Source organism: Rhinatrema bivittatum, chromosome 14 (assembly GCF_901001135.1).
Source record: "Rhinatrema bivittatum chromosome 14, aRhiBiv1.1, whole genome shotgun sequence".
In the NCBI taxonomy this organism is placed as follows: domain Eukaryota; kingdom Metazoa; phylum Chordata; class Amphibia; order Gymnophiona; family Rhinatrematidae; genus Rhinatrema; species Rhinatrema bivittatum.
In genome coordinates this window covers 14,450,238-14,699,637 of record NC_042628.1, presented here as the reverse complement: position 1 = coordinate 14,699,637, position 249,400 = coordinate 14,450,238, and the positions used below count along the sequence as shown (strand labels likewise).

General features: G+C 44.1%; 4 protein-coding genes across 9 annotated transcripts in view; 1 reads left to right on the top strand and 3 right to left on the bottom strand.

Moving 5' to 3' along the window:
• The window catches only part of PDGFA (platelet derived growth factor subunit A), a 31,394-nt gene extending 30,973 nt beyond the window's left edge, over nt 1-421 (bottom strand). The window contains exon 1 of one of the 5 annotated variants that reach the window (XM_029576776.1): nt 1-421. This exon is cut by the window's left edge and continues 479 nt beyond it. The gene's annotated coding sequence lies outside the window, so the exon portion shown is untranslated. The other 4 variants (XM_029576777.1, XM_029576773.1, XM_029576774.1 and 1 more) reach the window with 4 other exon arrangements.
• Nucleotides 422-36,687: 36,266 nt separating this feature from the next.
• On the bottom strand, nt 36,688-158,178 carry PRKAR1B (protein kinase cAMP-dependent type I regulatory subunit beta). 2 transcript variants are annotated; one of them, XM_029576724.1, is made up of 11 exons: nt 157,954-158,178; nt 156,694-156,968; nt 137,806-137,976; nt 136,663-136,754; nt 93,326-93,387; nt 86,679-86,725; nt 78,750-78,908; nt 76,420-76,480; nt 68,409-68,530; nt 39,416-39,497; nt 36,688-38,656 (listed from the first exon to the last, which is right to left on the bottom strand). In XM_029576724.1, exons 2-11 carry the CDS (start codon nt 156,877-156,879, stop codon nt 38,484-38,486), a joined length of 1,155 nt encoding a protein of 384 aa, XP_029432584.1. In that variant the 5' UTR covers nt 156,880-156,968; nt 157,954-158,178; the 3' UTR covers nt 36,688-38,483. The 2 variants fall into 2 exon arrangements, with proteins under 2 accessions (XP_029432584.1, XP_029432585.1); XM_029576725.1 differs by lacking the exon at nt 157,954-158,178 and adding an exon at nt 157,335-157,743.
• A 2,509-nt stretch (nt 158,179-160,687) lies between these two features.
• Nucleotides 160,688-166,218, bottom strand: OST4 (oligosaccharyltransferase complex subunit 4, non-catalytic). The gene is made up of 3 exons (XM_029576726.1): nt 166,214-166,218; nt 162,667-162,802; nt 160,688-160,892 (listed from the first exon to the last, which is right to left on the bottom strand). Exon 2 carries the CDS (start codon nt 162,799-162,801, stop codon nt 162,688-162,690), a length of 114 nt encoding a protein of 37 aa, XP_029432586.1. The 5' UTR covers nt 162,802; nt 166,214-166,218; the 3' UTR covers nt 160,688-160,892; nt 162,667-162,687.
• Nucleotides 166,219-166,622: 404 nt separating this feature from the next.
• DNAAF5 (dynein axonemal assembly factor 5) lies at nt 166,623-241,140 on the top strand. Its single transcript, XM_029576723.1, has 13 exons — nt 166,623-167,211; nt 167,625-167,809; nt 172,076-172,200; nt 174,037-174,155; nt 198,765-198,997; nt 201,566-201,778; nt 208,696-208,839; nt 213,642-213,810; nt 219,007-219,154; nt 227,297-227,447; nt 228,837-228,993; nt 230,114-230,305; nt 239,173-241,140. Exons 1-13 carry the CDS (start codon nt 166,674-166,676, stop codon nt 239,358-239,360), a joined length of 2,562 nt encoding a protein of 853 aa, XP_029432583.1. The 5' UTR covers nt 166,623-166,673; the 3' UTR covers nt 239,361-241,140.
• The last annotated feature ends 8,260 nt before the right edge of the window (nt 241,141-249,400 follow it).

The window sequence follows — 249,400 nt, the reverse complement described above, 5'->3', positions numbered from 1 at the left end:
CTCGCCCCCCTCCAAACATGCGGAAAACACGGCAGCTTCATTTCCAAAATAAAACCATCAGAACCCGGCAAGCTCGTCCTTGCACTGTGCTACGTTGAAAGGAAGTTTTTCCCCCACTTAAAAAAAATGTATATATAGAATATATGTGTGTGTGTGTTTGCAAATCGCCTTAATCAGAGCCAGGGGGGGGGGGGGAAAACTGCAGTGGAAGAATGCAGGTTAGCTCCCGAGTTCCTCCTGCATGTGAACGACTGAATCCCAGGGCTGGATCGGCTCGGAATAGGAAGCGTCAGAAAGAGAAGGGGAAAAAAAAAATAAAATCGCCCCCGTCCTGGGATCCCGGCAGCTTCCGAGCCTGTGGCGTGCAGAGAGTGCACTGAGAATCGCCGGCAGGAGATTATACCCCGGGCCGCCCTCCTCCTCCTCCCCCCCGCCCCGCCAGGCGCCTCCCTTCTCCGCGTGCTAAGCAACAAAACCGCGGAACAACAAAGTAGCGGGGGCCGGATCTGCTCCTGCAGTGACTCCCGTGCCCCAGCCCAGCGCTGCAAAAAAAAGAAAAAAAAAGAGGGACCGGAGTGCCGGGCAAGGTAGGCAGGGCGCGCGGAGGGAAAGGGGCGGGGAAAAGGGGGAGCTTCACGCGCCCCTCCCTCCTCCTCCTCCTCCCCGTGCCCTGCAGAAGAGCGGCAGATCCGTCACCTCTGCCGCACTGGGTGGGTTCCGTTTCCTTCTCCTCCTCCTCCTCACTTATTTCATTGCAGGGCTGAAGAGATGACAAGGCTTCTGCGCAAAAAAAAAAAAAAAAAAAGGGAAGAGAAAAAAAATAATAAAATCCCTAACCTTGCAGACTCTTCTTACCTTGCCTTGAGCTTTAAAAAGTGTCTGCTCGCCATCCTTAAAAGGAACGGTAGGGTTTGGGATGCTTCAGCGAGAAGGGAGCTTTTGCTTTTATTGGTGCAAAGGACCTGTTTGCCTGGCGAGGAGGTGGCTGCTGGGAGGGAGGGTACTTTTAAGTGGAGGGAGAGACAGAGACGGAGAGAGATGGTTCATTTAGTTTTTGGAGTCCCTCATGTGCCGGGGGAGCCCGGCCAGAGCGGCTTCGGGAAAACCGCAGGCCTGCGATCTGCCACTTTCTACCGAATTTGCCCAAGGTCGGAAAGAAGAGGAAACACTGCACCTTCGATTTTTGGATAAAATGGCAATCGCCGTGGGCTTTTCTATTTATTATTTATTTATGTATGTATGTATTTTTCACTCGAGGGATGCGCGTTGGTGTTTCTGGCCCGCCGCGGCTGATTTATTTCCTAGCAGTGGTCCCCGGGTTTCGTGCCGGCTGCTTGCGCATTCATCCCGGGGGCAAGTAGGTGGTCGAGGGCTGAAATGCAATCCAGGCGGGCGTCTTATTTTCATGCCCGCGCAGTTGTGTGCGCGTGCTGTGAAGAAGCCCGAACTCGTGTCAGAAATGACCCGCAAAGCCTACCGCAGCCCGACAGGCCCGGATTCAGTCGGCGGGAGCCGGGCACCGGCAGCGGGCACCGCCTGCCCACGTCTACCGATTAAGCCAAGGTTCCTTAAACTGGACACAGAGCGGCAGCCGGTCGCTTTGGAATCACAGGGCCACGCCCCCTTGCCGTCGAGACACGCCCATCGTTCGCATGGCCACGCCCCTTTCAGAAAGATTGGTATTTTTTTCCCCCCACGTGGTTTGGCCCTATGCCCAGATGGCCACGCCCTTGTCAAGAGGGTTTCTCTGTAATTTTTTTTTTTCCCCAGTGGGCTTGAGAGTGGGATCCCCTAGTTTCGGCTGTGCCTTTTATTTCAGGAAGGAGATCGATGGGATTCTGGGTCGGCCCTAGGGCTATCTACTGGTTCGATTGCTTTGGGGTCCGGTTCTGGTCTGTTTCTTGGACATGGTTCTAAGTCCTCCTACATACAGTAGGCTAAAATCAGGATGAGATCCACCTGTACATAAAAAGATGATGGCGCTGGCTTGCAGCCGTAACCTGTGCGCCAGTATCACATGATTGTGCCTTTATTAGGGTGAGGTTGGACACTCGAGTCCCTACTGGATGCAGTGTTCAGAGTTCAAAATCACCCCTTGCAACTGTATTGCCCTGGTAGGCTCTTCATTATTAAAGGAGTCAGGCTGTTACATATTAATAGGTGCACACTGTTAATTCTGAGTTTGAGCATAGTTTTAATGGGAGCAAACTGTATTACTTTTTGGTTAACAGGCCTTCTTCTTTTCCATGCCAGGGCTTAGTGTTAGGCAAAGTGTGGAAAAAAAAGTGTTTATTATATATAAATACTCTCTTATCCCTCTTAAGACAATACAAATCTTTTCAGGCTGTAAATGGCCACGAGGTGTATTCTGCTGACTTGTAAATGAACTCATTCTGATTTAAATAGCAGTCCTTTCCAATCTAAACAAAGCAGGTTAATCATAGGAGCAAGGAAGCTAGCTCAGATGCAAAACTCCAAGATAATTTAAGTGGATTAAGTGAAAAACAGCACGGTGGAGTGATAGCCATCATTCACTGCAGAGACAATGGACTGTAGCTGCACAGCCAAGAAGCCCTCTCCTTTCATCTCAGCTTTCCTTGTTCCATTCCGAAGCAGCATTTCAGAGGAGAAAAAAAAAAAAAGAAAGTGCCTTTCTATAAGCCCTAGAGCAGTTGTATACAGCCAGCTAGGGCAGGTCCTAGGAAACAACCCTGTGCGTTTAATGTGCACTTTGCAACTGTATACAAGTTCCCACTAAAACAGAAATTGCTTTTGAAGGGCTTCTGATGCTCTCCTGATGTCACATTGACTTACTGTGTGTGGTCTCGGGGAAAAGTACTGAAAAGATTTGGAAGCACTTAACAGGAAGGGTTGGGAATTTTTTTTTTTTTTTGGAGAGGAGGGAAGCATTCTCTCAGTGTGCTACCATTTGCAAATATTTTATTATAAGGGTCGATTCAGGATTCCAGAGAGTGCTCACATACTCCTATGAGCAGAATGTCCAGTTGGAGTCTAACGCCTAAACACAATTTCAGATCCTATCAGAAACCCCAGCAACTCTTGCAGCATTTGTAAAATAAAATGTAAAAAAAAAAAAAAAATATATATATATATATATATATATATATATATATATATATATATATATATATATACTAAATAGAGGATACTTTAGGTAAGCAAAATAAATGATTATGTATTTGTTGTTCTGCATTAGCTTTCAGGACCCCCTAGGTCATGTGAAATATACAACAAAATGTTTACCTGCCACAGAAAAGTAATAATTTGAATAAAGAGGAGCCCATTAGTACATTGGATATGCTTCAGGGAAAATCCCACATCCAGGAGCCACCTCTGCCCCTCATTGGCTGTATGACCTATGGCAGGGCCATCATGGGGTGCAATTTTCAGACTGGATGTACAAACGCTGGAAAAGAAAGTGCGCACAGCCTTTCATGCGAGGCCCGCGGCAGGGACAAAGAATCTGCACCTCCTCTATGTGCAAGTACTGTAGCCATTCAGAGTAAAAGCAGGGTTTAAAATGCAATCTGTGCCCATTCCTTTCCGTCACCTCCCTTTTAAACGCGGTTCAAAGTCCGCAGCGTGGAAGAACAAGCACGTGTTTAGCCGTATCGAGGGAGGGTTATCTTCGGACAGCCAGTTTAAGCGGACTTCAAAAAAATTGGCCTCTGTACACCTTTGGAACCCAACTGAAAGCAAGACAAAATCCGGTTTGCTTGGCTAATGATTCAGTTTAAAGCAACTGATGAGCGATGCTCTTAAGAGAAAGTCATAGTGGATGTGTGCATCGGCCTCTCGATGGAGGAGGAGGAGGGGCAAAGTGGTGTTCGAATTCAAGGAAGCTTGAGACAAGCACGGGGGAGAGTAGCTGTGAGAAAGCTTGAGGTCAAGGTAGGAAGGGAAACCGGACAGGTGAGAGGGGCCTTGCAGTCTGAGGCACAGGTAGTAAAGTTTCAGGTTATGCAAAGGAGCCCGAAGGAAAACCTGTGCCCAGAACTTTTCTACAGCTTCCCCCTGCTCCCGTGGACATCCTGCTCAACTGGAGCTGGGGCAGGGATCTGGTGCCATAAGCACAAGTACCCAGGGAGCTTTTAAATATTTTTCTAAGTTTAATTCAGTCATTGCAGTGACAGCCCTGGGCCGGGGCCATGCGGCAAGGTTCCTTCTGAAACCCTACAAAAATGAGCCCTGAATCCAGCCACTAGGTGTCTCCTTAGGCAATGACCCTGACACCCTTCCCTCCGGGGAGAGGAGGGGGAAGGGCGGTGCTATGAACGCTGCCTCTACTGCATTCTCGGTCTCAGCCAACCCAGGAAACTGTCATTTTCATTTATTCGCCGAAGCTCGCAAACGATAAATGTCACACAATAAGACGGTAACTATCAAACCTGCAGGAGTGCACACGTGTGCACCTTTGTTGGCCCACACCCTGGGACACCACTTTTTTTAAATAATTTGCACACACACATGTACAACGAATTTTAAGTAGGAGCACGCAACTCTGCGTAAGCTTCTGCACAAATCGAAAGATTTTAAAAGAGGCGCACACCATTATTCCTAGTTTACCAATTCGTCCCCAGTTCAGAGAGAGATCTTCCAGCCACCCCGGATTTAAGAAGCCTTCACTCCCCCTGTGATCCCTGAACCTTAAAACCCCACTGATCTGCCGATTTATCTTACTAACACGGCATCCATAGGAGAAGTAAAGTTACGTGGCGGGAGGCATTGGTGCATGCTGGGTCACCTATTTGCACGCACATCTCAGCTTCACGCCCTGAAATGCCCCCTCCCCGCCCCTTTTTTGAAAACTTCCGAGAAATTGCATTTACGCGCTTCTCCAGTCAGCTTTTAAAATCCACCTGGCGGGCACGAGTCCGACATATTTCCCGCATCCGCTAATTAATGCGCATGTCGGGCTTTTAAAATGCACCTTTAAAAGAGCCGTTCCCCGCAAAAAAACAAGAAACCGTACGCGTTAACCAAGTTTGTATCGCGCACGATCCCATTTGCAAAATCCAAAACGTCCGGCCCACCTTTATCTGCCGTCGGCGGCTTTTTCTAACCGGTTTGAGAAAAATGGTGGCTTGACACTGCTGTTTTTTTTGCTCGTTGCTGTTTTCTGACGTTGTTGCACTGCTTCCTTCTTTTTTGTTGGCAGATATATTTGTGCTCTAGAAATGCTGCTAGAATTGATGGTGCGCTCCTGGAAATGTGAACCCTGATAAAAATGAGCTGTGGAAAGAGGAAGGGGGTGGGGATAGCATGAACTTTTACTTTCTGCCATCCAATCCTTCCCTTTGTGCATTAGACTGAGAAATCTACGGTGACAGCCTTACCTATTATATCTCGGTAAGTTGCTCTCTGCTCAGATTTCAGATTTTAAGCTAAATCCAGCTTTGTGTTACCGCAGCCTGCCTGAATGGAGCCTTCACAGTTAGTGTATTTGATAACAAGACTAAAGAGTAGATTTTCAAAACCCACATGGAAGCGCTGATTTTATAACATGCACGCACACTAATGGTGCTGACCCGGCCCGCACCCCCACCTAGACCACACACCCCCAGGCTGCTCCTTTACCCTCGGCTGGCACTTCTGCGCATACCGAGGTTTATGCGCAGCACGCGCAAGACCCAGCCATGCGTATAAACCCCGAAATTTACACACGTAGCCCTTTTAAAATCCAGGCTGAAATGCACAAGGCATGAGTAGCAGTGAACATTTGGCCTAGAATTAAATTAAAAAACAAAACAAAACTAGGAAATGCTGTTTTGTGGTGCTCTACAAATCCCAAATTAAATTGCATGCTATAGCAATTTACCGCCACTGCTGTACATTTCCCGAGACTGCATAGAAGATATTGGGGAGCATGCTGAATACCCTGTGCTGTTTGCAGTGTATACAGGCAATTTTAGGCCCCATAAATTGCATTTGATTTTGAAAGGGAAGCTACCCTGCTGGGCAGACTGGATGGATCAGTCAGGTTTTCATCTGCTGTCATTTGCTATGCAAGGTTTCCCTTTGGAAATCTGCAGTTGCAAAGTACACAAGTGAAAAGCATCCCCATGCTTGGCACCTGCTGTTTGCACAGGCAGCTGAGCCGGGACAAAATGATGCCCATGCTTTTGAAAATCCTCTGTACATGTGCTGTTATATTCCCATTGACCTAAACCCTCCGGGAATGCCTGTTTTTTAACACTGCTGAAAATATGTACATTTTAACCCAAGCAGAAGAGGACCATTTGTAGCCAAGGCCATTTTATCCATGGCAGCTCAAGGTGTTGTCCAGAATGCGACACAAACTCCGCCCCCATCAGTGAGATCATAGTCCCGCCCACCCAGATCCACTCACTTTCTTCCTCTGGATTTTAAAGTCAGGGATTGCCGCTAGGTGGCTCGCCCAAGGCAGGTGACAAAGGCGAGCAGCTCTTAGTGGGCTTCCTGGAGGGCTGAGGAGGCCGAGGAAGTCCAAGTCTTTACTATAATGGTGATACGATGACTGCAGGAGAAAAGAGGGAGGGAGATTCTCTTGAGATCATGGCGGGTGGGGGAAGGCATTCGTCTGATTTTGTGGGATCACGATTCGGATACAAGAGGAGAGCTATGTTGGGTTGTGGGTTAAAGAGGGTGTCTAGTTTACTTTTTAATGCTTGCTCTCTAGAAAATAAGACAACGGGAATTCATGATTTAATAGTAGATGAGCGTCCGGATGGCTACAGATAGAGGAAGGAGCAGGTGCGTCCTACGGGATATCAGATGTATTTTCAGTTGCGGGTGGGTAATAGGGGAGGGAGGGTAGCAGTTATTTTTTGGGAGCATTTAAGTGTGGTTCAGCTTAAGTGTGAGTCATGGGATGACCGTGAATGCCTGTTGATTCAGCTGATAGGGAATATCAGAGTGGGTTTTTTTTTTGCTGATTTATCAGCCACCTGTTGTAACCCAAGAGAAAGTGAATCTGTTGTTGGATTATGTTTCACAAGTGGTTTTAACTTGTCCGCGTTTGATAACATTGGGTGATTTTAATCTCCACTGTGATGACAGCTCCTACTCAATGGCTCAGGGTGGTTTTTTTTTTTATTGCATGCGTGACATTGAATTTCGGCAGTTAGTGAAGTGTTCTACTCATAAGGGGTGCATTTGTTAGATCTCATGTTTGTCTCCAGCGCAGTGATGGATTTATGTCATGTTGAGTTAGTGGAAGTAAGACAGGTGTTATGGGCAGACCATAAGGTGCTGTGCTATGCTTTGTGTGTGTGCACCTGAGAAGGTTGGACAAGGGAGGAAGCTGGGTTTTACAATTGTGAGGAGTAAGGTTGAGCAGGATCTGTTTAATGAGAATGAGAGGATATGGAGGATGGATGGTTGAGAAACGGAATCAGGCTGTATCAGCTACCTTGGAGCAAATCCCTTCCTTATGGTTAAAGAAAGTAAGGAAGACGAAGGATAGGAGGTGGTTTACTGATAAAAAGAAAGGTACAGGCGTTAGAGCAAAGATGGGTTAAGAAGAAGGATGATGTTAGGAGGAAAATGTGGTAAGCTATGGCTAATTAAAGAAAGAAATAATTGTTGTTATAAGGAAGCAGTTAAGGCTAAAAAGCAGTATTATGGTGGGGTGATTGCCAAAGCAGGAAATGGACTGTATGATATGTTTGGGATTGTAAGGAAGAAGTTATTAGGGGAGAGTGTTGTAAAGAATGATGTGTTTTCATGCATGCCGGATTGTGAATCGTTTGCTAAATATTTGTTGCTGAAGATCGTGGATTTACCTGCAAACATGGCAAAACAGATTGGGTCTGGATATTTAGTGGGATTGGGAAGATAGTTGATGATGATAGGGATTTGGTGAAAGTTTCTATTTGAATGGTTTTAGAGCTCTCTCTTTTTTTCAAATTTAGAAAACTTGTGGCTATGGTAAGGCCCACGTTTTGTGGGTTTAATCTCTGCCCAGCAAAACTGGTGAAGGGTTGTCAGGGGATAGTTTACAGGTTTTCCTGAGAATTATGAACGAGTCTTGTTGTGAAGATAGAGTACCATTGCTATTAAGGTCTTCTATTATCAATCCAATTTTGAAAAAGCCTTCTGTGGATGATCTGGATCGTGCTAGTTGTTGGCCAGTTGTGAATATTCCGTTTGTGGCTAAATTATTGGAAAAGGCAGTGACAGTGCAGTTAAGTGCTTTTTAAATAGAGATAGCAGGGTGGCATCCATTTCAGTAGGGTTCTGGTCTTATCATAGTATGGAGACAGTTTTAATTTCGCTTGGTGATGATGGTGGATAGATAAAGGGGAGCAGGTAGCATTATTGTTATTATTATTAGATTTATCTGCAGCATTCGGTTTGGTAGATCATCAGACACTGTTACGACATTGTGAGATGGCTTTACTGGAATTCAGTCTTTTCTATCAAACAGGTCAGCTAAAGTGTTTATTAATGGGGAAGTTATTCAATGTTCACTTCTATCACGTTATGGTGTAAAGTTGTTTAAAAAAAAACAAGGACCGATGATTAAATGATACCCCCGTTAGTCTATTGATGGAACATAGTTCATGTTCAAAAAGACAAAAGGAGGGGCGGTTTGATGGTCCCAAATATATAAGTCTATAAGTTTGGCAATATGTATTGAGCTATATTGAGATTACTTTGTTTTGCTAAGTATAAGGCTTTTCTTTGTGTGATTAATTTAGATTGTTCAGTACTGCAGGGCTCACCTTTATCCCCATTATTATTTAATATTTTGTATGCCCCTTGGGGAAGTTGTTAGATGAATTGGAACTGAGGAGATATTTATATGCAGATAACATGCAAATTGTGGTGCCAGTGAGGAGGAATAGGATGAAGGCTGTGACGTATTTGACTATAGCCTTGACTAAGATTTCTGACTGGTTTATGGAGAATAAATTGATATTGAATTTGAAAAAGATGGAGTTGTTAATAGTAGGTGGAGTGATGTCTGAGATCCTGCATGTATCTGTGAGGGTGTGCTGTAAGGTTGTGGAGATGGTGGAGCTGGTGCAGGAATTAGGGGCATTTTTAGACACTCGTTTTAGTTTAGATCATCTTGTCCCAAATTGTTCATAAAGCATTTAAAAATCTGAAGCTGGTCAAGAAGTTACAGCCATATTTGATGAATAAAGATTATAGGACTGTTATCCATGCTATGGTCACATTTCATCTGAATTATTGCAATAGTCTCTACCTGGGCCTTGCTGAGATTCTTACTCATAGACTGGGAGTGGTCCAGAATGGGACAGCTAGGGTGGTTTCTCGACGTTTGAGGAGAACTTCCGTTTCTCCAGTACTTCGAGATTTGCATTGGTTTCCAGTAAGGGCACAAGTTTATTTTAAGATATTGATGTTAACTTTTCATGTGGTAAAGGGAGAGGGACCCAGGTATTTGAAAGACAAATTGAGTTGGTATATGCCAAGACGGTAATTGAGATTGAGCCAAGGTCAATTGTTGATAATTCCATCATTTTGGGAGGTGGGTAAGGTTTGTGTATGAGAGCTTTCTCTGTAATGGCTCCTACAACTTTGGAATTTACTATCATTGGAAATCAGAAGAGAAGAAGAACTATTTAGCCTCCCACAAGAAAGTTAAATCTTGTCTGTTTACTAAAGACTGAGAAGATTTGTATTGTTAAGGCATGATGGGTTGTGTCAGGCGATTTATGGGACATGTTGGGTACGTGGCATGTGCCTGTAACTTTGGTTGTTCTGTGAGGGGGAAATGATAATGGTAATAAGGTTGGTGGATAGGTAACTTTGGGTAGTTGAGGTATTGGGTTTGTATGAGGTTGGGTATATTGATGCAATTTTTACTGTTTGTTTGTGCTTTTAAGTTGTGTATGATTTTACCGTGTATGTTTATTCTGTAAATCGCATTGGGCAATCCTGTTGGGTTGTGAATTAATTTTTAATAAATAAATAAACTGAGATTTATCCAGGTAAAGTGACTTCAATAATTGTCTTCCCCATGGGCAGTAAAAATGGGAACTGGTAGAAGTGCCACATTGCTTTATGATTACTGTGGAAATTACAGCATGTTTGACTCATTTCTGCTACCCCAAAACCAGGAGGAGGAGCAAAGGTATTTAGTGACAAATGGTTGACACGGACCTGCCCAATTATGTGTGGCTAAACTATAAATATACTGCCTCTTCTTCATAATGAAGTGGCCTACAGGGGCTGTGCATGGAGACTCAGATGGTGTTCAGCGCACCATGCACCTTTCTGCACTGCTGGTTCAAGCCACTGTGAAAAATCCACTTAAATCTCATGAAATTGCTGCACTGTTTCAAGCAAGCAAAGGAGACATGATTTACAGAATCAAAGACAACCTATTAGCAGAGTGACCACAGAGGTATCTGCAGCAGAATCCACCAGCGTTATTATTATTATCGTGATTTGTATACCGCACAGCAGATGTGCGCAGCGCACAATCTAGTCAAGAATGACAGACAAAACACAAAACAATAACAACAGCAAAATAAATAAATAAATCAATAAATAAATAAATAAGAGCTTACTACATATATTTTTCTGCTATCTGGAAAGGAAACCCCCATATACGTTTTGGATATTTGGCACTAGCCAAGAAACCTCCCATTGCACAAACCCAATAAAGCCATGCTGGGAGAGTCAACCAATCTGAGTATGCCAAGGCTCCTAGTTTTCATCAGAGAACACCTTGCAGAGAGGAGAAGCCCCTCAACAATGGCGACCTTCCACTGCAACCTGTCTGCCTTATCATATCAGAAGGTGTATTTTGTGTTTGATAGTCATGGTGGCAATTAGTTAGAAAGGTGTGGATGTTTACACTAAGTGCTTCTCATGCACTCACTGCCCTCCGAATAATGTTACACGCTGGCTGAGATGCAGCGAGGCTGCGATTAGAAGCATCTGGTTACCGAGGACCAGGAGCCTTGCTTTCAAAACGTTTGCTCCCGTTCTGTACTGAGGGGAAACCATCATAAAACAACATTCTGTGGCTGCCTCTAGCATTTAACCCATCGTTTTTTGTCTTGTTGGGGGGTTTAAGTTGAACATACAATAGAATATGCTTTTTTAAAGAATGCCTCCTCCTGCTACCCACAAAATCAAGGAACAGAAAGGTGTGTCATACTGGGTCAGACCAAAGGTGCATCAAGGCCAGCATCCAGTCTCCCACAGCCAACCAATCCAAGTCACAAGTATCCAGCAGGATCTCAAAGAATTGATTTTTAGCTTGCAGAAACATTGTTTTTCAAAAGTAGCTAGTTGCAGACTTAACAGCTTCTAAACGTTTCCTGTTGTCTCTGGCAAACAATAACAAGTACTGGTTACTGTAGGTTCACTTTAAAAAAAGGTTAGCAACTCAGCAAGCTTCTGTAAAGGCTGCATACCTTTAAATAATACAAATAAAGTAGTTTGGGTGGCTTTTGTTTAATATGAAACACATAATGTTTACCCCAAGTCTTCGGTCCATCAGCCTCTTCTGTTGTGAATACCCAGCAATCCCCGATAGAGCACAATTTTCACTGAGAACCCTAGACAATAAAATAATGAATTATGCTACATATTCATTCTAAAATTGCAAGTAACCAGTTTCTTTACAACTCTTGTTTCTTTAATAGAATGCATCTTTCACAGCACTTACTAATTTATAATAATGCTGCTTTCTGCAGAAAGCTATTTCTGGTCAGATGAGGACCTCCTCATATGCTTAGTCTGCACTTCACAGTCTTACTGATAAGGACTGATCATGATATAAATTTACAGTATTGTAAAATAGCATAAGAGCTTATGCTTAGCTCTGTGCTTACACCTGGGAGGAGGGGGCAGGGGTTAAGTATCAGTGCTTCACCTGCCAAGAACGAAGCAGGAGATCTCAGCTTGTGAAAATTAAGCAAGACTGGGTAGTGCCAGATTTAAAGGTGATTTTTAAAAGCCCAGTGCATGCATCAACTGAGGGGATGCATCAACTGGGGGGATGCATGCAAACGTCGGGCTTGCGCACACAGACCGAATTTTAAAAGCCACCCTGATGCGCGCAGATCTCCCACTGCGCGCACATCTGCAAAGTTTTTAAAAAAAAGAGGCAAGGAATGGGCGCGGCCAAGAGATGTGCACGTGCCCAGGTCTCCTGCCTGCTAGGGACAAGGTGTAAGTTTGAAAAGAATGAAAAACATTCCATACCTGAGGGGTTTTACGGGTCTGGGGTAACTGAGGCCACTGTGAGCTATTCAGCCAGGGGGGGGGGGGTTTGGAGGACCTAGCTGTTAACTTTGCGAACTGGTGAAACAGGCATTGCCGTGGACGCACCCCCACCCCCTTTTCAAATTCCCCGTCTTACGCAGCAGAAGCGGGATTTGCATGCCTAGTTAAAATTAGGAGCGCGTGCCCGGGCTATGTTATAACTTGCATGCATATACGCGTGCAAGTTATAAAACGACCCCCTTCCCTGGGTGCACGGATGCCAGTGTGCGCCTGCGCGCCGGAATGAAAGGTTTTTGCCACCCTTAGGCACTGTCGGGGGCAGCTGTCGTCCCCCCCTCCCCTCCCCCCTTCTGAGAAAGATCAGGCATGGCCCAGGGCGGGAAACCTTTGGGAAGCGTCTCGATGGCCCGGTTCTTATGTTGCAGCCTCCAGCTCGCAATGAAAGAGGCAGCGGGCTGATGGCGCTGATAATAACCTCCCTGGCTGCGCATGGAGGCTGCAGAGCTCTGCTTCCCTACAGTACCGTCCCGTGGAGCGGGCGATGCCAGCCACCCTCGGAATATTGCTCTCCCACTGCATTTTGCTGCCCTAAGTTATCAATGCCGTGGCGGAGATGATAAGATCAGGAAGCTGCGCCGATCCCCGGGGCAGGTCTGTGCCAGCTCATTGGGACTATTACAAATCCCCAGACTTGGCATTTTAATTTTGCACTTTTAATTGCATGTGGCGCGGCGTTAGCAAGGAGCAGCACTGGCAGGCGCAGACTTTACAGGGACCTGTGACGCTGAAGCTGGCAACTTTCTCTACGTGAAGCTTCCCCATTCTTTCCATTTGGTGGCGTTTTTTGCTTGCAGGATTTAAGCAGGCCCAGGTACAGACACAGGCGATTGCCTAGGGTGCAAAATAGAAGCCTGCCACAGCTTGAAAGGGGCACCGTGGTGGCACCGAAATCTTAAATCTGGCTCTGCATTTAAGGCATTTTTTCTTTAAAAAAGGATTAGAGAGTATATTTTTGTGCAGAGGCCTTCGGGTGCAAATCCCAGGTCTATACCTGCTGCCATGCAAACACCTTTTTTTTTTTTTTTTTAATTTAAAACTACAAATAAGCCCCAAGCCCCTTTTCTGTATTGGGAGCTGGAGCTACTGTGAGGGGTGTGCATGGCTCTCTGACAGGCCCTTCTGCACGTCTCCCTCATTAACACCTCAGGATTAAGCTGGTTATCTTCAGGACCCCCATCCCGCTCTCCTGGGATTCCTTTTCCCACCTGCCTTTTTGCCTCTCACTTTTGCTCTCTCTGTTGCCTCAGTTTTGGATTCTTCCTTTTGCATTTACCCTCCCGCTCCCTTCTTGGCTACATTCTCCTCACCCCCCCCCCCCCTTTTTAATGCTGCCTACACGGCCCCCGGGCTCCCCCTGTTGCACTTGCCAAGTTTCTGGGTTCTTGTAATCCCATCAGTTGACCAGGGTAATCTGCAACCCCCCTCCTCGCCCTCTGCCTGCCTGGGCAGCTCCTATTTCACTCCTGGGGGAAAGGCCAGCTCTGTAAATAAACTTTCACTGTAAACTGGTCCAGCAGTGGAAAAACGGCCAAGCTCAGGTTTACGCCGAACCCATAGAAGCAGTTTCACAAAGCACCTGCGCTGTTTGGGTTCTGCCTTTTCCAGACGCGCTAGAGTTCTTTAGATATGTTATTTCTGTATTGCACCCCCGTGTGTTTATATATATATATATATATATATATATATATATATATATAAAAAATACATTTTGGATGCTCACTAAACTCAAAAAGTAACAGTTTTAAAACATCTAAACCTAAAAAGGAGAAAAATCTGCCTTTTGCCGGTAAAACCGAGTTAAAGTATTAACTGTACTGTCTCTGTGGCCGAGGAGAGCACCCTAAAACCACAAGCACATGTTTGGCAGCAGTTAAAACAGATTTTGCAATGTCTAGGGCCGTGCATGGGGATAGGCAGCGTGCAGCAATGGAAACCATTCTGGAAGCACGGAGGCCTGTGCAGTTCAGGTCAGTGCACGGTGCAAAATGCCTTGCAGATACTGGAAAAACACAGCTGAGGAGAACCAAAATAATTCAGGGATTTAGTCGTTTGACTTATGAGGAAGGAACTGGCCACAGATAGCTGGGGGGGAGGGGGGGGGGGGGGGGAAATCTACCAGACATGGTGTAGTAAAAGCATACTGTGAAAATAAATCCTGGAGGCATCGCCAGCTATTAGTAATGGCCTCGCTGCCTTCCAATTCCCTCCAATGGGTGCTGTCTTGGGACGGCTACTGAGGGCCCCGGGACTGGAATAGGAGAGTCCAAACTGAGGGGCCTTGGCAGAGCTGTGCTGGGGGGGGGGGGAGGGGGGCGGAGTTGGCACGGGTCCTGCTGGCGCTTCGTGGGCCTCCAGTCCCTCGCATCGCTATCCCATTTCTCACTTTTTATAAGCCTTGCGCTGCGGCCAAGCTGGCTCAGATGGGGAAAGCAGAAGCTGAAAATGAATCTGGTGCAGGGGAGCTGACAGCAGTCATACAAGGCAGAACTTATTTACTTCAGACAAGTCAGTGATGCGCCATCTGATCCTGCTCAAACACATCGCCATCCCCCTCCCCATTCTCCTTCCTCCAGGAACATTATCCAAGCTTCAAAACATTAGCTGGCCTGCTGCACAGTTCTGCTGCTTGCTCATTTCATTTTACTCCTAACTCGTGCACCTTTTCTTAAAGGCCTGGTCTTGTTTTTAAAGTCTCTAACCCCCCCCCCCCAATCTACTTGGCAGCTGTTTATTATTTATTTATTTATTTAAAGGCTTTTATATACCGATGTTCATGTACTGGTACTTATCACGTCGGTTTACATGGAACCAAAGTTGGAAATTACATCGAACAGGAAGGTATAATTAACAGGGCTAACTTCGTAAGAACTTATAGATAAAGCTAAGAATGACTTAAAATTAAAATTAACATTATTACTAATAACTTATAACTTATTACAGATAACAGCTAACAAATAACAGTCAACAAACTCGGATTTACGACATAGTTAATAAGCATGGGTGCATATTAAAGTACAACTAATGGTTACGGCATCAGACATCTAGCGTATTGGAGTATGAGATGCGTATTATCTCGCTTCGCTGCCTAAAATGCACCATTGTGAAGTCTCACATAGCTTTCTGGGAACGGGGGGGGGGGGGGGGGGGGAGATCCACACAACAGCACCCCCCTTGCTTTTGATTCCTAAAGGGTAGGACTCGCTTTCCACATTAACAGCGCCTGAGACATTAAACCAACATGACCTCAAAATGTACCTGCTATTCTCAGGAGCATCGGAAAAGCATCGTAACGTTCCCCCTGCTGGTTATGGAAGAGGCTTCAGTATTACAAAAAGAAGAAAAAGAAAACCCAAAAGGTTTGTTTGTAATACAGTAAATCGGTTTCTAAGTCCATCGTATCCGAATTTAGGAGGGTCAATTAAAGCAATCCGTCCCAAACTAATTATGCACCCATTCTGCGGAGATCTGCGTGGAGCAGGAGGTGGTTTGGCCACAGTCTTTTTATCCAGTCATTAAAGACTTCCGTACAACAGTAGCATCACAATGTAGCATTTCCAAATAAATACTGTATGAAAACAATGGTTTTACAAGAATCAAAACGAAAAGAAAATACAGAAAGAAAAAGAAAATTTTTCGGCAAACCTGTGGGCGAAGATGTAGCCTAATGGTTAAAGTGATGGGTGGGAAGTCAGAGTTCAAGTCTTTATGTCCCCCACACCGACACTTCTTGTGACCTTGGGTAAATCACCTCATCTTCCCTTGCCTCAGGTCTATACTTAGATGCAAGGTTTTTTGGGGTAGGGACTTATTGTACCTGAATTCTAATAATGCTGTAAGCTGTCTTGAGTATTCTTTGAAAACACAGGCTAAAAATCCAAAAATTATTATTAGTGTGCAGTGCTAAAATTGTGAGTGTATTTGTGCTTGTTTGTTTTGGGGATCCATCTACTGCCCCATGTCTATAGCAGTCCTCTGTGATGCACGCTGCAGCTCTGCCACTAGCACCAGAGGAATAAGATGTCTGAGATTTCTCAAAAGACCAGCAACTTATTTATTTATCAAATTTATATACCACATATCAACACTGCTATGCGGTTTACAAAGCAAAAACATACACAATCATTATCAATAAACAGTAAACCATTAAAAACTTAATTACATCAAATACAATAAAACATATAAATAACAATAACATAAAATAAAAGATAAAAATCATGTAACATACCGACTCATACATAAAACAATAAAACATTCATAATCATACTGCTCTCTGCTTAAACACCATAATCACTTCATTGCTATAAAAAATATCAGACCTTCTGCTTACAAACTAAAAGGCAAAGTAAAAAAAACCAGGAACACTGTTTTCCTCTAATCACAGTTAAAAGCACAGAAGTTGCTTTTAACAACTTCTGAAAATCTTAATAATTCACTTCCATCCTTGATGACATTTGCAAGTGCATTCTATACAAGAGGCACATAGAAAATTCTCTCATGCAATTCATCCAACCTGATTTGTTTAAAAGTCAGAACTGACAATAAACCCCGGGAAGCTGATTGTAGATTCTGTATAGGTTGATACAATTTAAGGATTGCATTAAAAGTTGAGGATACTAAACCGTTAAGTCCTTTAAAAACAAGTACTAAAATTTTAAACATGATTCACCATTGTAGCTGATATCCAAAGTTGTTAATACTTGACAGATTGGGGAAATACAAATATTAAACAAAGGGCAGAGAGAGCTGACCCTTGTGGAACTCCTGTTTTTAATGGAAAAATAGAAAATGAATTACCATGTAAAAGGACTATTCTCTGTGATCACTGGTCCAGAAAGAATAAAAAACATTTATGAGGAATCTTACCTATGCCTATCCTTATTTGTAAGGGTGCTTTCAAAAGGTTTTCATATGAAGCCAGAATAGTTTGGTGGCAGTAAAGAAATAAAATATAATTACAGCAATGAGATTGCACTGATCAGACTTTTAAAACTATCCGAGGCTGCTTAAATGCTAAAAAGTATGTAAAGGGTCAGCATTGAGCTTCATTTTTGCCTTCTGGCTCAATTTACAAGAAATCACATAACTTACAAGAATTCTATTTCATTAGCATATATATGCCAACTAATTAGGAAAATGTTATTTTAACTAGCTAACTTATTGTGTGCAAATTAGAGGTGTGACCTATTTAACCTATTGTATCACTCACATTCTCTGAGATTGCTCCTGACTTGCCTTGTTGGTAATTGCACTCTCCTGTGATATCTCAATAAAGATCTCTTTTAGCTGCCAGTGTTAAGCATTTATTTAGCCTGAACAGTGCACTTTCTTTGCTGTAATTATCTTTATTTCTTCATTGGCACCAAACTAGTCAAACTTCATACAAAAACCTTTTCAAAGCACCCTTACACAAATAATAATGCAAATCCATACCTGAGAAGTCTAATCAGGCTTTGAATTATTAATATTATTAAAAGAACAAATACAATTTTTAAAAAATGCCCTGCCATGAAAAAATCATCCTAGTATGCTCCCGAACCCCAAAACCTCCTCTACAGCCTCTCACCCCCCAGTTTTTCAACCTTCATGAACAGTTGCTTCTGCCCTTCTGCTGTAGGAGCAGACAATGGCATTGGTCAACCTGAGGCTGGCAGATTTTTACAATGGTGCTGAAGACTGAAGAAGTGGGGTAACAGGTTGTAGGTTGAGAATTTGGGGGTGGAGTGGGAGAATGCTGGCACATTTTTTGTTTTTTGCATCAGGGGCAATGATTTTAAAAGAAAATGAATGAAAATTAATTAAAGTTTCTTTTTTTCTTTCATTTTCCTTTATTTATTTAATTTATTTAAAAATATTATATCCTGCTTAAATTAGCCTTAGCTGTCATGGAGGTTTATAATAATACAACATATTAATGTGTGGCAAACAATGTACAGTGGTCAATCCTTATTAGCAGCAGGCTTTTTAATTGTGTGTGTATTCACAATTAAAAAGCCTGCTGCTAATAAGGATTGACCTGTGTACATTGTTTGCCACACATTATTTATGTTGTGTTTCCTCTATATGTGTGAGCCGCTCACTCTGCCCTCCCCGTGTGGTTTATAATAACAAACATACAGGCCTATCCAGTACCGAGTGGTAGGAAGAGCTGCGTTAGTGCCTACGGCACCCGCGGTTACCGCCCGCACAGTGCAGCTCACCTACCGCTCGATCCTGAAGCCTAATTATATGTAAATGTAAGCCGCGTCCGAAAAGCCTTAGGCCCGCTCAACCCAGGATACTGGATAGAGCGCCTATACAGGATCCTGGGTGCGCGGGCCTAAGGCTTCACGCCACGCTGGTATCTGTCATTTCAAATGTCATTTGAAATGACAGATACCAGGAAGCAACGGCGGCGACAGCGCAGAAACAACGGCGAAATGACTTGTCAGTGTCCCCCCTCCTCTCGGAGCAGGGCGCGAAAAGCCGCCTTGCTCCGGGAGGAGGGGGGACACTGACAGCGGCGAAGACAGCGGCGAAGCAACGGCGAAGCGACGGCGAAGACAGCAGCGAAACGACTTTTCAGTGTCCCCCCTCCTCTCGGAGCAGGGCGGAAAAGCCGCCTTGCTCCGGGAGGAGGGGGGACACTAGCAACGGTGAAGCTTTCCCCCAGCCCAGACGCCGGCAAAAATCTTACTTTTTTGCAGCCAGCCATGAGCAGGAACACGATCTGGCCTGCCTTAGCTCCTCCCGACAAGATGGCCGCCTGCACGGGGAAAGCGTGCAATTGGCCGCTCAAGACGTGATGTCGTGACGTCACGTCTTCAGCGGCCAATTGCACGCTTTCCCCGTGCAGGCGGCCATCTTGTCGGGAGGAGCTAAGGCAGGCCAGATCGTGTTCCTGCTCAGGGCTGATGGCTGCAAAAAAGTAAGATTTTTGCCGGCGTCCGGGCTGGGGGAAAGCTTCGCCGCTGTCATCTCTCTCCCCCCCTCCCGGAGCAAGGCTGCTTTTCGCGCCCTGCTCCGGGAGGGGGGGAGAAGAGATGACAGTGGCGAAGCAACTTACTTTTAGCTTTTAAGTTTTTTTCGCTTATTTTTTGGATTCGCCGCTGTCATCTCTCCCCCCCCCCTCCCGGAGCAAGGCTGCTTTTCGCGCCCTGCTCCGGGAGGGGGGGAGAAGAGATGACAGTGGCGAAGCAACTTACTTTTAGCTTTTAAGTTTTTTTCGCTTATTTTTTGGATTCGCCGCTGTCATCTCTCCCCCCCCCCTCCCTCTCGGAGCAAGGCAGCTTTTCGCGCCCTGCTCCGGGAGGGGGGGGAGAAGAGATGACAGTGGCGAAGCAACTTACTTTTAGCTTTTAAGTTTTTTTCGCTTATTTTTTGGATTCGCCGCTGTCATCTCTCCCCCCCCCCTCCCGGAGCAAGGCAGCTTTTCGCCCCTTCCCCGGGAGGGGGGAGAAGAGACAAGCGGCGAAACAACTTACTTGTACGGGGGAAAGCGGTCTCCGTGGCAGCCCCAGTCCTCTCCCCTCCTCCCGAAGCCAAAAAAAAAAAAAAGCTTTTTTTTTTTTGGCTTCGGGAGGAGGGGAGAGGACTGGGGCTGCCACGGAGACCGGCACCCATGATCGCGGCCGGGGCAGGTGAGCGGGGGCTGGGGGGAAAGCTTGCCACCTACCCTTACCCATGCCTCTACCGCCTGGGTCAGGGTAGGCGGTAAGTTTGCAGGTTAAACGCGCGACAAAACGGCAGGGAAAGGTAGCGTTAGACGGGGCGCGGGTTACGGGATGCTAGGGGAATAGCTAATTGGCTCGTTTGCATGCAATATCGAGCTAATTCGCTCGTTTGCATGCAATATACATGCCGCGGGCGGAAGGGGTTACCCGGGGAATTTAGGACGCGGTAGGAGTAGGTTAAAGGGGATTCGGGATCGCAGGAAGGGCTAACGCGGCCGGAACGTGAGTTAAAAGCAGCTTAGGAGCAGGGTAAACGCAGCCGCACTTTACAGGATAGGCCTGATACATAGTAAAAGCATTAAAAACAACATCACACAAATATTGTCAGCTTCATGCTACCACATCCACATCATATATATGTATCATTGTCTTACCCTGCCACATCAATTACCTCACCCATCAAATAAAATAGAGGTTAAGATAAAACAATGCCAAAAAGATAGATCATCATTATACTTCATTACCAGGCCAACCTTTCAGCCACTGAGTGGTAATTTTATTGCAATTTCCTGTTTCGTTTTTAACTAAAATACGTCCCTTTTGTATGCTGTTCTACCCAAGATGGTGGAGTAGAACAGAGGGAGGGAAAAAAGGAGAGTTCACACTCTGTGCCTGGCAGCTAGCATGTATCCTTGGCACTGAGGACAGAATAACCGGGCAGAGGCAGACTGCAGGGGCCAGATGGTTTTTTTCCTGCCATCATTTACTGTGCTACTGTGTTTGGTAATTTTCAGTCTGTCCTGAGTCATTTTTTGTTGTTATTGAAAGCGTCATTAATTTCAGCAGCTGTGTTGCTTCCACAAGACAGCGGTTCCAAGGCAGCTAATGGCAGAGTGACCCAACTCATCCTACCGTTCAGCCTGGTTCGTTTGCATAGGCATAGCGTCGCTGGATGGATGGCCTTAACTAAAGGTAAAAATGTTGCAGGATGAACAAACTCACCGCAAGCTCATTCAGCCCTTTATAAATGTAGCTATTCATGGTATAGGATTAGGTAGTTTGGGAACACCGGCCGCTGCTTCCGCACTGCGGAAAATAAACAGATGGGTAGGACATGGATGCCAGCGATGCAGAGACTGACTCTAAACCAGCAGAAGAAGAAGCTGAACAAACGTTTAGTTACACTGGCGTCAAAATCCCAGCTACATTTTGTCCTCTATATTCCTATTATCCCCCAGTCATAGGTTGGTTCGTGCTAGTTAGTGCTATCGGAGCAGACCTTGAGGAACTGAAGCAGCAGAGTTTTTTTTTCTACTCTGCCAACATGGAAAAAATAAAACAACCTCATTGTGGAGTAAATAATGTCAATCGTGTAACTTTATCACTGGGCAGTTTTCTTCATTTGAGTTTGTATACATGTTTGACATGTTTTCTTGACTCAAGATCTCTTGATTGTATAATTTTTAAACTTAATAAACAGATAATTATAAAAACAATTAAACAAAAATATAATGGACCACCAGTAAGCACATTTAATTAGAATAGTTAGGGAGACACCTTTACAGCTATTAAATATTTTATGCAAGGATAAAACATTGTTAAATAAATTCTAAGTGTTTTTGCCCTTAGAGACAAACCAGTATTAACTGACTTAAATTTCATATTTAAATATCTGATAAAATGTATTAATAACATAAGCATCTACAATTTACACATAGAAACTTGTAATTTCCATCACTTTAGAGGGCCATTCTTTGCTAAAACTGCAACTATCCTATGGATAAATGGAAACTGTTGAAACTTCTGAACTTTTACTCAACAGATGACTAAAGCAAAGTTATAAAACTGAAAAAGAAAGATGTCAAGTACATGCCCCAAACTAAATGCAATGATCTGCCTATGCTAAAAGGGACAGGCTGGGTCAGTTCTGGTTTACAGTCCTTCTGGAGTAAAGAGAATGGACTCAGTGGTAAACAGGGTGGGTGGTGGATGCATGGTTGGCGATGGAGGCCAAAATAGCAATAAAATTCCTGGGGCAAACACAGAGAATCCCTAGTTGCAGAGAGGTGAAAGGAAAGGCAGAGATCAACTGGAGTCTTTGGAAAATCCCAACGGGGGAACTGATCCAAATGAGCAAATTTTTATTCGTTTTGGGGGTCATCCAAATCAAAAATTGTCCCCTTCCAAAGATTTTCAGATTTTTCATTTTGACAATTAGGGAGCACTATTTTCTGAAAGAAATAACCTGAAAAAAACCAAAAACCAAAAATGAAATGTCGTCAGAAAATGGGATGAAAAAGAATGACCTGAACTGAAGCAAAAAAAAAAGAAGGCTGCACATCCTTAGTCTGTGGCATTGCAACAGGAAGTAATTACGAGGAGATTGGTTGGGGCTCACAGTCCTCATCAGCCACTGGATTCTCTGTTTCTGTTTCCGTTCTTGGTGAAATTGGAATTACGACTACATAGATCATGCAATAAGGTACAGTCAAGACTGGCTAAGGATGTCCTTTATGACATGGCATCGCTATACAGTCATTTTGGGGTTAATTTTCAGAAGGGTCCAGCAGACTGAGTCAAAATTTCCCTATGCGGGGAAATAAGCTAAATGCCTATTTTTGCTAGGAGGCAATATTTAGCTACTTTAAAAGTGGGCAATCCAGGGGTTGGGGTGAGGGATGTTTAGGCACAGGGAGAAACTTAGCCATCTAATTTGAATTTTCCGTATTAGTTGGCCAAGTTTTAATGGGCTATCTCAAAGCACACAAAGAGCAGGCAAAACTTCAGCTGCCTACATTCTACCTGGCTAAGGGGGTCATTTTAGCTAAATTGACATTAGCTAAACATTTAAAGCTAAATTGGGGCGGAGTCGGGACGGAGTCTGCACCGGAAGGGGAGGAGTCGGGGTGCCACCTTTCATGGTGGCACTATTGGGTGCGAAAGCCGGCAACGATAACACCGTGGAGGTGTGATCGCTGCCGGCTTTCGCAGGCCCATCCCCCGCTTCTCCCCCCCACCGCCCCCCCGTTACTGCGGGATTCTCTAAGGTCTGCGACCTTGGAAAATCCAGGCCTAAGTTAGGGATAATTTTCAAACTGCAACCTAACCTGCTAGGGTCACAGCTGAAAATTCACTTACATCTAGCCGGCTATCTTATTACTGAGCAGCTTACGGAAAGTTCAGCCCTTTATGCTAAATGAACCGTTTGGTCTTTAGGGTTGCCAATAGGGTCCGTTTCTACAGGTCAGGCTGAGCCACTCCTGGGTTTACCTCATTGCATGTTGACTATTAAATTAGGTCTGATATCCCTATAAAAGTCGGAACTGCGGTCCACAAGTCCATCCATGCAATGAGGTAAAAAAAAAACAACCAAAAACCACAAACAAACCAGGACTGGATCAAGTCGACTAGCAAAAATGGACCAGATGGCAACTCTCCTGAGAATGCAGGTGTCGGGTCAGGCTGAAAGGCTCCTTCCTGTCATCGTACAGTGTGCACGGCATATGGCGTTTTGCCCATGTCTAACCTGCGCGTTTTCTTTCCCAGCGCTAGGGCCCTTCCCAAGCCAGGAATCTCCAGCCATCCAATGTGTTTTATGTGAAGTGGAAATATATGAGCGGAACAACCTAGGAAGTCTGCATCGCAGCTCGGATAAATAGAGGGCTTCCTTCTGTAGCACAGCTGTTGGGAACTTTCACAATTTCACGGTTAAGCTCAAGCACTGAAAGACACCTTATGAGAAGCAAATGTGCCACGCAGAGTAGCATGACCTTACAAAATCAGTAGCTCAAGGCTCATCCCGAGTCAGATGATAATTAACCCCCATTTAATAGGTTTGCTGCTAAGAGCCTTAACTTGAAGGATGGTTGCTCATTTCTTCCAATCAGAGGAGGATATTGGGATGTAACAGCCACAGAGGTTTCGAAGGGGTCTGATATGTTAGATGACCCACACCCAGGCTGCCACTAAGATGAGCGACTGTGTAGCTCGGTGGAATCTACACCAGGGTACACAACTGTGGTCCATGTGTGCAGCAAGCCAGTTGGGTCTTCAGGATATCCGCAATGAATGTGCATGAGATGCATGTGCATGCAATGGAAATGGTGCATATTCATTGTGGATATCCTGTAAACCCGAGCGGCTTGTGGCACCTGAGGACCGGAGCTTCCTACCCCTGGCCCTTTGCCGTGATCTAACAAACCTTTTTTTCAATGGTAGTTTCTAGAACAAGGTTACTAGTTCAGGACCAGCACCAGCCTCCACCTTCCACTCCAGCTGCAGGGAGGAAAAGGAAGCAAGGTCAAAAAGACTAGGTCCGTGACCCGGCACAAAATCACCACGCCTCATTTTCACTTGGAATTCAACAAGGAAACAGGACGTGGGCAGATCCGGTCTGTCATCTCCACAGCCAGCCACAAACCGATGAAGGTGCAACCTCTCCCGGTTCAACCCAGACTGACTAATCCAGTCCTGGCTTTGCCGCATGGCATGACTGGAGTCTGTAGATCTGATTTTCTCTCAGGAAAGTAGGAATTACAACTTCATGCTTGCCAGGGGGCAAAATTCGGACTGTATCAGCCCCTCAAGGTTGACCTGGATGAGGCGGCAACTCTGAAGCAGTCGACAACAAAGCACGAGGGTGATAGCAATTGAGGAACCACTCCTGGCACCCCAGCGCTTCAATCTTGCACAAACTGGCCTAAAGATGCTTTTTTTTCCTGCACAAGAGTCTGCAACTAGGGTCACCAACTGGCTCCATTTTTTTCAGAGAGCTGATTTATTCCTGGTTTCTGTATCTGGCATTTATAGACTTGTAATACTAAAGTCCCTTAAAATGATAATAGTAAAAAAAAAGCCAATCTACAACTCTGTGCATGCAATAGATGTTGTGGGGAGTCAGAGGGGGAGGAACAGACTCAGGAATTTAGCAATTGGGGCCAGCTATCCACTCTTAACAGCACCAGGTTATAGTGACAAGCACCTTCTTCTCATAAAACATACCAGGATATAGAATAGGACACAGGAACCTACTAGATGACAGCAGAAAAAGACCAGCTGGTCCACCCAATCTGGCCACTGCTAGTGATACGTTCCAGTGAGCGTGACCGCTTGTAAGAAATCATTTCTTCTCCTAGACAGTTTTTGTCATTTTTCTCCTTTGTATCTCTGCCATCTTAGGCCTGGATTTTCTAAAATCGCAGGCCTTAGTGAATCGCACGGTCCCGGGGGTAGGGGGTGGGGGCCTGCGAAAGCCGGCGTCGCGTGTATAGCCTGGTTTTAGTGCGCATAGCGCTTTGAAAATGTGGGCGTTTATTTGCGCTAAGGACCCTCCACCACCTCTAGGAGAGTGTTCTGTCCATCCACCACCCTTTCAGTGAAAAAACATTTCCTGAAAAAGGCTTACCTCCTGGGCATCATTAATACCTTTTGGGTTTTTGTTTTTTTTTTTGTGTAACAATTTTTATTGCTTTTCCAAATATAACATCAAAATACAAATCAGCAAGTTGAATGCCTTGTTCCTCACCTCTCCAGTAGGATATACATATTTAGGTCCTCTTGGTCTCATCTCATATGGCTTGTAGTACAACATTTTGGTAGCCCTTCTCTGGACATCCCCCACTCTATGCTCTTTTGGAGGTACAGCCACCAGAGTTGCACAGAAGACTCCAGGTGTGGCCTCCTCAACAACCTGTACAATGGCATTATCATTTCCTTTTTCTACTAGTTTTGCCTCTCCCTGTGCACCAGGTCTGACCACTGCCTTTAAATCATTGGATATAAGCACCTCGGGTTACCTTTTCTGCTATATGGATATCTGTATCTCACCCTGCCATATTATATTATTGGGTCATATGTATTTTATATTGAAATATTGCTTTTATTTTTCCCCACTGAGGGCAATGTAAGGAAATAAGGTTCCCTCCCATAGCCCTTCTGAATCCATTTAATTTCAAGGGCACACAAATATGACTGCAACATTGATACTATTGCATTTCCTGCCCACTGTTTTGTGGCAGCAGATAGCAGTCCGCGCTGTACGTTAGCAATATTTGTGACATCTTGTTAGCTGAAAAATGATCTCAGCCACTATTTTTAGGAATCTGGTTTCGGAAATGCAAACAAGTAACAAAAGAATTCCTGAGCCATTTGTTTCATGCATTAAAAATAAAATAGAATAATAAATTAAAAAAAAAAAAAAACCAAACCCCAACATAGGAAGCTTTGTGTGTGATGCTGCATGACCCCGAGTCATTTCTGTCATGTTCATCCCGGCACGGAGAGAGATGATATTTAGAGGAAGTCATTAGCGGTACTGCATGGTGTCCTAATCTATTTTCCCTTAGACCCTTTCATGTGGTTTTGTTGCTTATAAAAGATTCCTGCGGAAGGCAGATTCTCCTTATAAAATAAATCACTCTGATTTCTCAGTTTGGGGTTAGAATGTGCACATGGTGGGTGGGGGAACGCCACATGAACCACATCTAAGAATCTGCAGATCAGTAGCTTTCTTGTAGGGCCAACCCCCCCTCCTAGCCAGCCTGCCAAGAAGACTTTTTAAAGGCTTCTCTTCCTCCCTTGTGTTTGATGTTGAGCCCTCAGGATGCAGGGAGCGTTTCTGAATGCCTCAAGTCTGATTTCTTAGGTATTCCTCCCACCAACCTTATGTGATGAGAGAAACCCCCTCAGTGAATATAATGAGCAAGCCAAGCGCCATAAGAGTGGCGCCCTTGGAGCCTGGGGCTGCTTCACAGATTTGGCTATGACTGCGGGGACCTTGTACGGCAGGCTCTGGTTTTGCCCAATCGTATTTATAGACTGCTACATTTCATTTCTCTAAAAGTGGGTCTAGAAGGCCATCAACCCAAGTGGGCAGAACCAAGAACCGGGCTGAGCCAGTCCTTGGTTTACCTAGTTGCACTTAAAGACTGGTTAGGGTGGCCACCACATGCCAGATCAATTGGACAGGCTGCTCAGTCCTGATCTGGCCCCCAAAGCATATTTATTGGTACTTTTCATTCTTCCATTGATTTCAATAGGAAAATGACCTGTAGCAGGGGCTGCCTATGGAGCTCTTTGCTACATTTACATTCAAGTTACACCCAAGGCAGGGGTTGCCAAAGGCAGCTCCTTGCCACATGTATCCAATGATCTTGAAATAGATCCACAGGAAAATGAGGACTACAAATCCATGCATGCAGTGGTTTAAGGCAACACTAAGACTGGCACTTCTAATTTCTCAGAGAAAAATAGGCCTACTAGGGTTTCCAGTCCATCCCAGGTCAACTGAACAGGCTGAACCAATCTTCATTTTGTCCCCATGGCCATGCATGGATTTGTAGTTCTTATCGATTCTAAGGGACCTATTTCAAGGCGTCGGTGAACGTAGTGTGTAGCAACCCCTGCCATGGCTTTTTGCTTTGAGGTTTATTTAAAAATATAGGACCCCCCCCCCAAGTGTTAACATAGCAGGGAAAGACAGCCCCTATCATCGAGAGTTGAGCCCCGTATCCAGCGGGGTAACCACAAAAAGACTCCAAACTGGAAATAATTACCATCTGGTCATTCCCCACCTGACAAACTCTGTGAAGTCCAGCGAGGTCTAAGACCAAGAAAAGAAGTACTTGACATGGGGAAACACCCCCCCCCCCCATGTCTGCCACTCCTACCTCCTCTCTAAGAAATAATAAGAATAATCCACTTCTAGGATGGTACTCCCTTCACCACAAGGGCAAACCTCCAAGGTATCCCTACATAATTAGTGGTGGACAAGAATCACCACTCCTGCCCCTGCCCTCAGCTTCTTGCAATCAGTTTCCTGGTTCGATTCCCCACCATCTCTCTTAAGTGTGCACCAGGCAATCCCTGACACTTAGGGGGTAAAGCCTTGAAGTCTACCCAATGCTGGGTTTCTTTTTTCACTCTCTACTGCTTTTGCTTGCTCCAGGTGACTAGCTGGTCTTGTAGTTAGAAGTCTGGCCCTCAACTCCTGGGCTACCCGTAGTTCAAGCCCTTGTCATGGTCTTGCCCGGACGGGGCAATTTTCAGGCAGCCAATTTAACCCGGGTAAAACTCCCCGTGTGGTACTTGTTGGAGGGCCAACAGATGTAAGGCCATCCTCCAGCTGAGATATTAAGTGGCTAACATTCCCTGGCCGTGTCACTTGTCCTTGAAATGGGAAGGGGTGGGATACAAGGGTATCTGGATAGGATGTAACTTGTACCCATGAGCTGAGTCTCCATCTTCTTTCCTGACTATTGTTCTGGTCAAACCTGTTCAGACCCATGCCACTGTGTATTTAGAGGTCAATTTTAAAACGAGCGCACGTGCGCGCCCATTCACATGCGAATCAGTGCGCGAGCAAGAATGCGCTGGAACTTTTAATCATGCAGGCACTTATGCGTGTATGTTTTAAAGTGCGCCAACTGCCTTCGTATGCTCCTAATTTTAAGAGGTTACTCGAGCACAGCCAGCACGCGCGCCTTCCATGGGACTTTGTCGGCTTTTACGGGCGCATGTGAGCAAATTTCAAAGCCTGCTCACGCGAGACGACATTCCCGGCTTTTCAGTTAATAACGATGTCTTTCAGATCCCTCTGGTTCTTCATCCTGCACGCCCCCCCCCCCCCCCCAGTTGGCCCAGGCCACTCGCCCTGAACTATAAGCCCTAAAACTTGATATCTACAGACTTGCTCATCAGGAGCAGCAGTAAAGTTACGCGGATACCTGGCGCACATGCGCTGCAGTTTTCATTTTTAAAATTTGGAGTTACGCGTGTAAGTCTTGGCCCCCACCTTAGAATGCCCATGCGACGTCCCCTTTTTTTTTTTTTTTTGGCACCCTTATTCCTCATGTGCACAGAGGTACATACCTGCGTATTTTGCAGATTTTTAAAAAAACTTTTACTGAATTTTCTAACGTGTACAAATATTGCATCATTCAGAAACCAGAAATACTGCATGAGCCAGCTGAAATATTCGAAAATAAAAAAGAAATAAATAACTTCAGTGTGTTGGCAGAATACATGGTTAATAATACAACTAAGAGGGAGGCATACACTCTGAGGAGAGAATATAAAAAGGAAACATATTCATGAACAGGCTTAACCCGTGTGGAACTGCAGTCTAGTTAACTACTAGACACAGTGAACCGATAGTAGTTGCTATAACTGGGTTCTAGAATCTGAAAAAGCTCTTAGTTGTTCTGGAATAAAAAAAAATATAACAATCTTTTTTTTTTTTTTATAATACATTTGCAGGGGTATCTTAAAAGAAATGTTGCTCCAAAGGAAATTGTTTCCTGTCTCATTGAAAGAAACCCTTTTCTTCTTTCCTGAGTTATCTTGGAAATATCAGGGAACATTCTTACAGCAGACCCATGAAAAGAGGAATTTAAATGTCGGAAACAGTGAGACATTAATTTGCCAATATCTTGCTCAGTTATCAAGGAAACAAGTAGGGTAGGATGATCTATAACTTCTGGACAAAGATTGTTTAAGAAAATTGGTTAAATTTTGCACTTCCAAGGGACCTTTGTTAAAATCCAAAGGGAGACACCTTTCACCTGAAGCACAAGGCAAGAAGTAGACCTTATTGATAGAAGGAAACTCGCTTCAGGTAAAAGAACTTCATGCAGATATCTTTTGAAAGTAAACATAAGAACATAAGAAATTGCCATGCTGGGTCAGACCAAGGGTCCATCAAGCCCAGCATCCTGTTTCCAACAGAGGCCAAACCAGGCCACAAGAACCAGGCAATTACCCAAACACTAAGATCCCATGCTACTGATGCAATTAATAGCAGTGGCTATTCCCTAAGTAAACTTGATTAATAGCCATTAATGGACTTCTCCTCCAAGAACTTATCCAAACCTTTTTCGAACCCAGCTACTCTAACTGCACTAACCACATCCTCTGGCAACAAATTCCAGAGCTTTATTGTGCGTTGAGTGAAAAAGAATTTTCTCCGATTAGTCTTAAATGTGCTACTTGCTAACTTCATGTAATGCCCCTAGTCCTTCTATTATTCGAAAGTGTAAATAACCAATTCACATCTACTCGTTCAAGACTTCTCATGATCTTAAAGACCTCTATCATATCCCCCCCTCAGCTGTCTCTTCTCCAAGCTGAACAGCCCTAACCTCTTCAGCCTTTCCTCATAGGGGAGCTGTTCCTTCCCCTTTATCATTTTGGTTGCCCTTCTCTGTACCTCGCAACTATATCTTTTTTGAGATGCGGCGACCAGAATTGTACACAGTATTCAAGGTGTGGTCTCACCATGGAGCGATACAGAGGCATTATGACATTTTCCGTTGTATTAACCATTCTCTTCCTAATAATTCCTAACATTCTGTTTGCTTTTTTGACTGCTGCAGCACACTGAGTTGACGATTGTAAAGTATTATCCACTATGATACCTAGATCTTTTTCCTGGGTGGTAGCTCCTATTATGGAACCTAACATCATGTAACTACAGCAAGAGTTATTTTTCCCTATATGCAACACCTAGGATGTTGCATAGGATGTTCCCCCATAATTCCAGGAAAATTGATAAGTCTAAGATTTAGACAACGATTCCAATTTTTCAAAAGCTCAACCCTTCTGGATCATGCAGTTCTATCTTTAATAGTTGCCTCTGAACTTTAGTATTTCCTGTATGTCTCCTTCCAATTTTCTGACTGAAAATTGTAAATTTTTCAGAGAATCCCCATGGGCCTTAACCTTAGAGTCCAAAAAGTTGGCAAGCACATCAGTTTTGGTATTGCAGCTTTTTAAAGCCTGTGCGAGCCCAACAGTTAGCTCCCATAGGGTACCAAGAGTTACTACCGGGGGCTTAATGGGAGAGATGGTAAACTCACCAGTTATTGTAGGGACTCTTTCGGGAAGGGAAGACATCGGGGGACCTCCGCCAGCTGCAAGACCATGACTTGGCATTCCTCCTTCCTTCCCAGACTGAATAGGTGAAAAAACAGCTTCCTCCCTCTCGGCTCCCTGCGCTCCCTCCTGTGGCTGTTGAAACGCTGACATCATCGGCCAGCGACACCAACAACACGCTTGGAGCACCGAGTCCCTCCGAGCCGACGGCAGTCTAGTATCGGGGGGGGGGGGGGGGGGGGCTGAGAGAAACCTCATCCCCTGGTGAAAGCAATGCTCCTCCATCGAGATTCACAATGGGGTTAGTCCCCCTCCCGGATTTTTCAGCTCCCGGAGTCGGAAAGGTGTAGGTATTGAAGGAAACACACTCACTTTGCCCTTACGCATGGGAGGCATTACCGATGAGGAACTCAAACCAACCAGTGCTGGATCATGGCTCTCTTCAGGATGCCATCTTGCCTCACTCTGCAGATTTTTTTAAATGTGTTGCTCGTGCGTGGCCCACATACGTGTGTATGTGGGCATTTTTTGCATGAGCAACGTTTTTAAAATTGACCTGATCATGTTTATTGTTTTTTTTCTATTTCAGATTTCCAAATAAAGACTCCTTGCAGACTGCCACAGAAGATATCTGAATCCTGTCTGCTTCACAATAAGTGTTTCTCCTGGAGGATTGGGGGCCCATGCAGCACCCACCTAACTCTGACCCTGAACAAGCAGATTGGGTCAGACGGTACTGGAGAAGGAGAAAAATTCCACCGTGTGTAGACTCTTGCGTTTGAATCAAGATGTCTAACACCCTACACGTATATGGTACCAAGTAGAATAGTTTAGGTGCAAACAAACAAAAGTTGATCTTGACCTAATCCATATTTAATTTTTATACACAGAAGCACAATGGCTGGATTGGTTTATATCTTAAATCAAGGGAGATGGGATTCCATGCAGATTACTTACCTAATCTGATGTAATCTGTTTTAGCTCAACTGAAAGTGAATTCTTTTTTACTGTATCTTTGTGTGCTTGCCCATTTAAATATTTAAGCCAGGAAAGAGGACACGGGCAAGCAGTGATGCGCTGGAGAGAGCTTTTGGGGGATCTTGGGAGCCCCTTGCTAAATTATTTTATGACAACAAAGACTGTCTCACCAAGAGGAGCACAACTGGCAAAAGCCCTTTCCCCCAAAAAAACAAAAACTGGCAGCACATCGCTGCTGTTGGAGAGAGCAGGGTGGGGTGGGGGAATAGGTGGGCTATAAAATCACCTTGTAGCACTATATAAGTGTGCAGGAGAAGGTGTAATGTAATGAGAATAGCTGACAATTGTTTACTCCCCTGGTGCAAGATTAAAACATTTTTTTTTATTTTTTATTTAACAGTTTTTTTATACCGACCTTCATAGTAAATTACCATATCGGATCGGTTTACAGTTTAACAAAGGGAAAATAACTAGAGTAACAAATTCACGTAAACGAAAGATAACAATAAGTAAGAATAAGTCAAAGTTACAATCAACAGGGGGAGAGAACTTGGAAGCTTGCAACAAGCTGGAAAGAAGAAAGGCCGATAAAAGTATTTTTACCATAGAATTAAAAACTTAAGAACGGTGCTTTAACCTGAAAGTCTCAGAGTCCATTTATTTTTTCTTTGAGAAATGGAGTGCCAGACTGGGTAGGAATGAAGGTCAACTAGTAATTGTCTGGTGGTTCAGGGAATGCTTTTGCTCATGCAAAATGCGAAGCAAAAGAGATTCAATGCCTGCTCACCTGGAACCGACCCGGCAGGATGGGCCAAGCCTGTTCCTTTAATTTGCATGTAGCTGCTGCTGCTCCACAAAACAGGCATCAAGCAGATGCTTCAAGTAGTGGAATAAAACAGCGAAAACTCCTCCCTTCCCCCTCCAAAGCACATCTACTAAACCGTAATTGGCCAAGGCATGCCAAGTGAAAGCAAAGGGTAAAGCTCTCTAGGGTGTGAACCTACACTCAAGTGCGGTCAACTCCAATAGTTGTACTTGCCCATTCTAGAGAGTTTACCCTTTGCTTTCACTTGGCGTGCCTTGCCCAAATGGCCCTGCATGCGAGACTGTGCCCAAGTTGGGATGCACAGTGCCAGTTTTGTATGCAAGGCCATTTGGGTCACACTCCTTCCAATTTCAAGCACCTACTCCCCCTGTCGGGATTCTCGCACCCTCCAGCATTCTTATCCGGTTCACATCCCTGTCATTCTGCTCCTCTGTGAGGCTCCCTGCTTACGGCGCCATTCAAAACTCAAAATACAGAAATGAATATTGCCCATAGAGATAATCATCCTATAGTCATGAAGTTGTGATGAATTCCTCGCATTCTCTTGACCCACAGAGTCATGATATGTAATGTATCTAAACCTACACATAAAAAAAAAAATCCCGATTTCTCATGTGCATTTTACTTCAGTCCTGAGAGATTAGTTTTGATTTGAAGTTATAATACACTGTGACTTTGTTCTCAGCCTTCAAAAGAGCTTTGCCTTCCTTGCAAGCAGCAACTGCGTTCCAGCAGCCACCACTGTTGTAGGCTGCATTTGTTCGGCCTGGAGATAAAATAACAAACTCGCTCCCCCCATTTATATGTGGTGCAGGATGTCCTTAAGGGGTTTTCTTTCAGACGAAGAAAGCTGATTTTCATGGTTCCATTAATGGAGTACTTCTCATCCAGTCACCAAGCCCACTGAATTTCTTTCGGCTTTCCCGACGCATTCTCTTTCATGTCTGCTCCAGCAGCCTCCTCGTCTTCACTCTGGGTGGCTGTACCTAGTTTGAAGTTGCAGGTGAGGAATTCCTCCTTATTCAGGCAGGACGCTTGCAATAGATGGGAACACGGGAGGCAAGCCTGCACTCACTGGGCCCTTACGAGATAAGGCACAACGCTAATATAAACAGTCAAATCCATCAAGTGGACATACAGTAGTAGTCATTTAAGACCACCCAGGTAAAGTCTGGACCTGAACCATGGCCAAACATTGCTTGGTGAAATCTACTTATGGAACAAATATGTGCAGATGCCTTAGTCTTTGCTGGTTTTTGGGTTGTTTTTTTTTAAAGCAGCAGACATGAGCTATTGAAGATTATTGTTATGCTTAGGGAGACTGATGTATTGGGTTCTGCAGAAAATAAAGATACTTGCTGGCTAATAAACCTATACAAATGGTGGGATTTGTTGTGTGTTTTATTTAACTTTGTTTTTGCACGTTTGGTTTTAATTTTTACATTGGTATTTTTATTTTTTTTATGTAATGCAATTTTACTAGTTTTGTAATATTTTGATTTACATTTGCATTTTATGTACACTTGTAATTCATGCTGAGCTATTTTTTAAACAAATATAATCAAATAAATAAAACTAGGGGAGGAGAGCATTGCGCTGGACACATTTTATTATAAAAAAAAAGGTTTTCTGGGCTCTTGTGCTCTAATGCGTTGGTAGTGTAGACCAGTGGTCCCCAACCCTGTCTTGGGAGCCCACCAGCCAGTCGGGTTTTCAGGATATCCACAATGAATATGCATGAGAGAAAATTTGCATACTAGATTTAAATTTGATTTAAATACATATATATATATATATTAATTACTGTGATTAAAATTTGTGCACTGAAAAAGCATTCTACACATTTTAAATGGTCTAGGCCAATGACAAGTACTGGCATCTCGACCGTGGAAAAACAATGGCAGCAAATCATAACATATAGAAAAAGAAAAATTAAGAAACGCAAGCAGAAAGACAAAATTGTGTCAGCGATGGGGTGTAACTGTTTTCACTCCTTCCTTTCACAGTTCTGTGCTCTGCTGCTAAATAAACTTGTAAGAAAATACTTACAGGAACTAATTACTGGAAAGCTCCGAGCACTCTGAGGCAGTGGCTCCTGACTTTTTCAGGATATCTGTATGGAACGTGCATGCATTGGAGACCCCACGTTTGCAAATCTGCCTCATGCATATTAATTGTGCATATCCAGGACTGAGTTGGGAACCACTGCCCTGGAAGCAGGCTGTGAACTGGCTTTGCTGCCTGACCTTGCTTTGCACAGTGGGTGATTTATCAGACAAAATGACTTCAGTTTGTTACAAATTCAGCAATCATCGTTTGTCGCATACAAGGAACTTTATTCAGACCTCGAGCATGTGCCATCATGCCGATCAAATATTACAGCTGTCACTTAAAAAATCCAGTCGTACATCGAAGAATTACAATTCTGGTGTTCAGCAGTTGCACTTAAATTTCAAATTGTGTACTGTACAGCAATAATTCACATCAGTTTTAGCAATACAAATTTCCAAACATGTTTCAGTAAAGTTAAACCCTTTCTTGCATATAAGCCAAACACAATGTTTTATTTTTATCAAAAAAATGCAGTAGCAGCCACGGGAGAAAAGCACTATGCAAAACACTGGACATGACTCAAGGTTAAATGTAATGGCCTACGTTTATAAAAAAAAACCCCCAACCCAACTGCTGAATATGCAAAATCTAGGGAACACATTTCTGGGTTTGCTCAGTGTCTGTTTTCCTTGTGAATGCTTATTAACCAGAGCCAAAAATGCATGGCATCTTGTGCCATTAGGTACATTTATTCTACCTCTCTAAGGGGAGTCAGTGTCAGTAGATGTAGCAACACCGATCCTCATGGCCACAATGACACCCAGTCTATGATGCCTTTTAATGGTATTTTCCCACAGTGTCCATGGGTCCAAACTTGGCTCGGTGGTGGTACAGTGCACGGCCACGCGGGGGGACCCGGCTCATAGCTTCTGCTCTCTAGGTCTGCCAGTGCTGGGGATGCTGCAGAGGCGACACTCGCAGCCCTTGCTGGGTTAGGGAAGGAACCACGGTCATTGCACAATGGGGACACCGCAAGGAGCCGGGCCCCGGCCCGGAGGAGAGGGGGATATAAAGCAGATGAGACTATTCCAGCCCTGGTTCTGACTGAACTGGAAGTGCCAAGGAGCAGGAGGAAAATATCATGCTGTAAGAAGAATTTTTCAGTGTCCTTTCTGGTACGGACTCTCCGTAATGTTCATTGGTTAAAGTCAGGTATGTATGCAGTCCTTCCTGAGCTGAGGCCAGACACTTACGCGATGGCGGTGCTTGACGAGATCAGCTCCAGGAAGACCGTATTTCATTCTTCCAGCAAGGAGTTTAAAATCAAATACAGCCAATATCCCGAAGCAGCCCACAGGAGCGTTCTGCCGAAGCTGTTTCCTGTGGCCTTGCTTGCAACTGCATTTCGGTTTACAAACAGGTTAAGAATTTCCACACTAATGGGGCAATTTTAAAAAAATTATCAAATCTGTGGCCGGCCAGTGCAACAGGGGCTTTGCGCTGGCTAAGTCCGTGCCACAAAGCACACGCTGGGATGGTAAAATGCAATTCCCCGCGTGTTCTTTGCCAGCTCTGCCTGTTTTGTTCTTTGTTCTGCCTGTTTTGTTCTTTGCCAGCTCTGCCTGTTTTGCCTGTTTGCGGCAACTTGTGAAACAGCTACTTAGACTGGCAGAAGGGGGGGGCAGACAGATTTCTGACCCCTGATTTTACCCGGCTAACTGGTTAGTTGCCCAGATAAAATCTTCTGCAAACTGCCCTCCCTCTATGCATACAGTCAACCTGATAAAAACAGGTCTGTCTTATGTCTAATGAATGTTTCCTGGTTTCCGAAAGGAGTTAACAGCAAACATGAAACTGGATGGGTAACTTGTTCTCATGCCTGAGGAATACTCACTGTGGATATTCTGAAACCCGGGCCTGTCCGTGTGTCTCAGGCACTGGCGAGGCCTCCTCCTGGATCACTTAAAGCGTGCAGGGGTAAACTATGCACTTTACCGAAAAAGTGAATTGTACTATAGAGTAAAGGGGAAGACAATGAGATTTTTTTTTTTTTTTAAACAACGTTTGGACATGAAGCGCTCATCTTACGGGTTCTAGAGTGGGGAAAAAAAATAAGCAAGAAAAAGGCTGCCCAATTTCAACAAACCGTGAATTGAGGATAATCCCTTCTGGCTGAGAATCTTCAGCATATGGTGTGGGTGTGGGGGGAGGGGGAAGGTTTAATGCCCTGCCACCTGACCCCCCAAAAATATGGACCCTGGCCAAACTGGAAGAATTCAATCTCCTGTTAAAAAAAAAGAGAGAGGCTGCCAAAGTGAAACGAGCTCATTTACACCTTTCATCGTGAACAAAATCATATTCCCCACAACAGAACTAAGAGCGCGGAACAAAACCTTCCCTGAAACGGTTCCTGCAGTTAAACCCTGCCACAATAACCGCACAGAGCAGGTTTAAGAAACTGCACTGAAAGCCTTTAAGATCATCTTTGTTTTCGTCATTAAAAGGTTACAGGGGTGTGCAGTCTGGTCCGAGTGGCAGCTTTTATTTCCGCTGCTGACAATGCTGTGCTTTACCTCTCACCATCTGTGTCCGGTTCCCGCTCAGGTCTGCTCTCAGACATGCACCATTCTCCGCCAGTTTCTGTGGTTCGGCCTCTTCACCTGCCGAACTCCTTGCGCCAGAGAAGATAAGACACGGCTCCTCCTCACAGGTAACTCTCATCCTGCACCTAGGCTGGCCGGCTGACTGTTACCAGAAAAAGCAACGCCTGGCTCTTCCGTGTTGAATCTGCAGCCTCCTCCCAGCCCCCCAGCCCCTTCCACGGAGCTGAGAAGGAATCCCCTGGGCTAAACTCGCTGGTCACAAGTGTGGGAGAAAAGCAATGAACAGTCCTGCAGGCCCCCCTACCGTATGCACCCTTCTCCATGAAGAGCAAAAGCACCGTGGGTATTAATGACTTCATTTTGACATGTCGCAACAGATGCTAACTTTTCAGATATTTAAATACCTGCACGGCCAGCGAAAGCAGGGGTGTTTTATTTAGCTGCACTCATTGGTCCGTTTTTAAATACTTCACTGGGGTATAATGTGGCAACCTCTGATATCAAATGTCCACTGCATGCTGGACACGTTTTTAGGTCACTCTTTCAAGCCTGATTTTGTTGGCGAGTACAAACCATATATAAACCGTAGCAGCAGCAGATCTGCTCTAGACATACAGATGCTGGAGTAAGGACCACCCGTCACAGGCAAGTAATTACTCCTAAGTGCGCAAATAAAGAAAAATGATCAGAGCTACGAGTTCTCTTTTTTTTTTTTTAAAACTGGGCCCTCGGACATGCAGACCGCTGTCACCTTTAATAAATCGAGAGCACGACAACAGGTTGGGAAAAAGTATAGGGAAGGGTTTTCAAATTCATTTGAAAAGTCTGACAAAGGTGCGGGGGGGGGGGGGGGGGGGGGGAGACCAGCTTTTATAGTACAGATCACATCCGATAAATAAAACATGCGCCGCGGAGCATTTAAAGAAAAAAAACAAAACTGTCCTTTCCTTCTTTTTCCTCGCCGGCTGGGCACGACGGGTCTTCTACCTCCCTGGCGAACCACGGCAACCCCGACGCTGTCAGAGGGAGCCTACGCCAATACATGTCTTCCTGTTTTAGCTGGGCACGAAAAAAAAAATGTAAAATTTCCTATCCAGCGCACGAGACGGAAACGTAAAAATTCACATAAAACGTGTGGTGTTTTTTTTTTTTTTACAAAGCTCTGGACTCGCGCGGGTCCAGTTTTGGCTGCACAGAGTGACAAGAAAGCACTTGCATTCCTGCGGGAACGCCTCAGACGGTGAGAGAAATAAAACTGTTGTATCTCTGAATGTTCCTCTTGAGGATTTCGGAACAGGGCCCCAGGACCCGTTCAAAACGAGGACGGTCCAGCTTTACGCACTTCAGCGGCCCCCGGGCTACCACTGTTGCCGCCCTGGGCCTGTTCAAGAGCAGCGCTATCTCACCTAAAAAGCAAAAAAAAAAAAGAAAAGAAAAGAAAGCAGGTAATGCTGTTTGCTTCACTCCTCTTCCTGATATAAACCACACCGACTGTGAGCTCCCCCGGGGAAGCGCGCTGACAGCTAGCTGCGTTTCTTGCGGGTAAATTTGCTTGGGCGCATTACTAACGCCTCTAATCCTGGGGACTGCATTTACTGTCAGGTCAGCTCAGAAACGTTAGCAGGGCCCGTCAGGCTCCTCCTTCTTCTCCTGGGTAACATTTATTGATGCAGGTGCCCAACGCCTCAAAGCAGCGAAGCTCGATTGCCGCAGGTTTATACGGCCACAAGGAAGTGTGCAAAAAAACCCCCAAGAGGAAGAGAAAAATCGCAGAAGTTACCGTAACTCCTCACTCTTGCTCCCTTCTTTGACCCCCTTCCAGGGAGCAATCATCAGGAGCTGCTGCTGAGGCTTCTGGCTGACCCGGCAGAGGGTCTGAGGTCAGGCGGGAGCACACAATTTACCTAGTTCTGAAATGTGGCTTCCCCCGCTGAGGGGATAAGGCACTCGGGGCGGGACTGTTGTAGGTTTATGGGAATCTTATCTGCTCCTCTACCCAAACAGGTACAGAACCAGAGAGGAAGGCACCAGGGCCGTGTGGATGGGCCCAATCGGTCTTTATCTGCTGTCCTTTAACTAAGTTTTACCTGCCGGCTGGCGCCCGTTTCTTTCTCAGCTGGGCTAAACCTCTTTTATGTTGCCAAAATTGCAAGGCAAGTTCTTACCGAAATAATCCGATGGGCCAAGTCGTCCGACTTCTACGTACTCCTCGTTGTCAGACCTGCGCTGAAGGACAGAAGCCGTACCCTACATGAGAAAGATGACAAGACAAGCAGTCGGTATCCCTGTGCTGTGCTATCAGAAACAGTTGCAACCTTCCCTCTGGCAATGCTTCTAATGCCTTTTTTCTTTGAATAAGTCTAGGTAGAAAAGAGGAGTAAAAATGCTATTGCAGTTTATATTCTTCATAGCTTAACAATGACAAAAGCTATGACTTAGTGGTGTTTAAACTGAAAACTGGTGTGCTGTTTGAATCAAAGTACAAAACCCAGTACAAGATAACATTTTGCCACATCACCATTCCCCTATTTATTTATTTAAAAACATATAGACCACAAATCAAAACTACTAAGTGGTTTACAAAAGCCATTCATAAAACATAAATAATAAAACATAAACAAGACGCATGCAAAAAAATAAAATACCTTATCTCTAACTGACTACATTCATAGTCAGGTTTGATCTATAATCAGTACTGGCCTTCTGTTCCTAAACGTCGGTGCACATCATAAATCTGCTCCCTACTGGGTTCACATTAAGCATGAGCCTGAGAAAATAGAAAGGTCTTTAAGAGTTTCCTAAATTTTAGCAGAGTGGACTCTTCCCTTTAGACTTCGAGGGAGAGAGTTTCACAAAACAGGGCCCTGGACATAAAAAAAAGTCTCTCCCGAGATTCATCAAGGCGAACGATCCTAGGAGAAGGAACATTCAAAAGCGTCTGGCTAGAGGATCTTAATGTTCAAAATGGGCAGCATAATTTCAGGGCCGCATTAAAACTCAGGGGGAACGCCACCATTCAAACCTTTAAAACCTTAACATCAGTCTATTGAAAGAGATCCTCCATTTAACAGGGAGCCAATGTAAGCTCTTCAAAACAGGTGAGATAGCTCGCGCATCGGCGTCCCAGTAATTATCCTGCCAGCAGAATTTTGAGCATACTGCAATGCCTTCTGGAATTTTTGGGGAAGACCCAAAGAACAAGGCATTACAGTAGTCCAAAGAAGAAAGGGCAAGAGAATGGGTAACAGTTCTTAAATCTGACTCGCTTAAGAATGGCTGTAACCTACGGAGCATTTGAAGTTTAAAAATCACCCCTTTCACAACTCTTGAAATTTGAGGCCTTAGTGATAAGGTGGAATCCATAATGAAACCGAGATTCCTTGCCTCGGCCACTATTGGGATTTCAACCAGTGGCGTAGCCACGGGTGAGCCTGGGTGGGCAGGTGCCCACCCAACTTAGACCCAGGCCCACCCAACTGGCACCGGAACTGCAAGGCTGTCGCGGGATCCCATCCCCGCGAGAGCGAACAAGAGAACCCACGCCTCGCGCGCCATCACGGCACACATGGGGAAGCGCTGCTGCGGCCGTATGGCCAACCGGTCTTCCTGTTCGGGGGGGGGGGGAGCGGAAGCGCGCGCGCAGCTTCCGCTTCCTCCCCCCCAATGCAGGAAGATCAGCTGCCTCTCCTGCTGCCACCCGTTCTCCTGCTATCTTCGGGTCAAACGGCCCGCCGAACTTCCTGTTTGGGGGAGCAGAAGCGCCGCGCACAGCTTCCGCTTTCTCCCCCAAAGCAGGAAGATCAGCTGCCTCTCCTGCTGCCACCGGCCTCCTGCTATCTTCGGGCGTCGGGCCGTACTGCCCGCCGATCTTCCTGCTTTGGGGGGGGGAGGAAGCGGACGTTGTGCGCTGCGCTTCCGCTTCCCCCCCCCCCCCCGACAGGAGGTTCGGCGGGCCATACCGCCCGACGCCCGAAGATAGCAGGAGGCCGGTGGCAGCAGGAGAGGCAGCTGATCTTCCTGCTCTGGGGGAGAAAGCGGAAGCTGTGCACGTGCTTGAATGTGTATGTGTGGATGAGAATGGGAGTGTGTGTGGGTGAAAACTGGAGCCTGGGTGTGTATATGGGTGAGAATGGAAGCTTGAATATGTGGGTGAATGGGAGCTCGAATGTGTGTATGTGTGGTTGAGAATGGGAGCCTGGGTTTGTGGGTGGGTGAGAATGGGAGCTTGAATGTGTGTATATATGGGTGAGAATGAGAGCCTGGGTTTGTGTGGGTGGATGAGAATGGAAGCTTGAATATGTGGATAAGAATGGGTGCTTGAATGTGTGTATGTGTGGGTGAGAATAGTACCTTAAATGTGTATATGTATGGATGAGAATGGGAGCTTGAATATGTGTGGGTGAGACTGGGAGTCTGGGTTTATGTGTGTGGGTGAGAATGGGAGTCTGGGTTTATGTGTGTGGGTGAGAATGGGTGCCTGGATGTGCGTCTGTGTGTGCATAAGAATATAAGCCTGGGGAGGGGTGAGAAAGTGAGAACTTGAATGTGAGCTTGTGGGGGGGGGGGGGGGGGAGAGCATAGGAGAGTGACAGCTTGAGTGTGTGAGAGGGAGTCTGTGAGAGAAAGCGTGTATGTGTGTGTGTGTGTGTGTGTGTGTGGAAGGGAAGAAGACAGTAATAGAAGAAAGACACTGAAAAGGAATTAGGAAATGAGCTGTAAGGGAAAAAAGAGACCAGGACCAACTGATTAGAAAAATACAAAGATCAGACAACAAAGGTAAAAATATATATCTATATTTTGAGATGTTAGCAATTTAAATATAAGCAACACAACCGCTCTCTCAAAATTTATGGACAGGTAGGAGCCGTGTATAAAATCGTAATAATAAGAAGGCTAAAGTACCACAAATCACCGTGAATTATGTTTGTATCATTAAGTAAACCTCATACTTAGGCGTAGATGTGAATGCTATGCTGCATAATTTGGCATTATTTATCAGTAACAAAACAACTAGTAGACCTGCATGCCTACAGCCCACCCATGTTAACCTTGTGCCCACCCAAAAAATCAATTCTGGCTACGCCACTGATTTCAACCCCATCCAAAATCGAAGATTTTGGTAACCTCATATCAGGGTATCTTGCCAGATATAAAATTTCCATTTTAGACATGTTTAAAAGGAGTTTATTATTTGAAAACCAATCCTCAAGAGATTTTAAACAGTAGGAAATCTTCTTGAGCGAACAATCAATCGATTCAGAAATGGGCACAAGGACTGGATATTATCGGCAGAAAGACGATAGCCAACGTCAAGTTGTGTTAAAACTTGACAAATTGGGGCAATATTTTATTTATTTATTTAAATTCTTTTAATATACCGATGCTCAAGACCAGGTCTTATCGTACCGGTTTACAGTAACCAGTTAACAGAGCAAACAACAACAAAAGTTACATTATAACAGGGAATGTAGAACTAGGCTGTTAGAGAGAAAATAGGTTAAACAAATTCTAACAAATTTAAAAGTTAAGTTAAACAAATTCTAACTGGAGGGAACAAATTCTAACTGGAGGGAAGGGCAAAAGGAGGAGAGGGTGCTTACAGGATAAGAATTATGTACAATTTTATCTAGTATATATGCAAAATTAAAATATAAAATATTTTAAAATATAAAATTTATATATAAATATATATATAATAAATATAATATATATAAATATATATATATATATATATATTTATATATATATATATATATAAAATATATATATATTTTATATTATATATATATTATATATAAAATATATTATATATAAAATATATAAATAAATAAATATAATAAATATAATATAAATAAATATAAAATATTTTAAAATATAAAATTTAAAATATAAAATAAAAATATACACATTAAACAGTACTGCTGAAACGGCTGACCCCTAAGGAACCCCAGGGTCCAAAGCAAATTCTTCAGACCAATGACCAGAGACATATACCGATTGGGAACGATTAGCCAAAAAAGAAGAAAACTATTTTAAAACAGTGTTTCCTATCCCTATAGTTGATATAAACTCATATGTGCGTATTCATTAAGGCCATGCAATATCATTTATATCAAATATTTCTCAGGCATATTCATTAGGCATATCCTGAAAACCCAACTGGCTGCGGGGGATGTTGAGGATCAGTTTGCGTTCCTCTGTAATAAGGTCCTCTTGGTAGTGCGCACATTTTAACCCACAGTTGTGCACACATTTTTTTGTGTGCCAACGCTACTTCCAAAGCAGCAAGAAGTTTTGCGCACAAAAATGTGCATACTGTTTAGCACCCTCCCCCGCAAAACTAATATAACATAGTAATGACGGCAGAAAAAGACCAAAATAGTCCATCTAGTCTGCCCAGCAAGCTTCCCAAGGTAGTAACTGCCGCTCCGTGCAGGTTACCCCCATGTTTCTCTTAAGGGTAGAAACTGCCGCTCCATGCAGGTTACCCCCATGTTTCTCTCAAGGGTAGTAACTGCCGCTCCATGCAGGTTACCCCCATGTTTCTCTCAAGGGTAGTAACTGCCGCTCCATGCAGGTTACCCCCATGTTTCTCTTAAGGGTAGTAACTGCCGCTCCATGTAGGTTACCCCCATGTTTCTCTTAAGGGTAGTAACTGCCACTCTGAGCCGGTTTAGCTTTTCTATTTATTCCCATCCTCTAGCCTTTTAGGGATCCACAGTGTTTATCCCATGCCGCTTTGAAATCCTTCACAGTTTTAGTCTTCACCACTTCCTCCGGAAGGGCATTCCAGGCATCCACCACCCTTCTCAGTGAAGAAATAATGGTAATGAGGGCATTAGCTAGGATGCCCCCAGTACAGAAAGGTGCGCTGGCGTGACTCTTATTTTCTTAGAACTGGAAAGTTAATTCCTGGTCAGAAGTCAAGTGAAGTTTGCAGGCAGTGTTCTCTCTGGCTTAAGAAACAAGCTGATTCTGTAATTAATAATATACTATAATAATAATTATAATAATTAATTCTTCCAATTAATAACATACCTTTCCCTGGCTGCTACCTTGATCCTATTTATTTCTCTGTAATGGATCTCCAAGCTAAATTTCCTAGCAGCCTTGTGCTTCCTGTTCCTTCCAGCTTTACAACCCCCTAGGCAATGCTTGTTTGCTTTTTCCTTCTGTTTGGTTTTAAGGTGAGGGTATCTCCACCTATCCTTTCTCCTTTGCAACACGGTATTTTATCTACTGTCCAGCTCCTGCCACACAGTTTATAAAACACTAGCATAAATCTCTGCAGCCCCACTTATGTGCGCAGGGATGGCAACTTTCAACCGAGGCAGCCACACACGCACATACGGGCACACGAGCGAACATACACCGGAATTCTAAATCACGTGCGCATTTACACGCATGTGATTTTAAAAAAGACACCTTAATGCGCATATATGCGTGCTCCTAATTTTAAACCATTATTCGAGAAAACGTACTTTGCTTATCTTCCTAAGGACTTTAACGCACGCAGGTAAGCGGATTTTAAAACATGCTGCCGAGAAGGACATTCACAGTTTTCCCAGGCTGAAGAACTAGACCCCTCTGTTTCTTCAGCCTGCACCCCGCCCCAATTAACCCAGACCTGCTCACCCTGGCGCGTTAGGCCTAAACAGTGATTTCTGCAGACTTAAACCTCATCAGGAGAAGCAGGAAATAAACGTGGCTAAGAAGCCGCCACGCACTGTGCCCGCCAGATTTAAAAGATGGATTTACGCGTGTAACTGTTGGGCCTGCCCAGAAATGTCCCCTACACACCCTAGCTCCGCCCCCCCCCTTTTTTTTTTTTTTTTTTTTATTCGTGCACAGTTTATACACGCGTAATTTCTGGCTTTTAGAATACGCGTTGCTCGAGCATGGCCCAGGTAGCATTTTTTATGCACATTTTTGGGTTAGAGTGTTTTTTTTTTTAAACTCCCAGTGCTTCAGCATACTCATAGCATACTGCATCAGAACTTAAATTATGTTTAAGCATGTGCACTAATCAGTCCACCGTTTTAATGCACGGTATTACATCAGTCCCTAAAATTGAAGAGTCTGGTACAGCCCAAATCTGCTTTTTAAGAAACACATGTTTAGCAAATTATGTGCTGTATCTAGTCATGAGAAGAAATAAAAAAGGAAACATTTTTTGGACAGCAGCAAATGGAATGTGGCCTGATGAAAAATATTGAATTATTTTTCTCTGATTACATGAGAAATTGACTAGAGAAATTGCAAAACAGCCCATCAAGATGTATGGATGGTGTGCAAGATTTATCTTCCTATTTACACTGTGCTATGCTTCAGTGTGGTGCATGGAGGCAGAGAAATGTCTTGATGGTTTAAGGCTGATGTGCTCCGACAGTACCAGACACCTCAATGTTAACACATCCTCCAACTATGGAAAGAAAAAAAAATCCCACTGCCCTCTGTTTACCTTAAAAGTTACAATATGCCATAAAAATGTCAAAAGTCAACAGCATCTGGATTTTTTCCACTGAGGTATTTGTTTTGCCTGCTCAGTGAGATGCCCAAGACTACTGCCATCGAAGATGGGGTATGGGCATTCGTTCTGAGGGGAAATGTACTGCAGGGGCATGCTTTACTCATGGCGGCGCTTGTAAAACTCTGCACGTCACCTGCCACAGGATGTACGAAACCCTGCTATAGGCCTCCCTCCCCTATAATGATCCGCATTCCGGCTGCGTCCACGCAGGCAGCCACAGCTGGGTTCTCAGTCCTTGGCAAATTCTTCCAGGCATCTACCAAAGGCCTTCCGTCAGTCTAAAATCACACCATTACGCTTTGCAGGGAATGCCTAAAGCTTCCACAGAGATAAGAAAATACTATCCTTTTTGGTCTTGATAATCTGGTCAGCTGTCCCAGATGTTTCACCCCACTGAAAGGGCCCACTGGGGAAATCTCGTCTTCTCCTTCAGTGGTAGACAATGGGTCACCCAAAAAAAAAAAAAAAAGCAGATGATGCAACACTGCACAACTGGCGTGGTATCTCACGGGATCCAACTGGCCTCTGTTGGTCGACATCGCACCCACCGCATGAACCGAGCAAGCAGCTGAGATGTTATCCACGAGGACCTGCCCTCTCCTGCAGATGTCATCAGCAGACGTAAAGAAGTAGAAGGCTGCTGAAGGTGGCAGAGACATCAGCAAAGGGGAATCGCCCTCCCCCTCCCCCTCAACAGAAGCCTTAAGGTCACATTGTGAACAGAGACTAGGCCGCATATACACGAATAACTGATGCAGGATTTAAACCTTGCCACGACGTGAGAGCATGCTTCACTTTTGTGCACGGATCTCAGGCATTACTGTGGGCTAATACTTAAGTCGAATCTGCCTTTCCCTACCCCCAAAGCAACACCAAACCAAAATATGTCGTTATGACAAGCATAAGCTTCCTGCAACCTAGCACTGTTTTATAACAGGAGCTTTTAAAGAAATGCCAGCCTGATTACCAGACGAGTTTACAATCTTAACCTTTGAGCCATATTACGACTCTGAGGAATCTGTTCCCCGTAATGCTAGGAAGCAGCCGGTAAATTATTAAATGGGGCTCTGGCAGAATTTCACAGGGCTAAAAGTAAAACTCCATCATCTGCAGTTGTTTATACGCAGCATGTCAAGTTTATCAAATTAATCTAAGTGACTGATTACAAGTTAGGAGTTCTCCTGGTACCTCCTGAGCAAGTAACCAGCACACAGGATAAACCACTGGAAGAGGTCGTTGGAAAACAAATAGTAGAGAAGGGTGAATGGTAAATTCTAATGGGCAAAAAAAATAACATCAGACCGGATCTGCCAGACAGGATAAACTCAGCTGATGCTATGCAGGAAACCTTTACAGCAGTGTTGATTCTTTATGTGTCAAGCTCATGGTCCTTAAAGGATGACCTCATCCCACTCTCTCGTGTACACTGGGGAGGGATGGTTTCTGCCGTGGCACAAGACATGGACTGCGACCTGGGATCGCGGATTGAAACATAGGAAGAAGCACGTCCCCTGGCTGAACTCCCGGGATATCCCCCCCTAGCTTGGCTGGCGGCCACTGCCCACCTGTCACACAATCTGTAATGAAAACACCTTCTGGTATCCGAGACTAGCATGGAGGGTAAACAATGCAAAGACATAAAAAATCCAAACAATCAACATTCACACAGGCTCACAAGATTGCCGGCAGAAAGACCAACCACAGGAACAAATTAAACTCCCAAGAGAATTCACAGAACAAAAGCCTTCTTCGAGAGATGCAATACATTTTCGAGTCAAAGCCAGATAAATTTGCACAGACTGGAGGCAGTGCGCATGCAAATCTCTCTGCCGCACATTCACTGCGGATATCCTGATAACCCGACTGGCTGGGGATCCCCCCCAGGACAGGGCTGGAAACCACTGCCCTAGAGAAAAGGGCAGGATAAGGGAGATACGATAGAGACATTTAAATCCCTCCAAGGTATCCATGCCCAGGAGACGAGGCTCTTTCAAGGAAAAGGAGTCTCTGAGTGAGGGTGAAAACGGGTAGGCTCAGGAATAATTAATCTAAGGAAGGAGTGGCAGATGCATGCATCCACCTCCCCTTGGAGGTGGGGGGAGACCAGGACAGCATCTGATTTCAAGAAAGATGGGACAAGCTCGGGGGATGTGTGAGGGCATGGCAGAGACTGTGCAGCTGAATGGTTGGTGTGAATGGGCAGACCAGATAGACCATAGGCACTTTTTCTGCCATCACGTTTCTATGCTTCTATAATGAAATTTATGAAGTAATTAATTTTTTTTTAGAAACTGAAAATTTTCCATGGAAAAATAAAGTGTAACCCTGGGGCTAGTGTCCCATCGCAGGGCCCCAGGGACCACACTTCCACTAAAGGTTAGGTTGGAAAAGTCCTCTCCTGATGTTAATATAATCTGAGTGTCCAGCGTTCCCTGTCAGGGGAAAGATTCTCTTCTCGGCCTTGTAAACAGCACTAAAAAGCACACTGGTTTCCAACTTTTTACTGATTTAACGAAGGAAAATTGAATGCACAAGTTCCTTAAAACTCTTGATATTTGCAAAGTCATTTTACAGCTTCTTAAAATGATGTTCTTTGTGTGGTTCCCTCCAGACAGGAGGGTAGAAAGATGGCTTATAGGAAGAGGATATTTGTAACATGGGGGCCAGAGTTGTGAAACTCAGTAGCACAGAAAATAAGATTGGAAATGCATTATTTATCTTTTAGAAAGAAAATAAAAGCTTGGTTAATTTAACCCATGAGATGTATAGCTCTGGGGATTATTTTTATGTTTATCAGTGAGCTATGCTATTTTGGATTGGTTTTATGCAATTTTATGTTGATGCATTTTAAACGTTCTTGCATTTTGTTATGTCGTTTTATTTTTTTTTTTAGATCGTTGCATACCGCTCTGACCAGATCTGTTCTGAATTAGCAGTCTAAAAGAAGCGACAAATAAATAAATAAATACAACTTCCCATCTCCAAAAAATGTGTGACCTAGTCATTTTATTCAGTGGTTAGTGTCAAATTCCAATGACTTATCTTAATCCCCGTCTTTTTCAAACTCTGGGCTAGTTTTTTACGCTTCCTCCACAATTGCGGGCAGACAGGATGGTAACCCACTTCAGTCCCATCTCTCACACCTTTACTGTAGGCCTTCAACATTCTCCTCCTCCTCCCCTTCTTTCGTAACTGGGTGCTACCTTCATGCTTCTTTCGTCTTCTTCTAACTTCCTCCACAAGCACATCGATGGTCCTTTGGCGCTCTCTCTCTGTGATGCTATGGAAACTGAGTCCCTGGGCCCCAGGATACTCAGACAACTTAACAAGAATAAGAAAAAGGAAACCAAAACCTAACACAAGGTTTCCAATAAACACGGCAAAAATAGGGAAAGTCACTCTGTCTTCTTTACTTCACCATGCTGCCCCTGAGAGGGGCTTTTATAAGCTAGGAGCTCACCATCTCACTTGGGGCAGCTAAAACCCATCCAGTTCCCCCTCTTTTTAGCAGGGGTTCCCTACAAAAGCATGGGGAAATTTTCCACCCCACGTGTCACTACTGTTTACCCTTTCTACAACGCTAGTAGATATACCCACCCACTGAACAGAACTCCTGCTTTGAACAGATGATACTTTTCGGAGCAGAGTGTCATCACAGAACACCAGAAATCTGCAGGCCAAGTTACTTCCTGGTATCAGCTCCACAAAGCCCCACCAGTTGCAATCTCACTGGTAAACAAATACAAAACAGACCCATGGAATTATTTTCAAAAACATTTTGCTTACTGACTTTTTCTGATTGGTCTGTCTAGTCCATTTCCCGTCTTCCGACTGTAAGGCTGTGCTTTGACCTAAGAGAGGAAGGTCGGAGGATTCATGCATATTTAAGTCACGTGCCCCGCAAGTATTTTCCATAACTTTCGTGAAATTTATCTCTGTGCATTAACTCTATGGCCGGTGGCTGGGATAAATCCATGGCAGTGTGGACAGGAATATCTGAGCAGACTGGATGAACCTAATGGTTTCTTTTTCTGACAGCCATCTACTATGTTATTATATCATTCCTGAACGCAGGATACTGCAGATGACCTTCCTCTAATATTCTGTTTATTGTGACAGCATGAAAAGCAGCATTACAGCTGCTACGCAATAAATGGGCATATCTTTTCTAAATACGTTTTGCTTGCCCCGCCATTTGCTCTGCGTTGAGGTTTAGACTAATACTGGTGCTAACCATGCTTACTGTTGAAATCTGCTAAGGAAACAACAGCATTATCCAACTTCTCAGAAGCCTCTCCCCATCTCCCTACCCCTTCCATAGCCAACACTAGGATTTTGCGTGCTAAATGAAGCACTCCTGGCACAAAGACAGTATAATAACAAGTGCGGCAGCGCAGGGAGAAATACTTTCAAGGAAAGTTTTCCTGTTAAGTTACTGACGACTGGTGTATATCCACAACACTTTCAGCTGCAGTCAATGAACTGTTCTTTCCGCTCCGCCCAAAGAATTTAGTCATCTGTTTAACGTACGCTAAATCATACACAAAAGAGAGTTAACTCGTTAGCAGACTCTAAAGCTGATACGTAGCTGGATCACCTCCCGGCCTCTTATGGCTACGATCCAAGCGGGCAGTCTAAGCTGTAAGCCAAGGATAGTCCCTTCTTGGCTCTGAATGAGAGTGAGACTCTGTATAGTATGGGGGCCGAGCCTACTGGGAACCCCATTACACTATAATCACGGCCAAAGCAGGAGGCTTAAATCTCCTGTTAAACAAAAAAAAGCTAAGTATGGGACCTCTCTCGTGAGAGCCCTTCTACCCTACGCCTACTTCCCTCTACCACATCTCGTAGATCTCATGCCTGCAGAGGGAAAAACTAGGGAGAGTAAGGGAAAGCACTGAGTTAGCTTGAGTACATGTACAATATAACTCAGGAGTGGCTCTGCGTTTTGGCCCAGTCCACAAGGAGGCCATGAGAGTCTGAGGGGAACTCTGAGGGGCGGGGGTAGGGGGGTGAGTGTTGCCCTGGAGGTCCAACTGGGCCAACTTGGTCACTTCCGGCCATGCACTTCCTGCTCTCACTGCCATAGGCCAGAGCTTGACCTACCCCTGTGGGCCATATGCATGAAACCTGCATATATAATTATTTACGGATACACAGCAAATGAGCACATGGAAACGCTAGGAAGACCCCCTGGGGCAGGAAGCAACTGACAAATTCTGAAACAGCAGCCATGTTGGAGAGATACCAGCTGTATAAGCATTGGTTCTAAGCTAAGTTTCATTTTTTTGTCTGAATGTCTCTACATGCAAATGAAAACAATTATGCATATTTTGCATATGCAAAAAAGACATTTGCGACCAAAGTTGTGAGGCTAGGCGCAAAGCCCGTGGTTATGAAGGTCCTTTAGTCACACTACGCAAGTGTTTGATGTCTTAGCTTTTCCTTTAATTCATTAATATATAATTTAAGAGAGAGAGGAAAGCATTTCTTTTGGCACCTTTAAATCATAAAGCCTTCAACATCCAAGCAGCGGACTGTGACCTCAGACAATAACGTGACCACCTGACCCACACTGCGCGTTTAAATGCGATCTTGCAGTAAGCATCCAACACCTTGAGATTTCCTTGGTAATGTCTGTTCTGCAACTCCAGGTTTCTTTGCCAGAATGAGAAATCTCCTAAAATAAGTGACCTGAAGGGTCTGCCTCTGATGCCCGCTTATAACAATGAATCATCTTAAAGATAGTTGGCCTGGGCTAAGGAACTACTCAGTGGCTTCTGTGGGAAAAATAACTGAATTAACATCCTATTCTGACGCCAGATTTTTAAAGACCGCCTGTGCCAAACATGGTGGATCAGTGCCAACAATTCACTGTTTTCCTCGCTTGGATGTATCAATGTGCAAGGCAATAAAAGTCACGGAGGAGGGGTGGGCTGGGAAAAGGGTTGCATTTTCAGGATTCTTTCTCCCCACAAAGCGAGCCATTATCTCGGTTCCCTCTGAAGTCATGAAACGTCCACTGAGTCAACATAAAAGTGACAATAATGGATTATTCATCAACTCTTCGGCTTGGTGGCTGCCCCTCAATGCTTAGCATGGTCTTGGGAGGGGACGGCGCAGAATAACAGCCACTGCAGAATGCACATTGTCAAAAACCAAGAGCAAAACACTGGAATACCGCACGGCCAAGAGCTCCTGGGGACTTATTTATTTTAATTTTGTAGGCCGAATTCTCCAGCGTCCCAAAAAGCGGCTTCCAAAAGACCGTTCAGAAAATACCGACACAACTGAGACAATGCAAGTAAAAACCAGCACTGTTTCCTACCTTTTCATTCGTTAGATATTCCAAGTACCACTTACTGGCTCACGAGGTTGATACTGACGAAGCCAGGTAAAGCTCAGGTCTAAGACAGGCGTCATAATTAAAACCTTCGTAGCTAATGCTGTGACCGAGGTGGGGAGAAGGCTAAAATTAGCACTACCTGTTTAAGCATGTTGAGGAAGGTAACGGAACTTGCTGACTAATTAAGGGAGGAAACATGTTTTGGAAAAACCAAGCAACCCCAGCAAATATCTTTAAAAAGGAACTGTGAAAAGTACAAGTGGACAAGGCCAGCCTGATGGTTCTGTGGTAGAACTATGTCCTGCCAGGCAGGAGATCCAGAAATGATTTCTGAGCCTGTTCGCTGGCCTGCCAGGGCTTGGGAATGCTGCGGAGGTGCTGCTCACAATCTCCATTCCCATCCTTCACCAGATGGAGGAAAGGAGACTTGGCCCTGCACAATAGTGACACCTCGTGGCCAGAGGTTGCAGAGCGAGCCCTGGAGAAGGACTGGGGGTCACTCTGGGACTGGGTTGCCCAGTTGGGGAGACTGAAGAGCCAAGGTAGTTGCAAATGAAGGCTCGTAGCCCCGTGGTCTTCGTACAGGTCGGCTCTGATAGAGCTGGAAGCCCAAAGGAGTAAGAGGAAACAACTGAGCCCCCCCCCCAAAAAACATACATAGCTATATAAAAAAGATCATTTAGGGCCCGAATTCCTAAGGCCTTTTTTTCCATTCTACGTCTGAAAAGCTTAGTCAATCAGGCCTTTAATCTTGAATATAATTACAAAGCTTTCCTCTGAATGTCGGTTACTGAAAGTGAAGCACGCTGTCGCATACTGATGACATCATTCTTTCGGTGCAGAAAAAAACAGCCTATGATGTCACAAGCTGCCAGATACTTTGTTGCAAGGGCGGCAGCTTTATGTGGCCAGTCCTCCGGTCTCTGGACGGGGGGGGGGGGGGGGGGGGGGGGGGGGGAGGGGAGTATGCATGCAACTCGTATCCCTCTGTGAGGCTACGCCTGGATATTAAGGAGTATGGCGTCGCCATGCGAGACGGACAGCCGTAATTAAAGCTGCGCTGGCGTCTGTTTCCACCGATTTTTTTTGCTTTTTCCACCTCCCAGGCCTCGCTGCACTCCCATCTCTAACTGCAGTCGTGCCAAGAACAGATTTCCAGCTAAACGCAGCCTCGGCGGCGAGGACCACAAGCCTTTGAAAGCAGCGATTGAAAGTTCTCCTTTTCTGGACCACGTTTATCCGGCTAATTAATAATTAATCGCGCTGTGTTTTCAGAGAGATTATTAGTGCGATAGCAGAGTGTGCCGAAGGCAGTGGCTTCATTAATCTGTACAGGAAAGGGCTTCTTTGTAGTCCCCCCCCGTCCCGTCGCGGGAGAGACGAAGCCCCGGGGGTGGCCCCTCTTCCTCAGGTTAGAAAGGCAGAATTGCCACGGCATCAGGGCAGGGGAAACAATTACGCAAGGTATTTTATACGATAAAGCTTTCCAGCAGGGAGGAGGAGGAGGAGGAGGAGAGGCCTGCTAGTCGGAGCACTGGGCTGAAAACCAGGGAGAGCAGGGTTCAAATCCCCACTCGTGCTCTCTGTGACCTTGGACACGTCACCCTTGCCCTCAGGCAGCCGTCTGGACTGTCCGCTCTTTGGGGCCGAAAGCCATCTTCGGTGTCATTTGAAAGGCAGGATAAAAATCCAAATCGTCGTCGTCTTTTTTCACGGGGCAAGTTCTGCCCTGATACCTAGGGCTTGCGCAGCAGGGCCCAGCCTCTTCCGGCCCAGAGGAGCACAAGGCCCTCTGAGGGGGAGGCAACGGTTGTAATTATGCTTGCGCCATTGGTTTTCAACAAAAACTTGCACTATAATAACAGTTATTTAACAATTTTGCATTCCACAGTTCACACCCAGGTCTACGACAATCACTGCAATACCTCAACAAGTCTTGTGGGAGGGAAGATCAGTGGAAAGAGAAAATAATCACGCTGGGCACATCACCATCCTCTCATTTCTTTTTTTTTTTTTTTTTCATTCGCATCGAAAACCGTGGCATAAATTGAAAGACATCATTTCTTTTGACTGCTAGCTAGGAGCTACCTGGCAATTATGTGATCCTGTGTCTGACTGCTTTTAACTCAAAGGCCTTTATAGTGTCTTTCGTGCAAACACACGCGCACTGCTCTCCAACACCAGTAAAGGATGCGCTAGAACAAGACCCGATACAATAAAGGTGCGCGAGGCAGAGAGCGCAGTTTAACCCGCTGCTGTGTGCACATTTCTTATGTGCAAACTTTACTGCACATGCAGCAGTTTTGCACGCACACACACACCACACACACACAAAAAAAAAAGGTGCGTACAAATTAGCGCCCTCTCATGCAAATCTCATGCTAATGAAGGCATTAGCCATTACCCCCCATTGCAGAGAAGTGCGCTGGCTTAACTCGTATTTTCTTGTGCTGGAAACTTAACTCCTCGTCTCAGGAGGAGTAAAGTTTCCAGGGATAATTGTCAGTCTAGGAGCGGAAGCTGGATTTCTGGTGCTGGGGGACCTGTGGTCGAAATTTTATGCACAGAAAGCATGCTTGGTGCACGCAAATCTTGTTTTCATGCGCGCTGAGCATGTCCTCTGCACACGTTTCTCTGGTCTGTGTGCATTCTTTAACTCCCGATGCATTAGCATGCCATTAGCTCACTGCATTGGGAGTTAACATTTTTTTTTAGCCTGTGTGTTAAAGAAAATGTGTGCTCAATTTCAGAGCACAGTTTTGCCACTCAGCTTATTAGCATGTAGCTCGAATAACCGAAGGGTGCAGAACCAAGCTTGGGTTTACGTTTTCCGCAAGAGTCTCTATGACCTACGAGACAAAGAGCCTTAGAAAATGTGCAGGGGGAAACAGATCAAACAAAAGTGAGGACAGAGACCCCCCTGAACAGCAGATTCTGATCTTGCATGCCTCTCTCATTTTATCTGTTTTTTTTTTTTTTAATTCCCCTGCCCAGACACCGGTGACACACATTCCCTTGCTGGCCTTGTAATGACTGTTTTACACCAGAAAAGAAGGAAGTCATTTACAGTACTGTGTACACACACCTGAGGGACACGGGAGAGATGCACAGCTGGTTCTCTACTTGCACAAAAACAACCCAAGATTATGGCCTGCAGGTCAGCTTTATTTGGCAGCCGCTGAATTCTGTCATTCATCGTACGTCTGGGAGTCCTGACTTATGAATACTCAGACTAGGAGTGGGTAACACATTCACCGCTTCTCCTGCCACGCCATGAACGGGCAGCTCCGGGTCCTGGGGATGCCCCAGAACAGGCCCGGTTTTCAGGATACCCACAATGAAGACGCAGGAGGCCGATCTGCCTGCATTGCCTCCGCTGTACGCAGGTTCACTGCGGGTGTCCTAAAAACCAGACCTGCCTGCGGCACACTCCAGCACTGGAGGTGCCTGCCCCCGCGAGCAGGGAACGTACGGCAGTCAGCGGAAGGCAAGCGGGATGGCGCAGGGCTGAGAAACAGTTTTGTTGCACTTCACATGAAAAAACTGTGCTGTGACATTCTGAGGGGGATTATTTCCATTTAAGCCGGCCAGTGGCAGAAAAATCGGGGTTATTTTTTTTTTTTGCACCCGTGTGATCTGCAGCGAATTTTCAAAGGGAAACAAACCAGGTGATTTCCCTTTGAGAATTCGCTCTCACGCAGGCACAACAGTACCTGCATGCTGCTTTGCTCCTGCTTTGCTTGCAGGTGGGGGTTATTTTATTTATTTATTTAAAATCTTTTCCATACCGTCGCTAAACGGGTGTCATCACAACGGTTCACAATAGGGCACATAACTATATGTTGTACAGAGTGTCTAGAGTTCTAACAATTAAACAGGTGCCATCAAAAATACTGGAACATAGTTTCATAACAAATATTATTTGGTGGGTGTTATAAGTCATGTCCGGTTTTCTCTGTCTCAGCTATAAGATAAAAGTATTGCTTGACTAGTTCTTTGCTGTTTAAAGATAAAAGAGAATTTACAGTATAAAAATGAGAAGCACACGCGTTAAGAAAAAAGGTGTGTGCGCCCGTGGGAGTTTGACTGACCGCAACCAACATGTCCCTGGGTTCTCCTCTCACTTCTCTTTGTGGTACGCTTGCTTAAATAGCCAGGCTTTTAAACTTTTCCTGAAGGTTTTGATGTCTCTCTGCACATTGTTCCGTACCGGGGGTCCTGCTAGGGATAGGGCCCTATCCCATACTTGAGTTAGTCTGGCCGTCTTAACGGAGGGAATAGTTAGTTGGGAGGAAATACCATGCGCATACATTTGAAACATCGATAAGGTGGTTATAAACATCCCAGGCTTGCCGTCCAGGCAACACTGAAACTGTCGGGGATCGTTGCAGGAGTTACCGCGATCCTTCAAGGGTTCCACGTAGGGTGAGAGGGTTGGGGGGGGGGGGGGGAAGAGGAGCTGGCTATTGCTGAACCAGGGTGGGGGAACGATCCGGCTCTTTAAAAAACAAAACAAAAAAACCCACCTTTTATCATGTTTGTGGGGTACTGGGGGGAAGGGAGGAGGCAGGTGACTGGGATTCTGCTTTACTCGGTTTGGCATTTAACCGGCTTTATTCTTTGCTCTCGGCCACGTCTTGAGTTATACGAATAACTAATTCGGATAACACCAAGCATCACAGCTAGCCAGATAAGTTATTCAGCCCCAGAATGCCCCTTACTTATTCAGCTAAAGTTTAGGAGGATAATGACTTATGCGGCTAAAAGTTAGCTGCATAATCTGGGAACTACTCAACATGCACCATTCAGCCAGATAACTTCTGAGTTATGCTGCTAAATGGTTTTGAATATTGGCTTCATGATAACCTTAGTGCAAGCATTCATTTTAACAAGGTAAGATTACAGTCATTTTTTATTTGCAGAATTACCTGTTAATCAATTGTCTCGAGTTCGATTAATTCAGATTGCAGCTGCTTGACTACTTTTAGGCCTTAAGCGCTATGATCCTATAACACCAGTCTGAAAGTCTTCACATTGGCTCCCGGTAATTTTTCCTATTAGGTTTAAAATTCTTCTCTTGGTTTTTAAATCTTTGAATGACTTAGCTCTGGATCATTTGAGTTGTTGCCTTAAATTGTATAGTTCTATGAGACAATTATGTTCTTCAGAGAGAAAGCTAAAACTGAGACTATGAAGAAGTCATTTTTTTGCTGTGGTCCTTTGCTTTGGACCTTAGAGAGTCCAATGTAATGATTCACGTGCAAGGCCTGCTTGTTTGGTCAGGTTTTTGTCTGGGAATATTCTGGATATAGTGTGTGAAATATTAATTTCTGATGATGTCCTAGTATCTGTTTTTGCTCTATTATGTTAATTGTTTTTTATGTTAATGATTTTTTGTTAATTTTTTTGATTATTGTCTATTAGTTGTTAGATTATGATGTGTCTATGTTTTATGACATTTCCTCTTTTGAATATGTACATTGCTCAGAGTTGGGGGTGAATTTTCTAAACATTTATGTGCTTGCACAGGTAAGTAGCTTATGCTCATGTTTATACTATTTTATAAACCTCAAAAGTCTGGGCATATTTCTGGCCTCGCACCTGGATTTAGGGGTGATCTATAGATGTTCCGGCACAGGGCCAGGAGTTACGAGCATAAGTTGCTAATTTATAAGAGACTTGCATGTGCGCATTTGGCAGCTTATTCACGTGACTTTACAGCTGCTAAATTATCTTGAGCAATTGATATCAGACTTTTCTATTGTTCACTCTTGGGAGGCCTGGATGAACTGGGGAAGGTTTTTCAGGGTGAAAAACTAGGAGGGTCTCGATGACTCTGGGAAAGACTGGATAAAATGGTGGAGGTTTTGGCAAACTGGTGATTTCAATTACATGTGCATGTTGTAAAATAGACAGACTTCTGCGTGTAAATAAGGTAAAACAAGGTTTCAGGTGAGCAAGTCACAATTTTTTTTCATGTGTAAAATATGCACACACATGGTTTTAAAACTGATAGGAAAAGTCTGCACTTTGAGTGCACTGCAGATATTCGCAGGTAAGGAAACATTTTCATGTATGCTAGGGCATAGGCATACATGTATTTTAAAACCTGCACGTTCCTGAGATGCACAGATTATAATATATTGCAGCAGATCTCTGCGTGGCCATATATGCGCGTATGGCCACATATATGCTGTGTTTAGTTGTCTGAAAGTTGCCCTTTTAGGAACTGGGTGTTTAATAAATGTAATAAATATATATATGCACAGAGGTGACTCATCCAACCCTAACCTGCCTAGCAAAATGCTCATTTATTTTTGTAGCTGCTACATATAACTGTCATAGAACTAGGAAGCTGTATTTAGCTTCTAACCAACTAGCTCCTTAAGTTTGAATATTGCTCTCTCAGAAAAATGCCAGCCACCAGTTTAATCTGGTAACCTTAAAATAATTACATTACCTAACACAAAACTCCCTGCTATTCTGTACTGGGTAGAGCAGGGAGTGATAACAATTACTGATTTACTTGTAATAAACTGTGCATCTGTTATGCTTTTTTCTTGCCAAAACATCATTCTTAAGGGCAACAATCATTGCATGGTGCTTAAATATTTTTCACCCCAGTGCCAGGAGCCTCCTCTGGGATAATTCCATGACCTTGTGAGCCGGCACATACATTCCACATCTGTCTCAGCTGGGAACGACCGCTGTGTGAAAAGCAGAGTGGGAACCAGGACCTGGAAAGGCTGAAAATGTTAAAACAAGCAAACAAAAAAAAAAAGAACCCTTCCCCGTTTTCCTTTCTTGTGAGCACCAGCAACTTTACAGTGAATAAAGCAGGGACTCGTTACAGTAGCTTAAGCTAAGCGCAGCCATGTGCTGAGGTTTTACTTCAGTCTTAAAGTCATTAAAGATGAACAACAAAAAGGAAAACTGCAGCTGAGGTTAAAAAGAAATAAAAATGAAAACGTGGTCTTGCAAAAAAAAAAAAAAAAAAAAAAATCTTTCAGCTAAATCCTCAGACGTGTTGGGGGCTGCCATAGGAAAGCTTATGGGAACGGAGGAATCTCCGACACTGAAGGCGGCTAGGGTGATCCTAGCTCCTGTGCTCTTTACACTGGGATGGGGCAAGACGAGAGGAACGTTACATCTCCTCCTTTTCTGAAATCACAAACCGATCACACTTCTTGCCAGGCTGTCCCTTCCTGAACGCGCGTGAGATATCATCTGCGGGCGTGAAGATCCATAATACAGGGGGGGGGGGGGGGGGGGGGCTGTGGATTCTTATCACCGTCGTCTTTTTTTTTTTTTTTTTTACTCGCTGCTGAATCTGAGAATAGGTTATTACGTTTGGTTTTCATCTGCATTGCTCTTGTTGTGCTGTCCCTTATTGCTTTTTGTTACTATTTGTATTTAGTGCTGCATGTTGTAGCCTGTACTTTGCCCAGAGCTGTGTTTGGATGGGTGGACGGTAATGATGGAAATACATTTCATGTCACTATGCCGCACTGTATTCAGTTAGCTAGTACTGAACTGTTTGGAGCCACCACAGTTGCCATCTCGCTCTATATGGAGTGAATTTCAAAGGGGGTTTGCACGTAAAAATAGCATATATGCAAGTAAGTAGAATGTACATGCATAAATGCTATTTAAATGTGAAGAATACGCGTGCATTTCTGGTTCTGTGCATACATTTTACTGGGGGGAATAAAAGGGATGGTGTAGAGGAGATACGGAGCGGTAGCTTTTATTTTGTAAGAGAGATGCTTGTATGCATTACCAAATTTATTTGTACATTTTTATACCTGCTAACAGATTTGCCCAAGTGAACTTGTTTGTTAGCTGCAAGTTTTGCATGGGAGATGTGGGTGAACTGGTGGGGGTTCAGAGTGCAGTGCTAGGGGGGGGCCGAGGTGAACTGGAGAGGGACTGGTGATTCCAAGTATGCGGACAGGTGAGAATTTTCCAAACTGCATACGCGCCTTCACGTTTAATTCTGGGGGTTTATTCGTGCAGTGTCACAATTATTTCATGTGTAAAATATATGTGCATGTGCTTATAAAATGGGAGGAGAAGGTATGCACTGGAAATATACAAGGTATACCGAAAGACAGGCCCTGCTGCTCAGTTTATAAAATTCTAATTTCCGTGCGTCGGCTGCACCATGGATAGCTTTGAGAGTGGGGCTGCCTATGCACTCACCTGCTGCCCATTTCTTTGACAGCAGAGTTTGCTTGCTGCTTGCAAGCTCTGTTTTACCTTGTTAATAAAAGTAGTGCTATAATTGCTGCTCTTGCAAAGATGATGCTCCCTGGCTTGCTGTTTTTCTTTAGAAGGTATGCTCCCATCTAAACTACCTCTGCTATGCCAGAAAGCTCTAACAGATAAATGCAGTATAATTAGTAAATATCCAGAAAACCCAAAATGGCTCCAGAAGGTCCTGAGGTACTGGCCAGAGAACCCAACTAGCTTTGGAGCATCTAGTGAATTTTAGATCAGGCTACATCCATAAATTAGGAATACCGGCAAACCAAGCATACCAAAACCAGATCACTGGCGGATGGGAAGTGAAGAGACACCACTATAATAGGGGAGGACACTTCAAAGGATGTTAATATATTGGAAAAAACCTTCACTGGACAGAACGTACCAGTCCTCAAGAACGAACTTAACTTCTGATCTCTGGCCCCAGCCCTACACTTTAACTAAACCCAAGTGCAATCAATTGTCACAAAAAAACAAACTTTCCCTGAGGAAGTTTCACCAACCAAAATAGCAAAAACTATTTTAGCAGTAAAAATAAACAGTTCCACAGAATCTCAATGTGTTTCTCTTTAGCAGGGGGAGGGTCATTTTCAGAAGGGAAGTCCCATGGGTGCTCACCGGTGGAAAAATCCCCTTTGAAAATTGCCAAACCTTCATGGGGGGGAAAATGTGAGCTGTCTCGCCGCGCACAGAGAACAGGAATGATGCCAGGGATGGGGGTCACGGCGAGGCCAGGGAAGCACGCACAGGCTTCTGAATCTTAAATCCCAGCGCATTCCTTCACCCGCATGCTTTGCCCCGGCAAGGTTCGTGGGAGCAAAGAATCCCCACCACGCCAGGCATGCAGAGCCCTGGAGAGGGGAGATCCCCTTTGCAAACTGGCTTGCAGGCCCGTGGATACGGGGTGCAATAATTACCTGTGGGCTTGCAAGCTCTCTGCGGGGTTTGAGAATGACCTCCCCCCCCCCCACCCAAAGCGGTCAGAGAGTCAGGCTTGCCTTCTGCCTAATAGCGCTACATCACGACGGCGTGGAGCACAGTTCCCCAAACCATGGCCCGCTAAGCAACTGGATCTGGTCTGCGGTCTTTTTTCCCAACCTCGCCACTGCCAACTCCCACCCTCCACCCCCCCCTGCATAGACTCCGGCCCCATAAAGCAGATACGCCACGATACGGGGCACGTGCAGTAAAGCAGCGGGAAAACGTGGGCGACGCGTACGCTGAAGGGGCTTCATCGGTGAGCTGAGGAAAGAAAGAGAGGCCAGCGTGGGGGGAGATAGGCTCAGACTCAAACATCGCTGGGAGCCTGGGTGAGCAGGGCCCACGCATCACTGGCACCGTGGGAACAGAGAGGCGCAGACTGCCACGCCGTCGGCAGACTGAGGAGGAAGCGACGTGACAAAGCCACCATGGTAGAGCGAGGAAGGAGAGACAAAGCAGGGCACGGGTAAAGGGAGACCGGGAACCGAAGCCTAGGGGGAAAGAGGGGGAGAAGGGAGCCAAAGAGGTGAGAGGGAAGAGATATCGGGGGTGGGAGGGAGGCAGGAATTAGAAGGAGAGATGCTGGGTGATGAGGGGGTAAGAGAGATAGGAGAGGAGAGGGGAGAGAAAAAGAGAGAAGGGGAGACAATGGGAGAAGGGGGGTGAGAGACAAGGAGAGAGAATGGAAATAGTGCGGGGAAAGGAGGAGAGAGGCGATGCTGGCGGAATGAGGAAGGGGATGGAAGAATAAGACAAGAATGAGAGGTGAAAGGGGACAGAGAGGAAGGAGAATTGTGAAGAGGTAGTGATGTACAGAACAGAGTGGCAAAGTATAGAAAAACATGGCAGAAAATATCATGAGAGAGAGGTGTCAAGTAGAGGAAGAGAAAGGAGAAAAGGAGAAGCACATAGAAGGAAGAGGAAATCCAGGAAAGGAATCAGGAGGTGAAATCAGAGGACATGCTGAATCAAAAAGGATTTCTAGGGTTTGTATACTGAAAAATTACCATATTAATTCCATTTATAATCACAGACGAGCACCTCTTACTGCCACGCTCCTCACTGCCTCTCTGTGCTTTGAAACGTTCTACGTGGCCCTTCCCATACAACTTTTTGGGACTCCAGGAGATGACACAGCAGTCAGAGCACAGAAAACCTGAAGTCTTTGCTTCTGTTTCCTTATCCATCAGTGAACGGACAACCTAGAGCAAGTCAGCTCGTTCCATTCTCCAGTGTGCAAACTCAGTGCTTCTGGCATTCGACGACTCTGGCAAAGAAAATTAATTGCATCCTGTGTGTGTAAAAGATGAGGCTCTGAGGACCTGCACATCTCACAGAAACTGAACATAGGACTGAAGGTGAACCTCTGCTCAGAATCATATAATCCGTTATCAGTTTCCTTACAACACGTATGGCCCTCATTATCGCTCCATGGCGAGTAATGGCAGCTGCAGACCCACCTGGATTTACATTCGCCTTGGGCAGGAGCAAATACATTCAGGTCTTGAGGGCTTCCAGGGACGCATATAAAATGTCCATTTGTATTTGGGCGAATTAGGTCTTTGTAGACAGGTCTGTGGACAGAGTGGGGAGCCTTCCCTGGATTGTCCATAAGGGCTTCTCTTCCAGCACGCTCTGGATATCTTTTTTCAGAACATGATGATTTTTTTTTATTTTTGGTCAAATATCTCCTTAATATCTGCTTTCACCACAGGGTTTTATCTTATTTCACTATTCAACCCCAGAGGCCAAAAACAAAACTGGGTGAATGGAGCCCTGGGACTGCAAAGAGTGCTGTGTGCATTGATGGTTCTTAATGATGCTTATTACTTACCTATCAGAGCATTGTCCATCAGGTTAAAGTCATTCTACCTGCAGGTGACTGGTGAGCGTTTGACATGCCCTGCTCCTCAGCTTTACAATCTGGTGGAAACTATCTCCCTTTTGCTTTTAATAGTATTTCTGCAGATAAACTTGATCGACATGTGCTGCAGCCCAAAATTGTGCACAGCCTCTGTTAGGTGCGTCCGGTTCTTCCATTCCAGATGAGACCAAATGTTGAGAAGCCAGGGATCCTGATCTTAGCTCACGCTGTTCAACAGCTTAATTTATTGACCGTCTCAATACGTTTCCTCCTCTCACCTCCACTCCCCACCCTCGTCAATGGGACGCGCGCCAATGGTCTTGCAAGGAAAATAAAAGCCTCACTGGCGTCCACCAGTGTGAAGATTCAGAGTGGCTTAAATCTTTCAAATCCCTTCATAATAACTAAAACCATCTTCCTGAACCCCGCGAGCAACTGTGAGAAGAGCTGAATTCCAAGGGCCAGGGGCTGCACGAATGGAAATCCCAACCCAAGGGAAATTCGATTTGCAAACAACAAAGCCTGATTTTGAGAAGCCTAAAACTTCTATTGCTTTACAACGCATTTTCCATGCAGTGCTCTGGACGCCACTAATACGATACACAGAGAACTGGCATATTTGCAAAGGTTTTGAAATCCGAGATGTGGTATTACTGCTCAGAGGTTTCCAACTAGTCCATCTGCTGGCCAAGTTTCTCTACACTTTCCAATACGTTCTTGTAAATAATTATCGGAAACCCCCACCCAACCCCCTCCAGCTGATCAGCCTCACGTTTTCACCCAGCCTGTGTTTTCTTTTGCCTCTGGGGTGACACCGCTATACCAGTTGTGTGTTAAAGGCCCCACGCAAGTACAATAAAGAAGGTAAAACAACAGAACCGTTCTATACGTCCCGCCAGCAAGTGCGACAGAAAGGTGTCACAGAAGTGTAACTGCAGCTGGGAAGCAGCGGCTGAGGCTTTAGAGTGGTCCTCTTGAAACACAGAGCTACGCTGGGTACGTTTTTGGGTTGGGAGTCAGGTTTATCGTGCTACTATGTGAGAGCCTACTCCCGAGGTCCCAGTGCTCTTCAATCCCCTTCGTACATCAGCCTGGGTCGCGGACCCAACGTAGGCAGATGGATCTCCCTGAAAAGCAGCCTAAGCTGGCAGATTCCAGAATCAGGTTCAGCTCCGTGAAAGGATTTGGTGGTCTTCCCCACACAGCGGCACTTAAAGCGCTGGGACGGTATCACCTTTCTTCTCCGTGGCGACCTTCATTAATCCACTTACCATCACACTTAGCGCATGTGGGAATGAAGAAAAGTGGATCTATATACAGACAACAACCAACAGGTCTGAATTATTTAGTCTGGGTAAACAAATAAGCATGGGTATAGCTTGCTTACTGTGGTGGTTACTACCCCTAACTAATTAAGCTAGATATTTCACTTAGAGGCAGTTCCAACACTGCTCTCTACATCAATGGTGGGGGTGGAAGGGAAATAGAACCAAAAGGTTACTAAGAGCCAAGAGTAACAGATAAGTATGAGATAGGCACAGGGAAACTTGCTGGGCAGACTGGATGGGCCATTTGATCTTCTTCTGCCGTCATTTCTATGTTTCTATGTTCCTGTTCTTGTATTTTATGCAGCCGTGATGTAAATGCACCTCCCTGCTTTTAGGGCAAATAAGCTTAACAAGCCTACATAAAACTATTACTATCGTCTATGTTCTTTTAAGCAAACGCTACGCCAAAGATTCCTCTCTTCCCTGTGCCTATCTCTGTTTTAGGTATTCAACAACGGATTACTCCTCCCCAGCTTGAGGCTTGGAACAGACCCCGCGATCCTCCAGCTCCTGTCCAAAAAGAGCTCCGTTTGTAGCCCCTGCTTCGGGACCGCCCGGGTCCCCCTTGCCAGGAAGCCGGTGGCAGCGGCAGGCCACGCTGGCGCCACCGCCACACTCACTACACCTCTCTTTCTTCTAGCTCATCACCGACACCCCCCCCCCCTTCCACGCATCCTAGCCAGAGGGGGTTAAAATGCACCAAAACCATTTGCCCTGGGATGTGGGGTCCCAGGGAAGGCTTCTGAGAGCACTTTCCCCGCAAACCGCGCATTCGTACCTGAAGTCACCATTCTCTGGGAGTTGGGGGGGGGGGGCTAACGTCCGCTGGCAGAAATCCTGGCCTGTACGCGTCCAACGGCAAAGGGGGAAGTCTGAGCACGGAACTGGAGGCTCTCCAAGAAAGCCAGTTAAAAGAAGAAAGCCGCGGATCCGTCTAGATTAAGGCCCGGGCTTGACTCTTTTGATGAATTTTACTCAGGAACAAAATAACCTGCTTTTTTCCGTCATTATGCAATTTACTCCATTATATAATTGTCCAATTGTTCGCCCGTCACTGCAGAAACGGCAGGCGCCTCATAAACAGATAGACCAGATTTTTTTTTTTGTAGCCATCAAAATCCAGGGTGAAAAACTGGCAACGTGCATAAGTAGTCACTAAAGTTTTTTTTTACTTTTTTTTTTTTTTTTTTACTTTGTCTGAACAGCTGTTGGGACTTGGATCGACGCCCCGGCGGCATTGGCACCGCCCCCGCACGCACCTCTTCTGCCTCTCCAGAAAGCCATGGAAATTTTACAGACGCTCAGACTGTTCCATAACAGCTTCTTTCTTATTAAATCATGGCCTTTTTTTTTTTTTTCCCCCCCCAAACGTGGTACTTGTTTTCAAGAAATTTCAGAATCCTCGAGGATGACAGGGCCGATCCGAGGGAAACGTCTTCCAAATCACTTCAGCAGACGACGGTTCTCTCTCAAAAATGAAAGCGGAGAGAGAGAGGGGGGGAAAAGCGAAGCCGCCCCTGACTTCGCGTGCCTCGGGCCCCTGCTGCCCCCCCCCCCCCCCAAAGGGGGGTTTTCTCTCATTCTGTGTTTACGGCACAACCCTTACGATCTCACGAAACCGCAGGACAGGGCTCCCGAGATTTTTGAAGGAAAGGCCCGCATAAGACATTTCAAATCACTAAGAGATCCGATGCAATAACCTGTGCGTTGAGGCGTACGATCGCTTGTTATTCTAGTTTACTCTTGATGTTGATGGATTAGTTATCTGCGTTTGGAGTATGGTTTTTGGGGGTTTTTTTATTGCATTTTTTGCTTTAATGAACATCGCTTAGGCTACAATTCTAAGAAAGGCGATCAATCAAGTGTGTATCAATAAATAAGAACTTACCTGGCTGTATGGCTTGCAGCTTTGCCACTGCCATTTAGCCCGATGACCTTAAGCGGCTAGCTGGCCAAAGATTACTGGTATTACTACCGCTGCTAGTAATAGCAGTGGCTATTTTCTAAGTCAAATTAATTAATAGCAGGTGATGGACTTCTCCTTCAAGAACTTATCCAAACCTTTTTTGAACCCAGCTACACTAACTCCACTAACCACATCCTCTGGCAACAAATTCCAGAGCTTTATTGTGCGTTGAGTGAAAAAGAATTTTCTGTTTAGTTTTAAATGTGCTACTTGCTAACTTCATGATGTGCCCCCTAGTCCTTCTATTATCCGAAAGAGTAAATAACCGATTCACATCCACCCGTTCTAGACCTCTCATGATTTTAAGCACCTCTATCATATCCCCCCTCATCCGTCTCTTCTCCAAGCTGAACAGCCCTAACCTCTTCAGCCTTTCCTCATAGGGGAGTTGTTCCATCCCCTTATCATTTTGGTTGCACTTCTCTGTACCTTCTCCAGTGCAATTATATATTTTTTGAGATGCGGTGACCAGAATTGTACACAGTATTCAAGGTGTGGTCTCACCATGGAGCGATACAGAGGCATTATGACATTTTCCGTTTTAGTCACCATTCCCTTCCTAATAATTCCTAGCATTCTGCTTGCTTTTTTGACTGCCGCAGCACAGATCATGACGCCTGGATCATTTTCCTGGGTGGTAGCTCCTAATATGGAACCTAACATTGTGTAACTATAGCATGGGTTATTTTTCCCTATACGCATCACCTTGCACGTGTCCACATTGAATTTCATCTGCCATTTGGATGCCCAATTTTCCAGTCTTGCCAGATCCTCCTGCAATTTATCACAGTCCGCTTGTGATTTAACTACTCCGAATAATTTTGTATCATCCGCAAATTCGATGACCTCACTCGTCGTATTCCTTTCCAGATCATCCGATACATGGAATCGGAACGGGGGCGCAGAGGGGTAGCACAGTAAAGCAGCACCTTCCCTCCCTCTCACTCCCCTCTCTCTCTCATCCCTTTCCTTCCCCTACTCTCTCACAGGAGCCCCTATCAACAGAAGTGGCATCCCCCCCCCCTTTTCACCCTACCCCCAATAACCTGATTTTTGCCCTCTTCCTATCTGCGGTGGCTCTGCTGCAACTTCTCCCCTCCCCTTCTGCGTTGCTCTTACTCTTGGTGGCAGTGGGTCCTTCTCGGCACTGCCTGGGTGCTGGTCACCCCGCAGGCTGCATGTTCTCCCCTGCTCCCCTCCTCTCGGCGGCGGGGGTGCAATGCCGCTCGCGGGGGTGGGGGGGGAGGGGCTGTGGCAGCTCTCGGGGGTGGCGGGGGTAATGCTGGCAGTGGTGGCTCCTCTCGGGAGCTCCTTTCAGCCATAGCTGCCAGCTCCGTGGGTGCAGTGGAGCAGCCCCCGTCATCGAGCAAAGTCCTTCAGTTTGCACAGTTTAGCGCTCCGGCTCGTTTTGAGAGAAGCCGGCCGGGGCGCTTTCAGCCTCTTCTCACCCAGCGCCAGTACATATCCTCTCCTTCCGGCCAGGAGGGGGAGAAAGGAAGACCCTTGTGCCTGGCATGGAAGGTGCCAGAAACAAACAGACTCTGGTGCATGGTCGGAGACGCGTTAGGGGCTTCGGGTAATTTGGATTCTGGATGGACTTAGCAGGCTGGTTAAAATGCGTCCTGTGGGCTGGATGTGATCCACGGGCCATAGTCCATCCCGTTCACTGCATTATAACAGCTTCTCTGCTTTTTTTAACCATTTCAGCCCAACCCCCCCCCCCCCCCCCAACACACTAAAGTGGACACGTCAATTTATTTTTATGGGGGGGGGGGGGAGAAGCCTAACTTTTGACTCTGGTTCCAGATATTCTTGTCAATATCCCCTCCCCGAGGCCCCCACGTTGAGCAACAGAGCCTCCCGGGGTGAAGGACTTACCTCTGTGATGATGAAGAAATCATCACCTGCTTCCCCCTGGACCACGATTTTTTCTCCGTCTTCAAACTGGACTGGCTCTAGAGCATCGGCCACCGTCAGACGCTCCCATTTGTCCAAGGATTCTAAAATATTAAAGATCACAAAGCTTTAGTGCAGCACAATCCAGCTCCGGGAAGGAGCCTGCACGGCTGGCCAGGACAGAACAATAGCGCCTTTTTAATGCGATTGAAGTTAAATATGTCAGACAAGCCCTTGGGCCAGCAGCCATCCTAAAACCGGGGGGGGGGGGGGGGGAGGGGGGGGGCTGGCTGGAGCTGGCACTCACAGTCTGACAGGCTGGAAGCCCCCGCAGTACAAGACCCCGCTGGGACTGGTGTCTCAACGCTAGTTCATTAATATATAAGGTAATAGCATAAACCATTCCAAGGCTGGTAATCAAAGGCTTTTATCCAGATAACTTCTGAATTATCCAGATAAATGCTCGTTCCGACTATCTTCACCCCTTATCCGGATAAAATTTCTCCAGATAACTTATAGGCATTTCGGGGGGGGGGGGGTATTCCTGAGAGGAGCTGACCAAGCTGAATTATTTATTTGGCTAACTCTGATATTTAGAATAGATTATTCAGATACGTCTAGACATGGCCAAGGGCAGGGTTAAAGTTATCCAGAGATGTGTTCATGGATAATTTTAACCTTAACTGGCTACGGTCAAAGAATATAGCGGCTTAAGCAGTGATCCAAAATTTTTTTTTTAGAAATGTAGCAGTCCAGCTGGCCTGATCCCTCAACCCTCCATGCCAATGAAATAAATATTGCCCATGTCAGCTGATCCCCCATGGCCCCCAAAATATGCCTTTCGGCGCAAAGGATCTCCCCCCATACATTCAGAAAATATAATTTTAAGGTAGGCCCCCTTTAGAAGCCCACCTTCCCCTCAAACCCCTTACCACCGGTCAGTGTTACTTTCACGGCGTAAGCTGGTAGCTTACTGACGGCCATGCTGGTAGCTTCTGCTGCGAAAGCAACGCTGGACGTGCTGGGAACTGGACGACTGTACCAAGCTGCTGGTGATGGTAAGTGGGCTTGTGGAGGGGGGGGGGGAGGGGTCTTATCTTAAAATGATATTTTTTGAATTTGGGGTAGGGGGTGCGGGGATGGGAGACTCTCCCAGCTTCCAGGCCCACTACATTTCTGGCATATTTTGGGAGGCTCGCGGGGAAAGGAAGATCCTTGTTTCACTAGGATGGCAGTGTGGGGGATTGGGCCGGTAGGCCCGCAAAGTCTTTTTAAACATTTGTTTTTAAATTTTGGGATGGCTACTTAACCGGGTGTTTAAATCTAGCCGCTTAGGTTTCTATGTGATATGCAAATGAATGTCGGTATATAAAAGTGCTAAATAAATAAATAAATAAATAAATAGATAGATAAATAAATAAATAAAGAATCCAGATTGGTTTACCCAGATAACTTTATTGGAGGACATTCAGCGGAATATCCCTGATAACTTATACTTTTGCCAGCTAAGATACCATTTTCCTTAAATATTTGACCTCTCCATGACTTATGATATACTGCAGGTATGAACAAGCAAACAGGAATCTTCAATCAAGGCTGCAGTCACTTACAACTAGGGCAAAGCTTAAATCCACTCTACTCATTCACTACTGGTCAGTTTCCACAGCAATTCCTCTTCACAGACAAACACAGTCAGTACCTGAGACACAGCTTCCTCTTTCAAGACGAACACGGAGCTTCAAGACTTTTACATCACATAACATCATTTTACACAGAGAGGACAGCTCGAGGGTCTACTACCAGGATCCCACGCTATCACTTGGCCTCCTCGCCATCTAAATGCCGGGAACACCCTCCAGGTGTCCTAACATACCTTCTGAATTCCCTGAAGACCAATCTGGATCCTCAGGGGTGGGGCCATATACCTGGCTAACAGTAACCTTAGCCTGGATTCCTCAGAGCTGTTCTGTGGCTCTATACCCAGCCCTGCACTGAACAGACTCAGTAACACGTTTTGCCCTAGCGCAGCCCTAGGGGTGTAGGTGATGGGGAATTTAAATTCTTGCCTCACTCCCAGCAGTAGCTGGTGAAAGAGTAGCACTGGAAATAGCTCTAAAGGGGAGTGCATTACAACAGGAGAGGATAAACAGAACAAAAGTTCTCTTGTGCTGATGCACAACAAAGATAAAATAAGGCCATGCCTGCATATTACTTTACCTACTGTATTTTACAATTACACATGTGTGAAAGAGGAATTCTTTAACAAACAAAATAAAAATTTCCTGCAATCTTAAGTTTCGCTGCTTTATATAAATTATAGTGCTTGAAATGAGGACTTAATCAGAGCGATTACTTTTCCTTATTAAGACAATCGCATAACAAGATATATCATTACAAAAGAATTTGCCAGTGAAATATTTAGAAAGCTCATCTACGTTCTATTACGAGGACAATTTAACAACAGGGCAATCGTTGAGAAGGAATAGCAGCCCTAAATTGCCCTGTTTGAAAATGGCACCGCCTCGATGCAGGTTTCACTACATGAGAACTCTTAGCCGCTTTTAGGGGAGGTGTTCCCCAGGGGCGTGTTTTAGGTGGGGTTGGATTTTCCAACCATTAAGGGTGAATTTTCAAAACATTCCACATGTAAACATTAACATATACACACATAAGTAGCAACTACTCGAATGTAGACGAAAATACGCATTTATTTTCATTTTCGTGTGTGTAAAAAAAATGGATGGTCTAAGGACGTTTCTGAGCACAGCCAACCCTTACTCGAAACAAGTTTCAATTTCAAAAGAGATACGTACGTATATTTGACTCCTTACGTATTTTTTCACCTGCTAATTATCTGGCATTAATGATAGCAAAAGTAGTACTGACCGGGTGGGAGGTCTGGGTGAACTGGAGGGAGTTCAGGCTGAAGAACCAGGAAGGCCTCATTGACGTGGAGAAGGACTGGGTGAACTGGTGGACTAGTTGGTAAACTGGCTAATTTAATTTGTGTGTGCATGTTTTAAAATTGGCCATCCTTCGCACGTAAATCAGGACTTAAGCGTGCAAGTCCTGTTTTACTTTCATGCATAAACTATACGCGGGCATATTTATTTATTTAAAAAATTTAGATTCCACAACGCCCAATAAATTACTCTTCAGTGTGAACTACAAATCAACAATCATAAAAGCTGAGACTCCCAAAACAACATTACATATAAAACAACTAATCATCAGCATCTACGTTCAAAAGCCTGATTAAACAACAGAGCTTTAAGCTGTTTCCCAAATTTTTACAATAGGTAGGAAAAATACGCCCATTCAATGCATTTACATACGGGGTTTAAATGCACTGCATGTATTCGCGGGGTGGAGATACGCATATTTTATAAAACATGTATATACGGGGGTTATAAAATATTTGCGTAGATCTCCTCACAGCCATATACGCGCATATACTATATGGCACCATGCGCATTTGTTTGAAATTTATCCTCTAAGCATGTTATCTCCCGACCAAAATCTGCCCGTGGAAGGTGCAGGTGCAAATTCCATGGGGGTCCTTTGTACCTGTGGCCAATTTCCAGAGATAAAGTACGCGTGCCCTTTCCCTGTCAAAATTTGGAACAAGATCCACACAGACCTTGCACCTGGGCGGGGAGTCTGAAAGTTGCCTCCTCATATTTATAATCAGTTGAAAAGGCTCCCCAAAAATTGACGGGCAGACACAGCCTCCCCACATATGCACAGAGGCTTTTGCCTCTCACCCGCCCACCACTGCCACTTCGGCTGTCCGGTCACTCCCCTGCAGCGGTTTTATTCACCCTGCAAGGCTGCTCCCTGTCTCCAGCTTCCAAGCCCACTGACGGGACGAGCAGTGCCCTCTGGCTCGGCAGGCCAGCACTGTGCAAGATCCACAGGCCCACTCATCATGGCCAGATGGTAGATGCACGCAAACCCGGGGCCAGTGAAACAAAAACGGCACGAACAAACCAACTGCCTGTTATATATAGTGCATGATATTTATCTACAGCTATCTACATATCATGATAAATATATTCAATTCTTTATGCACAGTAGCAAACTATAAACAAAGTTTAACCTTTAAAAGCATAACAGAGAAATAGTGTAAGCTAACTATTGTTTTCTGAAATCTATGCAGGTATTGTTCAAACGTTTCATGGATTTCGCCCTGCACCACACCAAGAACACAGACAATTTATAAAACTGTAAAACCGTTCATTTGACGTTATTTAGGCTGCCAAGGTGACTAGGCAGCAAAGTTTCTCCAGCGTCCATGTCACTCCTGCAGAATACAGGCTGCTATACAAATAACTCCACATCATCTAATTCTGAACAGAACCAAAATACCATCCAGGAATTTCTAAAGCTTTTTCCATTTAGTGTTTCGACACAAATTAATCTCCGGCTGGTATAACAGCCTATTACACTAACAGTTATTGCAGCGCTAATAAAATTCTATGTGAATCCGTAAGGCTGATTCATTCTGGGCAATCCACAGCTTCCGGCTGCACAATATTTGCATTATATAAATGTGAGGCTATTACTTTTAACCATTTTCACATTTTTCTTCCGTTCTTCACTTATCAGCAGGCTTCCGCCAAGACAAACATTGACACAGTCTTCACTTTATTAACCTTTACGTTTAAATTAAGAAAAATAAATTCCTTCCCGCGTTTGTTTAAAATGTACGGCAAAGTTTTTCTCTTCCTGATTAAATATTTAAATGCAACAGATCTGTTGAGATGAAAAGGAGCAGCCCTCCGACAATTTCTGATCCTGGAAGGAAAAGGGAGCCTCATGAGAAGAGAGGCCTGGATGACTGGCTACTGCCCTAAGCTTACGGGGCAAACTGCAGCTCACACGTGAAGGGATCTATGCAGCCTCAAAGGCTAACGTATTACATCAGCTCTGGATTATTCTCACACTGCTCTAATAAAAGTATCACAGTCAGGCTGCAGAGATAATTGTAGCTCTGCTGTGAATTCTCTGCTAAAACTCGAGCCACTGGCATAAGTTCAAAATTTTGGTCCCCAAGCACAAATCTGCAGAGGGTCTACAGAGCACAGGAGACGGGATCTCCCTGTGAACTTTCCCTCACTCACTTTCACACACACATTCCCTCTGTCTCTCTCTCTCACACAAACACACACTCCTCCCAACTCTCTCTCTTACACACACACACTCTCAAATGCCTCTTTTTCACACACTCTCACACACACATAAACAATCTCTTTCACACACATACTCACATACACTCCTCCCAACTCACACAAATACACACTCACATGACTTTTTCACACGCTCTCACACACATAAATATATATAAGTGCACATACACACTTTCTCCTTCTGACTCACTCGCACATACTCTCTCTCTCCCCCCAAAGACAGAATGCCAGCCCCGCTCCCTTTCCTCTTGCCTGACACCAATATTCTGACTGTTCTTTCCCCGCTTTACTTCTGAAGCTGTGGCCCGGGTGTGCTGACTTTGGCACTGCCGCCGCTTCCTCCTCTCTTGGGGCCACGTGGTCTGATACATCTGTTTGCACGCTCTGCACTCCCCTCCTTAAAATTTGGGGGGGGGGGGGGGGGGGGGAGGAACTGGGCAAGAAGGAAAGCCAGACTATCTATGTGGTCTTTTCCACCCCAAGCAATCACAACTCTACCAAATCTACTCAGTGTGTAGTGCTAAACTGTAGTGCTACCATGTCAATGACAGTAATGACTTTTAACTGAAAAATAATCTCGTTAAGGTGGAAAGCTACTTTAAAGGAACTATTTTAGGTATGACAAGAGGAACAGAATGCCTGAGAACTTCATCAACAAAAGATCTGTGAGACTGGTGCAAGTTTCTGGCAGAAATTCTTCTGTGACGTTCAAGTGCTCGTTTGTTCACATTCGCCATTTGGCGTCTTTGAGCGTTATCTGCCCTGGTAAATAGCCCAATATCTTATAGCAGCGAAGCAGGCTTAATTAACCCGTCTCAGGATGCCACCTGTGTTCTGCTTCACTTACTTAATAAAACAAAGCAACTTCTTAGAAAGGGGGGGCAGCCTTCAGGAATAGCAGGAGAAGATCCTTCCCCCGACAGAATCAACATTTCATTTTGTAATGGTGAATGCTGGGAGGTTTTTGTTCGCTTAATGGTGATCGATCAGTGGGGAACTACGGTCTTGTTGTTTTTCCTACTAAAAAGCCATGAAGAACATGTCCGAATTTTGCAGCCATCACATTAATCAAAGGAAAACAAAACCCAAGAACAAGAAACTAAACAGATGGTTAAAGAATGCCTGAAAGGGCTATAAAAGCTGTTGTGGGTAAAAAAAAAATCCCACCCTACTCATCTCTATAGTGTTAAGTTTGTTTAGAGCCTAGAGGTGCACAGGAGAGGCTGCCTCATGGCTTTAGATTCCCTTCCCAGTCCAAATGATTTCACAAATGCGATATACCATGTATCATACGCTAACCATACTGCCATGTGATATACCATGTATCGTATGCTGTACATATTGCCATGGACGTCATGCGATATACCATGTATTTTATGTTGTACATATTGCCAAGGACGTCATGTGATATACCATGTATCATACACTAACCATACTGTCATGGACATCATGTGATATACCATGTATCGTATGCTGTACATATTGCCATGGATGTCATGTGATATACCATGGATCATAGGCTAACCATACTGCCATGTGATATACCATGTATCGTATGCTGTACATATTGCCATGGACGTCATGCGATATACCATGTATCATACACTAACCATACTGCCATGGACATCATGTGATATACCATGTATCATACACTAACCATACTGCCATGGACATCATGTAATATACCATATATCTTATGTTGTACATACTGCCATGGACGTCATGTGATATACCATGTATCGTATGCTGTACATATTGCCATGGATGTCATGTGATATACCATGTATCATACACTAACCATACTGCCATGGACATCATGTAATATACCATATATCTTATGTTGTACATACTGCCATGGACGTCATGTGATATACCATGTATCGTATGCTTTACATATTGCCATGGACATCATGTAATATACCATGTATATTACGCTGTACATATTGCCAAGGACGTCATGTGATATACCATGATTCATATGCTGTACAAATTGCCTTGGACGTCATGACATAACTAACTATTGTTTCAAGAGCAGAAACATCAGTCTATTACATCCAATACCCAGAATGCTTTTAAGCTCACCGCCCCTGCTGGGTGTGTGCGAAAAGTGAAATCACCCATCTCTGATCTCCCTTCTCAGATGACAGCAGCTCAATGAAGTCACACATGGTGGGAAGGGGAGGGGGGGGGGGGTGTCACATGATCTGTGCTATGCACATCACCGGAAGGAAATAAGAGGAGTAATCCAGGGCTCAAATCCTGCTTCTCCCACTGATGCTCTTTGTGACATTGTTCAAGTCCTGTCACTCTCTCCACTGCTTCAACTACAAACCCAGATCATGAGCCCTCTGGCACAAGGAGATACCTGCTGTATCCAAATTTCAACCCACCTCGAGCCAGGGTTTGGAAAAGATGAGTAATTAAATCTAAAGCCCAAATCCAAAAGAAGCTTCAGAGCACGTGAGGAAGGGATCCGCACCCACGCCAGGCCATGTGACCTAGGAGCAGGCTGAAAAAGCCTGCGTGTGGTGAGCACATGCACGCTGCGCTGTTCTACGCTATCTGCATCTCATTAGACTGCCCCCAGCACCATCTGATGAATAAATCTGCCAGGGGGATAACCTCATGCAGGAGGACCTCGGAAGTTCAATGCGCCACAGGCGCCCCCACTTCACAGTCCTGTTATTTTAACCTCCCTCTCATTACTGACGCCACCGGCCTGATCATCTGCGGGCCTGCAGAGCGATTCATCCGTGGCTCAGAAAACATGTGAACAGCGTCAAGGTAAGAAAGGGCAAACTGACCCAAAATGGAGACCTTGCTCAAGAATTCTTCATACATCTTCCGCTTTCTCAGAGTGCTCCCCTGTTAAGAAGAAAGAAACATTTTGTGAGGTGCTTTGTTTGCAGCAGCTGGGTCTAGCTAGATGGCTCAAAATAGCTTACTGCTGGCTTGTTTGCTACCTCTTTTGCTCTTATTCCTGGGTCTCCTTTCTTTTTTATTCTTTTATATTTCTGTATTTTAAACTCATTTTCAACAAATATACTGTAGGAACATTTTCTCGCGACTTTGCTTTTTCTTACCTTACAGGGAAAGTGTGGTCTTATTTTAGTTACGTTTTTGGCAGTCTCCCCCGCCTTCTTTGGGGTTCCAACTCAATCAAAACGGACCCTTACCCGGGCTACTGTGCCACAAAAGCCTGTGATTCTAACGTTCCAGAGGATTTCTGTCCTATTTTGAATCCCCGCTCAACTCAACCTAGCCGTCGCAATGCCGGTCTTTGGCCGGGGGAGGGGGGGGGGGGGGGGAAGACGGATGCGACCCAAACTGTGGCTCCTTTCAGAACCGGCAAAATAACACGGGGGGTGGGGGGGGGTGAAATCCTCAATCGGTTGCAACTGAGAGCTCCTGGCACCAGATCCCGGGCCCTGGTACTGACTATTCTGGAAGCCCAACGGAGCCAGGAGGAGGAAACCACCGGGCCAAGCAAACAGCAAAAAAAAAAAAAAAATGTCCGCGCATAATCAACGCACGCACTTTCCGCTACAGGTACGTAGGGGCCTTCCCATCTAGATGACCGCCCAGCCTTCGAACGCAAGCCGCGCAGTTACCGTGCGTCTGAAGATCGGGTTGGTTGGGGCGGGCTGAGAGACGCGCGTACGCGTGCTTCGTCAGTCCGTCCCCGTTTACCGTCAGAGCGCTCCCGCAGCCACGGCGCTCTCCGACGATCGGACCGAGGCACGGCCGCTCCCGGCCTGCCGCCGCCGCGCCCCCTGCGGAAAGGGAAAGTCGCTGCACCCAGGAGGCACGAGCATCATAATCCGGTACCCGGCAGGCTGGCAGCCCGACCCACAGGGACCGCAAATCACCTAAGACTTTTGTGCCAAAAACCCTGTGATCCGGAGAGATGCCCGCAGGTGGATACAGAAGGCAGATGGATGGGTTTTCATTATTCTGGAAGCACAGTGGCCAATTGTTCCCCAGACAGTCGCCCTTCCCAGTGCATTTTATATCTTGAAAGCTGCGCTTCAGCCTCAGCCGACATCAAAGCCGAGTGCTCTGAAACACTTCAAGGGCACAGCGCTGAAACGGCAGGCCTGGCACCCTCCAGTGCCCTGCTAAGCCCTAGATACGCCCTCAGAGAACTGGAAGGCAGCTGCACAGCACCAAACGTGCTGGGTTTTACCCCTGGTAATAGAATAACGAAAACGTACTCATCTGTGTTTATTCATCAGGGCAGTGCTCGGTCACCGATTTCTGGTATAAAAGCGTAGGTGACCTGAAATTATTTTGGCTAGCAGCGTTTCGTCGCGTCCACTAGAAAGGCTTCAAATTTACTGAGAAAATAACTCGGCTTTAAAGTTACTTTCTCCTTCAGTCCTGCCACTTTACGTACGAACTGAAACGGCATCCTGGGAACAGCGTCGCGCACCAGGTTTAATGACCCAGGACTGGCGGCGGTGCCATGAGAACTCAGTGCCCAAGGAGTTATGGGAAGGACGAGCTTTTCTCTTAAAATATAAAATGCACCTGCCTGTTGAATCAAGCACTGCATTCTCGAGGGGGAACTCGTGGAACGGGAGAGTCGCTTGCAACCCCGATCAGGATGAATTTCCAAGGCTTTAAGGGAAGCAATGAAAACGGGCAATTTGCGGGCCAGCAGTTTGCCTTCCATAAGGATGGTTTCAAACTTTACTCCAAAAGTACTGTATGCGAGCTTCCTATCGACAAAATAGGGGGTTCTGAGGAGCATCCATTAAACCACCCGGCCAGACGTTTTCCCTTCTGTATGCCGTTCACCCTCAGCTTTTACAGCTGAAAGAGCTAGGAACAGTGCTCATTGATATAAAGGGCTTCACAAACCTTCCCCTTAAAGACATTTAGGCGTTCATCCCCTACCAAAGGATGGTCTTTTAAATTTTGGGAGGCCTCCTCTTCTTGAAGCATGAAACATTTATAATGGCAGCAAACACGGCATGAAAGTCCACTGCTTTGATCCGGTAATGCTAAACCTCTGAAACATTAGGACTTCACATGCTGATGCTGTTGCGAATTGTGAAAGAGGAACTTCCCAAGCTGTTATAAACTGTAAAAAAAAAAAAAAAAAAAAAAAAAGATGAAATTTAAGACTCACCATAAGAATGCGCCTGTAGCTGTCCCTGTCTATACCCCAGAGTTTGAGGTCTGTCTTGGCCTTGACGGTCGCGGCTCTCGGTGTGCCATAGATCAAGGCAAGCTCGCCAAAGCTCCCCCCTTCTCCAATACTGGTAACCCATTCTCCATTGACGTAGACCTGCACAGAACGAGGAAGAGAGAGTTCACTTGGAGAAGTTATGTTTGCTTTTCCTTCTTCAAGCAGTCATCTAAAAACCCATTAACAAATCTCTCTTCTTAATCGTCTGAGCAGAGAGGAATAGAAAAAAAAACAAAAAAACCAAGCAATAATCCACCAGTTCTCTCCCTCCGTCACAAAGGCTGACAACCTGCCCCGGTGGATTGAGTTTCAGGTCTGTTGTTTCAGCAGAGGGACTGTATTTACTCTGTGCATTTTCAGCTCCCTCTGCTTTACCGGGCCCCCGTTTTTGTATTTTTTTTTTGTGTGTGTGTGTCATGCTAGCCAGCAACATTAACCCGACCAACAAGCAGAACTGTCACAGCTTTGACCTTTCATTAGAACCGTCGCACTGGAAAGAGAGGGAGATTCGTGGAAAACTGAAAGAAGATCGGGAGGGTAAGGAAAACAGTACAGCTGTGAACCAAATCTTTTTTTTTTTTTTAAAAGCGAGGCAGACCTGGCCCTTTGATGCGTGCACGAGATGCAGGGCGTCCGATTCTATCCGACCTGCCGTCATCGATCATTTTATTATTGCTTGGGCCGAGGAAGGCAGTGCCTAACAATCTGCTTGGTGCACCCAACTTGTCAACAATGTGGTGATTTCCCCCCCCCCCCCCCTCTTATAGTAAAAACACAAGCCCAAAAAAAGGAAAAGTAAGCTGTCTTTTCTGAAGCGCACAAAAAGAGCAGATTTCCAAATTGTTAGGCCTCGTTGCTGGGACCTTTTCAAGCTTCTCTAGCCCAAGGGCTTAGGTGAGAGGGACAAACGGTTTGGCCTGGACGGTGGAGCAAACCAGAAGGAAGGAAGAAGCCACAAACAAGACAGAGGAATCCGGAAAGGTGGCGCTCTCGAGACCATAAACGAGGCGGTTATTTAGCAAACGGGCTTCTACTGCAAAAAGTGCATGAACGTTTTTTTTGCTCAAAGCTTAAATTTGGCACAAACCCAAAATTTACTGTCCATGCAATACAAGCTTGCAGGAGCTTTCTGCGACTTCTCCGGCCCAGTCCCTAATGCAGTATTTAGTGCCTTCCTCCCTACGCTGAATTTTCTTTTCTTGTTAACTCCGTGCCCAGTCTAAGCTGCTGGCCCATTACCTTCTTTCTGTGCCTGTTATCTGGGTTATTAAACTGCTCTGAGTTTGTCCGGTTTTACCTTGGCCGAGGAACAGAGAAGGACCATATGGCCCATCTTTTTTAGTATCTGTGCTAGTTCGTTTTGGGGTTTGTTTTTTTCCCCCATTGATCGTTTGTGTCCCTGCTGTCAAGTCGGGGGAGGAGCGGGTGGCGGGTTTCTGGAAGCTGGTCAGGTGTAAGGTGCATCAGTAAAAAAGAATATCTGCAGGTCAACCCCGTGCTGGAAAAAACACACGTGGATTTGAAAATGAAATATATTGCTACAAACATAAAAGTGTAAGCCCTCTGGGGACAGGGAAATACTTACTGAACCTGCATATAACTCACTTTGGGGGTGGAGGAGTCGTCTTAGTGGTGAGAGCAGTGGGCAGGAAAACCACAGTTCAAATCCCACTACAATCCTTGCAAGCTTGGGCAATTCACTTTACCCTCTACTGCCTCCGGGCCTGCTTCACACCAAGGTCTTTTCCCATAGACTCAGCACAGGGAAAAAGCCTTAGTGATTCTGCCCCTAGATTGTAAGCCCTCTGGAGATAAGAGAAATACCCACCCTACCTGAATGAAAGTGCCAAAAAGCAGAATACCACTGAAGTAGATAAATAAATACATTTTCCTTCCCCTGGCCTAATCTTGCCTCCCAGCACGTCCATTTTTTCAGAGGCTGAAGGTGGCCAGAAGGCGGCTCGTTGGTCTGGTAAGAATCAAAGTCCAAGGCGGCCAGGTCTGAGGTAGCTGGCGGCAGGGTTGCCGGCTGGCTGTATAGTTTCAGGACAGGGTGATTTGGTTTTGCTTTTACCCCACTGCTTGTAGCTAGGATTTCTTTATGGCACTCCCTAAGGCAAGCAAAGACTGCAAAGTTCCTGCAAGCAGTGGGGTACAGTGGAGACTGCATCAGCCTGCCTTGAAAATCTGGAGCCAGCTGGAAATATCTGAGCATTCTTGGGACTGGCATGGATGGCAGAGGTAGAAAAGGGATTGTGAAACTGGGTAGATGGCATAGAGGAGAGGGAGTTGGTGTTGGGTTGTGCGTCTACCCAAAGTGGGTGAGTCTCTCATCCGAGCAGACTCGGATGGGGCCATTTTGGTCTTTATCTGCTGCTGTTTACTACGTTACTATGTAATAACTTTCTTCAGCCAACGTAAGAATTATGCAAAGAATAATGCTATCGATGAGCTTTCCAGACACCATGGGTCCCTGCTTCAGGCGTGAAGCGCATCATCTTCAATTCAAGCTACCTGAAGCTTTAGCACCAAGCCCAAAGGAAAGAAAAAAAAGAGCACAATGCTTAATACTGTTCACTGTAACTAAGCTTAGCAAGACATACATCAGTGCCTGTGATTGTTAGTTCCCACTCTCAGTAGCAGAATTGTCAGGATCACGAAAAGTCGCAACAAATAACGAAAAAGAAAGACACAATGCTTCCCAGAAGAATGCCGCATGCTTGCTGAAAAATCAGAGGAAAAAAAAAAAAAAAATCAAGCTGCACCATCTGAAAGCCAGACACAGGTGTGCAGATGGCACCAGAACTATTGAGAATCTGCTTTCAGGCCTCTACAGCAAACGAGCCCAATCTTTCCAAGCGCTACAGAACCGGGGCAGGACTCCATTCTTGGGACACTGCAGAACGAATAGGGAAATGGTTATGAGCCCTAGTGTATTATAGAAGATCAGTCTCACAGGGCAGTGCAATGTCAGGCAGGTTTCAGTGCGACATCTCTTCTCTCCCTCTGACTTGGTATTAGAGAGAAAACACAATTATGTAAAGCAATATTTTATTGTTTTTATTTTAATGTGGTCTTCCTTGGGCAATTCTTTGTAAGAATGTTGATGTAGATCATTCTTTGCCAAAAAAAAAAAAGTGCAAGAATTGCAATCTACTTCTTTGTGCTATCTGCTGAAATAGCCCAAGCCGCACCCATGTCTGGAATTCATAGCCAAGCAACCAATGATTCAGACATCCTGTAAATCAGCTCTTACAGATAACCCACACTATTGCAGACATGATTTAGGGATGCAAATAGTTTTAAAATGGATGTGAATCCCAAAATTTGCTTTGATTTACATAGTTAGGGTTTCTAGTCTAAGAACTTGAGAGATTCACAAACTAGGAAGCACAGGGGTATCTCCATGGGGCAGCTGAATGTCCCCCTGTGCTGGCTAGAATATCTGTTTTGCAGCTTTTGAAAAACCCCCAGAGGCCAAACATTTCCAGCTGTACAAGCCCTAGGTGTTTACTGCTGTACCTGCCATTCCTGGTACTTGCTTTCAGCACCAATACAAAATTGCAGAATATTCTTCTCTTTTCATCGGACGATAGCCACAAAACGACATTTGCTTTACACAACCGTGGCCAGAGCTGGAAGTGGGGCGGCGCCTGCAGGCATACGGTACCAGGCCTTTCTGCCTCTCTATCCACCCCTCCCTCCCACATCAGGCAGCGTTACTTAAACGCTCGGCTCTCCTCTGTGGCACGGCTGACCATCTCAAGTCTCACCCGAGCAGCGGCAGCAGGTCTCGCGGTGTTATTGTGAGACCGGCCGGCACCATGCAGCTCGCAGTGAAGTAACGGAACTGCAAGGCCCGGAAGAGGCTTTCGTTTAAAGCAAATGCTCTTTTTCTGCCGCTGCAGGGGATGGGGGGGAGTGGTTGCAGCCAACAGAAGGAGGAGGAGAGATGAGGATGGCGGAAAGGAAATGGAAGAGTGATGGGGAATAGAGACATGTCGGGCTGGGGAGGGAGGGAAAGGCAGGCCGGAGGGGCAGGTGCAGAATTTCAGGGTAAGATGGGAAGATGCCAGCGGCCACAGGCATTGACGACCCTGCACGTCGCCACCCTGGACTGCAAGCTCCAAGGAATCAGCATGTGCCACCCTCACGGGGCCTAAGCAGCCTCACTGCGTCTCGCTGGGAGTTACACGTCCCTTCCTCCTTCCTCCCCCCTCCACCAGCAGCCGCCGCAACCGCAGAGGGAGGAATGCAGCCAGGCCCTGACCCAACCACCAACCCCGCAGCCGGCGCAGAAGATGCAGCCCGTTTAACTTTTGGAAAGGCGCGCCTGTGGGTAAAATGGCGCTTTAAAAATGCCTGCCCAATATGGGGGGGGGGGGGGGGGAGCGAAGGCCTTCCCAGGGTCGGAGCTGGGAAAGGGGTGGGGACTTAGCTGCAGACCTTTGCATTTTTCAGAAGCGCGCGCGTAAAATCCGCTCCAACGATTTCTGTGCACAAACTGGCAGGTGCAATCGTGCGGGGGTAGTTTTGGTGGAGCGATTCATGCACGCGGCACGTTCGTTGTGAAAGCTGGCGTAACCTGCACGTGTTTTTTGCTGACTCTTAGGCAGGCCGTTTAGGCAGAGGATTTAAACCTTCCCTCGGGCCTTGGAGACGGTGGCCATGCTGTGCGGCCTCCAGCAAGGAACTCGGGCAAGGCCGCCTGCGCGCGGGAGGCTCCGAGCGCTGCCCGCAGCCGCAGCTTTCTGAGGGGGGGGGGGGTGTGCCTCGAGGGGACCGCTTCTGGGCTATCCCCCTGGGTGGGTGGGGGAAGGGTGGAGATTTCAAAGCCATTTTTACCTGGGGAAGTCACGATTTACGCCAGTGACCCGCGCGCTAGGCCGACTGCTGCCGGGGCATTTCCGGAGGCGGGTTTACATCGGGGCCGGGAAAAAAACTGTAGTTCCAAATCTACACACGTGTGGGGGTTTTTTCCGCTAAAATTTTACCTGCACAAAAAGCAGGAGCGAAATCCATGGGTTCTCTGAACCTGTGGACAATTTTCAAAGGGAGAGTTAAGCAGATATTTACCCTTTGAAAATTGCGTGCAGTATCCAGGGCGACTTCACATCCCCCGCGCCCCCCTCCCCCCCCGGGTATGCTGCTTTACTCTGCAATTTGTGAGCCGCTTTGAACTTTTCTGGACAGCGCGGGTTATAAATTAGTAACTCGAGGGGGGTCTATTTGTCAAAGGCCCGCATAAATTTAAGGGCAAACGTGCACATAAGTTGCACCAATTCTCAAGGCAAAGGTACACGGGGAAGTTGGCTTTTAAAAATATCCTGCCCCAAACGACTCGCACACAGCGACACCCGCTGATCTGCGCGCATTGGAAAAGTCTGTGCCCAGAACACCTCCAGTGCGATCACATGCGTGCCACACACGTGTAAGTCTGCCCACGTTTGTAAAAGGTCATTTCTGCGAGTAGAACGCTGTTCTACTCGCAGAAATGCCTTTCAAAATGGCTTCTCTAAATTTAAATGAAATTGGATTTATTTGACACGATAAGAATGAAAAGAGCTTAATGGATTAAAAGCCATACACGGGCACATACACCTATCAAGGCACTGCACAATCTTCTGGGTGTTGCTCTCTGCTTACTGGAAAGCTTGCTAGCTTTGCTTCCCTTGCGCCGCTCCAGTCAGGTAAGATAAACGTTGCCCCAGGCTGTCTCTGGCAGACATTAGCCGAGGAGCGGCATTAAAAGCAAGCAGTTTGCTTATTGCACTTATTGAGCCCCTCGGGTAGCGTCTGCCATGGTGGCCTGCTCTGTGGAGGATCAGGATCCCTCAAGGCTAGTGCTTCCCATTCAGCCTTGGAAGGACATCTAACTGGTCGGCTTCGCTGGACAGCCACAACGAGTAAGCATGAGATGGATTTGCACACGCCGGCTCTGTGACGTATGCATACTTCTTAGGAGTATCCTGAAAACCAGTCCGGTTGTGCGTGCCTCCAGGGCAGGGCCGAGAAGCAGCTCACAAGAATAGAAATGTTATATGCTTGCTGTGGCATATTTAAAAACCAAAGTCAGTACGGCTTAAACAACGGGGTCAATGTTCAAAAGATTTGTCCGGTTAACTCTGGGAGTTAGCCAGACAAATCTGCTGGGTTGAAAGTAGCCCCCCCTTCTGAAAAAAATGTACCCAGATAAAATGAGACGGAATTGGACAGTACTGATCCCCCCACCCCCTTCCTGTGAATACAATGAAGCGGGGGCTGAGAAGCAGCCTGATCCCCACCCCCACTAAGGCAATTAATACAGCAGCCCAGGAGCATCCCTATGGTCTCAAAGTTAGCTGCACCTTTAAGGTTGCAGCTAATTCTAGATCAAATTACACAGCTTGTGAACTTTAAGGTAAGCCACGTTATTTGATTAGCATATACTTTTGCTTTTAATGAGCTGATTTGTATGCAAATCAGCTCATTTGCAAATCAGCTCATATGCAAATCAGCTCATTTTAATGCCTAGGATGTACCTGGTTTTTTTTTTTGGCCGGGGAAGATAATGGATGATATTGAAAACACTGCGCTCTATCTGCGTGTTCAGCAGCTGAGTACGTTTGAAAATCTCACCGGCCGAATTTTGACCGATTAGATTTCGGTGAATTTTCAGTTAAATTCAGCTGAAAGTTTCCCTAAAGATAAGTGGCTAAACGTCCAACCACTTGTCAGAGTCTCTGGAAATGGATTTCATAGGTTAGAGTAGGCATGGCTCTTTTTTTTTTTTTTTTTAATGCTTTCCAATAGACGGATTGTTGGACAGATTGATTCGTTTGGAACAGTCTCCACCACAGAGGTGGAGCTGGCAAAATAATTTCAGAATTTAAGAGAGCATGAGAGAGGCAGAGAGAAACTTCAGCGGTAAGAACGCAAAGAGCAAAACCTAGAGTCACTGCATCGGGACGTAACATGGGAAGACTGGATGGACCCCTTGCAGTCATCGTCTGTTGCCGTATTCTACCTTTCATAGCCCCCCCTTCTCCTCTCTAGCATCATTCTTCGACCATCTCGGTTTCTCACATCGCTGCCGCAGTGCGGACACAGCAGACAAGGTTGCCGTCTTCCCTGCGTGATGCTGCCTTCACGGGACCCCCCCAATGGCATTCGGCAGAAGCTGGCCCCACCTGCAGAGATGCTGGCAGCTTTGCTTTTCCTTCTCAGAAAAAGGAAAAAAAAAAAAAAAAAGAGGCCAGGCCCAGGATCGCTCCTCTACCGGAAAGTATTTGAGCAATCAGCACACAGTTTCCCAGGGAATGCTAAGCCCTTCCTGACGTGCAGCTAGACTGAGGTTTCAGAAAATGCGCTGTGCGCAGGTCCCTGCATTGTGATTTGCTACTCACCTGCCACGTTATCTCAACACATGAGCAAGAAAAAAGTTCTGTTGTGAATTTTCAAAGTAATTTCTGGATTTTGTACTTACACTGCAGGCGCCAGTTATACTACACCCTTGCTTACATTGATAATTATTGCGAGGTCAAGATGGCTAACATAGCGGAATAACTTTAGGCAGCCAAAGAACTGTGCTAAAGTTAGCTGGATAAACTTATCCGGCTGTCTTAAAGATAGCCAGGGACATTCAGCGGCACGTTCCTGCTGCTGAATATTTCTGCAAAGTTAGCCATATACGTTTATTCGGCTAACCTTGCTAGCTGGATAGCGGCTGAAAATGGATCCCTATATATATTTTTAAAATAAGTGTTGGCTATTGACTTCCTTTAAAGACTGCACACATTTAATAAAAAAAAAAAGGAAGGAGTTGGCAGCCACAGTGACTTAAAACACAAAGTCCACTACAGGCAATGCTATGGAAGAGTAAATGCTTACGTCAACCTCTCCTTGATCAATCACATAGAAGTTATCCCCCTCGTCCCCTGAAAGAAAACAAAATAATGGTTAATTAGATCATGCAAATCGCACTCAGATACTCAATTATTGGCTCAGCCCCGGTGGCTGAGTGGCAGTACTGTGGGCTGGCACGCAGAGGAACCCCGGGGTCAACTCCCACCTCAGATTTTCCACTCACTGGACCTGCCGGGAATGGGGGATGCTGCAGACGCTGAACTCACAGCTCCTCGAACCCACACCTCCCCATCCCGGGGAGAGGAAATCCCAGTTGACCATGCAACAGCGACACCTCATGGCCAGACTTAGGACGCATGACTGTAGGTTTCTGCAAGGAGCCCTGGGGCGCGACCTTTGGCCAAGGACTAGCATCGTGATGGCTAGGCTGAGTCGGGAGGGAGATACAAATAAAGAGAGTCGGGGTGCCACAGCCCGACAGATCAGAGGCGGCTTCTAATTAAACTGGAAGACCAATGGAGCAGGAGGAAACTTCTGGGCCATAAAATAAATAACACAATAATTTTAAATATTTTTTTGTAGTGTCAGTTCTAACACAATAATCCTTTTTTCTCTCCTATTCTTTTTACTATACCTTAGTCTTTGAAAACAGGAACTATAATCAGTTTTGTGGTCTAAGACAACTGATCCTTTCAGATCAGGTTTATGATGCACGACAAAGTGATGTTAGTTTCTTCCAGAATAATATTTTCCAATTAAAAAAAATAAAAACACCACCACACATTTTTTTTAAACCCGCTTCTGTTTGAAAGCTGAGAAATCTCTGTTTCATAAAATGATGAGAAGGGCATGAAAGCTTTCAGAGGCTGAAATGTGGAATGTCCTTTTGTTCCAATCCTAGACAGATTATTACACATTCTCTGGTTATCTATTCAAACTACTCAGCAAGGAACTGAATCATCACGAGCTTTCTCCCACTCTGTGACTGTGGGAAAAAGATGTGTTGGAGTAGTTCTCTGGTTTGCAATATTCTTAAAATAACTCAGTGAGAGGCCCGGTGGGGGTGGGGAGAGAGTCATGGTCATCGCTCAAGGGCGACACCTAGGGGCCGGGATTCATGCAACACGACTGCATGGCCTCCATCTCACGGTCGTCGTTGCGACGACCAAGCTAGGCGCATGGGTGGGCGATGACGGGCTTCCACCTCTAATTAAAAAAGTAACCGAGTTCATGAGAATCTCTCGTACTGACAAACGTATTAAATGGAATACAGAAACTGAAACACTAGATCATCAGTTTTGACCGTATTACCCTTATCAAGCATTTCTGGGAGAAGGTGCTAAATTATGTTAATAATGTCAATGGGAGCAAGTTGACATGAAAAGCGGAAATACTGTTTTTTGATGACTTCTCAGGAATAATCTATAGAGACAAATATGACATATTCTGGTTAAGAAAGGCTTTCCTGTTAAGCAAATAAATCAATTTTTTTAAATAGGAGGCCCATGCAACCCCTTACAATTAATCAATGGAGGAATGCTTTCACCACCTCTGCATTATGGAAAAATGTGCTGGCAAACTAAGTATTCCAAAGAAGAAGGTTTTTTTCCCCCAACATTTGGGATATATATCATCAATCCCTGACACATAGAACAAGTATAGCACTAAATGGCTGATGCTCATTAATGTATGAGATACTTGATAAGTAACTGGATAACATGTTGTCATTTTGTGAATTACCTTTAAGGGTTGAGGGGGATGGTTAATGGGAAGGGGAGGGAATTATAAATAAAAGACAAGGTTGTTATTCTTTTGAGTTGATGACAGACACAATGCATAGCAGAGTTAACATGTATTGTGTTGTATGTTGTTAATTATGCTGTCAATAAAAAAAAAAAATTAAACATAAAGTAACTGAGTTAAGTTGGTTGGTTTGGGGGTAATTTATGACAAACCCTGGCAACCCTGCATGGATTCGTTCACTCCGCAACGCGCACGGATTCATTCACTCCTGCCTCGACTAGCCAGCCGCAAGAGCAGGGAAACACATAAATCCCCAGTCTGCAAGGAAATGCTGTGATGACCACTAGATATTTCATGAATACACACAGGGCTGATGTCAGGCCGAAAAGCAGCTGCAGTTACTGGAACTGATGATTCCCTACTGCAACTCTGAGATACTTCCTGTGACTAAGATGCATCCTTGAGAACCAGAGCCAGTCTCCTTTGACGTCCATATTCAGCAGTGCAGGGAGTAGGTAAGTTATCTGGGTGAAGCTGCCCAGATCGCTTTGCTTGTATATTCAGTGAAACACATGCATTCCGCTGAATATACCTGGATAAAATTAACCTGATAACCTTAGGACTGGCTCTCTAGCATGACCAGACTGATGCCTTTGCAGGGCGATTTAGTGGGATCCTCAATAAATGTAATGTGTAGCCTTCCTTCATAAAATGGAGAACAAAACTGAGGTTACTAGGGACCAATGGTTTAAATCCTGATACGGCCTGGAATTCTGGCCATGTGCTCTGGAACCATTCCAAAATCTGTCACTGGTTTTGACTGGGTCGCCATGTTAGGTTTTGAGTTTGTGGTTGCGTGGGTGAAGCTTCCACCTCTGTTGCTGATGGGAGCAAGTGTATGGAGGATAATGTCTTCTCAGAGGAAAAAAGTCTATCTCCTAATGGGGAGGGTGAATCTGAGGTGGCAGCAGAAGTGTTGAACAGAGTGGTCTATAATTAGATCCACAACCTCTTTAGTTTCATCTCCGAAAAATTCTCTCCACTGCATGGTACATCCTACACGTCTTCAGCAAGGCCTGAGGCCCACTGTCATGAGAGTCTGCAGGTTTCAAGGGATTTCAATGCCATCTCAAAAGCATCATAGGTCAAAGACATCACCTGCTTTCCACAACTCCTCTTCTTGGTTAAGTAAATGAACAAACTCCTCCTGTTTCTCTGGAGAGAGAATATAAGAAAACTTCTAAAGCCCTTCCAGGATAGAATACAAAACTTGGCCATAAAGATGTGGTAGAATACTATGCAAGAGCTAAGCATAGCGTTTTAAAGGAATTTTTCTTTTAAAGAACCAAGGTCTTTAATTCTTCAGAAGAAAGAGCCAAGTAGCTCTTAGCCCATAAGAACATAAGAAATTGCCATACTGGGTCAGACCAAGAGTCCATCAAGCCCAGCATCCTGTTTCCAACAGTGGCCAATCCAGGCTTCAAGTACCTGGCAAGTACCCAAAAACTAAATCTATCCCACGCTACTGATGCTAGTAATAGCAGTGGCTATTTTCTAAGTCAACTTGATTAATAGCAGGTAATGGACTTCTCCTCCAAGAACTTACCCAAACTTTTTTAAACCTAGCTACACTAACTCCACTAATCACATCCCTTGGCAACAAATTCCAGCGTTTAATTGTGCATTGAGTGAAAAAGAATTTTCTCCGATTAGTTTTAAATGTGCTACATGCTAACTTCATGGAGTGCCCCCCCTAGTCCTTCTATTATCCGAAAGGGTAAATAACCAATTCACATTTACCCATTCTAGACCTCTCATGATTTTAAAGACCTCTATCATATCCCCCCTCAGCCGTCTCTTCTCCAAGCTGAACAGCCTTAACCTCTTCTTTCCTCACAGGGGATCTGTTCCATCCCCTTTATCATTTTGGTTGCCCTTCTCTGAACCTTCTCCATCTCAACTATATCTTTCTTGAGATGCAGTGACCAGAATACTGTATACAGTATTCAAGGTGCGGTCTCATCAGGGTGGATTCAAAAATCACTGACTGATGTGGCAACTGGACCTTTCTGATTCCTGCAGCTTCTTGGACACAGTATTTGGTGTCTGCCTTCTTTCCAATAGGATGTTTTGAGAGTAGGGTAACCAATTTGTATTTTCTGCAGATCCTTAAGAAGTTAGTGGACAAACACTGCCACTAGCTTCCTTAGGGGCATTGAGGTATTTGAGGAAGCCAAAAAGAGATGCCCTGGGATCATCTGCTTCAGCAGCAACAGAAACAGCACGGTAGGGCTGGTTTATCATCCCGCAGCCTCCTCCGCGTACCTCCAGGATCTAGACACTAGGCTCGCCCACGGTGACTTCAGTGCAAGTAATGATCCCCAAGAGCAGCAGAAGAAATAGCACGGAGGGGCTGATTTACCATTCTGTGATCCCTTCCTTTTAGAGCCAGATGCTTGGCCCTGCTCCAGGTGACTTCAGTGCTGATGGCAAGGTTGAAGAGCCAGCCCTGTTCCAAGCCAAAGAGGCTCACCCCTTCACATGCACAGAGACTAACTTTGTTGGGAATCTCTTAGTGACCTGAACTGTTTGAGAAAGTTACTCCTATAGAGGTATTACTGTGTTAGCTTGAGTTGATGTTATGGTGGCTATTAACAATTTTACTGATGCTTTTTAGATGAATTACTTATTTATTGATTGTTTATCTTTACTGTTTTGTATATGTATTGAATTGATTGATTTTTTATTGTTAGTTTTTGATATTGCTATTACGTATTCAATTTTAAATGGTTTAATTTGGATGTGTTGTTAGTTGCTTTGAGCAGATTGGAAAGGTAGAATACAAAACCAAAACAGAAAGAGAATATAATCCACTATCTTAAATTAAAGGGAATGATCTCAGCAATTCTCTATACAAAACTGGAAAGGATAGATCCTTAGGGTGATGTGGAAAAGAGGGTTCTGATGGGAGATCTGGTAAATATTCCTCTTCACAACCAGAGCACTCTAGGAAATGCATTTCCAATAGATGCATAATATTTTCCCGGGGTTTTCTCTCTGCTCTCTACTATCCTCTAGGGATCCATAGGAGTATCTGAACCATTTTGTCTCATGCTATTTTTATTTGCACCATTTTATGTTTGTTTGTCAGGTTGATGATATCTTTTAAATAAATAAATACTTTGGATGATGTCACTCACTTGTGTGGCTCATTAATCCTGCCTGTTACTGGAGATTCAGGCACCTTGGATGCAACATTCATTTTACTTAATTTCTTTTTGTTGCTGTTTAATTTACACCTTACAGGTGTCAATGGCCTCCTGGTTGAATCACAAACACCAAATATAACTTTCAGACCATGGATTTCTCCTCACACAAAATGTTCTATTTAGGTGGTATTAATGTCAGTGGTTTGATCAAGAACCCACAGTAAACAACTACACAGCTGACATGGAAAAAATAAAAAATTCAAACTAAATCAATGCATGTATCTGAGACACCTGCTCCACAGTCAGCCGCAAGATAGAAAGAGAACTTAGAGGTCGATTTTCAAAGAACTGATTGGGCAAAAAGGACCACATACATGTGGGAATAACGCGGGTTTTAAAAACCTACCATTCATGTGCGTATATACCCGTGGAAAAGGGGCGGGTCATGGGCGGGGCCAACTGTTACATGCGTAACTCCTGATTTTAAAACCAGCGGCCACAGCGCACATCAGCTTGTTATCTGCTCATGAGGAGGAGCGTTTTAGGGCTTATAGGGTAGGGTGAGGGGTCCGGGTCAACTGGGGGGGCAGGATGAAGACCTTGATATTGACTAGGCAAACTGAAGAACTACCTGGAAAAACTGGGAATGTCCCGCGCACGAGCGTGTTTTAAAAATCCGCTGGCAATCGCACCTTAAAGCTGGCAAAGTCCTATGGGAGATACGCGAAGTAGGTTTGCTTGAGTAACCTCTTAAAATTAGGAGCATACTTGCAGGCGGTAGGCTTATTTTAAGTTGTGTGCACACGATTTAAAGATCCCAGTGTATCTCCTCTCACGCGCGATGCATGCGTGCGTGCAGGGGCGCACGTCAGCTCGTTTTAAAACTAGCCCATTAATGTTCATCTTTAAAATACAAAATAAACAGCAGCATCTACCAGAGAAACCGTGGCAGTGCCCCTTCAGGACTGGACATAACGGAATAATCTCGTAAAACTGTACAAACACACCATGCACTGACTCACAATTACTGTTTCTTGTGTTTACTCCAGGGCCGGATGAAGGCGCGTGCCTGGTGCACCAAATTCTGAAGGCAACCAAAATGGCGACTCCCCCTGCACTGGTTTTCTGATTTCCAGGGGGACGGGAAGGAGGTCACCTCTTGACCCAGGCCCTCTGCCTATGGATGTCATCATCTTAAATCTGGTCCCGGTTTACTCTTAATTTGGTTCTCGAGGTGCCGAGGGCCAGGCTCGGGATGAAGCCGCACTTCCTGGCATGAATTAAACCGTTTCTGTATTTACAGTGATGGAGCCCTTCCTTGAATTATGCTTCTCAAACCTTATACCAATAAAACAATGTTAGAGGCTGCAATACCTTTGGGTTGGACCAGCGAATAATTATTGATTTTGTCCATATACTGTTGCGCTCTGTACTGGAAGTGGATTTTATTTCACTGGCATTCTGAATACTACTACTAACTTAGCATTTCTATATCGCCTCACGACATACACAGCGTTGTACAAAAAGAGAGCCCCTGCTCAATAGAGCTTACAATCTAATAAGACAAACATACAAGACAAGAGACTTGGGGTATTTCATAAAGCAATACAATGGTTAAAAAAATAAAATAAAATAAGTTAGTTAATAAGACGACAGACTTTGAGATGCAGTATGGTTATTTTGGAAGAGGGAAGGTAAATTATCTCAGGAAAAGTTTACCTTGCTGTATGACCGTTTCTCCAGCTATGTGTGTAACAGGAAACATGGCATCAAAGATGTCACTGCAAAGGCAAAAAAACCCCACATTTTATTAAGTGAATGGACTTCTGTAAGTGCAATTTTAAGCAACAAAGGTTTGATGAAATTACTGCCTTAAACATAATCCCTTCTTTTTTTAATGCAATAATCCCATACTATCAGCCTAACAGTTCCATCCACTGATGACCACAGAGTTCAACTCAGGGAGCCTGTGACTGGCTATGACGAAATTCTGGTTTAACCACCTTCGTCCAAGAGCTGAGGTACTAACGGAGTACTGTACGCAGCAGCTCCACTAAGTACCCCCCCCCCCCCCCAGACCTTACCAAAGAAGGCAAAATCTCTCAACCCACAAAAGCAGCAGCACTGCCCAGTTTCAGAAGACCATCGGGGTTCCCTTCAAAAGCCACAGTTACTGAAGCAATGCCCAGCTCTGGAGCCGAACTCACTGTTTCTGGCAGACAATCAGACTCGGGCAGTTCCTGTACGTGAAGGACCCGGAGCCCTCCAGCAGAAAAACAATCTTATCTCTTTGTGGCAGATGACGACTCTGTGAGGGTAGACGCCAGGTAATAAGGATACACCTTAGGCACCCTTTCGATGGCAAGGTTTAGAAAAATATAAGAAGTAAAAATTATTTGGGGGAATATTTAAGGTTTGTTGTTTATGTGGCAACCCCCTCCCCCTGTGGTTTGGCCACTAGATGTCACTACTCTAACATGAGCCCTCCTTCCCCCATCAGCTCCTCCCACATGGAGGGCTGTGATTGGATGCCTCAATTCTATTTAGCCCAGCCATTTTAGAACTCTTTGGGATCAGTTTGAGGAAGCCTTTGAACAGTAAGGATGTTTAGGTTTTACACTCAGGCGAGGCCTCCCAGCTTCAATCAGATAGAGTTTCTTTTAGAAGTGATACTTCGTCGTGCACTCCCTGCCAGAGGGTCCTCCTCTTACTAATTTACAGAAGAAAGAGATTTTTACACCTGATACCCTTTTGAGGCGAAAGGGCCACTCTAAACCCTAGAGGACCAAGCACCAGTGATGGGTCCTGCTGCGAAAGACAGTGAGGGCAAAAGATGTATCTAAGTATTTTTGGATCTGAACAGCATGGGGAGATTTTTGGATCCCTCCTTCCCACTGGGAGGCGGAGCTCAGGTAGTTTGATCCCATTTGACTTTTCCCCCCCCAAGAAGTCCCCCCAGAAAAATGATGAAAGGGTGAAGGAACAAGATCAGGAGACCCCAACCACATCTCCAACTATGGGACCAGGACGGGCTGGGTGGCTGAGGAGAAGATGACCTAAGGTAGGATTTTTGCTGTGAAGTTGGGGACCCTCCACTAGGATTCCTGGATAGCTGCTGGGTGAGCTTTGTGCATTAAATATCACCATGGGGCTCTACCCAGATGCCTGAATAAAAGGACACCTACCTACCTACAGGCCGATACAGTAAGGAGCGGTAGGAAGAGCTGCATTAGTGCCGGGCGCACCCGCGGTTGCCACACGCACAATCCAGCTCACCTACCGCTCGATCCTGTATGTAAATAGCTTGCAAATGCAAGCTGCGTCTAAGAAGCGTCTGTGAAGCGTTAGGCCTGCGCAACCCATTTTACTGTATAGAGCGCTATACAGTATCCTGGGTGCGCTGGCCTAACGCTTCACGGACACGCTGGTATCTGTCATTTCAAATGACATTTTCCTTGCTGTGATTTCTATAAGTTTGGACTTACAAATCTAGTCTTAGAGGGCTCCACAATAAATATGCATGACATCTATTTGCATACACTGCCTCCCTTATACACAAATAGACTTCATGCATGTTCATTGTGAAAATCCAAGAAAAACGATCTGGATTGCAGCTTTCAAGAACTGGATTTGGGAACTCCTGATTTAGATTATACAAACATGTATATTTTCTTTTTCTTGAATGATTGCATTTTTGTTTTCTAACCATGGTGGAGCTAGCCTATGCATGCAAAGAAATATTTTATTCTTTGTTTTATTGATAAGAAATAATATATACTGTAGAAAAGAAAAGTTGACCTTTAAACCAGCGTGTCCCAGTTCAGTCCTGGAGGCAAACCTAGCTGGTCTGATTTTTTAGGATAATTATAATTAACATTCATGGGATATGTTTGCATATATTGGAAGTCCAATGTATGCAAATTAGTTTTACACATATTCATTGTCGCTATTCTGAAAACCAGACTGGTTAGGCATGCCTCCAGGACTGGGTTGGGAAACTTCTCTAATCCACATCATTCACCTCCATGGACTTCAATTTCATGATCTCCATAAATCTCAATAGCAACACCCTCTTAAATGCCAGAATTTCACCATAATGATACCCGAAAGTTACAAAATTCTCACTCAGTGACTCTACAGATTGAATGCTATACCATAAGGCCAGTCATTAGTAAATTCCCAAAAATTAAATAAAGATATGTTAGCTTTAAGGCACTGCAGGAGCATGCTTTGCTGAAAAAAAAATGTAGTCATGTAAGATTTTCTATTTAGAAATACAAAACAGATGCCCAGAATGACTCAATGCACTTAAAACCCCAGTAAAAGAAGCACCTGATTAGTACAGGTACATAAACACACAACTAAACCAAATCAATACATTATCCAATAAATTCACTTTATTACTGACTGAATAAAAACAGCCAGCATGCATGCATGCTCTAAAATGTAGACACTTCAAAATGTAATCTCAAGGATAACACGAGAGTGCACCATTGCAAGGACCTTCTGGACTCTCCTCCTTCTCTACTTAGGCGATCTATCCCACGCATTGTTTAACAAGGCAGAAGCTCTTCAGCAGGTGCAGATAACATGGGGTGCAGCAGGACAAGATTATGCCGGCATTCTGCTCGACAATAAATAACAACATTAAAGACTGTCAAGAGGTAAGCCACGGGCGTGGATGACATTTCAGATGGGAGATGCGTACTTTTTTTTTTTTTACTAAGCATGAGGCTCCTGGGCACGATTCTTGTAGCATGTTTTGAAAGCCCAACCTACAAACTGCAGTGAAAAGTTCTGATGCTTTGAGGTCCACGTCTTCACAGCGATCATACAGTTGCAAGCCAAAAGGGCAATGATGCGAACAGACTTTCTGTGCCAATAACCCAAAGTGAAGAGTGAAATGTTATGCCTGGGCCAAGAAGCTTTGAAACAAAGGTTGGAATGAATCTTTTTTTTTTCTTTGAGAGGCATGAATCCAAGGCAATGGCAGAGAAGTCTTGCTCTGGGCTGTCTCAATGTAAGGTATTCTGTCTCTGAACAGCAGCCTCAAACCCCATTTGTCTCCGCTGCCTGCTATCTAGAGGCGCTCACAAGCAACTCAAGCACTGCAGTGTCCAGTTCTCATGGCGCTGACGTCTACAAAGTCACGATTGCCACTTTTAGCCAAGGCCTTCATCCTCATTTCTACCAAACGCACACAGTGCCACACAGATGCATAAGGAAAATCTCCTGCTGCGCAATCAGCCTCCAGCACCGTGGATAGTGAGGCCTAGAAAACAGACTTATGGGACCTATGCAATCTTCCAAAGCCAAGCAAAAAGTGAAAGGCTACACTTACAAAGAAGTAATAAAATCATTCCCAAGGCAACAATGGGCCACTTGCTGTTCTTTCACACATTAATTATCTCTTGATTAGAGTTTGCGCAAAGTGATTCTCCTGCTATATTCTATCATTAGCTTGACAAAATATTTGCACTATAAAGTTTGCTGTAAAATGCATAGGACACGGATATGATTTCATCCCTTTTTTTTTGCAGGAAATACGCAGTTTGAGATTTCATTTTTAAGGAAGCACCCTCTACCCAGTCAACAGAACACGCTGGCTGTGCTGAAATATTCCCTGCAGGCCTGTGTAGCTAAAACTCGGAAACAGAACGCCACGTACCCTTAAAAAGAAGAACGCTGACTGGCGTCTGTTCAGTCTACCGGGGACGTGCCAAGCCACTGGCTTAGGAGGGAATCACCGGGTAGCTGGATGTTGAACACCTAGCAGAAAGCTTCCAAAACGATTCAACCACTATTCTCTTCTTCCACTTATATTTCAGCACCAGATACCAAAGGAGGGTGCCTGAATCTAAAATATTCTTAATACTGCATGTTTTGCATCCCCCCCCCACCCCAACAATAAAAAATACACTTTCTTAAAAATTATTGGATCAGAATTTGTAACTCAAGGCAGCAGAATGAACTTAAATAATCTATGCTAGCTAACTACTGCACACAGGGGATGCCTCAAGATTAACTTGCTTAGCCAGGAGAAGGTGTGCATGTGCTGAGACATGACAAGAGCTACAGTCTCTGTTTATCTCCTCCATCTTAAAAATACCATCTGTCTTCTGAAAGGATATAAAAATTGCACGATGCTCAGGGTCGGAGATATCAAAGCCTCAGAACAGGCGCTAACATGCACAGGTTTTTCTTCAGTGCAGAAGAGGCCAGCCCCCGACTGAGGTCAGATCTGAAAGAAAAAGGGGTCATCTTTGCAATCAGGGGGCAAAGTGATTGAAAAAGAAACCTTCCCTGGCATAGGAACTCATTAATTGATGAAGACATGTGAAGGACAATCTTCAAAGTCATTTACCCGGCTAAGTAGTGACTAAGCTAAATAAGAAGCACGTGCATCCCAAGTCAGGTTAAAATGTGGCACTCCCATGGGTGTCTTTAGGTCGGGGGAGTAAAACAGCAAGCATGATTCTTAACTTCATAAACTAAATTTGCTGCCCGCACCAAACAGCAGGTGCAACAGTACCTGGGCACTTTTAGCTCTCCCACTGTGAAAGAACCTGCGTGGGTTCTCTTTGTAAATCAGCAGCGAGCTCGCACAGTAAAAGTGCCCGGGGGCTGTTTGAAGACCGTCCCCCGAGCACCAGATGCGAGCCTTGGGTGGAACCTTCGCACTGCCAGCCGCACCTGTAGGCAGGCAGCAGTCAGGCGTATCCAAGGTCCAGGCACATCCAAGGTCCTACACCTGCAGTAGGCAGTGGTCAGGCTAATCCAAGTTCCAGGCAACGGTTTGGTTTGGTGCAATTTACGGACCGCTTTCTTTCAGTGCTGAAAACATAAGCTGCGGGCAAAGCTCGTAAGATGTTTCAAAATCGTGCAAGCAAATGAACTTGAGTTTTAGGGGTGCAAGGGGGGGGGGAAGAGAGAGAGGGTTGCGAGAATAGGAATTTGTTTTAACAGAGATCTGGCTAACTGATATGCTCTTTTTAAAAAGAGGTTGTTCTCTCAAAATCTGACCCGAAGAGATAACTGAAACGAATTTATCCTTGGCACAATCTAGTGAGCAATTGTGAGTCTGCACGCTGTGCAAGCAAACCTCAGATATTCTGATATGGTAAAAGACATGTTTATCCAAGAAAAAAATGTGATTTAAAAATTTCCTTCTCATGCCACCGTTTCCAAGCCTCCCAGAGCACATAAACGAATGCGTGCCGTCCACGGCGCATGGACTTATACCCTGGGATAAAAGGGACGAGTTAGGTTGGGGGGATGGGAAAGCGCATGCGGGAATTTCGTTCTGAAATCCCTATGTAATCTTTTCCCCCCAGTGTACATGGTACCTGCAATCCCCCCACCAGCCCGAATTTTCAAAACGGAAGTTTCCGGTCCATTCCACTTTGGATGAGGCTGTTAGGTTAATTTCTACCTCGCGGGAAGCGGTTAATTCATGGTGGAAACAGAATGAGCTAATTTTGAATATAGCAAAAATGGAAATTTTACCAGTTATAGTTAGGAAGGCAGTAGAGGGTTTTAAGATTGCCCTGTGAGTTGGTACGGGATTTGGGAATTATTTCATGTCTTTTAGCTTACAGGTGGTCAGGAATGGGGTTTTTTTAGAATGCATAAATTGCATTGCCTGAAATTTATTTTGAAAATTCAAGATTTTAAGACTATGATTCATTTCTTTGTCTTATCAGTCATGGGCTATCGTGATGCCCCTTATTTTAAGTTCCTGAGGGTCATGTGCATGCCTTACAATTGTTGCAAAATGCAGCAGCTCGACTGGTAGTGGTCTAAAAGATCATATTTCTCCAGTGTTGTGAGATCTTCACTGGCTGCCAATCAAGCAAAGGGCTAAATTTAAGATTTTGACATTGATGCACCAATGTATCTATGGAGATTGCTATTTTTATGTGAACCACCCCACTTGTTTTGTTCTTCAGGATAAGGACTACTGACCATTCCAGGCTCCAGCGCAGCCGCAGTCATTGGTTGCCACCACCCTCTGGAATAGCCTTCCTACAGGACTGCAGCAGCAGACTGATTTCAAGGGCTTCAGGAACGATATAAAGGCATTTTTATTCAGCGAAGCATTTTTTGTTGTGTTGATTTTATGTTGTTTGTATATTTTATTGTTCTGTTGCTGTTTCAACTTGTTACCTGCCTTGCACAAGTGTTTAGATAGTAGTAAGGTGGGCTATGAATCTTGCTAGATAAATAAATAATACATACAATTAGTTTGCAGCCCTGTGGGTACAGTATTTACAAACTGCCCCTCGTATAATGTGGTGCAATCCATGCACGAAGTAAGCGATACCCATGACTGGTTATTTGTCGCATATGTTTTCACCCTGACATCACAGCGGGAGGGGCATTAACACAAGCATGCACACTTTAACAAACCTTACTATAATCTATTCAAACAGAACTAATATTGTGGTTCTACCCAATTCCGAAAATTGGCATTTTTTTACTAATCTAGCTACCCTCAGTGCTCTGAAGCAAGAAGTAACATTTGAATTTTTGGGAAATGAACCAATTTATCTTGTTCTCTGCTGTACCGACTCCTAGCTTGCCTTTGTTAAATAGCTCTCACTTCTCTTCTGAACAAAATTTATTTAGAATTTTTGTTATGTTTTCAAAATAAATAAATAAAGGAGAGCACTTTTGTGCCACGGCCATTGCCCCATGTTTTTCAAAAAAAAAATCTCCTTCACTGGGTCTCTTCTTCTGCTGCTCCTGCCGGGCTTTATCTGGACCCATGTGAAATTTTCATGGCATTAGATAAAAGAAACCAATTCTACCCCCATGTATACAGTCAGCCCCAAAAGGAAACCAAGAGAAAGATTCTCTGCAAGTCTACTTTATTTTATCTTTTTTTTTTTTTGTGGTGGGCCTTTTCCTCGAGGATTAAATCTGACCCTTAGGCAGAAAAACAGCAACTATGAAATAACCCTGCATCTATACCAGGTCGGGAGCAGCGACTGCTGCAAACAAATACATATAAAATAAGCTCGTTAAGGCAGTTACAAACGAATTACGGTCCCCTCAGATCACACCAGCAGATGAAAAAGTGTGGTGCAACTTCAAAAGAGAAAATATATATATATTCCAAAACAGAAATATTCCTTCCTGATACGAAGCACAACGCAGAAAAATCAGGCCTCTAAGTATCTGAAAATTCCTGCTATGCAGGGAAAATCCGCACGGTGCCCCCGGGTTATGGCTTGTCAGCTCTGAGCCAGGATTATTTGATGATATAAGCCCCTCCCACCCGGGGGGGTCATCATTCTGAAAGAGCTGCCTTGAGTTTTGCCTCGGGGGGGAGTCAGCATTCTTTTCGACACTGGTGACTCCCCACATGCCTGGGCACCTTCGGCAGAATCGGACACTGCAAGCAGGGAAAACAAAAGCAGCCTAATTCCTGAAATTACAGCTTCCTACTCTTTTTTTTTTTTTAGTGATTCATCTGCAGTGTCTGAAGCAGGAAGTATTTACCTACCTTATACGCAGGGCGCCGAGGGCCAGCAACATAGAACGTCCCGCAGAAAAGCCACTGGCCAGTGACCTGGGCGACCGTGGCAAGCGAGAGCCCCGATTACCCTTGTCCAGCAACGGGAGGATACACGCAGGGAGTGGCTGAGCAGGGGTTGGGCCGCGGTTATGGGGCCATTTGAAAGAACTTTCAGTGCCCACGCTAAAAGCGTGATTAGCGGCTCAAGTCACTGACCTAGCGAGATGCAGAACCGGTGCATGGTAAAAGGGAATTCGGGCCTGTGCATGCCACGTTCCCCCACACTAACCGGCACACAGTGCAAGGCCCAGTTAGCATGGAGGAGGCCTCCCCTCTCACAGCCAGGGACTATTTCCCAGTTCAAGTACAGCTAATTAAGGTTCCCACAAAACAAATGCACACTACTATGCAATGGAAAGCTTATCAGCTTCCTCCCACAGATCCTTCAAGTGTCCTGGTCTGGAGGGACAACAGAAGAGCACCTCCAGTCATTCTTCAGCTTTCCTGCTAAGATGGGACAGCTAGATGATCCTTTGTGGCACCTGCCACTGGGCACCGGACCACCCTCATCCTGCCCAGGTCCTTCCATCAGTCATCACTCACTAACAGAATTCAATTATTCCCCTGTTCTTCTGTGACCTCCACAAAAGTAATGAGGCCAAGGAAGAGGATTAATATAAGGAAGAGCAGATGATATGTGGAAATGGCCTAAAACAACCTTGCTGCACGAAGGCACCACGAAATGCTCTTCCTATCTCCACCCCCCCCCCCCCCCCATATCACCTTTATGATATGCATCGTGTAATTACAGCAGAATAAAATGCAGTCAGAGAGGCTGTGGTAAAGAAGTACAATTCTGAACTTTCTACGAGCTGAGAAAAGCAGAAGAATTTTATCTGCATATCTGCAATGAGTGCCTGAAGCGCCAGCACGTACCCGAAGACGAAAGGAGCTGTAATCTTCATATGTATCTCTGCTTTGCCTATCTAGCGCTACGAGGACACATTTCTGCATTTCAACTGAAGATATGCCAAACTTTTCACCTGCAGAGGTCCCAAATGATTTCTATTAAAGACATAGCAAACACTGCAAGACAAAGTTAACATCAGTGCCTCGGGGTGAGGATTAATCTTAAAGAGTTCATATTCCCCTTGCTTAGGCCTCCAAAATCCCTCCCTGCCTTTTCGAATCCGCCTCCTCTTCCCCATTCCTGCACCTTGAGATCCCCCCTTCTTTCAGTCTTGTGCTTCTGTGCCTTTTCCTATGTTTAATAAAACTTGTGTTTTATAGCGCACAGAAGCTGCCGAGTCACATCTCCCATGCACTCGTCACGCAAGCGCACTGGGAAGGCGCTGCCCCGTCGTCTCCTTGACGTGTATGATCTCCGAGCGTGCCCAAGTCAGGAAAGGAACCTCGGAGCAGAAGGATATTCCACTCCAGTAAAGAGGGGGCAGGTTCACCTCCCCTCCCCTCCCCACTCGGGATTTAGAAAACATTTTGAGAAAAAAAAAATGTAATTGTTGCTGCAGGTGACCAAAAATGATGATACCCCGACTTTGAAAAACGCAGCCAAGAGATCCCATGCATCTCAGCGGCCCGAAATAAAGTCCCCTTTTACAGAAGCTCTATTCCCGCTCTCCGGTGGGTGCTACATCATCAGCTTTCACACAACATACAGGAGGCCCATCAACCTCTCTCTTTGGACGTGCAAAGCCACTCTTACAACATCAGTAACATCTGGAATGGGCTGGAGGAAGCAGACAGAACATGCTCACGACATGACACCAAGTGCAGTGTAAGGCTACAAAGCCAATAATTCTTCCCATACTTCAGTCGGCTCATGGCTTTATTTGACTCTGCCTTCAAACATTTATGTGGACCGACTGCATAAGAAAGAACGTGGAAAAAAAGCGTCAACACACCGAGAAAAGATTTTATTAGCATTAAAATAAAGGGTAATACCTTAGGCAAGTATTATTTATTTATTTATTTATTTATTAATTAATTAACGGTGGCACTCTTGAAACGCCGCCCTGTTCTGCTTAGCGCGTCTCTCACTGTCCAGCACGGCGACTGTGGTGTGGTGGAAAATGCACCCTCTCGTGGCGCGTCTGTCTGGCAAGCTGATGTTATCGGGTATTCTGTTGTGGTTATGCTGCCACCAAAGGCTTTAAACGCTGCGCGTCTGCTGTTCCCCTCCTTGTTCATTATGCGCGTGTGCGCTGTGTGACCGCAGCTTTTGAAATTTGACACAGTGATAATGTCCTTGGAACTACAACTGAATGAATCACCAATAAATATGCGATACCGAAATAAGGAAACTGTGATCTTTGTTTAACATTTTCAGCACCATCGTGTTTTTGTATTGTGTCGGGCTTCGTTTCAGGGTCCCCCCCCCCCCCCCCCGCAGGAAATTTCGTTTTTCCTGTGGTTTGTTTTTTTTTCGGGGTGCCCCGATTTTGGTCAAAGTTAGTGCGCACTAACCCGAAAAATGAATTTTTCTGAAATTTCGGAAAAATTTCCATTCGTTTTTCAGTTCCCCCGAACCATACCGAATTAGGCAATTTCAACAAAATCGCCTAATTCGGGAAAAACGAATGCACATCTCTCCCTGACATGTTACCTGATAAGTTTGGATTTCAAACTACTCCTCACATCTTTGTTTTCTGTAGTTTCATTTCTGTCATCTGGACACAGTTGCCCACACTGCAGGGAAAAGAAAAGCACATAACTGTTTGTGTGCAGAGTGAATGTCGTTCACGATGGGGCCACAACCTCCCCGATCTTCTGCTACATTGTCTTTCTTTTCCCTTCTGTGCATTATAGTTTTCCAGTTTCATTCCGTAGCCCTCTGGTTCAGTTACATCTTCTGTGATTTGTACATAGACCATGCAGCATTCTCTCTACAGAGCCAGACTCCTCCAGTCCTGCTTCTCCGCCAGCAGGTGGAAGAGATGGTCCCTTTTGCGCTTACCAGCTTATGTCTTCCTTTGTGCTTCCTAGGGTCGGCTTTCTCCGTGGCACATTGTCTTTTTTCTCTCTCGGCCTTGCCATGATAGGCTGTTCTTCTGGCAGGAGGAAGAGGACTCCTGAGGAGAGGAAGAAGGCACCTCGCTCAACCAAGCGATTCAGCGGAAGCCTCCAAGTCCTGCATCGGTTCTATATTCCCAGAAGGGGCAATTTAAAAAGAAAACTTAACATTTACTTTTGATGAGTGATTTTTTTTTTTCTAATAAATGGCTTGGTTTGTCCAGATTTTCAGAAGTATGTGCATATACATTTCCTCAAAAGTTTCTTGATGCACAAATTAGCATTTGTAATTGTGAGTGGATAGTTTTGAAAGGATAATTTTCAAAGCAAAGATACGCATGAGTTCTCTTTGAAACAATACTGGTGTGACTTATGTGCGTATCTGCCGTCTTTGTTATGCGGGCTATCACAAAATTACCCCCCTTTCTGTGTTTTCATGTTCCGTGGTTCTCTGCTAGCCACTGCCTAAGAGACAAGAGGCTCTGCATCTTAGAAGTGCTGCATTTAGTCAGAATGAAGAGCAAAGGAAAATTACTTTGATGAGATAAACCAAAGCAGCAGCTGATGCCACCCTCCTGCGGCCCCTATTCAACCAAAACAAAAGCCGAGCCATCTTCCATAGCAAGCTACAGTCATACAAAGTATAGGGTTCTGTGCCACTATAATTTGCTTTGAAAACCTTTCAAGTTCCCTCGTCTGGACTCCGGCTACATCATATACTTCCATTTACTGGATTGTTCGAGAAGGCAGTATGGACGATATTATTTTTTTCTGTGCAGATTCCTGTTACCATGGAGCATTCAGCTTGCTGTCCGGATGGGTAATACAATGATAATTTGACATAGGGGAATTACTCCGAAAAGGAAAGGACACCAATGGCTACAAGAGGAAGAGATGGCAGGGGAAAGGAAGAAAGTTGCTCCTACTGTCGAGAATGTGTGCGCCTTTCTTTTTGTACACAGAGATAAAGTCCAGAAGCGTGCCAGCTCCTTCCGACTCACTCACCTCGGTGACTCTGTTTCCGCAGCAGGCAAACTAGCAGGATGCTGGGAACCGTATTTGCAAAGTTGATGGGATAAAAGGAAAGATGACTAAAGGTGGCGTGAGTTTTGCCAAATAAGAATACTCATGACTTGCCTTAAATTTAATTTAATTTACAAGTTTATGTTCTGCCTTTTGAAGTGCAAACCCATACAAGGTGGGAAACCGCAAACTAAAATAAGGCAGTGCCATGCATAAAGCAATATAACATCGAGGAATATTAATGAAGATTAAAAGGACAAACAGACTTGTACAAACCTCCTAAATAAAACAATCCCCATTGTACAAGCCAGAAATCACAAACATTGCAATCAGTGAAAATACCCAAGACCTACTAGAGCAATGGCAACCTCTACCATGATAAGACAGATGACGGCTGAAAAAGACCACTCGGCTCATCCAATCTGCTCAGTTATTCCTGTCCGCACAGCACAGAATATCTCCCAGCTGCCAGCCATAGAGCATGACCATTGGCAAGACCTCTCTCCTTATCCAAGACAATATTTGGCATCTGCATCTTTTCTACTCTGTTTATCTTAGGTAGATGAGCACACAAATTCCTCACTTAGTTCACCACCTCCCTTCCCATACATAACCACAACGCTTTGCATTAAATAGCTACCAATGCTGGCATGGTCTCTGACTGAATATCTTTCTGGTCTCCGAGGTCCCCCCAACGTAGCCGGCCAGGCAGACAGAATTAACATGAGCACCTGCTTTTCCACTCGGACCTTTTCTTATTGCTGTGCTTGAAGCCGGCTGAACAGAGCTGGCTGTAAGGCTGCCTGCGTTTCTGTTAGGACTTCCAATGTTTCATGCTGCCCAGTTTGCCTTTTGTTCCAGCAGCCCCCAAATCTCACTCTTTAATCGCTCCACAGGCTAGACCCAAAAAAACCGGCTCTGAGAAATTGAGATCATACCTAAGGTAGCGTGGCCTGAAGGACAAGGTTCATTTCCTGTCATGGCGAGCGCGAAGCTGACCCAAGGGGCAAATAAGTTCTCACCACGATTCCTATGATCTCTTCAGCTAGGTCACTCATTACTTATTCTTCCCTTGCACTCTGCCCAGGGACCTTCATTTTCAGTTTTCATCGTATTTTTCCCAGGAATTTATCAATGTTTATTACAACAAGAACAAAAACGGGGGAAAATCAGGGAGGAAAAAAAAAAAAGACATCATTTTCCTGGGTAAATATCCGTTTATTTCGGTGGACAGGATCCCAAACTTGTTATGTAAAGAGCTACAAAACTTGAACAATCATTGGGACTGCTTGATTGAAAATTTGAATGAGCTCTTCCCCCCCCCCCGCATCCCCCCCCCTCCTCAGCATCTCCCTCTCTCCTTCCGCTCTCCATCCTTCCCCTATCCCAGTGTCTCCTCTCTTTCCTTTTCTCCCCACTTCCTTCTCTGCTCTCCCAGCATCTCCCATCTCTCCTGCAGCTTCTTTTCTGAAATTAAGGTGAAAATCAGTTTAAACTGATAATGCCATATACAGAGGAAACCGAGCTTTGTCTTGTCGAGTCACACTGGCATATTTTGATCTCAGTTTACAGCAAATTTAACACAGTATTGCTATAATTGCATAATCAGAACCAAACTAATTGAAAGGGCATTTCTCCTGCTTCGGATGGTTAGGAAAAAAAATCCTGAATGAACAGAGTCACAAGTTTTAGATTTTTAAAGTGCCCATGTCATCTCTCCTGTAGGCCGGGCCTCCTGAAAAAACACAAGCAAGCACAGTGCAGAGATCCCCTGCAGGGTCTGGGGACCTGCAGTCCCCTGCTAGCTGACAGCTAATGAAGATCAGCAGAGCCACAAGTCCCGGCAAGAGCAGACTCACAGCGCATTGCTGAATGCCCTCGGGGCATCCTTAACACGCCGGCTAAGGTTTCAGGTGGAACAAGCAGGGGCTCTCCCAGGTGGTAGAGGGTGGCCACAATCATTATCACAAAGGAAATATGTAGGGAGCCTGGTCCCGGCCCACTCGCCTCGCCTACGGGGGATGTGTAGTGGCAGGAGGACGAGTTTCCCAGCCCCGGACTTGGAGGCTCTGGAATAGCACTTTCTCTGGCAAACAGCTAAAAGGATCCGATGGGAATCGGGGAAGGCCCAGAATGGGTTTTCACCTGCCCAAAAAGAGAAAGCCATCTGCGGATGCGGGACCGACCGCAGAAAACAGGCTGACAGGCCATGTCATGCGATACGGGTCTCCTATAGGCCACCCCTCGATGTGGGTGAAGGCAAAGCTCTTCCTTGCAGGGTTCCTGTTTAATTTGGCCTCCAGCAAGGAGAAAGCAATTCTTTGCCCATTCGGCTCAACTCGTACGAATAAAAGGCTTTGCTTTGGTCTGACTGCAGGACCAGTGTCGTGTGAAAACAATCAATAATAAATCAACAAAAACGAACGTTGCAGACCTTCGTTGCGGCTGAGCTGCATTAAAGCTATGACCAGCATTTTGGAATAGATCTGGCCTGGGCAGCTGAGGCTCATGCAGGTAGATTCTGGGCCCAATGTACCAGCTTTTTCCCCCCTTACGCACGGAGAGAACAATTCTCAAAGGTTTTTACGCAGATAAACGTGTTTTGGAAACTACACCCCCTCCCCCCCCCACCTCAATGCGGGCAAACGTATGTGCACCATTTCAGTGTGGGAAAAAAGGGTGGGGTTAGATCAAGGGAGGAAAAGCATGCACAGCAACAGGACACATGGAAGAGCATCTGGTGCCTCAGGCTGAGCACCAGATACTCATGCACCTCCCTCCCCCAACTTACCTACTGGTGGCAGCTCCAGCACAGTGTTCCCTTCTTTGGCAGCATTGCTTTGGGTACAGAAACCCTCCGTGCCTTGCGCTAGCAGGACTTTGCCGCCCCCCCCCCCCTAGATTTTGGTGCTCTAGACGACCGCCTAGTTTGCCTAATGGAAGCACCGGCCCTGCACAGCGATTTCATCCTGATGTGCAACTTAACACGCATGTTTCTGCACCTGCTAGTTGAGTTGCAGAAATGAAATAGCATTTCTCTTCTGTCTGCAGATATCGGATGGGAGGTCCGGGTTAAGTGGTTGGGGGGGGAGGGCTCAAGTCAAGGGTAGGCAACTGCAGTCCTGGAGTGCCACAAGCAAGTCTGGGTTCTCGGGATATCCATAATGAATATGCACGAGGTACGTTTGCATGCCCTGCCTCCACTGCGTGCAGGTCTACCTCAAGCATATTTCTTGGGAATGTCCTGAAAACCAGGCCTACTCCTGCTCCAACTGAACTGGGTGAACAGACGGAGGTGTTGGCAAACTAGTGACTAAAAGATTTCCTAAAGCGGAGCGCATGCATGCATCACAAAACAGCTGCAGCTGCGCAAACACTGCATCTCTCACTGATCCCCATTCTTGTTCCACACGTCTGAGACAATTCCTGCTACAAGCCAAAGAATCACAATCACCCCACCTCACGTCTACTCTTGCTGGTCTTTAAATCTGTGCTGTCAACTGCAACTGTAATTAACTTTTGTTTGTAATCCGACTTGTGACCGTTTGTTGGTAGAAAGCGCAATATCAAATATCTATAAGGAAAAATAATTACAGGCAAAAGGTCACAGTTATTTCCCGTGCACAATATATGCACGCACTTGTGTGCGCCTATTTTACAAAAACCATGCAGGTCCCTGCATGATAAAAAAAAATGTGCATACAGTGACTAGTGGCACCTACGCACTTTGGGGGCGGAGATGCACAGTGTTTTATAACCTGTACAACTGCCGCCACCAGTTTATAAAATACAAGTGTAACTTTAGATGTATTGATTTACACCTGCTTCAGAAAATGATCCTCCCCGTGAGATACGGATTCTGGAATATAGATTGCAAGATTGATTTAATCTCTTTAAGAGGAAACCCTCCAATATGCACACCAGAGCCTGCATAAATCTGAGCAGAAAGTATGTTCTGGCCATGAACTTTAATTCACTTTTTTCTATGCATAATTTCAGAGATGCTGATCTGCAGTAGCCAGACTGGTGCTAGAGAAAACTGCAGGCTATGATGCCACTTACCAGGTAAGCAAGAGTAATCCATAGATATTATTATAAATTAATTGGTTATCACGACCTGCAGAGAATCCAGATGAGGTGACCAAGAAGAGAACTGGAGAGGAAAAATGGTTCTTTTTTTGAGCCCGCCCAGGTCAAGTTCACTCCTGACCCCCAAAATAAGCAATGAGAGCAGACTCCCCCTTCCTGCTTTTAAGAATCTTTATTGAGGCAATGGCCGATTCTACCAGAAGCAGATTCTTAGAGAGCTCAGCACAAAAATAATTTTCCTTAAGAGAAGCCAAGTCTGTGCACCCCCCTGTCCTGTCTTGATAAACAACCCCTTTTGTTTCCCTGCTTTCTTAGAGTGCAAAAGTCCTCTACTAATTCCTAATGTAGTCTCTTTTCTGTCCTTGATTAACAGGATGAATCAGCGCCCTAATAAGGTGAAGTACAAAACCTTCCATCATATATTTAACTTATACTAAGGTGCGATTTGCTGCTTCATCACTGCCAGCTGCTGATGCAACCCTGGCCCCACCCACCCCCGATGACATCCAGGAGGCCCCGGTGATAAACTGCCCACATGGATGGTGCGCCAGAGTGTTGCATGCCTTTATTGTGTATGTGAAGGAGCACAACAAAGGATTATGCTCCTTTGAGCACTTCTTCGTGTGAGATTCATGCATGCCTGCATGCTCGTCTATCTGGTTTGCTTCCCCTCTTACTGCCTCCATCTGCCTGGAGCCCGACACAGTCATGGGTGAGCCTATTTCTGTTGTAATTGGCCGCGGCTGCTACGGCAACCTTCCCAACACAGCTACCACGGTATAATCTGTTGCCCTTGCTATGTCCTCATACATTAGCTACGCTATCGAGATGGTGCCACTCTATGGCTATTAATAAAGTTTCAGTATCACTTATAAGTGGACAATCCATCAGAAAGAAACTAAACATTTTGGTAGATTTAATTAAAATCCACCATCCCAATGTATTCTGCACTACAGCGACTTGGCTATATGCCTCTGACTCTGTTCTACTAAACCAATTATGGTTCCCAGGTTATTCTGTTTTCTCTCATGCACATACTGATAAGTGAGATAGAGGATCCTAAGCCTGACACAATTACTGCTCAAAGAAGTTCCCCATCTTTAATATCATCTGCTCTCCCCTTTATTGAAGTGGGGAATTTGCCTAGCATACAGTCCCCCACTTAGAGAATAGCCACTGCCATTAGCAATGGTTACATGGAATAGACTTAGTTTTTGGGTACTTGCCAGGTTCTTGTGGCCTGGATTGGCCACTGTTGGAAACAGGATGCTGGGCTTGATGGACCCTTGGTCTGACCCAGTATGGCACTTTCTTATGTTCTTATTTCTCCATACCTATCATTCACTGCTCACTGAAGCTTTATTAGCTGCCAAAGAACTGTTTAGCACTTGGTGATTTCAATTTACATGTTGACGTATCTCCTCCTCTTGTCTAGTGTGAGGACTTCTTATGTGTCATGACGTCACGAGGATGGGTACAGAGTATTTACTCTTCCACACAAAAACTGTACCATACTTTAGATTTCATTTTTCAATGTGCTAGCTGGCCATCTGTAAGTTCTTTTGTCAACTCTGTCAAAGAGGTCCCTTGGTTTGACCATTGCCTGCTTCAATTTTCTATCATCCTACCAAACCCAATCATTTGATCCTCTCCAAGCATGTCTCACCTCATGAAACAGCATCATCTCAACACTGAGCAACTTCACAAGGTCTGGCTATCAAAACTGAACAATATCTCCAGAATTTCCTGAAGGCAGTTTAAATATAGTGGTTTCACTTAGAATGGCAAGGAACATGAAGGGTTTTCTACAGTGTAAATAATGTATTGCCACCAATGCAGCTAAACATAAAGGTTAAGCAAGCAGAATGCTTCCAGTGCAATATGAAATCACCTAGGGATCTTGTGCGTTTATAGGACAGCATTAGATACCTATAGATTCACTTTGCATCCTTCTATCATTCTTCTAGGACTGAGTTGGCCGCTGCTTGTCCCCATGAGCTTTTCCATTCATTTGTCCTCTTCTTTATCCACACAAGTTGCTCATCTCAGTTGTGAATATTTTGCCAATCCTTTCATGCCAAGGTGACTAAGATTACTGTCTTTTTCCCATCCTATCTTTGAGCAGATTTAACAGAGTTTGATGGCTCCCCCTTGTGGGAAGAGTTTTTCCCTATGACATCACTTGAGATTTCTCAAATTATCACTTTTTTTTTTTAATGATAATTTCTGTCCTTTCAATTGAGCCAATCTTAAGGAATTTCTTGTTAAGCTAGTGAATGCCTCTCTGACCGAAGGTAATTTACCCACTGTTCTCAAAGAAGCCACAATTGTCCGATCTTAAAAAAAACTCCCAACCTAGCCAGCCTTAGGGAATATTCCCCATATCTTCCTTACTCTTCTGCACATAACACCGAAACGCTCCTTTTAACCAGTCTTGATATTTTCCAACATGAATATGATTCCCACACAAAATTAGTCCTGGTCCTGCTTGACATCTCAGCAGCATTTGACAATTTAAATCAGGTAATCCTAATGAAGTTCATGGGTATTTCCTCTACAATGCTTGCCTGGTTTACCCCTTTTTACAGAATCGTTCCCAAAGAATTTCCACCACATTCCCTTTACCTACAAGTGCACTCCAGGGCACAGCCCTTCCCGTCATCATTTTTAATATCTATAGTTTCCCACTGTCAGGTTATAGGCTTTATGCTGTTGATATCCCATTCTATGTCCCTGCTGGCTCTTCAGTAAATGATGCTCTGTTAAAAATCAAAGATTGTTTGTCTATCCTAAAACAATGGTTATCAGACAACGAAGTCATGTTGAACCTTAATAAAACAGAAATTGTGCATCTTGTCATTTTCCTGTTCATGACACTCCCACCACTTTGTCATTTGATGGAGTTACCATTACTCGTGGACACCAAGTATGAAATGCAGGCAAGTTGATAGATCCCCCCCTTGTATTTTTGACCACAACACATGTCTGTGGTTAGAAGTGCTTTTTTCAAGCTGCGCCTTATTCAAAACCTCAAACCAATCTTGAGTGATCAAGATCTTTGGACCTTGGTACAGTCTTTCGTGACACCTTCCCTTGATTATTATAATTCCCTTTACCTCGGCCAGCCACAGATTATGATTAGGGCATTTTAATTAATGCAGGACACTGCTGCCCATATGGTAGCCAGCAGTCCGGTGTGAGAACATATCACCCTGTCTTAATCCATCTCCACTGACTACCCATAGCATGGAGAATAAAGCTGAAGAACATCACTTTTATGTGCACCCTTGAACTTTAATTCAATTCTAAAAATCTATTGCCCTCCTTGCTTACTCCGTTCCGCTTCTCGTAACCTGCTGGATGTTCCCTCCTGTAAAGCTCTCTGTCAGACGGAGTCACGCAAGCAACATTTTCTGTGTAGCCAGACCCCCAACAGTGGAATTCACTCCCTGATACTCTAAAAATCCAAGTCATTTTTACATCGCTTCAGGAAACAGCTTAAGGCCTATTTACGCTCGCCTACAATGATTAATTCCGTGTAGTTTGGTAGCGACAAACAGCACAATCACTTGTAATATACTGTAACATTTGTGATTCGAATGATAAACTTATCCGCCATTTTTGAAACAGAGGGTTTGCTCAACTTGAATTTCCCGGTCAAGAATGGAGTTAACAATGGCTGCCGGTAACATTCTTTTATGTGTTTTTAACTGTAACTGTTTTAATTGTTACTGTGTTCGCTTTGCTTAGTGTTCATTTTATGTGATATTCAATTATACCTGCAGTACCTGAATGTAATCCGCTTTGAAATGCCTGAAATAGTGGAAAAATAAGTAAGTAAAGAAATCTCTGTGGGGCGTGAAAGTAAATAAATTAAACGAGTAGGCTGTTACCTGCCTAGAACTGTGGGTACAGCGGGGTCTACGTTTTTTTGAATAAATAAATATTGGCCCTTTTGTAGAAATAAAAATCCTTTAATACTATAGTAATTATGTTCATTTATGATGCCCTCCCCACCCCACTATAATTGCAAAAGAAAGCACTAAACAGATAATAAAGTAAGCACAACCAGCTCCACGGTTAAATAAAGTCCAGTTAAAAACTGAAATATCATGAACTGACGATATGCATGACGTTAGCGATGGTGATGAAGAAATTCTGTATACGGGGCATGGCTGGGGGTGGAAGGTCCATCTCCAGAAGAGCTGAGAAGACAGCACAGAGACGAGCAGCAGCACCAGCCAAGGGCGAGTGGCACCAAGTGAGGCCCTTGCAGAGAACTTCCTTCCTGCAAGTCGGTGGACGGGGCTTATTAATCTACCTCAGCACTTCAAAGCGGCCACACTACTCGAAGCTATCAACCCGCTGATTTCGCTCAATGACTGCTGGCTCCCAGCTGGCTCCCAGACTGATGGCTCTGTCTCCGAGAGGCCATCCAGGAGGCGATGGGAGGCAGATGGGGAGATTGCTGTGGCCTACATGCTGCTGCACTAGGATCTCTGTTGCTAACTTTACCGGGCCGTGGATCAACAAAGGAAACCCTCAGGCCCCTGGGGCAGTGCGCATTTCTGGGGTATGCGCTTCCATTTTTATGAGGAGCCATTTCACTGATTAAAGGTTGCCTAAGCATTTCCCCTACAGAAACATAAGGGGGGCAATTCTGAATAGCCCGCGTGGTTTGCAAAATATGTGAGCACTTTTAGCCCTCGTTGCTATTGTTACTTGCCTTTGAAAATTAGCCTCTGCAAAGTGCATGTACTAAAACTGCTTGTTAAAACTGCTGGTGAACAAGTACAACATGATTTGGAAAAAATGTTGTGACTATAAAGGATGTGGCACTTCACTTCTATTTTTTTCCATCTAGATATGACCGTACCCTTTTACGTTTATTTATATTTTACTGAAAATATTTCTAATAATCTGCATCCTCCATGCAATGTTCAATGCAAAACATACATGTCATTAGTTATTTAGAAGGGGAGGGGGAGGGATGGATAACCTTGCCACAGTGATGACTTGCTGTAAATATGTATTGACTTGTTAATGTAGTACAGATGAGAAGATAGGGTGGATTACTTTATATATTGAAGGTATGTTGTTAGAAGTTTGTTAAATAAAAAGTTTTAAAAAAAAAATGTTCGTTAAAACTGCAAAGCTGCTCGCTTACTCTGCACCTGCTCTCTGTGCTGGGAACCGAATGTACGAGTGCCGTTTTGCTCCCACCAACCTAACCACGACTCCAGGAACGCCTTTGTTTTAGCCTGCGCAGCCTTCCCACCGGGCAACCTTTCAGCCAAGCCATTTCACTCGGGCACATAAAGGGCTTTGAAAATCGAGAAAAGACCGGGACTGCCAGAAACCCGTTCCATGCACGGTGCTCTTTTCCCCCAGGAATCAGCACTTTAGAAAACCATATTCTTTAACCTTTGGACGTGCACAGCACTATGTAAAAGCGCTATCTATATACCTGTACATAAGCTTTACAAGTTCAGCCACATCTAAAGTTCATTATTATTATTATTAATAGTATATCCAATCTTTATTCATGCAGGTAAGGTCAGCGTTACCGTACGGGACAAATAATTTTATCCGCCGACTGCAATTATAACGCTACTATTTGTACACACAGGAATACTGGAGAGAAGCAGTCAAACAAACAAGTCCACTGGAGTATAATGCTAAGTGTTTACAATATGACCTTTAAAGTGTTACATGCGTCTTCCCTGTCACGGAAAACAAACAAAGGTAATAGGGGAACTGGGGACAGGGCACCCCTGCCCCATGCAAGATGTAGGTAACAAGGAAATGAGAGATGGCTTTTTAAAGTTAGCAGGATGTGATTAGAACAGACGGAATCCTAGCTGTTTGGGAGATAGGGAAGCGGCAACTGTTGTTGACTCTGCAGGTCAAGTGTTAAAGCCTTCGGCAAATAAGCTTGTGGCAGATTTGCCACAACAAAGGTCTGAATTTTTGTGGTCGTTGGTTTTAATGATAATTTATGTCTTTAATAGCTTCAGCCCAGGCAGATTCTCCTGAATATCTTACAGTTCGGTTTATGCTGCCTCCACCGTCTACAGTAATATGTTTTAAATTATTCTTTTCCAACCTGTAAGCTCTTAAGGCAGTGATATGCCATCTGCTGAAGTCATTTCAAAAGAATTAAAAAAAAAAAAAAAAAGTTATTTTCCCTGTAATTTTTTTGATTGCAGAGCAAGAACTGTTTCCCTCCTTCCTGGACCCCATCGTCAGCTCCAAGTGGACTACAGCCAGCTAAGCTAGGAGAATAGCATCTGGAGCTCGCTCAGAATTTACAAGGGGAATGGCTTCCATTTAAATAAGCAGAGGTCAAGATTCAATGGCATTTATCTGGATACCTTTTCACTTACCCAGATAAATGCCTACTTTTGAATATCGCCGGCACTTAGCCATCTAAAGTTTAGACAGATAATGTAGGGGGAAAATTCAGGGGCGTTCCACGAGCTCAGACAGCCGAAAGGCTTATCCAGCTTATTCTGATATTTGGAGTTAGCCTAACAAGTTACTCGGCTACGTGCAAATGTGAGCGACGGGGAGGCTCTCTCAGAGTACTGCCTTACCGCTGTGCAGGTCGTTTATGTGACGAGCGTGGCCGTCACAGCGACGCGGGCACGCGCCAGGAGTTGGCTGCAAGGTCCGAGTTCCCGGCCAGCTTTCAAAGTTTGGGGTGGAGGGGTGCAGCGGGGGATGGGAGGAAGGGAAATACAGCTTTCAGCAGGGGTGAGAGAGGAGGAGGGGGGCAGAATTTAGAAAACAGCGGCACGAACATGATTTATTTTCTACATTTCTTTTGGGGGGGTGGAGGTTAAGATGGCGGAGGGCTTATTGGGCCTAGAGGCCCGCAACTTTATTTAGCTTTTGGGGGACTCTGGGAACTTTGGGCCAAGTGGTAGAGGGAGGGCCACGGGATTGGACCTCAAAGCCCTTGTGTAAGGGTTTGTTTTTTTTAATCACAGCTTAACCGGTGATATTTATTTAGCCATTTTATATATCATCGTCCCAAACAAAGATCACAACAGTTTACAACATGACATACATATTATAAACAAATACTTTGACTTGATGCGATCATATAACATACATTTAAAGACAGACACATACGCTGACTAATGTAACCAGGGGTGAAAAGACATGCGGGGATGAGCTAGCACTTTTAACTCAAGGCTCTGGAGGGAAAAAGTATAAAGAATATGTTTCAGTTTTCTTTATTTGGAAGGGGTCGGGAAGTGATGAGCCATTTAGTTCAGTAGTTAGGATCTTAATGAATCTGTCCATGCAGGAGCATGTACTGAGTTCAGAAAATTTGAAGTTAGGTCCTAGGCGTTTTGAAATAACCCATGTTTTTTAGGTCCCGTTTGAATGTCTTTGTTTCTGGAGTCAGTCGCAGGGTCTCAGGCAGAGAGCTCCGTAGGATAGGGCCTGCTGTAGAGGACATACGGACCTCTTACTTTTGTTAGATGCGTATCCTGTAATGATGGCACAGCTAGTAATCCCTTGTTTTGAGATCTTAGCGATCTCTGTGGCTTGTATGATTGTAGCGCTAAACCCTACCAGACCAGTGTTGTTAGAATGGAGGGAGGTGTGCATTCATGTTAAGACTTTGTAATGGATTCGGGATTGTACAAGGGAGCCAATGAAGAGCTATCAGTGATTGTGTGATGTGACTGAATTTTCTGGATCCTGTTACGAGTCTAGCTGCAGTATTTTATGTTCTTTATTTATTTATTTGTAGATTTTTATATGCCGTTGTTTGGAGCAAGCCTTCACAACAGTTTACAAGGAACAAACAAATATCTTTACAAGGAACAATCAAAAAACCATACGACAATTGTAAACTGTGAAACAATAAGAAAAACATATTGAAATAGCAATTAATTTATATATCTAACAATAAATAGTATAAAAGATTATTTGTGGAAAAAAAAATATATATGAGCATAAAGAATCAACAAAATGAACAAATCTCATAGTTAATTCTGAGTACCAGAGAATCGAATCCTACGTGGTTCGAGAAAGCACTGAAATCTTTAAAAAACTGAAATTGAATTAAGTTAATCTAAGAGAATATTTTGTAATAGTTGTAGTTTTTTTTTTTTTAGAAGACAGGTACTGCGAGTAGAAGTGAGTTGCAGTAGTCTATGTTTGAGAAAATGAGGGTTTGCAGGACCATGCGAATGTCTGCATGACTCAGCAGTGGTTTCAGTCTATGCAGTAGGCGCAGTTTAGTGTAGCCTGATTTGATTAATTTATTTATGTGCTTTTCCATTGTTGGGTTCTCATCAATCTGTCTTCCTAAGTCCCGCACTTGGTCTGAAGGTGTAATATTGAAGTTACCCAGGTCAGTGTCTGTGGAGTCATTATAGGTGGATTTCATTCTTAACAGAATGAATTCAGGGGTTTTTATTGTGTTTAGAGACAGTTTCAGCTTGGATGGTTCAAGCTGCATAACCTTCATGTGAGTTGCAAGAGTCAGTATTGTATTTTCAACAGATATGGTGCATGGTATGTGGAACTGAATGTCATCGGCATACAGGTAGAAGGAGATTCCTAGATCCTGTGAATATTGCTGGTTAAGTTTAAAGGTATCCGGGTGCACCTACCTGGATAACGTTGCAATCTAACCAGAGATACTCAAATCTAGCCAATTAGGTTTCAGGCTGTCCGGGTAGGCTTTCCCACTGAATATTCAGATTAACTTATACAGCTATCTTTAGCTGGGTAAGTTAGCCATTGAAGGTTTCTTTAAATATTGACTCTGTTATTTTTACCAGCAGAAAGTTCATCACACTTCAGAATCTGATCAATAAAGTATGAATTGGCAATCTGCTCAGTTATATGATTTTGGTTATGTGAATATATAGTATATATGGCGGTAGCTCCTGTGATTGCTTTTTTAAAATTACTTTCAATGGGTCTGAACTTAAAAAAAAAGCAGCTTTGGGACATGAAGAGGCTATTCAGCTCAGCTCTGTCAAAATGTCCCTACCAGAGGGACGAAAGTGCAGTGCAGACATCCTCAAAGGAGGAAATAACTTTTACAGGACCAGGTACCTTCTCCGTGATTTGAGGCTTTGGAATAAACCAAGGAAACTACTGTTCCCTCCCTAATAGTTCCCTGACTTTAAGAGGGAGCAGTGCAAGCCCCTCCCCCAGAAACCCCCAAATATTTCACTAGAGTGAGAAAAAGAGGGAACAAAATGCATTGGGAAAGTTTTGAGACATCATAACCTACGCACAGTGCTAAACAGCGGGTGAGAAAGGCTGAAAACTCAGCTTGGTCCCCACCCAGAACTCATGGGTCAGCGTTGACAGCAGCACCAGTCTCATTCTGGCGCCCCAGGGAACAGGAGGGGATCCAGCCGCTGAAGATTTTGGGGGGATGTATGGTGGGTGGGAGCCCTCATCTGCTCGGGGGAGTTGGGTGGGCCCAGAAACCATTATCTGGGTCAGGATGGGTAGGGGGTTCGGGACCAGAGGGCCCCAGTTAAAGCGGACCATTAAGGCCATTTTGTACGGCAGAATTTAACAATGGTAACAGCCTTGGCCTGCAGGGACCCTCCGGTGGGGCAGGTGCAACTAGGGATCGCTCCTGCCCCGTGAAAAAAAAAAAAAAAAAGAAAAACTCAACAGAGTGCAAGGGAGGTGGAGGGGATTGGAGGGGAGGCCTAGGAGAGATTTTTTTTTCTTCTTCGATAGGGCCCAACTTTTTTTTTGTTTTAATTTGTTTTCCCTTTTGTTTCTTTTTTTTTTTTCATTTTAAAATTTTTTTAAAAATGAAACAAAACAAACAGAATGAAAAAACCTGTGCGCACCCCTAATGTGCAGTAAAATATGACTCCATTATTCTTTTAAGTCCTGACCAATTCTGGTTCCTAACCTTGAACACAGCGACCTCAGGTGGTAAGAAGAGGAATGGCCGCTTTCCTGACCTGCCCTCCCCCCCAGCGGGCTCTTGAGGCAGTAAGGCACAACAGCCATCGGCTCCGAGGAGCACGTGGAAGGAGGCCACAGCAAAACGCAACCAGCAAAAGAAAAAAGAATAAAAGTGAGCATGCCAGGATCAAACACAGGCTGCAAGCTCGCTGCTTCCTACAGTGCACAGAGCCTGCAGACCGCCCACGCAGCCCGTCTGACCCGAAGCCAGGCGTTCAGGCTACTGCTCCTTATATGCTTTCTGGCTAGGAGGCGCTGACTGTGTACAACCTGCTTCCTTATGCACCCTCCTGAGTGGGTCGAGAAAGAAAGATTTCAAAGTGCAAAACGCCCGTGTGCTTTTGCATCTGGTTTTTTTTGTGTGTAGGTATTTAAGAGTGGGAAACACAATCCTTGCGTGGGTTGTTTTTTCCCCCCCCCCCCCGACCCTGCCCAGAATCACGCACCCCCCCTCCCCCTCATTCTGGGTAAAGGTGCGCGCTGTTGAATCCCTCCCCCACCCCCCCACCCCTGGGCAGAGCTGGTGCTTCCATTAGGCAAACTAGGCGGTCGCCTAGAGCGCCAAGATTTTGGGGGCAGAAAAATCCTGCCAGGATTGAGGTTCAAAGTGATGCTGTACCGCAGTCAATACCCATCAAAGAAGTGAGCACGGTGCTGGAGCAACCGCTGCCAACAGGAGGGAGCACGGTGCTGGAGCAACCGCTGCCAACAGGAGGGAGCACGGTGCTGGAGCAACCGCTGCCAATAGGAGGGAGGTTGGTGCTGGAGCAACCGCTGCCAACAGGAGGGAGCACGGTGCTGGAGCAACCGCTGCCAATAGGAGGGAGCACGGTGCTGGAGCAACCGCTGCCAATAGGAGGGAGCTTGGTGCTGGAGCAACCGCTGCCAACAGGAGGGAGCACGGTGCTGGAGCAACCGCTGCCAACAGGAGGGAGCACGGTGCTGGAGCAACCGCTGCCAACAGGAGGGAGCACGGTGCTGGAGCAACCGCTGCCAACAGGAGGGAGCACGGTGCTGGAGCAACCGCTGCCAATAGGAGGGAGCTTGGTGCTGGAGCAACCGCTGCCAACAGGAGGGAGCACGGTGCTGGAGCAACCGCTGCCAACAGGAGGGAGCACGGTGCTGGAGCAACCGCTGCCAATAGGAGGGAGCACGGTGCTGGAGCAACCGCTGCCAATAGGAGGGAGGTTGGTGCTGGAGCAACCGCTGCCAACAGGAGGGAGCACGGTGCTGGAGCAACCGCTGCCAACAGGAGGGAGCACGGTGCTGGAGCAACCGCTGCCAATAGGAGGGAGCTTGGTGCTGGAGCAACCGCTGCCAACAGGAGGGAGCACGGTGCTGGAGCAACCGCTGCCAATAGGAGGGAGCACGGTGCTGGAGCAACCGCTGCCAACAGGAGGGAGCACGGTGCTGGAGCAACCGCTGCCAACAGGAGGGAGCTTGGTGCTGGAGCAACCGCTGCCAACAGGAGGGAGCTTGGTGCTGGAGCAACCGCTGCCAACAGGAGGGAGCACGGTGCTGGAGCAACCGCTGCCAACAGGAGGGAGCACGGTGCTGGAGCAACCGCTGCCAACAGGAGGGAGCTTGGTGCTGGAGCAACCGCTGCCAACAGGAGGGAGCACGGTGCTGGAGCAACCGCTGCCAACAGGAGGGAGCACGGTGCTGGAGCAACCGCTGCCAACAGGAGGGAGCACGGTGCTGGAGCAACCGCTGCCAACAGGAGGGAGCACGGTGCTGGAGCAACCGCTGCCAACAGGAGGGAGCACGGTGCTGGAGCAACCGCTGCCAACAGGAGGGAGCACGGTGCTGGAGCAACCGCTGCCAACAGGAGGGAGCTTGGTGCTGGAGCAACCGCTGCCAACAGGAGGGAGCACGGTGCTGGAGCAACCGCTGCCAACAGGAGGGAGCACGGTGCTGGAGCAACCGCTGCCAACAGGAGGGAGCTTGGTGCTGGAGCAACCGCTGCCAACAGGAGGGAGCATGGTGCTGGAGCAACCGCTGCCAACAGGAGGGAGCTTGGTGCTGGAGCAACCGCTGCCAACAGGAGGGAGCACGGTGCTGGAGCAACCGCTGCCAACAGGAGGGAGCACGGTGCTGGAGCAACCGCTGCCAACAGGAGGGAGCTTGGTGCTGGAGCAACCGCTGCCAACAGGAGGGAGCACGGTGCTGGAGCAACCGCTGCCAACAGGAGGGAGCACGGTGCTGGAGCAACCGCTGCCAACAGGAGGGAGCTTGGTGCTGGAGCAACCGCTGCCAACAGGAGGGAGCTTGGTGCTGGAGCAACCGCTGCCAACAGGAGGGAGCACGGTGCTGGAGCAACCGCTGCCAACAGGAGGGAGCTTGGTGCTGGAGCAACCGCTGCCAACAGGAGGGAGCTTGGTGCTGGAGCAACCGCTGCCAACAGGAGGGAGCTTGGTGCTGGAGCAACCGCTGCCAACAGGAGGGAGCACGGTGCTGGAGCAACCGCTGCCAATAGGAGGGAGGTTGGTGCTGGAGCAACCGCTGCCAACAAGAGGGAGGTTGGTGCTGGAGCAACCGCTGCCAATAGGAGGGAGCTTGGTGCTGGAGCAACCGCTGCCAACAGGAGGGAGCTTGGTGCTGGAGCAACCGCTGCCAACAGGAGGGAGCACGGTGCTGGAGCAACCGCTGCCAACAGGAGGGAGCACGGTGCTGGAGCAACCGCTGCCAACAGGAGGGAGCACGGTGCTGGAGCAACCGCTGCCAATAGGAGGGAGCACGGTGCTGGAGCAACCGCTGCCAACAGGAGGGAGCTTGGTGCTGGAGCAACCGCTGCCAACAGGAGGGAGCACGGTGCTGGAGCAACCGCTGCCAATAGGAGGGAGCACCCGCTGCCAACAGGAGGGAGCACGGTGCTGGAGCAACCGCTGCCAACAGGAGGGAGCACGGTGCTGGAGCAACCGCTGCCAATAGGAGGGAGCACGGTGCTGGAGCAACCGCTGCCAATAGGAGGGAGCACGGTGCTGGAGCAACCGCTGCCAACAGGAGGGAGCTTGGTGCTGGAACTGCTGCCAAAGGTTAAATTGGGGGGGGGGGGGGGGGGGAGAGGGGCAAATGATCATAGGTTCGCCTAAGGTGCCAAATATTCTTGCACCAGCCCTGCCCCCGGGCGAGGGGGCGGGGGGTGTTCCTTTGAAAATCTCCCTCCCAAGGCCTGATTTACTAAGGCTTTCCCCCCAGTTTAGCAGGCCAGGCCCCTTAATCTTCCTGCATTCAGATTCAGCACGTACGCTCCCCCGTGGCATGTGAAGTGCTTTGCACGGTCCTGTGCGCACAGATGGAACTGTATAAATAATCCTAATCCTTTCTGTTCCTCTTATAACTGTACCTGCAGATTACTAACAGGCGATGCCCTTCTGACCTTTACAGACAGGTGGTTTTATTACACAGATGTCACACAAATATTAAGTGCATGTGTGCTGGGAAACCTGCTAGCACTGTGACCATTATTGAGATTTCTTTTAAGGTTTCCACTGCTAAGGTAACCCTACTCTTCCAGAGCTACAAAACACCTTGGAGAGTGTGTGCCTGCCTCTAATGCATGGAAATGTTTATGATGTACTCCGGCCAGAATCATTAGACAATCACACCAATAACCAACTATGTGGTCTCTGACATCTTCAGGATGGCAGACCCACTCAGGAGGCGCATCCCTCATCTATATGCTTCCTTAGTTTCTCACACCACCCACACATTATATAGATTCGCATGTCAATCCAGGCACTTGTGTAACAGCCTGCATACATTTTTCCATAGAACAGCTGCCTGAGTGACACCAACCTTTAAAATGAACTTGCACACTTTACATTCTCGTTGAAAACTATCCTACCAAAGCTACATGCACACAATTACACTCACTAATATGCATGCAAATATTTTTCCGGAGGTTCTGAGTGCATTTCCAGTTACGCTGGGGTATTTCCGGGCTGCCAAGCTTGCATGTGTTTCTGAATGTTTAAAAGACACCTTATCTGTACCCCAGTTATCTCTACAGGCATATTGGTGGAACTTCCTTACTGTTATTACCTTCATCTGCTCTGCAGATTCAAAGGATAAGTCATTCTAGTTCCCTAATCTCACATACGGTTAAGGTGTGGAAGATAATGTGTGGGTGTCTTATGATATCACTGGACTCACCTCACCTCACTTTCTGGCATAATCCAGCAGTTTTGCTTCATCGCAAAAGAAAGACATTGGTGGGAAACCAGACTTACGATTCTGAAGGCAGCTTTGCAAGGGAGTGGAATACAGTGAGAGTCACTGGGACCGCTAGATGACTGAGAGGCAAAAGGAAACTGCAGAAAAGCTGAATGAATTCTTTGCCTTAGGTCTTTATGGAGGAGGATATGGGGATCATACCTACACCTGAAATATTCTGAGCAATTATAACAAATATTTGTGATAATGGAGGACGTCAAAGATTAGAATGACAAACTAAAGAGTAACAAATCACCGGGACCAGATAGTATTCACCCCAGAGTTCTAAAAGAACTAAAACATGGAATTGCTAAACTGTTTCTAGTAATCTGGAACCCATCATTTATAACAGCCACGATTCCTAAGGTCTGTACATTTTTTCGTATGTTGTGGGAGTATAGATTTGTCTCCCGTTTCTGGGAGAGGCTAAAGGTAACAGATCAAGGATAATTATGTTTCTGCAGGATATTTCTCCCCTCTTGGGTTTGCTGGGTTGCGGGGATGATACAGCCATTCCTGGTAAATATAAAAAGTTTTGGTTTCCCTACTTTTACCAGCTGGGAATGTACTCCTCCTGTGATACCCTGGCAGACCGAGGAAGCAGCCCTTTACAGAAAAAAATTCCTTTCTCCCTCCAGGGGAAAAGGTTCAAGATTTGATCTTATAAAAAAGAGGACCATTTCCGAAGTTCTATAATATGCATTACCCGTCAAATGCTTCTGGTGATCTTTTTTTTTGATGTCTGATTTTGAGACATTTGAGTTGCTATATTGATCGTTGCGCTGGTGTTTATCATGTTTGTTCATGCTTGTAATTAAATAACCAGTATTTAAAACAAACAAACAAAAAAAAACAAAACAGCCATGATTCCTGAAAACTGGAAGGTGTCCAATGTGATGCTGATTGTTTAAAAAAGGGGGGCCAGGGGGAATCTGAGAAACTATAGATCGATGCCTGTGAAAATGGTAAAAGCAACTCTTAAAAACAAAATAATATGGCTTAATGGGAAAAGAGACCACATGGTTTTAGCATGCGGGCATAGATATGATGGTAGATAAATGACCACCAGTCCCAAGTTTTAGCAATCTTTTAGAATTTTTTGAAGGGGTAAAAAAACATGTAGATAAAGGTGATCCAGTTGATGTAGTGTATTTGGATTTTCAGAAGTATTTGACAAAGTCCACCAATAGAGACCCCTCATGAAGGTGGTGGACTGGTAGCTGGTTAAAAGGCCAGAAACAGAGGGTAGGACTGAATGGTCAGTTTTAGTGGAGTACCACAGGGATCAGTACTGGGACCCGTGCAGTTTAACATATTCATGAATGAGGAGGGAGGGGATCAGATATGCGGATGACACAACATCTAAAACGGCCAGTGGATGGCGAGGAACTGCAGGAAGACGCGGCGAGAGGAGGAGGATTGGGCAAAGTGAATGGAAATATAAAGTTTAAAAAAAAAAAAAAAGCGTTGCCCTTTTATAGCTGTCATTATTGTGCAGTTCTCTTCCTTCCGTACTATTGTGTGTCAGATTGTTGAAGGCTAAGGACGGCCCCCGTTTTATGGTTCAGGTGAGTATCCCTTTCCCTACCCTTCTAATGTTTCCTGGGTCAGGTTACAGCTCGGAGCTGTCAGAGCGTCCTGTCCTAGGAGGGGTGGTGACTGAAGCCTCAGAGTGCTGTTCCTCATTTCAGTGCCGTTGATTTTATTTATCTTTTTCATTTGTCTATGCTAGGGGCACAGACACACACAGCAGCACATTGCCTGATGAGGATGAGACGTGTTACTGACCTTTCTTATTATTCTGAATCCAAGTGAACCTTCCCTGAACTCATGTATTTGCAATGCCTTTAATTTTCTTCTAATTATGGCAGTGTTTTTTTTCTCCCCCACCAGAAATTATAGAATATGTCTGCTTTAATTTCTCCTTGCTTCTTCATATGGTGTGTGGGCCTTGTAAGCCGTACTGAGTAAATTGAAACGAGGCAGTGTACAAGAGAGAGTTGTCCTCTGTCCCCCGTCCCCCCCCGACCCCCTCGCTCAGACAATCAGAAACTCATCTCAGATCTCTAGGTTGCACTTCCAGAAAATACATGCCAACGATATCCTGTTTAGAGAGTTGGATCCTGCACGGTTGAGGACGTTACACAAATCAGAATAAGCTCTCTGGACAGCAAATTAATTTTTCTCCATCCAAGATCATGTATGTGGGACCAGGGATGAGTCCCCCTCTAGATATGGGCGGATTCAGGGTGGTGAAGGATGATTTCAGGGTGGACTTTTCAATTTTTTTTTTTTTTTAGTGTAATTATACCTCTATAATTGATTTCTCCAAATGGGTGAACCTCCTTCTATCATGGATGGGCAGTATAAACGTGATCCCTGCCACGCCTTCTTCCTTCATCTGACTTTTGGCAAACCTGCTGCTTCCTTCTCAAATCTCAGGAGTAATAATCCTAGTTTGTTTTTTTATAGAAAGGAAAGTATCCTAGAATGAGATACTCCGGGATGTTGAAACTAAAGGACGAGGGAGGGAGGGAGGGATCTACCTGATCTCCAGTTATACTGCTGGACAGCAAGATTGGCTTGTCTGCGGGTGTGGATTCACCGCCATCTTGGCTACTCTTGGAGGAGGAGATGGTGAAAGCAAGCACCCTCCTTGGAGTGGTTGCATATGCCTACTAGTTCTATATTATATCAACCAGCCAGCAGGGGGAACTCCATCGTGGCACACGCACTACAGAAATGGGCAGTGGCCCTCAAGAGGATGGGTAGAGAGCCATGCCCAACAGCGACGGCGGTACTGACATACATGAAAGCATAAATCTCGCCAGCGACATGACGCCCTGATGCTCTCACGTCACGTGGGTTGGGTCTTTGGCTTCTGGGGGCAAAAGTTTAAAAGCCTTTCAGGGCCTGAGGCTGGAACTTCAGATCCCTAGCCATAACTGCAACTTGTTCTTACAATTATATACAAATATCACCGAGATTCTCGGTAGTGAGATTGGGCTCGTGCAGTATATGGAACCGGAGGAGCTGCTGGGTAGTCCAGGGGTTGTGGAGTATTAAGTATCTCGCTAATATTCTACCCTCATAGAAGGTACTCAAGAAAGAGGAACTTCCTTAGCTAGAATTCAAAACAGGAATGCTGGTTTTAGAGGGAACCTGGGGAGGAAGGTTGAGCGGACACACACATTTGGCGAGCTTCCAGAAAGGCTCATGTACCGGTTACAGCATTGCACCTACCAAACTCCCCTGTTCTTCTCAAAACTTAGCCACGCATATTCATAGAAACACAGAAATGACGGCAGAAAAGGACTAAACGGTCCATCCAGTCTGCCCAGCAAGCTTATGGTAGCATCTGCCACACCATACATGTCTCCCCCATAAAGGCATCATAAGGGGGTGGCAACTGGCTTGCAAGTTACCCCCCATACTTATTTTCCCAAACCGTTAAAGCTCTTGTTGGTTGCTGTCTGAGTCCAATTCCCCATTACCTCTTGCCGTTGAAGCAGACAGCAATGTTGGAGCTAGATCACAAGTATCAGGCTTATTGGTTAAGGGTAGCAACAGCCATAACAGCAAGTTACCCCCATGCTTATTTGTTTTCTCAGACCGTAAAATTCATGTCCTTGTTGGTTGCTGTCTGAAACTAATTCCCCTTTTCCTCTTTTCCCCCTGCCGTTAAAGCAGAGAGCAATGATGGAGTTGCATCAACAGTATGAAGGCTTATTGGTTAAGGGTGGTAACCGTCACACCAGCAAGTTACCCCCATGCACTCTTTTCCTCATTCCCATCCTCTAGCCTTCAGGGATCCACAGTGTTTATCCCATGCCCCTTTGAAATCTTTCACCGTTTTTGTCTTCACCACCTCCTTCAGAAGGGCATTCCAGGCATCTATAACCATCTCTATGAAGAAATATTTCCTGACACTGGTTCTGAATTGTCCTCCCAGAAGTTTCATTTCATGACCCCTAGTTCTACTGATTTCTTTCCAATGGAAAAAGTTTGTCGAATGTGCAACACTAAAACCTTTCGGGTATCTGAAGGTTTATATAATTTATTTATTTAGCAAATTTTCTATACTGTCATTCAGTTATACCATCACAACGGTTTACATAATTAAAAAGAATAAATACATAGTTATAGTATAAAATATAGGATAATTAAGATTAAGAAATTAAGATACAAACTTAAGTACAATATCTCCCCTGCACCTTCTCTCCTCCAGATTATACATATTCATATCCTTCAGCCTCTCCTCATAAGTTATTTGATGGAGACCTCCCACCATTTTGGTCTCCCTTCTCTGGACCACCTCCATCCTGTCTCTGTCCCTTTTGAGATACGGTCTCTAGAACTGAACACAGTACTCCAGGTGAGGCCTCACCAAGGACCTGTACAAGGGGATTATCACCTCCTTTCTTACTGGTTATTCCTCTTCCTATGCAGCCCAGCATGCTTCTGGCTTTAGCTATCGCCTTGTCACACTGCTTTGCCATCTTCAGATTGCTGGACACTATCACCCCAAGGTCCCTCTCTTGCTCCGTGCACATCGGTTTTTCACCCATCACCTACAGCTTTTGGATTACCATGACTCTGCTCTTCTTGGCACTCAATCCCAGCTAGCCGTCTGCTGGAGAGACTGCAGGCGATTGGACGGGCCATTTGGTCCTTTTCTGCCATCATTACTATGTCACTGAGTTAGGAAGTTATTTTCATACGAGATGGCTGTGCAGAGAGGTGCATGACTTGTAGATCCGGGTGGCTCATCAGCTCTCTATGGATGTGTAAAACAGGACTGTGCCCCCAAGCCTGTCTGTTAGGACTCTGGACACCTTGCACAGGGTGGGCAATCAGCTTCTGCTTGCTGCTCGTCTAGCAACGACCCCCACCTGGAAGATGACCCCGCGCCCGGACTGACAGAATAGTAAAGTAGTGGAGACTGCGACTCTGGAATCTGACTTAAGCATTAAAGGGAGAATTGGATGCATTTCCTGACATAGGGTGCCGTCCTAGGCTCAGCGTAGAAACCCTTCACAGGGGACGGGTGGGGTAGACCTGGGCAGCATTATATGGGCAGATGCTCCAGCAGAAAGTTAAATCTATATATATACACACAAGCTCCTTGTTCATTCATTGTTTTCTGGCAGGTCTGTGATGATGCCTTTCTAAAATAAAAGTTCTTAAAAGCAAAAGAGGCGGTGCCTGAAGTCTGAGCAAGTGTTTTTAGTTTCCTGCCCTTGGTTTGAACTGACACCACAGCTTGAAACCGGCAGTCTCCTCCTGCTTCTGTGGGTTTCCGGATCAGTCAGAACTAGCTGGGATCTGGTGCCATCGCCAGCCTTCGTCTGGAAGGTCCCAGAGATTTGTTCTCCTAACTTTACAGCCCCTCCCAGCTTTTACTTGGCCCGGACTCTGCAGTGACAGCACTGGGCTGGGGGGGGGGGGGGGGCTCCTACCAGAACTCTGCACGCGTGGGCCGCACATCCCGCCACCGGGTGTCACTCCTTGCACAGTGATCCCTGAATCCCTTACCCCTCCTTCCCCGGGCATGGCAGGGCACAGCCCTGAACCGAGAACTCCAAAATACACCTTTCGGTTCTAGAACAGATTTATTTAGCATGTCAGGATTTAAATAACGAGTGCCAACGAGAGAGAGTGAAAAAAAAAGGCAAGTGCAGCACATTTGCATATGACTAATTTTATTACTGACAAGAAGACAGCCTTATTCAGCTACAATGTTCACAAACAAAGTGATCTCACGCCCCCAATAACATATGACAAATTGCTTTTCAATCCCCTGTTCTATTTTTTTACATGCCTTCACCTCCTAGGGTTCTCATTCACCACTTTTCTGTTATGTACTCCGAGCCCAGATCCTTCGGGTTAAATTTTCAAAAGACAAACATTGTGAGGTCGAGGATTCAGAGAGCCTAAGGATACTCGCAAAGCTTTATCCAAATACTTAGCAAGATTTACCTAGATAAATCCGCCGCAGAATACACACGGGATGGAGTACGCACTTAACTTCACCCGCATACCTTTACAGCGGCTATTCCTCTGACTAGACAACGCTCACTACAAGCGCTCATCGGCTAAAGATTCCCCACCCCGAGCGATGCCTCTTTTAGTCTGGATAACCCTTGGTCTGACCCAGCATGGCAATTTCTTATGTTCTTAACTCGGGTGCACTAACTCGAGTTAGTCAGGGAGAAGCCTTTAAACATTGCCCTGTGCGTGTGCAAACAGAAATTTAGAGGCATCAAGAAAACAGACAATTTTCCATCCATATTAAGACGTCTAAAACAACATCTGAACATTAGACTGGGCACCATAATAGGGTGAATAGTTAAGACATCTAAATACTTGGTGCCGTAACATACAGACGGTTCAAATGCCTGCTATACTGAAAATATAGCTGAGTTGAGTTGCTGGTCCACGGCTTTTAACGATGCAACTTGTTGGGAGGAGCCACTCTGACTGACAGCACCGTCATGAAAGTTCTCCCAAAATAGGGAAATGAAACGGAAAAAGGGAGACTAAAATAAGAGATATTATAAAAAACGATGTTTATGTCCTCACCTGCATGAACTGGCCAAGCTACAAACTGCCCTCCCTCGATCCAGCTGAAAGTACATGCGGGGTCCCATAGCACGGGGACCTTTAGTCAGGGTGGTGTTTAGGTCATAGTATGAAAACGACATGCGCGTGCATGGGATTATCCTGAAGGGCGCGCACTGTTTCACCCATGCCCTCCGTCGCCCAACTCCCAGCCACCTGCGCAACCAGAAGGGGCAAAGCGTGCAGAAGCTTTCAGCAGACAAATCCCCCCCCCCCCGGTGGCCTATCTTCCAAAATTAGCTATAAAGTACACAGGGTAAATGTATTCGCACACTTTGCAAATATGCAGACTCGTCAAAATCTTCAAAATTGCCTCCTTGTTTTTGCATGCACATACATGCGTGTTTTTCTTCTATAGTGAAAGTTTCTGCCACGCAGCCCGGCCATTTCTCTGCAGGTATAAGGATGAAGAAAGCAACACCTGAAAAAACTCCAAAACAGCGCTCTCCAGCTAGAAAAAAAATATTCCGAGAAACGACCGCGGCCTGGCGGCACCAAAGGGTTAAAGAACTGCGTTTCGGCGGCTCGGACTATCTGGTGCTTAGCAGCTGACAGGGCACGGCGTGCCAGTCGCTTACAGCTGTTCCAGTTCGTTTAACAGGCCACTTTTGTTAGCTGAAATCGCAGCATCTGTTACTTTCCCCCCCCCCCCCCCCCCAAGGGCAGTGAGAGGCCAGCTGTTATCTCCCAAGATGTAACAGAGCCCAGGTCAAGATCTTCAGCAATCGGCTTGTGAAACAAGCGCTAAGCTGTCAATTGGCTCTGTGAGAGGCCCGAGAAAGTTATCACCGCATCCAAAGGTGCTTCTTGCCGAGAGCACGGGCGGAATAACACGCTTGCTTGCTTGCTTGCTGACCGATACTCTCGGGGCATGGCAGCTACTCCCCCCGCAAGATGTTTCAGGGCTGAATTTCCACAACCCGGGTTTAAGCGCATGAACACAATGTTATAAAACCGGCTGGGGCTCTGGCCGTGTACAAGGATGCAATGGGAACAGGAGTCCCGAGGAGTGGAGATGGCTCAGGGTGGCTGAGCAAGTTAGGCAGATAAAGTTATGCAGCTAACTTGGCTGAAAGATGTAGCAGTGCAGCCACATAGACTCGGGTATCTTATTATCAGCTGGATGGGTTTATCTCCCTAACTATAAAACAGCCAAGTGGCTGTCCTTGGCTTATTCCAGCTAATTAAGCTGGAATAAGCTGAGTATTGGCACTTATCCTAGCTAGGTTAGCCGGATACGTAGCTCCACCCTGGAGTAACCCCATTCCATTAGTCACTTAACCAGCTAGTTAGCCGGCTAGGTGGCAGCCACCCATGCCCAAATATTGAAATGGCACGTTTAAGTCCGAACTTAATCGGCGAAGTGGCACTGCCTATCAGCCTCATACTTGTTGATTTTAAAAAAAAAAAGGATGGCCGTAAATTTATGCACACGAGTTAAACCCTCCAAAGAGGATGTGAAAGTTTGCATGGGCAAGTCTCTACACGCTCCTGGCCACTTAACGGCAAGTTTTCAGAGAGAACTTATGGGGGTCAATATTCAAAACTGGAGCTTTTGGGGGCGCTGGGCCTTTTCCTACGCACCCGTCTGGAGGTCACAGCCTGGGGCTACTACCACGCAGCGTACCGGGCCGTGGCTGCAGGTTGCTGTGGCCAGGAAAGCAGATCATTTCCTAGGTCCTGGGATTTACTCAGGTCCCGCAGTGGAATAAAGAGCACGGAAACCAGCTCGTGGCAACACGCTCGCGAGAACATTTTCCTGTTGGTTAGCAAACAGCTCGCACCGCTGCATTTAAAACGTTTCCCCCATTGGACCGGCTGTATTTAACTTCTTAAATTTACAAGGGGGCCGGACAAAAAAAAAAAAAGGAGCGGCTCCAGGGAGGTTTCCGGCGCGGGCTATACCTTTAGACTGGCAAACCCCGACTGCATAAACAGCTGTCCTGAATTTTCAGACGAAAACCTAACCACGTAGGGTCAGCTGAAAATTTCCCAGGTTTCTGTATCCGCTCGGTGGTCTTTGAAAACTGATCCCAGGGCTTAAGTAAAAGCAAAACGGCATCCGAATTTTCAAGAATCAAGTTTCCTGTGGCAGGTGGGACGTCCCAAACCCGGGGTTCCATGTAGTCAGGTTAGCTCGGCAAACGTTTCTCCGGATGCAGCAAGGAGTTTTGTGCGCCAAAATATGGGCCTGCTACTTAGCGCCCTTGCATGGATATCCCAGGCTAATGAAGGCATTAGCTATTACCCCCCATGCCGAGGGGTGAGCTGGCTTAACTCAGCGCGGGTCAGAGGTGGGGTAAAGTTTCTGTGCTAGTGTCAGAAACAGGTGTTCCAATGCCGGGACCTGTAGCCGGGATTTGTGCACAGAAAACGTGTTTTAGGATTTTATGTGCACACAAACTGTTTTCTGTGCTGAAAGCATTTTTGTATGCCTAAATCATATTTCATGCCCATAAAACAAGCATAAAGCATGTTCTGCACACATAAAAGTCTTTTCTGTGCACAAAACACGATTTTTGTGGATATAAATGCTGTCCAAAAGACCCCCCCAGCCGCTCAAGTTAAAATGTGTGATCAGTCTGCGCTGAGTGCACGTTGTAAGTCAGGTGCCTGCGCACAATTTTAACTCCTCGTGCGTTAGCATAACATTTGCTTACTGCCTTGCCTTAAATTGTTTTAGCGCCTGCATTAAGAAACTGTGCGCTGGATTTCAGCTCAAATTTAACTCTGGGCTCAATGTATCGTCCCCGTCAGCTTCTTAGACAGCAAAATCAGCAGGAACACAAAAATTAGCTTATTGCCGGCAAACTAACCAGAACCTAAATACAGCTTCTTGCCAACAGGAAGAACAGGAGGCTCAAAGAATCAGCCAGGAAAACATAGTTACCCGTGTCCTCAGGCCCTCTGCAGCCCTACAGGAGCCCGACACCCTCTGAACTTCTAATGATTCGTGTGTCTGCACCTTGCAGGCTGCTACCCCCTGCAGGAAACCCTGGCCCATTTATCTGGACAAGCCATAGGTTATGCGGCTAAATGGCAACGTTTTCAATACTGAGCCACTTATGCGGCTAAATTATAGCTGGGTAAGTCATAAAAAGGGGCGATGTGGGGTGCTTTAGAGCGGGCCTAAATATCCAGCCTTGTGTGGACGGATAACGCGCTACTAAACCGGATTATCTTCAAAGAAATCTGGTTATGTAAAGTTATTTAAAAAAAAAAAAAAAGGTAAAGTGAGCCTGTGAACTGATTTCATCCACCCCCCCCCACCAAAAAAAAAAAAAAAAAGTCATAAATAACCCTGCTGGGCCATGCACCCTGCACCCCTCAAAGCCTTCCTAAATGTGATACAAAATGCTGCGTGGTCCCCATGTCGGGCCCCCTCCACCCTCTTCCCCAGCTCAGTCCCGGGAACCCCCCCGAAGCAGCACTGGAAGTGGGTGAATGCGTCCCTCCCTCCCGGCTGGGGGCGGGGCACCGGGACTTAGGGACTGTGGGTGATTGAAGGGTGGGGGAGGGGTAGCCCAATTTTGATTTTAAAACTGAAAATAGGCACATTTGCTGTTCTCGTGTGTGTGTGTGTGTACAAATTGCATATACAAACCTTTTTCTGTACATGTAATTCCTCCGATTAAAATAATATAGAAATAATGGGGTGGGGGGAGGGTTTCCAGTCATCAGATTTAAAGGAAAGGATCTGTCATAACAAGTGAAAATATATTCCTTTTTCCCCCCCCCCCCCCATCGAGACAGTTGCTCTAACAGCACTGAGGCAAGGCAGGGGCCAGAGAATATTAGCAAACCCTGTTGCCTCTCCCATGAATGCTGAGCATTATGATTTTTTTTTTTTTATCAGGGCTGCATTACTCCTGCTGGGCGGCCGCCAGAGCTCAACAAACGCAGCTTATTCTAAAGCGCTGACGTTAGCTTGCACCAGCGGCAGTGACGTCCTTGGAAATCAGCTGTTCCCACAGTATATCATCCAGTTTTGCCTTTTAACACTTCAGCCTCCCCTGGATACTTCGGCAAGGCAATGACTAAAACCAACATTTTCTCTCGACGACTATCAGAAGGAGGCATTTTTCTGTTTTCCTGGATGCGTTTCTTTAATGCTTTCTCCGGCACGGACCAGAGCTTCCCTGCTGGATGGAACTACACGGAGACGTGAAAACGCAGTTTCGTAGACAACGTAGCAAGATTAGTCACGAGGCCTTATGGAAAGGTTTACTATACAACAAAAAATAAATTCAGTGTTTACCAATGACCAATGTTCTTTTTACAAGAACATTTTTCGGGGGTGGTGAGACCTTTCAGAAGATCGGCAAGAAGACGTTCCAATACCTAAGAACTTCGAGATCTCGGGGGCCTTTTTTTTTTCTTCAGATGATCAATATATAGTCTGAATTCTAGTCAGCTTTATTGCTCTTTAATGCTATAACAGGGCAAGACAATTATTTGACACGATACAAAAGCTTCCGTGGACTATGGCACTAGACCAGCCACCTTGTAAAAAAAAAAAAAAAAAAGTATAAAAAAGTATTTCACACAGTGCCGCCCTGAAGCTAAGATTGCTTATAATCATAATATGTATTTATTTGTGGCACAGTAGGGATAAGAGGCAAAGAAGATAGAACAGAAGAGCATTTGCTGGCTTATCACATAGTAGGGAGCAACGGGAAAACGACGACGACATTAATTGTTACTTTTCATGTTGCCTTCCACCCAAAACACGTTTCCTTTCGTTTCTGTTGGTTTATCCACACTAAAAACGACAGAAAAGAAACGCTGAATAGAAAACGAAACAAAAGGGGTTTTTCCCCCCCCCCCCCCACGCGCATCCCTAAGTGGAGCTGGAGATGTTCGCAGGAGCACCCTCCACGGAGAGGGACATTCAAAGCAGCGTCCGACGGTGCAAGCTACGGAAGAGGCGACGGTTCCATGCTTCCAAGTCTGTTGGTCTTTATTCCTTGCTCTCATGATGGCCACAGAGCCGGGTCTTGAAGAACAATGCTCAGGGGACGAATGTAGGCAAAAAGGCGAAGAGGTATGGGCTTTACTGTAGCACCACCCAGTAAGAACATAAAACAATGTGCACTGGTGGAACAGCGCATGCACGGTGCCAGAGGCAGAACAGGCCAGGTTCGGGAGCAGCTTTTCCTAAAGGCGAGTTGACTATGCAAGCAGGAAGAAAGTGTCCAGTATTCAAGGCCAAGTACAGAAAACAAACCCCTAGATTCATCAAACTGTCGGAGGGCCCAACGCCCTCTCGCTCCCCCCAAGCCAGATCCGAAGATCCCGTAGACCCCTCCAATATAAAAAAAAAAACAAATTTCAGCCACCGCTCCCTCCCAGTCATGCCTGTCCCATAGTGAAACTATATCTCCTGCTTACACTGCCCCTTCTAAAACTATCTATCTATTTATTCATTTTTTATGTATGTGTTTTAAATGTATGAGATATTTTTTATGTATGTTTCTTATATGTTTTTATGTCATTTTTCACTGTGTGGTACTAGTAATGTGTGCATTTTTAATGTTATAAATGTATATATTTTTGAGCTCATGTAGTAATATATTTATTTGTTTGTATAGCCCCTGAAGCAGCCCACGTTGTATGGGCGAAACTCAACCCAAGTCGGGCATTGGTTTTTACCTTTTAATTAAAGTATTTCCTGACACCGATCTAATTTTGTTCTGGTTGCACTAGATAAACATTCTACAGAATACACCCGGCTAAAGTCAGAGTACCACGCCCAGTAACACCACCTTTTTTTATCCGGCTACATTCTGTGGGGGTAACAAGTTACCCAGATAAATTTGAAATGGACAGCAGGGCCGGAAAGTAATTTTTGAATATGAACCTCTGATTTTCTATTTCCAGAGTACAAGTGGTATGCCAGACTGCACTGAAGTAAAGAGTTAAAGCAACACAACATGATGGTGTTAGGATTTCATAGGTGCAGAGAATTTCTGCCTCCTTAAGAAGAATACAATTTGAGCCGCCCAGTCATTGACTCCAGAAGCTTCTGAATAATGGTACCTGTGTTAATTCATAAGAAAGAGGATTTGCTTAAATTGCAGGTGTACAAGCTCAAGCTTTACATCAGTGTAACTTGATCTGACAGCTCAGTAACACAAGACAAACGATGCACGTAGTTCTCCCTGCAGAACACAGACCTGGCTTCAGTCACTGAAGCAGACCTTGCCCAAAGTGATCATTACAACAAGACTCTACTGTAATATCAAATGAAGCACTCCAAAAACCCTGCACTTCCCTGAAGAAGTGGAGTCAGAGCGCCTGGGAATAGACAAGTCTGAAAGAAAACCTCTGCAAATGCAAAACGTAACACAAACGTTTAGCATCTGCTGGATACTGATCCGATGGCCAGAGCTTCCCAAACCTTCTGTTCTGGTGACCCCCCCCTGCCGCAGCCGGTCAAGTTTTCACAACAAATATGCACGAGATAAATCTGCATCTGTTGGAGACCCTGACTGCTAGGGTTTTGGAAGCCCTAAATGAAGGTAATGCATCTCCTGATTTATAACATGCATAAGCCAAAGACATATAGAAAGGAGTTTGTTCTTCGTACCTTCTTTCATTGTCATCAAGATGGGCAAACAGCACATTCTTGGAGATTGCCTTGGCCAAAGCAGTCATTGTTTTATAGTCTTTTGGGATAACCTTTGGAAAAAGAAAACCTTACTGTAGTTTAGGTATCAAAGTCTAAATCAGTGGTTCTCAACGCAATCCCATGGACACACCCAGCCTGTAGAGTTTTCAGGATATCCACAATGAATATTCATGAGATAGATTTGCATGCATTGCCCCCATGCATATTCACTGTGGAGATCCTGAACACCAGACTGGTTTGGGTGTTTTACAAGGACTGGGTTGAGAACCCTTGGTCTAAATCACAGTGCTATAGCTTCTAAATGGCTTATGATATTTTGTGGCATGGTCTTTTCAAGTTGACTCAAATTAATTTCATTCTTGTTTTTTTTTTAATTCTTTAGCAAACATACTGCCGAAGTTCCCACTAATGAGATGGCATGAGATGGTTTTGGTTAATGGGTAAGCAATGGTTTCAAGCAAAGGCACAACCAGTGTGCTGTGCAGGACAATATTCTGAACAAGGCTAGAGAGAAGCTTGGTGAACAGCTCCCCAGTTCTTCAAACTTCCTCATTAGGCCTGAAGTCAGCCTGGTCAATCTTCTAGGTGATGATATTCTAGTAATGGGCATACAGCCGAAGGCCAACTGGTGAAACGAATCATCAACCACACAAGAAAAAGACAACACAATCCCTGTTGTGATTCCACTACCCTCCCACTAAAAAATATTAGCAATGCACAAGGGACTGGAGATATTTAGGGCGGTTTTCAGAAATGCAAGTCAAGCATTATTGACCCAGAGTGTTAGTAGTTAAAATAAAGGCACAAACCTGTCACTAAACAGGATTCTGAAATGCAATTGTATACTTTCTCATGACATTTTTAAGACCTTGTCAAGATATCAAGCAGAGGATGGCAGAAGCTTTGCTACCCAACCTGCATGCTAAGCATGGACTTGACAGACAACCCTACGGCTTAGGCCTGACATGCATTTGGGTGCAAGCCAAGAAAAACGAAACATACAATTAATCTCAGTTGCCACTATTAATTGTATTTGGCAATTATGGTATGCTAGCGCCTGTGAAATGAGGACAGAAGGCCAAGAGATGTTTCAAAGGTTACCTTTCTAACGTAAGAGACGGCATCTTCTTCAGTGTAGACCTCTGCACTGACCCCGCCTCTCCTACGACGAGCCTTTACCACTGGATTTGGAGGCGGAGGAGAAACTTCATCATCATGAGAATCGGACTGAGAGTTGGATTTCTGTCGAGCTAGTAGCTGTTTGCATTCTTCCTGCAGGCAAATAAAAAGTAAGTTATAGATACGTGCAAAGGTACAAACATAAGTGCACAGGGAGAGCTAGGTCCCTAAACAAGCATTTCCATGAACAAACCCAGATATATCAATTATGTATTTAATGTGAATGGAGAAAGGTAAGAAAACTGTGACATGGGATTACGAACCAGGACCTACCGATAATCTAGGGCGGTTTGAGCAATAGGTTGCCAACCAGGAAAACCAGCATTCAACTCCCACTGATGCTCCTTGAGTCCTTGGGCAATTCACTCTTGAGGGGTCCATATTGGCTGCGAGAGTCAACCCAAAACTCACCTTTTTAAACTTGCATGCTCAGCTATCTAATTAATTAATCAAATTCTCCTATGATGCCTCCTTAATTTGTATCACCTATTTTATTGTCATTATAAGTCTTTATTCACAACCACCCAGATTTTCTCCATCTTTTAACCTTCTCCCATCTTAGCCCATCTATGGCCAAGACAATCTTTAAGGTGGGTTCACATGCAACCTGAGTCTGGACAATAGGTGGTGCTGTTGTGTGATGACTGAGATCCTCTCTGCCTCCTCCTTCCCAATGCGGGTTATGAGCACTATCTCCGCAGTCTGAGGAGGAGAAGCCAGAACGTCCGCAAAAGTCTGCTACACGGCCACCGACTGTTCCGGCAAGCCCACCAGCACACCAGACTTATCTTATCTTAGCCTGACTCCTCTTAGGTTCAAAAACATAAGCAAATTGGCAGTATTGTTCAGCCTCAGTGTCCACCTTCTTCTTGCAGGGGTCTTCTGGACTTTCACTATTTGAAAATGTCTTGGACGGCACAGAATTCCCAGCCTCCAGATGGGTAAGAAGTCCCAGCCCATCACACAGTGGTAACACCTAGGGGAGCTGCTCTCTGCGGGCCCCTCGTTCTGGACTGTCAACTACAGTAGCTGGACTAGATGGGGGGGCCAGAGATTAAGAGAATAGTGGGGAAAAATTGTGGTTGTGAATGAAGGCTCGGTGCACCAGATCCCAGATCTGGTTCTGACTGAGCAGGAAGCTCAAAGGAACATAAGGAAACTGCCAAGTGAAAAATCGCACCCCAAAAAACTCCCCCTGGTTCATGTCTTGTTGTGGCGTTTTACTGCAGGTCTACCACAGCCTGATGCAGACGTCCCCCCCTCCCCCACCATATGTTTCTGCAGAGAACCCCCCATACAGGAACTGATGCGCAGAAACCTGCCTCAGTTTTATACCTCTGCGAGCAAGTTTCAGAGTTATTCTCACGCCGTCTGAAAATGCACGCCTATCTCGGAACGATTAAAAAGCACGTGTGGGGTTTCACAGCAGGTGCGCATTTAGGTTCAATAGAAATGGTCTGTTCTCGGAGGAGGGAGGAGGGTGAGGAATGTAATTTTCCTATCTGCACAGGCAGTTTTCGCCCCTTTTCTCTAGCCACAGATAAAAAAGGCTCAACATCCTGTGGGTGCTTCTGTCACCAGGTAGCCACGTAAACAAATTTTGCAAAGAAAAACCATGCACAGAGTTTTCTTTGAAAATTGTCTACCGTGTGCATGGGTTGGGTATAAAATTCCCCTGGGGGCTCTGCACCTTGACGAGCTATAGAAAACGTCCCCTTCTATGTAACTTTTTATCATACCACAAGACTCTGCTTGACAAGGCAGCTATTTGCTCCAATAGCTGTTTGGTTTTTCAATGCAATAAATAGTTTTAATAATTAAAAATATGATTTCAGACAGATCCAGACATCTGACTTGCCTTGGCTGGCCTTTTTTCTACTCTAGTTCTGAGTGATTATTCCAAACTCAGAATCACCTCTTTGAGCCCTGAGTTTATTGCCGATTTCCGACCATGGCCAGCTCTCTCAGTTCTAGTTTCTTGCCAGGCTTTGGTTCTGCTCCTATATCTCTGCTCATTACTTCAGTGATTCCTTTCTTGTATCCCCCCACTGTATCCTGCTCCATCGGTAGATACCACAACAGAGCTTCGCCATTGACTTATCTGTTCACTCTTCTTGAGAAACCAATATCCAGCGACAGCAAGACAAAAGCTTAGCTTTCTACCCTGACCTCTCTGCCTCTGTCCAAGACTTGGTCATCTGGTACATAGGCAAGCTCAGCCTGGCCAGTAGGTGTCACTGCTCCCTGATGGGCTCCCACCCTTTCAGGGCTGTGAACGTTGCCTCCCTAGCATCTCCAGCCCCCAATGGTTCATGGAGCAGGAACCAGGCTTAGGAATTAAACTGGAGCTCCTGAGCAGTGCAGTGCTGGACCACAGGGGGGTCAACCCTCCTATCCATGTTTCTGTGTGCAAGGATATGCAGTTACATAATTATAATACATACATCTCTCTCTATATATATATCTAAAGCTTTCTACCTATAAATAGATACTTAGTTTGATATTAACCCCATTTACTGAACTACTGAAAAAAAAAAAAAGACAGATTTCCTACTCATAACGTCAACAGTATGCATTAATAACCCCTTTTCTTAAATTTGTATTCCTAAAAATCACATCGATCATGCAAAACAGAGCAAACAAACACCTCCTTTAAAAAAAAAAAAAAAAAGCAAAAAAGGCAAGGAAAGCGAATTATAAGAGCGAGAGTTACCATGCGATTCATTTAAAAACCACTACAAGCCACGGATCTGAAGAACAGCCTGTGGACGCACAGCTGTTCGGAGCCTGGGCGTAACTGCCATTACTGGAGTTCGTTTTCCCCAGGCCCAAGCAGAGATCCAGAGGTTAGGCTCTTAAAATAAATAAATAAATAAAATAAAATAAAAATAAAAATCTCTCGGAATGCAGAGGCAGAGAGAGAGAGAGAGAGAGCGCGGCCTCACACACACGCGCGCAGGCACACGGATTGCCAGACATAGGAAACTCACTTCCCAAGTAAACACCTCACCATTCTGGGGTCGCCATGACAACCAGCCATCCCATTCATTCTCTGGCGGAACGGCACGGATAATGGAGCACGGCGCGGAAATCCTGCCTCCCTCTTCCTCACCTCGTTATTTAACCCCCCCCCCTTCCCCCAAAATTAATAAAAAAAAAAAAAAAAAAAAAGATCTGAGTGAGATCCTCCCGCTATCCGGGGGTTACCCTGCCCGATGTCATTTCTTGATAAAAAGGTGCAATTACAGCAGCATCCTTGCAACTGGTCTGCCGGTGCAGCAAAACTTTCTGTTTTAGATGTGAATTCACCTGGGGGGGGGGGGAGAGCCCCACAGGTTCTGACTTCTTGTCATTACTCCCAAGGCATTTTCTCAGTCATTATTATTATATTATTATTATTATTTAGACACATACTACAAATGCATTCAGCGTTCACAATCTGAATCGGTGCTTTGAAATCTAAATTGTGTTATTCGCCAGTTTCTTCCAAGAGGCTAATTATCATCTTTTATTTTTGTTGCTAAAGTTGAACGCACAAGTGCTTTTATAGCCAAGATATCTGTGCTCGTAACAGAGGTGTAAAGAAAGCCAAGGCCTCATTATTCAAGCCTGGGCAGCCCCGGTACTGATAAGATTCCCTTCCCCTGCTCTCCAGCACCTGACCAAGGAGGTCCACGTTCTCCAGTGAGGAGCGACGCCGCGTAAGGGGGTCTAGGATGGCCCCCCTTAAATCCTGCCGGACAGGAGCTGAAATCAAACTCGTAGCCTAGGCCGGCAAGAGAAAGGTATACATGCCTTAAAATAAGCCACCGGGGCTTCCCCAAACTTTACAGTCCTTAGTCCTGATGGGAGAAACACCCAGGACTCCTGCTGCAGGTTTTGTGACTCTGTGGGTGCACGCATTGGGTTTAGAACACCGCAAGCTTATTATGGGGGGGAAAAAAGGGATGAACCTGCACAACCTCGTCCTTTCCACAGTCACGCTGTGGTTGGGAAACCTCTTCCTGACCTCCTTCTGGTAATTCTGATGTGGTAGAAATTGGCGGGGATTAACGAGACTGTGAGGGGACAGGTACTCATCGGGTGCAGGGCGCTGCATTACTTTTAATCTGGATTTGTGTCACCATTCGGCAGCTTCCCTATTCTACCGCAAAAGCAGATAGGTCGGCAGGGACGTGACGGCACGTGTCACACTACATGAGAGAGTGTCTGCATCCCGGAATTCACTCATTAGTTACTTGGGTTTGATCCAGAACTTTCCTCCTGCTCCTTTGGGCTTCCAGCAAAATCAGAACCGGCCTCTACTGGGTTAGAATGCTGTGAGACGTTGTTCACAGTTACCCGGGGAGTTTCTCCGTTTTATAACCTACCTTCCCCATCTAAGCCAGACAATGGGGGGCGGCAGTCCTCAGGCAAGGGCCGCAGACCATGGTCCCTTCTGGAAACCAGTAGACGCATGCCCTGAGCCTGGCCACTAGGTGGCACCATTCTGTAATGGCTGAGACGCCCTCTCCCCCATGGCCTGTGAACGCTGCGTCCACAGAAACCCCCAGCTCGTTTCCAGCATGGGAAATAGATACTGGGATCAAGAATCGAATCCCACCCATGGCACCACCACTGTGTCAACACAGCTCATTAGTTAAATGTGGGAACTTCAACTGGAGCACAACATTTAGTCATTATTATACTCTTTTTTTTTTTTTTTTTTTAATCCTTGTTCACCAAACAGCCATATTTGAAGCAAAGATACTGTCTTCAAAACCAGACACTCAAGAATAGGATTGAAATAAAACTCCCCATTTCATAGCAGTTTATACCATTGCAGGTTTTACCATGATCTTCTTTAGATTGTACTGCACTTCTGCAGGTAACCCAGTAAAGAGCCTGTGTTACCATTCGGCAGCCCTTCCATTGTTGGTTAGATTTGGTTGTATTTTGTTCTAATATTTTTCACTATGGACACGCTCCTGTTTTTAACGATCTCATCAAGTCCACTCTCTAAGCCATGTGAATTAGTGCTTGGCTGGTGTCAGAGCGATGCCATGTACTTGCATTCATAATTGGTGGGAATGGCCAAAAAGAAAACAACAACAAAATCAGTTGAAGAAGGGTCTTGGCAAGTTTGTTCATTTTGGCTCTCAGATGAATTATCTAAAAAAAAATATTTTTGCTACTACAGCTTTTACAAATAATAGCGAATAACTGTTTATCTAAAGGAAAAATATGATGCTTATATAGAGTTAAACACACACAGGAACTTCTATCACTGCTCAGTGTAATTCCTAAACCTCAAAATCCTATCATCTAATTATTCTGAACTGGGTCCTTGTGGATTCAGCATTCGCTCTGGATTTAATGAGGCCTGGACGCAAGCAGGCTGACTGGATGCACACATAATCCAAGGCGTGATCTACATTACGGACACAAGCAGGCTGACTGGATGCACACATAATCCAAGGCGTGATCTACATTACAGACACAAGCAGGCTGACTGGATGCACACATAATCCAAGGCGTGATCTACATTACGGACACAAGCAGGCTGACTGGATGCACACATAATCCAAGGCGTGATCTACATTACGGACACAAGCAGGCTGACTGGATGCACACATAATCCAAGGCGTGATCTACATTACGGACACAAGCAGGCTGACTGGATGCACACATAATCCAAGGCGTGATCTACATTACGGACACAAGCAGGCTGACTGGATGCACACATAATCCAAGGCGTGATCTACATTACGGACACAAGCAGGCTGACTGGATGCACACATAATCCAAGGCGTGATCTACATTACGGACACAAGCAGGCTGACTGGATGCACACATAATCCAAGGCGTGATCTACATTACGGACACAAGCAGGCTGACTGGATGCACACATAATCCAAGGCGTGATCTACATTACGGACACAAGCAGGCTGACTGGATGCACACATAATCCAAGGCGTGATCTACACTACAGATTCTCAAACCGCATTTTCTGCTCCCTGGAAGGACAGAATGTGCACGTGCCAGAGAAAGAATCAGAGAGCTGCAAAGACATTTTGACTGCCCAGGAGAAGGGGGCGTATCAAACACGGGGAAGATTTTAAAGACTCCCACTGCTTAATTGGGCACAGGCTGCGTTTTCTACCTGCAAAGGAAGACCTAAGTGGCCCTCAGTGCGCTCAAAGCATGCCTGGCTCATAGTACTGCACAGTAAAAGTCCTAAGACCGTCCCTGATCAGATGATTCTTTTTGGTGCACACCGACAGAGGTCTTAAGAGCAACCATAAAGGGGGCAAGACCCCCCCATCTGCCCACATGGATGCAATTTGCATTAGTACGACCGTACCCGCTCCAGGGAAAAGTGCCCGCCCAGATTTGCCCCTGCTTCTTCTGCACTTACTCTTGCCATAGAAAATTAAAAAATCTACAGGCGTTATTTCCCTCCTCTGCAGGGCCGAGGCCCTAGGCAAACCTTCGCTCCCTTAACTTACCTACTGGCGAAAGCTCCAGCCCAACGCTCCCGTCTACTGACGGTAGTGGCTCCAGCAAGGCGCACCCTTCTCTGGCGATACCGGACCCGGGATTGCATCCCTCTAGGCCTCCCGGTGGCAGGATTTTGCCGCCACCCAAAATTCTGGCACTCTAAGCAACCACCAGCCCTCCTCCTCCAATTTAAACATGGCCCCCCCCCCCCCCCCCCCACGACTCGAGCCCGCCTACTTTTTAACCTCACTAAAAGCACGCGTGCTGCCGATTTCCGTGCGCACCGTCACCCAAGCAAACAGCTTTTGAAAACTGCCCTCATGGTAGGTCGGGAGGGAGGAGCCTCGTGTTTCTCTGCGCCAGGGGCTCAGAGCAGGTGACCGCGTGCAGTTCTAGCAACAGGAGGGGGAGACAAAGCAGAAAAGGCGGCCCCGGTCTCAAAGGCTTCATTGCCTTCTGGCAACGGCAAAAATTAAAATTATGTAGAATAAGCCCTGCTGTGGCAGCGAAAAGAGCCAAGGGACGGTTTTAGATAAGTTTGCCCTTTTTGGGAAAGCAAGCAACAAAGCTGTAGGGGAATGGACGGGGAACCAAGGGGACAAGCCCTTTCGGCTCACAGCCACAGACACGTTCCCTCGGTTTCTCGCCTTCGTCATTCGCAGAGCTTCATAGGTGAAACCTCAGGCCAGTCCTGGTTTTCCTGATGAATTTCAGTACCCGCAGCATGGCTTCCAATTGGAAGAAGGAACCAACAATACGCTGGGATACAAACATCAAAAGCCTCCCTCCAGAAACCGAACCGCGCGTCAGCCACCAACTGAGAGCTTTTGGCAGGACACACAGAAAAGGGACGGCCAAGGGAAAAAGGAAGGGCACCGGCACACAGAGCGCTTTCTCAACGCCAGATATGGTTACAGAAGAAAACCAGTAACTACGACAGCTATTTTTCTTGCATTGTGCCTGATCACAAAATGAGCATCTTGGATGCATCACACATAAGTTTCGATTTCCCACGTTTCATTTAAATATATGCTCTATGTCAAAGTCTTTCTGATGGCATCACAAGAATCGCCTGCTATCAAATAAAAAAGTTCTGTCCAGGAGCTGTTATAGTGTCAGCTCTTTGGGGGCTGGCCTGGTGGCTCCTGCTGCGTGGAGAACCTATTCTGCTTCCCGGGTGGGCCAGGGACAGGGCAAGGAGGCAGTCATGTTTACAGTCTCAAGGGAAGGAAGGGAAAGAGGAAACTCTGTAGTTGTGCAACGGTGACACCTGGTGGCCCACAGTAATGGGGACCACATGTGCGAGGTTCTGGAAGGAGCCACAATAATGTGTGGCCCCCGGCTGAGGACTGCAGCCACAGTGGCTGGGGCTAAGCGAGTTGGCCCAGGGGGTTATTAAATAGAAGAAATCCCCAGCTGGCTGCGAATGAAGGCTCACGGTGCAGTGACCCAAAAGAAACCGGTTCCTACTGAGCTGGAAGCCCACAAGAGCAGGAGGAAACTGCCATAAGCAAAAAATAAATAAATTGGCAGCACTTTGATCTTTAGCCCATAGTCAACAGCTGTTAAACATAATTTTAAGAAAATCAAAGTAAAGTTAATTAAGGTTGCATTGAAGATCTCTGTTTCACACTAAGCCACAAGCCAGGAGGATGTTTTTTCTCATGGCGTATTATTCACTTTATAACTGTGGGTTGTTTTCTTTTGTAAAACAAGATAAACTGACACAAAAGGGTCCCCGACAGTTGTCTTTACTAGATTTAAGCTTGGTTTCCCGATCAGACTTTGTGCTGAACGCTGTATGGGATGAGAAGGGCCCGCTCCGAATGGAATGGGCTAAAACGCTGGAGCAGGAGACAAGAGCCAGCTTAATTCAAGGAGGAGAACATTAAAGGGCACGGACTAATTACCAAAACACACTCTGCACACAAGCGCACCGCGTCCAGCTGAACTGCAAAACTAATTTCCTAGCCTTTCAAAAAAAAACAAAACATCTGCGCTTTGAACGTTTTCCAGCCTGCACAAATTACAGGATGCTCGATACCAAAATCCTCGGCCGCTGAGGGCGTTTATGGAAAGCCGGGATTCTGGCTCTGGTGCTGATCCAGATGAAGCCTCAAAATCTGCTAACTTTAAAAACATCCCCTCTTTGATGTATCCAGGACATCTCACACTCTCACTCGCCTCTCTGACAAAACAGTTCCAGCCTTTGGGAGGGCTCAGAAGGAGATTGAGAGAGAGGGGGGCACATATAGACAGAGAGAACAATGTCATATGTGTGACACCCCCTTCCCCCCCCCCCGACTGACAGGGCTGGAAAGGGAGCTTCTAGGCGTCTGTGAGCATTTAAGCAGCACTGCAAGCAACTTTCAAACCAAGCCCACATTTAGGCACAGACAACATAGGCAACCGCCTCTGGCACCAGATTTGAGAGGTGGCAGAGCTGCTGCTGCCGCCATCTGGGCCTGCCCCCACTGTAGCACCAGCAAATCCAACAAAGTCAGCCTGGGGCCTGTGCACATGTTTATTTATTTATTTGTTAGCTAGCCGTCACCACGGTTTACAAACATTTCAAACGTATACAAACGCCAGTAAAATATATCTAAACAAAAATAAAATGTGATAATAAAACACAGTAATGAAAACATAAAAGCATAATGTAAATCTATGGTCTTAAGAATAATTAATAAATCAATTAAAAAAAAAAAGTACAAATTAGGGAAATGCCTACAGTACCTGAATGTAATCCACTTTGAAGCACTGAAAAAAGTGTGAAAAGCGGAATATAAAATCTAAATTAAAAAAAAAAATAGTCTGTAATAAAAACATAAAAAACTCTATGCAAATCTATGGTCTTAAGATCAATTAAAAAATCAATTTAAAGTGTGCAAATTAAATAGTCTCTAAAAACTGTGGTAAATGACATTAAGAGATAGTAAGAATTTAACCAATGCCTGCTCAAATAGCCAGGTTTTGAGCGCTTTTTTTAAACAGCTTAAGTTCATGTCCTGTGGCGGCCCAGCCCTTAAGCAGGTTTTCCCTGGTAACCGGAAGCCATGTGGGAGGAGGGGGCAGGCCAGGCCAGGGTCTATGCACAGGGTCCCACGCTGACTTCCTTGAGTTACTGCTGCCCGCCAAGACCGGCCACGGGGGCAACTGCTTGGGATCCTACAGCTGCAAGGGACTCCGCCAGCAGCCTAAACCCATCCCCCTCCAGAGGCGCATGGGAGCAGCACTAATCAGGTGCATGAATGCAGACTGTCGGAGCTCGGCCCCCGTGCAGCTCTCCCGCTCCCGGCAAGAGGTGCACCCAGGACCTGAGAGGTTGTGCCTGACATCATGAGGCTACGCCTCCGCCATCTTCTTCTCAGTCTCCAGGATACCTGGGATCCCTTCTGGCGGTCCCTCATCTCCTGCGCCGACAGCCAAGAAGAATCCCTTTCACGTCTCGGGAGCAGTAAGCAGGATGGCTCAGCACTGGAAGCCAGGGGTAGGCATGAAGTGGTAGTAGTGGTAAAGGGGGATTTGGAGATTCTGCTGGGTGGGGGGGAAAGACTCCCTCTGATGATGTTAGGGGACATTTCCCTTCCCCCTACCAACCGTGCCTTTATGCAACGAACCTTTAATTCGCGCCCCGCTACAAAGCATCTTTGTCCTGCTGAGGGAGCGAGTATCCGCCCCGATTCACTTCTAGCTTCCGGGTGCAGATTCCCAACAGAGTGGCTTTCCTTCTCCTGGCTTAGGGAGCTCTTCCGCATGGACCAACTATCACAACATACTTTGAACAGGGATCCTTTGCACAAAATTTGCCTCCTCTTCTTCTGTTTCTTACAATCTCTCACCATTCTCCCTCCTCTCACACTGCTCTGTAGTCTCTGTTATGTAAGGAATCTATTTTTTCCTATCTCTTTATTAAACTCCCCGTCCTAGTCCTACGCGAGGACTTTCTCTTAGTCTTCCTTTCTACAAAAAAAAAAAAAATGCTTATCCCCCTTGTGCACGGCTAATTCCTTCAGGACGGTTGCAATTCTCCCTCTCCAGGGTACATCTTGTTAAGCGCTGTGCGGCAACACTTAAGTATCTTATGGGACACGTGGCACCACTGCATTCGCTGACCAGATCTGACGTTAGACCAAGTGACTTACTCATTTACCCCCAACCCATTTCTTGAAACGGTTGCTAAATAAATGTAAGAGTTTTAACTGTGATATCTTCCTTAGAAGATTACTGTCACAGCTGTGAACCCTTGGGCTGCGGCGTGCGTGACACGGCTAGAAAGAGAACTTAGCAGGCCCACGCCAACAGATGGCAGACACTCCCTTTGCTGGGACTGTGGAAGCTTTGCCTGTGCTAGCCCCGTTCCCCGCAGGTTGAGCCCTTGAGTTCCAGAGGCCGGCAGGACTTAGGCGAATGTCCCTTAAGAGTGGTCGGAGAGAGAGAGAGAGAGATTCCAGGTATGGACCGAGGTTAGGGCTGGCGGGGAGCAGGCAGTAACCGAGTCCAGGCTAAGAGTCAGGGCAGGCAGCGTTCAGACAGTAACTTGGTCCAGGCCGAGAATCAGGGAAGGCAGTGATCAAAAACTATCACGGTCCGTAGAAGAGGTCAATGCCAGGTGGCAGGCTGGAGGGTGGTCCAGATTCATAGCAGAGGCTCATACCAGGCAAGACAAGGACAGGACGGACAAGGAGAACCAAGACAAGGCAAAACTGCAAAGGAAGGCAAAATAATGCAAATCATGGCAAGGAGACGCAGGAACAATAGCAACACGCACTGCAAGCAAGGCAGGAGACCTATAGCTGAGATGCTGGGCTGGGGGTTTAAATACCCAACCACACTGACATCGTCATGGGAGTGCCAGCAACCCTTTCCTGCCGTGGTGCCTTGAAAGGTCAGAGTGCACACAGTGCAAGATGCTCAGCAGCACATGATGGCGGCATCCCTGCCGCAATGAAATCCCGGCGGCATCTCCTGGCCTCGGTGTTGCCAGGCTAGGTGCAGCTGACTGGAGCATTACAATTACTTTGTCATGGGTTTTTTTTGTTTTTTTTTATCTGGCCTGCTCTCCTCCCCACCTTGCAGTGCCCCCCATTCTAGATCCTCTTTGTTGCTTCCACTACATTCTAGATTTTTACAAAAATATTTAGATTTTCTAGTATTTCACTTGCTGGTCACTAAACTGTGAAGTCTGTTTACTAACCTGTGATATAGGCTATTCCACACTGATGCACATTATTTACCACAGCTCCTATTATTGGCAATGGGGCCTAGTCTCTAATAATGTGTTAGAGGTTAGTAAATAAGACCCCTGAACAATGTTAATTAGTTTCTCTGTTTGGTTGGCAAAACATGATACAAATTCTGAATTATTACATGAAAGATTCTGATCTCCTTTCAACTTGCATCGCCTACTGTACATGTTTTCACCATTTGGGAAATCTGGATTATAAGCAATTATTGATAATAGTCACCTGTGCTAATGGTCTCTATCACTTAACTAAGTGCCCTATTGTACAGTTTTATCCCTAATATACCAGACACAAGACTCAGAGAAATTTTAGAAATTTAGTAAAAAATGTTTATTACAGGAAATAAATGATTGCCAATCACAATATAAGTGTCTGGGAAGGAGAAGGGCAGGCTCAATAAGTAACTAGCCGCCTTAAGCTCTTCTGAAGCTTAAAAACATTCAGTCTTCTTAACTTATTCACCCTTTAAACACCTGTACAACTTCTTAAAGAGGCAGTACATATTAATAAAAAGTTGGTTTCTGCAAAAAAAAACTGCAATCTGGAATCCTTATGGATTGAAATTCCAAGTTGGACAGAGGAGAGTATAGTAGTGGGGATATACTACCTAACTGCCTGGTCAGGATGAGGAAACAGACTGTAAAATGCTAACATAGATTAGACAGGCTACTAAAATTGGCAACAAAATAATGGGAGTTTTCAATTACACCAATAGTGATTGGGTAAATGTCACATCAGGACATGCTAGGGAGGTAAAGGAACTAATAAGAGGAGGAACTACTTTAGATCTAGTTCTCACTGGAGCCCAGGACCTGGTGCATGGGGTATAAGTAGAAGATTCACTTGGTAATAGTGTCCATAATGTAATTAAATTTGGCGTAATCATTGGAGGGCAGACACTAAGCAAAATGACTGCAGTACCATTTAACTTCAAAAAAGGAGATTACAATAAAAATGAGGAACTTAGAAAATGCTAAAAGGAGCGGTTCCAAGGTAAAAAGTTAGCATGAGGCACATATTTTTTTTAAGTAACTGTGATTTCACAAAATAATTTAAGAAAAGGTTTTTATGTATTTTTCACTAAAAAAAACAAATCACTGGGTTATTATATCCAGAGAGATATTTCAATGACATTGAAGCTTTGCTTTTAAGTTGAAAACCACCACATATATGATTGGCCTATAAACAATGAAGTAGATGGTATGTTAATTTTGCCACTTTGTTTTTTTCTTTTACCATCCATGTTTTTTGGTAAGGTTAGTGTTTAAAAATACCATAATGGAAGCCCAGATAAAATGTATTTCATGCATTTATAAAGGTTGAAGGAAGACCAAACAACTGCCAGCATGGTTTAATGGCGAGGTAAAAGAGACAATTAAAAACAAAAAAGTGTATCTATTAAAACAATGGAAAGCAAACTCAAATGAGGAAAACAAGGAAGTGAATAAGTACTGGCAGTTTAGATGTAAAACAGTAATAGGGCACACCATAGAAGAATTTGAAAAGAGGCTTGCAATGAGATAAAAACGTTTTCAAGTACATTAGAAGCAAAAAGCCTGTGAAAGAATTAGTTGGACAGATAGATGACAAAGGATTAAGAGAGAGGTACTTATAGGGAGAATAATGAAACAGCAGAAAAACTCAATAATTCTTTGCTTTGGTTATTTACTGAGGATGCTGGGGACATACTTACAGTGGAACTGGCTTTTGCTGCTTCTATTTCTTTTTATTTAACAACTCTTTTGGAAAAGTCTAACTTTTGTGTCAAAGACAAAGCTACTATGTTAGTGGAATGTTCTCATGAAATGAAACATATGAAACATAGACGTGATGGCAGAAAAGGACCAAATAGTCCATCCAGTCTGCCCAGCAAGCTTATGGTAGCATCTGCCACGCCATAGAGATCACCCCCATACTTATCAGTTTCCCAAAACATCAAAGTCAGGGTCCTTGTTGGTTGAGTCCAATTCCCCGTTATCTCTTGCCGTAGAAATGCATCAAAAGTATCAAGTTTATTGGTTAAGGGTAGTAACAGCCGCATCAGCAAGTTACCCCCATGCTTGTTTTCCCAGACCGTAAAATTCTATGTCCTTGGTTCCTTTCTGAATCTAATTCCCCTTTTCCCGCTGCTGCTGAAGCAGAGAACAATGATGGAGTTGCATCAACAGTATGAAGGCTTATTGGTTAAAGGTAGTAACCGCCACACCAGCAAGTTACCCCATGCACTCTTTCCTTCATTTCCATCCTCTAGTCTTTAGGGATCCACAGTATTTATCCCATGCCCCTTTGAAATTTTCACTATTTTTGTCTTCACCACCTCCTCCGGATGGGCATTCCAGGCATCCGCCACCCTCTATGAAAAAATATTTCCTGAGTTTGGTTCTGAGTCATCCTCCCTGGAGTTTCATTACGTGACCCCTAGTTCTACTGATTTCTTTCCAATAGAAAAGGTTTATCAATTGTGCATCACTAAAACCTTTCAGGTATTTGAAGGTCTGTGTCATGTCTCCTCCAGGGTTATACATATTTAGGTCCTTCAACCTCTCCTCATAAATCATTTGTTGGAGACCTCCTACCATTTTGGTTGCCCTTCTCTGAACCGCCTCCATCCTGTGTCTGTCTCTTTTGAGATACGGTTTCCAGAATCTAACACAGTACTCCAGGTGAGGCCTCACCAAGGACCTGTACAAGGGGATTATCACTTCCTTTTTCTTACTGGTTATTCCTCTCTCTATGCAGCCCAGCATTCTTCTGGCTTTAGCTAGTGCCTTGTCGCATTGTTTCGCCATTTTCAGATCTTCAACCACTGTTCAAGCTTTCTTAAATCATGTTTCATTCTCTCTACTCTTTCTGGTGTATCCACTCTGTTACAGATCTTAATATCATCCGCAAATAGACAAACTTTACCTTCTACCCCTTCCACAATGTCACTCACAAAGATAATGAACAGAACCGGTCCCAACATCAATCCTTGTGGCATTCCGCTTAACACCATTCTCTCTTCAGAGTAGGTTCCATTTACCATCACATGCTGTCTTCTATCTGTCAATCAGTTTTTAGTCCATGCTAATATGTTGGTGCTCACTCCCAAACTTCTCATTTGATTCACAAGCCTCCTATGCGGGACCTTATCAAAAGCTTTGCTGATATCCAAGTAGATCACACTGAGCGCTCTTCCTTGATCCAATTCTTTAGTCACCCAATCAATTATATTTGTCTGACAGGATCTTCCCCTGGTGAATCTATGCTGCCTCTGGCCCAGCAATCCTCCTGACAAACAGTTTACTATCCTTTCCTTCAGCAGAGTCTCCGTTAATTTTCCTACCGCCGAAGTGAAGCTAATCGGCCTGTAGTTTCCAGCCTCCTCTTGTGAAGTGGGACCACCACCGCTCTTCTCGTTTCCAGGGATCTATTGAACAGGTCCTTAAGCTGGACCTGCCAACACATCTCTGAGCTCCCTCAGTGTCCTGGGATGATCCTCATCTGGCTCCTTGACCTTGTCCAGTTTCAGTTTTCTTAGCTCTTCCCATACATTCTCTTCTGTAAACTGAGTTTCATCTACCCCATCTCCATCTACAGTCTTGTCAACCAGCAATGGTCCTTCTCCAGGGTCTTCTTTAGTTAACACCAAACTGAAGTATTTGTTTACTTTTTCCGCCATTTCTTCATCTCTCTCCACACTGTGCTCCTTGTCACCTTTCAATTTCACTAAACCACTTCAGGCCTCCCTTCTTTCTCTGATGTATCTGAAAAATGTTTTGTCTCCTCTCTTTACCTCTTTGGCAATTCTTTCTTCTGTTTGGCTTTCCTGATTTCTTTCTTCGTCTCTCTCATTTTTAACAGATATTCTTTCTTGTGTTCCTTTTTTTGAGATCTGTTATACTTCTAGAATGCTGTTCTTTTTGCCTTCATTTTTTCTGCCGGCTCGGTTTCTTTTTCCTGTTACTCTTCTTTACTTTCCTTACATATAGATTTGTTGCCTTTGTAATAGCTCCTTTTAAATATGGCCCACTGTTGTTCCACCTCACCTGTTTTCTCCGTCTTCCAGTTCTTCCTCCAGATTTATTTGCATGCACTACCTCTTGTGTGTGCAAATTTTTCTCATGCATATTCATTAGGGATATACTGAAAACCCAACTGGCTAGAGGGGCCCTTGGGACCGTTTTGAGCACTCCTGTATTAGATCAACCAGTTCTCTTCCTGCTTTCTCCAGCACTGAGCCCTTGTAACGGACGACATATACAGAATCTTGACACTCAAGTACAACAAATAAACAGCAAAATACAAGAAGACAAAATAAATTAATACAATGATAAAATAATCTAAAAATATAATCCCACTACTCTTTCCATTAAATATCCATAATATATCGGGCTTGGTAGTGTGTCCATCAGTAATCGCAGATGTTCTTCAGCCCACTGATAGATGGCGCTATAACTACCAAGCCTGATATATTATGGATGGGCCTTGGGGCGCAGGCAGCTCCCTGGACGCCTAGGAGCCTCAAACACACCGCAACACCAGGGACAAGAGGTACTCCGGGGGAAATTCTGCTGCGGCCATCACGGGACAGGATAAAAATAGCTGAGGAAACCCTAGCATGCTGCGAACGGAGCGCGTCCCGCGGCACACACTCCGTTCGCGATGAACAAGAAGGCCCGGTGTGCCCTTCGCGGTGAAAAGGGAAGGCCCCCAATGTGCCGCGATCAGCGCCCCCGAGCCTTCATCTTCGCCGCGAAGGGACCGTGTGCCACTGGACGCGCTCCGTTTGCAGTATGCCGTGGTCTCTGCTGCTATTTTCTGCTGAACACTAACATGGAAGGCCCCGCCGGCCCTTCATCTTCACCGCCAACGGCACGGCTCCCTCGACATGACGGTGACAAACAATGTGTGTCGGGGAGGGGAGGGTGTGAGACAGCATGGGGGGGTGCCGGTGAGAGAGAATGTATGTATGGGGGGGGGGGTTGACAGAGAGCATGGATGGTAAGAGGGGGGTGGGGAGGGTGTGACAGAGCATGGGAAGTTAAAGAGGGTGGGTGGGGGGATGCTCGAGTGTGGGTTTCTGAGAAAGGGAGCCTTTATGACAGGAGGGGAATGCCAGTGACAGAGAATGTATGTCGGGGAGGGGAGGGTGGGAGAGAGCAAGAGGATGTCAGAGAGAGCATGGGGGGGGGATGCCAGTGAGAGACAATGTGTGTGTGTGAGAGAGGGGGGTGGGGAGGGTGTGACAGAGCATGGGAGGTAAAAGAGGGTGGGTGGGGGGATGCTTGAGTGTGGGTATCTGAGAAAGGGAGCTTATATGACAGAAGGGGAATGCCGGTGACAGAGAATGTGTCTCGGGGAGGGTGGGAGAGAGCAAGAGGGTGTGAGAGACAGCATTGGGGGGGGGGGGGAATGCCAATGAGACAGAATGTGTGTGTGTGAGAGAGGGGGGTTGACAGACAGCATGTAACAGGGGGGGTGGGGAGGGTGTGAGAGAGCATATGTGCCAATAAAAAGGCTCGCCGCCCGGGCGTAGAACGGATACAGTTGCTAGTCAGGAAATATCATACAATACACTCTGATAAAAATTAGCTACCGGGAAATTTGGAGATACAAACGTTATCAAATGAGTCGTAAGGTGGTAGTTAAAGTGGATGAAATGATAATATGTTTGTGACAAGCTGTGCTCCCTTCATCAGTTCAGTAGGACTTCTGGAATCTTGAAAGCTCAAGTATAACATAACATTCGTTGGTCCAATATAAGGTTTCATCAGCTGTGAAAAATCCACTTTTCCCCAGGGCCACGACACACCTTCGGCAGGAAAACCAAAATCTCCTCGCTATAAAACCACATACATTGCTGCATTTTAATTAATTTTTTTTTCATCTCATAGCAAATTCCCTAACTCTATGGCATGAAAATGAGCCTAAAAATAAGTTGCATGCATAGTGACATGAATAAACCAATCTGAACCTGTGCAGTCTGAGGAAAGCAAACATCACACGGAGCACAGCCTGACCCAAATAAACTCTGTGTTTTCTGTTTCAGTGCTGACAAATAACCAGATCCATTATCAGAAACATGCAGAACAGCCAGCAGCCTTGTTGCTTAAAGGGAGTGTGTGGGCTGAATGATAAGGGTTCTATTTTGGCTTCCTTAACTGCCGCTGTGTGCACCAAAAATAGCCAACATCATTAGGATTACAGTCTGCTTCTTATTTTTCTTTTTCTGTTAACTACATCACTATGCGTCAATGCAAAAAATATGCAAAACCATGTGTTTGGAGAAAGTCCAATGGCACACTGGAGTGCAACGGACAAAGGAGGTAGTGATACCCTTGTGCAAACCACTGCAGAAACCTGTTTTGGTGTGCTCTGTCCAGTTCTGGAGGACGCAGTTCCAAAGGGATATAGACAGAGAGGGCTACTGAAGTGGCGTCTGGTTTTTGAACCATAAGCCCTACCAGGTGAAGTTTAATTAGGATCCAAACATATATATTCCAGTGGAGAGAAGGAAGAGGAAGGGCTATATCTCAAGGGCACAGAGGACAATTTTAGAACAAAAAGGCATGATGCATTTTCTAATTAAAAGGGAAGAACTTGCAATGCAAAAAGACCTGGGACAAGCAGATAGGTTCCTTAGTAATGGTAAAATAAAGGTAACGATTGAAATGAATGAGAGTGCACAGTGCTACAATTGGCAGGGAAAAGGGGCCGATCAGAAAGGAAAATTGGCCCTTATCTGTAGTGAACTTCATGTTTCTCCAACCCCTACTAAAGCTACACCTATGTCTAACTCAAAAAAGTATTATGGGTTACAGTTCTGAAAATACAGTTTTTGCTAAAATGCATCATAAAAATATTATTCAACAGAATTTTCAAACAGTAGCAGGACAAAAAATTCAAAGCACAGAGTTGTCATCCATCCTAACACATTCTCTTGAATAATGTGTTACTATTTCATCTGTCAATACAATCTTCTGAAAATACAAAGCTTTCTTTGATTGCAGGATTAAAGCCAACACATAAAGGTGAATTGCAAAGAAGAAATATAAACCGTAGCATTGCGGAAGCAATGGAACGTGCAAAATAAGTCACTGACCTTTTCTAGTTTTTCAAAGTGGTCTCGGAGAAATTTCATTGGACGGTCAGGCTTTGCTATGCACAGGTTCACAATACACTCTTTGAGAATCTGCTGGATGTTATATTTTTGGACATAGATTTCACATCCTTTCAGACTCTCATCTTCTTCCACGTTGGAAGAGGAGGAATAGGATGATGCAGCCATCTTTGTGCTTCAAGACCAGAAAAACAGCCCAGATAAAAACAATAGCACAGCTGTTATTGTCTGAAGAACTGAAGGGAATAATTTGGCACCTACATCAACCATAGAAAAAAAAAAAAAGTAAATGTCAGCAGCAAAAGTAACCACATCCATTTATACTTACTCATAACATGACTACTATAACTCTCTTTCTATTTGAAAACTTCCTAAAATAAATTAAAACGAGTAGGCAATTCTGGGCCATCATCAAAAAGTTCAAGAAACTAAGCCAAAAGGCAGGTTTTGGTGAGTCAAACATGCAAGGGTTGAGGTGAGTAAGACACGACCAGGAATTAACATTCATCAATGCCTAAGACGTCATTAAGAGGTATGAAGGCAGAGATGGATGTAAAGCAAGAAAGACACCTGACATGGCCACAACTCACTCAGTATTTTAAATAACAATCATTTCGTTTTACTTGGAGTCAGCTGCTTAGTCAGATGTACTAAGGAGTCCAGTAAATCGGATCCATTGTTACAGCACCGACACCTTGCTTTAACTGCTTCCATCCTCCAAATTACAAAGAAAGCAGTCCCATCGTCTCAGGTAGGGTTTTTTGGTTGGAAGCGAAGCATCGCCATGCACAGGGAGGCACGGACCGCGAGCAGCATCCCTCAGCCCCGTCAATGACAGCACCTCGGGCCCCCATCGATTTCCCAAGCCGATGCTCTGCGGCTGCAGCGCCGGGCTCTGCGGCACCGAGACGCTGCCGTTGGATATGGGGGGGGAAGAGGGGGGCGGAGGGAGAGAGGACCCCGCCATTTTTACAGAGTAACCTCGAAGAGGAAAAGAAGAATTGGATGGGTAGGAGCAACGACGAGCGCCCAGACCAAGCCCGTGCACTGCGGGCAGACGAGTCGCGTCCTCCCCCTGCAGCATTTCTTTATTCTACGCCGGGGTTGGGGGGGGGCTAAGCCCCTGACGTCCCTGCAGGCAGGGGAAGGAGGATGCGCCCTGAGGCTGAGGTACCGCCGCCGCAGCAGCATCCCCTGCCCTCGCCCGCCGCCGTGCATGCCCGGCGCTCGCCGCCTCCTTACCGCCGTCCGAGCCGCCAGGTGCTGCTGCCGCCGCTGCCAGGAGGTGCCGCGGCGCTCGGCCCTCGCAGGTCGCCGCAGCCGCCCGTGACGTCACGCGACCTCGCTTTCGAACCTCCCTGGCTCTTCTCTGGCAGGCGCTGCTCTGCCTGCGCGTGCGGCTCCCTCTCAGCTCTGCGCGAGCCTGCGGGGCTTTACAGATCCGTGTCCCACTCTCGGCTCTGCCTGAGCCTGCGGGGCTTTACAGATCCGTGTCCCACTCTCGGCTCTGCCTGAGCCTGCGGGGCTTTACAGATCCGTGTCCCACTCTCGGCTCTGCCTGAGCCTGCGGGGCTTTACAGATCCGTGTCCCACTCTCGGCTCTGCATGGGGCTTTACAGATCCGGATCCCACTCTCGGCCTCGGCTCTGCGTGGCTTTACAGATCCGTGTCCCACTCTCGGCCTCGGCTCTGCGTGAGCCTGCGGGGCTTTACAGATCCGTGTCCCACTCTCGGCTCTGCATGGGGCTTTACAGATCCGGATCCCACTCTCGGCCTCGGCTCTGCGTGGCTTTACAGATCCGTGTCCCACTCTCGGCCTCGGCTCTGCGTGAGCCTGCGGGGCTTTACAGATCCGTGTCCCACTCTCGGCTCTGCATGGGGCTTTACAGATCCGTGTCCCACTCTCGGCTCTGCCTGAGCCTGCGGGGCTTTACAGATCCGTGTCCCACTCTCGGCTCTGCGGGGCTTTACAGATCCATGTCCCACTCTCGGCCCTGCGTGTGCCTGCGGGGCTTTACAGATCCGTGTCCCACTCTCGGCTCTGCATGGGGCTTTACAGATCCGTGTCCCACTCTCGGCCTCGGCTCTGCGTGAGCCTGCGGGGCTTTACAGATCCATGTCCCACTCTCAGCTCCGAGTGTGCCTGCGGGGTTTTACAGATCCGTGTCCCACTCTCGGCCTCGGCTCTGCGTGAGCCTACGGGGCTTTACAGATCCGTGTCCCACTCTCGGTTCTGAATGTGCCTGCGTGGCTTTACAGATGGGTCCCACTCTCAGCTCTGAATGTGCCTGCAGGGCTTTCGCTTACAGATCCACATCTTACTCTCAGATCTGCGTGTGCCTGCGTGGCTTTACAGATCCGTGTCCACTCTCGGCTCTGCGTGGCTTTACAGATCCGTGTCCCACTCTCGGTTCTGCCTGAGCCTGCGGGGCTTTACAGATCCGTGTCCACTCTCGGCTCTGCGTGAGCCTGCGTGGCTTTACAGATCCGTGTACCACTCTCGGTTCTGAATGTGCCTGCGTGGCATTACAGATCCGTGTCCCACTCTCGGCTCTGTGTGAGCCTGCGTGGCTTTACAGATCCGTGTACCACTCTCGGTTCTGAATGTGCCTGCGTGGCATTACAGATGGGTCCCACTCTCGGCTCTGAATGTGCCTGCGGGGCTTTCTCTTACAAATCCGCATCTCACTCTCAGATCTGCGGGTGCCTGTGTGGCTTTCCCTTACACATCCGTGGCCTACTCTCAGCGCTGCATGTGCCTACGTGGCTTACACATCTGTGTCCCATGCTCAGCTCTGCATGTGCCTGCGTGGCTTTCCCTTACAGATCTGTGTCCCATGCTTAGCTCTGCGTGTGCCAACAGATTAGGAATGGGCCTAAGGCATCTTCCGCGTTATCAATGATAAGAGGGGTGTCACAAGGCTCTGCCTTCTGGGCCATTTTATTCAATCTTTGTATGCACCCATTAGGTAAAGCACTGAAAGATTTGGGAGTTGATTTGTCTGAATACACAGAATATTCATTTTTTTATTCCAAATCCTGGAGCTGTACGTGTTGCCCTAGAATAGATATTGTAGCAAGGTGTCTAACTGCAATAAGGAAATGGATGAATGCAAACAAACGCTCTTTAAATGTAGATAAAACAGAATGGATGGTGTTTTCAAGTATGGGGAATGGGCTATTCCTGTTTCCTTTGCTGTTTGTAATCTAGGTGTGGCATTAGATTCCAAATTAGCTCTGTGTCTTCCAGGTCAATCAGCAGTAAAGTCAGCCTTTTATCAATTATGCATTTTGCATGGTTTAAAGCCATATTTACCAGTAAATGCACTTACGTTATCGGCACTCAGTTACTGGAAGGAATTCGTTATATTTAAGACTCCCAATGACACTGAAAGCATTGACAAGCAGTTCAGCATGCTGCAGATTGTATTTTAGTGTTGCAGTCTCTGTACTGGTTGCCAGTAGCATGATGATTCAAATACAAGCTGCTGGTTTTAATTCACAAAGCCTTGTATAAGAATGCTCTTAATAGATCTTTAAGATTGACCCAAAGAAAGTATCAGTCTCAGCCATTCAGATCAGCCCATCAGAACCTCTTAGTCATACCATTTATGCCACAAATTTGATTGGTTGAGACCCGTTCCAGATCCTTAGTGGCAGCTGGGCCCCAACTGTAAAATGCTCTATTCAGCTGAGATCCCAAGGTTATCTAATTTTAGGACACAACCCTAATCTTTCTTGTTTACTTAGACATTTGAGGGGTAGGTTAGCATGCATGCGTTCAGTATGGTATCTGGCTGAGAATGCAGATTAGATTAGATTGCCCATCTGTCAGTTTAGCAACATTTGATGTGAGTTGTTTTATGCGACTCTTTTATGATTTTTTTTTTTATGTTCTCCATTTAGGATTTTAGATAATTGCAGGTAATACATCTTTTTAATAAAGAATAAAAATAAATAAAGCTAAATCACAATGTTTACAAGAATCTTGGAACATGTCTTTATTTCAGTACAGGGATTCCTTAGTAAAAAGCTCCCTCCTAAATGAAATAGAGGGGAAAGATGAGGGAGGCCATGAGCTGTGAGAATTCCATGGAGGTCCGCACACTGCCAGAAATTCTCTTCGCTTGATCTCCATTCACTCCATCCACAGGAAGCTGGTCCCTGCCCTTGTCTGATAGCTACAAAACAAGCAATGGTAAAGGAGGATTTCTCTTGCAATGTGACTTGAGTTAGCTAAAAAAACATAGGCAAATTTCCCCCAAAAGCAAATAAAGCCTAACAAAACCAAAGCTGCAGTTTGGTTAGAAAGTGATTCAGCTTTCATCACTCCTAGCTTTGCATGCCCAAGGTGGTTTATTTGTGGAACAGTAGAGAATGCTTGTAGATAAGGACCTATTCAATCATCTCTGCATGGGTCCCCAACAATACGACCCCAAATTTAGAAAAAGAAAAGCCAAGCATACAATACAAAGAGAACAATCAATGCATTACAATAATGTGTTTCGGTCCCTCCACCAGACTTAGGCTCACCATAGTCTGACAGTAGAACCAAAAGGATACCTTCATGCTGTATTGCTGTTACTCCTGGAAAGGCTGAGGCAACAGGGAAACATACTTGCTTTGATGCATTCTCATTGGTAGGCAAATACTGAGCCACTAAAAACGGTGTGCTCTTGTATGCATTTCCTCTACACTCCCAGGAGAAATTCTAAAGTGTGCAAGCATTTGTATTTAACAGCTTCCGAGTTTGTATATCTGAAGAACCTGTTATTGCCTCTACTTTACTTTGGGACCTCTTTACTAAGCTGTGTTAATGCACACTAAATGTCAAAATGTGGTGCTTAATGCATTAATGTGCACTATCATTAACTCTACTTAAGTGTTACCGATAATGTGGGAAGAAAAAAAAAATCAATGAGATATGCTGCATGCAAAGCAGCTCATTAATATTAAAATGGCTTATTAACTACATCAAGGAGCATGGCTAACTTCCCCCAAGAGCGCTGGCAGGCTAATGTACCTGCCAATGTTCTTGGTCTTGTTCCATGGGCCACTATCAACACTGGGGCAGCTAGCCCTGCGTGATAACCTCCCCCCAACAATAACAAACCTCACACCTCTTTCGAAGCAAACCGCAGGCTGAGGAGCCAGTGAAGTCAGCTCATGCTCCTTGTGACCTTGGGCAAGTCACTTCATCCTCCGTTGCCTGAGGTGCAAACAGACTGTGAGCCCTCTGGTCACAGAGAAATCCCAGTGGTACCTGAATGTAACGTGAGCTGAATCTAACCCCCACCCCAAGTGGCATTCAGGATCCCTAGGGCAGGAGCAACACTGAAATTCAAAATGGCACTAACACACTCAAGGCTTCCCCCTTTGCCTCATGAGAGGGGCAAATAGGAGCCTCGGGTCCGTCACTGCCATTTTACATTTTGGTGTTACTCCTGCTCTAGGAACCCTGAATGCCACAGGATAAGGGGGGGGGGGGGTGTCAGAATTTGCTACTAGGTTGTATGTCAGGAGGAAAGGCAAAGGGGGTGCTAGATGCCCAATTGTAGATTGTGGCCTAGAAGCCTGGTAACAAACACAGGATTCACTGAGGGCGTAACATCCATTAGTAAATCCTGCATTCTCCTCACCAAACTAACACCGTTTTAACCTGCTGTAGTAAATAGTCCTACATGATTTGGAAAATTCTGACTGCAGGCAACAGAATCTTACTAATATTATGGCATATTCACCTGTTGCCTTCCCACCTGGGAACCTAAATCTAGCACTAGAGGGGCTGCAGAGTGACAGGCAGCAGGAAAATCCAATTTTAAGCAGACCTCAACTCACCAGAATAAAGAACAAACAATTCTCTTGTAGTTCAGGGGTGCTAGAGGGTTTACCTATTTTCTCTGGCCACAGTCACTATAAATGAATTGAAATGTGAGTTATAAAATAACAGGTTACCTTTTATCCCTCATATGCACTTTAGTCCTGCTTCTTGGGATTGTTGACAGCCACATAGTGATACAAAACAACCAGAAGGAAGAGAGAAACTCCCAGCATGTTGGCAAAAATTGCTAGTTGCACATCTGTAATCATTCTGCACAAAAACAAAATCATAAATAGAGCATAATATACAGGCCAGGCTTGACTCAGTGTGCTTCTGGTTAGCTAAGGGGGTGTTTGCATTTTTAGAGTTTCAGATTTAGCTATGACCTATCATTGCCGCCCCCCCTTCTTCCTTTTTATAATCATAGGAAGAGCAAAATCCCTAATGGTCAAGTAGCAGAACAATCAAAAGCACTACACTACTATTTATGGCATTTATATTGCAGGTGCGCCACTCTCAGCTGACCGATGCGGATTACAACAAACATAAGCATTACTAATTATTAAATAATAAACAGCTTTTCTGAGTTGTTAAGATTCTACACTTTCAGTTCTTGGCTGATTTAGGCTTAGATATATTTTACTGGAATTTGTATATGTTTGAAATGTTGTAAACCGTTGTGCCGGCTCGTCTAAACAATGGTATATAAAAGCCTAACTAATAAATAATATGAAGCATTGGGGCAGCATTTAGGGCCTCTTCCTATTTAAATGGATTTTCTGGATATTTTCTTAAGCCACCACTCTACAAATTTGTCTTTTGTAAAAAATAGAAAAAAAAATCAAACAAAAAAAGAAAACTTAGGGAAATGCAGCTCACACATTTCCAAGGACCCCCAAACCTATGACCTTGTGAAATTGCCAGATAAAACAGAGAGGTTCAGACACAGCAAGTACATAATTATTATAAATCGTCGGCTGCCATCTCCCAGTTGGTCGGCCAACATTCCTAGATACTCCGGATCTGCCAGAATGGATCTCACTGGCTGACAAAGTAAAAATAAATAAATAAATAAATGTGTTCCTGTATTAATGGGTTCTTTTTGTAGGCTGAGTTATAACACATTAACAGTAAGTGAAACCTGGCCTCACTGCTTAAAGACAGCAGTACAATTAGTTTCTTCAAAACATCAGCTTGTAGGTTTCTTGACTGTCAACTTCTTCTTTTGTTCTTCTCCCTTGGCCTACTAGCTTTTTGTCTTAGATTTCTCATATTACTACACCTTTTGGAATAATCTTTGATTATAACCACAACACATGTTTTTAAGAACGAAGTCCAGTCAACAGCTGTTTGAAGTTGCAGGGGTTTCTGATATGAACACAGCAATACATTAATTTATTTCCAGTCATAACGGTGGGTGTGGCTAAATTTTCAGCCCTTCTCTTTTGACTTTCAGTTCAATTTCAAAGCTGCTTCTATTGGGCTACAGTACCATAAGCTTTCATTTGCAACTACCTGGGGATATTCTTCCATTTTATAACCTCTTTTCTCCACCAAGGTCTGTCATATTTCTTCACCACAGCTTGCAACTCCTTCTGTAACCTGGCATGTGCGCCAAGTCTGGCAAGAAAGCATCACTGTTCTACAGTGACTGAGACGCTCTCCCCATGAAAAGCTGTTAACATTACCTTCTGCAATATCCTCTGCCAGTCCAGAAAGAAGCAGCTGGTTCCAGGCACCAAAACCTGGGTCTGCTACAAAGCACTGCCATTGACTTGCTGGGCTAGCTAGCTCCCTTTTAAATATTGCCTCATGTGTTTAAAAAAAAAAAAAAAAGAGGGGGAGGGTCATTTTGCAGCGTCTAGAAGTGCTCAAATTTATAGATCTTGCTCATGACAGGTGATAAACCAGATTCTCTATCATGCTCTTAAATAAATGACAAATCAGCTAAATACTACCCTGAGAGCACTGCAGTATGAAGAGATGGGGAATCAAGGGGCAACAATTATTTTGTACTTTTTTAAAAGCTATTTCCTCTATCCCTCTCCATGCCCCAGACGATTTGGCAACATTAGCTGATCATTTGCCCACTTAAACAAAATCAGCCAGCGGTAGTATTAAATGCTTCTCAGTCTCTTTAAGGCTCAGATCCAGATGCAAAAGCTGAGCTATTAGACAAGGAGGATGTCTTCCTGACCTTCTGGCTGAGCCTGAACATCTGTATAATACTGGGAGAAAGGGTTTAATGCCCTATCATTTGATTCTACTGGGGACACGCTTACATTAGGACTATTGCCAAAAGAGGAGGATTTAACCTCCTACTTAACATTAAAAAAATAAAATAATCAAAACACAGCAGGTATTAACCTGCTGCATACTAATGAGATTCTTTGGGTGGTGGTGGTGGCAGGATGGGGATGTTTGGCCTGTATCGGTGCTACAGCAACATGAGCTTTCTTTTACAACTACCCAGATTCTCCCCATATGGTTGGAGATGAGGGGAAACCTTTATAAATATGAAATATAGAGGAAGGAGGACTTACCAGCATCCCCTTGCTGAGCCCCGGAACATCGGTGCAGGCCCACTCCAGCATCTGATGGCAGAGGGAGGAACTGCAACCCATAAAAGGAGGTGCCAAAGTTTGCCAGCTAAGGAAGGAGGACTTGCCAGCATCCTGGTGCTGAGCCCCAGAACATCAGTGCAGCCTTCTTCAGGTGCACCGCTCATTGTGGAGTCTACAAGGGAGACAGCAGTTGCTCTTCCAGAGCTTGAGACAACTTTGAGCCCCGATGATCATCCTCCCCCTCTACTTTCACCAGGTCCTAGGAGTAGTGAGGAGTCTGAGTCAGTCTCAGCAGCTGGGGTTTGTTTTTCTTCTCGACCTGTTATGGCTAGATCCTTCTCCCTTACTAGTCTGAAGATCCCTGGAAGCCCGGTCTGGAGAGACCTACCACAATTACTCTGGAAGATGTGTGGAAGGCTATCCTATTTCTTGAGAAGACTGAGTAAAAGAATTGATGAGATCTCTTCTGATGTTGGACTGGTTAAAGGACAGCTAGCTGTGGTACAAAATCTCCTTATGGACCATGGTGAAAAAATTGATACATTAGAAACTTAGATTTCTCAGTTTCAAGAATTTTAAGTTGCCACTATCAAAGATATTAATGTGATCCATCGTAGAAATTTTTGAAAATCGACCAGGATTACTTAATCATGTATTCTTAATTTTCCCAAGACTCCCTTTATTTCTCCCTCTGAATTGTTTAATAGATATTTAAAAGAGAATCTTGTTATTAGAGAGGACTCTCTTCCTATTAAGATTTTTTTTATTCTTCAGTTAAAAAAGGGAGGAGCCGAGGTCTTCCTCTCAGTTCAACTTGAAAGTCCTGATTTTTCTAATGTTTTAGATCAATCTACAGAAACCATTCAGGACCGTGCTCTTCCTAGAGCTGCCCTGGGGGAGGAGTTGCAAAAGAAAGCTCATGTTGTATAGCACTCATACAGACGAGGTCAATGCCACTTAAGCCAGAAGCCCAAACAACAGGAAGAAGCTATTGGACCAAACCTCAAACAATTTAATCCCCAGCACGAATGCGCACGCCACTCTGTCCACAAGTGTTCCTGTTGCAGGACATCTGAGTTGTGATATTAAGATAAAGCGCCCCTCTCCCCCCACTCACACTTGTAACCGTGAAACGTTTTATTAGAGACGCTGCGCTGCCTCGCCCTCCTCCGGGCTCCCGCATCTTGACCTAAGAGGCCGCGTGAGCTCTTGGGTTAGGCGCTCATCTCATCCGGATATACGCTTCTGCTACTCAGCGGGACTGGCATAGCTGAGAGCAGGAGAAGCCCCTCTCCCCCCGGAGAAAGGATGCAAAAGAATCTTCCTCACCTGCCACCGACTCTCAGCCTCCAGCAGGCCACCACGTACACTTCCCGGAAGCCTCTGCTCACCCGCTCTACGTCAGGCTGACCGCAGCACGTGATAGGCCTAGCCTACCCCGGAAGTGCTTTTCATCTGTATTCGCATCGGCTGTCAATAAAGTTCGTTGAAAGTGCCGTTAACCCCTTCCCATTGCGGAGACTCGCAAAAAAAAAAAAAAAAAAAAAAAAGGCTCCAGGTTGCCCTTAGCGACCGCGATGGCGGCCGAGGTGGAAGGGGACCGGCGTGCGGCCTCCGAAGCGCTGCAGGCGGTGGCCCGGCACCTGAACTGCCTGGGCGAGGAGAGCAAGAGCTCCCGCAAGAGAGCCCTGGGCAGCATCCAGAAGGAGGTGGAGGACGGTCGGCTGTCGGGCACCGCGTTGCAGGAGGTCTTCGGCGAGCTGCTGAAGCCGCTGCTCCGCTGCCTGGCCGACCCCTCCGAGAGGTGCCGGGAGACGGCCGTCCAGCTGCTCAGCTTCTGCGTGGGCGGTGTCCCCCGGCCCGAGGAGGCGCTGCCCTACCTGGTGCCGGCGCTGCTCCAGCGCCTGGGGTCGCCGGAGGTGGTGGAGGCCTCCGAGGAGCTGCGGCTGGCCCTGCTCCAGCTGCTCACCCTCACCGTGGACGTGTGCGGCGGCAAGCTCGCCCCGTACCTCGACGAGATGGTGAGGATCCTGCAGAGGACGCTGGTGGATCCCTTCCCCGACGTGAAGAAGGAAAGCTGCAAGTGTGCCGCGCACTATGCCCGCTGCGTGCCCGGTACGTGGCCAGCGTTGGGTGCATTTCACGAATTGTTAACCGGGGGGGGCGGGGTCCGTGTCTGTGATCCGAGCTTGAGCTGCCAAAAAGAAAAAGGTTGGGGAGCTCAGATGAGCAAAAGTTCTTGATGCAGTGTGGACAATTTTTAGTAAATCTTGAAAGGGTATTCCAGTAGCTTGGGCGCTCGTTCTAGGTTACTGTCTTCCTTCCCCCTATACCCCCCCCCAATTACTGAGAGTTTGAGGAGGAGGAAACTGAAGAGGCGGCAGCTTTGTGTTGAATGTCGGTAGCAGTCCTGGTACTACGTGCCATCACTGTATACGCCACTTAAACGGACACCTTATGCCATCAGACTGCACTGATTTACAAATTACACTGAGCCGGAATTTGCTACCTCTGCTTTCTCTTTTCAGAGCACTTCCACATGCAGTCAGAGTCTCTGATCAATCCCCTCATGCAAACTATTTCACACCAGCACTCGAAGGTTCGCGTAGCTGTGATCCAGACTACAGGGACAGTCATACAGTATGGCAATGGGAAGTCTGTGGATGATGTGCTGTCTCATTTAGCCCAACGACTTTTTGATGATGCTCCTCAGGTAAATGTGTTACACATTGAGCAGATTTAATATTGTCGCCCGTGTTGCCCTCAGCACACGTCCACCAAGATGGAATAACCAATGCTGTATTTGATACTAGTAATTTTTTTTTAATTCTCCAAACATAAAAACTGAGCATAATCTGTTTTCAGACTACATGATGCAGATATTTACCTTGGAAAAAATAGCTTCTACAAGCAGAATATATGCAAGTTGTCTATACAAAGAAACAGATATGCATTTAGGACTCCCTCTACATTGCTAGATCATGAAGTATGGGAATGTTACACCATTAGCGTTATTAATTGCTTTTCTGACTGTAGACATCTTGACTTTCACTTCCCATATTTGTTACTCATTTGCTGGGACTGGTTGTTACAAGTTATTGTTATTGTAGAGGTCTGTAAAACAATTCGTTTGGTAGAGTTTATTTGTTTGGTAGAGTTTATTCATAAATATTTATTGTGGATGCAGTTGAAGTTTGTAGATAGGTCATGCTTTTCTTGCCCTATCCCCTCTCCCTTGAGAATCTGGTGTTGCTAGGCAACAGTGTTTAATGTAGCTGTGTGTGCTCCAGTGCAGCTGTACAGAAAAGAAATAGAGCTGGCTGACATAGCTTTTGGGGAATGCAGCTTTGTAGTTGCTGTGGGAGGGTAATTGCAAAAAAGACAGATTTTAACATTAATTCTTTTATTTTACTGGTGAATAAATGATGAATACTAGGCCAGATGTTCAAAGCATTTCTCCCATAGATATAAAGGGACCAATGCATTAAAATTTAGTATACGTTCGGAATGTGAGCTGTGTCCAAAGGCCTTAATGTGCATGCTAAAGAGGTCTCTGGCGTTACATTTCTTGCTTAAAATCAATTAGAGCTTGAAGTGAGGAACAATATAAAAAAGGTAACATTATTATAGTTACAAACAAAATAATACAAATGCTAGCAAAGCAATTCAAATAAATAAAATTCATAATAAAACTGCAATTAAAAAAAACAACAATAAAATATGTGTCCAGTTACAGCTAAAAAGTGCCAATGACTACTAACGAAATAGTTGGGGGGGGGGGGGGGGGGGGGGGGGAATCCTCTAAAATAAAAAAAAGTTCCAAATTTATTTAGACAGAATCATTTCAAATCAAAGGTTCATCAGTGACAACTGGTTTACATACATCGTTGTACACTTGTACGCTGCACAGCATATAAAGCTAATGCTGTAACTATTGCACATAAGACCCATCTCTCAAGTTCCTAGCAAACCCCATGATTTTGCTGAAATATTGCACTGCATGAGTTCTGCATCCTGCATGGCCTGGGATATTACAAGCAGTTTTGCAGAGGAGAGGTTGAATTAGGGCCTCTTCTGGATGCGGGACTCCTTTGTATTCATATGGAATGGTTTCAGTTTCTTTACAGTTGGTGCTGAATGCAGTCCAGCAGGTTATTACTCACTGTAAATGTTAGTCTAGGTCTTTTCACACCACGTTACTTCACTGGTATTTTATCGCAGAGTCCAGGACTCTCAGCTCCCCCATGCAGTCCTTAGCCATTTAGTTGCTCAAACACTGGACCTTTCCCAGCAAACCCCTTTTTGAACACACAAAGACCATACCAGGTCCTCAGGAGCTGAGTTCCTGGCGTGAGGCTGCTTCAGTTACAATAGCTCTGTGGTCTCGCTAGCAAGGCACCAACCTTTGACCAGGTGGACCCCAGTTCAAGGCTCAACAAGCACCTTTTTACCCTGACGAGAGAAAGCTGCAGCTGTTGAGCTTTTTTATGCTGCACAGAATGCACTGAATGGGAATTTGGAAGGATGCTCACAAGGCAGCCTCTTCCCACTCAAGGCTGGATACCCCACTCCAGTCTTTCTGACTCTGGTCTGTGACCCTTTAAGATGGCTGTTTCTGTGCAGCTTAGATGAGGTGGATGCTCTGGAATGGGAGGAGGAGATGGGGCACACAAAGTTATCAGTTACCTAACTTGGGGGGGGGGGGGGTCATTCAACAAATTGCATTAGGGTGTTATTGCGGGCATTAGGGCCTTAACGCCCGCTATAACGCATGCGATAAATATTGCATTGTGAAATGTGTATGCAAATTTGAAATTTTTAATCGTGGGAGGAGTTTGGGTGGAGTAAATGGAAATGAGGGCTGTTTAACGTTGAGTACGATAAAGTAACGCATGCTATCGCAGGATTTAATGCTGGAAGTAGCTACACCTTTTTTCTGAGCATTATGCCTGTGATAGCTGTACGTAATGGCCAAAACGGGATTTATCGCAAATCCCATTTCGAGAGGGGGAGGGGAAAGAGAGAGCCTTTGTGGAGGTCCACTGATTTTTGAACTTTTTATACCACTGTAAAGAGGGGGTGTCAGGAACTTTGGATGAGGTTTGTGGAGTAAGTTGGATTTTAGGGGGCAGTTTAACATGCACAGTCATATGTACAAACAGCACAGTTGCCATCAGTGAAGATTTACAGTGATTTAAAGAAGAGTTTGTTTGTATCGTGTTCTCTCTACCTAGCTTGATTGCAGCTAGATAGAGAGTAAATGGTATAAATCTACTTTTCTGGTACCTTTCATCACGCCAAATGACAATAAATCTTCACTGATGGCAACTGTGCTTGTTCGTACGTATGACTGTGCATGTAAAACTGCCCCCCAAACCTCACCCCGAGTTACTTCCGAGGCTTCAGCATGAACACCTGTTGTCATGGACCAACTCATTCAGGGCTGTAAGCTTTCCCTTTGGAATAGGGGGCTGAGGCCCCCCATGATGCAGTCATCCTGATGCTGCCTGCTTCTGGTCGGGCTTTAACTCTCTTGCAAGTCTTTCTTCTTTTTTTTCCTTCTCTCCTGGGATCCAGATGCTCTCCCACTTCTGCCAGGCTTACTTTTATACAGGTTTGTAACAAATAGGATAAACATGAGACAAAGAAGACTGCCCATGCTCAGTTTAGTGTGTGCGTATTATTTTTGTTGTGGCATAATGTTGTTTAGTGCATAGAGGCTACAGTTTCATGGGTTAGCATGCACGAGACATGTTCATGCACTATAGAGGCTATTATGTTTGTGTGCTCTGTTATATGCCGTTTAGTGTGCACATTAATTTTTTTTTTTTAGCGAATGCATGCCAAAAATAGCTCTTGTGCAAGTTTTAGTGCATACCTCCCAAAATGGGAAAAACCTATTAGTACATATGGCCTGTTAACAGCAAAAGACCCGTGCTTAGCACATTAAGGATCAGGGATAGTATGTTGTGTCTATGGGAAAAATACATAGTGCAAAGGGCCCTAAATGAGTTATAAAGGAAATTCTGCCACCCTGCCTCATTTGGGACCAGATGTACTAATAGGGTTTTCCCATTTTGTGTTTAAGGGAAAAATGCTTAGTTCATCTGGCCTTTGATCATCTTCTCCCAGGGCACTGCACCAATTTCTGTTTTAGTAGGTGGCGGTTGTGAAATAATAATGATTTTACTTTGATTCAGACCTGTGCAGTGCTATATATCTTTCTCTGATTTATCAATTGACAGTCTGTTAATTTAGAAAGGCCAAATCATTTCCCAGTCCTGTTAGTAAGAAGAATACTGACACAGAGGTGCCCCATACATTATGCAACAGTCCACCAAGATTCTGACTCCCATCTGTGTCACTATCATGCAAGACGACTTCCTCGCAAAGAAGCTGAAATGTACATGCTGTGAAGGAAATAGCTAAGAATGCTTTAATTCTAAAAGCAAAATTAGGTTTCAAATCATTTTAGAAGCATAGTACTACCATTAATCATTTTCAACGTAGCTGAAAATGAGGCTTAGCTTAAAACAGACATGGACCATGAAAATATTTCATCACAACCCACAGTGTATTGCATTTTCATGTTTATATATGGAGTAGTTAGATATGTAATGCAGTCAAACATTCAGATTTTGTTGTGGTTCTTCATAAAAAGTTAGTTTTAGTTGTATTTTTAAGCAAAGTCCAGTTCTAAGAGGGTTTTGGCCCTGTAGAGTAAGGTTTTTCTATGTTTTTATTTCACTAAATGCGTAACGGTCTTTGCCTCTGTAGTAAAGGATAAATGCTTTCTGAAATGGATAAGACTGCAGCAGAATTGCACAGTTTAAATTAGTTCTATTGTGTATTTTCAAATCCATTTACTTGTGGCTTTCTGTTGTACAGGTTGTTAGAAAAGAGAGAACATTGTATTTTTTAAAAGTGTGAGATGCCTGTTTTGTTTTGTTTTTGTTTTGTTTTGTTTTTATCTTTTTAGGTTCGGCAAGCAGTCACAAGTATAGTTGGAAATTGGTTGTTGGAGCTAAGAGATAGATATTCTTACTTCCACAAACTCATTCCTCTGCTGCTGAGCAGCTTAAATGATGAAATCCCTGAAATTAGGTATGAAAGATTAGACTCTCTTTTTTTTTTTTCAATAATTGTTAATGCACATATGAGAAGATACTACCATGCTGTTTAATTTTCTGCTTGACTTGTGTACTAGCAACTTATGAACAATTTCTGCAGAGAGATTTTGATCTCTATTTAGAGATCTTTTTACTAACAGGAACATTTCTTAGGCAGCTCAAGGAGTTTCTCTGTACCACAGGGTAAGGTAGGGAGTGTGAAGCAGAGACTTGCCCCTAATTAGGCCTTACCGTCTTCCTCTTATAACCTGGCTCTATAACTTGGCTCTATGGCCATGCCCGGCAGAGCAAGGTTTCTTTTGGAACATGGTATGCCTGCATTTTATCCTATCCAAAGGTGTTGCATTTGGGCAATAGGTAGTGTTCCCTCACCCGAGGATGTGTGAGCATGGTCTCGCTAGCTGAACTGAAGCTGGGATTCAAGAATCAATCCTGAATTTCTTCTCACATTGCAATGCACATCTTAGAGATTCCTCTAGCACTGTTTAATAATGTGTATAGCTGTGTTTTGTTTTTTTTAAATTAAAAAAAAAATTAACTACTGTTGGAGAGCAAGATATCCTCGTGGCTAAAGGTCCCATTCATTCAATATTTTTGTATTTGTCATAAAGCAGGGGCAAATCCTTTATGAATATAAATGTAAATTATTTTGTTAAAACTAGGGGTAATTTTCAAACCTTTCATGTTTATCCATGTAAAAAGCATCTTTTAAAATTGCTCCCTCTCCCATGTGAGTAAAGCTCTGCATGCTGTTCACAGCACGTGCGCAAGAAAAGGCCAGGGCTAGGTTGGTGGTGGGGAAAGTACATATGGAGATTTCATTTTGAAATCCTCATACTACTTCCACACAGATACATTGCACTGCTTTGAAGCAGGTGAAAAGTACGCAGTACCCACAGTCCAGATTTTCAAGGGGAAACTACATGGGACATTTCCTTTTGAAAATTTAGCTTGCAGGCCCACGGGTAGTCTTGACATTATCCCCTTCCTTGTCTTTCTGCTACAACAGTCCAGAACGTTGGGGGTTTTCATTTCCAGCTGATAAGAGGCTTTTTTCATGACAGCACTACTGCATTATCTACCAGTTACAGAACCCAAATAAACAAGTATTCTCTGCCTTCAGCTGATGTGAAGAGCTTCTAATAGTGCTGCAGAAATTCCTAAGACCTTATCTAATCCTAATTTACATTTAAAATGTAATTCATTTTGGGAATGCTTTTTGGGTGATGCTCCTGCCAAGTAGTCTGTTGAAGCGAGCCTCATTAAATTTGTAGAAGCTCCCTTCCTCATAGCAGAGGTTGTGCTAGAGTTTATGATCTGAAACATATACCTTTATAATTAATTTGGTCAAGAAAATTGTCTTTTTTAAAAGAGGACTTCCTCCGTGCTTTCCAATGGCATCCTTTACAGCAAAATGGGAGAGCATATCACTTGATATTTGCTGGCTAGTCGAGTCAGCTGATTATAACAAAAACGATGGGAAGTTGCAGTAGAAGGTAGGGGAGCTATTTTTAAAAGCTTATTCAGATATTTCTTTGTTTGGAGTCACAGGCAGAAAAATAATCTCTCAAATTGCAGCCATTTTAGAATGTAGGTTACAACACTATAAAAACCAAGTGGAAATAATAAACTGCAGAGCTGGCACATATCCAGTAACATATTTTGCCCAGTAATAGGGAAGTTTTTCATGCTAAAAGGGATTCCTCTATTATATTGAAAAGAGCTTGGCCTGTAAAGAGTCAGTACTTTATACGTACTTATTTGGCGTCCATATTCAGAGATGCTCTTGCAATTTACTATTCTTCTAAAGGCAGCTGGCTGTTGGCTACTGGGAGAAGATTGGCCTACAGTGGCAACAAGAGAATGAGGAAGACCTGAAAAATAAGCTTGACTTCGCTGCACCATGCCCTCAGTATTATCCTGAGAGAGGTGAGTGCTATGATTTTACACTAGAGTTCTTTAGACCCAGTATTTCAGGTGGAAAATGTGTAAGTCAGCTAAGGCATCAAAGAAATCCATGCCCATTGCTTTGAAAGCATTAATCCTGGCACTAATACTGTCCTATATCAGATAAATATTGCAATTCTGATTTTTTTTTTTTGTGCGTGCATAAGGTGATCTACTATAAATCTCGTTCCCATCTGGAGGAAAGGCCCAAGCTTCATCACACACACTTGTATTTGATTAGTTCTTGCTGTGTTGGGGAATAGAGGGAAAACAACTTAATGAAGCCCTCTGAAGAAAAAACAAATCATTGTAAAGCAATACAAAGTTTAGGAAGATTTTATTTTGGCTGGAGTTGACATGATCAAAGGGTAAGATAGTCATTGTCCAATGATTCCAGCTTCTGTAAGAATTATCTAAAAAACCCACATTTTATTGTGTAGTAATGGCGTATGTAAAGTAGTGCTTTTTTGTTTCTGGCAGTTTCTTCCTGTCCCTTTGGGCTTCCTACTCAATCCGGATCAGCCTCTTTTGAGCTATGGCATCATGAACCTTCATTCAGAACTTCCTGTTTAATAGCCCCTCCCAACTTACTTTAATCCAGCAGTGGTCCTCGGCTAGGGCTACACTCCCTCCCGAACCCTAGAAACATTGGCTCTAAATCCAGCCACTAGGTGTCACTGTTGTGCAATGACCAGGGACCTAGGAATCAACCCAAGGGTCTCCTCATGACAGTGCACAGCACAGGCGCTGAGCCGTTAGGCTGGCCTTAAAATAGTGTAGGCAAGCCGAAGGTCTCAGTTTTACAAAGTGATTAATCATTGGAAATTTGTTAGAAATTTAAAAAATGTATTAGTAAATTGACATTTTCATGCAAATTGAATATTTGCACTCAATATTTATATTTTTAAAATACTGTTTCCTGTTCGTACCCTAGATCGGTCCAGACAAGTGGGTTTTGCCATCCCTACCAGCAGAGGGAGGCAGAGAACTAAAAGCTTTGAGGCCCTGCTGCATAACCGAGAGCGCCACCTGCAGAGCCTCAGTATTTCTCTGTCTCCAGCAGGTGGTAGAGGTGCAGACCTGCAGTTAAGAAAGAAAGAAGGGACAGAAGAAGAGAAGTTAGAAGACGCTCCGCTCCCTGAGGCCATCCCTCAGGAGAGCTGGGGGTTAGTAATCCCTGATCAGCTTTAGCCTGCAGCAGATGCAGGGATATGACAGCCAGGGGTCCTGGCTCCCTCTTATCCCCTGAAGGCTCCTTCCCAGAGGTATTGCTAGCAGCAGGAACGTGTTCCTTTTTTTGCTTGAATTTCTTCCTTTGCTGTGGCAGCTGTTTCTTTAAAGAAAAAAAAAAAGTGTTTGATCATCAGGGCAGGCCCGGTCTGGGGGAAGGGAGCAGTGTAGCCCCTCTGTTCGTGGCTTCAGGCTGCTGGGGGAGCTAGAGGCTGCTTTGGGTCACGATCCGATCCTCTCCCGCGCGCCACTATCATGCGGCTTCTGTTTCTTTGCAGCAGGCCCGGCTGCATGGAGGCAAGGTGGCTCCAACAGTAATTTCCAGGCATGGGAAAGCTTCGGGCTGCTCAGGGAGCTGGAGGCTGCGTTGGCAATGTTCCCCTCCTCTCCTGCACGCCGCAGCGTGCAGCTTCTGTTCCTCTGCAGCAGGCCTGACCACATGATGGCGATGACAGTGGTTTCTCGGTGCAGGAAAGCTTGTCAGGCTGGCAGCCTTGCTTGGGGACAGCTAAATGCAGCAGTGCTATCCCGCGATTCGTTTCTGGAGGGGCCGTCTGGGGGGAACGAAGCTGGTAGGAGAGCCACAGGTTCCCAAAGCCCTGTCAGGATCAATATTGGCAGCCTAAACAGCCTGTTACGCAGGAGAAGGGCTATGACACGGAAGGTGACAGACTCCCCTCCCTTATTGTCTCCGGCAATCCCGTTGGGGGGGGGGGGGGGGGGGTGCAAACTCTGGGCTGGACAGGGGAGAGGATGATGTGGAGTTTTCCTCAGACTTTGTCTTGCTTATGCATGAGGCCTTTTTAACCAGGAAAAGCACTGGCTATAAAAGGGCATTTCTGTCAGCTGCGAAGAGGCCGAGGGGCAGGGAACTTCTTTGCCGGCTGGGCCTGGATCATCCTGAGGGTCCTGGCGGCTCAGATGATTCAGACCTAGATGACCCAGAAGATGGTCTTGGGGTTGGTCCAGGAGTGGATCAGGATGACCCAGCAGATCTCACAGTAGATGCTGATCCCGAAGAGATCCCAATAATGGAGGGAGATGACCCACAGGTGGTTCGTCTGTTCTGTAAGGAGGAGTTGAAGCCCCTTATTTCCCATGTTTGGAAGGAACTGGGTATTAAGGTGGTCCAGGAGGAGTCTGACAATGAAAGGGTGGATTTGGTGGTGTTCGGACTCCAGGGCCCACTGAAAGCCTTTCTTCTCCCTAAAAGGATCAAGAAGCTGGTGAACCAGGAATGGGACTTTACAGAGGCAAACTCCAAAGTAAATTTGGATCCCCTCACGGAGGATATCCTACAGCTGCTGGTATTGCTGAAGGTGCATGCTTCTGTCTCAGCGGTCACTAACAAGTCGACATAAGAACATAAGAAAATGCCATACTGGGTCAGACCAAGGGTCCATCAAGCCCAGCATCCTGTGTCCAACAGTGGCCAATCCAGGCCATAAGAACCTGGCAAGTACCCAAAACCTAAGTCTATTCCATGTAACCATTGCTAATGGCAGTGGCTATTCTCTAAGTGAACTTAATAGCAGGTAATGGACTTGGGTTTGGCAGGTAATGGACTTGGGTTTGGCAGGTAATGGACTTGGGTTTGGCAGTGTTAAAGGACGGGCAGGACTGTAAGCTAGAGATTTATCGGAAAAGGATGTTTGAAGTCTTGGCACTGAACCGCGATTTGTGGAAATCTGATGCAGAGGACCTGTTATGTAGGCTCCCGAAGTCTTAGGAGAAGTTTTCAGCAGACGCTGGTGATGGCCAGGATTGCAGATGAGGCTGACACGCTTTATGATTTGAGCAGTGCTTTGGCCAAGAAATTGGCTGCGGTGGTCTCTGTGCGATGTCTGCTGTGATTGCAAAATTGTCCAGTTCTTCAATTTTTTTTTTTAACCTTTTATTGTGAATGTTATTACTGTTCATCGCCTAGACCTTATTGTGATTAGGCGATTTATAAATGTAAATAAATCTAATCTTCCCTTTAAAGGAAGGAAAGTTGTTATTCGGGGAGGACCTGAAACAATTGATGAAGGTTTTGGGGGAGTCTAAAGGGAATAAGCTGCTGGAGGAAAAGATGATAGTCAGGAAGTCTTTTCCACCTTGCTCTAAGTTTCGGCAGTTGCAGAGGTTTTTGTCCCAATAAGGGTTCTGCACTGTCTTCAGTCCTATTGAGGTGCCCATAGAATTCCCTGAGAGGGCTCCAACCAGGGGCCTGGCGCTGGTAAGATTTCACAATGAAGCCAAGCTGATCCACTCTCTTGAGATGGCAGTGGAAGGCCGTCTATCACAGCTTTACGAAGAGTGGACCAGGATTACCTCTGACCAATGGGTCCTAGAGGTAATAAGGGACGGCTATGCTTTAGAATTTTCTCACCTCATCACAGAAGCTTTCGTGGTGTCTCATGGCAGTGTACGAGGCAAGCAAGCGGCATTTCAGGCCACGTGTCGCCTTCAGTTGCTGGCAAGATAGTACCGGTAGCAGCCAGGAGTGAGGATGCAGGAAGTACTCCACTTACTGTGTTGTGCCAAAATAAAGAAGGAGCCTTTCATTCCATCTTCGATCTGCAAAAGGTGAAATGTGCTACTGCGAGTGCCCCGTTTTTTCATATGGAAACATTGCGGACGGTGATAGCGGCAGTTTGTCTCGTGGAATTTTTTGGGCCTCGCTGAAATTGACTGAAGCCTATCTGCACATACCCATTCAGGAAGAACATCAACGTTTCTTTGTGTTATGGTTCTGGGGTAACTTTTCCAGTTTCGGGCCCTCCCGTTTGGTTTGGCGACTGCATCTCGCACGTTCACGAAGGTAATGGTGATGGCAGCGGCTCTCCACAGGGAAAGGATCCTAGTTCATATTTATCCAGATGAATGGCTTATCCGAGGGAAATCTGAGGAGGTATGCCGGTAGCCTGTGCGCACAGTGATGGATTTGTTGCAGTCCTTGAGCTGGGTTGTGAATTTGGTGAAGAGTCACCTGAGCTGGAATACTTGGGGGCAAAATTCGATGCTCAGCAATGTTTTTCACCTTGGAGGGAATTCGGAAGTTACAATCCCAGGTGATGCGAATTTTGTGGATGCCAATGCCCAGGACTTGGGATTTTCTTCAGGTCCTGGGTTCAATGGCATCTTTGTTGAATTTGGTTCCATGGGCTTTTGCCCACATGCACTCTCTACAGGAGACATTGCTGGACTCCATTGTCAGAGGAGTTTCATTGGGCTTTACTGCTGCAGGATACTTCCAAGTCCAGTCTATCGTGGTGTCTGTGTTGGCCCAGTTTGGAGAAGGGGATGGGCCTGGAGGTTCTGGACTGGGTTATAGGGATCACGGATGCCAACCTCAAGGGTTGGGAGGCGATCTGTCAAGAACAGATGGCACAAGAACTGTGGTTGCCAGTGGAAACATCCCGGTCTATCAATTGCTTGGAAACAAGAGCAGTGTGCAGGGAGTTGATAGAATTCCTTCCACAAGTTCAAGGTTGAATGGTCAGTGTTTTCAGACACTGCGACAACGGTGGCTTATAGCAATCGGCAAGGGAGAACGAAGAGTCTCGTGGTTGCCCAAGGAGTCCAGGACTTTTTTGCCTGGGCTGAATGACATTTGCAGGGGATAGCCGCTTCACCTGTTGCGGGAGTGGACAGTGTGCAAGTGGACTATCTCAGCAGGTAATAGTTGGACCCAGGAGAATGGGAGCTGTCGAAGGAGGCCTTCAGCCTTATCCAGTCTCGTTGAGGCAGACCCTGTCTGGATCTGATGGAGACAAGGAGCAATGCCAAGGCAGCAAGTTTCTTCAGCTGCAGATGAGGTCACAGCCGAGGGCATAGATGCTTGGGTTCTTCCATGGCTGACTATATGTGTTCCCTGTGTGACCGTTAATAGGTCAAATGTTTAGGCATGTTGGGCCAGGTGGTACTGGGGGTGCCGGAGAGGCTGAGTCATTCGTGGTTCGCAGATCTGGTTCAGCACACAATTGCCAGTGTGCTGAACCAGATCACGCATTATTGAGCATAAGAGCAATTTGAGGATCAAAAGAGAAGGGGCACCGTTGGTGGCACACTGGACTCAAGTGAAGCATAAGGTTGATCAACTTCAATTTTTTGTGATCACTCCAAGCCTAATGTCCAAGGAGATGTGACAGGTATTTTGTGGAACCTTGAGCAAAAGTTCATATTTTGGTGGCGATCGGTTCAACCTTTTGGCTTGAATGTGGGGATTGATTGGGAAGCATTCTATAAATAGTGAGCTTGTTATGAGGTGATTGAGCTGTGTGGTGAATGTGTTTGTTGTTATTGTGTGGGTTGATGTATTGGCATGTTTTCAGAGTGGTCGGGATATTTGAGTAATGGATTGATGTGCTTGGGTTGCGAATGGGTATGTATATAATTTGTGTGGTTGTGGTGGTGTGCGTGGACGTATTGAGTGTTTCTGAATCGGTACGGGTGAGTTGGGATGATTGTGTTTGTGTTTCGAATGCTTATTCTGATACAGATTATAGAAACATAGAAACATAGAAATGACGGCAGAAGAAGACCAAACGGCCCATCCAGTCTGCCCAGCAAGCTTCACATTTTTTTCTCATACTTATCTGTTTCTCTTAGCTCTTTGGTTCTATTTCTCTTCCACCCCCACCATTAATGTAGAGAGCAGTGATGGAGCTGCAACCAAGTGAAATATCAAGCTTGATTAGTTAGGGGTAGTAGGGGTAGTAACCGCCGCAATAAGCAAGCTACACCCATGTTTATTTGTTTTACCCAGACTGTGTTATTCAGCCCTTATTGGTTGTTTTTCTTCTCCCCTGCCGTTGAAGCAGGGAGCTATGCTGGATATGCGTGTAGTATCAGTTTTTCTTCTCCCCTGCCGTTGAAGCAGAGAGCTATGCTGGATATGCGTGAAGTATCAGTTTTTCTTCTCCCCTGCGGTTGAAGCAGGATATGCATTGAAAGTGAAGTATCAGGCTTATTTGGTTTGGGGTAGTAACCGCCGAAACAAGCCAGCTACTCCCCGCTTTGTGAGTGCGAATCCTTTTTTCTTCTCCCCTGCCGTTGAAGCAGAGAGCTATGCTGGATATGCGTGAAGTATCAGTTTTTCTTCTCCCCTGCCGTTGAAGCAGAGAGCTATGCTGGATATGCGTGAAATATCAGTTTTTCTTCTCCCCTGCCGTTGAAGCAGAGAGCTATGCGTGAAGTATCAGTTTTTCTTCTCCCCTACCGTTGAAGCAGAGAGCTATGCTGGATATGCATTGAAAGTGAAGTATCAGGCTTATTTGGTTTGGGGTAGTAACCGCCGTAACAAGCCAGCTACTCCCCACTTTGTGAGTGCGAATCCTTTTTTCCACATTTCCTCTTGCTGTTGTAGCTTAGAGTGATGTTGGAGTCACAGTAACCATGTGTATGTTTATTGAATAAGGGTATTATCTCCAGGCAGTAGCCGTCATTCTGGCGAGCCACCCACTCTTTATTGACGGCCTCTTGATTTTATGGATCCACAGTGTTTATCCCACGCCCCTTTGAAGTCCTTCACAGTTCTGGTCTTCACCACTTCCTTTGGAAGGGCATTCCAGGCATCCACCACCCTCTCCGTGAAGAAATACTTCCTGACATTGGTTCTGAATCTTCCTCCCTGGAGCTTCAAATCGTGACCCCTGGTTCTGCTGATTTTTTTCCTATGGAAAAGGTTTGTCGTTGTCATTGGATCATTAAAACCTTTCAAGTATCTGAAAGTCTGTATCATATCACCTCTGCTCCTCCTTTCCTCCAGGGTGTACATATTTAGATTCTTCAATCTCTCCTCATAAGTCATTTGATGAAGACCTTCCACCTTTTTGGTCACCCTTCTCTGGACCGCCTCCATCTTGTCTCTGTCTCTTCGGAGATACGGTCTCCAGAACTGAACACAATACTCCAGGTGAGGTCTCACCAAGGACCTGTACAAGGGGATAATCACTTCCCTTTTCTTACTCGATATTCCTCTCTCTATGCAGCCCAGCATTCTTCTGGCTTTAGCTATCGCCTTGTCACATTGTTTCGCCGACTTCAGATCATTAGACACCATCACCCCAAGGTCTCTCTCCTGCTCCGTGCACATCAGCCTTTCTCCCCCCATCGAATACAGTTCATTCGGATTTCCACTCCCCATATGCATGACTTTGCACTTCTTGGCATTGAATGTCAGCTGCCATGTCTTCGACCACTCTTCCATCTTCCTTAAATCCCGTCTCATTCTCTCCACTCCTTCCGGCGTGTCCACTCTGTTGCAGATCTTAGTGTCATCCGCAAAAAGACATACCTTACCTTCTATCCCTTCCGCAATGTCGCTCACAAAGATATTGAAAAGGACCGGTCCCAACACCGATCCCTGCGGTACACCGCTTAAAACCGCTCTCTCTTCAGAGAGAGTTCCATTTACCATCACACATTGTCTTCTGTCCGTCAACCAGTTTGCAATCCAGGCCACCACCTCGGCACTCACTCCTAAGCTTCTCATTTTATTCACCAGTCTCCTGTGCGGGACAGTGTCAAAAGCTTTGCTGAAATCCAAGTAGATGACATCGAGTGCTCTTCCTCGATCCAATTCCTTGGTTACCCAGTCAAAAAAGTCAATCAGATTTGTCTGACAGGATCTTCCAATGGTGAATCCATGCTGCCTCTGGTCCAGCAATTCTCCCGACTGTAGATAGTTCACTATTCTCTCTTTCAACAGTGACTCCATTACTTTTCCCACCACCGAAGTGAGGCTAACCGGTCTGTAGTTACCAGCCTCTTCTCTGTTCCCACTCTTGTGAAGCGGGACCACCACCGCTCTCCTCCAATCATTCGGCACCACCGCTCTCCTCCAATCATTCGGCTCTCCTCCAATCATTCGGCTCTCCTCCAATCATTCCCACTCTTGTGAAGCGGGACCACCACCGCTCTCCTCCAATCATTCGGCACCACTCCCGTTTCTAGGGATCTATTGAATAGGTCACACAGCGGACCTGCCAGCACATCTCTGAGCTCCCTCAGTATTCTGGGATGAACTTCATCAGGCCCCATGGCTTTGTCCACCCTCAGTTTCACCAGCTCTTCCCATACATTTTCTACTGTAAATGGAGTTACATCTACTCCATTCCCCTCCAGTTTCTTGTTAACTAGTGTCGGTCCTTCTCCAGGGTCCTCTTTAGTGAACACAGAACTGAAGTATTCATTTAATATTTCTGCCATTTCTTCGTCTCTCTCCACGCATTGATCCTTTCCACCTTTCAATTTCACTATACCATTTTGAACTTTTCTCTTTTCACTGATATATCTGAAAAATGTTTTGTTACCACTCTTTACCTCTTTGGCAATCCTCTCTTCCGCTTGACTTTTTGCCATCTTGATTAATTTCTTCATCTCCCTCAGTTCTACCAGATATTCTTCTTTGTGTTCCTCCTTTTGGGATCTTTAAATTTCTTGAATGCTGTTCTTTTAGCCTTTATTTTGTCAGCCACCTCCTTTGAGAACCAGATAGGTTTCATTTTTCTTTTGCTTTTCTTTACTTTTCTAACATATAGATTAGTTGCCTTGGTGATTGCTTATGATTATGTTTTGTGAACGGGTGTGCTGTCATATGGGATGAGGTTGTGGTGATGTCTCCGTTCCCATTGGTTGGTTGATTGTGTGTGGGATGTGGGCGGAGTTATTGGGTATGGGCTTTGCGGGGCCGTGTTGTGAATGGGTACGACGTTATACGTTTTGAGGAAGAAGAGAGGGCTTTGTCCTCATTGGTTGCGTGTATGTGTGTTGGCTGTGGGGCGGAGTAATTGGGTGTAGTTGATGAATGCTTCCTTATAACGGTTAGTAAAATGCCATTTGGTTACCACCGCCTTGTTGTTCTGATTCGCTGCATTGAGAGATGGACTCTGGTTGGAGTGTGATACTATTTCGTATATTGAGAAGTGGATTTGGAGGACTTGTGAAGGTATTCTGAAAAGTAAATTTGGAAAATTGTAAAGGTAAGATTGGTCTGTAGTATTATTCTCTTTGTCAACTTGAGCATTTTGGGAAGTCTCTGAAGTGGGTGTTATCTTGTGTACTTTGTTTCTGAATAGGTACATGTGAGCTGGATTGTGAAATGGAAGATGTGGAGTGATTACGTTAAAATTCTTTCAGCATGTTAAAAGTTTATGGAAGGTTAGAATGTATTATATATAAATAATTGTGAGTTGTGGTATCCGCACAAAGAACTTTAATAATTTGTTTTTATTTTAGGTTGAGGTGCAAGTAAATTGGTGAATAGTCGCTGCTCTTATAAGAAGTTTTGGAGGAAGTGAGTTGTGAATTGAATAAGGCTATTGTGATAATTTTGGGAGGGATTGTTTAACTGATTTTTAATTTTGTCTTTGTAATTGAGGGTCTTGGGAAAAAATGAGCCGTTGGCTTATTTTTTAAGCCGTCCCTTGAAAAAGTGGTTGGAAGGAGACGCTGATTCACTGTCTGGTTTGGGATTGAGTCGTCCCCTGAAGAAGCTGAGGCGAAACAAGGATCCTTGTTGGGGCGCAGTGGAGTGTTCCTGTGCAGATATAGGAGAAGATTCTGCAATGATATACATGAGAAGAATTAACAGGGTCTTTGCACAAAAGTTTTAAAGTAAAGGGGTGGTGGTATGTCATCAGCGAGGGATTAAGTATGATTATGCTGAGATGAATTAAAAAGATAGACATTTAATATTAATATGGTGGGGTATAGCCTTTAGATCTGTTCAGAGGGTTGATACATTTAGATTTTATATTGGGTGGGGAGTATTTGAGGTATGAATGAGTGTGTGTGCAGAAGGGATATTTTAAGATTTTGATTCTGAATAGTTAACGTTTAATGCTATTTTGGGGTATTATCTGATGATGAAATATTGTTATCAGGGTCATGCTATTTTGCACATGTTTTGTATTGATGTTGTATCGACTAATATGTATTTGTGATAATGTATTTGTGAATAAAACAATATATTATGTATCATGCAAATGTGTTATTGAAGAAAATATTGTGTAAGCTGGAATGAATAGACATATTAAAGTATTCATAATTATTATATAGATTCCCTATATATTTGTGTGTCAGCACACAATTGACAGTCCCTGAGATTGGCTCATTTGCAGGGGCTGTTAAGGCAAGGTCGTATTTTTTTGGATCGGGCGGATCACAACTTGACTTTTGAGAGCAACGAGAAAAAGGATACTCTGAGCCCATGATTTTCAAGAGCTTAGTTTACAATTTCTTGTGGGTTCAGGTGGCAGTCTTAGGGTGTCTCAGAGGTATACTACCGAGAAAAAGTTGTTGGCCTCACATCCGGATATTGTGAGGTTTTTGAAGGGGGTCGAGCATCTGCGGCCACCGGTGCATAGATTGGGTCCAGAATGGAGTTTAAATTTGGTCTTGATGGTGCTTTGTGGGCCTCCATTTTGAGCCGTTGAGGAAGGCATTGTTAAAGGGCCTCACGCTGATGGTATTTTTGGTGGCAATTTTTTCGTTCAAAAGGAGCTCTGAGCTGCAGGCTTTGTCCTGTAGTGAACCATTTTTGAAGATTTCGGACGAGGGGGTTTTTAGTTTTCTACCGCCATCTGCTGGTAGGGATGCGAAACCCACTTGTTTGGACAGATCTGTGGTACTTCAGGAACGAAAATTAGCAGGTAAGAGCCAATTTTTCTATGTCACTTGGTATGCTAATTTTTTTAAAATGAAGTGTGATTTTTTTTTTTAATTTTATTTTTTTTTACCATTATTTGGATAAATCAGATTAAAGATTTTCTGTTATTTTGTTCCTGTGGGAAGAAAATTTGAGGCTTACCTATGGCTTTCTGTATAGTAATTATAGTGCTATCTCTGTTTCTCTTGAAGTTTTGATGCCCTGCTATCTGGTAGTCTTGAACACTCAAAAGCTAGTATTTTTTTTTCTGGCCTTTTTAAATATGATATTTAGAAAAGGAACTTATCATTTTTGAGGACAGAGTCCATGTCCTCGAAAGCTCATGCTTTAAAAAATTAGTTAGCCTATAAGGTGCCATTTGACTCCTGTCTTTTTTTGCTACACCAGACCAACCCTGCTATCCATCTGAAGATTTGTCATTTTATTGGTCTCACGTCTTTGAAATGTTATTTCTGTTCTTGTAGGATATTACATTGAAGTAATTTAATGTTACGGGGTTTTTTTCACCTGTAGAAGATAAGCCCCTTTCAACTTGTGCTGGGGAAGAGCCTACTGGGGGTTGGAATTCTTTCCCATTGCACTGTAGAGCATGCAACCTGTTCTTATTATTTTTTAGGGGGAAACAGATGTTCAGGGATTCTAAAATTCCTACAGGATTTACTCACCAGGGATGAAATGCACACGTCCTGAATTCCCGCCTTCTGCTCCTCCCCGCTAATTTATTTTGAGGATGTTGGTTCCTTGACCTTTTCCATCGTATCCCCTGCTCCCAGTGCTTCTTCTCTCAAGCCTGGCTTTAGCCAAAGGTTTCTGCCCTCCTGCCACCGATCTCATCCGATAGGCCATTCCACCTACCGAGAAGGATAGGCCCAAAGGAAACTGCCACTGGTATTGCATGTTCCCCTGTGTCAGACATTGAGTGATCTCTCTGATTTCTCTGCGTCTTTGAAAGGTCACGGGAAGCAGGTTTGAAAAAATTCCCAGCTTATGCTCTTCCCACAATACCGAACCCATAGCTCTGGCATTTTGCATTATTTTCTCTTTGATCGGGAAGTCTCTATAGCACATTACAGTATCTTGGGGTAGGCTCAGTGTTTTTGGATCCTAAAGCCTTATGCGCTGTCTCGAAAAACTATCCCAGGAATAACAATGTCTGAAGATTCACCATGTGCCAGCACCATCTGAGGTAGCTTTTGCAGAACACTCATGCAATCCTCATATTTACTGAGTCTGGGGAGACCTTGGACTCAAAGGTTATTTCTTCCTATACAGTTTTCCAGAACTTCTAGTTTATCCTTAAATTCAGTGGCTTGGTTTTTCAGATTCTCTGAGTCTTTGGACAGACTTGCCACTTGCTCAGATTATTCCTCTATTTTTTGCTCCATTTCGTCTATGGGACCACCAAGCTCAGCAATCTGACTGTGGAGGTCTGCAGTTGGAGCCAATATTTCTCCCTTCACACCAGCCCGATTCTTTTTAATCTCTCAGAACCATTGTTCATGTTTCCATAGAGGTTCCTTCGGGCTCCCTCTGGGTCCAAGGAGGCCTGCGCACTTGGCTCTGTCGCTTTCTGTGCACACTGTGCTCCCGCATTACGAACATCGAAATAGGATTTAATTTCTCCTGCTTTTCGGCACGTGGTCATACTGACAACCCTGCTAATTATTGCTTACAGTATGGACCATGAGCAAGATTAAGCGGCCATTCAGGAATGTGACATCACTCCTCCTCCCCAATTTATTTTGAAGGTGACAAAATGGCAGCAGAAGTACACGGTGAGTGCCTTTCTCCTCTGGCTGGTACATACTCCCCTCCCTCCCAGTTTTGCCCAGTCACACTCTTCCTCCATGCTTTACCCCTTCCTTCCCCTGAGCCCACCTAGGAATAGTCCTCCCCCCCCCCCCCACCCTTCTTCTTCCCCAAATGTTGCCCTCTATATCCTCCTCCTGCAGGCCTCTCACTCTCTTCTCCCCTCTTACTCTCCTTCCCTCTCCCTGCTCCCAGTTTCTGCACCTGGACCCCAGTCAGAGCCGAAGATATTTCTGCCATCTCCTCCCCAGCCTCTGGACTCATCAGTTGAGAATATGCCCTCACCCCAGGCGAATGAATGAGTGCATTTTTGAAACCCTGCAAATGTTACATTTTTATTTATTTGGATTCCCACCTTACATTTTTTTTATGCACTTTTTTCTTTCTTTAGACTTTGGGCTAGGACCAGTTTTCATTTCCATTGATGAACGGTAGGGGATTTCCCGGGGATATTCTCAGACATGCAGGAATCTGAGAGTGGGGAGAGGTCGCATATGAACCATCGAATGATGGCATAAGACGTGGAAGACAGCTTTGCAGTGTGTCTGGAATTAATAATGGGATCAATATTTCAGAGTTAGGCAATGTGGAAACTATTTTATGAGTTAGAAATATGCATTACTGTTTTTGCCCTTCTGTTATATAAAATGGAAGAATTGAAAATGTGAGGAAATAATTACTAGGTGGGGTTCTGTCTTTTGCCATGGATCAAACAAACATTTTAGAAATCCTGTAAACAGCTTTGGAAAGTGCTTTTGTGTATGTAGGACCCCTTTCGTGTTCCTTATGCAAGCATATAGTACCTGTTTTATAGGGTCTTTGCCTGCTGGCAAAGATCTAATCAGTACATAACCCAGTTTAGGATTTTCCAGCATATGAAGCCCATCTGCATGAGTAATAGTTGCTGAGGGGGGTGTAAATGCATAAAAATATTTATTCTGCACTGGCAAATTGGGGTTCCTATCCACTACGGGTCCAATTTATGCATTTACCTCTTAGCAACTATTACCCATGCAGATATGGGCTTCATAATATATATATTTCATGTTTTTGCATGTAAATAGTTTAGAGATTGCTATAAAGCAATACATAAAGATTAGTGCTATTCAGCACAAAAACACAGCTTTTACTGGCAACATCTTTTCTCACAAGGCAATGCAGAACTAATTCTTATGATTTTTGGCTCATAAAGAATTTCTTGCTTCGGCCCTAAAAGGTCTATTCAGGTTAAAATAGGCGTTGTATGTTACCTGATTAATTATGCTCCGCTTCATTACCATTCCTGCTCTTTAGTATAAAGTAGACCTATAGGAAGAATTCCTGCCATAGGGCAGAACTCTTTGAGGCTGTATGAAGTCAAGCGGAAGAAAGGATTGCCAAAGAGGTAAAGAGAGGTGACAAAACATTTTTCAGATACATCAGTGAAAGGAGAAAAGTCCAAAGTGGTATAGTGAAAATGAAAGGTGAAAAAGATCAATGTGTGGAGATAGACAAAGAAATGGCAGAAATATTAAACGAATACTTCAGTTCGGTGTTCACTAAAGAGGACCGTCGCTAGTTAACAAGAAACTGGAGGGGAATGGAGTAGATGTAACTCCATTTACAGTAGAGAATGTATGGGAAGAGTTGGGGAAACTGAAAGTGGACAAAGCAATGAGGCCTGATGAGGTTCATCCCAGGATACTGAGGGAGCTCAGAGATGTGCTGGCGGGTCCGCTGTGTGACCTGTTCAATAGATCCCTAGAAAAAGGAGTGGTGCCAAGTGATTGGAGAAGAGCGGTGGAGGTCTTGCTTCACAAGAGTGGTAGCAGAGCGGAGGCTGGAAACTACAGACCGGTCAGCCTCACCTCTGTGGTGGGAAAAGTAATGGAGTCACTGTTGAAAGAAAGAATAGTGAACTATCTACAGTCTGGAGAATTGCTGGACCAGAGGCAGCATGGATTCACCAGGGGAAGATCCTGTCAGACAAATCTGATAGACTTTTTTGACTGGGTAACCAAGGAATTGGATCAAGGAAGAGCACTCGATGTCATCTACTTGGATTTCAGCAAAGCTTTTGATACGGTCCCGCACAGGAGACTGGTGAATAAAATGAGAATCTTAGGAGTGAGTGCTGAGGTGGTGGCCTGGATTGCAAACTGGTTGATGGACAGAAGACAATGTGTGATGGTAAATGGAACCTTCTCCGAAGAGAGAGCGGTTTTAAGTGGTGTACCGCAAGGATCGGTGTTGGGACCGGTCCTGTTCAATATCTTTTTGAGCAACATTGCAGACGGGATAGAAGGTAAGGTTTGTCTTTTTGCAGATGATACTAAGATCTGCAACAGAGTGGACATGCCGGAAGGAGTGGAGAGAATGAGATGGGATTTAAGGAAGCTGGAAGAGTGGTCAAAGATATGGCAGCTGAGATTCAATGCCAAGAAGTGCAGAGTCATGCATATGGGGTGTGGAAATCCGAAAGAACTGTATTCGATGGGAGGATAAGGGCTGATGTGTACGGATCAGGAGAGAGACCTTGGGGTGATTGTTTCGCTGACTTCAGATCATTAGACACTATGTGACAAAACGATAGCTAAAGCCAGAAGAATGCTGGGCTGCATAGAGAGAGGAATATCGAGTAAGAAAAGGGAAGTGATTATCCCTTTGTACAGGTCCTTGGTGAGGCCTCACCTGGAGTACTGTGTTCAGTTCTGGAGACCGTATCTCCGAAGGGACAGAGACAGGATGGAGGCGGTCCAGAGAAGGGCGACCAAAAAGGTGGAGGGTCTTCATCGAATGACTTATGAGGAGAGATTGAAGAATCTAAATATGTACACTCTGGAGGAAAGGAGGAGCAGGGGTGATATGATTGAAACTTTCAGATACTTGTAAGATTTTAATGATCCAAAGACAACGACAAACCTTTTCCGTTGCTAAAAAATCAGCAGAACTAGGGGTCACGATTTAAAACTCCAGGGAGGAAGACTCAGAACCAATGTCAGGAAGTATTTCTTCATGGAGAGGGTAGTGGATACCTGGAACGCCCTTCTGGAGGAAGTGGTGAAGACCAAAACTGTGAAGGATTTCAAAGGGGCGTGGGATAAACACGATGGATCCATAAAGTCTAGAGGATGTGAATAAAGAGAAGAGGCATGAGGGTGGCTTGCTTGCGGGAATGACAGCTACTACCTGGAGATTAATATCCTTATTCAATAAACATACACATGGTTAAAGCAACTCCAACATTGCTCTATGCTTAACGGCAAGAGGAAATGTGGGAAAAAAGGATTTGCATCCACAAAAAAGCAGAGGAGTAGCTTGCTTGTTACGGCTGTTACTACCCCAAACCAAATAAGCCTGATACTTCACTTTCAATGCATATCCAGCATAGCTCTCTGCTTCAGCGGCAGGGAGAATGAAGAAAATATGATTTATATTCAGACAACAACCAACAAGGACTGAATTACATAGTCTGGGTAAAGAAATAAGCATGGGTGTAGCTTGCTTGTTATGGCGGTTACTACCCCGAATCAATTAAGTCTGATACGTCACTTGGAATACATATCCAGCGCAGCTCACTGCTTCAACGGCAGGGGGAATGAAGAAAAGAGGATTTATATTCAGACAACCAACAAGGACTGAATTGCACAGGCTGGGTAAACAAGCATGGGAGTAGCTTGCTTATAACGGCGGTTACTACCCCTAACCAATTAGCTAGATACTTCACTTAGATGCAGCTCCAGCACTGCTATCTACATCGATGGTGGGGGTGGAAGGGAAATAGAACCAAAAAGTTATTTATAAAGGCCAAGAGTAACAGATAAGTATGAAAAAATAAGTGTGAAAGCTTGCTGGGCAAACTGGATGGGCTGTTTGGTCTTCTGCTGTCATTTCTATGTTTCTATGTAAGTTTATTTGAAAGGTTTTAAGTAATTAAGTTTAACAGCCTTTTTTTTTTTTTTTTCTATAAAATTGTCTTGGATGTTAGTCTTTTGTGTGTTTTATTTATTTAGACATTTTATATACTGTCATTCCATGTAAATATTATTATTTATTGCATTCTTAAATCCTGCTAAATCCAAATAAATTGTCCATTTGCATCCATTTATATAAAAGCTCAAATATCATTAGCCAAATGATTGGCATTTTAAACTTTGCTATTAATACCGGAGGTCAGTGTTTCCTCTAAGTTGCATGGATGCACAGCTTCTGTAACTCTGCAGGGCAGGGTCATTCGCAGAATCGAGCACCACAGGGGATTAGTCCTACTAGTGGCTCCAGATTGGCCCAGGCATCCCTGGTATGTGGACATGCGAAGACTCCTGGTGGAGACCCTCTGTGCCTCCCAGCACACAGGGACCTGCTACAGCAGGGGCCGGTGCTTCAGGAAGATCCAACTCGATTCTGATTTTCAGTCTGGCCCTTCGGAGGGCTCGCCTGATGAAGCAAGGATATTCTGCGGCAGTAATTGCCACCTTACTCCGCGCACGCGGGGGTTCTCTTCGTCCCTAGTGTATGTGCGGGACTGGAGAGTAATTGACCCCGAGGTGGTCAAAACCCCACTAATTCTGGAATTTTTGCAGGATGGCTTGAATAACGGTTTGACCCTTAACTCCTTGAAGGTTCAGGTATCGGCTCTCTCCTGTTTCAGGGTTGAAGTGAATGGAACCCGCCTGTCGGCTCATTTTCTGAAAGGGGTGAAGCACCTCCGGACTCCCCTATGGTGGCCGGTTCCCTTCTGGAATCTTAATCTTGTACTAGAACTTTTGGCAGGGCCCTCCTTTCAGCATAGTCTTTCCTTGCGTTTATTAACCTTGAAAACAGTGATTCTGGTGGCTCTATGCTCAGCACGTCTCATCTCTGAACTACAGGCATTGTTGTGTTGGGAACCGTTCCTCCAGATGACTCCAGGAGCGTTCGTACCATTCCATCCTTCTTGCCCAAGGTAGTCTTGGAGTTTCATTTGAATCGGTCCATTTTGTGGGCCAGCCCTAGATAAGCCCAAGGACACAGAAGAATACCGCCTCCTCCGTCATTTGAATCTCAGTAGATTTTTGTTGCGGTATCTGGAAGTTTCAGAACCGGTCCGAAAGGCAGGTCACCTATTTGGCCTTCACGGTGGAAGGAAGCGGGGTGAACCAGCTTCACGGGCTACCGTAGCTCGCTGGATTAAGGAGGTGTTCACGGGAGCTTATGAGGAGGCAGGAAAGCCATTACCGTCTCAGGTTAAAGCTCATTCCACGTGGTCTCATGGGTGGAAGCTAGACTGCTGTCTTTCGTCGATATCTGCTGAGCAGCGACGTAGTCTTCCTTGCACACCACCTCCAGGTTCAATTGCCTGGACGTACAGGCCCGAGAGGATTCAGCCTTTGCAAGGGCGGTGTTAACCGGATGGCAGGCAGCCTCCCGCCCCGATCAGGAGTAGCTTTTGTAATCCCATTGGTCCTGAGTCTATCTGGCTACACGCTAGGAAATTGAGAAATTACTTTCCTGATAATTTTGTTTCAGATGGACTCAGCATCCCGCCCACAGCTGCCCAAGAACGGTGCCAAGGATTCACCCATGGAGTGGATATTGATTCTAAGAGATTACCGTTAAGCCATCATCCAGTCCCTAGATTAGGGCATCTTTATTCTTACTGGGGTACAGTGTTTATGATTGAGTACAGTTACAGTTATCTGTTTTTAATCATATTTTAAATCAAGTTTTTTCCGATAGTACGTCCACAGTGGCTTTTGAAGAGAATACTGGAGGGCTGATGTCACTGCAGGGGTGCATCTAGAGTCATGTCAGCTTTGAAATCTGACTCCGTCTCCCATCTGCTGGCAGGGAAGCATAACCCATTGGTCCTGAGTCTATCTGTCTACACTAAAGAAAATGAAATTATCAGGTAAGTAATTTCTCCATTTTTGCTTGTGACGTTTTTTGTTTTTCGTCCCCATTTTTGTTCTCCTTTAAGTGACTTTAGGTTCCCTCATTGGTGAAGGCCTAGAGAGAAGAGAGGTCTCCCCGGAGACTGAACGCCTCGGCACCATTCTTGCACCAGCTTGTGTGAGTCCTGTAGTAGCAGTTGCCTAAAATCAGGCCCTGACAGAAGGAAACTTGAATCCCTCTTGCACCTTAGGGCTGCAGCCAAGCCACTAAGCCAACCTTTTCTTGTTTTTGACAGAAGTTTGGTTTGAAAACCCAATAGTCCCTGCCAGATTTTAAGAAGGTGCAGGTGCCTATGATATCAGAATTCAACACCAAATTCCATAGATATTTGCATTGTTTGAAATTAATATTTGATGGATTCACATGATTCACTTACAGGGAGCAGAGGCAAAAAGAGGGCTGTTAGTACCATACCCAAAGTTCAGTATTTGGGGTTGAAGTAGAACTCAAGGAAGACCTACTTTAAACTGCATTAGTGATGTGAAATGTTAAAGTCCTTTGGGAAAATAAGTTTAAGCATTAGAATAATGCTCCAGTTTAATTGGGAATTGGTTTACTACACTGCATAAGCGCGATACAGGAGACCCCCACCTCCATATTCCCCATGACAAGTCCAGGGACCATAAATTCATTCTAACTTGGGTGGGGGGAGGGGCATGAGACAAAAAATGAACAGAAAAGCAAGCACGTTGGTAAGAAAAAAAATGGAACACAATTTGTAGACTATCTAGTTACTGCTTGAAATGGTTGGGGAGTGGAAAAAAAAAGTGTAAGCTAGATTGGAGATGATTACAACACCAAAAGGGAGCAAACTTGTTAAACTTAAAACTGAGCTAGTACAATGATGATAAAATGCTGCTTAGAAGACATGCAGAGCAGTGGGTCTGCCATAGGGGATGTGTGGGGTCTCCATCTTAAATAACTGAGACACCCTCCCTCATCCACAGTCTTAAGTTGCTGCGTGGCACTCCCTACCCTTCCTGGACTCTCCCCCACCCCCCCCCCCCCCCCAACACAAAAATAATCTCTGCCAGGAGCAGGGTAGGAAGTGACCCACTCCTGACACAACCTGCGCTGGGAGCATAGACTGCACTCAGTAACTTACTTATCTAGTTGGCGAAGTGGCTCAGTATTCAGAATCTTGCCATTTAGATGGATAACTTGGAGTTATCCGTCTAAATAGCTTTGAATATTCACCTCTTAAATGTATGAGCTACAAGGTTGCAGAAAATTATATATTAAATTCATTATAGCACCTCTGCTATTTCAGTCTTCCTAGATTTGACATAAAAGTACCAAAACTGAAGAAAGTATTTAATGGAGGTTAAAAGAAAACCAAGAGGAAAAAAGTATCTGCCCTCAAGTGTTTATTTCAGTAAACTCACAGTGGAATATTTCTGTATTACTTTTGTGTTTATTATTTGTAGAAATCTTGTGGGATGTTTCAAGTTAAAAGAATATGCAGAGGGTGCTGATGAGATTTGAGGCAGGCACTTGCTAGCTCCCTAGCTAAGCTCTAATTGGAAAAACGCTCTTATGGTGTGGAAAAGCAAGTTTGTGCTCGCCTTGTTTGTACTGGCCTGACAATCACACTAACGAATCCCTGAGAGCAAGCTGATGTCCATAGCAGCAGTTTCCAGAGTCCTTCCTCCTTGAGAATTATATATTTGTTAGCAATTGTGTTACCTGGTATGCCTGAGTGAAAGGGGAAACATTTTATAATGGAGAAGTGACTTGCCAGTGCCGTTCAAGTTTAAAGACAGTGAAAGTGGTATGTTTTTCTTTCCTTCCTCCTTTTGTGCTTTCAGTTATAATGGCTTTGGGGCAGGTAAAAGAATTCTTTAGTTCCACCAGTAATGAAGAAAAATGTTTATCGGGCATCAGCGGCTATTCACACTGAAGACCTTCAGTTGTCAGGGGGGTTTTTATAGGCTGTCATTTTGTTGTCATTCTCCTGACAACGGCAAGATAACAAAAATCTGTTAAGATGAAGGTTAATGGTATGCTTCAGTCTGAGATTGTGTGCTGTCTCTTTGTGAAACACGATACACGATTATACCCAGTACCTTAAGAATGCAAGAGGCATATTTAAGGCTATCAGAGTACTTCTGTATGTGGGTCAACTCGTACGAAGAATAATCCCCATCAGGGTCTCAAAATAGTTGCTTCTTCATCTGGAAATAGATGTGACTTCTTACAGGTCTCCTTTCTCATGGGATCCCAACAAAGCTATGAGTGAGAGAAATTGGCTTAGAGATTTTAATTTTATCTCAGGGGTGACCAACTCTGGTCCTCAAGAAGTACAAACAGGCCTGGCTTTCAGGATGTCCACAATCATGGGGGCCGATGTAATACCGTGTGTAGCGGCTAGCATACCCAGAGCTGGCATAAAGGTATGCCACGTTCAAGAGTGCATTGAGAAAAAAAAGAAAAATCCAACTTTCTGTGATTCCTCCTAATGGTGTGTTGCAATACTAAGTAGGAGAAACCAAAGAAAGCAGATTTTAAGAAAAAAAAAAAAAATTCTGGACGCCTAATATACACACACAAAGATACACAGTCCAGGCCGTGCATCTTGTATGCCGGAAGCGGGAGAAAACAGACACTCGTACGTTGAGTGATCATTTTCCCAGCCCGCACTGACAGCTACCTCTCCTGTGTGCCCGCTGCTGAGGAGGTGCTAGGGATGCACAATTTTCTCTAGCGCCTTCTTTTTATTTATTTATTTATGATTTTTATATACCGACGTTCAATAAGAGATATCACATCGGTTTACAATAAGGTACAGAAGGTATTTCCCTATCCCCTTAAAGGGCTTACAATCTAAAATTTTTGTATCTGAGGCTAAGTGAATACAAAATAAAAACCATCGTAATCCAAATTCTTAACAATTGAGCGAAAGGTATAACAAGGAGCATATTAAACAAAAACAAGAGACATTCAAATACAAAGGTATTAACTAGAACATGCATTACGGATTGCATGATGGGGTGCACAAAGGGGAGAGCCCTAATTTAAATATTCCATCGTGTGCCCAGGAGAGGTGGCTGGGCGTGCGTTAGGAAAGCAGGCGCTCAGTTCTGAGCTCCCGTCTTCTGCACACAACTATTGCATCGGCCCCAGTGTGCATGAAAGAGATTCGCATGCACTGCCTCCACTGTATGCAAATCTGTCTCATGCATATTCATTGTGGATATCCTGAATACCAGGCCTTTTTGTGGCTCTCGAAGACTGGAGTTGGCCACCCCTGTTTTTTTTTATGGTTCATGCAGTGTTATACTTCTGGACTGACTATGACATTTTGTTTTGGTGCTGATTTTCTGAAAGTTGCTTAACTTTGGGTATCCAACATTAGTAGATGAGAGCAATTTTCAAACTGTTTTCCCACAGCTAAAATTGTTTACCCATATAAAACGAACTTCTGAAAATTGATCACCACCTGTGCAGGTAAAAAGTACAAGTGCTGTTTGCCAGCCTGTATGCATGTACCTATGAGGAAAAGGGGCATTCCTAGGAGAGTCGGAGGAGTGAAAGTACACTTGGAGATGGACCCAACCCACACACCACATAGCAGGTGCAAATGTACCCACAGTCCCTGTAGATCACAAACTTTGCAGGGATTTTCCCTTTGAAAATGAGCTTGCAAGCCTGCATGTCCAAACTCCTCGAGAACCAGCAGTGGTTGCAGGTAAGCTAACTGCCTCCTTCGTGACTCAAAATGCAGAGGTGATCTAGTTGCTGAATATCGAACAATAAACCAGATTTAAAAAAATTATTACCTTCTGACTGCAGGATTTCTAGTACAAATCATAGGGTATTAAATGTGCTTCTGTCTATATATCCATTGGATGTGAAACCTTAAATGCATTAGCCAGCCAGGAATGGATGCAGTTTGGTAGTGGTGTAGCTGAAATAACCTCACTCGCTGGAGTGCTAGCAATGAATTTGAATTTAGCTGGTAAGTTCTCTGATTAGGCCCAGAGCAGATGAAGGCATGATTTGTGTTTGACGGGCCGGGGAATTGAAAACAATCTGGAAATTCATACTAGTTGAAAACAACTTGTGTTGCACTTGATCAGTGTAACCTGGAAAAGACAATAATAAAAATGTGTAAAACTTTTACATTAGTGTATATGACTCATACTTAAAAAAAAAAATTCTTCCGTTTACATTTCTTCTCAGCTTATATTATAGCTGAGCAAATTTTCATTTGCTGGAAAGCTTATGTATCACCATTGTGTGTTTTGCTTGTTTCAGTCATCTTTTGTCTTTTCTGCTGAAATACTGCAATTATTTTTAAAAGACAGATTAATAGGTATTTGCGGAGCACTGAGCACCTGACCTAGTAATTAAGGATTGTCTTCCACCTCTGGATAGGGTTTGTTTTTTTTTCTTTCATTTGTTTTTGTTGTCAGTTTGCATGGGACGATTCTCTTGTAGCTACTGTATATAAAGAAAAGCACTGAATTTCCTCCCACTTTACATTCAGATATAAAGACTGATTCTATGTATGCAATGGCTCCATCACCTAATAATGTCCTGTCTTTAATTCATGGGCTACGCCTGTGACTGTCCTCTTTGCTTTCATGCTAATGAACCTGACACCCTGGCCTCGCTGCACTTTGATCTGCTAATGACAGACACTGAGGGGATAATGAAGGTTGCCCTTCTCCTTTGTGCCAACCCAACACCTTGAGTGGTTTTTCCAACATTCCCCTTAGGATACAGGTGCAGACAGTTGAGAACGGAGGGAAGAAAAGCCTTTGACAAGCAGCGTAGCTGGGGGCCTAAATGATAAGAGATCGGAGTTTGAATACTGAAGTGAAAGGAGCTTTAGAAAAAAGAAGGCTCAGAATCTTAAAACCTGCTTTGGCTCCTGTTGGATGCTGCTTCATATTTGTTTGCTTGGCCTGCAGTTTTGCATGGACCTGTTGCAATTTTGCATCAGCATTTCTAGTTAAAAGTGTTTTTCTTCCAAAAAAACAAACATGGAGGTGTACAGTATAGCTGATTTTCAATATTTTAAAGGCTTTCCACCATGAAAAAATAATTCTGTTGCATGTAGTAGTGAATAACTTTCTTTTAATTTGATTTTATTGTTTTTCAAAATGTGGCAGAAAAGTGCTTGGGGTAATTCAGTCTCTCCATCTGTCTGTCCACCCAGCAAAATATTTGTCCGTAAACTGCACAAATTGGCTTCAATCCTGGGTTGAGGGTCACTCATAGTGTGGCAGGCAATCCTGTCTAAAGTGATATGAGCCTGAGATTGAGGCCATTTTCAATACGATCAAAGCTGAAAATTGCTGCAAATCCATGCATGCAAGTGGTTTGGTCTCCTTGCTGATCACTCTCATATAAGCATGTAGCACATCCAAGGATGGGTGAATTCGCATTAGCTTGTGAGCAGAAACTCCATTGTCCAGGCTCTCTCGCCTCTTGTGAACCTACAATCCCATCTTAATTTAAAACAGCAAAGAGCTTCACATTTAAAAGTGTTTTCATTCTGTAGCTTTTTGGTGCCTTAACATTGGTGTTTACACGTATGATGTGAATATCAAATGTTTGAGCGACGAGTGAATTTACCCTGGCATTGCTTCCCCTCTCCCCCTCATTTATTCAGCGTTTCTCTTCTACTGTGGTACTGAATGAGCGACTCTTCATAGCGTCATATTAAAAATGACTTTTTTTTTTCTATTCGATGCTTACAGAAAATAATTATTATTGAGTTAGGCCCATAATTTGGGGTACTAAACATGCAGAGCTAGTGGCACAAAAGCATCCGTGTCTCTAAAACTCACAGGCCTTTCTGTTTTACTTTTCGTAGATCAGTTCTCTGTCTCTGGCAATTTTTAAGATTTTACCTGCTGTCACCACTGTGCTGTTTCAGTGGGTGGTGAAGAACCCTGCATCACCTTTTGTTAAGTTAGGATTCTGAGTGTTTGCTTTTCTGCCTAAGAATTTTGTTGGTTGTTTCTTCCTTCCAGTGGATCGGCCAGGATTGGGATGTCGAGAGCTCGTCTTTAGAAACACATCCAAAATTCTTCCTGCCATCAGCCGTGACATAGCAGACTGGGTTGTGGGGACAAGAATAAAGGCATCTCAGTTGCTTACTGTCATTTTGCTGCATGCAGAGGACCATATGACACAGCACATGGAGCTGCTGCTCAGCACCCTATACCACGCATGCCTAGATGATGAAAGTCAAGTTGTAAATAATGTGAGTGTTATATGATCCAAAGTCATGAAACTAAGAGCTCTAGTAATCCAGCTGTCTGCCTTCTTTAGCAGGATGTGCCGTTCCTGCTTTTTAATATAATTTCGCACTGCATATGCAGCGATGCTGTCATATTTTCTAATCGTTCCAAACCAAACCCACAGGTAAAAAAAATAAATAAAAATTTCTGCTCATGGCTTTCTTTGATAACCCAAAGAAATACAATTATGAAACTTTAGAAAGAAGGGAAAAATTAAAAAAATTCCCACAGGCTCAGTTGAAAAGCAAAATATTTTTTTAAATGCCTTACAAGTGAAATCAAATACCAAAATATGGTACTCGGTAGCTTTAAAACTATTTTACTTATCTTGATGCTGATGCAAATAAGAAAGTAGATGCTGATAACCTCCTGGCTCCAATTCTTGATTGTACTTGTATGGACTAATAGTCAGTTGGTACCACAAACTCCAGACTTTGACAGAGTCCACGTTTTGCTTACACTTAATTCAGGGTGAAGAATTCATCATCGTCGGCAGAACAAAACACTATTTGGTGAAACTGTTCTTGGCATACCCAGTTAACTGTGAAACCTAACCAGCATTATTCAAACATAGCCAGTTAGGGCTTTAAAGTTATAACTTTTATTCAGGGATATTCAGCGGGATGTTTATCCCGCTGAATATCCCTGATAACGTCTCAGGTTTCCAGGCCCTCTTCCTTTTTGCCGGCTAGACCAGTCCATTGCACTAGGATTTCCCTGCTCCTCAGCTGATGGAGCCGGATGGCTTCTGGTTCAAGGCCTTGCCAGTAGCTCTCTGATTCTGGTAGCTGGGGATAAGTGTGAACAGATGACCAACGCTCCCAGAGTCAGTGTTCATCCCGGGCCTGGAAGGCTCCTGGGACAGCTGCTCTGGGGGTGACTTCTCCCAATGCAGCTGCTTCCTAGGTTGGTTCTCCACCCCCTAGGTCAGGACCCCTTAAGGGAGTAAAGGGTCCAAGAGACCCGGGCTGCTAAATTTTCTGACAATTTAATTTTCAGGGGGAGGCGCATATTTTGGAAAGTAGTGCATGCGATTTGCCATAATGAATAATCTAAACATTTTTTGAATTTTCAGAATGAGATGATTTTGTGGTTCAGATGGCCCAAGAGAAACCGAAATCAGCTCATTTGGACTAGTTTCACTGTTTGGATTATCTGAATGCACATCCCTACATGCAGTTGTGTTAACATCTGTTTGTTTCCCATTAGCTCCAAAGTTGTGGTGCAGATGCATCAGTTGTCATTTCACAGATGGTTTAACTCTTCCTTTTGTACAATTTGAGTGCTGATTAACATTTTGGAGGCACATTTGCTTCAAACTTGCCTTACAAATGAACATTTCTTATTGGTAACTCTTGTTAAAGAGAAGCTTTTTAGGGAGCTGGTTATCTTGCTTTTATTGAACAGTGACCATTCACTTATAGGAAATCACTTTCCTGTGTCTTTGGGCTTACTATGAAGCAAGTATTTCAGGTACCTTAATCAGTTTTGTTTCACTGCTTATATTTGATTTATAGTAATCGTTGGGTAACTGGAGACATCGGAGCACCAGTTTACGCAGTTTTTGATTGCGTTTTTTTCCCCTAGGTCAGTTTTTTTTTTCATGTATTTATCGCTTAACTTGTATGGCCTAAGCAGTGTAAGCTTTCGGTTTTGCCAGAGGTTTGTTTCCTTTAAATGTTTATGCCTTTTTGGAATAAAAGGTGTGTTCCACTTATGACCACAGGCCCATTTTTCACAGTCTCCTTTCCAGAGTCCTCTCTCTTTCAGTGTCTGCTCAATTGTTGCTTTACAAGGTGAGCGTGATGATGCCCGGGGCTCGCACAGTGGCAGTCACCATTACTTTGATTGCTAATGGTGAAACTTTCAAAACCCTTAAACACGCCTCAAAATAAAATGAATGATCCCTAATGATTTTGTCTGCTGTAACTGCCAATTGACTTATCTACGTAATTAGCCTCTCCAGCTGCTTTAATCTGCCGTTAAGAAATAGTGATTTGTAAGGGCACTTTCACATCTGAAAAGAAACAATTACCAGATGTAGTTACCTAATTCTAGAAACCCTGAACTCCCTTTTTATACTCTTATGTACAATTAAGGTAAATGGCACCTTAGCAAGCTTAATGTACCTGAAATTCATTTTTCTGATCATTACTGAGAGAGTTTAAAGTGTACTAAAGCATCGCTGAAGCATTAAAAAAAGACTGATACCATTAAAGGGAGCAAGAAGATGGCATTTTAGCCTGGTAATTAGCCAAAGGGGCTATGAAATCGAAGATCACTTAGATTTTAATGTTCACCTCTTATTTCTAGCAGTCTGATTATATGACCTTGACCAAATCAATTGATTTTTTAAATCTCTCCACCCCACCACCCTGTTAAATCTTGCTGTTAGCTCATTAGGACAAGAATCTATTGACCTTCCTCTGCTGAATGAACAATCTCTATTATTGTGTTATGCTACTTTGGATTGTTTTGCTTTTCCAAATAATAGATTTTCCATGTGGTGCCATGTTTGTTTGTTGTTGCAGTGTGTGAAATCAGCAGAGTTGATTGGAATATTTGTCAGTCCTGAGGTATTTCTGAAGTTAATCTTGTCAGCACTCCAGAAGTCGCCCTTGCCGTCTCATTTCATGGTTTTGGCCGCAGTTATAAGAGGGTGTCCAGGCCAGATGCTGAAACCTCACCTGAACAACATTGCTAGTACCCTCACCCAGCCTGAGATCTGCCAGGGATCAGAGAAGGTAAGGAAAAGGTGGTGGTTGACACATGCCAGAAAATTTCAGATTACAAATCCAGAAACTGCTTTTCTTTTTTAAGATAACTCTGCCCTTCAGTGGTATTCGGTACTGAATGACAAAATTTGTACACCAACAGGAGGTGGTTTCTGTATAGCAGATTTCGGATGTTCCCTAACAAAAGTATTATTAAAAGTATAAATCGGCATTACAGAACATAGGAATGTATCAGTTTAGCAGTATGAGCTTTTCAACCATTTTATTTATTTTTACTTAAAAATATTTTTATTTTGCTTATCAGATTAGCCATGCTAGACAGATTTTTATTGTAAAACCTGAAAAGTGATTAATACATTTTACAGATATCAACATATACAAATAAAATCTACACAAACCAACATATAACTTTTTAACTTTTGTTATGCCGGTAGACAGTCTGAACTTATACAGAAGATGTATTTTGAGTCAGTGACCCAAGGGTCTTGGTCCAGGTTCTCTCCAGGAGCCACCAGCCTGGCCCTCAAAAACTACAATTTAATTAACTACAAACATCTCAAATCCCAAAGGCAGTGGTGTCGATAGTGCTAAATATAAAGTCACATTGTAAACGAGCATCCAAGGAAATACAATGCCAGTGTTTTGAGCCCTCAAAGGGATTTTTCCAAGGGGGAACGCTCCTTGTTTTTATTCCAATTTTATGGTCACCTGTTTATGATGCACTAAAGATATCCTCCTGCATCAAAATATACTTCTGGAATTGAAAACAAATATTCAGTAATTTGTGCAAAATGGTAGGGAAACCAAAGGTTTTGTGTGTTTTCGGGAGCCCCATAGATGATGGGTATTCTTGGATATTCAACAAATAGAAAACAACTCTGCTTACCTGCAAACAGGGTTTTCCATAAACAGAAGGATGGCCATAATCCTTGGCAGGAGCAGCAGAACATCTTTTTGGTTGTAGGGGGCCAAACTGCCTCAGCCTCTGTGTGTCGTCCTCCCCCCAAACTCCCTAATTGCTGATGCTGTGTGGGGCAAAAGGTTGGTCAGGCCATGGCCCTAGTGGCTCACTCTGTTTCGTCCCGGCAGTAATAGCAGATGGAGTGCGTATCCATGATGGACATCCGGCACCCGCAGATGCAGGCCTTGAATCTGCTGACCGTGGGATTATTGGCCTTGGGCTATTTTCTGCTTATCTAATTCTTTTTTTTTTTTTTTTAATTTTTCTTAAAATAATAAAAGTTTTTTGTTTCGAGGGGCTGCTGAGGCGGCAGCAGCAAAAAAAAAATAAAATAGGGGAAACAACAAGACAGTAAAAGATCATTAAGGCCAAAACCAAAAAACTTTTGAGAGAACTGGGACACATCTGTGCGAGTAGCTCAGATGAAGAAAGACTGAGGGGCACACGAAGCAGTAGGTGTACATGCAGGGACTCCTGCAAATGCTCAGTAAAGTTTTAACTGAGCTCCGAGAGCTAGGTTTCTCAGCACCATCAGATGTTATCCACACTGTCATGCCTGCTTGTCGACAGAGAGAAGAAATTTCCTTCACTGTCAAAAAAAAACCAACAAAAAAAACATTGTTTGGCTGAATTTCTAACATAGGATCATCTGGTAATGCCTTATAATATTGACAATCTGATAATTAGCGCGGTATTTCTCTTTTTTTTTTTTTGTTCAATCAGTTTTAGTGAGTAACAAAGTCAACACATTCAACAAATTTTTAGCAACAATACAACTTATACCAGTATAACGAATGTAAAGGGCAAATTCCAAGAAACTCGCTTTTTTGTTTTTCATACGCCAAAGAGACACGTATACACACACACACCATTCATACAACCATTCAAACCCATGCCTCCTAATCCTACATCATAATAGAAATAAATTCAGATGAGAGAGGAATTCCCCTTTTCCCATATTCAAGAGTATGTGTCTTTATCCAGTTTTAAGAACCTTGTGTCACAATTGAAAATAACCTTTGTGCAGTATAATACGCTTCTGAGTGAGATTGTTTACCTTAATAACTCCATAGCAACATATTTTAGCATTAAATCTTTCCATAACTGAAATGTAGGCAAATCCCAGTATTATTCCAGTTTAACATGGATTTTTTTGTCAGAATTATAGCTACACCAAGACATTTTCTTTCCTCCACTGGATAATTTTATAGCTCTATCAAACAAAAGCAAATGAATTATTTTTTCAGACCAATTCAAAGAACAGCCTACCAATGCTTCTAGATGCATAATTATTTGATGCCAATATGATTGAAGTTTATAGCAATCTGTGAACATATGACATAACGTTCCTGGCATATAACTGCATTTGACATAAATCAGATTCCCAAAGGTACATTTTTACCCCCATGATCCTAGAAATATAGGCAAAAGCATGAGACATCCTCCTCAAGATATGTCCCCAGATCTTTATTCCAAGAATCTGCAAGTTTCAGTAATACCTACAGTACCTGAATGTAAACCGATGTGATATCTCAGATCGAATGTCAGTATATAAAAATAAACAAATAAATAATTGCCCCTTTAGTGATTAATTTATTTAACATATTAAACCAAATACCTATTTTGTTTAAATTTGGGTATGGTTTCTAAAAAAGATTCATCCTCTTCAGAAAAAACAAGAAGACTGAAATCATCTTTGACCAAACTCAAACAATAATGATGTGCTTGTAAAAACACAAAAAATTGAGAACTTGAGATCGAATATAAGTCACCTTTTGAAAGGTATAAATGTTCTTTAATTCAGGATCAGTCATATGCCCCAGACAAGTCAATCCCTTATGTAACCAATTTTGAAATACAGAACTATTAAACCCAGGTAGGAAATTTTAAATTGCCACAAAAAATCAGGAATGGAGAAATAGTCCGAGACCTAGGCGATCTTTCCCTTCATCATTTCCAGGCCTTTTGAACTGCTGTTAACCAAAAATTAGACAACTTCAAAGAAGCTTAACTGCCTTCCAGTTACATGAATCACACTAATGGGAAAATATGGAAAGGATATCTCGCTAAAAAAGCCTTCTACGTCAAATTTATAATGCTGCGAAGCCCCATCCTGGACGTAATGAAGGAGACACGCAACATTATATTGATGAAGATTTGGAGGGGCTAATCCCCTTCCCCAATTTTTTTTCACACTCTAAAATTGCCAGCCTCAATCTAGCCCTCCTATGACGCCAAATAAAACTGGAGATCATGGAATTAAAAATGTGACCATCTGAGCTTTTAAACCAGATAGGCAGCATTTGCATGCAGTAAAATAGTTTTGGGAGAATTATCATTCTGACTACTGTACCCATCAGTGATACGGGGAAAAACATCCAAGTCTCGACTATAACCTTGATCTTATCTGAGACCGAAATAAAGTTAAGCTGACACCGTTCTCGTAAAGTTCGAACCAGATATATCCCTAAATAGCAAAAAGGATTTAATTTCCATAACAATGGAAACTGTTCTCTCCATCTTTCATTGCCAGATCTTCGGGAAATGCCTCTGATTTATTTTATAGTTCATCCTGAGCACAGAGAACCAAACAAAGTCTTCTATCACTTCAATTATACCCATAAGAGTGTCACAAGGGTTTCCAACAAAAAGAAGCATATCATTGGCAAGCATATTAAATTTTATAACTTTGCTACCTATTTTGATGAACTGTAAAAAAAAAAAAAAAAAAAAAAAAAAAAATCTAAACCATGCAATCTAATCGTCAGAGGAAAGCTAGAATATATAATAGTAGGGACAGCGGGCATCCTTGTCTTGTGCTTCTGCATAATAAAACTTTTTCTGAAAGTGTTCCGTTAACCAAAATTTGGGCCAAAGGATTGTTATATAAAGTTTTAACCCAACTTTGAAAAGATTTCTGTATTTTTTTAACACTAAATCTTCTACAAATATAACTACTCAACCCTGTTGTGAAGGCCTTTACAGAATCCAGACTGACCAAAAACCTGTCATTTTTCTGGTCTTTAGTGCTATAAATAGCCATTAAAGCCTTCAAGAGATTAGAAGAAAAATCAGCCCTTTATAAATCCAGATTGATCTGGGGTCACTTGAGACTGAATTACATTATTCAGTCTGGAAGCCAATATGGAGGCTAACAGCTTAATATCTTGGTTAAGAAGTGATGTAGGTCTATATGATTCTGGAAACAGACTATCTTGGTTTGATTTTAAAAGCAATACAATAGTGGCTACGTTTTTTGTTTTTTTTTACCCCTGTTCTAACCTCCCTTCTGCCTGCACCATATGAAACATTTCCCTCGTGGGTGTCAGTATAGGATTTTATAGAATTCTCCTCCAAACCTGTCTGGTTCTGGAGATTTGGCTAATTTAAGCTGAGCTATAGCTCTCCGTATCTCTTTCTCGTAAATTGGAGTCTTGAGACTAATTTTTTTGTTCTTCAGATAACTGGGGGAATTATATCTCATTGAAAAATTGTCCGAAAAAGTCTCCATTGTATAGAACTGCCTGAAAAATGATACAAAAACTTTAGATAAGGAAGCTGATGTCTTCTGCAGGTTATTTTTATGTGGCCCTTTTCCTTAAGAGTGAATTCCATTTTCCACCCTCCTTTTTTTCCACCCAGTCATTTCAGGGCCCTTACCAAGGGCATTAAATTTATTTATAAATTGTCTGTGCCGAGCCATGTCAGAGGCCTTACTGAACTCTAACACATTCCCCTGATCCAAGTCTGGTTACCCAGTCAAAGAAATTGCTCAGGTTTTGTCTGACCCAAGTCTACCTCTGGTAAAACCATGCTGCCTCGGATCTTGGATTTCAGAAACTGCACTGTCCTCTGCTTTTAGTAACTGTAGCATTTAATTCGCTTACCACAGAGGTCAGACTAAATGGCCTGTGGTTCCCGGCCTCCCCCTTACTTCCACTTTTGTAAAGAGAAACCACCTCTGCCTGTCTCCAGTCCCCCGCAACTACTGCTAACTCTAAGGAAGAATCGAAACCAGCAGCCAGCGGAGCTGCCAGAACGTCTCTAAATGCCCTGAATGTGTTGCTTAATCTACTTTTAGTTTAGTTAGCTCCTCATGAACACGTCCTTCAGAAAAACACCTTTTTGTAGCTTGAGCAGTGCTTGCTGCAGCAGGAGAATTGTTTATAAAATTACAAAACCTGCCTGTTCCGGAGAGGCGTGTTGGCACAAGGGGGGAGCAATCCTCCGTATTGGAGGCTGAGCTTTAAGAACAGTTCCATGTTGGCAAGCAGAGGACATGGAGGAGGGTGAGCAAAGCAAATTACTAGTGCAGTGAGTTCATAATGTGAAATAAAGACAGATGCTTGTCATGTTTATGGTTAGGAATATAAGGCAGGAAGGAGGAAAGTAAGTTTTCAAATAAATAACACCTCTCTGGTTTTGAAAGCGTTCCAAATTAATATTTGTGTGCTTTACCTGCATATAATCGCTATAGTTTTGTCATCAATTAATTATTTAGGCATCAAACTTTTTCGCTTTACTTGAGAACCAGAACGCACCCGTCCTGGTGCAGGACCTACCATGGAAGTAAAATAGCTCACTTCCGTGACCTTTGCATCATCCCTGGGAAGACATCTGTAAGCAGTTGTCGTTTTTCCCTTTTGTCTTTTTAGTTATCGTATTAATTGGCCCTAAATAACAGTAACTTGAGACTCCGAATTAGACCATAAAGCCCACTGGGCCCAGCCTCCTGCTGTTTGGCACTTTTTCAGAACTTAAAAAACAAAACAGTGCTGCCTGTGAAAGAAAACAAATCACAGCAGAAGAAAATGTGTTTTTCCTGGCTTTGAATGCATTGTAATGAGCATCGAGCTGGGCAGAGAACCTGAAAGTCATTTCTTAAGATTAAAGTTGAACTGGGCCCTTCCAGAAGGGCTGTGCTTTCTTCTCCAAAGAACCCTAATTTGAAACTCTCTTCTACTAAATGACCAGCTCGGGTTTAGGTGAAAAGGGCTTTCCCAGACTCTGCACCTGGCAGCTTAGTGAATGAAACCTGAGCTTTTCTTTGTAATGTGTTTATTTAATGACAAGTTACAGAGAGATATATGAGAGACCGGAATGCTTGTGGTCTTCCCATCTCTCTTTACCAAAATGAAAATCAACTGGTATGTTTTCTGGCATATACGGTATATTTAAAAAAAAACCCAAATTAGATGTACCCGCTTCAGTTTTCAGTTGGTTTCTGCCTCCCACAGAGCCCATGAATTACCTTCCCCACTAGAGATGCGAGGAAAGGGCTATCTTTCACACCTTCTTCCCCAAGGTTTCAGTGCTATGCAAAAATGAGCTGTACAATAGCGGCACACATGCTCCATCCTAAGATGCCTCGGCATTGAATACTATAATTCTGACTGACTGATCTCTCTTTAAGCAGCCTTGTAGGCCTCTCTCCAGGCCGCAGCAGGATGGGTTCTGCTTGGCCTCGTAGACTTCGGGCCAGGTGCGACCAGTCCACTGGGGGAAGCCCGATCCTCTGCTAGCCCAATCTGCCCCAGCCCACCACCATTGCTCTCACCTCCTTTTTCCTTTCCTCATGTCTGACAGTTGTATAAATGGTGGCAGTAGCAATAGGGAGATGATAGCCAGGAGGAAGTTCTGCCTCTCTCAGCCTATTGGGTTTTAGAGCAATAGAATGTGCTTTGGGAGGAGGCAGGAAATAACAGCGGCCAGCGTGCCCCCCTCACTTTGTGCATTTCTGGATTAAATCATTATCTGGCACACTTTCACAATAATTAGACAAGACCTTGTGTAAAAGTAATATTTGAGTGAAACAGAATTTTTCAGATTATTGGGCACCAAGGTATGTAACTTGTTATCACTACAACAGTCAACAGCTTATATGTTGAATGTATTATTTAGCCTGTGGACAAACTACATTGTTTTCTATCCATGTAAAAACTCACTCCTGTTTTTATTCTTGTAGACCCTGTACTTGGAACAGTTGCTTGGTTGCATCCAAGCGTTAATTAAAGTGTGCCAGGGAGACTGTAACGAGATAAGCTTGCAGCTAATGAAGGTCCTAGTTACAGTCATGTCCATACCATCTGGTGAAAAGCTGCAAGGAAAGGTATTGATTTTTCAAAGTGTAAGCTCAAGAAGTTAACGTGTTGCTAAAAAGTAGTTTCATGACTATTGTAGATGATTAACGTTATCTTACAGTTTATTTATGAATTGTAAATGTGAAGGAGAGCATTTATAGTCCACCTCCTCATTCTCACAGTTCCTTTTCTCATTTGTTTTGCTGTTCTCCATTTCTGCAAGAGAAAATTGGCTGAGAAATGCAAACTTGTTTAGCTTCTTAAGGGCCAGATTCATTAAGGCTTTTCTCCCATTTTGTGTCTATGGGAAAACCCGTTAGTGAATCTGGTAGTAAGCCTGTAAAAGCTGAGAAGAATTAAAGGCACCGTGAGTTATATTGCAGCCGGCATAAGGTGCCATCAAATTATGTGACTGATGACATACATGTGCGTACGAGTCCTGTGAGGATGCTAAGAAGCACATGTCAAAATGATGGGCCCATTTATCCCAATCTGAGTTGGAACTGAAATATGTACTAACAAGTGTTTAAATATTTTAAAGTTCATTTTTTGTACTGCTTATTTAGAAATACAAAATTCTGCTTATTTAGAAAAACAAAAAGTTTAAGTACCTTTGAAGTGACCAACACTGTTTGTTTGCCAAGATGGATGTATCCCTAGATATGCTTGTGAAATCTTTGCTCTCTTCTCATTCTGTATTCTCCCCATTGAGAAGGGTAGATTTCACTATAGCTTTTTTTAATCCATAAACTGAAGAAAGAATTACTACATCTTTGTCATATACTAAGTGCATCTGCATTTTCTATTTTAATTCTGATTGAATATCCACGTTGGATGTTTCTGTTCTCTTCTTGGAATGCAGTGGGAAACGTCTAGACATATAATTGAGAATGGAGCATAAAATGCATTTGGATGCTGTAAAACTTTGCAGAGCAACTTGCAGTAGCTAATGGTAGTGAAATTTTGGGATGCATGTTATTGTATTGTTTCTTTTGAGTTATAAGCTGGTAGTTTACACGTCCAACATTGCTGTCAGAGCAACGTTGGAAGCCACTGGGATCAGAGTAGGAGGGCACTGTGATCCCAGTGCAGAAAGGGATTGCTAAGATACTGGATGGGTGGGAAGATTTTTTTTTTCTCTCTCTTTTTTTTTTCCCTGGGGGCCTTTCATTTTCACCCAGTCACAACAGACCAAAGGGGGCTAGCTCTGCCAATGTAGTTAGGGGTCAAGCAGTGAGTAAAAGCAGGACAGGCCAGCAGGTTTTTTTTTTTCCTCTTCCCCTTTCCCTGGATAGGTACCTTGTTTGGAGGCAGCTATATAAGCTGGGAAAATGGAGCAAGTGATCCAGGGCCTTGCCACAGGGCAGCAACAATTACAGAACAGAAATGCAAATTGATCAGCAGCAGACATTGCGAGAGCAGGTGGTGCAGCAGCATATGGTGCTAACCCAGATAGCACAAGCTCTAGAAACTGCTGTAACCAGTCCATCTCCTGTGTCGCTGACACTACTTAAGATGACCACAATAGAAGAACCCGACTGTTTCCTGACTAACTTTCAAAGCAAAGCATGGCTGGCAGGCTGGCCAGATGTCAGGTGAGCTACCTGTCTGGGGAATCTACTCACCAGGAGTAATCAAGATGCCTTCCAAACCGCCAGCTGGAAGGGAGGGCCACCTACCAGGAAGTCAAGGCCACCATTCTAGAGAGAGCAGGACTCGCCCCAGAAGTTCACTGACGGCGATTTCAGCTGGAAAAACTCAAGGAACCTAGTCCACAGACTTAGCTGTTCCTGGAAGGGAAGACCGGGGTGGAAGTAGCCAAAGCAGTTCTACTGGAACAGTTCCTAGACATTCTCATGTGGCCTATGTGGCAGTGCATCTGCAGACCTAAGTACATAAGAACCTGCCATACTGGGTCAGACCAAGGGTCCATCAAGCCCAGCATCCTGTTTCCAACAGAGGCCAAACCAGGCCATAAGAACCTGGCAAGTACCCAAAAACTAAGTCTATCCCATGTAACCATTGCTAATGGCAGTGGCTATTCTCTAAGTCAACTTAATTAATAGCAGGTAGTGGACTTCTCCTCCAAGAACGTATCCAATCCTTTTTTAAACACAGCTATACTAACTGCACTAACCACATCCTCTGGCAACAAATTCCAGAGCTTAATTGTGCGTTGAGTAAAAAAGAACTTTCTCCGATTAGTTTTAAATGTGCCCCATGCTAACTTCATGGAGTGCCCCCTAGTCTTTCTATTATCCGAAAGAGTAAATAACCGATTCACATCTACCCATTCTAGACCTCTCATGATTTTAAACACCTCTATCATATCCCCCCTCAGCCATCTCTTCTCCAAGCTGAAAAGTCCTAACTTCTTTAGTCTTTCCACACAGGGGAGCTGTTCCATCCCCTTTATCATTTTGGTCGCCCTTCTTTGTACCTTCTCCATTGCCCTCAGGTACTAACTTAGATGGTGAGACCTTTGGGGATAGGAAAAATACTTACTGTACCTGAATGTAACTCACCTTGAGGTATTGGTGAAAAGACTCGCCTCTTAAAGCTTGGTTATTCCTCTGCAGTGATTGCTACCTTACTCCACTCTCCACAAGTTCTCCACTTCCTTGGCTTATGTGCGGGTTTGGAGAGTTTCTTGAGGCCTGGTGTGAGGACTGGGGTTTTCTTCCTCATTCAGTTAATATCCCACTCATTCTGGATTTTTTGCAGGATGGGTTGAATAAAGGATTGGCCCTTAATTCCTTGAAAGTGCAGGTTGTGGCTCTTGCCTGTTTCAGAAGCCTGGAGAATGGTGTTTCCTTGTTGTCTCATCCTGATGTGGCCCATTTTTTTGAAGGGAGTGAAGCATCTTAGGCATCCCTTGAGGTTACTGGTTCCATTGTGGAGTCTAAACTTGGTGCTGGATTTTTTGGCGGGCCTTATGTTCCGACTGCTGCGTAGCCTTTCCTTGCAGTTGTTGACCTTGAAGACTATGCTCCTGGCAGCTATATTATTTATTTATTTATTTGGTGCTTTTTCTATACCGGCATTCATGACAGCTTCATATCATGTCTGTTTACAGGAAACTGGGGTACAATAACCTTAAAACATTAACATAGTAAAGAAGCAAAAAGTTACAATAAAACAGGGGTGAAGAACTGGGGGAAGAAGAAGACAGAGCATAGGTAACTCAAATATAAGGATAGTTATTGAAGTGTGTTGAGAGTTCTAAAATATTCGTTGTGGCTATATATTCAGTGCAATGAATTTCTGAGCTGCAGGCCTCGTCTTACTGGGCCCTGTTACTGCGGGTGACGCCAAGGGCGTTACATCTGCGTACTGTTCCATCCTTCTTGCCCATGGTAGTCTCGGACTTTCATTTGAATCAGTCCGTCTCCTTGCCAACCCTGGATAAGGTCAGGGATGCGGAGGAGTATTGCCTCTTATGCTCCTTGGATATCAAGCAACTTGTTGTGTGGAATCTGGAGGTTTCTGAACCTTTTTGTAAGACAGATTGCCTGTTTGTTCTCCATGGCGGGAGTAAGCAGGGCGCTTTGCCTTCGCGGGCTACCATAGCTCGTTGGATTAAGGAGGTAGTCATGGCCTCGTATGTGGATGCTGAAAAGCCGTTGCCTGCTCAGGGCTCATTCCAATAGGGCTCAGGCAGTGTCATGGGCGGGGGTTAGTTTGTCTCCCGTCAGTATCTGCCGAGCTGCGATGTGGTCCTCCTTACACACTTTTATTTTCCAGGTTTTATCGTCTGGATGTGCAGACCTGGGAGGATGCGGCCTTTGCATGTGTGGTGTTGACTGGACTGCAGGCAGCCTCTTACCCTGTTGGGGAGTAGCTTTAATACATCCCACTGATCCTGAGTCCATCTGTCTACATGCTAAGAAATGGAGAAATTACTTACCTAATAATTTTTGTTTCCTTAGTGTAGACAGATGGACTCAGCTTCCCGCCCTTGGCAGCTGCATGAGTGTCCTCCCATGGGGGCTTTGAATCCAAAGGTATTACTGGTGACTAGATGAACACTTCCTAGCTTGGGGTACCTATATTCTTACTTGAGTTCAGTGTTTATGGTTGGTTGAGTACAGTTCTGGATACCTGTTTTTAATCAAGTTTATTGCTAGTTGCTTTTGAAGAGAATACTGGCAGGCTGGGGTCACTGCAGGGTTATAGATACTGTGACGTCAGCTCGCTCCATCTCCATCTGCTGGCAGGGGAGCATAACCCACTGGTCCTGAGTCCATCTGTCTACACTAAAGAAAACAAAATGATCAGGTAAGTGATTTTCTCCACTGGTGCTTCCAGTCAGAAAACTAGCTGGTCGCCTAGCATGCCAAGATTTTGGGGACTTCAGAATCCTGCCAGCATGAGGTCCAGAGGGGAGGGTAGGGGGTTGAGTGACTGAAGTTTTGCTTTGGGTGCCAAATATTCTTGCACTGGCTCTGGCTAAATGCACAATAAAAGATCCTTTACTTCATGAGCCAAACCAGTGTCCTCAATTTTTCCTAAAGTCTATTAAAACCTCTGTTGTTTAGTAGAAAAATGTATCTGTATCACTTGTAACTGAATATTTTTAATAAGGCCCCCATTGTTGATTCTAAACTGGTTGTAATCCCTTAAATTATCTAGAAGTGAAATGCAGATTATTGAGTTGGCAAACAATCGTTTTACAGTATTATTGGTTTGGGGAGGAACGGGAAGGAACTGTTGCATACTGAGAGAGAGATCTCTTATTAAACAACACATGCTCTTTTAGAGGATATATCTTTTGCTACTAATAAATTTGCATTTTCATCTATTGATTTAACCCTAGAATATTTATTCTCAGGTACAAGAGACCATATGCTTACTAGCTGAGGTTCAAAGTCTGGGTGGTTTCCTACATCTTTACAGACAACACATTGATCAGCTTATGGAGTGGGTGTCATTAACAAAGCAGCACTGGACCAGCTATTCAATAGAACGCTTACGGTTTGAGATAATTGTCACCGAGTCAGGTAAGATCAGTTTAGATTTCAGACGATCTGGTACACTGGTATGAGGCTTTTTTTTTTTTCCTTTTAAAAAGAAGTTTGATGAAAGCCAATATGTATTGACAAAGGCTTCTCGCCCTTCCCCTCTCCCCTTCATAAATGCTTCTCTCTGTCAGTCTGCAGGACAATGTCTCCAAAATAAAACTAGTGCCAGTGTAATGTGAGGCAACCACAGTGCAGTGCTGAACATGGCTCATGATGAGGATGAGAACAAGCACTGCACAAATCACATGAGCAAGAAAAACACAAAGCTTAAGGTGCTGTAAAGAAGAACGGATTCAAAGCAAATGGCCATCCACCATCCTGCATGCCAGCTTCAAAGACCAAAAAACCATTCTATGACGTGAAAGAAATGGGCATGCTAATGACATACCTTAGGATTCATTTAATTTTTTGCATCCAAACAGGACCTGAAAGCAATCATGAGTATTTATTTACTTTATTGGTACTGTAATGTAATTACAGTCTGTAAAACTCGAAGGTGCAATTTGTGGAGATGATAAAACGATAGAAATAGGAAGAAAAGAAACTCTGACTTCCCTAGTGTTTTCTCAGTACAGCCCAGCATGAGAAAGCAGACAGACGAGTCTCAGCTTTTTTTTCTGTTTTGTAACTGAATTGTTTTTTAACCACTTCAGTTGTCAAGGTAAAATGGGAACATTGACTGGAGGTAATGAAACAGAACATCCAAAGACCCCCATAGCAAACATGACTAACTTCCAGTGCAGGTTATGTATTTTACTTTGCAGCTCTATCAACCAATTAACAAACATTAGTATAGGCACAAAGGAATCTCACCGTAAGACGCATGACAGCAAATGTGTAATACTTAAACTAACAGAGGACCCCGTGTGCCACTCTGAGAGGCCAACTAAAGGAGGGGGTAGCATTACAATTTTGCTTGAGCTGAGGTGAGTGTGTCAGAAGGCGAAAATATAAAGGCCTTACTGCCCAGGCCCTCTGGTTAATATTTGAAAGTCAAGAGATCTATATCTGGTTAGAGGAATAGTTGTGTTCTTTTCTGATAAAGGAATTATGCAACAGTCCTCCCAGTTTATATATAAATTACTATTATTTTATTATTATTACTTAGATCAATGTTATTTATGGCCTTTTTGTTCCCTATCTACTTGTTAATTGTAAACCGACATGATGCGATATTTATCGCGAATGCCGGTATAGAAAAACTTTAAATAAATAAATAAATAATATCATTCTGCAGTTTCATAAGTAGACTATCACATAACTACACAGATTATACATTTATTTGCAAGGTGTTAGTGATTTATTAGTTCATGACTTGTAAAGTGAAGTGAACCAGGAAGAAAATTATGGTTGACAAATGGCAGACTAGAGGTGACTCCCCCGATATTTGACTGCTTTGTAACTAGTTCATAAATCATAAATAAAAATGGTTTGCATATATATGTTATATAAGAGGTAGCACTAGCCAATCAGCAGTCTTTCTTGCCCAAGTCCTCATCCCTTGCCACACCCCTCTACATCATCCAGAATGGCTTAATCATGCCCCCCATGGATCATTTTTTGCTTACATCATCAGAAATGGCCCAGCCTCAGATCACAACAGGGAAACCATCCATCATACTTTGCCCGTAATATCAGATGTTACCTCATTTCAACATGGGCCCTGTTTGTCCCACACAGTGTCTTGTGAGTTGAAAACTTTGGAACACTTGCAAAACTGAGTCTATTTCTAAGATAACATTTTTTCAAGAGGCAAATATTGCAGGAAATTGCACACAGCACACTGAATTCTAGGCAGAGAGGTGGAAGGAGGGAATTTGTTTCTGCGCATATATATATATTTTACTATGTCACTGTTGACTATGCGCAGAAACAAATTCCCTCCTTCCACCTCTCTGCCTAGAATTCAGTGTGCTGTGTGCAATTTCCTGCAATATTTGCCTCTTGAAAAAATGTTATCTTAGAAATAGACTCAGTTTTGCAAGTGTTCCAAAGTTTTCAACTCACAAGACACTGTGTGGGACAAACAGGGCCCATGTTGAAATGAGGTAACATCTGATATTACGGGCAAAGTATGATGGATGGTTTCCCTGTTGTCAAGGGAACTGGGAACCATGTAACTGGCAGACATAACATTTGTAGTTCAAGTGACATTACAGTTGTAATTTAAAGCCCTGCAGTTACAGATGACAAACCCCTCCTCAGTGCCTCGTTTTTCACTGCTCTACACAGTGAGTAAGAAGGGAAAAAAATGATTTGAAAAATCTTTAAAGAGCAGTTTGCAGAGGAGTGAACCCTTGATTCATGCTGGTAAAATGGAAAAAAAAAAAGGTGCTTCAAATACACACGGCACATTTAATCATAGAGACAAGTCTTATATTTGATAACATATTTTGCACAAGGTGCTTTTAAGCAAAATGTATTATGACCCAGAGGCCGTAGGGAGTTTGGGAGGTGTAACTGCATTTTTGGAGCACTAGGAAGCATCATAAAGATGTGAATCAAAAACAAGTGGGAAGAATCTAAGATGGCTGCTTGGAGCCTCGTCGTGAGGTGATCTTGTAATTTTTACAGAGGGGTTTCAGAGATATTTTCCTGCTTTTGATGGGGAAACGGAAAGAAAATCACGTCTCCTTCATGAAGTCTTCTTTTCATCTATGAAGGGGCCCCATGGACAAGTTTGTCCTGACCTCTGACTACTGGGAGAAAGGGTAGCATTGTTGGGAGAGGATTCAGCCAAGGGCTTGCTGATCCTCTCCCCAGCCGGGGAGATCGTCGTACCCAGAGAGCCGCGTTCCTCCATCGCAGCTGGTGCTGCAGGTCGGGCACTGTTCAAGCCAGCTGGAGGACATTGCAGCTTCTCCGGGTTAACCGCAGGGCCTGAAGCAGTTTGGACATCGGTACAGGAAGGAGAAGAAATGCCGGTGATGGAGCCGCTTGAAAATCCGGTGCTGCCTGGCTCTTCACGAGAGTTTTCAGGTATATTTGCAACAGCAGTTACCTTTTAAACGTATTGTGAAGCCTTCCAGAATCAACCTTCACTCAATATGGGAAGCCTTATCGTTGCTTTCTTCTCACTTGGCTCAATTTGTGTTACAAACAGACAAAAATGTCAACAAGATGTAAATCAGTTGGCTACTAAGACTGAGGTGTTTGATCCGAAAATTACTGTTTATGAGGGGAATGCGTTAGACTTCATCGAAAGGACGAAAGATATTACAAAATAAAATTGAAGCCTTGGAAAATATTGCTAAAAGTAGAAATATCAGGCTGATACATTTTCCTAGGAAAAAAATCAGTTCCACCTGTTCAAATGTGAAGGAAATATTTCCAGATTTTAAAGATTCCTGAAAATCTACTGCCGCTAATTGCCAAGGCTTATTTGCTGTCTGCTTTAAAAAAAAAATTTAAAAAAGCCTTGCAAAGATCTTTCATTACAAGAAAAATGACTATTTTGAGTCTGACTTTTTGGAAAGTTCATCTTCTGAAGAAGTTCTTCCATCTCCCTTAGTGGCCCCGCTCCTGGTGGATTCAGATCGGGACTTTGTGTTAAAATGTTTTTCTTCATACTAGCTCTTTTCCTTTTTTAGATCTTAAAATCAATGTTTCCTGATGTGGCTAAGGTAAGACAAGTTAAGAGGAGAATTACTTTTGTTGAGATCCGGGGTGCTGCTTTCTTGGTTAGATTCTCCTGGTGAATGGAGTGAAGTATAGATTTTGTGATTCTTCAACTGGTTCATTTTATTTCTTTGCAACAGATGGCTTCACCTATTCCTTTGGTTCCTAGGGAGAATCAGGTTTAAAAATGTCTTCTCAGATTGCATAGGTTCCTCGATGTATTAGAGGTTATTTTTTTTTCTTTTCCTCCTGGAGTTTGCATCGCTTTTCCCCCTCATTTCCTCCTGTATTCCAGTGCTGGCAATCAAACTAGTGCAGTTTTCTGCAGCTCCTCCCACCACTGGTGCCACGCCTTCTCCTATGCAGTTCAGGGATCTTTTTTGAACTGTTTAGTGCTATTTACCCATGAATCCTTGCATGGTTCAAACAGAAGATCGTTGAACTGCACAGGAAGGGGAGGAGCCATGTAGAGGTGAGGGGGAGATGACACGTTTTTCCAGCCTCTTTGGTACTGGACTGCAGCTGTTGGGCTCTGCATGGCTCAGGAATTGGGTGGGCCTTGCTCTAAGGTCCACCTATGGCTTTGCCTCTGACTCCTGCAGCACGTAGTTTCACATCTGTGCAACATTTTGTAGTCCTTCATTATTGGAATTATGCAGTTTTGCAGTTATGTATATGTATATGCATGAAATTCTGTGCTCACATAATTCCTTGTGGTGTGCTTCTCCCCGCCTCATTCTTTCTTGTCCCCTTCTCCCGCCATCCCTGATTCTCTTTCCTCTCCACTTCTCCCCATTCTAGAGATCTCCTCTTTCTCTCCTCCCCACCATGATACATGAGATCCCCCACCCTTAAAATTTCCAAAAGAAGAAAAAGTACATAGATACAAGCAAGACAATTTTATTTTTATTATGCAAGATAAATTTGCAGTCTTTAATATGCAAGAATATTCAAATGTATGCAAAAAGCCACAGAATTGCTACCGAATTTCAGATATGAGATAGACATTCAAATACCCGAAAGGAATTAATGATGCCCAAAATTCAGACCTTTTCTAATGGAAAGACAGTTGTAAAATTAGGGGTCATGATATAAAACTGAAAGGGAATAGACTCAGGATCAATGTCAGGAAATATGTTTTCACAGAAAAGGTGATAAATGCATAGAATTCTCTCCTAGAATAGGTGGTGAAGACAAGTCCAGTAATGGAATTCAAAAGGGCATGGGATAAACGCAGGATCCTTAGTATCTAGAGAGAATGGAAATTAAGCCTCTGGAAGAGCCTGCCTACCTTTAATAGAAGGCATGGGGTAACCTGCACAGAGCGGCAGTTATTACCCTAAGCAACTTGCTGGACAGACTGGACCAAGTTGCTCTTTATCTGCTGTCATAACTATATTACTATGCCACTATGAAACTTTGCCGTTTACCCTGATCTGCTGCAGGAACCTGAGGGCAATACTTGCTCATGTCCTAAATGGAACAGTGCAGTGAAGAAAGCTCATGAAATTATTTGCTATCCAATATGAAGCATTGTTTACAATTTCTGTTTTCTAGGTCCAGTAATAGGCGAAGCCCTTCATCATTTAATTCCTATCCTAAAGACTTGTCTTCAGCCAACTCAAGAGCCGCAGATGCGCTTAAAGCTGTTCACTATGCTGTCAAAACTGCTGCTGAAAGCCCATGAAACGGTCAACTCCCGGGGGTAGGTAAAACTCTGCCTTCTAAGATAGACAGTGTGAACAATAGTGCTCCAGTCACAGCTGAACCTCTCTGGTCGCTGAGGCACCGATGGGAATTTGTGGAATGCAGTGGTGTCTGTGAAGGTGACTGTTGTGCGCGCACATTCCATTCCCACTGTGTCCGTGGAAAACGTAGCAGCGGAACAGCAGAAAGGTATCTCATCTGCCTTACTGAAAAGGCCATGCCCAAGTATGGTACAACTGAGTTCGCAATGTTATGATTCCTTTTCATGACTAATGTTACAGTTATTCTGTCACTCCAGAGATTTCTCTTTACCATTTTAATTAATGAAACACTAAGACACATTGTTTAAGGTTCAGTTAACATGAGACCACGATTTTTTTGTCGATGAGATAAGTTTTAATAATTTTCGGAGGATTTTCATGTATATATCAAATCTGTGTCTTATTTACCAAGCAACTAGTTTTGCAGTAAATTTGGGGCTTATACTAGAGGCGCAATGTTCATTTTTAAATTATGCAGAATAGACAGTACAATTTTGTAAATCAAAAGACCTACAGATAAAAAGCAACATTTTGCATTCATCCTAATCTTTCCACGTATTTCGCCATTTGATTTGAATAGTATTGCTTTCCTCTTCCTGAATGAAACCTCACAGGAAGATTATACAACATGGGCCTGATTTTGAAAAGCATTTATCTGCACAAAACAGAGTTTTATGCACATAAATGGCATTTTGAAAATCCACTCGGAGGGGGAGGCTGCACAAAATCCAATGTTGCATGTACTTTTACATGCACTCCCAAGAGGTATTTCTAGGGGTGGAGTTGGAGTGGGGAAAGGATTTATGTGTATACTTTTGATTTTCAAAAGCATGCATGTAAATCGACGCACAGAAAGTTACACCTGACCGAGCAGGATGTAAGTCTACCTGCATACTAGCCAGGGCATTGAACAAAATGGATTCATTGCCTATGACTGCTGTGAAAATTCAGACTAAAATTCCCTGTGGACATTAGCCCTACATGTGGGGTTATAAAATGACAAACGAATGCTACGCTTTTGTTGCTTCTGTTTGCCAAACTTTATTTCCGTGCATCCAAGTGACCTAACCCGGCAATTTGACAGACTGGCTGTATGTGATGGGGCACAGATTTTTAAACTGGAATCCAATCCGAAAGAAGCAGCACTTTAGCTTAGTTTATAAGGTACATAAAATATTTTTTATTTAATTGTGTAAGTGAGAGAAGAGTACAGGAGAAGTGGGAAATAAGTTGAAAACTACTCTCCGGTCAGTAAAGGCTTACATGGCACATAAGAGAGAGATTCACTCACTGACAGCACTTCTCAAAGTGCCTTTCATTGACTGATTGCATCTTCCTCTCTAAATAGGCACATTTTTTAAGCAAATGTTTGCTGGAGCATATTCCAGGAAAATCCAGCACTGCACATCTGCTTCCTGCCCAGGGTCCTATATTTGTACTTCTGTAGAAGCCTTCTAACTCCACAGTATCTTACAATATCAGACTTATAGGGGCTGATTGTAACCATGTGGTAATATGAACTATTTGTCAGAAATTGTGCATTCAGCTAGTATAAAACTTTACTTTCCATCAATCTCGTAAAGTTTTAGTGCTAAGAATGTTCCCTACTTTGAAAAAGGTAAAGGTTAAGTGGTCATTGGATTCAGAAATGGAAGCCTTAAGAGCATGAATATGAGTCAACCTCTTTATCCCTCTTTCTCATTTATTTATGACAAATTGTACAACATAGGCAGATTCCATATATAGATTGTATTCATAAACTTTTATTGGAATTAATATCACTTTCCAGCATTTAAAATGATCCCAGAAGCCCAGTGATAATATTCAGTGATGAGACTACTGTGAGACTTTTAAGTTGTACAGGTTATGTTTGTAGTCCACTTTGAAGTAGCCTGCTGCAGTGTTGGAATATAAATCCTATATTAAAGTATAGGTCCTAAAATATCTCAAGAGCAGTGTTCACAGGCTATGTTTCTTTTCCATTTTCTTATTTAAAGGTGAATTTTCAAAATATTTTGCATGAAAAATTAGCATTTATTGTGTGTAATTATGTATTTACATATATGCTATTTTATGTTCCTCAAATATACACTCTTGAATAGGGTTCGCGTGTAAAAAAGGGATAGGGCCAACATTTATGCATGTCAGTTGCTAATTTATAAGAGGCTTACATGAGTAGATTTGCAAATGTTTACACTGGCTCATTATCTGGCATAAATGCTATTAAATGTTTTTATTGTGAATTAGTGATGGGGGGGGGGGGGAAATCAGAAGGTTCTCGATGATCTGGAGAAGGACTGGGCAAACTGGTGGACTAATTGGTAAAACTGGTAATTTCACTCACACGTATGGTAGAAAATTTGCAGACTTGCACATTACCTGGAGCAAGTGCTACTTACATTTTGCGTGCAAAATCTCCACTGTCAATTTTGTCCCTATTCTTGGATCATTTACTATTCCCTTCTGAAAGCTATGACAAGGTGCTTTAATTTCCACAGTCCTCCCAGCATCCATCATCTCTAGTTGGTAATCTTTTTAGCCATCCTGGGGTTCTATATGTTCTGCACAGGCCCTTGAACTGTAGCTTAAATACGTTTATTGATTTAAAGCAGTCTTGGCTGAATGAGAAAATCAGAGCCAGAGATTTTGAAGCCTAAGTCCCTCTAACTTTTCCCTTAGAGCTTGATATATATACAACCAATATGTCCATGGGAGTCAAATATTAATGATTCTTCCTTAGAAATATGTCTAGTAAAGTGGTATCTGTTGATAGAGGACAAGATAATATTTTTTAATTGCAAACAAGGGAAAATCTGGAAGGTCGAACTGTTCTCAGAACTATGTCCGCACATGAAAAGCTTGATCTGCAAAGAGGAGATGATTTGACTCTTATACAAACCTGTAGCGACCAGACCTTACGATCTCCTTGCCTGCCAGAACAGGAACCAAAGGAGATGCTCTGTCTACCACGATAATTATGCCCCATCTGTGATGCTTTGCAAACAACCAATCCAATCTGCCTTTCCATCCAAAATCCATAGTTAGGCCCCTGCTGATGTGCTTGAGGTCTATAAAACATTGCTAAGCTGTTTAAAAAGAGAAGCATAATACTTACAAACGTCAGATAATCCCAGCCCTTCCATTTTCTGGACCTCTGTAACATTTTGTTAGGGCCTGATGTACTCTAAGTGTTTATCTTTCTAGGCAGTGTGCACAACCTCCAATGATTTCAGAGGAGTCTCAGTTGCATTTCTCCCAGTAGTAAAGCTGATTTGGTCTCTGAGGATAAGCTTCTCATTTTCTCCTCCTAAATGTTTTGGCAGTTTTTTTTGCAAATATTTTCAAATCTGTATTTATTAAAGATGTGGATCTATAAGATGAGGTCTCTTTGTGAAATGGCGGTTGATAATTTGTATACGAAATTCAGAACAAATCCTGAATTCAGCATTGCCTGAAAGATGCTAACCAAAATAAGAGCTACGTTTATTCCAATTAGCTTATAAAACTCAACACTGCAACTTCCAGTCCGCCCACCTTCTTAGATTTGAATGACTTAATGGCCTTCATCACGTCTTGCTCTGTAATTGTAACATCTAATCCTTGGGCCTCCTCGGGCTTTAAGCAAGACAAATTGACTTAATTCAAAAGCTCCTCTAGTGTTTCTAAATTTCCCTCACTCTGTGATGTGTAAGAGGTTCTTTTAAGTTTCTAAAACCTTTAGCCAGTTCTACCAGGGAATTAATAACACTCCCATCTACCTTTTAATTTTTTTACATTTGAGATGCCCTCTTGACCTGTAACTGTCTAGCTGGGACAGCCTGGACTATTACTTTTTTTTTTTTATAATGTCTCTTGACTTAGCTTTTTTTTTTTTTTTCATTCAGCAAAACAAAAACTAAAGTTGGCTGCGTTTAGCACACACTTCTTTACCTACTACAGTCTATCTAGATTCCTAATAAACTTGCTTTTATCTTTCATTCAGTCTTTTTCCTTCTCCCCCCCCCCCCCCCCCATGTTATCCTAGATCATTTAAATATCTATTAAATCTTCTTCCTAAGAATGGTGAGTTTCAAGACCATTTTCCTGAGTACCCACATAGGTAACTGGGTTTTTAGAAAATCCGCCCTCCCTGTGCACGGTTAAAGTGACGAGGCATTCCTGGGAACAGAATGGACACTTACGGGCACCCTTTTGAATTTTCTAATGCATGGGAGTCCGTTTTCTTGGAGAAATCTATCCTCACAATGCAGCAGGTGTAAATGTGTGTGGGTGGTGTTCCTGAGATTATTTTAAAACCGAGCATGATGGCAGATGAAAATCATACAAACCGTCTTCTGCTTAGCTTTACATTATTTATTGATTTATTTCATTTACATTCCGCTTTTCAGGCACTTCAAAGTGGATCACATGCAGGGACAGTAGATAGTTCCCTGTCCTCCGAGGGGGTCTGTTTACTAAAGGGTTTTCTCCCAGTTTGTACCTGAGGCAACGGAGGGTAGACTGGCTTGCCCCCACGGTCTCAAGGAGCAGCAGTGGGATTTGAACCCTGGCTTCCCTGGATCGAAGCCCAGTACTCTAACCACTAGATTTTAGATTGATTGATTGGTTTTGGAGTAGATAGCACTAAACCATACCTTCCTATTATCTGATGATGTCACAGCTCCTGAGAGATTCATTCCTTGTCGTAGTTAATTTTTTCATGGAAAGGAACTGCAAACCGCTGAGTTGCTGCTGTGATAAAGGCAGTTTCTCTGACCTTGCAAACTAAGTTAAGGCCAGTTGAGTTTCCGTTTGTGGTCAAAGAAACCGAAATCCTGTGTTTTGTATTTATAGTCCATAAAAATGAATGTAATAATATTTTTCCTAACATAAATATGCAATGTGTAAGGACTTCTAAAATTAGTATTAATATCTATTAATTTTGTGCTAATTTAATAGTAACTCTACACCAGCCAGTTTAGTTACCTGCTCTCTGTAGGAATGAAATCTGATGACTTTTATAAAAGTGCAGTTTAATGGGCTAAGAAGGTAAGTTGTAATGGAAAATGCAAATAATGTTAAGCCTAGCTTGATGTAAAAACATACAGTTATTTAGATGAGTAAATTAACTGCTTTCTATAGGTTGAACCAGTATTTTACCTTTGGCCTATGTGCAGGCATTTTAGCGTGTGACTGTGCATAAGATAAAATCCCTTCTTGGAACATTGGAAGAGTATGGATGGACAGACTCCAGGTTATCTTGGTATAGGCTTCCTGTGTGGCCACCGTGCTCCTTCTGTTATAGACGCTATGGCTGCTTTGCCTCAGTGATACTAAATACCCCATTGTCTTTATTTTATTTTAATTCCCATGACCGTGGAGGTATGTTAGTCACTTACCTTTTATGTCCTGACTTACGTGTTTTCTTTACCAGATTAAAAGCCGGCATTTCCATAAACACAAACGTAGCCAAGGTTCACTTAGGACAGACCACCTTGGAAGACAAAAGGCAGTTTGTAATAACAATAGTGGATCTGTCCATTAAAGCAAAGTGCCGTCTCCTCAATGCAAAAATGAGTTTTGTGGCAGTTAGAAGGCTGGAGAGGTAGACGGGATTGAAGACATTTCCCCTAGTACTAGAAAGATTAAAATTGGGGTTCCAGTAAACTCGGCTCCGATTAAAATGGCAGGGCACAGGCTGAGTGCAGTCCTGCTGCTCCTCAGCTCTCTGTCTGCAGCAGATGCTGGTTGGTTGCTTTGTCTCTGAGGAACTCTTTTGACCCTTAGCTGGAGCTCTGCTGTTAATGTACCTGTTCTTTCTTATAAAATCAGAGCAAACAAAGTGTTTTCACTTCCCCTACTTCCTTCAGCCACTGCAGAATTCATACGTGCAGAGGGCTGCTGCTAGGCAGTGGAAGAACAGCAGTCCAGATGTTTTTGCATTTATTCTCTTTGATTCTTAAGTGCCATCTGCTGGAGGAGACATGCCCAAGCAGCAGAATTCCATAAAGATGAAGAATTTCTCTAGAAGGACTGAGCAGTGTGGTTGCCGTGTTAGTCCACTTGGAATAAAGGTCAAACACAAAATATGAGCTACTACCTTTTTGTTGGACTAGCTTAATGCATTTCTGGACTAGCTTTTTGGTGTTTCACTCCCTTCATCGATTCAAGCCAGAATGGGCACGTCCTTTTCCCTCTAATATAAATAACGCATTCTCCATTGCACCATGGAAGTTGAAGGCTGATTTCCGCATGCTGCTTTCACTCAAAAAGCAAGCTTGAAACTGTTAAATTTGAAGAATCCAATCAAAGCCTGTTATAATTGTGTGGTGGCTTAGATCTGTGAACTTCCAGAAACCTGTTTTTCTCAAAATGTGAACAGCACAAAGTACTTTACTGAAAAGACTCTTTAAGTAGTAACAGTTGGTTACCAAACACATAAAGGACCTTTGTCAAATCAATGAAAGCCATCAGTTCACAATAGTTACTCTGCAGCTATTCAAAAGTCTCGTCATCAACAGAAACACAGGGCTTGTCAATAAACCCCCGGAAAGTTCTTTCACAAATCAAATTCAGGTGTACAGTTGCAATGTTTAGAAAAGCACAAACTTGGAACATGAAGAAAGAACTTGCAGATGCTTTCAGTTAGCTTTGCACCTTCAGTCCTGTAGGTTAGCAGGTGGCTTTTACACTTATCTAAACGTGACTTGTCATGTGGGTGGCATTTACCGGTGGACCACGTGGGTAGCCAAAAGTTGTAGTTTGTGTATTCATATTACCATAGTTATATCTTAGTTGTCATGGATTCTTGCTAATGAAAGAATGCAGCATCAACTAGAAAAAACAAAAGGCCAGTAGATCACGTTTAGCCTTGGGGGAAGTTGGTGTTAAATTTCTAAGTAAATTTCTAGAGTGAATCCTACTGTTTTATTGAACTTGACATGTTTTCAAGTAAAAATGGAAAAAAAAAAAAGCTTGCCAAAGAAAACATTAGATGTGTGTTAAAGTGGGAGCCTGATTCGTTTTCCTTTGATTCAGGCCAAGATGTTTTTCGGAGCAGATTAAATCACATGGATGCCTGACTATTTTTTTATGTACTTCCTGGACCCTAGTTAGGTAGTACTGACCAACAGAGAGCATTGACTGACCACTGAATACCCTGGTTGGAGGGGCTGTGATTCTTAAACCTACCAGACCAACAGTAAATGCCTAACCCTATATATAGATCATCTTCACTATAAACCATTCTGGGGGAAGGGGGAGTGTTAAATCTTAACACCTTCTTGTTTTTTAACTTCCTGATGAGCAGTCTGGTACACAATGGTCTTCTGAAGTAAGGAGGAGAATGGTGTATATCAGCCAGTCAAAATGCAGGATTTCCAGCTCCTTGCTGTATGCCACATCACTTGGTGACTGCCATGATGTATAGAATTGAGAATACAGGCAGTAATTCAAACATCTGCTGCTAGCCTCTGTTTCTGGGTTAATACAGAGATGTCCGCTGGAACTTATTAGCTGATTTGGCCTTTTCTAGCTTTTTGGATAGGAATCCTGAGTCCAGCCTTGAGTGTGATAAGAGGTTACGTACTTACAGAACACTCCTTCCACAACTTGACTTTAATCTAGAACATGATTCCCAACCCGATCCTCGGGGACTGCCTGACCAGTCAAGAAATCCCTAATGAATATGCATGAGAGAGATTTGCATGCACTGCCTCCAGTTTACTACAAATATTCCTCATCTATATTCATTCAGGATATCTTGAAAACCCGACTGGCTAGGCAGTTCCTGAGGATTGAGTTGAGAACTACTAACAGAACACAGCTGGAATTCACATGTAAAGAAAGGATTTAGATTATTTGTGACTTTTCAGAAACATGCCAACGCACAAGGTTAGTATTAGCTTCTCAAAAGTTAAGTGTGCCTGAGGTTGGTGGGGTATAAAGACTTTGTGGTCCAAAGACTCCTAGAAATGTAATATAGACTATAAAAATGAAAGTTGGATTGTTGTAGTCTTACTTTCACGTGTAAAGATCAGAATTAAACCTTATTTTTTTCAGCAGTTTGGCCGGTTTATTGCCTCATCACTGCCCTTTGTTTGCTGCCTTCTTGATTTTAGGCAGTTCCATAGCTACGTTGAGACCTTGATAAAGGACATGTTGGTGCCTAATCTCCAGTGGCATGCTGGGAGGACGGCAGCTGCCATTCGTACCTCGGCTGTGTCTTGCCTGTGGGCCCTGCTTCACGGTCAGATTCTTTCAACGGAACAGGTATCTGCCTCTTTAAACAGTGAAAGGAGGAAAGCAGATGCACATCATAAACAAAACCCTGAGCTTTGTACAGATCTGCTGCTGGAGATGTTGGCGTCTTGACATTTTATGGAAAAAAAAAACCTTGTGGAAAGCTCCATTCAGAATAAGAATCTTGGGCATGTGGGGTCTCATGGGTGCACTTAAATCTAAAACTGACTGACCGGCTTGGCAAACACAACAGCAAAGATCTATTTCATGGCCTGAAATTTCTATCGATCCTTAGAAGGAACAGCTTAAAATACAAAGAGCAAAAATATTTCAGTTACATTAACATACATAAACCCAGGGAAAAAAGCATCATTTTTGGCCCAGGCAGACCTTTATTAGGACTCTTTAATTTCCTTAGATTGGAATGGTATTGTGTGTTTTATTTCCCTAATACAGACTACAAGCTCTTGTTAATACACTAAAATCTCTATCTGTCACACACTGAAAATGGAAAGCTCTTGATAAGTAAGGCCTTTGCACTAGCAAATAACATTGCATGTGCTCAGACTGATTGCTCCAAGCTTACCTTCTTGAATGGTCTAGTCTAGTAGGTGACTAAAAACAGGGGACTTAAGGTGAATTTCTCTTATAAAGAGCTCCTGGGGAGTCTATTATATGCAAACTCCAATTGTACAAATCTGTACACTGTCATAGGAACAAACGTATTGGTGCCAACCTATGACGAACATAGTGCCATGGTTACGTAACATTAATGTATAGACAATATACTCTTCAGACGAAAAAAATTTGGGAAAAGATTTCCAGAGTGATGTTGCGCACCATGTGTTTGTACCCTCCTCAGAGCTTGCTTACCTTCCTTCCACTGGGTCTGCTCAGGGCACTTTTTGTAAGCTTCATGATAGAGCTCAAAAGGCCATCAGAGGATAATACTTTGCATTATCCATGGAAAGATGGAGGAAACACCATTTTAAAGTGGCATTTTTACCTCAAGAAGATATTTATTACTACAGTGTCTACCCTTGTCTGTTGGAAATTTTGTCTTTTTTTGTCCGCACTGAAGTACAATCTTGGTTTTCTAGCACCAAACTATCAAGCACATTAGGTTGACAAAATAGCAAGAGTTAGTTGACTGTCACGTGAATGCAGGGGCAGCTCAGATCACTGCAGGGAGCTGGGGTTAGTGTGTGTCAGTTGCGTTTTAGATCACATATTATGTTAATTATTTGATGTACTTGGTGAACACGTGGTGTAATATTTGAAGGGTAGTGGTACAAATCTTTTTTGAAGCTATATTGATAAAACAATTAAGATGACCCTACGAAACAGCAGAATAGCAGACTAGCTTGAGCTGTTTGAGAGGGACGCTTTATATTTACCCTTTATGATGGCTGCTTTCAGCTTCTGCAGGTACAGGAAATGTTGATGCCACAGGTGATTTCCACGTTGGATGAAGATTCGAAAATGACTCGATTAATGGCTTGTCGTATTATCAATGTCATTTTACAAATATGTGGGAACCAATTTGATCCAGATAAACTCAATAAAATTTATCCAGGTATGGTCCATTTAGGTTCAGCAAATGTAATTAAACAAATAATTCTTCATGCATTCTGATCCCATCTTAATACATCTTTAGGAATTCTTAAAGATCATTTCCTAAATCCATACACATGATGAAGCTGGAATGACTGCATTTGTCTCCTGCTTAATAGATTCGCATCACTTCTGAATTTCTCTGCCGTAATTGTGATGGGTAGGACACAATAAATCCTGGAGTCCACTTTAATGGGTAATAAATACTGCATGGCTGAAGATTCAAAACGAAAATATGTGTCAGGCCAGATCTTGGTGTTACAGGGCAAGAAAAAGGACTGTTTTGTCATACAACAAGATAAGCATTAGTGCTTGCTTTATTTATTTATTTATTTTTAAAGAAAAAAAGTATTTAAAAAAATGTGAGACAAAATGACTTGGGGAGACCACTGAGCCTTCCCAGACTCAGATTAAACCCAATATTTTCCGACAAACAACCTCCAAGCAACAACTTTCTTTTTACAGCCAATTTTGCAACCAACCCTAAGCATGACCAACATCCAGAATTTCATTACTTCTGATCTCTTCCATCTTGTTAAAAACTACATCTGTGTGAACTGAACAATTCATTGTAAATCACCCACTTTCCTGCTTGGTAATTCTACCATTTTACAGGTTAATATACTATGTTGAAGTTTCTATCTTCTCTTCTTCTTACTCCTAGTTGTAAGCCTCCTTGTTTAATTGTAACTGCATCTATAGTATGTTTAGTACATATTATCTCGTTCTCTGTTCCGGTTATCACCCCACTGTTTATTGTAAACCGGCTTGATGTGATATTTTCACGAATGCCGGTATAGAAAAAAAATCTAAATAAATTATATTTAGAGCACCTAAGTGGTCAGCAGTAGGTCACTGTACCGAACGACCACTGATAGTGAGTTTCCAAAAGTTCGTTTTTTATGACAGGCTCTAAAGTAACAAGCATGTAAGAATGGAGTTTTTATTGTTCCTTTCATGAGATATTGACCCACATTCACTACAGTAGATGTTAGGCTTATCCCATTTTTTGTGATTTAAATATGGCAGCAAGTATGCAGGGCTGCTGCTTAACAAATAATTTCAAATGTTTCTTTTTGCAGAGCTCCTGAAACGTCTTGATGATGCCTCTGCTGAAGTGCGAATAGCAGCTGCCAAAACTTTGATTACCTGGTTTAGATGCATTACAGATGATTATGAAAGAACAATGTATAAGAGTCATGTTGAATTTTTATATCAAGGATTATTGGTTCATCTTGATGACCCTGACAATAGCATTCAGATTGCAGTCTTGGGTAAGACAGTGAAAGAACATTAACTAACTTCTTCACTTATTTCCACATCAGTTCAGGTCCAATATGTGGGTCTATACTGAAGCAGTAATCCTTGTATTTGAGTCTCCTGGTTGGCAAGGCTGGCACATGTCACAGAGCCCAGGAGGATGGTTTCTGCATTCACAGCCTTCAAGGAAGAAGAAGCCCAGCCATCACTTATCTGTAATAGCTGCTGGTGGCTGAGCACACTGGTGCCAGGTTTTGAAAGGAGCTGTAAGCCTGTACCTCTCAGCCAGAGGACTGTTGTGATGACTGGACTATATGTGAGGGGTTAAAAATAGGTGCTAAAACCCTAGGTAGCAGAGAGAGAAACAAAACATACAGTAGGCTCAGTAGGAACAAGTTCTGATTGAGCGGAAAGCTCTCAAGGAGCAGGAAGGGGTTGTCTGATTAAAAACCAAAGTTAAGCTACAAACCAGATAAAGCAACATCTTGGTTGAAAAGAATTTTCAGAAGGGTATTTGAAAGAAATTTTGATATCCATAGTGTATGCCGTCTTCTGTCAGTTCTTTTCCCACATTCCTCTGCTGCTGTTAATAAGAAGTGTTATGCCGGAAAGACCAATGTTCCCATAAGCCCTAGTATCCTGTCTCTGAAAGTGGCTAGTGCGGGTCACTTGGAAGTACCTGGCAGATCTTTTTTTTTTTTTTTATATTCAAAGTTTTTATTCAATTCTAGAACATAGGTGATAATATAAACAAAACAAATGGAATACAGAGCCTGTGTCCAATACCAACAAACAGTTCACAGTTAATTACCTCCCCAACTCCACACCCTCCCCTAAACCAAACCTTAAAATCCTAGCACCACTATAAGAAGAGGTTTTTTACACAATTATAAATAGTTAAATTTCACAAATGGTGCCCATAAAAATTGAAAATCAGAAACTCATCCCTAGGTAGAGCTGTCACATATTTCATATGATAGACATTCCAAAAATGCTTACATAAAGAATTCACACTTGGTGCTACCTCTTTCCAATTAAGCTAATACTGCAACTGCTATGAAATTTCACTTATTTTAGTCATGTCTGGTATCAGTAAGCAAAATAAGAAAACTTGTGGATCCATACTAGACATTACTTTAATTATATTGACCACAAGAGTTTGGACCATCCTGCATTACAACTGAATCACTGGACAGTCCCACCAAATATGATTCATAATATCAACCTCCACCCATGGCAGATCTTATTCCCAGACATACAATGTGGAGACCTCCAACCTGGCTAACAGTTGTTAATGGGCCTGTCTTCCAGAAACTTGTCCAAACCTTTTTTTAAACCCAGCTATACTATAAACCTTGACCACATCCTCCAGCCACAAATTCCACAGCTTAATTGTGCATTGACTGAAAAACTACTTTCTTAAATTTGTTTTACATTGGCTACTAGTTAATCTTATGGAGTGTCCCCTAGGCCTGTTTGAAAGAGTAAATAACCATTCCCTATTTAACTTGTTCCACACCACTCATGATTTTATAAACCTCTAGCATATCCCCTTTGTTGTCTCTTCTGCAAGCTGAAGAGCCCTAACTTGTTTAGGCTTTTTCTTCCTAAGGGAACCGTTCCAGCCCCATTATTTTTATTGCCCTTCTCTACAGCTTTTCTAGTTCTGCTATGTCTTTTTTGAGAGGGGCAAACAGAACTGAGATAGTACTCAAGCTGTGGTCTCACCCTGGATCTGTATAGAGGCATTACGATATTCACAGTTTTATTTTCTAGGTCTGTGCCTAGGTTTGCAGAAATCAGGGGCCAACATACTGCTTGAATATTTGCTGCCTTCCAGCTGTACTGAATCTCACTCAGCGGAGATCAGCTCTCTGCTTCCTGATCCATCTCCTCCCCTCCCAAGAACCATACAATAGGAGGGAAACCTGGAGCAGACAGAGCAAAGGGGGATTATTCTGGGGCGGTTAGGAGGGGTTGAATGGATATTATTGGGGGATGAAGAGAGAAGCTTTAGGATAAGAAGGGGATCAGCTGGGGGTATGTATATGTAAGTGAGAGGGAAATGGGGGAGGGGATAGTGAGTGTGTGTGTGGGGGTGTCAGATTTGGTGGGACGTTAGGGGAGGCAAAGGGGAATCAGGACTGGAGCATGATAGAAATACCTGCTGTCTCAATCCCCCTCATCTGTCACCAAAATTCACGTCTTCTCTCCTTTGATTTTGGATTCTATCCCCCAGATCTGGGGACCTCCCTTCCTTCAGATTCTGTTCCCCAGACCTTGGGCAACAAAAATGATAAAGGAGTGGAATGGCTCCCCTATGAGGAAAGGCTAAAGAGGTTATGGCTGTTGAGCTTGGAGAAGAGATGACTGGGGGGGGGGGGGGGGGGGATATGATAGAGGTCTACAGAATCATAAAAAGACTTGAATGGTTAAATGTGAATTGGTTATTTACTCTTTTGGATAATAGAAGGACTAGGGGGCACTTCATGAATTTAGCAAGTAGCACATTTAAAACAAATCGGAAAACATTTTTCACAACGCACAATTAAACTCTGGAATTTGTTGCCAGAGGATGTGGTTAGGGCAGTTAGTGTAGCTGGGTTTAAAAAAAAGATTTGGATAAGTTCTTGGAGGAGAAGTCCATTACCTGCTATTCCTCTACCTTCTGCGCCACCAGTCCTGAACTTATGGGTATATCCTCCCATCCAGCCCAAATGGAAGCAGAGTTCTAAAAATTTTATTTTTTTTTTTTTTAAATATCACTAGAATATATGTGATGTTTAGAACCAATTCAGCCAGTGTTCTCTACCTCCAGCCATCGGATGGGAGTTTTTAATTTTTTCTCTATCAAAAAAAGAAAGATGTAAGGAGAAAATGTAGCCTTCGTCTTCAGTTTAGCCTTTTTACTTTGTCAAAGCAGCAAAATTTGTGGCCATGCTCCTGTATGTGGTGAAGCAAGCCAAAGACACAATTTGTTTTACTCTAACATTTGTTGGTAGAGAGGAAGTGTGCCTGCATTCTAATTCAGCCAATTCTTGGCGAATTAATGTGATTTACCTGCTTTGCAGATAAATTCTTTCTGTTGCAGCCGGAAGTTTAATCTCCGTCCGAGAAGGTTCTTCGCTGCTGCGGTTGTGGAGCAAAGTGCAATTCCTCTGAAGGAACTTTATGCTCCCTTTGCCGCAGTAAAACTGAATCACCAGAATTGCTTAAGGCTTCGGCATCCAGTTAAAAAGGTAATATCGCATGAAGCTGCTGCGGGTAATCAGAAGCCACGATCAAGAGCAGTTTCTGTTACCACAGAGCCGTCGGCAGCAGCAGCCGTTCTAATGGCTGATTCAGATGTGGCCATTTTAGTTGACCCGCCAGGAATGTCATCATCAAAGGGAGGTCCCCGTTTAAGCTAGGGACCACCCAGGTTAGTTCCGAGGCTCGATTTTTTTTTAACTGAGTCTAAACAGGAAGCGAATGCTAGCAGCTCATTTGCATTTTCTCAAATTTTTCAAATTTTTACATCAGGCATTTCATGCCTTACAGGAAGGGCGTGAGGATGCAGAACAGTTACAAAGTGATTTTTCTTCAGCTGAGCTTGTTAGAGCTCAAAAAAAGAAAGAGGTTGGATTCAGTGGAAGCTGAATTTTTTTTCTCTGGATTTGGATTGCCCTCTATATTTAGCTTTGGAGGATGAGAAAGGAGGAAGCATTCTTGAATCTCTGGAAGAGGGTGAGATTCAGTCAGGAGAGGAGGAGGAACAGATTAGGTTATTCCATAAGGAAGAGATGTCTGCATTCATTTTGCAGGTCTCTGCTGTGTTCGCCTCGAGGAGGAAAAAGGTGAAGCGGTCCCAGTTTGGGATCCTTTTCTGAGGGGCACATGTAAAGCTGCTTCTACTTTTCTTCTTCACCCAGAGATTGAAGCTATGATCATGGCTGAGTGGGAATTTATGAAAGTGGGATATAGACATCAGAGAATTTTGAATAGATTGTATCTGCTCCCTTCTAAGGTGTTGGATCGTATTTTTCAACAGCTTAAGGTTGATGCAACAATCCTGTGGAAGGAAGTGCTTTCCTTCATGATGCTCAGGATAGAAAGTTAGAGGCAGTTCTCAAGAATATTTTTTCTGCAGGTTCTTTTGCTTTACAGGGAGCGGTTTGTGCAAGTTATGTTGCCAGATCCCTGCTTCATTGGATTCAGCAGTTATCTGAGATAGTTAACTCAGCAAAACTAGAGCCTGCTACAGCCTGTATATCTGATGCTTTATATGAGATAATCAGGATCTCGGCTAGATCTTTGTCTTTCTGTGCCAGATGTCTTCTTTGGTTAAGAAATTAGTCTGCTGACTCTTTATCAAAATCTAGACTGTCTCATTTACCTTTTTGGGGAGGAATTGGATCATTTAATAAAGAATATGGGAGACCAAAAAGTTCAAAGATTACCTGAGTATAAGATTAAACCAAGTTTTCAGCTTTATAGAAGCCATAGTCAGTTTTTGGAAGCTAAGAGATTTAGACCAGGCAAACAAGTAATACCTCAGTCTTCTAGAGGTAAGAGCAGATCTCAGTCCTTTCGTAGTGCAAGAAGACCAAGGGGAGAGTTCGTCCGAACCATCGGTGGTTCAAATAATACACAATGAAGTCAGGAGGATTCATTCTCTAGGAGCGCTAATAAGGGGCACGCTACAGGCTTTTCTTGGAGAATGGATCCACATTACTTCAGATCAATGGGTTTTGGATATAATCCGTTATGATTATGCCCCAGAATTAAGAAGATTGGTAAAGAATCATTTTGTAATCTCACTTGCTCATTCTCCCGTCAAGGTTGCTGCAGTACATGGGACATTGAATGATGATTCAATTGCAGGCAATTCGTCCGGTTCCAATAGCAGAACATCAAAAGGGATATTATTCAATGTATTTTGTGATTCCAAAAAAGGATGGTTCTTTCAGACCTATACTAGATCTAAAAGGGGTAAATCACATAGCAGGGCAGGTCAATGTCCAAGCAGATTATCTAAGTCGGAACATAATAGATCCAGGAGAATGGGAATTATGCCAGGAGGCCTATTCACAGATAGTGCAGAGATGGGGGCCTCATCAAATAGATCTAATGGCTTCCAATCAGAACAAGAAAGCAAGAAGGTTTTCCAGTTGCCACAGAGATTTGAACAGCAAAGGAGCAGATGTTTTTCAACAGAGTTGGAGAAGTTACAGTCTTCTGTATCTGTTTCCCCCCATGGCCTTTCATAGCTCGAGTCTTAAAGAAAATAGACAGAGAAAAGGTATTGGTGGTGCTAGTAGCTCCCAATTGGCCAAGAAGACCATGGCTTGCAGATCTAAGGAGATTATTAATAGATCAACCACTTGTACTGCCTCAGATCAAGGGTCTTCTACATCAGGGTCTTGTAGAGATGGAGGATCCAACTCCATTCTTGCTTACAGCTTGGCTATTCAGAGGCAAGATTAGAAAAGAGGTTATTCACACTCTGTCATTACTACAATGTTGCATGCTAGAAAAAGTTCCACTTCTCTTTCTTATATAAGAATTTGGTGTATATTTGAGGTTCTTTGTGTGAAGAAGTTATTACCTTAGAAGGTGCAAATAGGAGATATTCTCTCCTTTTTGCAGTGTGGTTTGGATAAAGGTTTATCTTTAAACTCTGAAGATTCAAATAGCTGCCATTTCATGATTCGGGGGAAAATTAATGGTAGTTTGATTTCTTCCCATAGGGATATTTCCCATTTCCTAAATGGAGTTGAAGCATTTACGTCTGCCCGTTAGATCTGTTTTTTCTCATTGGAGTTTAAATTTAATTTTGCAAGCATTAAGTAAATCCCCTTTTGAGCCTTTGGGAGAATCTTCAATTAAGGACTTAACTCTTAAAATAGTCGTTTTGGTTGCAATTACCTCTGAAAGATGAATTTCGGAATTGCAGGCCTTGTCATGTCAATCCCCTTTTTTGCGGTTTACAAAGAATTCTGTTATTCTGAGACCAGTCCCTTCTTTTTTTTACCTAAAGTTGTATCTTCGTTCCCTATGAATCAGCGTATTGTTTTACCTTCTTTTAACAAGAGGGAGTGTAAGGAGTATCTAGATTCTTCAAGATTTTTGGATGTTGGGAGATGCTTAAAACTTTACTTGAGAAGACTAAGGTTTTTCAAAAGTCTGAAAATGTTATTTGTTCTTTTTCGTGGTCCATAAAAGGGAGAATCTGCTTCAAAGACTTTAATTGCTAGATGGTTAAAGAATGCTATTTCTTCAGCTTACTTGCTGCAGTGTACAATGGTACCAAATATAATTAAGGCCCATTCAATAAGAGCACAAGCATTGTCGTGGGCTGAAAGATGTTCTCTAAGTCCATTGGAGATATGTAAAGCGGCAACATGGACTTCTCTGGGGACATTTGCAAAACATTTATAGGTTGGATCTTCTCACTAGACAAGATGCCATTTTTGGTTTTTCTGTCTTGAAAGCGCCTTGAAATTCCAAAGCCCACCCTTAGATGGGCTTTGGTATTCCTATAGATTCGGGACTGGTGGAGCAGAAGGTAATGGAAGCAGAAATTGTCTTACCTGTTAATTTCCTTTCCTTTATTTCTGCTACATCAGTCCAGAACCTCACCCTTTATATTTTAAAGTTTTTCTACTCATAATTTTTTGAGTTTGTTTCAGATTTACTGCTTTTTGTATATGGAGTTTACTTCCGTCAAGTAAGAATTGTGTTTTCAATCATTTAATTGTTTTAGATTCAGCTTTTAGGCTGTGGCACTACAGGATTGAAATTTAGAAGCTTATTTACATTTTTTATGTATATATTTTAATTGTTAAATTTTAGCTTTGACAGTAGTAAACTGGTTGAATTGGTTCTAAACTTTACATATGTTCTAATGTCATTTATAAAAAATATTTTTAGAACTCTGCCTCCTTTTCGGCTGGATGGGAGGATATACCCATGGGTTCTGGACTGGTGTAGCAGAAATAAAGGACAGGAAATTAACAGGTAAGACATAATTTCAACTTAATCAAGCTGATTTAGGGAATAGCCACTGCTATTACTGGCATTAGTAGCGAGGATAGACTTAGTTTTTGGTTACTTGCCAGGTACTTGTAACCTGGATTGGCCACTGTTGGAAACAGGATGCTGGGCTTGATGGACCCTTGGTTGGACTCAGTATGGCAACTTCTTATGTTCCTACTTCTTCCATCTCTGCAGATCCTGGAACTCCCCAACCCCCTCCTCCTTCCTTAATCCCAGAATATCCCTCCGTCTCCCATACCAGATTACTTATCTGCTATGCTTCCTTGATCTTCCCTATCTCCCATCAATCCCATCTCCGATCCACTTTCCTTCTCATATTCCCCCAACCCTGGTCCTCTAACCTCTCCTTTTCCTATGCCCCAGATCTCTTCTTTGTACTGATTCATGATTCTTTTTCCTTGCCCATTAGGTTTGAAAACTATTTTTATAATGTTAAAGAATGTAAGGTTTGTCAATGGGTTTCCAAATTTTCTGATTTTTGCCACAGGAAACTTTATTGGGGCTTTATTGGGGAGAGGAAGAACAGCCACAACAGTGTGCCTAAGGGTGGCAAAACTCCATTACTGATTATAGAAATTAATAGATGGGATTAGATCATAATAAATGTGTGTGTGTGTGTGTGTGTGAATACAAGCGTATGAGGATTTCAAGCTTTCTATTATGCAGTTTCTTGTAATAACAGCAGAGGGCATTAAAGTTCTTCATCTGAACATACATCACCAAATATACGGGCTGATTTCAGTATGGTGTGCTCGGCCGAGCGCACCTTTAGCCCCCGTTTGACGCGCTATTTTTACCCCTTATATAGTAAGGGGTAATAGCGCGTCAAATGCATCAAATACGCGCCCAACCCCCCTGAAACTAATAGTGCCCGCAACATGCAAATGCATGTTGATGGGCCTATTAGTTATTCTCGCACGATACAGAAAGTAAAATGTGCAGCCAAGCCGCCCATTTAATTTTCAGAAATTAATGCCTGCCCAAAGGCAGAAGTTAATTTCAGCCAGCACAGGGAAAGTGTACAGAAAAGCAGTTTTTTCTGTACACTTCCCTGGGCCAGCAGAAAAAACTGCTTTTCTGTACACTTTCCCTGTGCCAGCCAAAATTAACTTCTGCCCTTGGGCAGGCGTTATTAAATTGGATGGTGTACAATTTCTGAAAGTAAAATATCATAGCGATATTAAGTCGGAGGCCCAAAGATTGAAAAAAAAAAAAAATTGGCCTACAGCTCGCGGGTTGAAAAATGGACGCTCAATTTTGCCAGTGTCTGTTTTCCGAACTCGTGGCTGTCAGCGGGTTCAACAACAGACGTTGGTAAAATTGAGTGTCAGCTGTCAAACATGCTGATAGCCGCCGCTTCTGTCAAAAAAGGAGGCGCTAGGGTCGCGCTAGTGGCCCTAGCGCCTCCCTTTTGCCGCGGGCCCTAATTTACGTACCTTGGCTTCCTGAATCGCACGCCCAGGAGAGTGGCCTGGGCGTGCGTCGGGAGAGCGGGCGCTTGCCTGCTGTCTCGCGAGGTTTTCTGTATCAGCCCGTTTGTTAATGTGAATGGATAGACTATGTTACATTTCAAATAACACAATGCATAGCTCAGCTTTTCAGGTCACAGTTGGGCTTTTTCCAAAATGTGAGAACTTAAAAATGACTAGTTTACATGTATTAATAAAAGAAAACTAATCAAAAATTCTGAATGTTTTGTACAGAAAGAAAGGCATGGAGATTGTGTGCTATTTAAAAATAGCATTCTTATTTTATGGTTGTAAGAGTGACTTTCATTTAATTGAATAAATGTTTGCATGATCCCAGTCTGAGTAAATGCACGATTTTTTTTTTTTTCTCACAGAAACTTTAAAAGCAGGAAGTGCCGTGTATCCATCCATATTGGTGAAAGAAGTTGAGGCCGTCAGACACAAGCATCGAAGTCCAGTCTACTGCGACCAGCTTCTGCAGCATATTCAGTCAGCGAAGGACAAAAGAGATGCTGCTATCCTCACAGCATCGGGAACAGGCCAGGGCACCATGGCAGAATGACCGATGGATGTTTGGCCCAGGTCGGGTGCACGCAAGGATAGCTTTCAATGTGAATAGCCAGTGCAGGTCTGAGAGAGACTTACAGAGCAGCAACCGCCAAAGGAAAACGGATTGATTTCTGCCCTAGTTACTTTCACTGAATAGTTTTGAAATCCATTTTCGCATACACCTGAAACATGTTCCATTTTAGGTTTTTTTTTATTTTATGAATTGCCCTGTCTTCTTGAGAACTCAGGGCGATGAGCAAAGTAAAACATTAAATAGGCAAACGAGTTTTGGCAAGATTTCAGGATCAGAGGGAATCTACCCTTTCTACATTCTTCAGCCGCAATGATGAGTTTTTAAAATCTTTAGTTTACTAAGGGCCTCAGTTACTAAGTATTTTTCCCATAGACAGAATGGGAGCAAAGCCTTGGTAAATCAGCATTTAGGGTTGTTGAAATGTCTGGTGGAGGAATTTAGTGGGTGGCTTTTTTTTTTTAACGTGAAAAGCCTCAGCTTCTGGGAATAGGAAAGAAGCAGAATGTGACAGGTACGTGGGATTGCTGAATGTTCAGTGGACACTCCACAGCACCCCAGCCTGTTTCCCAGCCAGGGACTCAGGATTTGAGCTTGCAGACTCTGTCCCTTCAGCTGAGCTAGCAGGAGAACCTTAGCTACCTTGCTCCCCTTATTAAGCGACTTGGTCACGGTGAGGAAGTTTTTTCAGTGTAGAAACTCAAGTCGGCAATGGATGTCAAAACTGCTATCAAGAAGGTTCCTGTAGCAAGTGACCTCTAGAGCTTTTCTCTTTTGACTGTCTGTTTGCTTTACGGATTTTAACAGAAAATCTCATTGGACAATGAACTTAATTTCTTGGAATGATATGAAATAACTGTGTAATATATTTAGAAAACAGTCACCAGTCATATTTATAGCCATATACGGTACTGTATATGTATTGTTTTTGTTTTAGATGTTCTGTGTAATAATACATCTTGTACATCAAATTAACATCTTTCATAAGGCATCGGTGGGATTTAAATAACATTCAGGGGCCGATGCAATATTGTGCACTCAGGCTAGCACACAAGTTAGCGTGTGATTGGACACACTTTTGACATGTTAGGCTAACGCCCAATGCAAAAAGGGGAGTAGTGCGTTCAAACATGCTCGTGGCTAATAGCGCTCACCACATGTAAATGCCATGTAGATGAGGTTATTAGCTATTGCCTCCGATGCAAAAAAATCACTGTGCGCCCGACGCACACATTTTTACACACAAGAATTAATGCCAGCCGCAGAGCTTAGTATCATTCCTGATACTAAATAGGAGGAACCACGGGAAGCAATATGAAAAACATTCTTGACGGCTGAAAGGTTACGAAAACAGATGCTCAATTTACAAGTGTCCATTTTCCTAATTCATGGCAATGCGCAAGTTAGGAAAACAGACGCTCGTTAATTGAGCATCCGTTTTCCTAACTAGCGCACAGCCACATCCCCTGGGTGCCCAATGCCATGGACACACTAGGGATGCACAATTCATCCCTAGCGCGTCCTTTTTAGTGCGGCAGCTCATTTGCCTGATGCATTGAGTGCCCAGGAGAGGGGGATGTGCATGTGTTGAAAAAACTTGTGCCCATTTTGGACACACATTTTTCGCGCTTGATACTGCATCAGCCTCTCAGTGGGGTAGTATTTAAAAGGTTTGATTTTCATGAGTTTAACCTATTTGAAGTAATCAGCTTTTATTTAATAATAAAATAAGTTTACATTTACAACATGTTTCTGGATCTTTATTGTCATAATACTTAGATAAGGTAGTGTGGTTGTCACTTTAGTCCACTGAGATATGTAGAAATAGCTGCTAACAAGTTATTGGTGAGACCTTTTATTGAACTAACAATATTTCTGTGATTAGTTGGCAAAAGCATAGTGCTTAAAGGAACTGGTTTGTTAAATTGCATTTCAACATTTTGTCAAAGTTAATCATGCATGTTTGCAGTTTATCAAAAAATAGTAAAACTCTCTAATTTGTAGTTATTATTTATTAAGATCATAAGTGCTATCAGTTTATGCTGCTGATACCATACATATATAAGGAGCATAGAAAGATAAGGTCCCAAGATGGCTAGCAGCAATGAACACGAAGAGATGGATCGGCAAAAAGGACTTTTATTGAATCTTGCCCAAGATTCAATAAAAGTCCTTTTTGCCGATCCATCTCTTCGTGTTCATTGCGGCATAGAAAGATAAGATAATAACAAACCCCAAACCCATCCATCATAAGAAACAACTGTAAGACAAACAGGTAATAAAGATTACACAATCTCACCCCATAGGTCTTGCAGGCTGAAAGGGAAGAGAGAGTGCAAACTGCAGGCTCAGCATTCAAGGCAGTTTCTTGTCCAAATTATAGAACTATGGTGCACACAGAGCCAATGACTTAAAAGCTTAGTTTTACTTCTTCTTTTGTGGTTGCATTAATGGTTGTTGCACCTTCCTTCCCTCACCACAAGCAACACAGGAGCCATGCTTCAGGGCTCCCTAAGCTCTAAATCCAGCCACCAGACGTCACCCTTGATGATGGCTGCAACTCCCTCCCCTTTGGGTGCTATGAGCACTGCTTCGGCAGTATGCAGTACTGTCACTGAGCTGGCCCTGGTAATGAATATTCTCACAGGATAAGCAGGATGGTAGTCGTCACATATGGGTGACATCACAGGATGGAGCCCAATCACAGAACACTTTTGAAAAGTTTCTAGAACTTTGACTGGCACCTACTGGGCATGCCCAGCATGGCACTAACCCTGATCTCCACTGGAAAAGAAGTCTCACAAGTCACAGTGACCTGTACTCAATACTACTGGGGCAAACTGCATGAGCGTGAATAGATCAGTAGCTGACAGGAAAACAAATTCTGTTCTTTCTTCAACAAGGCAGCATGAGCTGGAGGGCCTGCTAGGCAGATATTACAATCATTTCTTCCTGCCTGTAGCAGACCAGCTATTTATACCCACAAACACACACACAAAGGCATTTAGCCGTCATTCTCTCAAGCAACCTATACGTATCACTGCCATCTCCTGATCTGCACCAATTTTGGTTTCTTGGGTCTCTTAAGAAGGGACTTGTAATCTCTGACCCTATAGGTCATAGGAATTACATGCTTCCCTCTTACTCCTAACAAATGTTTTTGGGGAGGGGGGGGTTGTTTCAGATGGGGCCCCCCTGAATCCAAGGCACCTTGAGAAGAGAAAGAGAAGCACCATTTTAGACAAAGATATGTGCCTTTGATCTACAGACTTCGTCCCTTATCTCTGTATCCTGATAGAAGCATCATCCTTTCGTACACTATTTGAACAGAGTTTAGCTGTTTGTCAAAGAAAGCCATAAGCAGAATATAGCTTGACAAGTATATAATAAAAAAAAAAGTGAAGTGCATGCCCGATTCCCACAAACTCCCCCCTCCCCCCCATATTTAACAAATGGCCATGCCGGGCTGAGCACTCCACACCCAACGCATAAAAAGGGAGTGGGGTCCACAAGCCAGCATCCCCTCCCTGATTCCAAAGAAAGTGTCTCCTGTCCCACTCCCAACCCTACACCCACCCAGTATTTCAGCAAGGGAGAAGCACCAACAGCCACAGAGCATGGAGACGTTGCCAGTGGGGTTCCTCCTGAGCGTGGCAGCATGCTGGACTGCATTGCACTTGAGTATGGAACAGGAGCAGGAATAGACACCAATCCCACTGGATAACTGGGCCACAAATGAACAGCAGCCTAAGTGTGCTTGCATTTACTCTTCCCCCCTATCTGAAATAGGCAGCGAACAGACTTCAGCTTATGCACATCTTTGCTATCTTGCATTCAAGGTGGGAGTTCCAACTGAGGTTGCCTACATTAGGAAAAAAAATGAGATTTATTTAAACAATACAAATTTATCAATCTTTTTGTTGAAGAAGCTAAGAGCAAAGCAAGGGGCTATTTTCTTAAGATGAAAGGGTAACATTTTACAACCTCCATAGGAAGGGATTATTTCCTCAAAGAGAATGTGGCATCATGGACCATTTCACTAACAATATTGTGGGTATATAGTCCCATGGCGTAATGTGACCACGAGTTCCCATGTATTTTGGGCCATGTATGTATTCCTTTAAACCCCTGAACAACTGCTTATGAGACCCCAAGTGTGTACTATGTAAGCCCCCAGAGGGCCCTAGTGCTTTTCTGTAGGGGCTGCAGCAGGAAGCTAAAGGAGAGAAACACCTTACTGAGAAAGAGCCTGATGTAATCATACCGGAGTAAATAAAACATGCGCTAAACCACCAGCACTAAAAAACAAGTTAACTCTAAATGCAGTATGGTAATGTATCACAACTTTAAAACAAGAAAAGCAGGCCTACCCAAAAATAGATACACAAAAATGGGCTTGGCGCACACAAAATATGATTTATGCACATAAATTCCGAGCACAGGATCCCTGCATCATGAATTCCAGTTTCAGCTCCAGAAATGTTACTCTGCCTCTGAGCAGGAGTTACATTTCCACAGTTAAGAAAAGATAAGTGAAACCTACATGCCTCTCTGCACGGAGGAGTAATAGATAATGCCTTGATTAGCATAGGATTTGCATGAAGAAGCACTAATTTGTGTGCACATTTTTCTGCGCTAAACTCATTACAGTGGGAGTAAAACTGTGCATACAGAAATGTGGCCAGAGTTACCTTAATACATTGGCCTATGAGTGAGCTCTTTGATTCTGCAAAGCAATTCGTCTTTCCACCTTGCTCCTAAGAGGACAATGGATTACAGCTCAGGAGATGTCTTCCCTATGCTTGGGGACAACTCTGCTTTTTAATGAGTTTTGTAAACCACTTTGAAATGATTTGAGGTACAGACATTTTTTAAATAAATAAATAAGCTTCTGTTTATGGAGAGAACTGACCTACGCTGTGTTGGAGCTGAGTAAAGTTCAGGAGTTTGGCATCACATCAGTTCATGGAGACCGATCTCAGCCCCACCACTGTACTGCTCTACTCAACACCATGGAGGTTTGAGGGGAAGTTATGCATTTTTGCGCAGGTTTCACTTTTGCATGAATTTTCTGTGCACATCGCATTTGCATACAGGCCCTTTATTACATCCTGCGGAGATGCCTGCTTTTGTTGCACTTGCTGACAGCTAGCGCCATTTTCACTGTGGGTCTTATTACATCAGCCTCTTATCCATTGTTCAACAGAATGGTGAAAACAAGCTTTTAATTGTTGAGCCTGTGTGTTCAGTTGCTCACTTGATTTTATATAATTTTACATTATGGAATTATTACATTTTATGATGGCTATTTTCCTGTTTTATTTTTATTGTATATCTAGTTTTATTTAATGTGTTTATATTTGATTAATTTGTGTATTATTATGTACTCCTGTACCTTGCCTTCAACGCATTATAGAAAGGAGTGCAACAAATAAACTGTTATGTTCGTTTGTTTGTTTGATTTTTAGGATTTATTACATACTTTAAAAAAAAAAAAAAAGAGAATTCATCCAAGGCAGAGCTCAACAACCTAAATAAGTAGAGGTGTAACAACAGGCAGGTCGATGACATCATACCCTTGCAGGTAATATCATAGGATAACTAATGCAAGTACAATATGCTTGGAGATGATACATGCTGCAAATAAAAGGACATTGTTATAAGCAGCCTGTAGGCGTTGTACATGTGGCAGAGGAGCACTGGAGAGCAAAGTGCCGAGTAGCAGGGGACAGGGAGAATATAAAAACAGAGACCTATAAACATCAGATGAAGAAGATCGGTAAACACCAAGGAATTTATTATAATAAAAAGCCTGACTCAGGCCGAGTTTCGTTCTATTTAGAGCTGCTTCAGGAGCTACATAGAGACAAATAAAATTAGTATAAACATACATACACATGTACAACCATGCTGAACAAAATATTAACAAATCATACAAAATAAGAAATGATATACAGTCTATTAAATATTAAAAATGAACTATAAAATGAACAACAAAGACCAACCTATAAATTATCAGTATAATAGGATAGATGGTACAGGGTAGATTCAAACATGACCAACATCCGAAATGTAAACAAACTGATCAACTAGTAATGATAAAGAACAGTGAAGATATAATTTAAAAAACAAGCAGTATCTCAAAAACCAGGAGTGGTATATTTCTTAGCCAATCTATTCAATAGGACAAGTGATGCAGAATGGATTAGATGGCCATCTCAAGATACTGTATTTTACAAACAGCTTACTGTGTATAGTTAAGCTCAAGCCAAGGTTAAGACATGACCTCCCATTCAAAAACTATAAACAATTATTAACAACAACACTATCTAGAATTGGTACCTACATAAAATCTGTCATAGTGAGATAAAAAATAAATAACACAATTATAGAGTATGATTCAACAATTTCAAAATTTTAGAATTTTAACTACCTGTTAAGCTCTGAAACTGGTGTTTGCAGCAATCATATGGATAAAATGTCCTTACAATCCATATTTTTGCATTTCATTTGTTCCCTCAGCACTGGTTTTATTTTGTATTTTAGTTTGGTTTAATTTTAAAGATCGTTATTATGTGCCTTTTAAGCTTCATTTTTTTAGTTTGTACATTTTTATCTGAATCATATATTAAGTTGTCTTTTAGCTTCAAGGCAAGAAAACTGTATGGACAATTGGTAATGCACAACTCCGGCTATTTTCAAAAACCTGCTTGAATAGGTAAATGTAGTTTGTTTTTCCTAGTAAGATCCTTTATTTTAAGCCATAATTGGTTCTTAACCATTTTTTGACATTGTCACCTATGTTGCTGATTCAGAATACAACTTAAGAGTGATGTTCCATTTGCAAAAAATGTTTTGGTTTTAATTCGATTATATTTTATTACATTAAAATTTCTTATATTTATGTTTGTTTTATTTTTTATTTTAGTATTTTTATATTTTTTTTTATTATTTCTTATTGATATGTCTTTTGTTATTTATATGGTTTTCTTTGTTTTGTAAGATCTTTTTAACCTAACACATGGATTTTAAGGACATTTTATCCGTATGATTGCTGCAAACACCAGTTTCAGAGCTTAACAGGTAGTTAAAATTCTAAAATTTTGAAATCATTGAATCATATTCTATAATTTTTTTATTATTTATTATTTTTTAACTCACTATGACAGATTTTATATAGGTACCAATTATAGATATTGTTATTCATCATTTTTTTTAATAGTTTTTGAATGGGAGGTTAATGTTGAATAATGGGAGGTCATGTCTTAACACTGATACACCAGACCTTGGCTTGAGCTTAACTATACACAGTAAGCTGTTTGTAAAATACAGTATCTTGAGAGGGCCATCTAATCCATTCTGCATCACTTGTGCTATTGAATAGATTGACTAAGAAATATACTAACCCGGGTTTGAAATACTGCTGTTTTTTTTAATTATATCTTCACTTTTTTTTTTAAATTATATCTTCACTGTTCTTTTAAATATATCATCACTGCTCTTTATCATTACTAGCTGATCAGTTTATGTTTACATTTTGGTTGTTGGTTATATTTGAATCAACCCTGTACCATCTATCCTATTATACCTGATAATTTATAGATTGGTCTGTTGTTCATTTTATAGTTCTTTTTTAATATTTAATAGTCTGTATATCATTTCTTATTATTTGTTAATATTTTGTTCAGCACGGTTGTACATGTTTATATATGTTTATACTGATTCTATTTGTCTCTATGTAGCCCCTGAAGCAGCTCTAAATAGAGCGAAACTTGGCCTGAGTCGGGCTTTTTGTTATAATAAATTCCTTGGTGTTTACCGATCTTCTTTGTCTGGTCGCTACTTGCAGTATTGGATCGGTTTCCAGTTTGTTTCTATAAACATCAGAGACATGGGAGGAGGGACCATGGTTAAAACTGAAAAGTCAGTGAGCACTGGGAGGCCAGCTTGTAACATGGAAAGGAGCCTGGGTGTTGGATTGTATCTGGGAGGCAAAGCTAAGGATGGTGTGGCCTGCTAGCAGAGGTGGTGGATCATTCACTATGTTAACCTCCCTTCAGTACATGCTTTTGATGTGGGACATGGCCATGGCTCTACATTCGGGTGGATGTTAGTCCAGAGAAATGCTCAGTTTCAAGATGTTTTTGTATTTTTTTTTGTCTATTTTGTTAGACCTCTCTCTCAGGGTTATATGCACAGGCTGCCAACACAAGTGTTCAATAAATGTTCACGAAATGTCCTTAGCACAACAGTGGCTTATTTTATTGTGTTTTTAAAAAGTCTTGGGTAGTATACTTCCAGATTTCCAATGATGCATGTCTGAGAAACATATTTTTCAACATTTTCTGCTGAAAGCTATGAAACAGGTCATTTCCTTGGCGCATGTAGTAACCCGTTGATACTCTTATTTGGTTCTTTATCTTCAAATCCACTCGCAGCATGAAATCACATCATTGAAAATCATTTTATGTTTCCGCGAGAGCTCTGGCTGTAGGCTTACCTATTAAATGCTCCTCACGCCGGCTCTGCTTCGTCAGGCGCTAAATCGAAGGCGTCAGCCTTTCGACCCATGCAGCCCTGCCAAAGGGTCTTAATCTGGCTCAGCCCCCCCCCCCCCCCCGACGGTACAGTCTGAGCTTTTATCAGTTCTGTAAGAAATCCAGCCAGACAAGCAAAACCTGTCCCTTTGTACTGGAACACAAAGATAATGGCCACAGGTGAACTTGAGGTAAAAGTGTGTACCTTGGACCGTTGCTAGGCAACCTGTCCAGTTTGTCACTGCTGGAAGAATGCAGATTCTTGCTTCAAACCTACAGCTCTCAGCAGCTCACACAGGCTTCGTGCTGTAGCTATGGCTACCGCTGCTTCGCAGGTTTAAGTCCTTGGTCGTCATACAAAAGTTAGCAGAGATCTGTGATTTCTCAAGAAATATCAAAGTGAAGCAAAACTCGTACCAAGGTTCGATGACCTTGACTTTGTGTGATTTGTTATTGGTCGGCAACCTGGCAGAAAATCGGTGCCCCCTCTGGTCAATAACATCATCCAATTCTTTTTTTTTTGTGTGTGTTAACTTTTTATTTCTAGAGCATTTTTACATTCACATAAGAAACGTTTTGAGAACGTAAAAAACAGGGCAGCTCATGGACATTCTCTGGCTCAATGTCTAAACTGAGTTTTTTTTTGCCCAGTTCTGCTAAGGCACAATTTTCTCCAAACCCCATTCAGATTTGATTGTTTGACTTCATACCATGGCCTCACCAATGTTCTTAATGCCTGCTAAATATTGAATCCCTTCAGACTCTGTCCATCTTCTCTCTCAGTTGCCTTCATAAAACTGTAAAATAAAAAGTGCACCTAGGGTAGTAGAGTTTTAAGGATACAATAATTCCCTGGGCCAGGTTTAGACACAGTGAATCCAGCGCCTCCTGCGTGCTTAGCAGTGGGGGCTGGGAATGGAGGTGCCGATGTCAGCACCTGGCACCACACGCAGCGTCAGAAGCTGAAATGTCTGTCGCAGGTCTGGAACGGGGGATGCAAAATCTGGAAAGATATTTATGTGGAATGTTGAAAGTCAGGCCACGTAAGAGCGAGGACTTGCTGATATGCACATGAAGCAAACTTTCTTTTTTTTTTCAGGGGATAGGAAGTTCTAGAACTAGAGGTCATGGTAGGACCTTTGTAGAAGGTAAGGCTCGGGGATAAATCAGAAAATACTTCTTCACAGACAGGGTCATGGTTGCAGGGAACACCTTTCAGGAGGAGGTGGTAGAGACAAAAACAGTAACGAGACTCGAGGAAGTCTGGGATAAACCCCGAGCTGAGAACTGAAGGGAATGCCGGAGATCAAGGGCAGACTAAGGCAATGCACGAATGAAAATGGGCCCACAAGACAGACCCTAACGATCCTTTCCTGCTCCTACCTATCCTTGCTACTTTTTCTGCTGCTTCAACTGGGTCATCTCAGCCAAAAACAGAAGTGGCTGATGTGGGTTCTGAAAATGATTAACCCAAAAGGTATATCT

What these genes read in the sequence shown, in the direction of transcription:
- DNAAF5 (XM_029576723.1), top strand. Translation starts at nt 166,674, where the DNA reads ATGGCGGCCGAGGTGGAAGGGGACCGGCGTGCGGCCTCCGAAGCGCTG. An exon ending in GATAATTGTCACCGAGTCAG is followed by an intron (nt 213,811 to 219,006) that starts GTAAGATCAGTT and finishes TCTGTTTTCTAG; the next exon opens with GTCCAGTAATAGGCGAAGCC. An exon ending in CATTCAGATTGCAGTCTTGG is followed by an intron (nt 230,306 to 239,172) that starts GTAAGACAGTGA and finishes TTTTTCTCACAG; the next exon opens with AAACTTTAAAAGCAGGAAGT.
- OST4 (XM_029576726.1), bottom strand. Translation starts at nt 162,801, where the DNA reads ATGATTACAGATGTGCAACTAGCAATTTTTGCCAACATGCTGGGAGTT.
- PRKAR1B (XM_029576724.1), bottom strand. Translation starts at nt 156,879, where the DNA reads ATGGCTGCATCATCCTATTCCTCCTCTTCCAACGTGGAAGAAGATGAG. An exon ending in GAGCAAGGTCTCCATTTTGG is followed by an intron (nt 68,531 to 76,419) that starts GTCAGTTTGCCC and finishes TTAATATTTTAG; the next exon opens with AATCCTTGGACAAATGGGAG. An exon ending in TGGCCCATCGGATTATTTCG is followed by an intron (nt 38,657 to 39,415) that starts GTAAGAACTTGC and finishes TTTGCTTTTTAG; the next exon opens with GTGAGATAGCGCTGCTCTTG.